This window comes from Rhea pennata, chromosome 26 (genome assembly GCF_028389875.1).
Source record: "Rhea pennata isolate bPtePen1 chromosome 26, bPtePen1.pri, whole genome shotgun sequence".
Classification (NCBI taxonomy): domain Eukaryota; kingdom Metazoa; phylum Chordata; class Aves; order Rheiformes; family Rheidae; genus Rhea; species Rhea pennata.
Genome location: NC_084688.1, coordinates 2,350,312 through 2,630,714, shown reverse-complemented (window position 1 = coordinate 2,630,714; position 280,403 = coordinate 2,350,312). Strand labels below are relative to the sequence as shown.

Genomic DNA, 280,403 nt, shown 5'->3' with positions numbered 1-280,403 from the left:
CGCAGCGCGGAGCAGCTGCACCCCTGCGCACACGCCCAGCTGCCCACACGCACACGCGTGCACAAGTACTCTCACACGCACACGTGCCCCTGCCCCCAGACTGAAAAATACACGGAAAACTGTTTCTTTGGAGAGAAGGTTACAGGGCAAGGAAAAGGGAACATAACCCCTTGCAGAAGCAAAACCAGCGAGGATAATACCGTGAATAATTTGCGTTTTATGCTCCAAAGCCTTAAGAAAACTTATATTCAAGCAGTGTGGGCCGATAAAAGTTGTATGATTCTGGAGAGGGGGCAAACTGCTGGTCAGGGTCGAAATGTTCCATTTCTGTGGTCCCCTCCGAGGGGAAGCAGGTACAGGGATTTTGACTACTGCTGGGAGAAAAGAGTGGAAAAAGGGCTGGGCAGTAGAAGTGGCAGTATTTGTGTGTGTGCGGTTTTTATACACACCAGTGTGCATAGCTAGATACATCCATAGGTGCCTAGATAAATCCACATGTATACACGGTTGACTTTACATGAGAAATGATTTTGTGGTTCTTTTTATCTCTGATCTTTTTTAATAAATGGAGTTCCAGGTTAATAATTATAACCTTTGTGCAGTAATAAATAACAGCATAAAAGAGAGACAGGGCTTGTTTTTCTCCCCAGGACTATGGCTTGGTTATGCTCGTCCATGCAGAGAGCAATCTACCATTTGGTGATGCTATAATTTAAAAGCATAAGAGCGTGCAAGCTTTGATTGGGATCGGATCAAATAACAATAGTCAAGGGCTTTGGCTTGGACTTGGCTTGTTGTTGGCTTTTTTCCCTCTCCCTGATTATAATTTTCTTAGTCTCACGTACCGGTCGCCATATTGCTGGATTTTCTGTCACGGATTCCCAGGAACTGGTTAAAAACGCGGAAAGCGAAGCCAATACAGAAGCTCAGAGCATGGCACATTTCATGCTTCCGTCAGATGTTTTCTCTGTGGACTCCCACGCTCTCTCCTATAAATCCTTACATCCTCCGTTTTAATTTGCGCGAGAGCATCAAAGAAGCAGGCCTGATTTCGTTTTAAAATATGATTACTGCCGTTCTCTCTGTCGTTTACTAAACACGTGAATTTATTTTTACAATGTGATGCCCTTCCCCTTGAGTAGGAAGAATTTTCCCCTCCTCATCGCTCCGCGTGATGTGCGGGGAAAAAAACCCTCTTTCTCCACAAGGGTGTTTTGTTCGCAACTTTTAGTGTTAGCAAAACCAGTGAAAGTGTTCCCCGGTTCCGCTCGCTTCCCAGATCACGTCGCTGTGTCCCGGCTCGCCGGCGGCCCGCACTGTCCCTCAAAGAGCCGCGACTAAATGGCAAATGCTAATGGCAAAGCCTGAAAAATACTTAATGGCAAATCCTGAAACAAACAAACAAAAAAGCCTCTTTAATACGGACAAACAAAAATGATCAGAAGCCCAATTGCTAATTTTGACATCAGTCCTGATCTATTGGTACTGAGTAAATTTATGCTGATTTCGATTAGTCAAAAATGTAAATGATCAGATATGACATATTTAGGGAAATTCTAATAAACTTTAAAGCCCCCGATCGACTGCATTTTGCAAATGGCTTTTATTTTCTTCACCCCTTTGCTAAACTGCATTTAGTCCTCCGGTTTAGCTTTAGATTTATTATGTGTTTCTCTGAAACCTTTACCACCCACACAGATGCTTTAACTGACAAAAGTTTCTAGGGTTTTCCCTGCGTGAATGCCGTCTGCCAGTCCTCCTCTGCTACAAAATGGGAGAAATGGAGCTTGAACAAATAAACTAAGAACCAACTAAATTTCCATTTTATAGCAAAGAGCTTTTTTCCCCCTGTAAATTTAGAATTTCTAGACTTCAGGAATCCAAGGCTCTGGTTTAAACTTTTTGAGCTCATCTTATTTTAACTAACTCTTTAGCAAAAGCCAAAAATATTTGCTGAGTGAGTTAAACCGACCTGTCAAAAGTCTTTCGAGAAAAAGATTGATTGTTTCTCTCTTCTTTTTGGTTTGTGTGGACCCAGACACTTTAAAAGAAAAAAAATCTTCCTGGGAAATGACTTTTCATTTTATTTATTTATTTTGTAAACGCTGGAAGTGGAGGTGTTTATTAGCGGGTGAAAGGGGGGGAGAAGATGGAAAGGAAGAAATGTGATTTCAAAGATATCTATGACCTTAAAACATGTTTGGCCTCGAAGAAAAGTGTAAAGGGTCCATTAAGACTCGCTTTCGAAGTAGGATTACGTTCTGTTTCTTTAAAAGTAATTCAACAAGGCGAATCAGGTCGATCTAACTAAATTTGACTTGAAAGCTCACTTGATTTCATAAGTGCTTCATATCCAGACTCAGAAACAAAACTCCGAACCAAACCCTCCTGCTGGCCTGAACTTTTCAAGCTCTGCAACATCTCTATGTAATATGTAAATATACATACTCGGCCCTAGCTTCTGTTGCCAGACTAGAGATCCCTGCTCGCCCGGGGTTTGGGTTGCCCTTTCGCCGGCTGCAGGCGGACCCCCGAGGGGAAAAGCCCCTTTTCCCACGCCCGATTCCCCCCGGGGATTCAGGCTCCCAGGAGCTCAGTGAGCGCCTCCGCCCGCGGAGCCCCGCGGCGGGCAAGCAGCGCAGGGGAGGCGGCCGGGCAGCCCGGGCAGCGAAGGCAGAGGGGGAAGCAGACAGGCAGCCCGGGCAGCGAAGGCAGAGGGGGAAGCAGACAGGCAGCACAGGCAGGGAAGGCAGAGGAGGAAGGCGAGCGGGCAGTCCGGGCAGGGCAGGCAGAGGGGGAAGCGGACAGGCAGCCCGGGCAGGGCAGGCAGAGGGGGAAGCGGACAGGCAGCACCAGGCAGCACCAGGCAGCGCAGGCAGCGGCCACCTGCCCGCAGCCCGCCGGCGCAGTCCGAGCGCAGCCCGCGGCCCGCCGAGGAGGGATTAGGGTGGGGAGAAAGGATGCTTTTCCCGGGGATCTTCTCTCGCTCCCTTTTTTTTAATAAATTAAAGAAAATAATGCTTTCTGTTAGCCACCAGGCCCCGCCTGCCATTGGCCAGGGGTGTCCACGTGACCAGGAATTGGCTGCAATTTCGCCCCAGTCTCGAGTTTAATAGAGCAAGGTCCCCATACGCCTGTATTATCAGCAATATAACAATTATAAAAAGCCCGAGAATCATCATCATCACTGCCATAAAAACTGAGGCCCTCAGATTTCTCTCCCTCTTTCCCTCCTCCTCCCCCCCTTCCCGCTTTTTAAACGCGGGCCCTGGAAAAGCCATGAATTTTGAATTTGAGAGGGAGATCGGGTTTATAAATAGCCAGCCTTCTCTCGCAGAGTGCCTGACGTCTCTTCCCGCTGTCCTGGAGACATTTCAAACTTCATCAATCAAGGACTCGACATTAATTCCTCCTCCTTTTGAGCAAACCGTCCTCAGCCTGAATCCTTGTTCCAGCAGCCAGGCAAGACCGAGGAGCCAAAAAAGAGCATCTCATGGCCTGCTTCAACCCCAGCCTCCGGTACAGCCCGGCCCCTTGGCAGCGGAATTCCCCTGGATGAAGGAGAAGAAAACGTCCAAGAAAACTACCCAAGCTCCATCCTGTTCTTCATCCTCTTCCCCCCCAGCATCATCCTCAGTGCCGGTGCCTGCCGCAGGATCTCCTGCAGGTTCGTATAATGAAGGGGTGCGGGGGGTGTTTGCCGAAATCAGAGAGGATCAGACTAATAAACAATCTCTCCCCCCCCCCAGCAGCTCTACCCCAGCCCCCTCCCCCCGGCTTTACCCTGCATCTCCTCCGAAACTGTGTCATGCCCTGAAAGACACCGCAGCAATATACACAGCCGTGTGTGTGTGTGTGTGGGGGGGGGGGTGATAGTTCTCCTGCCTCCTCTCCCCGCAAATAAAATAGCAAATTGCTGCAACTTCTGTGAAATCAAACAGGAGATTTCCGGGGGAGCTGGACTCTTTATTAGCTACAGCGAGAGGAACTGGCAGCTGAGGCAGAGCTCCATTTTCTCGACTTTCCCTACCAGCCCTGGATTTTTTGCAGCCTACGGGGAAAAAAAGAAAGAAAGAAGAGCAAAAGGGGAAAAGAAAGACCGGGGGTGGGGTGGTGGAATGCTGAGGCTGTTGTGAGTAAGATCAGGAGGGAAAAGGAGCGAGAGCAGGACTCTCAGCATTCAATACATTATGGAGAACCAGCCCCCCGTTACAAAATAAAATAAATACAGATCCAAATTTCCCTTTTCCCTCCCCGAAGCAATATGTCCTTTCCAAGATGCCTCTTGGCAAAGAAGTTCACCAGTCCTGGACAGGGACCGTCCTTCCCCGGGGACAAAATATTGAAGGCAGTATTCACTGGTGGCAGTTATCATTCAGGTAAACGCTAACGTGGGAGAAGGGCGGAAACCAGAGCTCATTGGCCAGATAATGCAGGAATAATGAAATCAAAGCTCAGCAGCGTCAGTTCCTAAACTATTGGCAAAATATAGTAAGGAGTGGGTCGAAATTCCCCTTGTCCGTGAAGGAGGCAGAGGAACAGTCTCTAAAGGCAAAGGCCAGGGAGCAAAATCCTTTCTCCTCCCCGAGGAAAGGGGGCTGGAGGGTGATTTCCAACCTCCCTTCCACAGTGGGAAGAGCTCAATTAAGATTTATTTTCTCTTGTAGAGGCTTAAATCTTCCTCCCCCACCCCCACGCCGAGCTCCAAGTTAGCGCGGCACGGCTGTGCCCAGTCCGCAGCAGGGAGGGGATGGATCTAGACCATCCATCACCGCGTTTGCCCCCGCTGCCTCTCTTGGCAATGTGCGGTTTTCTGTGTGTTTAAGACATTCAGGGGCTCGCCGACGCCAGCGGCTCGAGGAGGCTCCGGACAGCCTACACCAACACGCAGCTCCTGGAGCTGGAGAAGGAATTCCACTTCAACAAATACCTCTGCAGGCCCCGGCGGGTCGAGATCGCGGCTCTGCTCGACCTCACCGAGAGGCAAGTCAAGGTCTGGTTCCAGAACCGGCGGATGAAACACAAGAGGCAAACCCAGCACAAGGAGCCCGCCGACGGGGACCTCGCCTACCCGAACCCGGACGAGGGCAGCGACCCCGCGGACGAGGCTGAGGAGAGCCCCGCTTTGGGCCGGGCTCCGGCCCCGCGGGGGCCCCTCCGCCGCAGAGAGCGGCGCGGCGCGGAGCCCGGGAGCGCGCGGCGCGGCGCGGCCGCGGCCGGCCCCGCGGCCGCTGCCTTTCCCTCAGGCGAGCACTCGCCTTTGCTGCCAGACCTGAGCATCTTCTCGGCAGATTCCTGCCTGCAGCTCTCGGAGGGGCTTTCCGCCAGCCTCCAGGGCTCCTTGGAGAGCCCTGTCCACTTCTCCGAGGAAGACCTGGACTTTTTTACAAGCGCACTTTGTACTATAGATTTGCAACATTTAAATTTCCAGTAGCAATCTCCACTCGCCACTTGCCTCTCTGTTCCTGCCCCTTCCAGGGAAACACACGCACAAACCGCTCCCGAGCCACAGCCAGCTGCCCCCAGTCCCCTTTGGGGGGGGCACCCTAAAAACATAGCCCAAGTCGTTATTCATTCATTCAGCCCATCTCGTCCCACGGATATTTTATTTTAAAACTCTCCACAACGTGGGACACGAATCAGCCTCCCAGGATGTATTCTAACAGATTCACGTAAAAGAATACCATAATTTTGACTAAATTCAGGCATTTAATTACAGTTCTTTTTTTCTTATTTATTTTTAAAGAAAGCATCCAATAGTCCTCATGCACATCAGAGATACCGCCCCAAGAGAAAACGTTTGTAAATCCTTCAAGTGAATTTCTCAGGAATCAGAACGAGACTTTTAGATTTCTTAATAAAATTTTAAAAATAGGGGAAATTTCTTTCCTCGTTTTAAGTTTTAGAGGTAGACTATTTATTCAAATCCTTTAATAGTAAATGACAAATTATTTATTGTACATTATTTTCATAGCGTAAATAAATGTCTTTATAAAATCAAGAACGTGTGTTACTAATTACTATATATTTCTTTTAACATTTTTTTTTTTTTGCCTAAATTAACTACCTTCCTCTTTCCTGCTTTGGAGTAATCTGATGCCCTAATCATCTGCTTGAGTGTATTGAGAGAGGAGACAAAAGAAATTGCTCCCATTTGAAGAGGCTTCAGAAGTCAGAAATATTTGCTGTATTCAATTCTGTCTGCATTTTCTTTGAGCATGTTAAAAAATAAATCAAAGCAGGACATTTGTTTCCAATTTTAACAATCGTCGCTACATTTTTTTTTGTAACTAAAACCCCCCTCCTGCGCTTGGAAGGAAATCGCCGAAAGAAACAAGATGGAAAGCAAACGCAAAGCCAGCGAGGTGGGAAGGCGCCGGGTCTCGGGCGCGAGCTGCGTGGGCCCCACGCAAGTCCCGCTCCCCGCGCTGCCGCAGGGGGCTGCGGCGACCCCCTTCCCAGAGCCCCCCCAGCCCGGCTGCATCTCGCCTTCAGCTCATTCCTCCTGCTTCTCCTCTCGGCTCTCGCAGCAACAAATACACACAGGCAGCGTTGCAATTGGTACTGTTTAAAATGTCTCGGACTACAAAAAAGATGGAAAAGTGAAGGTGGATATGGGGTAGGTGCAAAAAATCCACCCTGGGAGGATGATGCTTGCTAGCATTTCAGTCCGTAAATGAATGCTCTAAAGGAAAGTGGAGCAAGAGATTAGCCCGAGAGAGGCCTTTTCTTTTTCCTCTCTTTCTCGTTCTCTCGCTCTTTAGTAGTGCAAACCAGAACACCCCCGGCCCAATGAATCGGTAGTCTCTTTCCATGGCAATTTGTGCTGCTCTGTCCCGGCTCACGGGTCCCTTTACGAAAGCTTTCTTCCAACATGTAATTTTAAATACAAAACTCATATATCAAAGAGGGAGGGTAGGGAGAGGGGGTGGGGAGGCTTATGAATGAAAAGAGGTCAGCGCAAGAATCAATCGCCGTGACACCAAAAATAAATCATATTACGTCTTTGCTAAGTCATTGGTGTTTCCTCAGACACGGCAGAAATTTGGGAGGCGTTCAAGTGGGATTTGTGCGAAAGTAGCGGGCAAAGGAGAGCCGGGAGGGGGTGGGGGGCGGCGAGGGGCAGGGGTGAGCGGCCGGGGGCGCCCAGGCGTCCTTGAAATGGCGCAAGGAGTCGCGGTGGGGCGCGGAAAGGGGCCGCGCAGCCCCGGACAGCAGCGGCGCGGCAGCCCCTTCCTTGGGGGCCGGCGGAGGGGCCGCCGCGGCCCCGTCGGCCGCCCGGTTCCCGCGCAGGGGCCGCCTCCGGGCGGGGAGTCTTTGCGGGGGCTTCCTCGGGGGCTGCGATCTCTCCTCGCCGAGAACAGGGGAGTCGTTTCGTTTATTTCCGTGCTTGGGAGTGTGCTTGGGTGGTGTCATCCTCCCACCAGAATCACCAGGAAAAGCGTGGAGTCTGGGAAACTTCCGCGTAGTCGCCCGTTATTTTTATTTCCGATTAAGAGCCTCAGACCCAGCCTTTTTTTCTACTTGAGGCTGTGAAAAGAAATAAAATAACGTAAAGAAAGCCCTCGACAGATGTTTTCGGAATTGCCGTTCGAAGATCTGGAATACCTCTTCCCGCTGTAACAAAGGGGGGTTGATTTTACAGCTACCTTTTTGTTCTTAATAATGTCACCAGCCTATTTCCCGCCCCTGCTAAACGAGCAGACGTATCAAGCCTGCTGCCATCTCGCTCCAGGACGGATTAGTTTTACATTGAAAATCGAAGTAGATTGCAATTAAAATATTCAAGTGAACATTACTTAACACCTTCACATAAATAAAAGGAAGCGTCTAGTGCATAATTTACACCGAGTCCGGATGAGCTGCATTCACATCCTAGCCTGGGAGTCATCACGTCCCTCCCCCATCGCCACGCCGGTGCTGCCTTCTTTTACTGACTCTCTGCGCTCTGGAAGTCCTACAGCCATGTGGAGGGAACGAAACCCATGCATATCCCAAGTACCACAGAAGGCTATTCATTATCTTTAAGTTTATTTAATATCTCCAGCTTCTGGAACATACTCAGCGACGGCGTTGGCACTGCCAGACGTTGTCTATCAAAGCGCCATTTGTTCCAGTGCTTTACATATTTCCCCTCTCGCCTCCTCCCTCTCGCAATCCTGAATACAGGCTTGTTGGGGAATGGCAGGAGCCGGGAATCAGATGGTCGGAGCTAGCCCACGCCAAGCGCCCGGGCTGCGGAGCCGCCGCTGCGCGCCCGCGCGGCCTCCGCGCTCTCACACGCACTGCCCCGTCCCGTCCCCAGGGCAGCAGCCATTCTGCATTTCTTTCTTTCTTTCTTTCTTTCTTTCTTTCTTTCTTTCTTTCTTTCTTTCTTTTCTTTTCTTTTCTTTTCTTTTCTTTTCTTTCTCTTTCTCTTTGGGGGGGAGGGAGTGGATCATGCATTTGCACTTCCCATCTGCCTCTCAAGAGAGGAGATCTTCTTATTCACCTTAAAAACCCACGTTTCTCTCTTAGCAAATCAATCTTGCAGCGGATTTCCACAAGCGCACCCGCCCTTTCCGCGAGGAAGGGAGGAGGGGAAGGAAGAGGCGAACGGGGGAGAACCGGGACGGCTCCCGCTGCGGGCTCCCCGGGCACGGGCCAGGAGGGCGGCGCCGCGCCGCCAGCCCCGGTGCGCCCGCCGCGGAGGGCAGCGCGGCGTGGGGCGGGGAAGGGCTTTCCACGAGTTCACCACCGTAAACCCTGACATCTTATCAATACAAATCTCTAACAAGGGCCCTTCTGCAGATCATAATGACTTCTCAAAGTTGCTGCAGGTCTACAAAGCATGCCAGTCACAGCCACAGATCAATTCCACACCCACGGAAAGTGACTTAATAAATGGAACCTCGCCAGTTATTATCCTTGCTAACAGCAGGCCCCTTCTTATTTGTCCTAATTAGCAAGACTGAAATGTCGGAGGAAAGAAGGGGAATATTCAATAAAATCTAAATTATTGAATGACTGTAAGATTTCGCCATTAGTTCAGCCATTCTTTACCTTCTTCAAAATGTCAAACAAATGGAGAATGCATATTTGCAACCCTGCCCTTCTGTTCTGTGCAACTGGAGGGCATATATTAAGCATATTAAGCATATTCAGCTCTTGATCGTTGTCAAAACACTGCAATCGCCTCACGATTATTAACCTAGAAATATGCAAACGAGATATGCTCGCACGTATTGTAAGGATGCTAAAGTAATATTTATCTTGTGCTGATCTAGTCTGGGGATATATTTGCTAAAGAGCTACTTGAGGTCCTAAAGATGTTGAACTAAACTACTACAGCCATAGGAAGGCTCAAAGCAGTAAACCTCCAAATAAAACGTGTATGAGAGAGTGTGGCAGGAGTTAATCCAGTAAAGTACGAGATGGGAAGAGTTAACTTCTCTTGGAAAATCATCCCGACTTTCCACCTGAGCTGCTGATGCCAAACTCTGGCTTGCCGGGAATTTTTCTGAATCTCTGCTGACCCTTTTCTCCTCAGTGTTGTAGCATCCTTTTCTGTCACTAGCACATCCCAGTCCCGAGTGATCGGAGCTTGATGAACACTCTTAATGCTCCATCATCATCAGAGAAAGTTGTTAGGCGAGGAGGCTTCCTCCTGTGCCCCGTCCTGGCACCTCCCTCCTCCATCGCAGCTTTGCCTTTTTCTTTTTTTCTTTTCTTTTCTTTTTTTCTTTTTTTTTTTCTTCTTCTTCTCTGTATACAGGGAAGAGGAAATTGTAGTGTGTGCCGTCCGGAGTAACTACTTTCAGAAATGCTGCGATTCGCTCTGTAGTCCTAGTTGAATCTAGTTCTCAAGGCCAGGGGGGATAGTACTTGAAACAATATTGCTCATGCTGGCGTACTAATATTAGCAATATTGGTGAGGATGTTAATAAAATCATGCAATTATCAAATTTAATGAATTAAAAGGCAGCTTTAGGCGGAACTAGCACATCCCGGACTTGCTGGTGCTGATAGCTGCACGGACCTGACTGCAATCCAAAGAGGTTTCCCTGAGGATGAAGCACGTCAGGGTCAGTCCCAGCTCTAAGCCCAGGTGTCAGCGGCCCGGGCACGGCCCTCGGCCCGGCGGCCCGGCGGCCCGGCGAGCTGCGCTGGGAGAGGCCTCGGCCTCCCCGGGGCCGCTGGGCGCTCGGGGCCGCCCGCTACGGCAGCGCGCAGGCAGCAGATACAGATCTGTCCTCTCCACTCTCCCCCGAGTAGAAAGGCCTAATGAACCTAATTAGCGTGACGACTCGACTTACACACATAGACGCATCCCTGCCTTGGGACCACAGCACCAACCTCCCCACAACTCTCACTGCGAGTAACAGCCGGTGCACGCAGGACAGGTTCCCCCAAGCAAACGGGGCAGGTTCCCCAGAGCCATCGGAGGAGTTTGATCTTTCGGCGCTGGGAGAGCTTGGAGTTGGGGGGTTTGTAGAGTTGAGATGGGTTTGTGCCACCCCCAAAAAAGGGAGAAATACAGAAAAGGAGAAACACAAAAAGGAGAAATACAGAAACAGGTATTTCTCGCTCAAAAGTTCCACTCACAGTGTGAGTGACCGACAACACAAAACTAATTTCTCCCTTCCTGGCTAAGAGGGCTTCTCATCCCCCCTGCGCTGTTGCTGACCACCTGCGGACCGTCTCCGTTTCCCGGCGGGGTCTCATTGCTAAAAAATCAAACCCTGTCCACGGAGTTACACGAATTGACCAGGGTGCCCCAAAACCGAGGGACTTCGCGCTCCCCGCGGAAGGCTGCGAGGAAGAGCCGTGCCAGAGCCGCTGCTCGCCCCAAGCCGGGCCTCCTCGGAGCCCCACTGCCCCCCAAGCCGCCGGCCCTGCGCTCGCCCTGCTCCTGAGCACCGCAGACAACAATTACATCTTATCTTAATTATCTCTTATCTGTTCTTCAGCTCAGAGATAGCCCGATGCCTGTAACTCATTAAAAGGATTCATTCAGCATTTCTTTGGACTCACAAACTCTGAAGCCGTTTTCTGTATTATTATTTATTTTTTCCCTTTAGTTTTTAGACCCGAATATACACATACGTAGGAGGCTATGATTTAACAGGACACATGCCGGGACTGTAAACTTCTCTGACAGTTTCTGAGGAGAAGTCCTTTTTGGCGATAACGAAGTCCACAGCCAAGCACACATCCCAAGCGTCAGCAGCGCTACTTATAAATCACCCCGCGAGGAGCCAGAAGTGACATTTCGTAGGCACGACACAAACTTTCTCTGCAGAGAGTTATATTTAACTTCAGAATGAAACATCTGAAGATTCTGTCTGCGCGCTCTGGAGCCTTGGAAATGCTTAATTTCTTCTGTATCTCCTGCAGAGAAAGCTCCCGGACTTGTCTCGCATGAAGATTTGCTGCAAGAAGTGTTCCCACAATCCATTTTCCGAGGGGCCCTATCCTACACGTCAAGCCAGTTGTTTCAAGGCAAACAAGCCATCGGTTAGGAAAGGGCGAAAGCTCTCCTTTCCCTCCCCTCAGCCTGCTGTAGCACCGAGTTTCATGGAGCTAGTTTATGTCTCTAAAAGGGAGAATTCACTCTCAGCAAAATGTTTACTTTAAAAAGATGTCCTCTACGGGACTGGAGAGAGATGGAATGAAGACGTGGTTTTCTCTAGAGGGCCAAAGGCAGCATCCCTGCTGAACTAATAGCGAGAGAGAGTGGGTGCTTTCACCCCGGGAAGTGCATCAGACGAATGACGGCTGCTGAGCTGCCCAGGTCTCGTCATGGCACATGTGCGGCCACCGCTGCCTCGGGGAGGTCGGAGCGGCCGGGGCGCAGGGGCACGTTTGGGGCGCAGGGAGCGCTCCCGCCAGCACAGCTCCGCGGTGCCAGCAGCCCGGCAGAAAACCCGCCTATTCTGCTGGAAACCTCCTCATTTCTACCCGCTCATCACATAATGCCTGGGTTTTAGGCTAATAATTCCCGAAGAGCATTAGGCCTGGAGCCCTGCATTAGCTCATGGGGAATCGGAAACCAAGCTCAGGAAAACAGCTCTTTTCTGGGGAGTGTTAGACACTTAGTGCCATGCAAGAAATCTGACCCAGCAAGCAACAAAGTAATTTCCTCTTCCTCTCATTGACCAGCCTACCAGTCTCTTGGCCAGCTCAGATTCTTTTCCCAGGAACCAAAGAGCTAAAATTCCCCGCTCGCCTTTATCTTCAGCAGTCTCCAGATATTTTATTTTAATCTCGTTGAGTAAAAGACACCACTATCCCCAAAACGGCGCCTTTTGTGCTATAGGGGGTAGGAACAATTACCGACGCTACTGTTTCCCACAAAAAAATAAGTGAAAATTAAGCAATAAATATAATGAAAGGGTAATGGCTAATTAAATGTTTTCAGGGAGGAGGAGAGAGGGAGGACAGAGGTCTGTGAATCTGAGAATCTCCACTTACACCTTTTCTCATGTTATTTTGACCAGCTTCCCTCTCAACTGGCCATAATGTGTGTTTTAAAGGAATAAATATGTAAATAATAGAGCTAGGTTCATCAGAAGAATCGTTACCAATAATGTGATATTTCCTTTTCCTCTGGATTCTGAAAGTCTGTACTGCAAGTGGGTCTCACATCGTTTTCAAGAGGGGAATTAAAAACAATAATAATAGCAGCAATTTTATATCGGATCCAAGCAAAGGAGCTAAGAATGAAATTTGGGAAAGCGATTCCAAAGGGCAGCCTGCACGCACGTCAGCGCTGAGGACTTTTGAAAATATGGCGCAGCAGCCGCAGGCCAGGCACTTTGTTGTGGGAGAGCAGCCGAGCGCCTAGCGCGGCGGGAGCCGAAGCGCGGGCGCCTCCGCCCGCTCCGCCGGGCCGCGCCGGCAGCGGCGGGCGCCGAGCTGCGGCCGCCGCGAGCCCCCGGGCTGGGGCGCCCCGCGGAGCCCCCGCGATGCCGCCTTGCCCCCCTGGCATCTCCCTGCCCCGCACAAGGCAGAGCCGGGGCGCGGGGGGAACCCAGCACCTTTCATCCTGCCGTTCCCCCTCCCGAAAAGTGCCCAGGTCTGCTGCTGCCTGGGCTGCCGCCAGCAGGTAGGGAGCGAGGGGCCTTGCCCGGCGGAGAGGAGCAGATGGCGAGCGGTTACCGGTGCCAGGGCAAGACCGGCAACGCAGAGTGCCCTTGCTGGGAGGGAATCAGCTCGCAGCCCATCTTTCGTGATCAGTTACCTCCACAGCGGGAAGCAAAAGCCTCTGCCAAGGAGACTTCACCTCCACGCATGTCCACCTCACCAGCGTCTTCATTTTCCCGTACCCATCTCACCAATACCGTCACTTTCGCCGAATAAGCTAAGATTTGGAATGGTTCCCGGGAGTCCAAGGACCGTATTTTATCCTCCCTCGGGTCCGAATACTTGATGTATTTAATGGCTAGAATGCTGGTCGCATCCTGTCCAATTTATCTGGCTATCAAAAAACCTCTATTTTTATCTCAAAACTACCTCAGGTCTAAAGTTTGGCTTAAGCTTCACTAAGGGAAGTTCAATAGCAAAAGTTTTACCTCCATAACTCTGCAGTAGTGAGTTCTCTCGGAGCTAATTTTGAAACTCCAGAAGACAGCTGTATTTTAATGACATAAAGCATTCCCTTAATGTAACACTAGAGTGAGATCATGGTAGAAAATTATCAGACAATACAAAACAATTGGTTCAAGGCTGAAATAAACATCTATCCTCTTCTTTTTTCATTTTAAATCCATAAATCATCTATTGTAAGCATCATTTAAATACAATACATTCAATTTAAACATGAACGTAACATAATATAAAAAGCACTCCTGGAATCAAATTAGAAACCGATTTCTCTTACAAGGAGAATGACATGATAGTTGCCTTGAATCTTTATAATCACTTTCGGTTGTTTTATGCAAAAAAGGTTGTAGTGAATTTCAGAGAGCATTTGTAACCTAGAATATTTGCTTCTTGAATATCTCAGCATCAGCAGAATCCACAGAATAAATGAATAAATAGCCAGGCAGCACTGGCAATATTTTTCTCCCTATTCTTTTTTAGTGAAGGACGAGAATTGTAGCTGGCTAACTCACTTTTTCTCTCTTGGGGATTTAAAGGTGGGAGGAGGGTTGGTGCCATGGCTGCCTGGATTGCAGTTTCTTAACAAATGTTACCCCAACGTGTTGCATCAGCCTGAACTAGAGAACGTGTTTATGCCTTTCAAAGTGAACTTTTGGCCTGAAAAAAGAAACCCTCCTGGTTCTTCTTAAAGGCTGAGTAACCAGTAAATATTCTGACAAGTAACAAATGACTGTGGGCGTCATATTGTTGGGTGCTCTTGTCTCCCCTCTGCTAACAAGTAAATAAATGTTGCCTACCTATGTTTCCATTCTGTGAGCAGCGGAGTGGTCGGCCTGAAGTTAATGTCTTTCCACCTACTCATCAGTTGGACTCTGCTAGAAGAAAATTAGAGTCTTACAATAGATTCAGGAAAAGATCAAGCCAAGTTTGTAACTGAAAAGCGCAGCTTAAGGTTCGAGAATTAGTTAAAACTCTTCAAAACATCTCGTTTTCAATAGAAAATACATGAATAGGAGCATGGATGAGCAGATGGATAAAAAGATACTAAGATGGTAGACACATAGATAATACTTAGTTCAATTCCTCTTGTTATTAAGCTGTGTATGGTATTTCTCAAACAAAAGACATTCTGTGTTCCTAACTTTATTTCATCGCCTCATTAGAATATTGATTTAATTATATTGCTTTTATCCACACTGGCTCTAGACACAAAGCCGGTGCAGCAAAATTAAAACACATGGGGCGTTTTTTCTTTTTCTTTTCTTTTCTTTTCTTTTTTTTTCTTTCTTTTTTTTAATTTTTTTTTTATTGTTAGGAGCTTTTCGTAGACTTATCAGCCCAGACAACTCTAAACATGTCCAAGCCACTTTACGGGGAAAGTTTCGAAATAAAAAAGGGCATATTTAGGTAGTTGGAAAAAAACATTTCCCTACGTCTTTCTCTACTCTTTTTTTTTTTTTTTTTTTTTTTTTTTTTTTTTTTTGTCAAGTGAAGCTAGGATTGGAGGAAAAAACCTTTTTAAGTTGGGAGAAGGGGAAGTTTTGATGAAACTGGTTGATGGTATAACTTGGGGGCTTTTTTAGCGCTTAAAACAGTCGTGAATAATTGTAATTCTTCCTCTAGTCCCCTCTTCCCCTCCACCTCCCCGCACCCCACCTCCCTTCTCTCTTTTAAAGTCTTTGAGGAAAGATTTTGACGTATTCGTGTTGTTATCAGATTGATGGGCAGGGTTTGATTGAAACCCCTTTGTCATGCAAATGTCAGGGCCTTGATGGATGAGCTCAGATATCTGACAAACTTCAGGAGCTCATTGGGCTCGGGCCGGACCACGTGGCCCCCGCCCCAGCCCCCAGCCCAAACCCTGCCGAAGGCTCCGGGCTTCGAGGGCTAGCGATGCATGGAAGGAAGTTTTACAGCTTTGACATACTATCTAAAGGTTGTAGGGCAGGCGGAATCCCCCCCAAAACAGGCTGACCCTCCTCCATCAGTGGCAGATGGACAATACTAGGATGAACTCCTTCTTAGAGTATGCAATTTGTAACCGTGGGACGGGCGCCTACCCTCATTTAGAGCAGAGCTCCCCTTCCTTCCCCTCTTGCTCAGGTAGCCCTGCCAGTGACACTTTCAGTGGAGACGGGCGCTTTGGCATAGGAGGGAGCGCGGCCGCCGCTGCCCATCTGCCCCAGCAGAGCCCCGGCTACCACCCGCCCTCCTCCGGGCGCGCCGTCCCCTTCGCGGGCGCTGCCCCAGCCGCCGGGTACCCGGCCCAGACCTGCAGCCCCGGCTACGGGCATCACCAGCTCTACCTCGGCCAGCAGGATGCGGATGGTGCCTACTTCCAAGCGCCGGGGTACTCCGCCAGCGCGGGATCCACACTCAGCTCCCTAGCAGAGGGCTACTGCGGGGCTGTGGCTGCCGCTGGACAGTACCAGCAACACCTTTACGGGCAGGAGCAGCCCAGCTATTTGCCCGCGGTTTACAGCAATCTTTCGCCTTCTCTAAACGAGGACAAAGACCCTGCGTGTCCCTCTGAGCCCTGCCCCAACTCCAGCGCCACGCAGACCTTCGACTGGATGAAAGTAAAGAGGAACCCGCCCAAGACAGGTGAGTCTGGCGAGTGCAGAGCTTTGCGGGGATGGGTCCCCTCTCGGGGAGGGAGCAGAGGGAGGGGGGGCAGCTGCGCAGCCCTGCTAGGAAGGGTTGCCTTCTCTGGGGCTGGTACTCAAGGCTCATCTTCCAGGGGAACATGAATCTGTTTTTATTTAAACGCCAGCGCAGTGCTGCAGAAAAGCCAGCTAGAGATATTCCAGACGCATCTGATGGCGGGCTCCTGAGCTCAGTTTCCCGCAGGCCTAATGCGATTTAAGCTTCGTTCGGAATAGGAAACGCTCCAGGCTTCCTGCCTCTCGCACAGTTGTGGCTTCCATCTCCCCTATTGTTCAACTTCCTTCTCCACAATCTTTCTTAAATCTCACTCTTCTCTCCTCCCCCCATCATGGCCCTCGCCCTCCCCTTCCACTCCTTCCCACGCACGTTCAAGTTTCATGGCAGTTTGCAGGGAACGCGGGAGAATGGTTGCAAGAGAAGAGGGAGGTTGGCAGAGCCAGGGGCTGTCTGCCCCTCGAGGTGATATCCGTAGGCTGGGAAGCCAGGAATAGCTCAGGCTCCGTGAGAGAGGACTGAGCTGCGGGTGGTGGAGGGACCAAATGCCCCGGAAACTAGGGGAGTGGGGGAGAGCCCGCTTGGTCGGGCACCCACAGTGTCCCCGGCCCCAGCGAGGGAATTGCTTTGGCTGCTCCTGCCCTGTTGGTGTTTGCTCGTTAACAGCTAAAGTGTCGGAGTACGGACTGCTGGGCCAACCCAACACCATCCGCACCAACTTCACTACTAAGCAGCTGACGGAGCTGGAGAAAGAATTTCACTTTAACAAGTATCTCACCCGCGCCCGAAGGGTGGAGATCGCTGCTACCCTGGAGCTCAACGAAACCCAAGTGAAGATCTGGTTCCAGAACAGGCGGATGAAGCAGAAAAAGAGGGAAAAAGAAAGTCTAGCCCCAGCTGCTGCTTCCAGATCTGCGAAGGAAGCAAATGAAGCATCGGATCAGTCCAACTGCACCTCACCTGAGGCCTCCCCCAGCTCGGTGTCTTCCTGAAACACGTCCCTCCAGGGGTGCAGTGATCAACCCCGTCTGTTCTGACGGGGCAGCTGCTCCTGGCAACCCCGAGCAGACACACACGCACGAACACGCGCCTCCCACGCACAGCCCCGTCCACACACACGCACGAGCAGAGCGGGCACATCCACCCGCGCGGAAGCAGGACACGCGTCCCCTCCGAGCAGTCCCTTCGGCTAGAGTCGTCACCGCGCGTGTGATATTAATTCTCCTGCTTGCATTTCTCTCTCTTAATTTATAGACCCTCTGGACACTGGACTCCAAAGGAGCAGCCGTGTCCTCATATATTTTTAGCAATAGCCATTTGTCTCAGGGATGTCTTTCCCTCTCCCTTTCCCTTCTCCCTCTCCGATAGGAACTGCACTTTCAACTACAGAAACTTTAAAACGAATATAGTTCTCTCTCGTTTTTAAAATGTGCACAATGACTTTTGTCTGCAAGAATCCTACATTTGATGTATTTTTTTCCTCCTCATGAGAGTGTAAAAAGTTCTGAGCATTTTTTGTTTCTCTTTTATTTACTCTTTGTATATCTTGGAATGAGATTTGACGTATAAAAAATGCTAGAAGCCTCTGAAAAGACACAAACAAACACAAGGCAAAAATGCAACTCGTCTTCTACCATTTTGCACTATTACTGCTTTACAGGGTTCTGCACGCTCTTCGACTATGATTGTTACTAGTCCTGGGGGAGAGAGGGTTGTGCTATCAGAGAAAACGAGATTAGGAGAAGGCTGACTTCGGGGTACTTTGGGCAACGGTCGTTGTCGTACGAGGTGTGAATGTGCACGAGAACAAGGCTGCGGAGTGGGGCAGCAGCTCTTGGCTCCCCCAGACACTGATGGACTGACTGATATTTATTGTTTGTCTTGTTCGTGCAGTCTTGAAACGAAGTAGCACGGTTTCTTGTAACCCCCCACTCCTCCGTAGGCTTATCGGAGTCCGATAAAAACATTATTTAACCACGGTTAATTGTCTCCCTTCCCCACGAGAAATTTTAGCGTAGAATGAAATGAAAATCAGGGAAACTTTCGTTAAAAGTGCTTTAAAGAGAAAAACGGCATCGAGAAAAACTAGCAAATTCTTAATCGGATTCTCCCGTTTCCCCTTTGGTCTATTCCTTGTCCTCTGTACTTTGAAACGAAACTACCTCAGTCTAATAAAGTTTACTTTTTCCACATGCAAGTCCTATCGGCTCTGAGCTAAATGGAAATATCTCAGGTCCAGGGAAATGTGTGAGATGGGGCGGGAGTGGGAGGGAAAGCCCGGGGACGGAGGGAGGAGGAGGAAGGAGGAAGGAGAAGCCTCTGGCCGTTGCCAAAGCTCCTAAGCAGAGTGCCCGTTCCTGCTTCTCGCGATGCCCCCCGAAATCCCCTGGCACTGGCAGCGGCAGGATTGGGCCCCGCTCTTGTCCCCTCTGCGGAGGTGGTGCAAAGCCCAGATGGTGCCCGGTAGGAATGTGCCACGCTTCACGTGGAATTATTTTATAAAGCAGAGTGTAATAAGGCCTGAGGTGACCAGAATATCATCATCATCCTCAGTGTAACCATTCCCGGCACGGAAGCAAATCTGCTGTAGTAAAATGTCATTAACTGAAACGAACTTGGGGTCTGCGAAAGGGAAAATGTGAATTTCTGAATGACAAGAAACAGTTCTGCAAATCTGATCCAATGCAGAACCAAAATGAAGCGTGAATTCGTTTTCTCCCTTAAGATTCCCAAGCTGACCCCCGAAGGAAGAATGGGTGTTTTCCAGAGTGCAAGTAACGAACAAGAACACTTCATGAAAGGACTCGGGCCTGGGGCTCACAGCAGATATCCCCAGCTCACAGGGGGCCAGAGCCTTTCTGCTGCCAGGCGGATACTTTGCAGAGTGGGGAGGGAGGAAAGAGGCAGTCCGGATATAGCTCTGACCTTTTTACCTCGAAACGCCTCTGGGATTTCTAAACAAGTAAACAGAGGGGCTGCCAGGAGAAACTATTGTTCTGGCTTCGTCAAATTTGCAAACCTTTTTGGTGGGGGCGTGCGTGGCGTGAGGAATGAGCAAAGTACCTGCTACAACGGCAACCGGGTCCGGCGGCTCTGCCCCGCAGCGCCGCCCGGCCTGGCGCAGCCCCAGCCCGGCTCCTCTGGAGGTCCCCGGGCGACAGAGCATCGCTCTTCCCCCAGTGATACAATCTTCCGCTATGTAATATACTTCCCTAACACGAGAAGAAAGGTTTTGAGTGTCCAATTAGTCCAGAGATAAGAGAAAAAGGAGGGGAGAAAGGTGAAAAGAAGATTTTGTTACACTAGCAGTTTGCAAAACATCAGGAGAGAGAAGGGGCGGGGGGAAGCAAAGGCAGCCGGATTGACTTTATAACCTGTTGGGGTGAGTCAGCTTCGTTTAACCTATTTGTTGAACCAATGTGATCGAAGGTTTTCTTGAACTTATGCGATCTGAATGGTCTAACTGAAACGGCGGGAGTGCTCTTCAGAAAGCTCATGTGTTTCCACCGCGAAGATTTTCTTCTCCGCCTGTGACTTCGGAGCTCAGCGTGCCCCGACGCAGGCTCCGAAGGGACGGGAGCCCCGCTCGTCGCCCAGGTGAGGAAGGATGCAAACCCCCTCGGGCCGGCCGGGCCCCGTCCAGCGCCCGGGAAGAGCCGAGCGGAAAGGAAGGGACAAAAAGGAGGTTACTGATGTGTCAGTGAGTCGGGCACAACAAAGGCCTCCAGGGCCCATTTGAAACTCAAAGGGAGTCTCCGGAAGAGTCCGCAGAGACTGCGCCGCTGCGCCCTTACATATGTAGCCCCCTCCAGACCTCCCCTCACCGTTCCCTTTGCCCCCGCCGCTGCCAAGCCGCGTTTCTTTAACAACGCTCACCGCACACAGCTAATCTCCTTTTCTCCCCCTCTCCCTCCGAGTTTCTCACGCTCCCTTTTGTGTCAAGAGCCCGAAACTCACTGCTGTGAAGCGGGAGCCGGCTAGAAAGGCCAAGCCAGGACAAGCCCGGCTGGGGGTCCCTCGGCCGGTAACAGATGCTCCTGGGAAGCACCGAGGGACACACGTGGCCGCTCTGCACTCCGAGAAGCAGCCCAAGCGCGGGGGCTGCCGTGCAGGTACCTATGCAGCCATACGTGATGTGACCGCATGCTCCTCACCAAAGCACATCCGAATAGACCACACTGAAAGAAGCACACACTTCTCTGCAGACCTATGCTTAAGCCTCCTTCTATCCATATTCAGCCGTATCTCCACAGCTGGACATCATCAGACACTTCCCCAAATACGAAGTCTACCTACACGCCTTTATTATATATGTATATATGATGCACAACAATGTGGCTATTCGTTATCCTTTATACACCCATATCTGTAAGTCTATCTGTCTGTTGGTCCCTAGTACTGTATTTTTCATGAGCAGGAAAATTAGCCAAGTCCCCCTGTACATTCACACATAAAGCAACATCTTAATGGAGATTTATTCCTTTAATATCCCAAAGGAAGGGGAAATTCCCAGTTAAAGAAAAGTAACGATGTAAATTATTAATGGCAGTCGCCTTGCCGGAGCTGTGGTCCCTGTGCGGGAGGAGGGGACGGTGTGGGGAGGCCACACAGCCCCGCTCCTCTGACTCTGCTCCCAGAGCAGAGACGTGGGGAGAGTGCCCAGCGCTCTGGCCTGGCGTGGCAGATACTCCCGGGCCATCTGTTCCTTACCCCTTGGTGAGAAATGTTTCTCCTCTCCCTAAAGCATTTGTTCTCACAATGTGAGGCCCTTTTGATCTCAGAAGAGGACATTCTATTAAAAAAGCATAATAGTACCCTGAAGACTTCCTTACTTTCAACTCTACTTTGCCAGCTGCTATTAACTCTGGCTCCTCTTTGCACTGAAGGTGTGAAGCATTCCCAGTGGTCTCTGTCCAAGGGCAAAAACTCCACTCAGTAACTCTAGTATAGGTGAGTTTTGCTCTTCCCAAACCCTAGGAGCCTTTGATGCCTTGAAGTGGAGAAGAAGGGTCGAAGACTTCCCAGTTTCTCCAAGCATTTTCACACAACAAAATTAGAAAGGAACCACCCCTTCCCCACCTCTGCACTCAGTAAAACTAGAGCAGGACACAGGAAAGAAGTTTTCATCACACCGGCAGCAAGTCAGAACTGAGCTACAGCTTGATCCAACTTCTGCAAGTGGCACTCGAGGCTTCACGGTGTCCACACAGCTGCTTAGTGCTAACATTTCCAAGGGAGTTGATACACCCTAAATCAGGTAAAAGAGGAGGGATTTTCATGTCTTTAAGTTTTCTAAGTATTTTTGACCTCAGCATGTCTTTTTAGTGTCCCTCGTACCTGGAGAACCAGGCTAAGGACCTGCAGCCATGGGAAGTGCTGGGATAAGTGTTGCTGCCCCAAATCCCAGGGCCTCCTGGAGCAGCAGGAGGGCAGTTCAGACAGCCTTTCCTGTCCAGCTTCCCTGTCCCTGGGCAGCTTTGGCCCCTGCTGCACTGCCTTGAGAGCACGTTACTGCTAGATCCCGGGAGCTGGGTGTATTAATACGTTTGTGTGTTTATATAGATTCTATATAAGTGATGCATTTCATTTGTATTTCTAGTGAATATATAGCATATTTATTTTGCAGAGCTGCTGCTGTTGAGGTCACCTGGATTTAAGTCGGGGGCCCCTCTGATCCACTGCTACATGTCTGATCTCAGTTGTAATCCTCTCCTCACTTCCACCAAAAGGGCTACCCCATAGCGCAGTCCCCTCACTCCCCCATCTGCCCCCAGCCATTTGCATTCACCAACACAGATATGTCAGTTCTGACCAGCTTCAGGGCTGCTCTTAGGCAGGTGAGATGAGGTCTGGGGGCAGAGGTCTGGAGTGGAAGAACAATTGCAGAAGTGAGTGTACAAAATGTTTCCTTGCTCTTCAGAGGCCTCACCTATCCTGTCAGTTTACACTGGTCTGACAGCTCCATTTCAACCCTAGCCTTCACATGGACTTGTTCAATATTTATTCAGGCTGATGGGTTTGCTCAGAACTTGCCTCTGTCAGTCTTGCTCTGCCGGGTTCCCTTCCCCTCAGGCCCAGGTTCACACAAAGTTCAGCCTGAAATGAATTCACCCAAAGATGGGCCCATCTTGGCCTGAGGACCAGAGATGGGGTCAAGCCTGGGTCTCTGCATCCCAGCCAGCCCTAGTGAAGGCCAGCACTCAGCACTCCCAGCCAGGAGGCTGCTTTGAAAAATTATTTGGGGTTAAAAAAGAAAAAGCATTGGGCCAGGGAGGAGGCACCAAGAAAAGCAGGAGCTGCTTTTCAGTGCAGAGAGCACAGGTCAGCCCTTCTGGGAGGGTGGATAATTCATGGATGTTAACTCTACTCGGGGGCCTGTGTGACAATGAAGATATGATCCTGTAATTCAGCATAATCATAAAAACTGCAGTGGGGAGCAAAAAGGTATATAGATGTATATAAGCATATATGAATAAATATAATACCTAATGTGCGTTTATATGATATATAATATATACACATATATGTTGTACTATATAAATCTATATATATGTATATCTGGTGGCAAGAGATTAAAATCTAAAATTAAGACAAAATCTAGGCTGGTTTGCCTGGAGCAATAATGCGGAGATGGCTTTAGGCAAGCTCTGGAGAGCTATAGGGTCCCAGAGAGGGCTGAGCTTGCCCCTGGAGCCTGGCAACTGCTAGGGTGCTTGCAGGTGTGCCCTAAAACAAAAGAGACAGAAGTCTACTCACCCACCTCTTTTCCTGTTTCCCACCTTCCAAACAGATCCTCAAGATACGATCCAAGTAGTTTGATGGCACAGACTTGGGATTTGTTCATTATAATATTAATATAACATTTTTCTTATGAATTCATCTGTTTGGATGCTCTACTCAGAGTACTCAGCTACTGAGTCCTTCCCACACCAGCTCCCCTGATCCTGTAGATTAGTTCCTTGGATGGAGGCCTCATAAACTGAAATCTAGGAAGGAGAACACCCATAATAAAACCCTATTAAGCAGGTAAGAACTGTCGTTTGAGGATCTATGGGCTCTGTGGAATATTTGCACCCTTTTAATACCTTGGCAGAGTGTCTGTGGGAAAAAGGGGAATTTCAGGTCTATACTGTGCATCTACAGTCCTTATGCACAGCATTGCAAACTGTAGGGCTTGAGAACGGGTTTTCTAGATGTCTCTTAGAATCACACACTTGGAAAGTGAACTCTCTTTTAGTGGCCATAAAGCTAATCCGATGAGATTTAACAGATTTGTTAATGGCTATAAAATACTCGAGGTTATCGCAGTCCCTGTTGATTAAACAACTAGGCGAGGTGCCAAAATACAAGCGTTTTGATGGCAGAAGAAAGCGAGGGAGTGAGTGGTATCTTACATGGTTCTGCTGGTCTCCCCTTCCCCCCCCCGCCCCCTGCTCCGCCCCGGGGGTTAGTTCAGTGGAAATCTTACCTCGGACTGTCTTTATTTTAATTTCTTCCTTCACTCATCAACGCGGCCCGGATCATTTCCTCTGCATTTCCCTCTCCCGTTTCATCAACGGGGTTTTGTGCACATCTTCACAATCTTTTCGCTCGAGGCAGCAACATACGGAGCTACACGTGGAAAGACAGCAAAAAAGCAGTGTTATGAAAAAAGAAAACAATATACTGTTTATTTTAAATAGAGAAGCTGGCACTGCATGAAGACGGTAAAATAAACTATTTCTCGTCTAAAAACAAAGTACACTAACTTTTGCTGAGTTCAAAGAGTTCCTATTCTTGCCAAGTTAAAGGATCAAAATCACCAATAGAAAGCTTTTCCCAAGAATTTCCTTAATTTAGGTGAGAACATTTTCCCCCACACGAAAAAGTGGTTTTTAATCTCTGTCTCTCTCTTTTTATTACTGTATCTCACAGAAAGGAAGGAAATAATACATATTTTTGGGGTTACTACTACATCATATTTCTCCGTGTGAGTTACTCCGAATATGACACACCTGAAAATATTGGTACTACTGGCATGGAAAGGAGCAATACTTGAAATCTAGTTCCCAGTTTGAACCCTTTTTGCTCCAGTTAGCATGTTAAATATCCACGGATTTACCTTGAACTTTATCACATCACACAGAGTGGAAACACTGAGTCTAGTTCTTTCATTATAGAAAGGAATACGAGAAAAAATGCTTTCTTAATGAAACTTTAATTGTGTTTCCTATGGAAGAATTCTAGAAAGTTCATATTTAAATGCCGATTGACAGAATGAAGAAAATATAGCTCCTAGCAGCTGGAGATTTTTTAAGGATCTTACATTTTAAAGGCAAGGCGGAGTTCTTGATAAACGACTCCACGGTGTGCAAACCAAATGATCTTTTGCTCGTTACTCCTAAATACAAAACTCATCAAAAGGATCAGGGCGTTACAGTTTGGCTCTACGCTCAGGTTTGTTGTAGTTCTTCGGAACCCCGGGACCAGCAAGCTGGGAGCCGCGGTGTCCCTGGGCGCCGGGACGCGCAGTGCCCCGCCCGGGCAGGCTCCGCCGTGGCGCCCCGGCGGCCGCCGCGGGCCGCAGCCCTGCGCTTCCCGGGCCGGCTCCAGCCCTGCCACCGCGGCGGGCCCGGGCCATTTCCCCGGCCAGCTGTAAGTAACTATTGCGGCTTTATCGCAACGGTAGCGAGGAAATGGAAGCCCTTCCCTCCGCGCCTTTTATATCATCGATGTCCATTCCTTCCACAGTTTCCAAAGGATAAATCCTGTCCTAGCTAGACCTCTCCCAGCTAAATAGACGGTTTTACTGCCTTCCATTTTTTTCCAGCTGCTCTTTTCTTTAATGTTATTCTTTGTGAGCTGAATGGTACAAATTTTTTTTTTCCCTGCATTAAAAATTGTCCTAAATTATTTCTCAGTAAAAGATCAAAAGTAGTGAGACCATTTGACTCCCATCATTATTACTGCTGGGGATCTCCTAAAGAAAAAGAAGTTTATTAGAATCATTCTCTGCTTTCCCTTTTGTCCATTTTCTCTACGAAGGCTCTCTCTTCTTTATTATTAATGGATTTGGTGAAGCTTTTCTGCAGTTTGTAGGAATATGCTAGTAAATGAAAGCATCTCATTGATGGATGAGGAGCTGGGCTTTAAATCAGTCCCTACTGATACAAATTATTTTAATATGCCCCTTTTATGATTTATTTCAATTTTATGAAGTAGTGAGCTATGTTGTAAGACTTGATTATGGAGTCTGGTTGCCTGCAAAGTTAAAAAGTCTTGTAAGGGAGCTTTTTGAATGGCTTATTACAAATTCAGAGCATTCACAACTGGGTTGCCAAGGCTGTGCATATGAAGGAAAAGTAAATCTTTTTTTTTCCTTGACCCATACCCTGCCTCTCCTACATGCTTGATAGGAAATTGATAGTGCCATGAAAATCATTTGACAGTCTTTGCATTTAATATTGTCTCTGCTGCTTCATCAGAAAATACAAATAATATAATCCAAACACAACATATGTATTTTCTCTCAGGATAATAAGGGGAAAAAGGCAGAGAAATCCTAAGATAGGACTTTGTACTGTGCACCCTATTTCCCAGGAAGGTGAGACTCTTACTGTGCTAGGTGCTGTGAATGAAACTCTTTGCTTCATACAGCTTATAGTTCAAGACATCAAAGGTATCATGATTAGCTGCGCTGTCTCAAGTGCTTTCTGCCCACTGCTATAACTCCAGCAGCCAAGCTGGCTAGGATTGAGTTGTTGATCCTCAGGGGCCTGTGTTGGACCAAGCCCTTTTACCTGTTCCTGAGGATGCTGCAGTCAGGTTCAGTGATCCACAGCTGCCTGTGAACAGGCTGGTGCTGGAAGTGAGCATGCAGCAAGTTTTGCCTGCAGAAAGGATTGTCTGAGCACTCCCTGAGGACAGTTTGAACAAAGTCCATTTGAACAGCTGATGAAGGCAGTCTGAGGTCAGTCAGCTGTCTGATGCTGTACAGAGTGACAGAGGCCAAGAGCAGAAATCCGCAGTTTGCCAGCAGTGCCAAGCTTGTAAGGATGATATCCTCTTCAGCCTTTGAGTTAGATGCAGAGTAGAGCATTTGTTAAGGTCTTGAATTTTTGCAATGTCTTTGACCTGCTGTGTTAAGCTTTGTCCGGTCATACATGAAATACACCAAGAACACTGTTTTAACTAGCCTGTGCTTTTCTGTCATCATCAGCACTGGACATAAATCAACTGCAGTCTTGGCTATGAAAGGTATCACTGGAACCTCATCTGGCTTGCTTAACTGTCTCTGTGCCAAGGCCTCAATACCCCTGCTGTGCTGGACCATATTCCAGATGAAGCACATTATATTAACTGCCTTTGGTGGTCATCATCTCTCAGTGAGGAGAAACATTCATAGAAGCAAAAGATGAGGATACATGTCACTGAACTATTGCATCTGATGCATGCAAAGTATCTGCTCAGCACCTACGTGCCCTTTGGGCTCTGTTTCTGCAAGATCAGAGTATTTCAGGTCAATACCAGCAGTGTTTCAACAACTTAATAGTCTAAATTTTGTTCATTCTGAAGATTTTGTCCAAGTTTAAATCTCAGTTCATAAAATGGAGCTTGTATCAGCTACTTGAGCATAAAAACTTAATGCAGTGATCAGAGGTCAACGGTGTCAAGCTTCAACTGATGGGGTATTTGCCAGCAAATTCAGAGCTATATATCACTGAGTAGTTCCCTCCTCCTTATTTACTAAATGGTGAGCTTGTGAAAGGTGCCAGTTAGAGCCTGGGAGAATGAGTTCTTGTGTTTATTCATAAGGTGGGGAATAGCAGGGGAAGTTTCACCCTGCCAAAGTTCCTTCCGCTCCTCATCTTTAGGAATGGGAGTGGGAAGCCAGTGTCAGTAATTCACTTGATCTTCAGCCTCTGCCAGAAAGTATCAGTTCCAATAGGGTTTGTTTGTTTGGTTGGTTTTTTTTTTTTTTTTTTTTTTTTTTTTTTTTCCCCCCGGCAAAAACACACTTCTGCTTGTCCTTTGATCTAGTGAACTCATTTCATACATCATCAGAGAAAGCTTATTCTCAATAACTATCAGTTCAGGCAAAAGCCAAGCAGTAGCACAAACTTCCTCTGCCTTTCTGTTCTAGATATATCCAAAATTGCTAAATTTCTACTTTTTTGACTAAATCTTCTTCCACTTGTATGGCCATATTACCAGATAACAAGAGACAGAGAAAAAAAAGAAAAGCATTCCAAGGACATTTGCTCATAAGCTGATTTAAAACACCAAAAATATGGATTTTTTTTGTCTGTTCAGTTCCTATAGGAAAAAAACAGACAGAGATGGTTGCAAAACTTCTCCTGATATTACTGCAAAAGGAATTTAATAAAAAATAACAGCACATATGCAAAGGCTCCCAGCAAGATAAAAATTCTCCTTGATCTGCTGATAGGAAGGAATCCACAAGAATGGCAGATCAAAGGGAGAACAAAGGCCAAACCTTTGAATAACAAAAGCAGTGCATGTCTCCTCTTCTCCATCAGTCCTCAAAGTTATGTCTCCTTCCTATGTTCTGTGGTGTAAAAGATTTCCTACAGTAAATAATTTCCAGAAATTTAATGTTTCAAGCAGCACAATAACCCAAGGAACTTGGGGAAGAAGAAGAGGATTGTTTTTCATAATGTTCCTTGGAGCCTCCACATCTTTCAATGTCTTATCAGTTTTGAAATACAAGGCATGAAGTCTCTAGCACCACTGGGACCAAAAGGTTATCAGCATGTAAATACCTGAGCTGGAAAGACATGTTTGAGAAAGAACAGATAACATTTTAAACATACTTATAGTCTGCATCCTTTCCAGCTTTTATCCCAATTTCACCTGAACTTTCACAAGTAAAGGTGTGCTTCTAATAACCCAACAGATAAAAAAGGGTTTATCTCAGATCAAGAGTCAAAAAACCAGGCACCTTGACCACCTTGGTTATTTACTTTTTTTTTTTTTTTTTTTTTTTTTTTTTTTTTTTTGGAAAGCAACAGGTAGATCTTTCTTTTTATAAAAGAGCTTTTAAAACTTACATCCAAGAATGTTAAAGTACTTGGCATGTGGCAATCTACCTGTGTAAAAGGGGCTTTAGCATATCTGTGACAAATGAGGAAATTGAGGCAAAACACAGGAAAGTGGCTTTTCCTATCTTACATGGGACAGTAACCACTAGAAAATGCCAATTCTTAGCTTAAAACCATAGTATTTCCCCCCCCCCCCCCCATGGAAAGAAAAACACTCAGAGGACAATATTTTCTGTCAAAATATGTAAATGAAAGCTACCAGGACAAACAGAGAGTTTAAAATGAAGAACAGGCATAAGATATATCTGTATGTTATACAGAGAGAAACCAGCTCACACAGTATTTTCTTCTTGTGTGTGGGAAAGGCCTTGATATTAAAAATTGGAAAGGATGGGGCTGGTTGTAAAGAAAAACAATTGAGAAAGCAGTTGTAGTTCTGATTCAAATGCTAGGTAGGTCTTGGACGACCTTGGGAGTATTTCAGGAGATTGGAGGCCTTGCCATTCAAACTGCTCTCAGTGCTGGCAGGAAGAAAGACCCTCCAGGAACTAGCGTATCAGGGGCTCTTGAATTAAGAACGAACATACCTACAAAATTAGTGATAAACATATCCTTTGCACTGTTGTCTCCAGCAGCTTCAGATAGCAAGGGCAGAACTCACTTTATTAAATGTGCTTTTTTGTAACAAAATAATCTCTGTCTGAGCTGGCTACTCCTTCTAATCACTGGACCTCTAGTGAATACAGAAAGCACAGTCCAGGGCATTGCCCATTTCTTTCTAGAGAAGGTCATGTCTGGTCAGACGAATCACCCCCTGGATTTCACTGACTGTGTTGACTAGATCTCTGCTGACTGTAAAGGAAATTTGGAGAACTAGCTCAGATGAGAACAGCTACAAGTTAGGCAGTGTTCTCACCTTGGGAACCAGGATACTTTGATTTTTAGTGTAAATTGGCATCACCTGATCAACTACAGACTTACATAAGAAGAGAACTCAGCACATTGCCTTCAGTAGATAAGCCAGAAACTATGACTGTATCAGAAGTGTTTTAACTTATAGTGGAGTGATGAGAGGATATTGAACAGTCTCAGACATAGGGCAACTGAGACTGATTGAAATTCACCTTTTCTCCATCTCCTTCCATTCATGCTGAAGGGGAGAAACTGAGATTCAGATCCTAGGGGAGACTGATCAAACCCTGGTACTACTTCATGGGTGCCAAGTGAATGTGTTATGGTTTGCACAAGTTTATTATGAAGGTAGAACAGGGAAGAACGAAGAGATCGCACGCTGCTGATCTCATTTAGATCAATGCAAAAGTGATCCTCACAGTAAATTCCCTGCTCTTTTGCGCAGTCAGCTTCATGGCATGTCTCATAAATCTCTGCTTAAAAAAGATTACACATTAGTGTTTTATCTCTGGTATGTGCTACTCCATGTTTTCCCCACTCACAGCATATTAGCCTCACACAGGTGGGGAGAAAGCAAAATAAACATTATCAAACAAGGGCATCAAATATTTAGTGTAGAGGTTTCTGAGTGCTTCAGGATGAGTGGGACTGTTTAGGTATCAGATGTTCTCCTGCCAGGTCAAATGAACAACTGCTGAGTAATGGCTAAGTTCCACCAGCCACCTTTGGCCATCAGTGCATTATCACCACTGCCCTTTAACTTTCTGTCCAAGGCAAGAATCACTTTCTTAATCCTGCATCTCAGCCTAAAGCTGTTTCAGCTGAGACAGGGGATTGTTTACAGAAGGTGCAGGCTCCCTCCCCTCCACCTGGTTTCTGTCTGGGCCACGCTGTTAGGGATGAGGGCAATGTGTCATTTATCTTGGCCTCATTTCACAGGCAGGTCCTGCTGTCATTGTGCTGTTGGTGTCTGGGGGAGCAGCATCCTGATAAGCATGCTCTGCTCACCAGAGGGTGAGTAGCTGCCCAGCAGTCAGGAGATGATCTGTGCTTTGCACGATACGCCCCTGGTGTATAAAATGCTGCAAGACATGGGATACAGCTGGTAAGGGCTAACAGGAGTTTATGCAAAAGGGTCAAGTGGTTCTTGTGTTTAAGGGACCAAGAGATACTAAACAGGGTGGAATTGGGCTTTTTCTGCCCGCCCCCCCCCCCACCTCCATCTTATGATAGTAAAAAGGCTAGTAAGAATGATGGGAAATTGTTCATGTCTTGAGGCCAGTCTAAGCCCTAGTATAACCTCAGTGGATTGATGTTCTTTACTTTTTCAGGCACTTAGGGTTCAAATGCAGATGCGTAAGCATATGGGTTAACTTCTTAATATGGATGTTTAAAGTGTTTGTTGTTAAAAGCAGTCAAAGTAAGGAAGGGTTATAAACCTGCACGCTGCAGGGTATAAACTAACCTCTAACTAATGGGTGTCAGGGAAGAAGTTTCCTTGTGGGTAGGTGATTATCAAATCAAATTTGTGGAAGTTTCTCACACCTTCTGCTAAAGCAGCTGGTGCTGTCTCCTGAAGACAGAGCCTTAGACTGGAAGGAACATTGGTCTGATCTGGTTCTGGTTTTATGACACTGTAAATTCTACACCTCATTTCAAACAAGATGTTTGCTCTTGTCTTTGCTCTGTTGTAAGAAACCCAGTGAATGGATGATGGTGGAAAAGCTCAAGGTAAAGTGAAGTTTTTTTCTGTTTGTGGGTTATTTGTCTAGGGCATTGACATAAATTTCCAGCTATACACTAGGATGCAGGCCTTGGGTACATCTATTTTAATTTACAGAGAGACTGCTGTTTGTTTTGGAATAGGAGCAGTAGCACTGCATACAACAGGCAACTATGCATCACAGGCGACAGATACATGGACTGAAATGGGCAGAAGAGAATGCGGTTTGTAACTTTTTAGCAAAAATAGCCAGCCACATATGTCTTAGGACCTGCCCTCTGCTGGCTTTTCCTCTCTGATAGCGTTTACACCTGTGCAAAGTCAGTGTCCAAAACCAGCAAGCCTCATTCACCACTGTGAAAGCATAGGATAGGACAACAGAGAACTGGGTTTGATGACTTTAAAATAGACTGTTTACTATTACACATGCCTACCTCTCTCATCATATTGTTTTCCCTTTTCTCAACAAGTGCTCTTGGCTTTTGAGAAGCTGGTTGAGACTTTGAAATCTATGAGCAATTAATTTATTGTGTCAGTTTGCAGCATTTCATAGAGAGAAAAATGACAAATCAGGAAAGCAAGCCCAGATTGTCTGCTTAGATTGAAAAAAAGAAACTGTGTCAGTAGGATGATAAACATGCTCATCTTTCTATTCTGAAAATGCAGGCTCATCTTGCTCATAAAGATGAATGTCATGGTTTCAACCAGCTGCTAGGTCACTTCACAAAGCATGGAACAGTTGGACACAGTCTATGTGCTTCAGTTATATGAAGGGGCAGAGCAGGATTTACTAGGGTTAAGAGAGCTGGAATGAACAAGGGCTGGATCAGAGAAGTGTTACTGGTGAGAGGAATGACTTCTGGTAGCTGTCAGACTTGGCTTTAGGCACAGCTGGAGATAGCAGAGAGTTCTGCAGAAAAAGGTCATTCTAGTCCTCAGATCTGGGTTTGCGGGATGACTAGTGTGGCCAGGACTGCTGCAGGTTTAGCTAAAGCCCCATGGCGGCTGCAGATAAAACAGGAGAGCCACTGGAGCAGCAGCCACAACTGAAGGGCTGCATGGCGTTCCAGCATTGCTACAGACAAAGGACAAACTATTTTGACAGCTAGAATGGTGGAGTTTCTCACAGATTAAATCATCCCACTCCTGTTTTTAATGTGAACTCATTTCTCCAAGTCAAGATTGTAATTTAAAAGGCTAAATGATTTTCTTTTGGTCATAGGGTTGTTTGGTCAGCCTGCTACTGTATCTCTAGTGCCTGCTTATTCCCTCTGTGGCATAGCTAAAGAAGGAAAAGCAACAGAGTAATAATGTATTGTTTTAAGATTTTAAACTCCTGCCTGTAGTAATAATAGCTGAATGCCTTCTACAAGGCAACAAACAACAACAGCAAATTGATCAGCAGATTTCACCACAGGGACTCATCTCTCCTAACTTCAGATTCTCACAATGTGGAAGCTTTCATCCAAATTAGTCATCCAGACTCCTTTCATAGCTGGTGGAGAGAAACAGGCACTTTGTGTACATAGTGCACAAAGACTCCAGCTCGGGAGGAGATGAGCTGTGCCTTGTAGGTGCCTGGTTCTCTCTAGTCATTATAAAGGAAGCATAAACCATTAGCTCAGATGCAGGCATCTACAACATCAATGATGCCTCTCACTTGTAGTATTACTCATAGGCTTCCCTTTATGGAGTCACCCAATCTGCTCAAGGCAGTATTCTAAAAGCTGCTGCAAGGCTTAAAATATTTTCATTTTTTCCCCTTAGAAGGAGTTTTGGGTGAAAAAGAAGATTTTCTTTTAGGATTGGATTGCTTCCTTGCAACCCCAGTGCTTTTATAAGGAGAAGCAGCATTTTCCAGAGATGACCAGTCTCAGAGGTTGGGTGAGCTCCTCTGAAAATCTACCCGCTTCCAAAGTGACACGACAGCATGCTGACAACATGGAGAGTTTGTTTGCTGAACACCTGATTTTGCAGACAAGATGCAGATAAACAGCAACAGCACCTCTTAATGAACACAGCAGCATCTCCAGATAAACTGTCACCACTTATGTCGTGCCCACTCCAATATCTTCAGAGAAGGAAATGCCTTAAAGCTTATAAAAACACATTCCCCTCTTGCCCTCCTCTTCCCAAAATCAGAAATCAGGGAAGTCATTCTCTATGTTGCCTTTTCTACAAAGAAAGAGAGTTGAAGAGGATTCTTCCATTTAATCTATCCATATGCTGTTAGGATGCACATTGATCTAAATTATTGGAGTTTCTGTGAAGTAGGGGTTGGCTCTAAAACTGACCAAACAGTCTACAGTTTCTGATTTATCACTCTCTGTGATTCTTAGGCTGCAAATTCTATACATAAGGCTGTTACACTTGCAAGTTTACTGTTATAAGCAATAAGTATGTTTTCAAAGAGAACTGTTAAGTTTCAGGCATGTTAGACATTTTTACATCAATCCACAGACATTTGAGAAAGGTGTATGTGAATACGTGCTTCGCTGTTCAAATCTCAGCTCTTCTAAGAAGCACAAGGGACTTTACACCAATTTTGCTGTGAGTGCTTAATGCCTTTAACAACCTTGGTGCACACACAACCCATGATCCTAAGGGAAGTTCTCCAGTCTTGCCTCCTGTATCCTCCTTGACTAATATAAAACACAATCTCTATATGGATGTCCACAGTCATATATGTAATTATTCCTCCCCCCTCAAAGTCTGGTCTTACATTTTGACCAGTCAACCAAACCATGACCTACGTGAACCATCCAATCGGATACTTCCCATCAGTTTATTACCTTTTCCTTGAAGGAAAGTGTAATTAGCTCTTCGGACAAGAAGTGACATCTTCCCTTGTCTGCACATAGACCATCACTTTGAGCTTGAATTACTGCCTCCACAAAAGAATAGACAGTGTAGAGTTGAAGATACCATACATCCTACGTCACCTTCTTCTTTGTGTGGCTGAGCCCAGAGCTTGAAGCTGCTCCTGTTGTAGCTGTCATTTCAACATAGATCAAAAGGGAAGAAGAAAGTGCCAAAACTGCTATTTGGGTGCCAAAGTATTACTGCCTCAGAAAATAGGAAACATTAGGGAGTAAAGATCTTTTTGTTATTCTGTGTTTGAATGTAATGTCCTGACTCTGGAAAACAGTTCCTAGCTGCTATCATAGCACTCATTAACAACTGAATAATCAGGAATCTGGAGACGGAGTCTGTGGCTATCACAAGAATTATTGGTGAAAGAATTCGGCATTTAAAACATACACTTATACAGATAAGTTAAGATCAAGGTTCTTGGACTACAATGAAGGAAGGTGAGTTCCTCACCTGCCTGTGGAGACTAGCAGTTCAAGTTCCATTCCTACTAAGGTCCCTTTACATAAATTGCTTTCACACACATTTTAGAGGCACTTTTTCCAAGGTAGAGAATTGTAAAGGGAGTTTCATGTAAATGAGAATCAGTCCATCAGTATGAACATTATGGATGTCTGCAAATGTTTGCTAAGCTTCAGTCCCCCTATAACATCTGCAGAAGAGAAAAAAATCCGTGAGCCTCAGCAGTTAAGGGTTTGGGGTTTTTTAAAAGCCACATCAAGGTCCTGTTAAGCTTTGTGGTGACTGTAAAGCTTACTGCCAATGAATGCATTTCTTTGGACAACATCACAAGGAAATGTTAAATGGAGCAGAGATTAAAGCATGGGTGGATTTTGAAAAATGTAGAGACTGGTTTAATGCAACCAGGTGGATACTGTCCAGGGCTTGGAACTTTTCTAGGCACCTTTGTTAAACATCTCAGCCTTTCTACTTCTTCTTTTAAAGGAGACTTTGTCCCATTATTCTCTATGGTTTAGAAGAGGTCAGTGGGGCTAGGCTAATTTACACGAGCTCAGAATCTAAGTAATTTAAGCACAGTCTTCTCAGCAATGTTGTGAAACACACCTGAGATTCACACAAGTTTTATAGCCTCTGAAGATCTGTCTAAAAGCTCTATGTACCTTTGTTAGTCCTTTGTCTCCCTTTTATATGATTTCCTATTCATTTTGTTTCTCTCATGTCTCTGCTGCATTTATGTTGGTCTGCAGCCAGAGTTCCTGGTTCCTCTATTCAGGGCTAAGTTTAGATGCACAGAAAAACATATCTGAAAGAGGATGAACAAGTCCCAAAGCCTTAAGAGGATTACCACTCATCTGGAAGGAAATCTAGGGCCTATTCTAGCAGAATCTCTTACAGACAGATTGCTCATTCTCCATCCTTGCCTCCATCGAAAAGGCCATTGGAGTAAACCAGGCCACAGTTCATTAACGTTACCCACCAGTGTTTGGGAATTGGTGGGGCAGGGTTACATCAGTGTAACCCTGCTGTTCCCTGAGCATGTAACACATTCATATGTGATCTCACACGCCATCCTAGAGATCCTGGTTTAACCAGACAGCTGGCATGTCTTGACTTGTCTTCAGGCACTTAGTACCACCTGACCACTGTCACAGCATGGACCCATGGTGACTGCTGGAAGTGACTCTTGGAAACAGATGTCTAAGGCAGGACTCCATTCAGGCTGTCTTTTCTGAATACTGTATGCAAAATTGCCCTCTTCCTTGTCCCAATACTTAGGGCTAGTACTCCTCCTGCGGTATACCTCTGATTTTCTGGGTATCTATATCACCCATTCTGGGGTGGAATCCGTACATCAGTTAATTGTGCTCAGATGTCCACTGTAAGAATAATGTTTGGTCTCTAATTCAGTTCTGAAATGGAAGAACAACCCTACCTCTTCAGATTGCACAGACCTATAATCTTTAACCACCACAGATTTTTTTGTCAGCACTTTTCTGAGAGTTTGAAGGCCTCAGTCACGTTTTGTACTTTATCCCACCCTAGTACACATAAAAAATGTGATTCCAGGCTTGGCAAGAGGTTAGAGAATTGTCCAGAGCCTTTCTAAGTGTACATAGTGTTTGAGTTCAAATCCTGTTCATTCCTGCCCACAGAGACTGCATGGCTGTCAACAATTTCTTGGCAGGAATCTTGCCTCACTCTGGAGAAAGGGGATGCTGGATCCTTGGCACAAACAATCCCATGAGCTGTGCAGGAATCAAAGCAACTTTGCTAAAGAAAAAAATCACTAGTAAATCTCTGTTTGTGTTGAGTGACACAGCGAAAAGAGGCATTAAATAAAATCAGAAAAAAGTCTGTCATGGCAGCTGAAGATATGTCGCCAGTCCGTGGATGTCTCTGTCCTTTGCAAAATCTCAGTGAGGATGCCTTTTAACAGCTTTGAACTCAGAATTGCAAAGAGGCAATGGGCTAGGATTTCAAACACCTTGAGTCTTTTAAAAGGATGAAGTAATTCTCCTGGCCCCCACCCCCCCCCAATGCACATATTACTCATCACAGTTGCTTTTCTGGAAGATTTTTTCTTTTTGGATATACCATCTTTCCAAAGTTGGGAGGAACAACAAAAAAGCAAAGAAAAAAAGCAGGAGACATTTCAGAGGTGAAACTGGCCAGCTGGCAGTTGATTTATGAAGTGCTGAAAAGCATCTTCGGAGCTGTCATTTATCTTAAAGTTCTCAGCCTAAATAAACAAAGAGCCCCCCTTCCTAATTATAGTTACTGTAGAAACAACCCCAAAGTCTAATAGTTGGCATCTGAAAACAGCACCCTTCAGACATCCAGCCCACAGATGCACCCTAGTGGACCAATGCTTCCAGCCCTTCCTGGATCCTGCTAACCTGGCCCTTCTCTCCCTTGCCTTCTGAAAGGGAAACCAAATCAAAAGTAACAGGGAAACCATATCAAAAGCAACAGAGCCATCTCAGTCGTGCTGAGGAATTGCAGATCTACAGCATACTGGCAAAGAAAACTAGTCCTGCCACTTGCATTAGATCCCACCCAAACAGAGAAAATGTTGGCCAGGACTTTATTTTTAATGTCGATTGATACTGCATTTTTCTTGTGTTTTGCTGCATTTGATTCTACATTTCCCCATCTTAGCAAACTTCTACTCAGGAAAAAAAAAAAGTCTTCTGTAATTGCTGGTGGTTCTTTATGATTTGTTTTTGCTTTACTTTTTCATCACACTAAAGTCTATAGAGATGGAGTCACAATACATACTAGAAGGAGCTGTACCTACTATCTAGGAATAAATAGGCTATGGAAATATCATGATAGCTGCCTGTTCACTGGCAAAAAAACTCTAGCTGTATGTGCCTCAGCATTAATATATGGAAACGCATATAGCTGAAACCAGTCTTCAAAATTTCTTCTGGGGCATAATTTTCTTCTTGCTCTTGTTGTAGCAAGAGTTCACTGTAGGAATCGGACTGTCTTCTCAGTTATTGCAAATAGTCATAGCTCCACTGAAAGAAATGGAATCGCCCCAGCTTATATCAGTTGAAGACATGGCAGAATGGAAATATGCTGCTATAAAAATAGAGCAAGAAAATACTTGTAGCAAGTCTATACCTTCCACTCCTTCTACCTTCTCTACTGTCATTTAGCTTATGTTCCCTGGCATATAGCTAACATACGGAAGCCCTTTCTCACATGAGGCACATCAGGATTTATTATGTTAAACTAACTACACCTCATTCTACATCAGTAAATACCCCATTGTACAAAGATAAAATGCAATCAGATGATAAGCTAGAGACCAGCCTTGGTTTCACTGGTAGATTTCAAAAGTGTTATCTGTGTTTTTTGTGATTTTATAATGGAGAACTTAGGCCCAGGTGAAGTGAGTTACTCATATCATCTGCCAAACTGATCTGGGAACAGAATCCAGACTTACGAAGTCCCAGCCCAGTGCTCCATCCGCTAGGCTGCACTGTCAACTCAGCTTGATGCTAAAGCATTAATAAAGCAAATAGTAGAAGCACTTGAAAATGCCCTGGATGTATAGGATAACGAAATCAGATCATTTTGTAAGAAATCGACTCTCTCTGAATGTTTCAAGCAACCCTTTTGATATGGGTGGCTAAGGTGACAGAGAACTTGAACATGAGTTGAATGCAATTGACTGCATTTGGAGAATCAGCATTAAAGGAATGAGGCCAGCAGCTACTGTGACCAAAAAATTTCTGCACCATCAGAACAAGTACCCAGAGGAGCAAATATGAGGTTACATGTAGAATTGCTCATGAACACTTCTAATCAAGGGCAGTCTAGGTCAAATCAAAGCCGGGCTGGTTCTTATTTCCAAATATCTGACTCACCTCTGTACCAATGGCCCTAATCCACTCCTGTCACAGGTCATTTCCAAAGCATGCTGGCAAAAGCCAGCACTGGAGATATTCACAGCAGAGACATTCTTCCTGGGTAAGGAGAAATTGCTTCAGAGTCTTAACTGCAACCATAAGGATGCCTACAGAGAGATCCAGCTCCCAGGAGTAAATGCTGAAAGAAAGATTTCCTCTCATTTCTTGTATTAGGGTCACTATTTAACAATAGTTCCTGCAGCACTGTCATGAATGAGTCTATATTGTCAGCTCTTCTTTCATGGGAACTAAATTCACTATTAGATCTTTTCTTTTTTTAAATAGAAAATTCATTCCCATTGGTGGAAGGGATCAGTTGCAGTACCACTTTGATAGCGTTAGATGATAGATAAAAAAATTCAAGATCACTGGATGGTCTTGGTTATAGTACTACTTATGTCTGTATAATGCAAACAGATCTGGGATTCCCTCTGACATGCTGTATAATTACAGTCACCTTCCATCTTTTTCAGAGGCAGAAAACAATACATAAGCAAACCTACATCTATCAGTAAAAATAACTGACAACATCATTTTAACCTCTCAAAGCAGCTGTACGTTTCTCTGTTCCTGCTCTGTTTGAACACTTTCTTATTCAAGCCTTTTAGATCTGCTTTCAGGGAGAGCAAGAGCTCCCTGATATCTTTCCCTACCCCCAGCATCTCACCCTGTAATCTCAGTTTCTCCAAACTGCATGAGATTAAACACTTTGGTCTATCAGCATTGCTAAGACACTCCATACCTTTGATCAATTTATAGCTCTTCTTTGTAGCTTCTTCAGAATTTGTAAATCAGATAACTCTTCATACCTAGCAGATATGTGAGTGAGTCCAGATGCACCAGACTCACCAAGAAAGCATAAAAGATAAAGTTAGGGATTCCACATGCATGAAATCTGGATTCTCATCTAGTGAAGATATCAATGTTTTGGGATTTGTTAATTGTTGTATTTTAAACATAGATTAAATATATAAACATGTAAGATTATAAACATATATCAGATTACTTCCAACCAGAAGACACAATGGCATATCTGATGGGATAACAAAGGGTAGGGAAGAAAAAAGACAGACATGAGAACGAGGGATGGGAAGTATTTCATGGAGACAGGATAAACTGAAGATTTCACTCTTTTGAGAGGGATTTACTGTACAACTTGCTTCAGAATAAATGGAGCTTTGCTAGTACTAACTTGCACCTGTTCACTGGGGATGCAAAGGTGTGAAGGAAAGAGAAAGAAAGTCAGAAAGAAAGACAGAATGAGAGAAAAAGAAAGAAAAATAAGAAAAGGGAAAAAAGAAGAAAGAAAAAGAAAAAATGAATACAGGAAAGGCAAAAAATACATATTCTGCAAAGTCATTCTGGACTTTTTTTTTGATTACTTCAGTCTGTTACTGTTTTTGCACTAATTCTGCATACCTATTATTGCATAAAGGAAGAGAAAGAACTGCATCTCTTCACCCAGAAGAAACAGGAGGAGGGAATTATCCTGGGCTCAATAGAAACTGCAGCCAGCAGAAATTTGTTTCTGTTTTCTCCTCCAGCTGTGAGCCATCTGTAGTTATCCCTATTTTTTTTTATATGTAATAAATTGATAGCTCTGAGGGGTGTGAACACTGCAAGGCAGAGAAACAGATTTCCAGGTTGCCATCAAGATGTGGTTCAAATGAGAAAGAAGGAAGCTGGCTACTCCTCACAGCTATTGTAACAAGTCATATGGCAACGAGGCAGTGACATGACATCTCCTGGTAGCAATACGAGCTATGGGGAAGGGGACAGAGAAAGAGACACATCTGAAAGCAGTTTCTGCAGGTCTGGAGCCAACCAGCTCAAGTGAATATGTATATATGCAAGGTGCAAAGATGGGGGTGTAAGAGAAACATCTGTCTATGGGAAGGTTTTATATACTCCTCGAGGCATCTAGTTCTGGTTCCTGAAATAAATGGGATCAAACTCAGTCTAGCCACCTTTGTATTCCAGTGTTCCCATTTGGCCCTGGTGTCCTGTCTCCTGGCTGTTAACACTGCCAGGCAGATCTGGTTTTAATGAATATAACTAGTAAGTGAGCAATGGATTTGAAAGTAACTGTGGGAAATGATGTCTCATCTTATAGCTACAGAGTAGATTCTGTGTTCTACTGGGTCCATAGTACTGTCAGTCCAGTACAGGCCTAGGCCCTTCTCAAGGTTGGCCTTGCCTGCTAACTGTACTGTAAATCCTCAAGGTCATGCTAGGATGCTGCCTAGACCTGGTCTCTGAAGCTCCTCGGAAGGGGAAAGCCCCAGCTTTCCAAGTTCTTGAAGAATGCAGAAGAAAGAATGCATCCAAGCTCTCGTTTAAGCAGTGTGAACAAGACAGGTATAGGTAAGGCCAACCATCTCACAGCCCAACCCATCAGCACACAAGCTAAGGTCAGCTATTTCTGAGTACATCGTGGATCTCTGAGGCTGAGTGAAAGCTGGCCTAACAGATGGCTGTGTGGACAGAGAGCATGAGAGTCACATCTGCTCTCCGGACCACTCTACATTTCCCAGAAGAGAGAAAGACACTTCTGCCTCACCTTATCATAGATACCTCATAAAGATAAAGAATGCTGAGAGTGCAAATCCTCCATTCCGTTATCCTTCCGTTATACCTCACACAGCCCCAATTCTTTGGGCAGAATGCTGATCAGGCAGCATTTTACATTTGCATCACACAGGTGTAAACTGGAACACTGAGCTAATCAAGTCCTGCAGCTTTGCTCTGGTACCTGGAGGCAATGTATGCATACAGGAATGCAACATAACTCCTAGGCATGACCATCCTTGAGTCTGGGTAATTTTTTCAAGGGAATGCCAAGCATTTCTGAACCTGAAACCCCAGAAGCCTCTCTCTAGATCAAATGATTGCTCAGCATTGCCAGGAGGCAAACTCAGTAACTTTGTGAAATCACTAATGCCAAGTGTTCCTGTGTTGACAGGCCGAGGAATAGCAGTTTTTGGTATTCCCTGTTCACCAAAAGAAACTTTATCTCTGATCCTATAGGCACCCTGAACAAATGCAAGGCCTTTCTGGGGGAGTTGTGTGTGTTGTGTTAATTGCATATTTTGCTGAGATGAAAGGTCTCAGCATCTCTCAGTAACTTCCTCTGCCTCCTTTTGTTCTCTAGAAGCCTCATTTTTTCCCTCCTAATATTTATTCATGAGGATTTTTGCTTTCAGAAGCTTTAGAGCAGCTGCTCCTGGTCTGATGGAATTCACTCAGCAGCAGAGATGTCTTTTCATCTGTTCAGCGCAGCCAGCTTCACCATCAACAAGCATCTGCTTCTCTGGACAGGACTCCAGCTTCAGCACCATTAATATGCATTTTATGGAGTGCAATAGAACACATGTGCGATCTGCGGGCTAAAGCATCTGCATAGTTTTGCACATATGCACACCTGCATGCAAAGAGCATCTTCTTGAGCCAAAATCTCAGTCTTCACAAGATGAACATGGATTCAGGAAGTGCAGTGAAACATGAATATGGTATACATGTGGATATATCCTAGTATCCACACTCAGATACTCTTGACTACTTTGGTGTATGTACAACAGGCCAAATTTATTCTAATAGCTCTAAGTTCAAATTTCAGAAGTTACTATGCTGGTCGTGAATTGCAATTTGATGTATCAGTTTCAGAATGTGTAAACAGGCTTCACTTTTATCTTGACAAAGCAGAAGATGCTTTACCTATAACTTCCTGGCAGAAGCTTTTCTCATAAGAAGGGATAGACTAGAAGTGTTATTGCCATTACATTATTAGCAATTCAGTAATACACAAAGTTTTCAGCTTCTATACTGTTGTGTTTATTTCAGCACACACTGTTGATTGCACCTATACATCATTGATGTGCAGCTGATTTTTCACAAACAGAACATCTGGTTTCACAGGCACATCTGGCAGCTGGAGAGCCAACCACCTGCTGTGCAAAGGTGGCAGCTGCATGCAGAGAAAGGGGATGTACAGCACAAAGTGGAGTGAGCACATGCATAAACCAGAAGATGGACAGAGGATCAGTATGTGCCATCTAATATCTTGCCATTTTTTGGATATTTTATGCATATCTCTCCTTAGCTCAGGTAGGCGTCTCTGTTGTCAGTTCCCTGTACATTAGACTTCCCAATGGAAAGTATGAAAAGTTAGGAAATTCAGAGTTAGGAAACAAAAACCTTTCTGAATCCCCTTAACTCTCAGATGATTATCTTTGCTTATGCATGGAAGGTAACAGTATTTCTCCTAGAAGAGTGACCTTTGCATTCTCCAGGCATAAAAAAAAAGTGGGAGATGAGGCTGGAGCAGTATCAGTACCAGTAGCTATGAAAGTTTGAGCCAGTATAATATATGACCTATGTGAGACACATCCTTCTTCAGTATGTCTTCAAATATCCTGAGACTTCTTTAAGAGTCTCAGCTCTGAAAAATATATCTCAGAGAGATGAGTGAAATGGGTGTAATTGCTCATTCTCCTCCCACTTTTCCAAATAACTTGCATGCTGGGCCAGATTATTTTGTATTTTATGATAATCTGGATCAAAGTAACTCAGCTGACATTAGGAGGGTTATACTTGTGTCCAAGTTATACTTGTGTCCAACCATCCTGAGAAGAGAACTGAGTGTCTGAAATTTTCCTTATGTGTCTCCATTTACTTGTATGGAAAAAATAATTTGCATTTACCAAAAAGGTGTCTTGATCCCAGTGGTGTCTGGAGGATAGATCACATTTGCAGGTCTAAAACTCTTGCTTAGGAAGCCTGAATGCTCAGGCTATTTTTTTTTTCCGATTCTGTCATTGATTTGCTGTGTGACTTCTAGCAGTAAAGCAAAAGATTTTCCAAGTTCCCTGCTAAGGTTAGTGAGAGCACGTGGAGGGCTGTATCAGTTGCACCTTCAGAAGTGTAACCACTGTTGCCTCAGTGATTCAGTTTCCCCATTGGTACTGAAAGAACAACAAAACTTGTTTCCCTCACATAGAAGTTTTGGAGATTCTCAGATGAGTCACACTGTGGAAGTCTGAATCACTGCTATTTAATTATTTCACTAGAAGATTTCAGTGGAGTTTGGAGAATCAGGATGGAGGGGTCCCCGGTCTCTGCCAGTATGGAGATATCCCCTAGGGATTCTAGAACTCTGCATCAGCTACTTCCAGAAGGAAATCTGTAGAGTTGCAGTGCTTGCACTGGGGCAATCGGCAGAGCTTCTGCCTCGCCTGCCAGGCCTTCCATCTGGATGTGTCAGAGAGCACTGGGGAGCCACAGAGCCAGAGACAGATGCAATGAAGAGGGAGCAATGTTTCACTAGTCTGTCAACATGTCATTAGGCTCTCATGAGGGAACATAGAGCAGAGAGGTGTGGGGAGGAGGGAGACAGTGAGGGGAGAGAGAGAAAAAGAAAGCGAAAGGGGGGCAGAGGAAATGACAGACTATTGCAGAGATGGAGAGGTTGGTGCCAATGCCATGTAAATCACTGCCAAGGGGAGAGCTCCATCAAACACAAGGCCAGTCCTATAAATCAGCCCATAATTAGGTGCAAAGAGAAAGCTTTAACATCCTCATCAAATTGATTAATACATCTTGTGGCTCAAGACAGATGTAGATGGTGTTTATGAACAACAGCAAAGCAGCCAAGGCTGTGTCTGGGGCAGGAGGAAAAGGGGCTGGAGGGAGGAGAGATGGATCTGAAAATGGAAGCTCCCCTTCTCTTCGTCACCATGCCATCCTGAGCAGGGGCTGAGGTTCTCCCCTGCCCCTCAGCTCCTCTGCCTGTTAGCTTTGTGGAAATGAAGAAGTTAATGATAGCACAGCATGAGGCCAATGAAAAACCTTTATTTTAGGGGCAAATTCAAAACTACCTGTGCTAATGAGCATCTTTCCATTGATTCTGCTGCGGTTTGGTTTAGGCTGTTAATAAGTATGACTACAGGTAGCCTTGGGTGAAGACAATAAGCTGCTAGCTACGAAAAAGCAGAGATGAAGAAACAGAAGATGAAAAGGCCAAATTATCCTTCAAGTCAACTCAGCAAACCTGCCACTGATCAGAATGGGTCAAGGGTTCACTCCAGATCATGTGTCCCATCTGGTAGGGCAACAATAGTAGGGAGACAAAAACACTTGGGACGGTGTTCCCAGCACTGCGTTCCTGCTGTCAGTGATGGGTGTGAGGCAAAGTAATGCTAGAAATGAAGAGCTCCAAGCCACCCATGTGGCTGTTCATGAAAGATTTCCTACACACTGCCTGCAGTTTTCCAGGCTCTAGGAGTAAGTCACTGAACTCAAAGGCTAGGATGTGCTTTGGGGTAATCTTGTTTTGGTACTTGCAATGTTGACAGCCTGAAAGTACTATTCAAAAGTCTGAGACAATGAGTGTAGTATGACTTCTATACTATTATTATAATTTTTGATATATTTCAATTCACAATCTGTGGATTATTATGAGTTGATAATGCTTATATTCATTCATTCATTATTGTTATTTGTCATGAGTGGCATTACTCTATCTGACATTTCACAAACACAGATGGTCCCTACCCCAAAGAGCTTACAAGCAAAGGATAAGGAAGACAGCAGGTGGATACAAATAGATGGGAGAATATAAGAAAATGATGAGACAATATTGGTCAGCAGGGTAAGGCCATGGTGTCAGTGCACTTGCTGCTTAGACATTGTCAAATGAATGTGCAGAGTGCACAGGTGAGGTGGTCAAAAGTGCATATTGCAAACAATTTATCATACAGCTCAACAATGTATCCATTATTCATTACTTTCAGGTGTGTGTGCAATGCACATACCCGGCCAGACCAACTGAACATGAGTCAGGAGGAACAGCTTCCCGGAGGGAATGCTGCAATAAAATCTCAAATCTGCAGCTTTTCTACCTATTTTGCTGCAATAAATGCAGCAATACCCACATCTTACACACTGATTTTGGTCACTTAGGGCACAAAATCTTCCATAAAGGAGGTCAGCATCACTTCCATCTTTTTAACAAATGGAGAAACTGAGGTATAGAAAGAAGTAACTTACTTGCCAAGTATCATCCAATAGGTCAGGATCAGAAGCTGAAGTAGACTCCAGCTCTCTGGATCACCTGTTCAGTGCTCTCCCACTCCCCTTTCCCCCTGGACAACACTGCCTGGCATTTAGAGACTATTCCGGGGTGCTGAGAGAGAGCCTTCAGCTTTCACTCTGGCCTGACAGCAGGGATCCCCTTCTCCAACTGGGGAAGGTTGGTTAAAGTCTGCAATTTGCAAGTGAGGTGTCTATACTGGAGTGACAAGATACTTAACCCTCAGCCCTTAGGAGTTACAGATGTGATGTGGTGTGTATGTGTCAGCAAATAATTCAGAGGTGAAGGGGTTATAAGAAACAGAGCTCCTCTCGATCCTTCTCTTTGAGAAGACACAGGTTGGCTGGATTCCTATTCCAAAACATTGCTTGCCTTAAGCCCCACATTGAGCTGGAGTGACTGCTTTGTACAATATATTCAAAAACTGGGGGAAAAAAAAAGTTCTCCCATAGAAACAGCACAAGCCTTATTTACTGGCAAGTAACACCCAAGAAAGGAACTCTTTATAGAGAGGTTTTAAACGCCACTGGTTCCATGGACCTTTAACCTCCCTGTATTAATCCTGGCAGACAAAGACCTTGCCCATGTGTCATTATGGCAGAAGCATAAGGCCCTAATAGACATGACTTACAGGCTCCTAAAGCCACTGCCTGTGTACACCAATGAACAGCCTGCAGACTCCAGAGACCCCAGTTACAGCCATCCAGCCCCAAAGGATGAGCCACCAAAGGGTTTTTGTCATCCTCTGTCTGCCATGGAGATGAGCTTGTGAGGGAAATAGAGCCTTAGTATTTTCCCAGCTCATATTACAACCTACAAAATGTTATGAGCAAGGCTACAAAGAGAGGAAGTGAAGGCATTTGGGTTTTAAACTTGAGGCATCCTCAGATCAAGGGGAGGATGCTCCATCTGAAGCTAGTTTGCCTGTGCTCTGTTCTTGTGCAGGATTATGTATTCTCAAAACACCAGAGAGACTAAAAAGCCAGTATCTTTTTCAGCTGCAATATCTCCCATCCTTTTAGGCCCCCTGCCCTGGCCAAAGGATAAACATCTAATCCTTAGCTAGAGCAGTCACCCTTGCTGCAGAAAATATGTGCTTCCAAGGAAAAATCAATCAATGGAAATTAGCAAAGCTCAGGGTAAGAAATCCATGTCCTGCCACTTGGATATTCAAGGCAATTTGTTTTGTATGATTTAATGTTGTATAATTACATATATCAGTTCTCATTTTTATTTGATTCTTTCCTTCCATTTATTGAAGTTTCTTAAGGCTGAACCTGCTCTTGTAGTCAGTGGCAAAAGGCTTCTACTTTAACAAGGGCACAATCTGGCCCTCATTGTCAGCTCTATGGGACAGAGCTTCTTCTCCTGTGTTGTACAGTGCTTGTCCCAACAGAGACCAGCTTCTAATGGGAGTTCTTAGGTATTACTGTAATACATTCAAATGGCTATACTTATTTTTCCTTTTAGCACATACATGTGCACCTAATATAAAACAAGCTATAGACATTATAGCCTGATTCCTCTCATGCTTGGGGAAATATTGAATAACTTCTCTACAGTCTGTAGAATTACATTAGTAAAATAAGAGTATCCAACCTCAGGGTGTTAGGATACACTGGTGGTTGATTACAGGATCCACTGCTGATAACCATGAGAGAGTTGCTTGGAGTAAGGTCTGAATGATAATTTTAGGATTTAACTCCATGTAAACTCATACAGGATGACATAAAATTAACTTTTCAGGAATTAACTTGGTTTACTCACCTTTATACTCATTTTACTTGAATCAGTTTTGATTTCCAAAGTTATAAAAGATCCAGGATTTAGGAACAGCAACCACCTCTTTGAAGCACTTTGGAGTTGTTACATAATAAACTCCCCTACAGAAACAAATGCTGAAGCTTCCTTTCTGTCCAGTCATTGTATCTAACTGGACACTGAAGTTCATGATATTTCTTAGGTTAACTGACTTTTCATGTAACAAATTTCAAACTTAATAATTAACAACAAAGTCTTGTGCCTGTTTGTTGCTGTTGTTGTTCCTGTCTCTGACTTCACTACAGCATTCTCAGTCAAATTACTCAATTGGACTGCATTAAGTCAGATAGGAGAAAAGATTTGCTTAAAAGGAGAAGGGGTGTGTTTGGATGTGAACTGCAAGAGGGACTTTGCTATCTCCCATCTACCCACCCTATAAAGCTCTAGATGCATTTGGTGGTTAGGATCTTTGGTGGTCAACTCTCCAGCTGGTGTAAATCTTCACTGACTTAAACAGAGCTTCACTCCACCACCTGAACTGAGGATCTCAAGCCTGTAGCTGCTATAAGTCTACAGCATGACGGAACCTGCCAATGCCCTCATGTTCCAGTTGCAAAAATCCAGCTGGTAAGACCCTAGAAGGTGAATAGCAAAGTCCCGTTCCCCTGAGATACAACCCCTGGGTAATATAGGAGTTTAAAAATTCAAAAGGCAAGTGAAAAGATTTCTCTGGTGCTTTGGACCGCAAAGTCCAGTGAGCAAGGGCCCCACTGTGGATTGTGCCTCAGCTGGAGTGACAGCACAACAGACAAGCCACTTTGTGTATCCTTCAGTCCTGTCAGGAAGCAGTTATTGATGAGTAAGGGCCATTCTTAAGGTCTCTGCTTCAGCCACTTCCTCTGACTCAGGCCCCATTGTGGGTCCAGCCCAGGGAACAGTTCACGAACCCTTATAAGTGAAGAAGAAAAAGAAATGCCTGTGTTTGTAGCGCAGGGAGAAGCCATTCCCAGTGGCTCTAGTGGAAGAACACAAATGTGCAGGGTGCACAGCAAACCAGAGATGTGACCTCCAAGAGCAACAGTCCCAGCACCTGTAAATATTTATGCAATCACAACAGACAGCCTGATCCTGCAAAGTGCTACTGACCCTCAGGTTTGGTCCCTGTCCCCCAGTTCAGTGCTATTCCATTATTCCATTATTCCATTCCATTCCATTCCATTATTTTTATTAATAACTCAAGCAATGGAACAGGGCATAGGTGTAGACGATTTCAAGATGAGGGAGGAGGCTGAACTGCAAGCCCTTCAGAAAGCAGGATTTGAATTCAGAAAGATCTGAGTTAGAGCAATAAGCTGAAAGGAGTAAAACAATAAAGATGAGTGCTAAATTCCACGCTTGAGATATTCAGCCACAGAAATGTGAGCTGGAGAACAAGTGCCAAGGGAGAAATTTTGCAGGAAAATATCTGCAATGGTCACTGATCCAAAACTGAACAGGAACGAACAGATTTATGCTGGCCTGTATAAAAGGGTGTCAGATTCAATATACACAAAGAAACCACCTCACTCTAATCAGCCCTAACCAGGGCCACAGCCGGCCCAGTTTTGGGCACCTCATTTCTAGACAGAAAGGGCCAATTGGCAAGAATCTAGAGGGAGAGTAACAAAATAATTTGAGATCTAGAAACATGACCTATGTGGAAAGACCAAAAGAACTGGAGTGGTTGAGTGTAGGAGAAGATTGAGGGAAGATTTGTTATCAGACTTCAAGCAGGTTAAAAGCTGTCATGGAAAGGAAGGCAACGAAACTTTCTCCATGTTCACTGGGGACTAGACAAGGGGCAATAAGTTTAAACTACAGCAAAGCAGATTTAGATTAGGCATGAGAGAAAACTTCATAACAGTAAGGATGGCGAAGCACTAAAATGTACTGCCTGAGGCGGCTGTGGGAACTCCTGTGCTAGACTGAAGTGCTGATCCTACTTTTGAAAGAGAGAGAGTGAGTGATACAGCCATCTTCTGTGTTTCTATAACTGTGACTCCCCAATGCTCTTGGAATATGTAAATAAAAATGTATATAAATACAAAGCTAGCTAAAATGCATCTGTTGCAAAAGCAGAAAATATCAAGGCACTAAATTTGTCAGTGAAACTTTCAACAATCATTTACTTAATGCTTCTCACACATCCAGGTATTAAAAATGGAGCAATTCCTTCAGCAGCTCAGAACCAAGCACTCTCACCCATGTGTTGCTGTCTTCAGTTTTTCTCTACTACCAAATCTTGTTGACTTAAACAATAATAAATCAAGAGGAACGGCTGCAGCTCATACAACACAGGCAAAATCACAAGCCTCTAACCTTCACCTTCAAGATTTCCCTACAAGGATTTCAACATCTGGAGCCCATTCAGCTTGAAGTGATGACAATTTCCAATAAGCGTTAATAGGGGATCCTGCCCAGTCTATACTCTACAACTATAATTCAGTCTGTCTGTCCATCTGTCAGGGTTTATAACAGCCAGAGCTCACACACACACAGGAACAAACTACAGCTACAGATTTCTTAATGAGCACATAATGAAGTCAACCTGCTTCATTTTTTTCAGCTCAGCTGACCATTTCCACTAAGCAGGCTTCTCTTCGCTCTACTAGCTCTGAGTGCCGGGACCATAGCTTGGGGCCGTAGCTGCGTGGTGGAGGCGAGCAGCCATAAACAGGAAATTGGGAACATGAGGCTGTTGCACATCTCCACACGCAGCTCTCCAGCCTGTGCCCATGTTTGCCATCAGGGAGATTTTGGCTGCTTTTGGATCAGGCCTGTAAGAAGGGGAATCATGAGGTGACCATGTCCACTACCCTTGGGCTGATGAAAGAGCTCAGGAAGCACAGACAGAGCTGGGTGCCATCACTTACCGAGCAGCTCTTGTCCCTCTCCAGTTCGTTCAGCCTCCTCCGCACACGCACCCAGAGCGCAGATGCAACATCGGGAAGCTCCCTGCGGAGGTGGCCATGGCTCCTGTCCCCTCTGCCCGCAGCCACGTCATCCCCGTGCCACAGCGAGCGTCTCAGGGCCTCAGAGGCCTAAGGCTGGAGCTGGGGACATAAGGTGGTGGCCCAGGGCTTGATCTCCACAGCCTTGTTGCCTCACGGCCTGCATTGGCTCACAGTCTGCACCGCCCAACAGCCCGTGTCGCCTCACGGCCTCGTCGCCTCAGGGCCTCATCACCTCGCGGCCTCGTTGTCTCGTGGCCTCGTCTCCTCAGAGCATGCATCGCCTCACAGCCTCGCTGCCTCACAGCGCGTGTTGCCTCACGGCCTCACTGCCTCGTTGCCTCACAGCCTGCATCGCCTCACAGCACGTGTCGCCTCACAGCGTCGTCGCCTCACAGCCTCGTCGCCTCACGGCCTCGCTGCCTCACAGCCTCGTCGCCTCAGAGCACACGTCGCCTCACAGCCTCATTGCCCACAGCCTGCATCGCCTCATGGCCTGCATCGCCTCAGAGCATGCGTCACCTCATGGCCTCATCGCCTCACGGCCTCGCTGCCTCACAGCCTCATCGCCTCAGAGCACACGTCGCCTCACAGCCTCATTGCCCACAGCCTGCATCGCCTCATGGCCTGCATCGCCTCAGAGCATGCGTCACCTCACGGCCTCGTCGCCTCACGGCCTCGCTGCCTCACAGCCTCATCGCCTCAGAGCATGCGTCACCTCACGGCCTCGTCACCTCACGGCCTCGCTGCCTCACAGCCTCATCGCCTCAGAGCATGCGTCACCTCACGGCCTCGTCACCTCACGGCCTCGCTGCCTCACAGCCTCGTCGCCTCAGAGCATGCGTCACCTCACGGCCTCGTCGCCTCACGGCCTCGCTGCCTCACAGCCTCGTCGCCTCAGAGCATGCGTCGCCTCACGGCCTCGTCGCCTCACGGCCTCGCTGCCTCACAGCCTCGTCGCCTCAGAGCATGCGTCACCTCACGGCCTCCTCGCCTCACGGCCTTGCCGCCTCACAGCCTCGCCGCTTCACGGCCTCGCTGCCTCACGGCCTGCGTTGCCTCATGGCCTCGTCACCTCACGGCCTCGCTGCCTCGCTGCCTCTCAGCCTCATTGCCCCGCAGCCTTGTCACCTCCCAGCCTCGTCACCCCCCGGCCAGTGCCTGCCAGCCCCACTGCACCTCCAGCCCCGGCGCAGGCGCCTCTGCTCAGCACCAGCCCTCCCCGCACTCCGACCCCGGCCACGGGCCTGAACACCCCTTCACCAGAGATCCAACAGCTCGTTTTCTGCCTGATGGTCATCATACTGCAAAATAGCCCCACGGAGCATTTTCATAAAAAACCTCCCGCAAGATGATGCTGTTTTCAGCCAGCGTGTGAGAATAATCTTGCTCCGTCCTCTAGTGGCCTCCGCCCGGGGGGATCTCTGGAGGCGTCGGCGGAGGAGGCTGCCTCGTCCCACGGGATGCGGGGCACGGCCAAGCTCAGCGCCAACGGTAAAGTTCCCTCCCCTTTCGGGGATCTAGGATCACAGTGGGAATTAAATCTTCCACAGGTGGACTTAAAACCACTCAAAAATATCTCAGGAGGTTGAGAAGTTTTGAAATTATTTCATTCAAGTAAAAAAAGGTTTACTACTCAAACTGAAACTTTATACTTAATTTCAGTGTAAGGTAATTTTTAGCCCTTTTATTAAGTAAAATTAAAAAAAAAAGAAATGAAAATAAATTTTGATAGAAAAAACAAAATATATTTTTTAACTGTTGAAGTGTTTAATTCTGAGTTTTCCAGTTTCTGGTTTGCAGGGGCTTTTTGCACAAGCTTCCCTCTTGAAGGGTCGCAAACGATCCTACAAGTGTCTATGCAGGGCTAAGAGCTCTCTAGGAATGTAGGCAAAACTGAATTTTGGCCCCAAGAATAAGGCCAGATAACTCAGGCAGGACAAGACCTTCCTTCTGCGGAGGCTGCCAGTGGCTAAAGCCGGTGGGAGGATGCACTCTGCAGTAGCCGCTGCCCCCAGCCCCAAACCCTCCTGCAGCAGCTGCAGCAGCAGAGAGGTTGTAACCAGACAGTGTCTGGCTGGTGGGCAAAATATACAGATCCCCTGTTCTTGCAGCACATGCTGCTCAAACAGAAAATACTTATTTTTTCCATCATAGGCAAAATAGACAGCAGGGGCTTAGGTATCCCTTAGTGGGCCCATTTTACTGCTGTTCTAAGTCCCTGCCTGTTTTGTCTAGGTCCTAATGCCATTCCTGGTTCCTATATCTTCTCCTGACACTGGCAACAAGCAGAACAGCAATCTGATGAAGTGTGAAAGTTCTGGTTTTATCAGAGACTGCTGCTTTCCAGCTTAGGTTCCTCTGCAGTGGCAAGGACTTGACGTGTTTGGTTCAGATATCTCTTGATATCACATCTATAGCAACGGGCAGGGCTGAGCTACCACGGTAGCTTTAAACTACCATGAGCTCACAAACCCACAGAACACCTTGTTTTGCTCTTTGGCCCCAGTGCCAGTGTATCTGGCTGCTTCAGGTATTTGCAAATCCATTCTACAAAGTTACAGATTTGGCCTCTTAAAGAGCCACGTATGGAAACTATTTCTGCCTTCTGGAATATGAGGTCCCAACTCTATCTACATTTATAATGATGAACATCCCTTGAAATCCACTTATGTGGATACTAAAGTAAGCAAGACCTTAGTTAGACCCTGACTCCCTATGTTTTTTCTCTATCTCCTTTTGAAAATGCTGTTGCCATTCCTAAGTTCTCACTTGCTCTGAGATCTTAGTGGATTCCAGCAAGGATCTATATGAAGCTTCCCTCATTCCTGATGAATAATCCCTTTTTATTTTAATTGCAGAGAGAAGAGGTCTAGAGCATCCCACTGGAATCCTTCTACCTACCTAAACAGATATCGAAGGCTGTTCATCAGCCCTAAGCCTGTCTGGCAGATGTAACAGAGCAAGGCTTTCTGCTTCTGAATTTAACTTACAGCACCTGAGGTAAGGAGTTCAACGGGAGTTTCTTTCCTGCCCAGTTAAAATGACAAATTGGTACATGAGTGTTTAATGAAAGATGCTGGAAACGTCCATGAAGATCAGAAAAATCACCTCTTGGAATTGACAGGCAGGCCATCTGCATTCCTGCGTTCCTATTAATTCCCTAACAATAAACGACAGGAGAGCCTAGAGGGTTAAAAGCTTAATTCAATCTCCTAGATTCCTTCCAGGGCCTGTCTGCATATAGAATGAGAAAGGCATTTATAAAACTGTTATTTGCACACTAGATTTTTCATATGGCTCCATGCACCAAATATCAATCATGCCCCTCTCAGCCATGGTGTCACCATGCATCACGCAGCCCTGCAGAGACTAATGATGCGCCCGCCTATGACATCTGCCACACAGATTGATGACATCACACCCCTTGCACATCACGTGACTGCTGCTACAGCTCACATGGCCAAATTTGACCCGATTCAAGGTTTAGTAACATTTCTCAAAACTGATGCTAAATTTGGGTGATTATAAATGGTCTCACACTCACATTTTGGGGAAATTCAGAGCCAGGTTAGGATTTTACTTTATTATTGAGCTCATAATGATCATTATATCAGGGCAATTTCCATCAGTAAAAAAGCAGTCATCTTAGTCACATACTCTGTAATCTGTACATGGATCAGGCCTTGATGAGAGCTTAATTAAAACAACGGTCAAGTTCACTTTTTTTCAGGAAGCTTCAGGCACAGATTTTTTTTTTGTGTGTGTGTGTGTGGTTCAGTGAAGGATGACAGTCTTTCTGTTCTCTTTGCTGTTTGTTTATCAGTTCTATTGAGATTGTAAATTCTTAGCAGGAAGCTGAAATGCCAGAAGACCTTCTGCCTTGTTCTTCTCTCCATTCAGCTCCCCTTTCCTCAGCTGTTTTCTGTGCATACACAGACATCAATACCTGCCTGTGAGAACACTTACACCAGGTTCTATTTACAGACTAAGTTCACAACTTAGATCTAGCTTTAATTTTAATATGAGAAATGACTTTTCTACTTTCTTCTATCCTTTCTCATCAATTTTCTTTTCCATAGCCTGGACCAATGACCATTAAAGTCAGTGTAATCCATCTGTTGTTTCCAATAGGCCTTAGAACATGGTCAGAAAGCCCAAGAGCTTTTGAAATTTAGGTAGTTGTTCCCCTAATGACATGATGCTCTTATGAAGGGATCTCTTGTCTATATTTGAAACTTATTTTGCAATAAAGTAAGGTGCAAATTTAAAGCAGAATACCTCACTGGAATAACTCATGTGTAGACAAGCCCTTACATAGTGGCATTAATTTCTGTGAAGGAGTGTAACAAGCATTGATCCTTCAGACTCTTCTTGGATGGAAGAGAGATGATTTGTATTAAAGCATCTTGCCTCCCAGGGCTGGCCTTTAAGAAAGCACTCTCTGCTAGCATTATAGATAAATGCTTAAACTATGGAAAAACCTTTTATCCATTGCTGAATTAGTCAAACTGTCCTTCATGAGCAGGGAGTTTCAGTAGAAACCTGAGGACTTGGCTACTTGAGGAAAGATGAATGGAAGGAGTCTGAATATTTTAAATATTCAGCCAGCTGCAACACAGTAGAGCTGCCTCTCACAAGTTGGTTTGTGCTCCGACTGAGTTTATTGGCTGCAGTGGTATTACTCCTGCAGTACAAGAAACAGGCTGTTTCTCTGAATGGAGGATCCCCATATGCCTTCTAAAGCTATTGATTGTACTTTGTGCTGTGTGTGTATTCAGACTGCTTTCCCTAAATAAATGAGAAAAAATACTGGAAACCCAGAGGAGCCAGCTCTGATCTCTGATGAAGGTTGCAGTAGGGCAAGGATGGCTAGTCTGTAGCTCTGAAGCTGCATTCAGGTTTTGAGCATTTGAAATGCTACTCCTGAGTAAGATACCAGGACATGGCCTGGCAGTGGGACCCAGGATAATGTTTCCGTAGTTCCCAGGAAACGGTTAAGTCTGATGTTGCTGAGTTGCTTGGTTTTTAATGGGCATGGGAACACTTCGTAATAGTTTTTTTTCCCGAAGTCTTAGATTTTGAGTACTAGTGGAAATATTTTCTCCCTATGCTGGTATAGAGAGGTCTGTCTCCTGTTGGAAGAAGGGATTTCTGATAGAAGTTTGCCATTTTTACTAACACAAGACTTGCATGACTAGAGGTTGTTATCAGGTAGTCAGGATTGTCAGTTCCCTCCAAGTTTACTCACATGGACTGAAATACACCAACTTCTGCAGTCTATGTTGCCCTGAGGGAGTATCATGACTACCTTCCTAACCAATAAACTTTAACTCCCCAACCACAATGACCAGCTACACATGATCAGCTGGGATAGCTTTTGCTTTTGTTGTAAACCTCCTGCAAAGCTCAAACTCACCACAGCAAGGATTCTTAGCCTGTCTGCCACTGCAGCTCATCCACAGAAGATTTAGGGAATATTGTGCTGCTTTTTCTCAAGCTAGTTGGGGAAATGCACAGTTGTGCATTTTAAGGAATGCCTGGGAGGTTAACCATTAGCCTGAGGGCTGCCTCCCCAGATTCACAGTCCCTTTTCCTAAAATGCAAACTCAGACAGTTTCTAAGCAGTGATTGGCATATGGGAATATAGAAATCAGCTTCATAAAGGCCTGTGCTAGCTAACACTTCCCACTGGTGAGGAAGATGGATGATATCCTGTTGTGTTAACATGTTGAAAGTGCTAATATTTCATCCAATTGTTCAGGCTATGAGAAGGTGAGACACAGGCCCAGAGCTTCCCACTCATGGACATCTTGAATAAAGCTTTTCTTAAATTATTTCCATTGGAACTAATTCTCCTGCCCCTTTTGTCAGTGGCCCATCCATCTCTTGTTGCAGCTCTGCACACTTACCAAAACATCTGGGACACAGAATACAAAGTATTCAAAGGAAAAATAGTGAGTCTTTCTAGAGCTGGAACCAGGCTGAGAACAGCTTAGAAAGTCTGTTATGAAATACTGTGTTAGAGGTGTTTTTGCAGATAGGAACATGGCAATGGATGATATTTGACAAAATGGATTTTTCTCCAGATTCCAATAGAATTACAACAGAGACTAAGTTAATAAAACTGTCTTGTACCTGAGCAGCAGCTAGGCTATTTAGTGTGGAAAGATCCTGATTTACACCAGCTGAAGATTTACCCCACTGAGCACTGTAGGTGTCTACCTGTCATAAGAACACAAAGCAGCAGAGTAATTCCTGTCTCCCAAAATCCTGCCCTGAAAGGGGTGATTCCCCAGGATTTTCTCAATCCTAATCCAAATTTCAGGTGTAAATTAACAATAATGGTCCTCAGGTCTTTACCCTAAGTTAATATAAGAGATGGGACAACTGTGTATCAGCAAAAATACAGGGACATGCAATTGATGAGGACCAACCTTTGAGGTCGGGCAGAAAAAAATAGACTTCAAGGGGGAGGCTGAAGACAGAGACAGTATCACCTCACAGGCTCTATAGGGCAAAAAGGTTAGCTTGGAAGTAGATGTATAACTACAGGGGGAAAAGGAGAAAGATCTGAAAGTAGAGATGTGATATAAGAAATATGGATGATGTGAAAGCAAAGGAAGCACAGAATTATGTAAACTCTTGATAACAAGAAACGCCAAGTCACTAAACTGATTCCTGAGGGAAAGAAACAGCAAATGCAATCCCAGAGACAGCTAACCGGTATCAGCAAGACTGGAATGAACATTTCATGCTGGTAAGTGGCTGAGAACACTGGACGAAACGGGTTGGCCATACACACCTGTATACCTCTGGGAAAGAAACCTTGGTCTAAAGTATCTTTGGTATTTTAGCACTGTTGGTCCCATGAAGCTCTGCTAGGAATCAGTGTTTCTGACCCTGAACATCCACCAACTTTCCATTACCAGCATTCTCACACAGCCATTCCATTCCATCTCAATCCTCATCTCCAACACAGCTGTCACTGCAGAACTCAGGTTCCCCCTGACTCCTCACAGGCTGCCAAGCCACACTGAATTGTGCTAAACTGTGCAGCACATTCTGGTTTGGGTTTTATGATGTGGACAAATATCCACTAGAGTTTGGAGACCGAACAGCTGTCTTTTAAAACAAGCACAGTTAAGGAGCAGCACCTCTGTCATGCTTTTTCTAGGACACATGGATCTTATTTGATGCTTTGTGAGATTTATTTACCGACCTTTCCAGGAACAAAACTAGGAAGGCAGCAGTAGGAGGGGAGGAAAAGGGGAAATCAGCTCTGAAGCGGTTAATTTTACTGGCTCTAAAATTGATAAGCAGTGGTACGTCAGCCTGAAATGAACTTGCCTTGTTCAGTGGGGTTCTAAGACAGCGGAACTCAATCAGCAACGGGCCACATGGTTCAAAGCCGCAATTCATCCCACCGCGCCTCTGAAAAATGGGAGGTGACAGTTCATTTTGCCAGTGACAGTCTGTCGGTCTCGCTCACTGCTTCTCCCGTCGATTGCACTGCTGAGGTGAAGTGTGAGCTCTGAGACACCCTTGCTTTGTATTCCACTCAGCTGAACAGGACAATCCGAGGATCAAAGGTGGAAAAAATCTCCCCTAGCCCAACCCTATCTACTTCTGTTTCTCCCTCCCTGCTTTCAAAAGGCTGTTGCAAGCCAGATATCAGTAGCCCAGGAAAGCCCTATCCCTCCTATTGGTTTCATCTCACTCTTTAGGGTTAACATTCATCCGAAGCATGTATACCTCTTACTATCAACACCGAGGTGTGCACAGAGCAACCCGCATGACAGTCTGGCAACTCAAGCCCACTGCTCTGAAATGCTAAATCTGTTGCATGCAAATAGACAGGATAATATTTCAGGTGACAGGTTTCTCTGGAATGTGCAGGATCCTGACAGAGTTTCCATTCCCTGCCCATGCACAGTGTGGAGGTAGAGGAAGCAAAAAAAGGTAATGGAGATGACAGGCAGAGATTTCTGCTCCTGAGCTTTGTCTTTAGCAATCATTTAGTTCCTTTCAAAGAGCACTTCCATGAATATATTCAGTAAATTCCCCTTGAGCACAGAGATGGCACTGAGAAAGTACTGGCACAGCATGGTATAGTAAAACTGAAGGAATGAAAAAATCAGCTGATGCCTCCTGCCAGCATAAGGGAAGGGTGGACCAGTAGTTAGGGCACTTGTTTACTTACTAAAAATCTGGATCCCAGGTCCTTGCTCTGCCACAGTCTTCCAGTGTGACTTTGAACACTTCTCTTAGCCCCTCAGTGCCTCAGTTCTCAATAACATAGGAGTGACACTACCACCTCACATGGCATGTATGAAGCTGGGAAGGCAAGGCAAGGCAAGGTGACTAGTCAGTGCACAGTAGAACAGAGGAGATATTTAGCCAAAGAAACTGAGACTAACACTATTTCTTTCAAAATGTACCATATGTTTGAATCTGCTGAGAAACTGCATTATATTTCATTAGCTCCTAAAGTCTCAGCTATTGTTTTGTGTATTTTGTATTTTTAGAGTGTAAAAAGTTTGAGATAAGAAATATGGTTTTGTTCCTATGTGTTTAGTACATCCTGTGCACAGTACCGAAATAAAACATACTGGTTAGGAGCAATGATGTCCCTAGCTTTCATTCCCTCAGCCAAAGATTCAAAGGCAAAGTTTTAAGAAATCTGTTCCACAGCTGCCCAGTCAAATATGGGTTTGACTACCTGTGAAAATTAATCTGAAATTATGTGGCATAAAGCTAAAGTGGAATGGCAATTCTGAATGAAAAAGTCCTTAACTCTTTTTTCTAGTAGCTGTCAAACTTGCTACCATCATGCTGCCATGTGGATCTGATAGCATTCAGGGACAGACCCTGAAGGCATGTGGCTCCTACCACTGAGAGAAGCTTTTAACTTCCCTTCACTGTAAATGCACAAACACACAAGAGAGAAAGCAGTAATTGCTATTTGACTTCTAAAGTCATTTGTGCAAACTGTTGACTCAGAAAATGGAGATCTCTGGTATTATTACAAGCTAGGCTTAAAATATTCTTGGCTTAACTTAATAAGAGAGGAAAAGCCAGTAATTAAAACTTAATAAACACTGTACATCACTAAAGCAGTTTGGCACACGTGGCTACTGTTATTCTTGAAGATGGGAATTACTCATGTCCTATAAAGGAAAGTTAGAAGCTGATGAACTGTGGATTGCAATGGAAGAAAGATATAGAGGCAGAAAAGGAAGGATAAGGAAAAGCATAAAGCTTAGTAAGCTTAAAACTTAGTAAAGTTAGAAGTACTCAATATATGGCACAGTTAGTAAATATCCAGTTTCTGTATATGTCATAAATACCCAGAATTTCTATGTCTCATAGAGTGTAACCTCAACCCAGATCGTATAAGCAATCAGCACACGGCCCTCTTGTAGATCTTAAGCATACTCAGTAAAAGCCACTGGGTACATTCCTATAAACCTCCTCTGCAGCAGATACTTCTGCCATACTGAAGAGTTGTCTGGCTGTTGGCAGCACTGAGGTACACTGTTCTGCTGGATTGTACTTGGCATGTAGACACTGTGGGGAGAGCTGCATTACAATGCAATACTTGTGCACCCAGATGGAGAAGGGATGAGGGATCTGATGGATGTGGAGTGGAGGGAACTAAGCTTTGCCCCTGACCTTCCTCCTGGACAGGCAGCCAGTATGGAATAGAGAGCAGCAACTAGAAAAGGCAGTGGTCAGCTAAAATGATCAGAACAGGCTTTTGCAAAGCCAAGAGAAGTGATGGTTGGACTGTGCTGGATCCCAGGTGGAATGGCTCTCTTCATGCTTAAAAATCAAGGTGAAATGGCAGCTGTGTGAGAGGACTGGCAATATGCAGAACCATCCTGAAGATAACAGGTTGTCTGTCAATGTGAGGAGCTTATGTACATGTTGGACCACAGAGCTCCCACTAACGGAGAAATTAAACCTGTCTCCACACACCAGTCCCAGTGCTCTGATTATATTTAGAGAGGTTGCGACCTGCATTCTGTCACCATGGAAACCTCACATACTGCCAGTGTACAGTCAGGTTGTTTCTGTGGGTGGCTGATACTTAAAGGTAGAGGCTATGGTGCTGTAATATCAGAAGCCAGGGCATCAACTTTACAAGCGGCCAAGTGGCAAAATTCATTTCATTGCTTTCGACATCTTGTAATCCTGACTAGCAATTTCAGGAGACAGAGAGAAGGTAGTAAGGAAGGGAAGGGAAGGGAAGGGAAGGGAAGGGAAGGGAAGGGAAGGGAAGGGAAGGGAGGGGAAGGGAGGGGAAGAGAAAGAAAAGGAAGGGAAGAAGAAAGCGGAAGGGGGGAAAGAAAAGAAGAAAAGAGAAGAAAAGAGAAAAGGAAAGAAAAGAGAAAGCATTCACCTTTGTCAAGTAACTCTCATGCAAAGGGAAAGGAATATGTGTATTGACCTCATGAAACAGAACTTTTCTGGAGCCAGTTCCATTCCCCGCTTCCAAAACAGGCTTTGCATCCATTCTATGTCTCTTTCATGCCACATATACTCTTGCTCCTTTGCCTTCATGTTAAATCATCTTTTAATTTTCTTCTCTATCTCTCTCCTCTAGATACTTGGAATTGAATGTACCCTTGGTATCATTCCCTGACACTCCCTGACTCAGGGGAGTTGCTGTGGGGATGGATGGGGTCCTTGGTCTCTGGCTCTCTGAGGAACTAGACCTCCTCAAGTCCTAGCCCTGTATCTCAGCAGTTTCATCTTCTCCTTGTCAGCTAACTTGCAGTGTGTGCAGTGCACATGGATGTAAATGGAAACTATACCATGCTGCTATACAAGAGGAGTCCCCAGTGGCACCGTTACAAATACCAACATGGAGAAAGAGCACAAGCGGGAAGACTCTGGGGCCAGGACTGATGCTCAGCACAGAGATGGCTGATAGTGGAGCTGACTACTATGTCAGCTTCTCACGCAGGTGACAGACACTACCTGACAGGCAACTACTTAGCTTTCTATTTTCTTTGGTATAAAACTATTCTGTTAAGCAATGGAAGGCAGTGCAGTGAAGGTAAATAAAACTGACACAGGACCCAGATGCTGTTCTCTCTGCTCCTCTCGCAGACATGATTCTCTGATCATTTGGTGGAAGACAGAGGAGAGCTGGGAGCTGGGGACTAGCTGATGGAGGCAGGACAAAGGGAGATAAACTATAGGAGAAAGGCACTTGTGGTGATAATGGCAGGTGGCTGGGACCTACAGCAGTGCCCCATAGAATAGGAAGTTTGTAGCTAAAGCATTTAGTTGGGAACTGAGATGATATTGGTTCAGTTCCAGACTCTTCCACAATTCTCTATGTGATATCAGGTAGGTGAGTTAAAGTGAGGTCCCTCTCCCTGAACATAAGCTTCTGCAAGTTTAGCTTGCTGCTAGTTATCTAGGCTCCTTACCCAGACAGTGGAGAGAGTGAGCTGTCTCTGGAGAAGTACATTTTAACAGAGATAATACAAAGAGCACCACCATAACTGTGATTGCACCAAGCTGAGGGAATGTCATAGATGTATCTAACCATATCTAACATAGATGTGTGTGACAAAACGTTAATTGTGGCAAGGAGAGCTTAAAAGAGGACAACAGACTCAAGAACCAGAAGCAGGGAACAAAGTGATAGGTAAAGGGTACTTTGTGGTATCAGAAGTCAGGGATGCTTCCAAGAGGGCCAGATGGGCTGGGGACCAGTGTATCTAGCTGTATTTTCCAATAGAGTCTCATCCCTGCACACCTTAAGGTCCTACATCTTTGTCTCCCTCTCTTGTCTCTTACCTTATGCATGGACTGTAAGCTCTCTAGGGCATCTCTTAGCCCTGCTTGCCTGTCCCAGCAGAAATCTGCACTATGAAAGGATTCAACAATGCTACAGATGGTACAAAGAGTAAGGGTTTGCATACCAGCTCAGGAGCCCCTGGAGCCAGCCCAGTGTAAGAGATCCATTGTTTTGGCACCACAAGAATGATTATTGTGAGTGCTGCCGACAGAGGATGCAGAGGCATGACTAAGAGATCAGTTGGTTCAGGAGGAGGTGAGAAAGAAAAGGCATCAGCTGGAATCCCAGATCAGCTTGCTCTGGGTTGAATATGTGACCTTTGTAATGCTTTGATTTGAAATTGTAAACCCTTGTAATCCTGGTGGATTACATCTCCATACCCTTTAATGTGTGCATCCCCCAAAGCCATGCAAATGCAGAGTGAGAGAATGGGGCAGCACAGCAGCACCACAAACATCCCTACTGGATGAAGGGTACTTCTCCACTGCCCTCTGTTTCACCTTGAATAATCTCCATTTGCCCTGAGGTAGTAGTGGAGAAACAGAGGGTGGAGGTTAAAAGGAGGAGGTTGCAGAAGTTTAGAGAAGTGCAATACAAAGTAGTCAATAATTAGATCGGAGGAGATAAGAAAAAAGTAGAGGAAAAGAGATTTTCAGACTTCTTAGTGGTATAATTAGATAGATGGGCACTTAGCTGGCTAAGTTGAGCAGTTCGTACAACCCCTCCAAAGGCACGCACTGATTGTTTATACTAATCAGTGACTCAAAGGAAAGGCCAAACTTTTCACCACTTTACCACCATGCCTTTTCAAGGCAAAATGGCCAGCAGATAGGCAGTGTTATCGCTGCTTGTAGGCCTGTTTGGAGCTGATATGGGCATGAAGGAGAGGAAGCTCTGTTTCAGGAGTGATTCCTCTTCCTCTGTTGCCTGCAACCAGAGCCCACTGTGATAAGGCTCCTAGCCTTGTTGAGTGCCTGTGTTAGGCAGGATGAAATACATGTCACCATATTCTGTGTCTGTTCTCACATTTATTTTGCCTTAGCACTTACTACACCCACACCCACACCTACCTAATGATTTCTGTTGGCACACACCTGAGTGCCACCTGCACCCCTGCTGCTTCCTGTGGCAGGAAATTGATTTTGGCGGAGCACACGATCCCTGTTAGCTTAGAGCATTATCCAGTACTTATCAGTCCTTTCCTCTGTTGGTGGTAACCCCACTCTCCCTTCTATTTAGCACACACAGAGAGAGACATGTTGCCCTCTGACTTTAATACAAACCACCTCCAATTGCACATCTGCCTTTTCCTGAGGTGGGGATCGCTAATTAGGAAAGCCGAGCTCTTTTCTTTCCAGAGCACTGTTTCCACTGTTTTCAGTTAGACAATTCATAAGCTTGGAGTTAACCACATACTGAAGTGCTTTTCTGGAAGAAGGCCAGAGTGCCCAGCACTTTGCAGAATTGAGCCCATAGAGGATAACACGTTGCAGTAGGAGTCTCTAGGAGAGGACTAATGTTTTAAACTTTTAAATGAATTGAGCTAGTGGGAAGGTGACCGGGTTGAAACTCAGAGAACAGAGACTCTGCTCTTCATTCTTTCACTGGCCTGAGGGTTTGTTAGGCAAGACTCTTCCTTTCCTTCAGCCTTAGTTTCCTCCTTCACAAAATGAGGATCATGATTTTGCACTCAATGTTCTGCAATCTGCACACACAGAGTGTAAGAGTTAGGCATTAGTGCAGTTAGTTCAAATGCATCTCTAGGGTTTGACCCTAGATAACAGCAATTCTACGATGTTTGAACTTGTCCCTTACATAAAAGTGTTTAAAGCATCTGGCAGAAGGGGGCAACATTTGCACAAACACGTAGGGTATTTTTTGAAGCTGAACTCTTTTGCATCTGTGAGTTTTATCCTCTAATTTCATAATGAATGAACTATAGTAGCACTTTGCATTTATAGATTGCAGCATCTTTCATTGGAAAATCTCTAAGCAGTTACAAACATTCATTGATTGCTTGACAAGCATGAAACGGAAGGGTGACTGTTTTACAAAATGACAGGAAAGAAACATTTAAGCTCTTGAATTTAGGGAGTAGTTCTGTCTTCCAGTTCTTTTAGCAGATAAGATCACCAACTAACGGTAGTAATTTCTGTGTTTAATTAATAATGTAATGCATCCAATATCCAAGCTCGCAGATAATGGGCTTGTAATACAGTCTAACATGCCTCCCATATCATTAAGTTTAACTGTCACACTAAATACCAGATTGTCATGCTGCCTTGTCAGTTTTTTCTTTATTCTTCATGAGTATGGAACAAGAGCAGCTGTGGGGAAGGAGAAGCTGAAGAGCTGAGATGATGCAGTGTGGCAGTAAAAAAAAACCCTTGAGGGACAAAATCATGGCTTATTCACCATTGTGGCTTTGAAAGAACAGTGAGGCAGCGAAGAGTTGCAGCCAGCCCCTGGTGTCATGTCCATCACATTGCAGGTCTGCTTCCAAGACTGTCTGGCTTTTTTAATACAAAAATGAACGAGTATTTTCCCAAGAAAAGTGGGGTTTTTTTGTAGATTTTTTTTCTTCTTAAGCAATGAAATACTCTCAATATCTTAAAATAGAACATATTTTAACTTGCAAATGTTATTATATAACATATTACATATGACAGAATCTCAATACTTAATATTCCTAGTAATTTATGTGGGTCCTGCACTCCCCTCTCCATTCCTTGGCTGTTTTTCCCCAAATGTTCTGTAGCTCATGAGGATGTACCCTCCTTGCCAAGACACTGACTGTCCAGCACCACAGGAGAAGCAACCTGACTAAGGATCTCATTTCACTGAGCCTGCAACACCCAAATCATGTCTTTCATGAAGCAGAACAAGCACAGTCCCCAAGAAAAATACCACAGATTAATATTTTGGTCTTAAGTAAAAGTTTGATTTTTAAATTTCTACCAAAACAATCAGTTTCTTCAGGAAATTACTTTTGACCAAATCTATTGCTGTGCTGGTTGCAATGCTAAGCTTCCATTCTATGATTCTCCATGCCTCTGGCTCTCATTTTTCTTCACAGAGATTTATAGTAATTTCTCCCATACCACTGATTTCTTCATCAGAGAAAAGATCACTTCAGGGACCTACCTCTGTCTCCAGCTACCCTGTTTAACACTTCCAAATATTCCTATTTATGAACTAACATCTGGGTCAGTCTACATAGCATAGTTTGAAAGCCATTAAGACAGATGCCTGCATTTCATTAAGCAAGATTTGATAAGGTGGGTAGGGTTATAGGGCAAGATTACTATGGGAATTCAGTGAGTTTAAACCTTCACTCCAGTTAATAAAATCAAACAATACATCATAAAAGTGTCTGGAAATTGGCTCAATAATTGAAATAGAACTGTGTGATGGATGGAGATTTATTGATGTTAATGCAAAAGGAGGCCTATATTAGAATATCCTATCTGTATCTCTTTTGAATCCAGACCCTTGAAGCCAAATCTGTCTTTTCTGTCAGTTTTAGAGAAGAGATTCTTTTCCAGAATGAAGAAAACCTCACAAGAATGGCTGGTCAAATTTTAAGCTGAAATTTCACTGGGCTGTTCATGAAGTGCCAGGACCATCAAGTGTAATTATGTGATTAATATTTACAGAGATATATCTGAACTGGCTTTAAACTGAGCATGGAGCATGGAGCTGTGGCAGCTTGGAGCTCAGTGCAGGCAAGCCAACTAAGTAAAGCTAGTTTGGCAGCCTGTAGCAAAACCAGTGCTACATTACTATCTGTATTCCTGTTCACTGGAGTCTAACGCGCTGCCATCAGCACTTTGCACAGCAAGGTAGGCATGCTTTTCTCAGTGCGATGTAATAAAGGTTAAATTTAGCCATTAGTCACTCAACCTTTTTTTACCTTTCATCTTTATCCTGACCTGAAATATTGAAGAAACTCTCATGCCATGTCCTCTGTATCCACCAGGATCCTTCTCTAGAGCTGGTCTCTGCTTCCCCAATCCACTGCTTCTCAGACCATGCGGATTTTTGTCCTAAATCTTTGTTCTTTCTCAGGAGCAGAGAGGGTAATATCCCCTTGCTAGAGAGCTCAGCTCAGCAGTGTTGTGTGCTGTTGCTATGCTTAGAGCAAGCCTGGATCCTCCCTGAACTCTGTCCTCCTCCCTCAGCCTTGATGGTAGCCCTTGGTCCTAGCTGTTTATAGGAAGTGTCCCCTCTGCAGCCTTAATGAAGTGTGTAGCACTCCTCCTCATTAAGACTCAGTGTTGTCAATAAAAGAGTCATTAAAGTAGTTTGATGAGGACTGGGAGAAAGAGAAAAGGTGCTACAACACATCTACAGGGCAGAGGGCAGCTCCATCACACATTGTAACCAAATAGCAAGGGATCAATATCACCTTTGCATTCAACTAAAACTCATCTGTCAGCCTGAGGAGCGAGAGCCTCCACAAGAGCTGAGCATACTGCTCCTTTCTGGATTACCACCTTTGAAAGCCTTCCCTGCAGGAGGCCTCGAAAATGCTGTCTCAAAGCTGTGTTCTGTGTAGGATGCTAGTGGTGTTATCCATTCTCCACATCTAGCTTTCAGCATCACAAATTTTCTGAGAACTTGCTGTTGGGAGATGCCTCCTCCATGTTGTCACCACATACTACCGACCAACTCTACCCCCGACCCCTGATTAGGCTGGGGGTAAAAAAACATTCTCCCAGAGAAGGACATCTTTGCCTCGGGCCATCACCACAAGAGTGACACAGGAGTAGCTGAATCAGTGGAGTCCAGCCACCATGAAGGTGAGATGATGTTCATGCCATGTGAAAAGCAATGAGTGCCCCATCCCCGCTGGCATATGCCCATACCAGTGAGAGGATTACAGTGAGTGTCCACATGGTGAGGACAGGAGATGAATCTGGGCCCTAGACTGAGTCTAGATTTGAACCTCTGCTCAACATACAATGTAAACCTTGCCTAGCATTACACAGGAAGAATGAAGCGTGGGAGGAAACCTGGGCCTCCCCACTCCCCACAGCGTTCACTGTGAGCTTCCTTCCTCCCTCTCAGCTAACAGCTGCTCTGACTCTGCCTTTCGTTTTCTGGGGTGGTGTGTGCAAAATGCTACTGTTGAAAATGGCACTGTGGATCTCAGTAAACTGAATGCTTGCCTGGGCATTAGCCCTCCTGTTTATTTTCCTGGGATCTTCCACTGAGAAGTTCTTCTTGTCTTTCTCTTCTGTGCTTCATCTTGTCCAGTCAGACTATAAACTCTTTCAGGGTTTTGTTATATGTGCTAGTGGAACATTTCAATGAGGTCTGTAATTAATGAGTTGGCATGATGAAAAACAGTTACAGCCTCTACTATTTAATAAATATATCTCAACACACCTGCTTGCTTCCGAGAAGCCTTAACAACAGAGAAAATCCAGTATATCTGAAAGGTAAATGAATCCAGAGTCTAGCAATCTAAACCAGGAGCAAGGTCCAGTCATTTAGTTTTGCTTAGGGACGAGATCTGTTTACCATAACTCAGAGCTGCTGACACTATTTTTGTTTCTTTTTGGCTTCAGAAATTGATGAACAGTAACCTGTATGCCCTTATGAAGCAGAGGTGCAGAATCAAATCATATGGACAAAAGAAGACCACTTAGCTTTAAAAAATGAAAGAGGTTTTGTAAGGGTTGAAACCAACCTTTAACTGAATGACTTAGTCATACCAAAAGATACATGAGCTGTTGGGCAATGAGAATGACATGAGCATGTAAACTCTGGGATTATAGCAGAGCATTAGCATGGCATAGCTGATCAGTAAACCAAGAAACATTATTCAAGCAGTCAGGTGCATTACTAGATTGGAGAGTTGCCTTTTTCTGAGCTGTTGGTCACTGTCAGAGGCAGCAAATCGCACCCAGTGGCCCAACAATTTGACCTGGAATGGTGGGAGCTGTGATGCAAAAATGGATGAACTGGCATCTGTTCTGGAAAAGCAAGAATTAGAGTCTGCTCTGAATTGGCAGGAGTCACAGTATCAGGAAGGTAGGACAAAAGGGCAAGTCAGTGCACTGTGCAAGGATATTGAACAACATGAATTAAAGGGGCTGGAAATGTACTTTCAATGCTGCAGCACCAAACTAGAAGAACAAATAATCTGATCCTGTTTAATGAATCCTATGATCCACCACCTCCTCTGTGGAATGGGTGTCCCAGGGTCAGCGTGTGCCCACATGAGCATGCATACATCCTTATCTTATCTAATTACTAGAAGTTTCAGATTAATTTCAATGCAGCTGCTTGAAAGGGCTGTTATCAGCCAAGGCTTTGTGGTTTAACCTTGTTAGCCTTTTGTTGTTAACCTTTCTGAACAGCAGAGAGGGGAAGGCTGCGATCCTGATGTGCTGGAGGAGCTGGCAGGGGGCAGATGGGAACTCGACTCGAGAGCCCATACCCCCTGGCCCTGTGCATTCAGTACCTCTTCAACCTGTGTGACAGGACAGCTGGCTGCTTACCTGCACTGACAGGTGCTTGTACCCAGCCACACAGAACAGCCCATAACAGGGACACGTCTCCTGCCAACCTCTCCAGATCCTTTGATATTTCCGACAGAGCAGTGAAGGACTCTAACTCTCACATTTTACCTTGTATTGCTCAGCTCCTCTAAGGCTGCCTTGCTTTGTTTCCATAGCTACACCCAATCGCATCTGGCTTCCTGTGAAATTGGATTTCAAAGCAAGACAAGCCTTCAAAGGAATTTGTACATTTAACAGAATATCATTAGGAGAGAGCTTGTGTGCTGAACTTGGGACCTAAAATGATTAAGGTAGGGTTTTTATCATGTAGGGAGGCAGCTTTACATCCATAGTCCATAAAGGTTGATGCTACATAACAATGATGCGGTGGAACTTGCCAGTCCCTCTAGCCTCCCCCATCTCCTTCCCGGATGACTACTAAACTAAATTTGCAACCTATTCACACATTCAAAAATGAAAGTGGCAGGAAAAAAAGCAGGAAAAAAGGTCATTTGCCTGGGAATCAGTCTGCCTTGCTCTGTCTGCAGCTGCGTAAGGTTGGGTGGAGCACTTGGTGGGGCTACCGCATTGTGCTGGGGTTTTGGGTAATAGCATCCACCACTCCGTGGCAGCTGAGGCTCTATGCCTCAAAGTTCCTCAGTAAAAAGTTTAATAAAAACAATACTTGCTACACAGTCAACCTAGTCTTAACAAAATCTTCATGTAGGGCCTGAGGGGAATATTCTGTGTGCTGAGTCCTGTTCCCAGCTGCCAGGGCCACGGGATAGATGTCTAAAGTACCTATATTGCAACAGCACCAGCCTCCACACATTACCATACTTTCATTACTTCATGATAACCTTTAAGCAAAAGACCAAAAAACACAACTACAATGTATCCCAGAAGCACAGCAGAAAATATCTAGAGTAGAAAAGATCTAGATCTAGAGATTAGAGTACTAAGGGTGTAAGCACCACAAGAGCAGGAAATTCAGTGGGTGAAAGTCTTGTATGCTCTTAAGCGGTGATCACACCCAAAACTGCAAAGGAAGGCAAACCAAAACATCCACAAAACAAGTCCCTGCCATGAGGAAGGGACATGAGGAAGAATTTCTTCCAGGCCCTAAATATAAGAAATTATTTAGTTCTGGGCAAGACTCAGTGACCAGCTATCTTCTAGCTCATTGCTTGCACTGTATTTTCAGATTGTTACATGAGCAGTTGCTACAGAAATGCAGAAAACATTTGAGAGAGAATCTTTTTCTTTGCAGTTGCATGAACATTTCTTCCTTTGAGATGTGCATTGATCAGGTTTTATTGATTTTTCTGGCATAACTGAAGGCAGTTTCTTCAGTCTAAGGGACTTAGTTCATTTCCGTATAAACTCATTTTTAAAGTTAGTCTCAGCAAGCAGCTGCTTTTTATTTGTGGGCTGTAATGAACTGACTAGGAATTTTGCACAGAAGCATTTAAGTATTTACCCCTAAACACTGCTGGGTGAGAACACATACACAGATCCATTTACCCATACACATCCACCTACTCATGCTATTATTTCTTGCATACAATCAGAACCACTCAAATGTGTCAGAAGCCTGATGGAGCTAACAGAGATTCACATTTTGTTCCCATAGGCGACTCTCAATTTTCTCAGTCCTAACTCATGAAACCTTACATAACGAGGAAATGGAAGGGGGAAGACTATAGGCTTTCTAGCAAGCCTGTTTTCCAGGTGAGGCCTTCTGAACAGCAATGACATTTTCTGTGCTCTAAGATCCAGTGCTGCTGAGAAGCCTCATCTTATACATGGGATCCTAAAATCAAGAATACACTGCAGCAGTGTTGTCGGGGTGTGTAAGCCTGCACAGCAGAATACAAGATAAAGAAAGACAGATACTGTGTGAACTTTACATTCAAAGCAGGAAACCTTTAAGTTCTAGAGTGGTAATGTCAGACCTGAAGTCTGTCTCCAGGTTATTGTGAAATTATATGCATGTACAGAGCGCAGCCAAGTGACAAATTGGAAGTGGTGGTGGTGGGTTTCTCTTTGCAGATCTAGAGAGCAATGAAGTCTCCCTGAGCATGAGGGAAAGCAAAGTGTCTTCCCGTCTTTGTGACTAAACCCCAAATGGAAACTGCCACTTTAGCTTACTACTCTGAGAGACTCAATGTGCAGAAAGCAGTGTGTAACATTACTTTTCCAGTTGCATACACTAAACATGCTTACGGTCGTGGAACCTTAACTTCTCCTTTAAAATCATCCCTTTTTGACAAGTGTTGTATGTGAGTTACTGTTATGCTGCTCCCATGCATAAAAGTGCATATTTCACTTTAAAAGTCACAGAAGTATTTTGCAGTTCTTCTGGGGTTTTTCCCCCTTTACTCTACTCTCTCCAGTAGAGCTAACACACTACAATTACAGGCATATGTGCCCAAATCCCCAAAAAACCCCAAAACACTCTGCCTCATCTTACACCTGTTCTTTATCTGATTTGTACTGATCAACTAAAAGCATAACACAGCCTTTTTCCTTATTGGTACCCATGTGTCTCAGAAAGTGGGTCACAAATCTTGTTAGCAGCTTATATCACCTGGTGGAGCATCTATCTTATATATTTCTGTAGCTCCCATACCTGTGCCTTTCCCAGTGAAGCTTTTACATCACATCTCTGGGCCTGAAGCAGCTATTGTCTTGACTGAACTAAGCAAGAAGCTTCAGGTAAAGCTGGAGCCTGTTCCACATTTCCTATATCCAAGGCAGCCCAACAACTAAGCCTTTATTCCTTCCAGGTGATGTAGCCGAAGAGCTGTAATAATCTGATTCTGCAGTTATTTAGAAATACGCTTAGCCTCAAAACATACACTGTCCCACTGAAACCAATGAGACTGTAGTGAAGTGTTTGTGTGTCCCAGTTTTTGGGGGCTGGGAGCCCAATGCACCCTCATTTCTCTCTTCCTCCTGAGATTTTGCTTTTCCAGCTTGTGGTAATTCCTGTGGCAGGCTGGCCTGCCTAGAGCAGCAGGATGGGAAAGCAGGAAGAGAAACAGTTTTAAGGGGTCTCTTCTGACAGTTCAGAGTGTCCCTGCCTCATGACATTATGATACACCTTGGTACACAGTGAGACCCAGTCTCAGCCCTGATTCTGCACTGTCAGGAGCTTGTGTTGTACCCCTGGTGAAAGCAGCAAGCACTGATTTTAGTGAAGCTGTGTGGTTTTTGGCCTGTGGTCAACAGTCTGATTGCTTCCTTTTTTTGCTGTCTCCAACATTTGCTATGTTGGGAAAATATAATTAAAAAATCATATGCCAGACATAAAATGACAGAAAAGTAAAAATACCAGAATAGCATTATCTATGTGCTATAATCATAAATATTTGGTTGATACTACTGAAGGACACCAGGACACTGTGCAAAGTAAGGACTGATCATGCACACTTAATCCTTGGGAAAACTCAAGTTAGTCCTTGGAATTACTGTTGAGCATCAGATAAGGAAAACTGTCTGAATTTGTCAGTATTGAGCCTAAAATTTGGGAACGCGAGGACAAAAACAATTGTGATATTCGCATAGCCAGGTCAGCCTGTATAATTCATTTATATAGGAGAGGAGCAGATGTAAGGCTGTGGGTTAATCTAATGCAATGCCAGTTTTGTTTTGTTTTGTGGAGTGCAGTTTGCATTTATTGCCTGTCATAAAGCAAGTTCTTCTGCTGGACAAGACAGAGAAATATGAACGGTCATTACAATCTAGCTCCCATCCTATACAGGAAGAGGGGAAGTTTTATTGCAGATGAGCCAAGTACCATTCTCTTTCCCTGCACATTAGGGGAAGGAGCTGGCCTTTGCCTGGACCAGATCCAACCTCCAGCTCATCTTGTGCTAGGAACAGACATCGGAGGTTAAATAAATGGCCACACATACTCACAGAGCTCATGGGTCTCCTCTGCCAGCAGGTGCACCAAATTATGTGATAATGGAGGAGATACATGCTTAAGTGACACCTGATTTAAATGCTAATGCGAAGAGTCTACTTTCAGCTGTGCTGCTTTGGGATGATTTCAGGTACTTCTGCAGGCTGTTGGTTCAAGTTTCCTTCTCTATTCCCCCTCTCCCCTTTGCTTTGGCACCCTGACCCACTAAAAAGAGGTGGTGAGGGGGTTGCTCCTGCTGCTAGAGGAGGCAGCTGAGCCCATGGTTCCTCCTACCTTCCCCAGGGCATCCCCGCCTCTCTGCTTCCTCCCTTGCTCAGCCCTGTCTGGGGACAGGGACACAAGCAGCAGGAGGTTTGACTCTCGTGGAGAGGAGGCAGCAGGTAGCATGATCCCAGAAGAGATTCAGAGACTCCTCGAAGGTAACCACAGCTTCCTTCTTACTCCCTGTCTGCTTAACTGGGAAAATCTGCTACAGTTGCAGGGGAAGAGGCTCTACAGGGGAGTGGGGAGGCCACAGAGCTGCCTCTTCTCTGAAGCTGATGGTGTCTAGGTGCTGAGGTTATGTACACCTTCTGCCTCCCTAACTGTAGGGAGTGGAGCTGCCGGTCCTGATGTTCTTAGGATTGTCCTTATGTTGCCCGTAGGGCAAGGAGGGCCTGTGATGGTCCTAAAGCCTCTGTGTGTCAGGGTAGAAGAGCGTGTGTAAGGTTGGCAGGGGAGGCATGGTCTGAATTATCCCTGCTGGGGGCTTTTCGATAAGGTACTGAGTGGCTCCGTGGGCCAACGTTACTGCAGTTGGACGAAGGAGCTGCCATGAAGGGGAGAAGAAGCTTGTGTGCTACAGTGAACCCTCTAAGCAGCTGTTGTGGCTATGGTAGTGGTATTTCCTGGCCTTAGACGTTGTGTTAAACTTTAACTGCCACAGTCTGGGACGTAGTGAGCAAGCTGGCCCTGTGGGGGTAAATCCTCTGGGAAGCTTCAACCCTGGTGAAATTAGGGTGCAGACTGAGAGAGCAGAGGCGGCTTTGAGCCCTGATTTTGCTTGATAATGTGATTTCCTGAGGTCTCAGCATCTGAGTGACTGGATTATGCTTAGAGCTGATAGGTGGCACGTGTGAGGCTTCTGAGGTTGATTTTTCTGGATTTTCTAGCAAACTTGAACTCCTACAGTTGTTTGGATGGTGGGTCAGCCAAGCAGAAACAGTGCTATACTCTTCTATTGAAATGTGCTTCACAACATGAACTAATTCTGTACAGCCCTTGTGTCTATTGCTGTCCCCAGCTGCACAGTATGGCAAGCAAAGGCTTGGTGAGAGAATCGCTACGCAGAGGTGACAGTGTTAGTCCTGGAGAGAGTGCAAGTTACTTCTGTGCCTTTGCCTAGCGCATGTTACTTCTGACTCTTGCCCTGGGCCCTCCAAGGGATGCTACAACTCAGCAACTTTGAGGCTGTTTTTGTTTCAAGTGTGGCTTGTGTTTTAATTTCTTAAAACTCTTAATTTCTTAAAGTTCTTAATTTCAAAGTCAAGTTAAGGGCTGTTAGAGCTCAGAGTTCCCTTTCTGCTGTGACTGAATGACTGCTTGGTGTGTCCTTGTGGGAAGAATTCACACAAAAGGGGAAGCTGCTTGCAGGGTTGATTTCTTTTCTTGACAGTGACCGCGTTGTCTTGCTCTCCACATTCAGGTTTGTTCATGTGCTGACTTCCTCCTGCCCTGCTAATGCTCTCTAACCTCCTCGTAAATAAAACTTGATAGCAGTGTCGTGTGCCAGCGCAATGGCGTTAGCCCTCTGAGCAGCCCCTGCTGCTGACACATCCTGCTCTCACAGATGTGAGTGGGTGGTGGTGGAGTCTTTAGCAGTTCACCGCTCGCCACTCGGAGCGGTTGTGTTTGAGCCTGGCCCAGTCTGCGTTGAGGTTTGGTGACCTTTTGTTTCCTGTCGAGATGGCTCCTGACAGCTTGGAGCACTAGCCCCTTCCACGCTGAGCCTTGGGATTGCTTCCAGTCTGGGGCTCTGTCAGTTTGAGAGAGAGAGTGCAGCCTCCAAGCCCATCAAAGCTTACTTCCAAATGCTTTGTGTCTTCCCCCAGATGTAGGTGTAAATTTTCTCCTCTGTTTTTTAATCATGGGGGCTTCAGTGAAGTTCACCCTTTCACATTTTTGATGTGCGGCACTTTATTGTTCAATGCTGACACTTCTGTAAACAACTCATTTCTGCACCTGCCACCTTCCTTTAACTTAGATTATTTTCTTGTTAGCTGACTGTTTTTAATTGAAGGCTTCAGATCTCCTTCTAAAGCACAGCCTTTGTTTGCTGACAAGTATAGCAGGCTATGAATGGAGATTAATTGCATGTCACATACCTCTGTATCAAACTTGCTGTGTCTTAACAATCTATACAGTCTTGAGGCCTTTCAGTGGCTAAGGAGTTGTCTAGCTATGCTGACTGGAAATGAAGGAGCTTAAGCTATTTCTGTGCTTGCCAACTACGTTACCATAGGAATTCTTTTATTTTAAACAAAAAATCGCAAACAAGGGAGTAAGCCTGTACTGATGTACAGGCAATAACATCCATTTCCACATACTAAAGTTTGGCCTGTACTGCAGGACCATACCGAGATGCATGGGAACCGTGAGTGAAGGGCTTCCCAGTAACTGTTAATGTTACCACCACTGGCATCTCAGAGGCTGCAGTGGTTGAAAGCCAATGCACTCTGCCTCTTCTTTCTATACAGCACTTCTGCGATGCTTACGAATAGTTATTATCTAGTTGTAAGTAGATGTGGCTAAGCTAACTGTATTGCTTTAAGCTTCATGTTGCAACTAAGTGATCCATGTTCTCATTAAAGCCATGTAGTCAGTTAATTGTACAGGGTTTCACTTTTGGTTCAGATGAGTCCCTGTTAATTATTTTGGCTAAGGGTATTTCATGTTTGCTTAGCACGGATTTGTTCTGAAGGCTGAAACAATGATTGCAAAAAATACCAGGATACATCTCTGATAAACATAGTCTTTCTATTTTCTTTTTGTAGAAGCAGATGTAGTCTGGCGGTATGATTGCTTCCCCTAGCCTGCCCTGATTGATCCCCTTCATGCCAGCTCGTGTCTGGAAAGCTGTTTTCTTGCTGGAGCTTGGGCAGCAGAAGTCAGAACAGGTGCTGCACTGGGATGCTGATTGCACCTGTAAAGCACAACAAAGCTGGCAGTTGCTAATTTCAAGACAAGCAGCCTTAATGCTGTTTTCTTTAAAAAGGTGTTTTGTGAAAGCAGGTAAGCCATAGTCAACCCTGAAATAGCTTAGTCTCTCCAGAGTGTAAAATACCAAGGAATTCAGGGTTAAGACTTGAGCTGATGATTGAGGAAGGTTGTCTTGGCTCCTGTGTTTTGTTGCATCGGGGAGAATGTCTAATTCAGCTCACTGTGGGAGGATGAACGAAGACAGCTTCAGGTCTCAGGACTTTCTCTGACTCCTTCCTATGAAAGCAGGAAGACTCATCTTAGATGTTGATTCACGTTTAAATCATCCTTTCTCTGAAATGAGCTTGCAGAAAAGCCAAGAAGCTGTGTGTGATAGTTCATAGCTTCTATTTTGCTAAGTGAGATGAGGGATGATATAACTGGCTTTCCAAATGCCTAGCTGTCTTGGGACCCATCCTGGAGACATCAAGGCAATTGCATGGAAGCCTAAGGTATCTAATACCCTTTCTGTGTCCCCTTTCCTCCTTCCCTTCCCAGCTTTGTGCACTGTGTTGATAACTGCCCTAAACTTCCTCCTAGTATTTCCCAGGCAGCTGGGTGACGAACAGCAGGAGGGAGTGTGTGAGGCACCAAATTAGTGTTGGAGGAGACTGGCTGGCTCAGCATTAACTTGCATATCTAAAAACCTTGCACTTCTGTGGGACTAGCTCCTCTTTGTAAGGAGGATATATATATTTTTTCTTGTTGGCCTTCTGATGGCAGAGCAGTAGAAAGCAGAAATGTGAATGTGCAGGGGGAGAATACACATAGCATTTTAATACCCTTCAGCCCTGCTCATTGAGTGCTGATTAACTCCTAGAATTTAGTGCTGCCATTAAAAGATTATTTACTACCTCGACTTCAGCAGTTGTGACATAATTTTTATGATGCCATGCATCTCCTGGAGGATTAAAGTGGATAATGGCAATTGCCTCTAGAAACGCTCCTGAAACACTTGATGAAATCTGAACTATTTTTTTTCCTACCTTTTTAGCTGCAGGAAATGAAAAGGAGAGTCCTGTAAACTTTCAGAGTGGATCACAGAGAGCAATCTATAAACATCAAGAATATAATGTTACAGACAAGCAGTAAAACTAACATTAGGGTGATTTACTCTAGAGCTGCTTACAGATTGTTCTTCCTGATCCACTTTGAGAGTTTATGGTTAGGCTTTCTTTTTCATTTCCTGGTGCTATAAACACAGTGGCTGGCTCTGAAAGGGGGCTCTGCCTGGCTTTCTGGAGTGGCTGTAGCGTTATTGTAACTTATCCAGCAGCTGATCTGTGCTGACATCCCAGTAAGTAAATACTGTTTTAGAGCAAATCATATACTCATAGAGCTAATCTGCCCCTTAAAAATGAGGGATGCAACTGATATTTACACAAGTTTGGGGGGCAGGTTTTCACCCTTTATATTTCCACGGTGAATAAAAACAGGCTGTGCATAGTTTCCCTAGCTGATCTTTCTAGTGTGCTGTTTTTAAGCTGGCTTGTATATAGTAAACTGTCCCCTTAGCCTCCATCTGTTCTGAAAGCTCTTCAGATAAAGATGCATCTTTTGTGTTTAGAAAATACTCAAGTATGTGGATATCTGTAATTTGTAGATGGCTTGAGCCCAGTGTTGTTAGGTTTGTTGGAAGCAAATACTGTCTTGGATTTACAATTAAAGAAATGCATAGCTGTGTGCTGAAAATGAAACTTAGTTTAAGGATTACAAGATTAGCCTGGGATTTAAAAAGCTTCATTCAGCTGCTTTGCTGGAGGTTTCTGCATGATCCTTGGCAAGCTACTTAGGGCTCAATTACCAGCAGTGAACTTGATATTAATAAGCATTTAGGCCTGACACCTTTGTGCTCCTGGAGCTCCCAAAATCACTGCTGGATATTGCTGTGGCTTTGAGAGCAGTGCTGTGAATTAGTGTGTTATTGCCCATCAGCTGAGTTGTGGTAACAGTGTATGTCCATGTTGGAGATGTGCTAGGAGGCTTTGATATCTCAATGCTATATTCAGGCTTAGTGTTTATTCTCAGCTATGAAGCAGCAGCTGTATCGTGGCCATCCAGAAATGACAAAAGGACTGTTACAAACTGGATTCACTCCTCATTCCCAGCATTGTGTGGCCAGAGCTGGGTCTCCCTGTTCCTTCCTGTCCATTGCTCTGAAGGCCTGGTGGGAAGAGGGCCCTGTTCCAGGAACGTGCCCAAGCACTCGGTCTTGTTCTCTCATTGCCTTGATATGCTACTTGCTCTGTCCTTGCTTGTGCTCTTGGCTTTAGAGTGCTTTTGCAACTGCAAGCTGTCCTGGAGTGTATTACCGGCAGGTGGCAAAAAGAAATGAGGGCTTGTGATTTTTGATAGGAAAAGGTATTAATTCCTCCTGTGGCATTCTTGATCTTGATGTGATTGCAGGTGGAGGAGTAAGAGTTTAAGGAGCTGTGCAGACTCCCAGGGTGCACTAAAAGAGTTGCTGGCTGCTTTACCAGCAGCAGAAGCATAAGGAATTGGAAGCCTTGCAAGCAGGATATTAAATTGACATTAGTGTCACAATATGGGGTGTGTGTTAAAGGTCAGAGAGGCCTGCAGATGTGCAGTACCGTAACTTTGAAGCCAGTCTGTCTTTGCTCTGCTAGGAAACTAGCAGTAATGCCACTGCAATATAGGTCTGGTACTCCCCCATATAGGGCAGATGAGACACACTGTTCTGTTTCCAAGCATATTTTTTTAAAAAACTGCAAAGAACATAAATATTTATGCAAATAGACCCTTAATTCCTTTATCTTGCTGTTCAGGTTAAATTTCTGCATACAGATGTGGCTTCCAAGTGAGTTATGTTCTTGTTTTAAGTAGATAAGGTGATTGCTCTTTTGTATAAGAATATATCTGCGTAAAAACTCTAGTCTGGTTATAGAAAGGGAATGAGAATCCCATGCTTTCCCTTATCTAGCTGTCTCTGAGCAAGCACAGGGTGTAGTATTTCAGCAATAACCTTGCAAGGGAACACATGCCATGATGCGAGTACGTGTTGGTGTGTGCTCAACCAACCTGTTGTTGGGTACTTGTCCTTTTCAAAGATGGTGCTTGTTGTTTAACAAGGACCTGTGTTTAACACCAAAAGCCTTTCAGAGTAGCAGACTTGCAGGATTTCTTCCACACACGGGGGGCTGAAGGATGGGTGGGACATTAACTAGTGTGTGAAGTGAATGTGTGTGGCAGAAGACTCTACAAGCAGGACACCTGACCTGGGCTAACACTTTCCTTTTGCTGGGTACCTAGCAGAGACAGGCCTGTTGAACACCACCCACCCCAATATCTTGTGGAGAGGGTGCTAACAGTCATCTTCTCATATACCCATGAAGAATTCTTGTTCTTGGACTAGTTCTATTTCCACTAAAAATGCTGATGATTCTGATACAGTCCTTGTGAAGAAGTATTAGATCTGTCACCAACCATGGGTTTAAAATCAGCACAATACTCAGTCTTCCAGTCTTTCTCATATGTTTTGCTTTCCACTGTGGTGTTTCCAGTGCTTTCTGTTCTGCTCCCATCCTGCAATTGCATTTTTTTTGTCTGATGTTTCTATCCATGTTTCATTTCACCTTCACCCTTCAAATAACTTCTGCTAGGTGATTTCTTTACAGTTATTTATTGACTTTATACCATTACAGCTACAGGGAGAAGCTCTGTATTTGCAAGCAATATTTGAATCCTCTGTCTGCAAATGCTTCAGTGCTTAGCTTCTCCAAATGAAGTCTTCAGGCTGACTTCTGTCTCTAGCTTAGATTGCTTGGTACTACACTCCTAGAACTTTTCCAGTGTGTCCCTAGGTTTATATTTTTGGGGTGAGAACTGATGCTGGCCTGGTAATCTTAGCTCTTTTCTTCCCAGATGCTGAAAGTTACCTGGTGGATGGACTGCAGAATGAAAACTTGAGTGCTAAAGCAAGGGAGCAGAGGGATGCAATTCTCTTTGGCTTTCAGCAAGTCAAAGCCAGGTTTGTGTTGTCTGCATTACTTTCTAATGGAATACTTCAGAAGTGTTACATTTTGGGGTACCATGTGTTCTCTACAACTATCTGGGCACTTTGGCCATGTTTCCAAAGTTAATGGGCTTTCAGGGCTTGGTATAATTTGAATGCATTGCACACTGATTTGCATGCTCTTCCATTAACTCCAATCAGTTAGATACAATTATCTACAATGCTATCACTATTTATGTTTAGAACTTTTATGTTGAGGTATGAATTATGCCTTGGTCTGTCTGTAGAGTGCCTTGCATATGGGTATGGTCCTGTCTTAGTCTTCTCTCTCCCTTTTGCGTGAGAGGATTTTGTGGGAAGATCTATCACTTGATATCTAGGCCTGTGGACAAACTGATAGTGAATACTCAGGCTGCTGGCTTGTTGCTGGAAGTGTGTTTATTTCACAAACAGCTTCTGAACCTAAACATGTGTTGCCTAGGCTTTTCTTTTTTTTTTTTTTTTTTTTTTTCCCTCCATAAAAAGGAAGGAAGATGATTTCATGAGTTGAGAAACAGATCTGAGTTAGGTTCCAAAATCTCCTATCCCCAGAACAGCTTGTCAGATAAGGCCTAGTGAGAATGTGAGTTGCATCATCTGGATTTGAGTGAAACAAAAGATGCTCTACTGTGCTAGGGGAAATTCAAGGAACAAACAGCAAACAAGTTTCTGAGGTTTAAATAAAACTTCCAGCTTCCTCTGCATATGATCTAAAACTTACTCTTATTGCTCTACTTATAGAATATGAGTTGTGTCACTTGAAGTTAAGACCTGACAGTAAAACTCAGGGCGGCTGACTGATCTAAGTATCCAGTTTAAATAAAAGTGCAGTTGAGTCCCTGAGAAGCAGAGAATTTTAGCCTTTGGAAGGGCACAGCCAGACTCTATTCCCTGCAGTCCCACTGAAGAACTTCGCAAGATGCCCTGCTGTATCTTAATCGATCTTTCCTGCTGGCTAATTAGGCATCAGTTTTACTCAGCAACTCGGGACTGTGTAATTATCAGCCTGGGTTGCCCTGAATAATTGAAACAAGCTGAATGCAGAAGATAGAAGCTTTGGGGAAAAATGGGGCTGCAGCATCTCTACTGGAGGAATGGGGTGTGTGTCCTGCAGCACTGCAAAAGTGTTTGATAACATATTTGTAAGGCTTTCTCTGAAATTTCCACCCATTAGCAGGTATTAAATAAGCTGAATTATGAACCTAAAGTATTCAGACATCAAGTAAAGCTTTTTTCAACAGTCCCGAGAGCATGCAGCTTTGACAATTCTTTATCTTAGAATGCAACTCCAAGTCTCTTTTATGAGTTAAATGCTCAGGTTAAGATACAGGCCTTAATTCTGTTGCTCATTGCAAATAAGTAACAGATACTTCTGGGGAAGAAAGTGAGACCCTTGAGCAAAAATTGCAATGCACTGTTGGTTTCCTACTTGTGTTTTATTGCTTGGTGGCATTTGGAAATAGTGAGATGAGCAACATATACAAATGTCCTTGTTCTGACCTGAGCCATTCACACAATGATTTGTGGTGGGAGATTACGATAATAATGACTGTCTTTTATTTGAAAGTATCTAAGCAGGCCTTGCTGCTGGGGATGAAGCACAGGTTTGTCTCTTCAGGGAGCTTCCTGTGGCTTTTGCGGCGGGTATGCAGGAAATCATCAGTAGTCGCATTCAGGAAGCGCCTGCCTCCCTGGAGCAGGCCTTGCTCTCTGCATTTCACCTCTGTACTGTGAAACACAACACTGCGTGTAGAGTTTCATTATTTGGGTTCATAATGGATGTAAGTAAACTGCTAAACTACTGGAGAGAGACACATGCGTCTCTGAAAGGGAAGAGCTTCCTCTAGTATGATTATCCTGAGCCAGTCTCAATAACTGTTCCTGTAACTTGGCCTTCAGGTCTTTATATCCCTGCTCTCCCAGTGGCCTAATAATGTTTCCCCACTAGGAGGTTTGCTGATGACTATAATGTGAACAAGTGGTTGGGCTTTATGTCTCCATGTGCTATCTGCGAGGATATATTGTTCCCATCTTACTGCAAGAAGTGTGGTAGGTAGGGAGTGGATTATGTTTGCAGGTTATAATTTCTTCTGAGGCAGCCCGTGGTTTATTTGCTTGAGGAGCCATGTCAGAGGTGTTCCAGGCAGCGGCTGTGGGGAGGCAGTCACCCTGCCGCTGAGTTATGAGTCCCTGTACTGTTTTACTTTTGGAATTCATTTGCTTAAAGTGCACTGTGTTGAAACATTTTTTTTTCCCCTTCTCTATTAACTTGGATCCTATTCTACCTTCTAATCTCTTGCATGTAAATCCTGTCCTGGGAAATTTTAGTGATTGACTTGGTGGTGGTGGTCTCTTCTGCTTAATTGCTTTCCCAAGTTACTTTGCACGGGATCCAGAAAAACAACTCTCAGAACATAACTTGAGGCTTGGTCCCAAGGAGGTGGCTATGTAAGGAGCTGATGGTCCTGCAGCACAGTAGTGTCTGCACACACGTTCCTTCAGAGCTGCATGAACATAACTTGCATGGCAGGGAGGAGGGAGCCCTTACTTCTCTTTGAAAATGTTGTGAGCTGTCCTGTACTTAGAATGTTTCTAGTGTGGAATAACATGGCCACGGTAAGATTTGGAACTAGCAACTTTCCAGTGTTAAACGTGAAGTAGCAATGCATGCTCTAGGGCTGCTGTCCTGGCTTTGCACACGTGGCGTTTGTGCAAATGTCTCTGCTCCCACTCAGCAGCTAGAGTAGCCTGTGCAGAGTTACCTGTGTCCTAAGTCCTCTTCCAGTCCTGCACAGAGGAGGGGGGAAAAAGGATTTGTAACAGATAAAACTTGCTTTTGAAAAGGTGTTTTGATTTAGGGAGGGTAGGGGAAGGATATTGTGCTCGTTTTCCAGAAATGCCAGTGATGGTCAGTTGCTTCTGTTTTGGGTCCACTGTGCCAAGCTTTTGTCTCCAGCTGTTCCTTAAGAACATCACTGCTGTTTCTTGTGTCTTAAAGCCAGTGGCAGAACTAGCAGCAGATGTCCGACACCTGGGATGAATCGGATACATGACTCTGCTCAGGAACACAAGCCCATTCTTGTCCTTTGGCGAGAGCAGTAACCAAAAAAAGTCTCCTTGCTGTTAAATGACCTTACCTCAGCATTTAGACATTTCTAGAGCAGTTACAATGGCAGGGGGTGAGATGGAGGGAATGAGATTTATTTAAAAATATGGAGATAAATAGTTTCTCCTTTTCCTTAGAGTCGGCTAGTCATTTAAACTCCCTGTTGGAAGGCAAGTTTGCAATGATGGAAACGAATTCTTACTATTTTTTTCCCTAAGGTGAAATGTAATAATGCTAGAAGGAGTGCAAGGCAGACCTGTTCTATATCAAAGCAGAAATGAAGAGAAAGAGGCTTAATTAATGTTGAGTTCCTTGCATATACCCACTAGGAAATCCAAAATAGACACTGAAACTCTACCTTTAATTTGCTCCGCTGTGACTAAAACAATGACGTGACCTTGAGGCCCAATCCTGCTACTCATAACTAATATACTGGACTACTTTCTGACATTCCTACCACCAGCTGGAGCTCCGATGTAGACAAGCTCTTCACCTCTGGATAATAAGCAAAAAAGCTCTTTTTTACTGCCTCATTGTCTAATCCTTCTTAAGGCTTATGGCAGTATTCCCAGCACTGCTACTGTGCTATCAGTGAGAAATGAAGTCTACATGTGGTCTTTTAACTATACAATGAAACTTCTTGTGTGTAGAAACCTCCAAGTAATGTACTAGTCTGCTAAAGAGTCTGTCTAAGCCAAGGTCTTTCCCCATACCTCTGTAGTCACTGTACTGCCACATGAGTACTTTTGTCCAGTCTTACAAGTGCAAGAATGGTGCAGCTGGTACTATGGTTAACTTCACAGCCTGCTAAGCAGATGTGTGCTCCCCAACTGCTTCAGTGATTTTAGGTATTAATGGAAGTATGAGATGAGGCTTAAATGTCTGATTCTGTGGTGGAACACCACAATTATCCTGTGTTCTCATCCAGAGACTGGTCTCTGGTGCTGTGACCGAGATTCAGAAGAATAAAAACCTCTCTGAGCTTAGAAGCTGGTCACACGCAGTGCGGAGACAACTCCCTTTGCAGGATGCAGCGGGGGCTCAGAGATGCTCCCAGTACCAGTGTATGTGTCTCGCTGCTCTATTCAGTTGGAAGTGCAGAATACTTGTCTTCAGTGAAGTGGATTTACAGAGGTGAGAACACCATCAGCTGTTCCTGCTACGTGCTTTGACGTGCCTGGCCCCTCTGATGCTTTCAGTTGCAGAAGTGTGCTGTTCCTGTCTAAGAATTCCTGTGCTTGGTACTGGAACTGAAATGGGATGGCTTGGCCGTGGTGTTGTAGCATGAATCTCAGCAAGCTGTCAGTGTGTGCTTCCTCGTGTCACAAACCAACAAACTAGTATTTATACTGGTTTACAGCCATAGCTTCAACCCCAGATAAACTTTGGTCAAATTACTGAGTTGAATTTGATTCCTTTTGTAGCAAGGTGTTATAGCAGGACTCTAAAAGATTAGTAATGGAAATACATACAGAAGTTTTAAACAGTCTTTTTGGTCTATTTTAATTGTATTAATTACATCTGTTTTTAATTTTCAACTTTGTTTTAAAATTTTGAAATTGGAATTAAAGAAAATGCAATTTCAGGGTAATTTTGCTTCATTAGTATAACTGCACTGTCTGTAATTCTTACCAATAATAAACTCGTTATGTTGAAAAATATGAAATATCAAGATTAAAAAGGAATTTAAGAATGTGACCTGATGGGCAGATAATTGAGCCTAGCACACTAACACCGGGGCTGGTCTGGCCCCACCACGTTGTCCTTAATTAGGCAAAGTGCTGTTCTCTGTGCTCTTCAGAGAGCTGAAATTTGCTCACCAGTGAAATGATCTTGCTGAGCAGGATTTCATTCAGACTTGCTTTGGCCATTAGATACATTTTTTTTTTTTTTTGTAAAAACTACAAAAGTCCCTGTCACTTCAGAAGTACTTGAAAATTTTGGATTTGTGTTTTCCTGTTCTACGAATGAGCTTCCAAGTTTGTTCCTTCATGCTGTGTGCAGGAGATACCTGACCCTCTCCTGGGCAGAGGGAGCGCACTCCTGCTTTGGGGGTGTGTAAGTGCTCTCCATCAGCTGCTGTTAATGGAGATCTAAAGCCTGCTACCACTTGGCACCAATAAATCTGTGCCTCGGTGTCTAAGAGCAAAGGCACTCCTTTAGTTTAACAGTCAAGTTTAATATTTATCATGGTGATTATTTCTTTTTAAAGTCTGGTAACATGTCTGGTAGAATATTCCTAATTTGTAATCTCTAATCTCAGTAGGTTTTTTTTTTTTTTTTGAAATGAGGGAATTTATGTTACAGTATCATGTGGAAGAAGGACGAATTCAATTGAGATGTTTTGTTCTACCTGTTTTTATACCTGGGGAGAATGTGGCTGTGCACTCTTCCAGTAATGCAGTTTGGTGCCTTCTAGGTTAGAATCATTTCAGTAATTTGCATCATTTTCCATTCCAGCTGATAAAATTACCCATGTGTCCCCATCCATTTCCTTGTGAATGTATTGTTAATCTGAAACCTGAGGACTGTAAATGATTGAAATTGTGTAACCAGAGTCCTTGCGTAGCTACTGCTTCTGTAATATTTGACTGAGAAATGCATTTGAAGTGGTTTGTAACTGGTTTTGCTAATGGTGAGCTCCCCAGTTCTGTTTTCATCTTTTTCCTGCTTGAAATGTTGTACAGCATTGATTTAAGGAAAAAATTTTTGCAAACATTAAAGAGCAACAAATACTGCACACCAAACAAATTACTGTCTTGAAATATCTAATTTAATACCATTTGTGGTGATATTAGTGTTCTTAATTGGACAATAAAATGCAGAAAACTTGATTGAAACTTGACTGTATTTTGTTTCCTACTGAAATTGAGTCAGAGAAAAGTGGGGGTTAGACTTCTATAGTTGCTCTGCAGCTTCAAGGCTATTAAAACCATCAAGTATGACCCCCCCCCCGGCATAACGGAGACTTCAGACAGCAATTTTGCTTCTAGCCCCAAATGGATCTGTCTCGAATCAATCAGGGGCTTTGCCACAAGCAGTGCATGATGGTCAGCAAACCCTGGGGCTGTGGACAGGAGCGGGGGTGCTGATCGTGACTTTTATTGCATTTCTGTCCCCAGGTGACTGATTTTGAATAAAATAATTGTGAAGAGCAAATCTTGCTCTCTTGAGGGTGACTCCCTAGTACAACAGGGCTAGTAAGTGTAGGATTTGGAGACTTATTTTCAAACTTCAAGGGCCCAATTGATGCTATTATGGTTGCTTCCAGTCTTGCTTTTCTGGCTACAAACCATTTGCAAGGAGTAGATCGAGGTCCTGATGTGTCCTAAAAGGGTCTTGCATTTCTGAAGACCAAGTTCTGGTTCTGGGAGGCAATACCAGGCCCTGGGACTTATGGAGCAGATGCTGAGAAATGGTGGCAGTTTTGGCTCAAGGCCGAAAGGACAGTTTGTTCCTGCTGGGAGCAAAGCTTTCTGGCAAACCTGTCTGCTCAGTAACTCGGTTGTCCTCTGCAAAATGACAACACTTTCTCATGAGAATTCACCCTTTGAGGTCTGTTTATATATTTGAGTTGCAATTTTGATTGGGCCCAGTTGGAGACCCCGCTACTGAGGTTGATAAATTAGAGCTGGGACGTGTGTGTTTTTCAGGAGCAAAGAATATAAACACTTTCAGAAAAGTGAAGCACGCTGATGTTTACTTGTTGAGTATGTAACCTCAAAGGCTGTATATGATCATGAGAAAGCATTTATGTTTTGAATAGACCAAATCTGACTTCTTCCTTTCTGGCCCAAAATATGCACCAATGAGGTGAGAGAGGTGGGTGGTTCATTGCGAACTATGTGCGGGAAATACTCATGGAATGCCTTTGTTAACGTATTGGCAGGGCAACACTCAGTCTTTGACTTTGTAATGGAAATATCCTATTTTTTGGTTAGGTCCTTGCTCATACACTACATCAAAATTCTCAAAAAAAATTCTTTGAGTCTGTTTTGCTGAAGCTGGTTAATCATTTGATAAGAGTTTTCCTCTGTCTGCCTCCACCTTAAGCTTTTAATATTGGTCCTTCATATTTGGCTGAAAACCCTTTGCTATGCTTTGTGTTAACTGCTGTTTTTCACAGGGGATTCTACCCACAGCTGGTAGATGAGAAACTTTTTAATAAGAGTGCTGCAAAGGAGCAGTTGAGATGACCAAAAATATGTATTACAAAGCCTTTTCACAAACTTCTTCAGTTAAGAAACTGAATTGGAAGCTTTCTCACTTACAGTTTGTGAAATCTAAAAATTATCAAGTAAGGATGAAAATTTCAAACCTAATCCCAAGGCAAGGAGCTTCCAGAACAGTGCAGTAGTGAGCAGGGATTAGACCTCTGGTTTCAAACTTCTACTGTCTGACTAGATAAGAAATGTGTATGAGGCAATTACAGTTTTCTCAATGATTTGCTGGGAGAAATTACTGGAATGTAATTTTGAGTAAACCGCCTACAAAAGCTAAAAGAAATATCATGTAACTTGTTTGTTGCCCACAACATGTTTAAAGGCTTGACCTGCTTGTCAGTTCATACTATCTTAATTGAGAACAAAAGTTAAAACTGGCCATAAGCTCTGTGCTGTTATCTGCTTTGGGGAATGGCCCAAGATGACTAGCCTGGTTATGCTAGCTGAATTCCTTCTCTGCTGCACAGATAAGCACGCTTGTGACTTATGGCTATAGATGCATTTGAACTGACCATATTTGCTACCTGGGTTGTCACAGCAAAATGAGATTTTTTTGCACAGGTAACTGCATTTTTTTTCAGTAATGCAGGAGCAGGAAAGAATATTCTGGCCACCTCTTAAAATTATACAACTGTAGCTTGCTGAGTAACTATGAAGTTACCTGCAGATAAGGAGTAAAAAAGCCCATAAATAGTAAGTTCCTCTTTCTTCCCTTGCCTCTCCTCTGACCTTGGACCTGTATAAAACATCACAGCACAGGGGAAGCAAATCTCATCATTTAAGTGAACAAACTGAAAGTACTATATATTGTATGTGGATGCCTTTTACTCCCTCAAAAGTAATTTATTCAAGACTTCCATGCAGTCAGTGGCAGATGAAGGAATTAGATCATTACTCTTTCATCTTCCATGAGAGCAAACCATCTTCTCCCCACTCCTGATTAAAATTTGAACTAACTTTCATTCTCTGCTTAAGCCTTTCCAGAGTGAAAATGATCAAAGCATGAGATTAAAGACATATCCTGATCTTATGAGATTAGAATTTCTGACTGTTTCCTTATGCTTAAAAAAAAAAGCATCTTTTGGTATTTCTTTTTCTCCCTCTTAAATTTGATCAGAGTAAGCTAACATGGGCTTGCTGGTCCAGTAGGAAATGGAACTCAATTTTACATTTTTTTTAAACCATTTTACTGTATTAAAAATGACAGAGGTTAGAAACAAAGCTCTTATACTTTTATTGAACTGGAATTAGAAGTGACAGAAAATCATTTTGGTCCTAGTGCAGTAAATGTTATCACTAAAACATGTTCAGGGGACATTAGGACAGTCTCTCAAGCACAAGAGACAAAAGTTCACAAAAGGAGAAGTGGTTTCACTGTCCTTGTTTCACAATCGCTGTCTGTTCAGCAGATGAAAGTATTTTGACTCTTGGTGGATATTAAGCTGGGGGGTTGGAGAGATGCAGGTTTCTTCTGGGCAGAAGGTGAGCCCAGAGCAGGGAGGTTTCTCCTTGCCACGGTGCAAGCAGAGCACGGAGGCTTCGGAGGTGTGGGGGACCTTATGTGTGAGGACTTCAGGGCTTTATGCATGTAGTACAATTTTAGTAAAAACTACAACAGAGCAAACGTTGAATAACACTAAGACTGGTTGGGAACAAACGGATGGAAGGGCCTTTCTGGCCATTCCACTGTTCTTGGATAGGCCATGTCACTTCTGGGCTGCAGAGATAGGATATAGCTGTGTTAGGATTCATAGTGAAGAGCTCCTGACAAAAACAGGGACCGCTGCCAAGAGCATCCAAAGGCCTAGAGGTATATGCAGCCCTTTCTGGCTACAAGCATAGTGGTGTGGCTCCCTGCGATGTAATACAGCCATTCTTTATCCCAGTGGGATCTCCTTCTCAGGGAAGTTTCTTCTGTCTGTGTACTTTCTTTTTGTGTCCAAACCAAACAAGTCAAATATTCCCTTAATCAGAATTCTGTTGTTGTTTTCTAATTAACGTGTCAGTTGCTTGAATGTTTGTGTTAAATCATTTTCTTCATGAAAGCTTTTAATGAGGAAACAAACTGATTGGATTTTTACATACTGGATTCTTGCCATTAATGCATATAGACCAACCCTCTGTTATGCATCTTGCTTGTGAATGGGTCACTTTGTGGCTTATTCCCAATCCTTGATCTGTTTCCAAAGCTTGCCTGTGCTGTTGCTTTATTAAAATGACTTGGATGCCAGCCCAAGATGTGCTTGAAGTGTGAGAAAAGATTACGGAGGGTTTCTTTTCAGCACAGCCATTCCTGTGATGAGTCTGCATACGAATGCTTGGCCCACTTAACAGAAATACTGTATGCATGATTGGATGTGCTTTTGAGCTACTTGTCGGGCAAAGAACGGGACTCAGTTGAGGGGCCTGGGAATGAAGCACGGACTGAATAAACTATCTGGGCAGGTAACTCCTGCTCTGATAGATATGACACAGGGTTGTTTCTCGAGCTGGGTTACATCTGGCAGTCCACCAGCCTCTACCTGTTTAATGCTTTACTCTTACATGTTCTGTGCCCGACTGCTTGTCCCCCTGTAACTGCCAAGTGTCCAGCACTCGAGGCTTTTAGATGCTATCATAGGATGAGTAGGTAGTATGGTATGTCAACATGCAACCTGCGAGCTTTCATCTATGTGGTTCTGCAGGGGAAGTTTACAGTCTTGGCTCTGTGACCTTCCTATGCTGCTAAATGAGTATGTCCACCAGATGAAAGAGAATTTCCAGCTGGATGGAGAAGTTTGCAAACCAGAGCAATACACATCTGGCACGTAAGGAGGAAGGCTAGGAAGGATGAGTAAAGGAATGAGAAAATACAGAGGGAAGATGCTAAAGCAGGTCAGGATATCTTTGTGCAAGTGTTTTGAATTTCTTGATGACCTACTTTCACAAAAGTTGCAGACGGTTGGTTTCTGCAAACAGAGTGCTGTGATATGGGCAGTGTGCATACTTCCCTCTGCAATGGTTTTGCTGTAAGGAAGGTGTGAGATGAAGTTAAGACTGCAAAGGCAAAGGCCATATAAGCCTCCTTTTTGAGGAAGAGACCTGTTCTTATGAAAGAAAATTGGGCATTTTTGTGACTCACAAAGAAGGGAAGATCTGATTAGTAAAAAGGTTTCTGTAGGTAGCAGGGTATGTCATAGGGGCAAGCTAGCATCTGTAGGACTTATATTGCCTCTTGAGGCTTCTTGCACAAAATATATGTTTTGACCATTTGCTGGATTTCCAGCAGCATGTCTAATATAATTCACCTAGCTGTCACTTATTCATCAGGCTGGAACAAATCATTAAGAAAATAACGCGTGCTTATACCTGTCCTTTTTTTTTTGTCTTTTAGGTATCACTTGGAATTTCTGCCCCGAAGTGAGTACAGCATGGTGGGGAAAGAGGGTACTTTCTCACTGTCATTATGAGCTTGGGGAGCAGGGAAGGACTGGTTTTATGTGGTGTTTCCTGTGTAAAATCAGCTGAAAGAGCTTGAATTGAATATATAGTTGTGCATGGTAGGTCTTAGGGCTGGAATGGGGCAAAGCCACAGTAGGCTATAGTGGGAGTTCAGGTTAGCACTCCTCCTGGGTAACAGGAGTTAATTTACTCCCAAGACTAAGGAGAAATTAAACAAAAATGTGTGGTGCTAACGTAGGCCTCTCCAAAAGAGTACTTATAGGAAAGCTTTCTACAAAACTTCTGGTCTCCAGAAAATCCTTAAAGTTCAGAAATGGCAGTATATTCCAGCAGTTAGGGCTACTGACTTGGGAGCAGAGACTATCTGTATCTCTGGATAAACTTCTGCAAGCTGTTTCCAGTCATCATTATTTCTGTATTAACCCCAGCTTGAAACTGAATCCTTGTCTCCAGGTGTAGACAAACAGTCAGGTAGTAAATTTTTCAGGACTGTGGCCATCCCTTGTTATGTCTGTTAGTGACATGAGAGATTCTGGTTGTGACTTTGATCTTTATTTCTGCAATAATGCAGGTGATGATTTAAACTTTCCAGAGGGCCTGCAGGTTGAGAGCCCTTTCAAGGGTTACTTTTGCATATCCAGGACAATCGATGGATGTGTCTTCCCTTAGAGCTGACCTTGGAGCTCCTTTTACTCTGCACTGAATCCATGCAGTCCAGCTCCGATTCTTGAGCTGGAGCACTGAGCACAACCAGGCCTTAGATAACGTGCGGTTCTGTGGGTTCTTTCTTTTTCTTCAAACTAAGATTGTGATATGTGAGTACAAACAGAAGGATCTGCCAGTGCTCAAACAAGATGGGAGCTGGAGCCATCATAAAAATCCTTGCGAGTGTTCCAACTCAGCTAATCCTTCATTTACTCCAGAAATAAATTCCAGTATGTTACCTCCTCGATCAGGGCCCACTTCCAGCACATCCTGTCTGTCTGGCAGCACAGAAATGTCAGAAATGCAGCAGCATTGCAATTCCCACTAGAGCAGTGTTATCACATTTTAATATGAGCCTCAGTGCAGCCTCGGTGCTTCTAATTGCTTTCAAACCATTGTTTTCATGCATTTGGTTGATGAACTCAGCATCTGGCATCATTTGAGAAAGTACAACAGACAGCTGTGTTCAAAATTAAGAAAAAGTGAGAGGCTTCGAATGCATAAAAGGGCTCAAAATTAGATTTTTTTTAAAAAAAATTTGAAAGTTCTTACAATTTAAAGGGTAGAGGAGGGATCCTTTTGTTCTTTTGAGATATTCTGTGTTTTACGGAGTCAGAAGCCTAAGTAATATTAGGAAGGTTGGTTTGTAGAACTGTGTATAGATTTGTAAATGAATTGAAGTGCCCAGCTCACTTAAACACTGGCTAGGAATCACTGTACAAGTACCTGGGTCTTTGGGTATGCAGATTTCTCCAAACTTGTTCCTAGATCATCAGAAAAGCTGCTCTTATCCTGAAAAAACATATTAAGGAAGCAGGACACCTTGGATGTTAAGAGGGGCTTGGGCATCACTTTGAGAGCCCCAGTTTGTTTATGATGCCCTGCTGGGGAAGGAGAGATGGAGACAAGAACCTGGTGCTAGTTGAATGGAAAGGAGTCAGAAAGCTACAATGTGGTATTTAGTTTAAAGAAAAAAACAGTAACTTGAGTGCCTGGATGCATGGGTAAGAGGATCACAAAAAGCAGGAGTAAATTAGCTGCTTAGCTGTACTGCCAGTGCACTTAAATAACAGACTGAGATGCAGAAAGGAAAGGGCTTCTTCTGAAAAGATTTGGGGTTTTCTTTGAAAGACATCTTGTAAACAGCCTTTCTAAAGAGGGTAAGTAAAACTTGTGACCACGACTGTTTTTGATATAAATTTCTCCTTCCTGGAAGATTTGGAATAGGAATGTGGGTCTTGTATTGATAGATCAGGTAGACCAGGCCAATTCTGGCAAGATGTAACTGAACGGTGTTAGATTTGTGGGATGAGTTGCCATGCCTAATTCATATGCGCCGAGTGATGTTGTTGACTGTAGTGTACAGCTATACCTTATTTTTTCCCTTGTTGTTTGAACAGAGCAAAGGGTGACCCATTTCCTTCTGCAGGAGGGCTGGCGGCCTGTGTGTAGCATTTTGTACGCTTAATACACTTGATACGTGCATACCCTTGCTATCTTGCAGAAGCCTCCTCTTTGTGGAAATGGAACTAAGGGAAGTTGACAGAGGAAAATATTCATGAGATCTGGGTCGATTTTACTTCTCCCCTGCTGTTTCTGTCTCTTCTTACAATTTGGTGCAGGGGAAATGTTCTGCAACAGCTTTAGTTCAGCAGAAATGAACGGTCTGAGGGAGCGGCAGCAGGCTGTTCTAGGGTACTGCAAGGGGATTTAGGATTAAATAGGAGGAGGAGGAAAGAAGAGATGGTTATTTGGGAAGAGAAGTGAGGGATGAGGAGCAATGCAAAAGGAAGGATTAAAAAAAAAGAAAGGTGGTTGTGTGGCTAAATAGGGAGGGGAGCTTTGAATCAGTGTTGAAAGTTCTGGTTTTGGCTCTGCTGTAATGTCACTTTGCACCAAGTAACGTTATTTTCACTAGTTTTTTTCATTTTCCCTAGACCCAAAAGGTGTATGGAGATGGGCAAGTACGAGAAGACAGTGTGGCCATTGGTAGAACTGAATTGGTTTAAATCCTTGTTTATAAAGTGCTTTGAGATCCTTGAGTGCAAAGGTCACTCTGAAATACTCTGTGCTCAAAGACATAGGGTTTCAGGGATGGTGAAAATCTAGCTCTGCCCATCCCACTGAAGGCTCCAACTTGGAGCTAATGAAAAAAATGTGCCTCCAAATCCTCTTCTAGTATCTGTGCCTCCGTGCTACATGGGTGTCCCTTTGCTATGGGTTTGCACGGAAAACTCAACTTTCAAGGACTCATTCCCACTAGAAAAATAAACATAAAGTTAATGCTGTTGCTGACAATAACTTTTAACTTTTCTTTAAGAAAACAGATGAACAACTGAACAGGTGAATAAAAAAAGATTTATTTTCATTGAGCTTGCAATAACTTTTTTGTCTTCCTATCAAAAATTAATTCCAGACAGTTTTGTTTGAAGTGCTATGTGGGTATCTTCTGATAGCAATGTCCCCTGAAGTATTCATAAATAGTCAAAACATGTTAGAGAACAAGGATTATTCTTCCTTTCTTAAGTTTAGGAAAACTGAGGATCAAGGAATATGCCTAAGGCAGCACAGAATCTACAATTGCATCCAGGAATTGAGTCCAGATCTCCTGGCTCTCCTTGCTCGGTGCCTTAACTACAAAAACGGCCTCCTTGAAGCTGGGAGAGAAAATTACAACTGTGTAGCAAGGAGGTGGGGGTAGGGGACGAGCTAGGCTAAAACATGGCTTAATAGGGAGCCTTCATGTCCCATAAAAGGATTAAGTAAGTAACACTGTGGAAAGTCTTAGTAGGCCACTTATCTTATAGTATATACTATTTAGATGAAGTGTGTATCGTTTTACCTCTGTTGGCCCTACTTACTTTGGCTCGGATGCATGGTATTTCGTGGGTCGCCGGTTGTTCACGGGGTTGGATGTCGCAGCAGTGCATGAGGTATGTATACCCGAGGCACGCGTGCAGTTTTCTTTCATTAACTGGCATCATACAAAGGCTTCAAGTGTTAGATTTATGAAGTAGCTTTTCTATATAAAGCCTCAAATCTATTGAATTGAACTGAAGCGGAGCTGGATGGGAGACGGAACTGTGCATTTCCCTAAGCCACTGCTCCCTAGTATTGCATATTTGGTTCATGTAGTTATGACAAGTACAAGTAGCAAATCATTAAAGCAGCAGAAACACCATCTTTACTGTAAGGATCCCCTTTGAAGCTGAGGCAGAGTGTTCCTGAATTAATGGAGTGCATAGTGATTTTACTAAGTTTTATTTATAAAAAAAAAAACCTTCTTTGCATTCATGCCAAAAGACTCTAGCTCAGTGGTAAGCAGGGTTCATACACAGAAACCTAGTCTAGATTTATGATGTGTTTGAAAATGCAAGGGAAAAAATATTGAATTGACAATATTTGTAACATATTGTTAAAATATCTATTCTATCGCCATGCGTGGAATTTTCCTGCTTTATAAACATGAGTGCCAGTTACAAACCTTGAAATGTCATAACACACAGAGACAAAAAGAAAACAAGAAAACTTTTGTTAGAATGCTTTCTAAAGTCCAAGATGTGTTTGGGTGGTATGTGGAACAGGGTTAATTAATGAAAAATAAAATATAAACAAAGGCATATGTTCTTTAACTTAAAAAAGAAAAGCTTTAATATCAACATCCCTGACAGCTCCCTTTATCAGCAATGAAGCTTTGCTTCCTGCAGCTCTGAGCGTGCAGTTCTTTGCCTCTGTGTATGTATTATGTTTTGGGCAAACTAATCTAAATAGAGACAGTATTTTTTTGCAGTAAAATCCCTCCTGTTTGGTAGTTTTGCAAACCCTGAGCAGCTGCACAGCTTTGCTTTTACATGTACTTATAAATTATTCTGCTACCTAAGGAATCATGCACAAATTTTGGAGGCAAGCAACTATTATAGGAAAAAATAGAATATTCTGCTTGGAAAATGTTGTACGTAGGAGGTGAGTGTCTGTGCTGTGAGAAGGGCTGTATGGAGGTGCATTTACATTTTTATTTACATATGTACGTATGTACAATTTTGAAACTGTTGCTATTGCGTTTCAGGTGTTCAAAAAAACCACGTTCCCCCCCCCAGACACAAATAGAGCAAGTTTAAAAAGAAAACCCTTACTTCTGTTGATCCGTTAGACTAGGTAAAGTCTGAGTTTTTAGAGGTTATTCCAGCTAGAAAGAGGAATTGGCACTGGGAGTTCAGTGTCTCTGGGAGCAGACAGACTTTCTTACGACAGTTACCTGTTTGAGGTTCAAGCAGGTTTTCACAAGGAGGCTGTTTCTTGCCTGTCTTCACTCTTCTGCCTCCCTGCCCTCCACCTGGCCTGGGAGCGCCCGCGCGGGGCTGCCCCCAGGACGCGCAGCGCTCCTCCGGCACGAAGAGCAGCGCAGCCGAGCGCCCGCGCGCTCGCGGCCAGCCTTGTCCCAGAGCAGACTTGGACAGAGTCGCTGCACCCAGACTGTTCCAGCGAGCAGCTTTGAATTTGTTTCTGTGTTGGACAGGAATCTGTTTAGCTGGTTGGGTCAAGAGCTCACAGTAATTAATGGGGAGATATTTACACTTGATTGAAATTAATATTGCTGTATCACAAGGAAAAATAAAAGGTTTCCCTTCACTTCTTGAAAGTGTTAGGCAATTTGCTTATTTTTTCTCTGTGTGGGTGTGTTCGTTGCATGAAATTGAATGGGGGGGAAAAGTTGCCAAAAGCAAATGTGTATTCAATTAAAAACTCAGGCTTATTATCAGTTTGCTGTGGAGCCAGGAAATGATGGTCAGAACTCATGGTAGGATTGGAAGACCAAGTAATAACTAGCAGTTAGGGTGGGTTTTTCTGTAGCTGACATCAAAACTCTCATGACCTTTATTGAGGAAAAACTAGGTTAATGAGAGCTTTTGAACTCTTTTTAAACAGCACATTGATTTAAAACTCTACAAACTTAGGGAAAGTTCCTGGTTTGGATTACTAGGTGCTTCTCAGATCTCTACTTCATTAATCAAAAAGTGTTCAAGTTACTGAGTTACTCATAGCTCTTTTGAAATCCATCTGAATTGTAAGACTTTGGGACTGAAATTGTCCTCTTTGTTCATATTTATGCGGGGTGCCTTACCTCCCTTCCTGCAGAAGTTTGCAGCATACCAGAGTTAAGAATAAAGCAATGTACCGTAAAGTGGAAGGTATAAAAATGTCAATAAAGATGCTAAATATACAGCAGTTTGGGGAGCCTCAGTAAGTTAAATATTAACAAGTTCTATTGCTCTCACTTTGGTCAGTTAATAAAATACTCTAATTATTAGATTGTCTAAATTGCCTGATGTGCAGCTTTGGAGATAGAGCCTTCTCAAATGAACCTTCTGTGCTTTCTGAACTTGTTTGGGTAATAGGAATGTGCTGCAGCTTTCTCTTTATAAAGAAATCTCAGGGGTTATTGCAATGTGCTTAGGTGAACACACAGCCCGAGCGTTGCTTTGTGCTCACGCAGAGTGGAAGAACGTTCAAGAAATTGCTCCCCTGGGAGTACGAGTGTTCGCATATACCATCACCTGCGCTTCTCGCAGCAGAGACACACTTGTGGAAGGGGAGGGTTTGCTGCTGGAGAAAAGGGATGCAAATCCCCTGTTCTGGCCCTTAATGGGCCTCTGAGACCTCAGGAAAAAGAGGGTCCTGTATAGGTCTGAGCCCAGCTAGAGATTGCTGGTAGGAAAATTAGTGCCTTCTATTAGCATGTCCTTTACTCAGCATGGGAATGGGGCTGGGAATGCAGCACTGAATCCTGGCTCGTAGCTTTTCAAAGTCTTCAGTTTGCTCAGATCTGGAGTTCTGAGTCACTTTCCCCCTCCTCTCTGCAGGGATTTCTGTGCTGCATTGGTTTGTAGAGCACCAACCCCATAGAAATCATCTGTAAAGCAGTAATTCAGCCCTTTAAGCTTTCATCCTGAAACAGAACTGTAAAATAATCCTTTGCATTATCATAAATGCCTAATGGGCATCTCCTCCAATCCCTAGAGTGCTTATCATTCTGGAATAGGCTGTAGGCGCTTGTCTTTGCATTCACTGTTCATGCTTTCATTTTTTTATTTTTTTTTAACAGTGAAAATTGCTGTAGATACGGGCAAGACAGCCTCCTTGTGTCTTGTCGTTGGAATATGCTTGCTAAACTCCTGCTCCCTGGTGGGTTAGTTCTGTTTATTCCTTGTTTGCTTGGAAGAGTTTTGGATAAAAAAAATAGCTGAGCCTACTAATGCTGCAATGGACATTACTCAAAATATAATTTGGCCTGTAGTTTCATCTTTGGTACTGATGTTGACATCTTTTTAGATCCCAAGTTGTATTTGCAGAACTGTGTTGTAAATTATTGCATTGCACAAGCCAGAGGCCCAGCTTCTCCGATGCTGTTTTGCTGTCTTTCTAGCTGAGTTGGGATTTCAGAAGATGAACCAAAGTGCAGATATGTGTTCTTGTACCTCAGTTTCCCCATTCTTAAAATGAAGACTTGGCCTCTTCCAAGAGGCTCATGAGGAGTAATATATTACTGGACAGAAATATAAACTGCTTGCTTTCAGCTGATTTTGCTCATTTTGGATGGGCTTTGTATTTCACTGATATGTTACTAGGTTATAAATGAAAGAATAAATCTTGTTTACTTGTTTACATCCCGTGGGAGTTTTCTGCTTTGCAGGGTTTCATGCTTGTTTCTAGCAAGACTGAAGTGTGCTGTGTCCCCCGTCAGGCAGCTGCTGCCGGTGGCTGCTGCCCACTTGAGAGGCAGAACAGGCAGTGGCTGGGCTGAAAAGGTGCCAAGGGCTGGGGGAGGGAGGGAGCAGAAGGGAAGAAAAACTGGAGAGGAGAGCTCAGCTGAGGAGGGTCAAGAGGGGCTGGCATGGGAATAGAAAATAAGGACTTAATAGAGCTGCAATGTGAGCTTAACTTCAGTTTTGTGATGGATTTGGGGAGCATAGCTAGGCCCCCAAATTTAGTGGAAATTTAGGCTCATAGGAGTGAGCTTTGTCTTAGAGAAGCTCAGTCTAAGAACTAACTCAGACAAGGCTTGCAAGTGACACATTTCTGTCTTTTTTGGGGGGTGGAGGGAGGTGGATTTGTGGATTTGGAGGGTGGATTTGTTTCACTTTTTCTTCTTGTTTAGAAATAAACCTCAGATCAGTTGTGGGAAGGTTTGGGGTTGAATGCCTGCATATCAGGTTTAAAGGTTTGAATTTAAAACTTGCAGGTTACTCTATTTCATGTAGTCACAAAGTTTCTTTACCACATGACAGAGAGGAAAAACAATTTAACCCCAGCCTGCCCTGAGCTTCCCAGCCTTCTTTGCCTTTATTCAGTCAAATCTGAGACTTGGAAAACTTGAATTGCTTGCAATTAAGAAATCAAAACCCTACAAAGCGTTTGAGTATTTATTTTCTCCCCTGCCGCTTATAACAAGGGTTTCATTTTGCGTCCCAGGTAGAAAGACGGGACACGTCTCCCTTCACGCTTTAGGAAGGCTGCTGTCACTGCTGTGTTGCCTGGCTCCTGCCTGATTGGCTTTATTAATCCTAGGAAGTTTGTTGCCTTTCTCCTCCCCTCAGCCTATGAGCGGGTTAAGACGTGGCTGGCAGCGTGCGCAGGGTTTCGTGGCTGTGCATCCCCAGTCCGATGCTGCGCGCTGCAGCCCGACCTGCTGGGCACACTGGATCATTGCATCCCCCAAATCTGCGGCGGAGGAGAGGCCGCGTGGGGCTCGCCGCCAGCAGCGCCAGCGCTGCAGCGGTGAGCCTTCTGCAAAAGTGCTTTCCACTTTCTTGTTGGTCTTGAACATAAGTGGCATTTTTAGTGGACCATTAATTTGTTTTTACTACATGTAATTAGCAAAAAGCTAGGTAGTGAGTGAACAAAATTAGTCTTGGACTGGATTCACTTGTCAGCTGGCCAAGACCTGTTTGGGTCGACACTTTTAAAACAATGATAAATGGGCTGCTCCTGTGCGAGAGGAGGTCCCTCACTTTGCTTTTGACCCTCATGCCATGAGGTAGCCTGCTCTGCTGATAAAACACAGTGTAAGCAGAGGTGGGTCCTGCGCTCGCTGCGGCCTTGTTTACATCGCGAGCCAGGGACAAAGTTATTCTGCCTCTGTGCATAGTCTTCCCCTCCAAACAAATATTTATTAAGTAGGACGAACATTGTGAGAGCTGTAGATACAAATTTTTATTCTTTGTAATTTGTTAATGTAGTTCTAATAATACTTCTGCTGGTATAGCTTAGGGAGAGGGGGAAGGATGTGTATGCATGTTAGTGATGCAAAACAAAAAAGAAGGCATGGGATTTTCAGGCAGATGTGATGTTACCCAGGCGCTATAAGGAGGAATTCAGAAGTCTGTGTGAAGAAGGTGCAAAAAACCTGCATCCACCAAAACCCCAGCTATTCATGTATTAATCATGGGGGCTAACCACACAAATCCAAATGGGCACTTAAGAGCTGATGAAGCCTTTAAGGCATTCAACAAAGAAACATCATACATTTTCTAGCACATAAATGTGTTTAAGAAGGTATATAATTTATAATGGCAATGTTGACAGAACTTTAACTGCAACATTACAAATGCTAAACTATAATATATTTACATATGAGCAGTACTTACTGTGTGGGCGCGTCTCTGTTGATGTGTTTCCATGTGATACTCCATAATTTGAGCGAGTGATTGGAGTAAGGGATATTAAGCCATAGTATTGGTAATACTTTTACTGCTCTGCTTTGGGAAATGCATTACTGCTAAATTAATCCCTGAAAACCTAGAGATATTAACACTGTCGAGCATGAAGGCAGATGGGATTTGGATCAGAGACCTTTATTTGTAGTATGATACTAAGGAGTCATTACTTTAAAGCAGGAACTTTGTTTCCTTGAATATTAAGTGGAGTTGGGGATTTTACTTCCGCTTTGGCATGAACTAGCTTATCATAAAAGCATAAATGGAACGTGCTTGGTATTGATTTTTTTCTTATGATCTAAAAAGATGCTTAATGAAACTCTAGGTGCCTAGACAGAGACCTTCACTGAATGCAAAGCAAGCTTAATTATAGTTTCCTTAACAAGCTACTGGAGATGATTTACCCACCCCCAACCCCTCCAAACTCTTTCACCTATTTAGACTGTTTCTCTTCCTGTGAGTGCCAGGATGGATGATTTTTTTTTCCTCCTTGACAGGCAAACTGCAATTTAAAGAAAGGAGGGGGGGGTTGCCAGTTTTTATGTGGGAAGAATTTGGTCTTGATTTTTGAGGTCTCAATAAGGGATTCTACACTTAAAATGGAGCAACTGCCACTCATCCCAGGGTGCAGAAAGCAAGATGGGGGCAGAACGTGAGATGGGCACAGAGGCATTTTTTGATGCTGTGCAATAGCGTTGTAGCAAAACTAGCACCAGAACTGAGGGTTTTTTAGCTCTTATCCTCAGACCTGTCTTCTGCCAGGCCCTGCCTCTGCTCTGGCATAGTTTCAGGACTCCAAGGCAAGTACAAATGGTAGGTTGGGATTATTCCTTTCTTGCGGAGAGCTGCGTTTGCTGCATTCGGTTGTGGAGAGGGGAGTAAGAGCGTGGTCCCTAGCCGTGGTGACTCGCTGTTCGTTTCCAGTAGGCCCTGCTTGTGCTGTTCTGGTCTCTTGCTATTGCTTAATTGGGTTCTTTGCATTCTCAGTAACTTCTTTGCATTATACGTAGCTGTATAACATACTCTTCCCATGTGCTGTGCAAGAATGAGCTTCAAGTGAGTCTCTGTCAGATCTGAGCAATTAAAAGACCATCGACCATCTCTCCCCCAAAGGCAGAGGCTCTACCAGAAGCTGCGTGTCTGCCCAGCTCATATGATTTCGATGGGCTGTCCTGCAGGGACCCCGTAGCTGATGGCAACCTGAACGAACAGGCTTCTGTCCAAAGTCACTGTGGTCTGAACTGCTACTGCCTCTCCTGCTGGAGATGCTCCTGTCACCAGAGATGCAATCCACCTCCCCAGTTTGCTTGGAGTTGATATGCATGAAGCATGATATCAGTGCTAATCACACACCACTCCTTCAAGCCCCTCTTTCTGCTGCATGCAATAAACACTTTCTGCAGAAAATGCCAGCCAATATTTGGTATGATTTCATTTCTCTTTCTGTGCCACAAGTGTCATGGAGCAAGAAAGCGGAGTATTCAGCACACTCGTAGTAGCTAGATAGTGCCAGAGGAGGCCCTGGATGAGGTGTAAGCCCAAGAAAACCTCTTGCTCTTTTCCTTAGAATCAATCTTGCTTTTGTTCATGCTCCAAGGAGTGACAAGGTGGGGAATTTTGCTGAGAATTTGAGTAGGAAGAAAGAGCAGCTTTGCGTCAGGTGCAGGGTAATTATTTGCTGGGGTTCTGTGCTATTTGGTTTTTATTCCCTGTGTTTTCATTAAAAGCTAATGAGTTTTTTCTTCATTGAGAACAATAGCTTGGCCCCTGACAAGTTGTTGGTTATTTTTTCTGCTTGGACTCAACTAGCTGTTGCTGCTCCATAAACTTTATGGAGAAGTGGATTAAAGCACAAGAAGTTTTTTTCTTGTAATATAAATTGAGATAGAAAGGAAATAGGTTTTGTTTTAAGTAGCTATGTTGTAGAGGTTTTTTTTTTTTTTTTTTTTTTTGTTAATCTTTTTTGGGGGTTGAATCTCAAGGCAGTGTTTGGTCCTAAAGCAAACAAAATGCTTTTGTATTGATTTGTATTGTCATGCTGCATACAACGCAGATTCCCACAGTGCTTGGCATGATACATGTATGTACATATTGTTGTCTGTGCATATTTGAGTGGGTTATACTGTATGACTGCACACACATGTGAAAATCCAGTTTCCATTCCCATGTGGGGAATGTGAACCAGTAGCAAGAAAGAATATATCTGTGTTGACAACCCGTCTGTAAGTTGTCTCATGATATAATGCTGCCTGGGAAATACATTACCAGAACAGACCATGACTTGATTCTTCCATGTGCTTTATGGGAGGAACAGCTACTCCTGCTGTTAAAGCCAGTGACTTATTCTTGCAAGCAACTTTCATGATCGGGCCCTTGCTCTTGTTCCAAATGGTTTACTGCATGCATGCATGGATGCGCGATCCATTCCTCTCCAGCGAGACGCCTGTGCTGTGCCATGCTGCCTCCTGCTATTCGGAAACCATAAACAGTTTGCTCATTATCGCAATAATGCTGCACCTGTATCTCGTTATAAGGCAACACCTGTTACCTTGATGTTTGTTTGAAAAGCCTGTTTTTCTTAATACCATGCAGTTTGGTTGAAAGAAAATGTTCTTTAAACACATCAGGGCTGAATGGGCTCACAGAAACTGTCTTAAAATGCTGGCATCTTCACATCTCTGCAGATAGTCAGGCCCGCAACGCTGCAGCACGGCACTTGGGAAGACTCCTCATTAGGATGAAAGCTGCGTTTTGCCTATGACAATGAGCTGTTGCTGTTTGGTAGCAGCTTTTTATATAGACTTCTAGAACCTTTTTATTCGAGGATCTCAAAAGTGCTACAGTAAAATAAGGAAGAAACAGCCCCTTGTCACACGCAACTGAGCAAAGCACAGCAACGACATAGCCAAGGTCAGTCGGTCAGAGGTTTGCTTGTGGATGCGCTCGACTTGCCAGACTCTGTCCAGTGGAGGAGAGGATTTCAGTCTCTGCTTTTTAACCCCTAACTGTTTTTTGAGGGAGGTGCACATATTCCAGTTTGTTGTGAAAGCATAGATAAGCTTGCTTTCTTGCTCGTTCTTGATGGCTTAGAAGTAGTCTGTGGAAAGGGGCCTGCTGCAGTGCCCACTCTGCTTGCTGTCTGATCTTAAAGGAGGAATCAAAGTCTGCCTGTTTGTGCCCTGGGAACTATAGTTTCCTCTGTGAAGGAGAGATCTGTAATGCAGATACTGAATGATGCAGTTCCTAAATGAAATGCAGAAAATATTTCCTTCCTTCTTTCTCTTGAATCAGGTGTTACCATTTGCATGCTTACTGGAAGCAAGTGAGCATGGAATTAGCAAAAGTCCTGATTATAACATGCTACTTCTTGGCCTTTTCTTCTGTTAGGGAAGTTGTACAGGCTGAAAGGACAGACTGCCAAGAGCCACTCTGTTCTACCACTGACCCCCACTGGCCTTTGGTAAATCTTTTGAAGCCAAATTTTCAGTTCAGTTTTTCAAGGCTTTTCAGTTTATAATAATCAGCCGATTATCATAGTGTCTGGCACCCAGTGTGACCTTTTGGGGGATCTGATCTGTGGGAGGAGAGTTTGTGTGTGCTACACTCTTCGTGGCCAGGTCATCGCTTTTGGAGAAGAACTGGAGTTTTCTTGAAAATCTGTGCTTGAATGTGTGCGTTGGGGTCTCTGAGAACTTCGTGCTCAGACAAATCAGGACAAGGCTGCGACCTGGGATGTTGAAAATAAAACCTCCAGAATGTTATATCACATCTTTCTTCAACTGCAGACTTTTTGGGGCCTCCACTGTGTTTCTTGGTGGTGGTGGGGAAATGAGTGCTGCAACCCTCTGCTCAGGGCCTTAGTACCCTTTCAACAGCACCTAGTTTCAGCTGTGGGACGCAGTCCGTTTGTTTGCTGAGATAAAACTTGTTTGGAACTTAGTGTTTGAGCACAATTAAAATCAGCTGAAAACCCACCTTTCTTGCTGTTTGTTGTGTGCTGAATGAATAAGCAGCTGTCTTTGCCTCCCTTATCAGCAGTCTGGGGTTGTGTGTATTCAGGAAACGTAGGGCAAAAGCTTGAAAGACCAGTCTTCTGCAGTGTTCAGGCTGAGCAGTATCTTCTGCAGGTAGACTAGTTGCACTTCATTTATACTAAAGTTCAGTATCAGTGTCTGACACTGTAGTGTCTAACTGCCTTTTGCATAAACCCTAGTATTAGTAGAAAAATCCCTAGCAAAATGTCTGTTCACAGAAAAATGCAATGAAACATCCAGCGTGGGGAGGTGATAGCACCTGCCTCCACACACAGCTATTGCCTCCCTTAACTTGTACGTGACTGTCTGCCATGACAGAGAATCATTCCCTCCCCAACTGAAACTCTCAAACCTTTTTTCTTACACTATAGGAAGACTCTTCATCTTAGTGAAACAGTATAATCCTCCATTTTGTAGACGGCTGCTTTACCCAGTGGTCATGCACTAAGAGCAAGGAATTGAACATAGCTCTAGTATGTTGGCCCCAAGACTGATATTTGCAACCTTCTGCTTGTATGTTCTCCGAGTGCAAAGTCTGTACATACGCAGCATGAGCGTTCTTGGAGCATGAATATGCCTCTGTAGTCCTAAATGGTGAATCTGGCCTTATGCCCACAAAAGGGGTTTTGGAGAATACTTTAGTGAGAGGTTGGAACCAGCAGGAAATATGTTTCACTGTAGGCAGTAAGATTTGGGTTTGAGAATGTGTACTCTCCATTAAAATTAGGCTCTCCATTCCTTTCTAGGAGAGGATCTGCATGATGCTTGCTTTGGACGGGACAGTTCTGAGGAAAATCAGAGCTGGAGTTTGGCCCCTTCCATGACATCTGACATTTCACTTTCATCAGACTTCCAGGACGAAGGTAAGTCATTGTTTTTTGAAGTCCTTGAGTGAAGTAGAGGGAAAAGTAAGTGGAATTCAGTACTATTTTTTGTTATCTTTCATTCATCTCATAAAGGTATTCTTTGCTTTTTTCATGCCTGGTATCTGCTTTATCAACCACTATAAAAATCTTATGGTGATCCTTCTAATGCTTGGGAATTTTGTACTTCCTCTTCTGGAGAGCATAGAAGTGCTCCAAAGTGTTGGATGTGAGCTGTCAGGCAGAGGCCAAGTGCATGTTCCAGAGCATTAAATGTCAGCCTGGGTTTTTCTGGGCAAAAAGTTGCTTTGGTGCTCGCTTCTGCTTGTGGGTGGTGGTTGGCACTGATGAATATGTGATATGCTATTCAAATTGAAGCCTACAGAGCTGAAACTGTTCTGATCTTCTCAGGGGTTATCTTCAGTCCCTTGTGAAGGCTTGACTGCTTTGGTCTCAGACCCTCATTCTCTCCCTTCCCACAGATCTTGTTTCTTCCTCTTCTTTCACTTCCCTTGCACTTCCTACCATGCTTTCTTTTTTTCACTCCTTGTCCTTCCTGTTTCAGTGCCTCCTCTTCTCTCTGCTCAACGTACTCTTTTATGTATACTCCCACTCTTGTTAGTGGATCAGTCAAGACCATGGAGAAGTGAGGATTTGTTTGAGATGAGGCCATAAGAGCTGATGGGCACCGAGGTTAGCTTCCTCACAGTGTGGAGCACTAGGCGTATCTGCCATATGTATTGATTCATGCTATAAAATGAATAGCTTCATTTAGGCTGATTAGAGACAAGGTTGGTCTGATAGTTAGCAAGTGACTGCAGCAAGCAAAGAGGTGTGGAGTTTGAGACCGGTTGTTTTAAGGAATCTGTGTGTTCAGATATGATGCACTTATGCAGAGTGTGGATGGAGAATGTGTGACAAGGATAATGGATGTTGCACTAAATGGGACATGAAAGGGTGCTGAAGACCTCAAGCTTGGCCTCGTCAGGCAAGCAATGTCTTTATAAAATCTAGGGTTTCTCCTAGTATGTTTATTAAGCTTGTCTAAGGAGGTATTTGCTTTGCTAACTTTGAGTGGTGGTTTTTGGCAGCCCTAAGGGGCAGAGTTTGACATAACACTTGCAAGGTATGCAAACACTTGGCACCACTGGAAGTTTTCAGACACAGATGAAATGCCAGGCTTGATGGAAGGATGCCCAAATGGAAGAATGGCAAGGAGACTGATAACATAGAAAAACTATATATTACAAAAAGGAGGGGGAAAAGCTGACATTGAGACCAGTCACGTAAAAATGAGTTGTCGTTGGAAATTCGAACTGGTAAGAGTACTGAATATTTGTGTATCATAGTGTTGACTCTGTATGCGTTCATTTTGGATGAAAATTGAGCAATTTTGGCTGATGAAATTTCAACTGTTGGTAGTCTGAATTGGTAATATTGACAGTGGGGGAAGAGGCTGAACACAGGCTTTTGGTCAAACCTTTTCTTTGCTCTGCCTTGATCTGTAGAGGCACCATCAGAATGATTTTTTCTGTGTCTGCCGCTGGAATGGATATGGATCGTGTTGTGATTTCCTGTGGGGTTCGAATTTTTGTGATGACTTGCCATCAGTTTTCTTGTTTATTTGAGGAGATTGTTTTTTCTGTTTGCTTGGTTTTGTTTGCTTGGTTTTTTTCATAAAGCCCTTTATTTTAGATGACAGCAAACCTCATATGAAGGCTGGTCATATCCTCTACCTTTTCCTGGACCTGAGTGGTACCAGCCATATCATGTTCTCAAATCATGCTTTTGGATACATGGAATGCATTGCTAAGAGTCATGCATGTTAGGACTTAATGAGACATTGCCAGGCCTCATTCCTGCAGCTACCTCATATCTTCTCTTCATTCACACTAATTCTAAGGGAAATGGGGTCATGAATAGCATAGTCTCTAAGAAGTTGCTGCTCTCCTTAACTGTTACCTCTTGGTGAAACATGGCAATGTATCATTGCCGAAAGTGGCAAACTTGCTAGACCTCTGTGACTGATCCCAGCTCCCCAGCAGAGACCGTGATGTTCTCCTGAGAGCCGGGCTCTAGCTGAACCTAGTGACGTTATGTGAAACTAGGAGCCAGGACACTTAAGAATCCCTTCGTGTTTTGATGTAGAGCCCTGGTGTGACCTGGGCAACCTATTCCAGGCAACGTTTTCCTCAATGGGCTCTTGGTAAGACTCACAGCTTGTCTAGTAGGGAACTTGAAAGAAGGCACCATGATCTTATCTAAGAGTATGAAGTCAGTCAAATGAGAGTTTCAAATGTTACCACTTGGAAGTGGATGCAGCTGAAGTGTGCATCAAACAGTCTTGGTTTCTGAATTAGAACATTCTTTGGGGAAGATTAGCAAGCTTTAAGCTTGCACACACTGATTTTTCTCTCTTCAGTTTGCCTTGGCTTCCTGCAGTGGGAGCACCTTCACCTTTCTTGTGCCTCTTTTGCTTCCGCATGTTGTCTCTTGTCCTTTAGCCGGTTCCCGGTAGCAGGAACTCTGTTACCGTGTGTTAGCGTAGTGCCCAAACCATGATGGAGCCTCAGGGTGCTGCTGTAATGCAGACAAGTGTCTGAGAGCTGCTACTTTTCAGGCAGCACAGGTGGCTTGTGCATGGGATAATCCATCGAACTGTGACCAGAAGAATAAATTGGCCAGTTTTAGGAACATACTCATCATTCCTGTGGCTTTTTTTCGATCTTAGCCCTGTTTTGCAACAACGAGGTTGTGTCCTTAGGCGTAGGCCCAAAGCAAACTGTTAAAGGCTGTTATCTGATGCCTCCTGATTTTTCCAAGTTTATTAATTCAAGACTTTAATGGAAGCAGATTTCTCTGGTTGAGATGATGCTTGCTTCTGCCTCTCCTTACCACAGGAAAAGGAGAAGCAGGGGAGCACCGTGACTGTTCATTTTCATTTTGAACTGTCTTTTCCTTGCTTGATCTGAACTTCCCATGGGAATTTGACAGAACCTTGAAATTTGTCCCTGGTGGAGGGAGCAAGAGGGACTGTGCAAGTTGGGGATGACTTTACTCAATGAGCCATAGCCCTGTTCTATAGGATCGTCCCTAATGAGTGATTAAGAAGCTAATGTTTGTACTGTGCTGAGAGGCTGTGAAGCACTGTAAAAGAGCTAAGTACTATTATAATGATAAGTACTTCTGATGAGACACTTCCCATGTAATGTATTCTGCTCAGACCACTTGAAGACTTTTAAAAATGTTTTGTCTTTTAAACTGGTAGATCACTTAATTTTTCAACGTCCATTGATTGAATGTTACCGTGTGAAGTGTAAGGTAGATACCATAGCTTCCCGAGGGGTAGGATCTGCACCTCTTAATATTGAGCTCTTCTGCTGGGAGGCAGTTTTGATTTTCCTGTAGCGCCTTAGCGGAGCTTCTGTCATTGCAAAGCATCTAATCTCTGGTGGGAAGCCAAGGCCTGAGCCAGGATCAGTGATTCACTCGTGTCGTGGTGAGATCACGCAGCGCTAGGGAGGTGACAGCCGCTGGGGGCCCGTCCCCGTGCCTGGCTGTCACCTGCACTGCCAGTGTTGCAGCAAAATAAGCACCAGTATGTTTTCTTTTATGTAATACAGGTGTACATTAGCTCTTGAAGGGCAGTATAACTCATAGTGACAGAAAGGTACTTTACGGATTCTGTTAGGCATGTTCTTTGGGGGAAGAAATCTTGCCTCTGGCTTCCAAGATTTTTCCATCATGTCAGCAGAGCAGTTTGGGCAAACATACTTATAGCTTGTTTAGTTTTGTGGGCTTGCATATGTGTATTTTTTAAAAATATGTAAGTACTGAGTGTCTTAAGAGGAAAAACAAATCCGTTAGCAAAAAATTCTCCTTGCTTTCTAAAAATCTGCTAAAAATGGCTTTTATCTTAAAAGGTGGAGGGTGGTAGATGAGACAGTACTTCACTGCGCCCCAGTGGCTCTGGGGGGTGGAGGGGCAGATAAAATGAAACACGGTACTGAAGGTGAGGGGGAAGTAGGTTTAGAACCTGTAAGGGGTGGTGGGTTTTTAACCCATCTGTGTCCTGGAGAGGCTGCATCTCCTTGCATTTGGCCTTCTATTACATATAACTGAGTAGGGAAGAGGTAAAATATGGAAGTTCTGTATGAATTATCCTCACAGAAGAGATCCTAGAGAGTCGGCCTGGAAATCCGGGGGGGATTCTCTGCAGTTCTTTCTGCAGCTCCTTGCCCTGTTCATCGCGGGCCTCCTCTCAGCCTCTGTGCGAGGCTGAACGTTTTCTTCCTCTGTTAGGGTGTAGTTTTCTCTTTGGTGGTGTGTTAGAGCGTGGATTCCCCGCTCTTTGGGGTGTGGGTGTTCTGGAGGATCTGTGCTTCCCGGCTGTTAGGTAGTCTTTGCATGTACCACTGCACCTGCTTTTTTTGTGTGCGCCCCCCACCCCCACCTTCTTACCTCTTCTAAACTTTTAGTAATAAATTCCTAAATATGGACTTAATTGAAAGCTTGTTTATAGGCTGGACTCTCAAGCTGGCTGCCTGACTCTTAAGCGGCTCTTAGGCGGCGTTGCTTCGGCTCCGGGGGGCACGCGGGGGGCATCGCTGCTTTGGTGCAGGTGGGCACCCAGCGTGCAGTCCTGCGTAGCCCGGGTGGGCCTGCGGGGTGCAGGTGTGCGTGCACTGGCCTTGCGAGGAGGTGTGCGGCGCGGGTGCGTTGGGGCTGCCGGCAGATGTGCGAGGTGCAGTCAGCGTGGAGCAGGGCACGTGGGGGGGGGGGGGTGCGCACTGGGGCTGCTGGGGGGCACAGGCAGGGAGAATGGCGCAGGGGGTGGCAGAGTAGGTGTGCTGGTGGGCACGCGTGGTGCGGCAGGCGGGGCGTGCAGCGGGGGTGCAGGGGGGCATGCACAGGGGGTGCAGCAGGGGTGCGGGTGGGCGTGCAGGGGTCGTGCACGGGGGGGTGCATGGGGGTGCAGGGGAGCATGCACGGGGGTGCAGCGGGGGTGCGGGTGGGCATGCAGGGGGACGTGCATGGGGGGTGCACGGGGGTGCGGGTGGGCGTGCAGGGGGGTGTGCGGGGGGTGCACGGGGGTGCGGGTGGGCCTGCAGGGGGGCGTGCACGAGGGGTGCGGGCAGGCGTGCAGGGGTCGTGCGCGGGGGGTGCACGGGGGTGCGGGCGTGCGTGCGCGGGGGGTGCATGGGGGTGCGGGTGGGCATGCAGGGGGGCGTGCATGGGGGGGTGCAGCGGGGGTGCGGGCGGGCGTGCAGGGGTCGTGCACGGGGGGCGCGCGGGGGTGCAGGGGGGTGTGCGGGGGGGGCGCGGGCGCGCGCAGCGGGGCGGCGGCGGCGGCGAGCGGAGTTCTGCAGCGCCCCCGTGTGGCCGCCGGCGGCGCCGGCCGCGCTGCCGCCGCCGCGGGGGGAGCGCGCTGCTCGGTGGATTTTTACTTTATGCATTAAAAAAAAAAAAAAAAAAAAAAAAAAAAAAAGATTTAACCCCTTCCCTTATTCCCTAAATACCGAACCCAGCGTGCAGCCGGGGCTGGCTTCAGCCCTCTCCTCCTCCTCCAGCGCCGTGCGGCGTGCCAACAGCAAGTTTTAAGCTCTGCTGTGGGCTGAAGGAAGCCCTGGTGTTGACCGAGTAACAGGAGGCCTCTGCTCTTCCAAACCGAAAGTGGGAATAGTGGTTTTCTCCCCAAGTGCCAGTGTAAATAGCAGTGGCAGGGCGCTGGAGGGGCCCGTGCGGATGGCGTGGCCGGCTGCTTGCAGGGCTGCTTTAGCGTGGCCCAGCCACTGCGGTGGCTCTCGAAGGCAGCAGCTTGCCCAAATGTTGCTGGATTTCAGATGTAATTAAAAAAAAAAAAAACTCATGAAATTCAATGCAGACTAAGAACCTGACTTGCAGAAATGCTGAGTATCTGCAAGTTTGATAGTCTGTATAGATCAAACCATGAATGTCCACAGATGAGTGTAAATGCCTCTTACATTAGAGCTGAAAGTTTTATATTTTTCTTTTCAAATACCATTAGAAGCAATTATCTCTGCCTCCCTGATGTCCAGAAATGTCCTTTGCTGCTTTTGACCAGATTGTTGTAAACTTGCTGTTGATATACTTTCAAGCCTTATGAAATGTCGTAGGAAACGTTCTGGGAATGGATTTGTGACTAGTGCAATTGCTGCTGAATGTTCCTCCTGGCTTTTTTCCTTTCTGATTTCAGGCGTTGTCCAAATGAGCGCAGGGAGCAAGAGGTTAAAATACAGATAGGTTATTTCTGTGACAGGAGGCCTAATTCCATGCCATGACTGGGAGCAGGTTCAACCAGTTCAGTGTAATTTTTTTTTCCAGGGGGAGGAGAATAGGCACAAATCTATGTATAAGAAAACAATGCATTTTCTTAAAAGATATGTACTAATGCTCTGACATTTTGTAAAGAAATTGGGTTCCCTTAAAGCTACAGAGCTTGTGTTTCTTGATTTATCATTTTCCGAATGGAAATGCACCATAACATTAGCATTTTCGAGCCCAGTGTGATAATGTCTCTGGCATTGTGCAAATAAGTTCCTGGAATGGTACTCTGTCTGGTCAAAAGGTTGGGCTATATTTTATTTGGAGCAACTTGGTTCACCTTTATATTAAGGATTATTTGTTCGGGCTGGAGAGGAGGAGGGTGGGTTGCTTGCAAGCTGCCAGAAATAGATGCATAAATTACATAGGAGAGCTCCGACCTTTGTAGAGAACAAGCAGCGTTGAGAGTGAAGCCACCAAGATTTTCAGCTTTCATTTCAACCAACCAACCAACCAAACCCCAACCCAAACTGGCTTCTTGTTCTCATTTGGGATTTTACAGCTGCAGCAAACTGTAGTGCAAGTAATTGCTGTAGAAATGCTATCTGACTTGTGCCACCGATTCTATCAGCCAGACGTGTATGGCTGCGGACGCGGTTCCAGAGGGCGATCGGCTGAACCCACAGTTTTGTGGGTGCCGATTTTGGATGCAAAGTCATTTTTCTTGGAAATGAGACACTTGGAAGTTTGAGAGGATGTTATTGTGCTACGAGTGGCCACAGAGGTTTGGGCGATAAAGTGCTTTCTGTCTTTAATCCCCGCTGTAAGTTCCCTTATACCCCATAGAAACAGTTTTTCTTTCCTTATAAAATGGTTGAAACATAGCACATCAACATTTTGGTAGCTTGAGGGAGGTAGTAATCCTGGTGCAAACCAGGCTCCCAAACGAGCTGCAATTTCATGGTGGTGATTTGCAGTTGAGACCTGTCACCCTAAGGATTCAAACGCTGGCTTTAAAAGCACCAGTTTGCTTCTATGTAAAATAACGGGTTTGGGATTTGTCCTCTGCCGTGGAGTATTGCCTTGGTTTGCGGTTTGGAAGGGGATTTCTGCCCAGCCGCAAGGATGTTTGTTTTTTAAGTTTCTCAAGTAATTCCTTGATCGCAAGAGCTGGCGCTCTTAAGAAAAACAAAATGCTGTGAAACGTGGTAAAATCTCTGTGGTTTGGTGGGTCTGCGGGACCTTGGACAAGTGTTGTAATTGTGTAGAAGTCAGTGAAATGCTGATAACTTATTAATGCAGCTCTTCTACAGCAAACATCCCCGTTTCTCCGCTCTCTTTTAGCTCATGGGGAAAAGGGGGTTTTGTATTGTTTGGTAAGCGCAGGATCAGGTGAACATATTTATTTTTGGTACCTCAAGGGCATAGTCTTCAACAACAAGGTGTTATTTGGGTCTTTTAGAGAGCCGCTTAGCAACAGTGAGCTGCTGTGAAAATGGGGAGCATTTGCTTACAATTGCAGCTTAAAACTAATTGCAGTGGAAAATGCCCTGAGCCCGTAGAACGATTTTAGCAGGAGCGCGGCACTTGGTGCGCAGGCGCCTTTAGGAGGGTGCTGCGTCGGGAGCGCGTTCGGGGCGGCGTGGCAGCTGTCGGGACCTGGGATGGAGCTTTTTCTCATGGCAAATTGCATGTTCCCCGTGTCAAACACATGTGAATTATCAATGCGCAAGTTGCTGCTGCATGGGGGCTGGGATAACATATGCCCCCGCCTCCTAAATGCCTTTTTATTCATGAGTATGTAAATCCAAGGCATAAACGCTTTGTGTCTCTATATTCTCCCCAGCAGAGGGATCAATATGCAGGAAATACAAGTTAGCAAAGTGTCGGGGTGGAACTTCACTGCTGCTTCAGGTCTGCCCTTTGTGAAAGAAAAGGATCCTAGTTTCCCAAATTAGTAGGCAGTGGAGTATCTCGTTAGTGACCTGGGGTGGGGAGGCTTCAGGGGCAGTGGGAGAGGTGTGGGGGGCGGCAGCGTCGCGAGAGGTGCCGTTTTCGGACTGGCTTGTTCGTCCCTTGTGGCGGGGCAGGACTGAGCCTCTGGTTCAGGCAGAGCCCTGCGCTGGCAGCGAGGCTTTATTCAGACTTGGGAAATGCTGTTTCACTCCAGTAGAAGTGCCAAGGGTCGAACGTGCATGGCACTTGCAAGGACGGGGCTCTTGGTGTAACCTCTGGAGAGGTTACTGCAAATAGAAAGTTCATCTCCTGACAGCAAATATATTATTAGCTGGACAAAAGCTGTGGAGATCTTTGTAAGTGTACTTCCCCAGGAACAAGGGTAAGAGATGCTCTAGACTATGTGCTTGAAATTTATTAAGGTTGGCCAAGGTTTGGGGCTGTGGGTTTTTTTATCACAATCTTGAGCTGGATGATTTTGTTAGCTGGGGAAGAGGAAGAGGCTCTTCCTAGCCTAGAACGGCAATGAGCATACATTGCCTGGTGACTTGTGTGCAAACAGAGCAAGCGGCTCTTTGTTCATCTCTGGGACACATCTGCATGACAAGTTGGGAACAAAAAGTTAAAACAAAATGCATGCTTCTCCCCATGTTCCTTATACATGTGTGCGTGCAGGCCCTCGGGGTCTTTCTCTCTGAGAGAAAGCAAGATACGCGCAGAAGAAAAGTAGCTTTATCCTGGAAAGGCATTTAGGCTATTGCCAGCCCACCTGCATGTAAACGCTCATGGGAGTAGTGATGTCTGCACCTGTATTTTGCTGGATCCATCTCGAAACAAGGTCTCAAATACTAAATCCCCACCTGAAAGAGACAATATGGGCAGCAATAGCAGCCCCTGCTAAATATGCGTGTTAACACATGCTAAGCTACTACTGACTTCATTGAAACTCAAGCATGCGCTTAAATGTTTGGTTCCATGTGGCCCACAGGGAATATGTTAAGTTATTGCTCACGTTATGTAGTGCTGAAAATCACCATGTGCGAAAATAAAGCCACTGTCCTGAAGAACTTAATTTAAAGACTGGTGCAATAAATTCCAATGTGAAATTCTTTAAAGGACAACTAGAGGAAGGAAAAGGCTTTTCCTTCTTTTCACTTCTTTCATTTCCCCTTTAAACGTAAGAAATAAAGTAGCACTTTACTCAGCAAGCTTCTCCCTGGAGCTGTTGTACCTGCCAGTGGGTTCACTCAAGCAAAGAGGTTCCTCCGGACGTTCTGTCATTGTCACTTTGCACGAAGGTATTGTGTGTGCGTGTGTGTGATGTGCACACGTGTGTATTTTAGAGTAGCTTTGTTTAAGGTTGAGAGTGATGAACTACTTCTTAAAACAAGTTAAACTTTATTGTTAAACCCGTGAGAGATGTGACTGTTGAAAGAGATTGGGTGTCCAAATTGATTTTTTGGTCGGTGTTGAAGGGTGGCTGCGAGGGTGCAGACGCATACCTGCGTGCGATGGAGGCAGAGCCAGTGGGGCATTAAACAAACACTGGGGCTTCGTGTCCTAATCCAGTGTCACAGGAAGAGCAGCCGAAACAATCGGCATCATCCTTCACCCTGATGATGCTTTCTCGCCAACTAATAGCTCCTTGTTCATCAAGGAAACGAATGTGCGCCGAGGTGACACGCTCTTCACCCACCGCTCTTTGTTCTAGGGTCCTCCAGACTGATTGTATCAGCTCCGGCACTGACAAATATTCCCCCAAACTTTAACACTATGTAAAATTGAGTTACGGGGTTTTAAGGTTAGACTCCTCTGGCTGAAGGGTGATTGTCTGCGAGAGATAAAGGAATCAGTATTCAACAATAACAAAATCTTTGCCGTAGGATAATGCCTGTGACTGAGCTCGCAGTTCTCTTTATTTGGTTACAAAGCTTCACCCCTATTTTTTTTCCCTTGTGCTCATAGGTTAAAATGGGAGCTGCTGTTGGTGAATTGCTGCTGTTCCTCTCTCCACCCTCACCCCGTGGTGGTACAAACACTCTGCCAGATAGATCAGTTCCCTGAAGCATCCCATCACCTAGAGCTGTGTCTCTGCAGCAGTGATTTCTAATGGAGTTACCCTCACCATGGCACTTTCGTAGCAGTGAAGCAGTGCAAAGATGTCACTGGCACTTAAGTAGACTTTGGAGAAAAAAAGTCTTAACTTGGGACTTGTGGGAGTAGCTGTTCTGAAATGTTTGAGGTATTTGTTGCACTGAAGAAACTTATCTGATACTTTGGTGAAAGAGTGGGTCAGGAATTGTGTGCTGCCCTATGAAAATTCAAAATATCTTCTGTCATCCCATGTAACATGTTTTTAGTTCCTTCTATTGCAGAAGAGATGACATTAAGAGTGCTTTGCCTGGACCCAGTGCAAACCCTAAGCACTTACATTCATGCAAGATAAGTCACGGTATAGGAGAAAGAGAGCATTAGCCCAGTTGTATCATGAGATTCCTTGCTGGAGTGGAGGGAATCATTCACATTGACCTGGGGCAGAATTGGAGTGTAAATGACTTGACCCAGGTCCCATAAAGAGCCTGTGGTGTAGATGAGAATTAAGTCTTAATTCTGTGGAGTCCCAAACACCTTGTTCTGATTCTCTGTCCAAAAGACTATTTTGCATTTGGTAATGAGGCTTGGCCATCTGCTGTAAATGCAACTCTGCAAAAGATCAAAGCATTAGCAAAAACTATGGAATTTAGGGGAAGAAATCGGAAGTTTATTTTAAACTTCCTTAACTTTAAACTGATGATGTCCGAGGCAAAGCGTACAATGTTGAGAAAGTCTGATGTTGAGAACAAGAAAGAACCTCTGAAAAGAGATGCTTAGGAGGGGCTGTGCTTGCAGTGAGTGAAGAAGGTGGTCACAAAAATCAAGGGAGGATAAAATTTAGTGGAGTGAAGATCCCTACACTCTCTGAACTCCTTCCAAATCCTGGAAGCACTCTGCCTTTCCTGATAAACACCTGATGCATGAGGTGTGTGCAGAGGACATACATGATAGGGATGAACTTTCCTTGAAGATTTGAGGCAGTTGTGCAGTTGGTGTCAATCTTTGAATATATAGGGTGGTGCTGTCCACCCCCCATAACTTGTGTCCCTGCTTTATTCACTTTTGCTCTTAGTTACCTAAGAAGACAGAACTCTACTGTCCTCCAAAGGCTGTGGTCTGTGGGCATCTGCAGGACGTCTTTGGCTCTGTTAAGCTCTCAAGTCTACCATGATTTCTGTTTCCATAAACTTCACTCAAGAATTTCTCTCTTGGTATTTATATCTTTAAATATTGGTGCTGCGTGTGTTATTTAGTGGTTGTTATAAAGGTGTGCATTTAGATGTCTTGTGAGTTATGAGAGAGAAAAACCCAAGCCCAAGGTGTATCAACTGGCTGACTTTGACACAGAAATTTTCTGGCCTTCCGTGCTGGTGGAAGCACAGAGAGAGGAACGGAGGCAGGTATCTTGAGAGTTAAAACACTATTGGAGATGTGACTTGTTAACCTTAAAGCAAACTTGCTTATTCCAGGGAACCAGGGACTAAAGGACGAGCTCGGAGATGCCCTGCCTCTGACCTTGGAGTTTCCATGCTGTTCCTGTGCCCATGCTTCATGTGGTCAGTCAGGTGCAAGTTCAGGTGCAAGTTACCAAGATTTGGGACCAGATTCAGTGTTCAGATTTAGCCTGTGTTGATGTTGTTATCTTTGCTGGAAAAACCGTACTGTTACCCTGATTTCCCCTTCCTTTCACTTCATAGCAGAGGTGTCTCAGTGCTGTGCACCATGCCACGTTTAGCAGGTAACACTCACCTGGAACAAACTAGGGATCTGATATGGCAGCCTCTTCTATAGCTAGAAACTTTGGTCTTAGTGATCCACGATATGTTGCCTCTTTGTAAGTGCCCCTGCCCAGTTTAGTTTTGAGCTCCTGAATTACATTGCAAGTTCCTCTTTCCTCCACTTTTTACTCCTTAACATTTTCTGGTGCTGAATTTGCTCTGGATTATTTTTTTGCTGTTATATTAGTTTATTTTTAGTGGGTAGAATCTCCTCTTACTATTCTATCCATATCCCTAACCTCTCTGTGTCCCCTACTATTATTTCCTCTGCTTTCACTTGATATTTGCATTACCACCTAATTTAGTATCTTCCTGCTCATTGAATTAATGGACTGTTTACTTGCCTTAGATAAAACGGGGACTAATACCCTGCAGTACCCCAACACAGACGCGTCTCCCCCACATGACAGAAAGCCATTTATCACTAGCTTTTGTCTGTGGCCCTTGGGCCAATTTTCAGTCTGTGACAATTGCTTCTATCCAAGCTGAGGTAAATTAATTTTTTTTAGTGAGATTTGCTGTGGCACCACATCAAACGCTCAGTAAAGTCCCTAGATATATTGCATCTTCCACATTACTCTTCATCTGCTAATTCTGCAGCTTGATCAGAAAGCTGACCATATGTGCCTAAGGTCATTCACTCTTTACAACGCGAAGCTTGCTTGTTGCTAAGAATGCAATTATTGCCTAGGTGCTCATAAAGTAATTTTCTCCCATTTAGTTTTTTAATCTGTTCCATTATTTTATGAGCACAACATTAGATTTGCCAGAACAATTTGCAGCTTCACCTTGGTATAGTATTTTTTAAAAAAACTTTGGTACTGTCTTTGATCATTGCCTTCTCTGTATTTCTGTCTCAGTTCTCTGTTATGATTAGAAGGCAAGGCCAGTGGTTTAGTAAGTTTGGGAACTTTGTTACCATGATTCCTTAAAGCTTCATGCAAACGGAGATCAGTGGGAAGGAAGGGACAGGCTCAGAGGTATAAAATGATCAGGTAGGTACACTTGTCCGTGCCCTTCCGTGCTTGCACCCGTGCCCTCGATGTAGTCTAGGGAAGCCCGTGGGTACCTGAGCAATTGCTGTCCTTAGTAAGGAGCAGTGTATGAGTCGTGCTTGCTTGAGGAGTGATGGTACCTCCCAGGTGGGCGAAAATTCTTCTTTGTTGCCAGAATTCTGCCAAGTGTGTCATGTAACGGTCATCAGGGTGCTGAAACTGTCTGTTGATACGGGTTTCCAGTTTGGTTTCTGCCAAGGTTGATCTAAAGTTGCTTTACTTTCATCTGTAAGAGGAAATTCCTTGTCTGTTTTCAAGGCTTCCCTTGATCTACTAAATCTGTTTAACCAGACTCAATGGCTTCAATTATTTTGCTGGGGAGAGGGGGAATCATCTTATTTTGAATCAAGGAAAAACTTTGTACTTCTCCCTCCAAACTGGAAGAAAACTCCTTAAAAAAAAACACTTTTCAAATGTAATTTGAATAAGTTGATGAACACTTGAATTTTATATTTAAGGTCTGGCAAAGCCAGTCTTAATTTAAGAGAGAATCTCAACAACAAAAAAAGCAAAGCAAGACAATTCAAAAAAGGCACAAATTTTTACCTGGAAAACTAACCAGCCCAGCCAAGGGGGAAAGTAAGGCCCGCCAATGTCTGTATTTGAATATATTCTCTTTTGCTACTTTTCTTTGATATGCAAACTTGCTGCTGATCAAAAAACTCTGGTGGAGGTGGACAATAGTGCAGATCATGGTGGCCTTGGTTGTGGTTCCTCGTTTTGATCTCATGATGGTGGGGGAAGGCTTGGGGATGGGGACGAGCAGCGCTTTCCTCCCCTCCCCCTGGGTCTTCCAGCCCTGAATTTGCAGATCAGCGGGGGAGCTGCGCTGCCTGAGAGCGGGGCACGTGCACACGCCCCGAGGTTGCAGCAACTGCCATAAAATGGCTATAGCTCTGCCATCTACAAAGCCTCCATCCCTCCTGGGTACCCCAGTATGCTAAATCTGTGGGTTCAGGCTTGGGGCAGGTGGTAGGATTTGCTCCTTTAATCTTCAGTGTCTATTTATTACAGTGGAGCTCCAGGGCATCTGAGCATGGCCTTTCTCGCCAAGAGACCATAACAAATGGCTGCGCTCCCTCTCTGACACAGAGCCGAGCTTTGCGCACCACCTATCTGCGCGGTTTGGTGCTGGCTCTTTCCGTCCGTGCTGCTGCTTTTGTTGTGATGCTCAGAAAACTAGCGCGAGCAGGAAGGGATTTGAATGCAAAGAGCGGCTCCGGTTGACCTTCCCCACCTGCCCTCCCCTTCGCTTCCTGTCCAGTCCTCGGCTAATTTTTCATGGGGGGGATGCTCACCTTGCGGATGAGAAAATGCTCTGCCCTAGGCCAGGGGACCATGACTTAGAGTAACGCTTTTCCCTTTGTTTACTCTTAGGTATTGAACCCTTTCGCAATTGCTAATTATTTTTCAATTGCCCAAGACAAATGAGAAGGTTAGGGAGGTGCCATTTCTCTGTGACCCTGCCTGTCAAAGGCTGTGTCTCTTTATTATTGTTGGAGCTGCTTTTGTTAGATTTTTCTTCTTCTTTTTAAAGAGTAAGAGGAAAATATCTTCAATTACAGGGGGAATGTAAGCCCTTTTGAAAACTCCAGTCCATCTGAACATTAAAGTAGCTCTGTCTCTGAGTGCCTTCAGAAATTAGCAGGCTAAATGACACTGATGGGAAGTTCCCTCCTCTTATTGCAGCTTAATTTTATTTTTAATGAGGAAAGTGTCTTCAAAGAAAGTGGGGATCCATAGTAAACCAGACTGTATGCAAAGAGCTTAAGCAACCTTGTCCTAGTCTTCTGGAAGATGATTTAATTCTTATTATAGTGATGTTGGTGGTACTAGCCAAATATCAAAGCTCACATTTACACCAAGTTACAGCTCTGAAGAGCTTGTAATTTAAGTAGGCAAGCTGGGGAGGAAGAGGATAAAAAGGGAGATGAGGACAGAAATGATTTGGGTCCAGCTCGCCAGATGCGATGCCTGGCATAGCATCAACCCAGCGCCCTTGGCCTTTCCCTGGTAGCTTGGGGATGAAATAGGTGAAGAACAGAGTGCACCGCGATGGGCACTTGAGTCCTGGGTTTCCCATGCTGGTTCTGTGGAAGCTGAGTGTCATTTTGCTGGAAATGTTTATTCTTGATGCTTGAAGGACCTCGGCTGAGAGGCAAGGTGCCCTTTGCGTCTTGGATTTGGAGGAGCAGGGACCTGAGGGCCCATCCAGAACCTCATTTTTAGTGCTTCTATTTTCATGCAATTGCCTTGCTCTTTACGCATGGGGTTTCAGGAGAAAAATGACTTTAATCTCCATGTCAGAATTCCTGCTTCTTGTATTGCAAAGCTTTTAATCCACGTGTGCAAATGGCATAGACCCCTTTGGATGGGGACGGGGGCGTGGAGGGCCACTTGCGCGTGGGCCGGAGGCGACTGCCTGTGCCCCCGCGCCCGTCGGGGCGAGCAGGGCGCGTCTCCGCGTGAGACGCTTCACGGTGTACCTTGCAGAGTACAATCTCCTCGCTCCCTATTGAATTTGAAGAAGCCGATGCTTTTCAGTGTCAGATGTGTTTTGCAGCCTGTCTCCAGGCAGCTCTCAACCCAAAGGGCATCACTGAGCACACAAGGAACAAAATAGCAACTGGGGGGAGGGAATAGAAGGACAGAGGAAGATGGAAAACCTCCTATACAATAATTAGAATAAAATTGGGGTATCAAGAATACAGGGGTCAGCTTCTGTTCACACCAATATGACTTTCACCTTGTAGAGAAAGGCCTGCACCAGGTAATTAGGTCAAGTCAATGATTATATATCTTTAAGCGAAGTGGAAGGGACTGTAATTGTGATGAAATTTGTTTGAAGAGGGAAAGCATGGGGAATTTTGTTTAAAGGTAACGAGTTCAAAGGGTAAATGAAGTTCAAGGTTCAGTTCGTGTTCACTCCTAACAAAAAAAAAAAAAAAAAAAACACCCCCCCACACACACCAAGCAGCCAATATTTCTATCAGGCGAGTTGCTTTATCTTTTGGGGAAGGGAATGGGATCATATCCCTGTAGGAAAACTGGAATTAAAACAGTGACAGCTCTTTAATGGGCCTTTCTTTCTTTAGGAGCCAGCACAAGGGTAAACCTTGGGTAATGATTTTTTTTTTTTCCCTGGTTGGTTTATTCTTCCCTTTGGAGCGTGCTGCCACACGCAGCCACCTTGCATGCAAATGGGTGACATCCCGAGAAGGGCCTTGCCTGCGATATGCAAATACCCACTTTGTTTACAGGAACTTTTCAAGAGAGGGAAAAGCAGCTGCCGAGCGGAGCCGGGACCTGAACCTGGGGAACTGCCTGTGGCGGGGAGGGGGGAGGTACTGGGATTTCAACTTCCCGTAAATGCTTTTTTGGTGCAACAAAAGATGTGTTCTTATTCATGCTTCTGAAATGGTCTTTGCTCCCCAAAGTATGCAGCTGTTACTGGTGCTAGGGGGTGTTTTGGACTGATGGAGTGCAGGACTGGGCTCTGCTCTAACTCGCCTGGGAAGTGCTTGGATGCTTCTGGGTCTGGGGAGGACAGGGCGTGAGGAAACACGCTGTGGCTGCCTGCCTTTGCAAGGGGACGTAAAATTGCTCATGCAGGTGTAGAAGGGTGGGCTAATCGTTACGATGGAGTCAGCAGCTCTGACACGTTCCTAGCAGCATCGTTATGTGACCTAGGAAGCAATTTTGACTGTGCCGCCGAACGGGAGCTGTGAGACAGAAGTGCCCCTGCCCCGGGGCTGGAGCCCGTCCTCGTCCTCGCAGCGCCGGTGTTTGGGCGTGTGGAGTCTGCCCGCGATGCCCCGAAGCTAGCGGTGTCCTCGGGGGGGTTTGGGGCTGCGCGTTGTTCCCTTTCTCTTCTCTCGGGAAACGGGAGGTCGTGAGCCTGGTGCTGGTGATCATGCTGCTTCGCTCGCGCGGGTGGCGAGACTCTCACTTCTGCGCCCACCCCCGTGGCCTACGCAAGGCGCAGGAGGTCGCATTTGAGCACAAAGCAATTGTCATTCGATATAATCCTGCAAGTAAAGCGCGGCAGTTTAGGGCCCCCCACACCTGGAGGGGAAACGCGCCCAAGCGCTTGCACGGAGAGGGAGGGATCCCCGGAGCACCTTGCGGGAGCTGGTGAAGCTCCCTGTGAGCTCGGAGCTCGCGGTGGCCTCAGCGTCCGTGCGGAGTGCACCCGTGCGAGCAGGCGTGCGCAGCGCCCAGGGTGCCCATCGCCCCCTTCTCGCGCCGGACGGACGGACAGAGGCAGGCAGGGTGGCCGCAGGCCCTCGCTCCGGTGCCGGGGGTGAGGGAGGGCAGGCGCTCCCCTCTGCTCAACTCGAGCTGCAAAAATTTCCAGCCTGGCAAAACTTACTTGAAGTTCAAGGAACAGCAGCGCAACAACGTTAATGACCCCAAAGGGCGTGCGGAGTTCGGGGTTGCCCTTCTGGGTGCCCCATGGGTTCTGTCTGTCTCCCTTTTCCTATTGCACCCATCCGACTTCCCTACAAATTTTATATAATCAGATGCTGTTAAGATCTATTCTGTGACATTGCAGCCTGGTTTAGTCCCCCCCCCTCCCCCCCGAAAAATACACAGCAGCTTTGTGTTGCTAGTGGAGGGTGGGAGCAGGAGGGTGCTGGGGTGGAGGGTGCGCGGGGGAGCAGGGTGCTCCTGTGATCGGTTCAAGGTTCATTCTTTGTTCGCATGTAATAAAAAGTCCTCAGTTATCAGGTATTTAAACCCAAATCAGCAGTTCCATATCCGTAACCTGAGCTAAGTGTTCCTCCATCTAATGGCCGCGCGGCTGTCGTTTGCAGCGAGTTGGGTGACACTCGATTTGTACTCGGTGACGGGAACAGATGGGCCTTCATTGTGCGAGCCCGCCTGTATGCAAATGTGAACGGAGTTTCACCCGGGCCCGGGCCTGACCTGACCACGCACAGGCATTTACACAGCCCGCTCCGCCGGGGGGGCGGCCAAGGGCGATAAAAAATGGCACTCGGATAGTACCAGCGGCAGGTCAAGTTTACCATCCGTCTTGCCGCGGGACTGAGATGGCAACACAGTTATTTAGTTTCAGTGTTGATGTTCGTTGCAATAAACTCCATCATTTCACCTGTTTATGAACCCAACCTCGTACCGGTTCTCTGCAAAAATCAAACGAGCTGGGGCGACTGGCGCCTTGTTTCTGCCGGGGTGAGGAAGGGTCCTGTGCTCTTTTGGGCTTTCTTTCTCTTTTGTTTTATCCTGCAAGTCCACATCGCTCCGTTTTCCCGAATTGCCCCCCCTCCCCGCTTTGTATTTTGAGGTTTTGTTTGCTTCTTCAGAAGAAACAGAAACCCGTCTGTGCTGAAATGGGCTTTTTTATTATTTAAAAATTGAGAAAAATGATAATTGATGTCAGAATAAACAAGCAGCATTTTAGGCATTGGTTAACAGTTTTGCATGTACATAGGCGGTATACAATATATAATAAATCTTACCATTTAAATGTGCAACCCTTCATTAGAGTGAAAATATGAACAGCTGTAATCGCACATTTACGCTGGCGACAGAGAAAAATCTGGTTACAGTTGTAATTTTTCATGCTGATGAAGAACCGGGAGCAGGTTCTGAACACTGATTCTCCAACTATGTGGAATTTTATTCCTCCATCCCCTGTCCTCTTCCTCCCGCCGCCCTCTCCCCCCCACCGCTCTCCCCAGCCACATACAGTAGTGTAGCAAATTAGCGTCTTTTGCTCACAGCAATGCTCCGTTTTTATATTATTCTCCAGCTCATCAGAAAAGTAGATTTCTTATGCCAATTGTAGAGCCCACTTGGCTGCTGACTCCTAAGGGACTGACCCCCCAAACTGCTGTTAGGATGAATGGTTACCCGTCCCCAGGACATCTGTTCTTCAAGGGATGCTGCTAGCTGAAGTCTGGAACTGATATAAAAGAAACGGTCGCTACAAATATAGTAAAAGCTTCTCGCTGCAGTAAATCTTATTTCTTGGAACTTGGCTTCGAGCAACCGGCCGGCACATCTTGGGAGAGGGGCTCAGAGGGCGAAAGCTTGTTTTCCTAATGGTGGAAATGTCCATTTTGCAGAACCGGCGCCTGCAATGTAGGAGCTGTAACCATTGCAAGTGTCTCGAAATCTGCCTGTCTTGTTTTTATAGTTTATTGTTCCTTCTGTGTGTGTGTGGGGGGGAACGAAACTCGTATATATTTTTAGGCAGTTGAGTCTCTGCTCAAATCATCACGAGTAGAAATGAATGGCCAGAATTCGAGCTGGTATTTGTCCAGTCGGCAGTTGTCATAACTGACAGGGATGATGAAAATAAGGCACTTTGTACATATCGAGAAATTGAAGGCTTCTAAAATGGTTTTATTCCCTCGTTTTTAGTCATTGAAAAGTGGGTAGATCATTAATTTCCTGTCCTAGAATAAGGAACTGCTTTGAACATGTGGAAGGTTTCATACGTACATTTGTAACACAAACATACACTTGTGCTCTTGGATGGATGATTGCCATCTGACCCAATATTCTTACCTTAATACGCCAAGGTCTTTATTAAACCATTACTTAGGCATTACTTGTATGGACTGTGGGTCACGGGCAAAACTCTCCGCGAAGTCAGAATAATTACTAAATAAACCTGAATAAGGACTTCAGGATTTGGCCCGTTCTTTGTGACCTTGAAATTGCTCTCGGAGGAAATTCTGGCAGGTAAAGAGAATTGGATTTATATTCTGATGTATGAAATTCTAGTCTTCTTACTTCAGTGGAAAACTGACTGGAGGTTTGTTCAAATTTATGGGACCAACTAAAGAATTTGTAAATGATTTTTTTCATTATTTTTTGGAGGAAGAAAAACCAAGGGAGGTAAAAGGTGACTATTAGAAAATTATTGCTCAAGTGAAAGCATAATTTTTACCTCTGCAAGAAGGCTGTAAAGAGACAGATTAAAAACGAAAAAAGGCAGAAAATGCTATTTCAAGCAAGTTGATTTTTATTAATTATTGCCTTACCAAAATGAGCTTAACAGTTTTCTGGTTATCTGCCAGACTAGAGGAGCTTTTTATAAGTCAGGCTTGTTTAATTAAAAAATATAAAATCTTGGGAAGCTGGAAGGTGCTGGCAGACGCAGGAGCGCGTGTGTACTTATTATAGCCACGCGCCCTTTAGAAAATAACTGCAGAATTCGTCCAAAGTGCAGCAGCTTCTCATTACTGTCGACTGCTCAGGCACCCCTTAAAGTGTGACTGTTTCTCATTAAACGAGTTATAGAAACAATCTGGCTAATTTTCCCTAAAAGGCTGCAGTGTGTTTCCAGAGCACTCGAGTTTTATCATTGCAGCCCAACGCCAGCGGCGCGCGCTCGGCGAAGCTCCAGCCGCCGACCTCGGCTTCCAGCACCGCCCGGCCGGGGGCCTAATCCAGCGCCCCGGGGAGAAGGGGCTGCCTGCGGCGGCCCAGCCTCTGCTCCCCGCTTTCTGGCCTCCCCCTTCGCGGGCGCCTGGCGGGTCGGGGACAAAAGAGCAGCCAGGTGAGCTGCTAGCGCAGGGAAAATCAAGTATTGGACTCTGCCGCGGAGCTGCGGGAAACGTTTTCTCTCCCTGCCAGCTGGGGTGGTAATTGCAGACAGTTTTTCGTTTTAATTTTTAAGCCTCTTCCTCCAATTTGATGCTGTGGCATTATTTCCTTAAACAGCAGCGGCAAATGGGGCTGTTGCGGGGCAGGAGGGGGCTGTGGATTTGGGGAGCCGAGGTCTCTGCCCCGCACGGTGCCCGTCGCGGCTTCGGGCACCCATGGGTGCGCGGGGGCCCGCCCGGCCCCGCCGTCCGAGGGGTGCAGGAGCCATCTCGTGGCCGTGGCGCCGTGCCGCAGCCGCCCCGCTTGGCCCCGAAGGTGGGAACCGAGGAGAGGCGAGGAAGGGGCGATCGCCCTCCGATATAAATCAAAACCATCAGTCACCGGGAATCCGGCGAAAGTGGCACGGGATATAAATAGAGGCTATAACTGCGGTGACAACGGGGCTGCAGTTGTAAATACTCATTATCTTTCTTAATGTGACACCGTGTGGATTGGGAGAGCACGGGAGATTACAAAGAGGGGGAAGATTAAAACCGGGAGAAGGGAACGCAGTGTTTTTAAACCTAAAAGCGTGTCCCACTTTTCTGGAAAACAGTGAAAGAAAACCCCCTCCCGAAGCATTTATATATATTAATAGCATATATTAACGTAGTGCCCTGTCTCCTCCCTAAAGCTGAGTGAAAGCCCCAAAGACATCTGTTTGCATACATTGTCTGTCAGGCAACATCAGATCTGAATAGAATTTATCTAAATTTTATATGCATGGCTTGATGTAAATTGAAATAAATTGTACAGCATACTCTGCGTGGACATATTGGTTTTTCCGCCGCTGCTTGAACTTTTAACCTCGGGGTTTGAGGCGGTCACACGCTGACCCGTCTGAACTCTGCTGGTAGAGCCCGGTCCGGCGGGGTGACCTTGCAGCCATGGCAACCCGCGCGCCTCCATCCTCCCCTTCCCGGCCCTTAAAAACCTAAAACAAATTGGGTATATTCGCTAGCAGCCCAGTCGGTTAATCTCAGCACCTTTCTTGCAAAGATGCAAAAAAGTAGGTTTATTCCTTTCCGCACCCCCCGCCCCCGACACCTTTCCTGCACCAGCGGCATGTGCGAGGACCGCGGGCACGCGGCCAGGCTGCCGCTGCCACCAAGTCACCTCCCTCCTGTCCCCTGTACCTCAGTTTCCCTATTAGTCCCTTACAGATAATGACTTGAGCTGTTTATTATTTTTTTTTTAAGCTCTGCGTGCACCAGGCAATAAACGGTACCTACATGTTTTGCGTCTGGGTATAAAAGTGGTGCTGGTTATTGCTACTGTACCTGACCCATGCAAAAGCACGAGTTTCTTAAAGGTTGGATGAGGCAGCAGCACTGGCGGGTAGTTTCTGGGCTCCAGGCTGAGGCTGGCTGGCTGGATCTTCACTAGCCCTTCACCACCTCCAGTTCCAGCCCTGCGAACAGCAGCAGGGTTTGCTACAAGCTCCCCAGGGCTCTAGCAGAAGTGTGCCTACAAATACTAATTTGCAAACAAGTTTCTTCCTCCAGCATGGTGTATTAGACTCGAGCTGTACGGTGAAACTGTGCCACTGCCTCCTCCCTGGTGCTGTCCAACTTGCACAGTATTTCTTGGGTTTTATGACTAGCAAATTGAATTTATTTTCCCACTTCCCAGAGTTTTCAACATACTGCACTGCGTTATATTGGCAGCACAGCTGCTTCATAGATGCCGTTCAGGGAAGCGGGCAGGTTTGCTGGCTGCTAACTCGGGAGGTCGTGGGGGATTTTGGAAACCAGAAGTCAATTGTGTTTTTTCATGCTGAGAAAGGGATGCTTTTCCCAACTTTTGTCCAAAGAATGAACGAATGCAGCTTCAGGTTTGGGAAGCAGGTTGGTATTTGCCGTTCTGACGGCGGCCGCCTCTGCCGCCGCGTGGTCCCCTCGGACGGGGCAGCGGCGGCAGCTCCTGCGGCTGCCTGGTGGCGTGCTGGTGTGAGCGCCCGCGGTTTGCCTGCAGCAGTGATTTCTGCTCCTGCTTGCGTACTCGGAGTTGTGCGCTTACATCCGTGCCGTTTGTTACCGCATATGTATTTATCATATTACGTGCTCACAAAATGCCACGTGTTATGTGCAGGAAAGCACGTGCCGGGGAGCACAGGCAGCAGCCAGCTGCTCTGGGCTAATTGCTGACAGCGCTGGCATGGGGTTTGGTTACTGTCTCATGTCGTGGCTCATCCTCCCCGATGACCGTTTCTGCAGTCACTTCTGCTCTGTGCCTCTCTCACACACCCTTGAAGAAAAGGAAGATGTTTTCTGTAATTATGCATGGTACCCAGCACTACGAGAGCAAATTTTGGCAAAGAAGGTTTGCTACAGTAGCTTTAGAAAGTCTCCGAACGGTAAGCACATCTCAGGGCAGATCCAGACCTCACCGGGGAGGAACCAAGAGCAAGGTCCCCTCTGCACCACAGCTGTCCTAGCCAGTGCTCAGACTTGCTGTGACATGAGACCATACAAGGAATATTGCTGACTTGGTGTTGCTGGCAGAATGGACGTTGTCTGAAAAGAGAGCTTCTCCACGTTAAAATGCTTCCCTTTATCTTTCTGGTGACTCCCCAGTCTTTGTGTATCCCAGAAGAGGTCTCGATCCATCATTTTTGAACTTGAGAAGTGCAGGCTTTTGTGGTTGGAGTTATTTTTAAAATAATTATGTAGTCTCTCGCTCTCTAAGATCCAGAACAGAAAATGATTTGCCATCAGTACAACATATAAGCATATGCTTAATTGCTTTCCCGAGTTTAGGTGTCTAAAGGGCCTGATGGCAAGTTCTAAAGACCTCTGAACAGCTGTGAAAATACTCAGTTGCTCTAAACAATGAAAATACAAATACTAATGGCATCATCTACCAGGCCGAGGTGTTGGGGCTGACGTAGCTCCTCACCTCAGCAGTGCGGTTGCCTGGTGTTAACCGAACTCGCAGGAGCAGTGCTTTCGTGGCTGCTGTGATGCCCTTCAAGACATGGGCCAATCCTCCACCCTGCCACTGCCCCCGGAGGGACGCGCTCGGGAGCAGGACCGTGTGCCCGCGCCGCTCTTGGACGGAGGGAACAGGACTGAGAGGTTCTGGAGGCACCAAAATGGGAATCAAGGAACCGAGTGTCTATTTTTTAGCTTTTTAGGGATTCTGTTTGACCTATGAGGGGAACCACTTTGCACCTTCCCTGCATCAGATTTGTTCATCTGTGAACACAGTGTAATAAAGTTTTAAAGCTTTATTGTGTCTGAAATACTCTGAGAGCCTTGGGTGGGAATGCCAGATGGGTGCGAGGTGTTGCGTACTTCCCTTCCCACCTGGGCCACATCAGGAAGTTCCAGTGATGTGTGGTGTCTTCCAGACAAGAGAACTTACTGATAATTTATTTAATAGATGCAGCATAAAAAAAATTCCTAGTTCCAGCTAACCGAAAGTAAGCCGTATTTCATCATTACAAAGCAATAAGCAGACTATAGATCCCTGTTTATGGCCTATTTTATCAGTATGACTTCATTGTCTTATTTTTAAAAATTGTCATTATAACCCTATTATTATAAGTTAATAGATATAAGGCTGTAACCGTAATGTAAAACAACTTTTGCAAATCAACTGTAATCTGTGTGACTAAGACCTTTTTTATGCAGGGAGCTTAGCACAAGAGAGTGCTGGTTCTTCACCGATGTCTGTCGCTGTATCAGGGTTGCAGGAGTCGGTGTTTGTGTCTCTTGGTATCTCTGTCTATGCTAAAGTAGAATACATAAGAAACTGTGAATAAAATGTGCAGAAAACCTGGCAGCTCTTCTCTTGAGGAGGTGTACCTTGTACCTGTTCTAAAGAAAATCTAATAAATCAGCGTGTAGGAAAGCACATGAGCATTTTGTAAGGCTCATGTTATTGACGGTTTAATAGCACTTGCTCTCTGTATTTGAAGACCTTCAAGGTTTCTGTAAGAAAAGGGTGATGCAGGAAAACCAGTAGCAAGATTGTATGAGCACATGCTGCTCCTAGAGCTGCGTGAGCTGTTACCAGGATGAAGCCGGACCCCCTGGATGCTTTACCTTTACTGTTGGAGATGTTCTAGCCATAGCAGACAGGAAAGCTGCAGACACATAAAACCCAGCAGTTAATGTTATAGCTCCACATTGGTAAAATTTGGTTTTTAAAGTTATTTGCTTTGCCCAATGTATTTTTAATGCACTGAAATATCATAATAAGAGCATAACTACTCGAGAAAGCTATTGTAAAACAAGCTAGGATGTGGATTGTAAAGTGCCAGGACTGTTCTGTGAAAACTCCCTTTAGAGATGCTTTAAAGCAAGGAAAGCTTTTTCTGCTTTCATTTTAGCTGAATTCGTGGCTGAAATCTGCTCTTAGCAATGGAGTGGAGCTGTCAAGAATGGCAAGATCCTACTTGATGCTCTTCTGAAGAGTATCAGACTCCTTTAAAAACTTTTTTTCCTCCTGTTTAGAAGGATCATGACTTTGTCTCTATTTTACCAAAGGAGAAACTGAGGTGCTGAGGGGAGAAATGCCTTGCCCAGGACAAAAGAGAATCAACTGCAAGATTAAGATGAGCATCTCCAGTTCCGACTCCATCTCCCTACTCAGCTTCTGGAGTTTGTTCTTGGTCATTTACTTTATTGCTCTAGCTATCACCGATTTTAACTAGCTTCCTCTGAAAATGTAAAATGATTTTCCCCACCTCCTTGCCCTTCTTTCTTTTTTGTTCTGTTTCTTAGTTTCTGTTCTTCTATGTCTTTCTGATCTTAGCCTTGATTTGAGTTGATGGTTTGTCCTTCCAGCTCTTTGGACGATGCATGAGCAGCGGAGTCAGATGCTTTACTGCCACGCGAGTACCTTGCCGCTCTGGATACAGCACATACGTGGCAGAAAACCTCTGGCCATCAAACCCGTGTCGCAGTTCATTGCAACATAACGGCGCTGGGGCTCTCCTCATCCGGACAGAGGGAGCTTTGCCTGCGAGCCAGGTCTGCAGTGATGGTGCCGTCCTGACCGCTCAGTGCTCTTGCGTCCTTGGTTTGTTGATGTCCGGCATTTGCTGAAAACGTGCGCGGCTGGACTGAGAATGGTTGTTTCCAGCTCTTCTCTCTGTAACTGCCCTTAAAACTAGTCAGAGAGCAAAGCTACCTGATACCGATTAAAAATAGGGTAAATGGCTTAGTCAGAAGTGGGGCTTGTGGCTAATAGTTACTACTTTCGTAAGCCAGAGCATAAGGTTGCAGATGGTGGCTAGGAACATTGTAACTGGGGCAAAAGGGAGGTCTTGTCCTGCGTCTTGATTTCCCTGTGCTATTTTGCTGTAGTGGTGAAGGAGCCCTTCTTCATTCGGTTGCTTCCAATGTCCAATTTTTACCTGATTAGTTTCCAAAATGTTCCTTTAACTGAAATCCAGCCAAAATGCTACTATAAGCCTTTAGCTGGTATTTACAGAGCACTGACAGGTTTTTGCCCATTAGTACCAGCGTGGAGCAACGTGTGTATTGGTGGGTACAGCTGAGTGTCTTCCCAGGTCCTGTTTTCCTGGGGAATTTGTCTCTGGGTAGGGAAGAATATTTGGCTAGAAAATTCACCTTGGCATCTTGCTTTTTCTATTAAATTGCTGACATTGCTACTTCTCTTGTGGCCAACTTCCTCCCCTCCCCCTTTCCTTTCAGATACCGTTAAAACTCGGAATTGTTTACAGAACTTGCCAATTCCCAGTCCACGGGATTCAGAGTTGTGGATTGTTGTAGATTCTTAGGTGGGATAGTTGGGGTAGAAAGAAGAGAGAAGGAATTAAACCATGATCGGCCGCGTCCAAGTCTGTTCTGAGATTTTGAATAAAATATGGTGGGTTTAAAATCTTCGGCCTCGGAGGGGGAGCTCTGCCTGCCAGAGACGTGGCTCCGTGAAGCGGCGTCGGGAGGATCTGGTTTTGAAGGAACCTCGAGGTGACTTGAGGGAACCAAAATGACTCCGTTGGGGAAGCGGGCTGCTGCGGCCGGGCGTTGCATTGGCCTTGGGCAGCCCGTACGGCCGATGGACGGGATGTGGCAGGGCGCGAGGTGCAGCTTTCAGTGCCGGGCGGATTTTCAGTAGGATGTCCCATTGCCGAAGGAAGGAGGTTTGGGGCTGGTTTTGCAAGCTGAAATACAGCGGATTTACTCCAGCGTATCCCCCCCAGAGGCCAGTCGGTTCTTTTGTCCTGGCAGGGGCTGAATAAAACCCCTCACTCTTTAATGGGGTAGTTCAGAGGCTGCAGAGTCCAAAACTGGGGTAGCGGCGCTTTCCGAGTTTGCAAAATAAGCGTTCGTGTTGCCGCGGGGTCTGCAGTGAGTCGCGGTCTAACCTCGGTGGAAGGTCTGAAATCCTGGTGTGTAAAATAGTTCTGATCCCGTGCGGGTATCGTGTGAAATAGGTTTCTGTCCTTGTTGTCACTGTGTGAACGGGGGGAGCTGAGGGGGGCCGGGGAATCGGAGCTCTGCATCATTTTCTGTGCTGTTTGCAAACCCTTCTGAATAGTGAAAAACAATGCGATTAATTTTCTCCAGCGCAATCATGCATAGATTTAATAAGCATCCAAAGGTAGGATCCATCTGTAAAGTACGCACTGCATGCTAAATTACTTCTCTTCTGCAATTTTTTTTCTTTCCAAACCTTAATTAATTGAAGAAAAAAAAATTGTTTATTAAAGTGGGAACAGGCTAGGCTCTGTCTCTGCATCTCTGGTTCAAAAGTTCATACAATTCCCCAAAGGCTCATCTGTGTGTGTGTGTGTGTGTGCGCGCGTGTGTGTTTGCGATCCGGTGTGTGTGCACATCCCTCTCTCACTCACAGTCTTGCTTTCTCTCTGGTTAGAGGTGGGTGCCAAAAGGTGCTTTACTATAAACAAAGGTCGCTTTTTTTGTTTGTTTGTTTTCTTTTTCCTTAGAGGAACCTCAGCTTGGTAGTGTCCTTCCTTCTCTCCCGGCACTGCTTGTCCTTTATCCCTTTTGGCTCAGAAGGGTAAAGATCCCTCCAGCTGGTATCTTAAACCAGCACAAGCGAGGAAACGGTGTTAAAAGACAGAGGACGGGAAGTCGGTTCCACAGGTGGATCCATAGTAGGCAGCGACTGTGCGTGCACGAGAGCAAGACGCGCGTAAACTGGCCCTTGTGAAAGCAGAAGGGTTTGGGCGTGCGAGGCACGCGTGGGAGAAACGTCACGCAGCGAATTGCGCTGGGCCAGGCGAGCGCAGTGGGGAGAGCGCCGTGCCGTTGCCTGAACCGCCGTCCTCTCTTCTCTGCTCTCAATGTCGCCCTCTCCTTGAATCCCTGGCTGCCTCCATAACTCCGTCAGGCTCCGTGTGTTCAGCGCTCGGCCCTGGCACAGCTCTGCCCTCGCTACGCGCCGTCTCCGGCCGCAGGCGCGGGTTGTGCTCGCTCCGCTCCGCCTGGCGTCCCCGACGTGCCCGAGGTCCGCGCGCCGGGCAGCCTCCCGTCCCGTCCCCTCGGCTCCGTGCCCGCGGAGCTGGCCCACCCGGGGCTGCTCACACATCCCCTCCCGGAGCCGGCTTTTCCCCACCCTCTTTTTCTTGTTGTCCCCTTGCAACGATGGAGCATCACAGGCTGGGAAACTTGGTCTGAATCTTGGCTAAGAGCAGGAGGGGCTGGGGCTGCTCCGGGCTGAGCGCAAATCCTCATCGGGAGCCGCGGCTCCGCCACGTGCAGCCCTGCGGGGTGGCCGGGGGGGCTCTCTGGGCCGCTACCGCCATGTCAGGGGACCCCTCCGCGCCTCCTTCTTGGGACGCGGAGCATCTCCACGTCAGGGGACCCCTCCGCGCCTCCTTCTTGGGACGCGGAGCATCTCCACGTCAGGGGACCCCTCCGCGCCTCCTTCTTGGGACGCGGAGCATCTCCACGTCAGGGGACCCCTCCGCGCCTCCTTCTTGGGACGCGGAGCATCTCCACGTCAGGGGACCCCTCCGCGCCTCCTTCTTGGGACGCGGAGCATCTCCACGTCAGGGGACCCCTCCGCGCCTCCTTCTTGGGACGCGGAGCATCTCCACGTCAGGGGACCCCTCCGCGCCTCCTTCTTGGGACGCGGAGCATCTCCACGTCAGGGGACCCCTCCGCGCCTCCTTCTTGGGACGCGGAGCATCTCCACGTCAGGGGACCCCTCCGCGCCTCCTTCTTGGGACGCGGAGCATCTCCACGTCAGGGGACCCCTCCGCACCTCCTTCTTGGGACGCGGAGCATCTCCACGTCAGGGGACCCCTCCGCGCCTCCTTCTTGGGACGCGGAGCATCTCCACGTCAGGGGACCCCTCCACACCTCCTTCTTGGGACGCGGAGCATCTCCACGTCAGGGGACCCCTCCGCACCTCCTTCTTGGGACGCGGAGCATCTCCACGTCAGGGGACCCCTCCGCGCCTCCTTCTTGGGACGCGGAGCATCTCCACATCAGGGGACTCCTCCGCGCCTCCTTCTTGGGACGCAGAGCATCTCCACGTCAGGGGACCCCTCCACGCCTCTTTCTTGGGACGCGGAGCATCTCCACGTCAGGGGACCCCTCCGCGCCTCCTTCTTGGGACGCGGAGCATCTCCACGTCAGGGGACCCCTCCGCACCTCCTTCTTGGGACGCGGAGCATCTCCACGTCAGGGGACCCCTCCGCGCCTCCTTCTTGGGACGCGGAGCATCTCCATGTCAGGGGACCCCTCCGCGCCTCCTTCTTGGGACGCGGAGCATCTCCACGTCAGGGGACCCCTCCGCGCCTCCTTCTTGGGACGCGGAGCATCTCCACGTCAGGGGACCCCTCCACGCCTCCTTCTTGGGACGCGGAGCATCTCCACGTCAGGGGACCCCTCCACGCCTCCTTCTTGGGACGCGGAGCATCTCCACATCAGGGGACCCCTCCGCACCTCCTTCTTGGGACGCGGAGCATCTCCACGTCAACAATACACTTTTTTTTTTTAATAGCTATATCTAGTGATGTGGGTGAAGGGGCACAAACTTTATCCAAAGCAGTTAAATTTATGCTCAGTCACATGAGATTTTTTGGGTTTAGATTTCCATGTCCAATCCGTTTCCGGCTGTATTTATTGCCAGTGTCCTTTAATTTGGAATAATGGAATGATGTTTATTTTATTATTTTCGTGTTGACAATAGGCCAAGGATTCAGAGCCACATGCCGCAGATGGCAAGTGCAGTGTTGTCCTGGGTTATACAAGTCCTCCAAAATAAAAATTGCAGCTGGATTTTTTTAAGCCAGCTAGATGAGTGATCGGAAAGTGGAGGAGTGGACTATTTCACTTTTTCAAGGAATGTGAATTATTTTGTAAAAATAATTGCCGCTTGGGTAGCGGAATTTAGCTTTCCGTGTGTCTGCATTCAGTAGCACCTTTAACGCTTTCCACTTGAAATCCCGTTCAGACCAGCGCTGCGTTCTGCGAACCCCGCTCTGACGGCAATCCTAAGCATTCAGAAAACCGTGAGATTATTTTTTTTAATGGTCTTTCCTCTCTTGGATTCAAGTTTCTAGTGCTTTCCCACAAGCAAGGGGATGAGGAATTTGGGAGGAGTGTGAACTGAAAGCTGAGATACTCCTGCGATTGTATTACTGCAGTTGTTGGGATTCCTCGAATACCCCAAATACAACATCTTCAAAAAATTAGCAAGAGTTTCTGGTCCTGTCTGTAAAGGTCAGACTTCCAGCAACGGAAGAAATGTGGCTGAGCGCACTTGGAAAACTCCAGCAAAGCGTTTAAGAGCTTGAAGAATGAGAAACTGAAGAGTGGGCTTGCACCAGGAGGATAAATCAGAATAGTTTTCAAATTAGAGCAGGAATGGTGCCGCCGCGCGCGGGCTTGAGCATCGCGGGCCACGGCCGAGGGGGCTCCCGGGGCGACGCCGGGGCCGCCCCGCTCCCGCGGCCGGGGCCGGGCGCCGGGCCGGGTGCTCCGCGCGCGGGACGTGCCCCCGGCGCGGGCTGCTCCGGCGCGGCCCCGCCGCCGGGCTCCTTTCGCGCCGCGCCGCTCGCGCTCGAAATTGCTGGTTAGGAAAGGGGGCGGCGGGAGAAGGGGGGAGCGCGACGTTGCGGCCGGTGGCTGTAATCATCCTAGTTGCTGTCTATTTCCTCAGACTAATAGCAGCGCGATCCGAGTCGGGGAGTTCAACCAGAGGTTATCTTTCCCAGGTACCATCTCGCCCAACGAGAATTTGATTTTTTTCTATAGGACTTTACTCCATTAGATTAATGAAATTTCAATGAGAGCCTGGCGCCCCCTGAAGCTTTGTTAACAAAACAAATGGTGATTCTGTAGGTGTGACAGCTTGCGAGGAGAGTTACGAGAAGGTGAATACATCCTCGCAATCCACTCAGCCTGCAACACATTGATCTCTATTTAAAGCACCAATCGGATTTTTGTTAATTATAAATGATTGATCTGCAGCTTTCCCCACTCCCATTGCCACCGCCGCCCGTCCTTCTCGTCTTACATGTGGCTGCCCCCTCCCCGAGCCCCCAGCACACGCACACTTGTAACTTCTTTGCATGCTGCATGTGGAGCTTTTTTGTTTAAAAGACAGCCGTAGAAGGCAAATTGCAGCAGCACGCAATGGCAGTGCTCTGTCTTTACTGTTGCTGTCAGCAGTTTCATTGCAAACCCCATGTTTTTCATGGTTTATCAGCTGAACGTTAAAATTAACTCTGCACTGTGTGTATTTTACAGGTTTAACAACAACAAAAAAAAAAGCCCTTTGAAACAAACTAAGGTGCAGTAATTAAACCAGTGAAAATACATTCGGCTGCTACTAGGTTCTGATTTTAAATCTGTAGGAGCCTGGAAATTGAACTGCCATTCTTAAATCACCATTTTAAACCTCAGGTTTTATAGGGGTCACAGCAGCGCGTGATCCTACATGCGGCGCGAGAGGGGCGACTCCAGCGCCTCCGGCTCTGCCCGGGGCGGACAGGCCGAGTCTCCTCGAGCCCAGGTTTTAGCCCAGTAAAGCGGCTCCGGATTTGAGCGGAGCACAGGAGAGCAAACCAGACTGGCCATTTAGAAAAATTATTTATTTGTCTGATAATGCTTTTTAAATGCTGGAGGTTCTTGGTTTGCTTTCAGGACCGATCAGCCTGCTCACAAATAGTGAAAGCGGTCACGAGCCGCCGGAGACGAGCAGGAGCTGCGCGGTCCTGCGGGTCGCTTTGGTCCAACTCCACTGGCTAAAGAAACTTCTGCAGCTTCACGAATCTGTCTTGAATCCTACTGACCTCCCAGGGAAGCCATTCCCATTTCAGGGTGCTGCAAGTGTAGGATATCTTCCATATTGCAGTGGTCTCTATTTATTATTTTCATTTTTGCTGCGGTTTTCTGCATCTGGCTTCGTATGATCGCTGGAAACAAGGAGGAGGATGGTCATGGATTGCTGTTCTCCCTCCTCCACCGGCGCCTTCTAAGGGTGGTGCTGCATGTGCGCAGGAGCCTTGGAGGTGCCGTGCCGGGGCTCGGGACCTGCCCTCTGCCCAAGCCCTTGTGCCCCCTCCTCCCCGGTGGGACCAGTTTGGTGAGATGCGCGGTTCCTTCACTCCCTTCTCAACCCCTTAAAAAAAGGGGGGGAGGTTCCTGCGGCCTTGATCCTTGCAAATCTGTGAGAAATCCTGTGCTTCCCTCATGCCCTCCAAAAGCAGCACCGCTCTGGGTGCGCAGAGCTTGAGCCCGCTGCCTGACCAGCAACTTTCCGAACTCTGCTTCGCAAAAGACAGGCAAAATATGAGTAACTTGAATTAATGCGGCAACATTTACCATAATAGTGATATGGATGGTGGAAGGTGTTATTAAAGATGTCCCCCATGAGATACTTAGTGGGGGAGAGTCTAAATTAAATGTGCTGGTTTTATTACTTAATGCTCAGATAACAACTTGAAGCAAGTGTACTTAATTTTACTTTCCCCCCTCCTTTTCTCTCTGCCCTGTGCAGACTCGAATCCTGCTTCCGGTACAGGAACCTTCTCCAGAGGGAGAAGGTAGGGCCCTGCCGTGGGAGTTGAGCTCCGATATCTTGGATTTCCACGGCTGGATCACGTGTTCCATCTTTAAGAAAAGACACACAAGTGTTTGACATTTATTTCTGTAATTAGGAACTAAATTCTGGCTCTACTGATGATGATAAAAAGGTATTTAATAGTCTGCTCTCCTTCAGAAGGCAGCAGAGGAGCTTTTAAAAGGACTCCAGAAACTGGAGGAAAAAAATGTATATTCTGCAAAAATGTTATATAGCTGCCTCGGATGTTTCTCTATTGAGCCCTAATCGGCGCTGATATGAGCAAACAGATGATTGCACCAAATTATCAAATATCTTGGATTTCAAGTATAAAAAGAGTTGATTTGAAAATATATTTAATTCTTTTCTGTTGTCTTTTTGAATAGCCTAACTAATGATTTTCATTAGCGGGGCTGTAATTTATGTGGTCCCAGTGGGCTCTACCAAGGTTAAATAATTTAAAGAAATAAAACCCTTATCTGATGTGATACAGCTAATGAAGTATATTAGATACTTTGCACCAGTGCTGTGTGAAATAGATCTCGGAAGCAAAACAGCAGCCTTGTGCGAGGACACAAATCTCAACATAAATATCCAAATGTAGCAAGATACTGCAAATTTTTAAAGATATGCCATAAAAGGAGATTAAAGCAGGGATGCAGCCCCTGTTTTCTGGAATTACAAAGGGATATCATGGGATTGCAAGCGACATTCACATAAATAAAAAATCAATTCTTAATGATGAGGCAGGCTTGTTTTAGCGCATTACCCAGGTTAAATGGGAGCACACAGAAACAGCGAGTCCTATAAGACTAGTGGAATCATTGTATATTAATATGATTTAGAGAGCTGCATACCTCGATGGAATAATTGTTATTATATCTATACAGCCAGATGGCACTTGGTGTAAACAGCCATCGAGTACCTCCGACACAAGTGCTGTCAGAGGCTCTTTCAGGTGTTCTCTCCGTATCCCCTTCACTCGGCTTATCACCAAAATCTGCATTTCTGTTTGGAAAAAGGCTTGAAGTCTGCTAAGTAGACACATTTTTCAGACTTATTCTCCACTTAGTTTATCTCGCTCTCTTTTTTTTTAATTGAAACAATTTTTTAATTAAAAAAGAAAATGTCTGCTACACAGTGTTTCCCAGGAAAACTTACAGACCGTGAATTTTGCCTCTGCCGGGTAACACGGTGAATAAGGACAGAGAATTCACTGCTGCCGGTTTTTGTTTTACACATTCGTGATGACAGATGTTTTAAAAGTCCTTTCAGCTGAAGAGCTTTGGACTTTTTTTTCCCTTCCTTCCTTTCTTTACAAAAAATATGAGAAAAGGATATTCAAAAACTTAGTTCAGCTTAAAAAATCGAACACCAAGAAATCAAGACCTAAAATCAGCAGGTGCTTGTTAATATTAGCAATACTGAGTTTAAACTAGGATTTTGTATTGCATAGCTTTTATTTTAATATGTTTTATTGTTTCCTGTTTTTTCTGAGCTTTTAAAATGTGCGGTGCTTTGCAGACAGAGGCCACAGAGGAGGGTTTTATTTTCTTTTATCCTTTGCAGCCCACACCCCCTTTTTGTGGCTTCCTTCTGCACCCCAAAAGATTTTATTCTAGTGTCTGAAACCACCAGATCAAATCTCTTTCTCCAGTCTTGAGCAGCTGAAATATTGCACATCCGATACTTCCGAGGTATTTCATACGTTGTGTACAGCCTAATACAGGAATAATTCATTTAAATTCAAGTGCCGGGTTCTTCTCCTCTGCCTGAGTTCATCTGAACATGTAACTCTGTATTATTCTTTGTATAGCTGAAATACTCGTATTTATTACCGCCGTCCTTGGGACACCTGTGGCAGGAAATGGGGGCTCCCATGTGGAAAGGACATATGTGTGCCATATACGGAGGCAGCGTATTTTATTTTTATATCGGTTCCACGGAGGGTGGATTGTAAGCAGTCGCTTCCCTGATAGTTTATCTATAGATCAATACAGGATCTTGACAACGTGCGACGCGGCGAGCTCGCGCTGCGCAGACCGTATCCAGACGAGACGGTTTTGCATCCGCGCTCTTTGTTCCGCGCGGCACGCAAGTGCTTTTCCTTTTCTCTCTCTCTCTCTCTCTGGATTTTTTAGATTTTCCGTGAAATACCCCCGGCTTGCAGCGGGCTCTGTCGAGAGAATCACAGGAAGAAAATCGGAGATAGAGACTAATGTGTTGTGTTGATACTGCGGTGTTGGGAAAGTGCCCGTGCGGTGGTGACCCTGGTCAGCGGCGCAGGGCTATTGTGCCGGTGATGGAAGGGGCTGTCAGCGGTGAAATATGGGCCAGCGTGGCTGGCTTTCCTGTTCGAGGGAAACAGGAAAAAAACAACCCGCGGACGAGAAGAAAAGTGAAGCCTCTTCTTAATACTATTTACATCTTCGTTTACTTGCAGATCATTTTTTTTCCCATGTGTCTGAGAAGCTTTTATTGAATTCCCTCCTTCAGCTGAAGGGGCGAAGAAAAATCCCGTTGCTCGGGAAGGGACGTCGCTGCGCTTTCCCGTCTCCCTCTTTAAATAAGGGAAGGATTCTCAGGGATCTCTTAAAGGTGTTTGTGCGTGCTCTGCAGTGAGCTCTTAGTTAAAACTAATTCATCCCCTCCTCCCAGTATTTCTCTGCATTAGATGAACAGCTCCTCAGCTGTTGTAAATTGTCATAACTTCATTAAGGGGTTTGCGCAATTTACACCAGCTGAAAATCTGCCTCAGAGAGTTTTGCCTGGAGGGAGAGGCACAGTTCTGTGCGTGGCACTCTGACCCTGGCATTACAAATGTCCTGGGTGCCTGTGATATGTTACCCTGTTTGCTTCATATATTAGTGAACTTCAGCAGGAGGACATGACAAAAGGCTTTCGCTCTTCCTTTTGAATTTCTAAGTATTTTGCCTTTTGTTTCGTTATTGCTAGAGGACGTTCCTAGGTTGTTTAATATTTTTTTCCCCCTCTTATCTTTGTGTTTAAAGAAGAAGAATTTGTATTAAAGCAAGTTTTAGAAAAAGCATTGGAGGAAGACAGCAGGGTTTGAGTCTCCTCTGCTCCCTTCCGTGAGGTCAGGGTAAACTGAGGCACAGAGCCGGGCACCCCAGGGCAGGCCAAGGACGTAGGGGGAGGTGGAAGGGAGAACCAGTGCGAACTGACTTTTACCCTTATCCAAAGACCTTCCCTTCGGGTATAACAGTCCCCTAGCTTCTACTGATGTGGAGGAACGAAAAGATGAGACAGGAATTAAAACGAGGAGGCTGCTGTTTTGCTGATGAATCTCATTTTCCTGGCGGGTTTGACTTTCACGCGCTGGAGCACCCTCTCGGCCCCGCTTCTGTCCGACGAGGAGTTCCGAGAGGGGCTAGGAAGTGCGAAACCTCCTTGAGAAGGGAAAGCTTTTAGGTGAAAAGGATGAGACTTTATACCACCGTATCTTTACCCTGAGAGATTTCCACGCGGGGATTCATTTGCGCTAAAAGTTCTCTGAAGGAAATGCTCCATACTGGCTGGTCCAAGTTGCAGTATTTTATCCTCAGTAACTTTCCTCTACCTTTTTTTTTTTTTTTTTTTAATTGCTGGTTGTAAGCGTTTAATATGATGCTGCTCCTCCAGCACGGACGCGGCCCTAACTAACATGACGAGTCCTCTGAGCATGGCAGAACAACTCCAAGTCGCAAATTCTGTGGCCTCAGTTTCAGCAAAACATTTAAGCATATGCTTAAAACAGGCCTTACTTAACAAATTAAGTCAGCAGGGCTTAACCATGTGTGTAAGTACTTTGTGAATGGGGATTGTCTTTGTAAAGAGTCAGAGCCTCGGTCTACGAGAGGCGTGGATACGCGCTCTCCTACCATCTTCATTATGTGTGTGCTTTAAAGGCGTACGACCCATCGGGGTGAAGGTACTGGCACCAGAATACTTCCAGAGAAAATAAAGAAGTTGAACCGGCGTAAACCAGGTCCGTTCTGGTCTAACTACAATCGCTTTGGAAGTATGCACTAATATAATTATTGTAATTCGGTTCAATTCAAATAAATGAGAGCCACGTCTGCAGTATTTATGTCACGCAAAAATCCCTTTCTGGAGCAAAGTATTTTTTGGGACTAGGCTCACTGATGAGTAGACTTAGATTTAGATGCATGTGAAATCTTGCGTTTGTTACAAGTACTGCGAATGTGCTGCTGTCTCCTTACTGAAAGTAAAATTGAGCAGCTCCACCAGCACATGCATTGCAAACGGTCCTGCTGTCGTCCTCGGGCTCGGCGGAGGAAAATTTGTTGAATAGTTGAAGAAGCAGCTGGGTTTCTTTTTTAAAGCTTCCAAAAGCAACACAGAGCAATTTAAACAGTTTTCTTTTTAGAGCCCATCAGTCCAAAATCCTGGAATAGTTGTTTGTTTTTAAGTCGCTCCAAAGCGTTTGTGAGATTTAGCCGCTCAAGCTTCTTGAGTCTCTGCACGTTCCTCCCCGCTTTTTGCTCTGATTATACCTCTCCGTGTGCTCGGGGGGAGGAAACTACTGTTAATTTCAATGAAATTAACTTACATTGTTTTTTTGCTGCTCAGTAATAATTTTTACGTGGTGCCCCAGGGGCACCTCTGTTCCCTGTTATAAGATGTCACAGTCTCGGGATACAGTATTGCTGTTCAGCTTGACTTCTCATTTCTGTTGCCTGGAGCTGTACTGCTCTCAAGAAACCGTATCGTATAAATCGAGGCATCTCTGGGCATTGTATACACATATATAATTTATCTATTTTTTTTAATATTTTATGTATACTTTTAAAAGCCGTGTGCTGCTATTGTGTTTTCCTCACCTCCAATTATTTTTGGAGGTGCCCGAGGGCCAAATTTAGCTCAGCTTTCTGCTGCAGCAAGACCGGAGTGAGCAGGGCTGCACCAGTACACGTGAGCACAGAATTTGTCCAGAATAGCGGTATAGCTGCGTAACAGCCTGGCTTGTTTTTCTGGTGGAAGTTGGCCCTGCGACACAACCGTACGGAGCTGACAGAGGAAAAGGATGCTTTGGTGGCTGTGGCAGTGGACAGGACCTATAAGAGGATCCGAGCTCAGCGTCTGGCTTAGCAACAAATTCTGCATGTGCAAATTATCTTTATGCCTCTGTCCCCACCTGCAAAATGAGGTTCATTATCTTCTTTTTAAAATATAATCTCCTCTGAGTATAGACAGCCCTTTTCAACATGTACATAAAACACCCTGCGTGATAGGACCCTGATCTCTGCGGGGACCTCTACTTCCATACTGATATTATTTATATATTGGAGTTTTTATAAGACATTTGAAGGACTCTAGAGATTAACTGTCCTTTTGTGTAGTGATACCCGATACTGCGTTTTCTGTCATGCAGCACGCTGACAGTCCTTCGGTCCTCAGTAAGCCGGGGCCGTGTGAGCAGGCGCGGCGCAGGCAAGCCCGGCGGGGCAGACTCTTTGCCCCCAACGAGCACAGTCCTGTAAGAAGGGACGGGATGAATCCTCCAAGTCAGTTCTACCCAAAAGGGTGCGAGCGAAAGACTGCGTTGCACGACTGATGCCCCGCGCTGCACAGCACTCGCGAAGGGAGCAAGCGCCCAGCCAGTGCCAGGCTGCCTGAACCCGACTGCAGTTCGTCTCGGCGGCGCCGAGATGCCCCGGCTCGGTTTGAAGAACTGGGGTGCGTTCGTATGCAAAAGGTGCGGAAATGCAAAAGTCCGTGTGTTGTTTTTAAACCAGTTTGGTATCAAATAGTGGAGCCTCCACTTGAGGTTAACTGTCCCTGTTGAGTGCATCTGATATTGTGCCCATTCCTGAGTCTGTGGCGCCTCATATAACGCTAGCAGTTAATAATTTGTGTTTGATAGCTTTTTGGTATTTGTCTTACCCTTTATTGCGTCTCAGAAATCCTCCAGTCAGGAAAAAAAAAAGACAATTTAGATGAATCTTTGGCAATGTTTTTCAAAGAGAAGCCGTTGCCTTTCTCTCCTCAATAAAGCCGGGTTGGGGCGGGGGGATACAGTTATTGCATCTGCTACACGGGCCTTGGGCCTCTGCGGTGCTAACGCTTCTGAGCTCTCTCTATAAAAGGTCAGGCAGCTCACTCTGTATAAACACATTGCAAATATTTAGTTAAAGTGGTAATGCTTGTAAAGAAGAAACTGGGTGTTTTTAGTTTCTCTTGTCCCCCAGTGTGTGTGGATGTATCTGTTCGCTACGTATGAGGCCATAAAAAAATTGGCAGTCATGTCTTACTGTAGGCAAAGAGTTGATGCAATGGCTAAGAGTCAGTCACCTAACTCTGGCAGGCACAGAAATTGTTAATTCAGGAGCCAGGCAGATGTGTCTGGTCCAGGGAGATGTGTTTATCGAGCATGTTTAGCCTCATGCCCTTATTCTAGGAAGGATGCCGAGATACTTTCTTTCTCTTCCAGTCAGAAAAAGTTTCCGGCTGCAGCTTTGCGCTGCCTGATGAGTTCGGTCTCGCTGCAGCTTGGACGTCCTGGGCCCTGTTTGCTCGTTCGAGGACAAGCAGTCGAGACACCGCGATGCATTGTGAAACCCAAATACTCCCCAAAGCACCGAAGAGCCCTCGAGCGCAAGCTGTTGAAGCTGTAGCGGGGAGAGCGCGTGCCGGGCTGGTCCCAGGACTGCCGTGCTGGAGCAACGGCAGCAGGGGCTGGCGCAGGTGCCGTGCTAACCGCGAGGTCTTCCCTTAACCCAGGCCAGGTTCCTTCCCCATTTTTGGCCAAAGAGGCTTTGTGGGGTGGCACCAGCTCCAGTTCTGCCTTGGGAAGATGGAGCTCTCTTCCTCCCGCAGGCTCGCGGCAGCGGAGGATAGGATACACCGGCCCCGGCAAGTGCTGTCTTGTCCGGTTTATATTGCAGTGGCAAAAGGGATTTAACTCGTAGGCGGTCGGAGCAGTGTCTGGTGAGTCAGCCTGAGCTCCCCGCTCCCCGCGACGCCTGGGTGAGACGGTCCCTCCAGCTCTGCTTCGCCCAGCGCCCTGGGCCACCTCTCCTATGTTTCTCCACCTTTGTGTTCATGCTAGCTGTGGCCCCGCGCTGAGGCTCGGCGACGTGCGCGAGGGTGCTGGGGACGCGGTGGCCCCGGTTCCAGTCTGGTGGCCGCCCCGCAGACCGCGCTTCCTCGCGGTGAGGGCGAGCCGCGGCCACGCACGGCCACGCCGCGCTCCGGCCGCTGGCGAGCCGCTCTCTTTGCAGCCGTACAAACCACGCGCTTAGCCAGACCACGGGTGACTGGTTTTGTGGAAACTTTCTAGCGCTGGAGGAACTCTAAAGCAAACTGTGCATATATTTTGTGTAATGTTTAAAGGTGCCCTGGTGGCCCGGTTAAATATTAAACCGGCTGTATTTCTTTGTTGCTGCAATTTATACCAAGGGCAATGGCTGCGAGCCGCAGGTGTGCTCTACCGAGGCAGGTGAAAAACGAGGCACGGGGCGGTGGGGCCGTTCCTGCCCCTGTTGTGACTTCAGCCCAGGGGCCCTCCAGGGCCGCGGCTCTGGGTTTGCTTGTGCTCGTTGCCTTGCAGGTATTTCTGCCTGGAGAGATCAAACCAGAAGAAATGCGGTTACTGCGCCCTTTGCTTCCTGCCTGAAACCTGGCCAGTTTAATTTTTCTTTTTATCCTGGTTTCCTGAGGAAGTGAAGTTTATGCAGTTGCCCCACCAGCCTGTGTGTTACTTTTTTTACTCTTAATTTTTTAACCTGTTGGCAAAATTCAGCTAAATTTAACAGAGGGTTTAAAGAAGTTGATTTCCTACCAGTTCTGTGAACTCTGTGACGAGCAGGGAGAGGGAATCGGGAAGGGTAACTAAACACCTTTTCCAGAGAAAATGTGCAGTCAAAATTTTCTGTTTTTTTTTTCAAATAAAAAACTAAAAGTTTTGTTTGAGAAATAGGTAGAACAGAGAGAGTACCCCAGGCCGTTGTCATAGAGCCAGACTTGCTTGTCATGTTGCTTGTCTTTTTTTTCTTTTTTTTAACTCTAGAACTTTTTTTTTATTAAAATGAAACTTTACAGGCATGAAAGGTTGTCTTTTCCCTCTGCAATAAAAATTCACTGCTACATTTTTAAAAATAAAATGGATCTTTCGGGCAAATAGTTCATAGCATGGATTAATCTCTGTATTAAAAGCAGGCGAGGTAAATGGCCAGATGTTTCATTTCCAAACAGGTCACAGTGCAAGAGCAGTAAACTTCTTCATGTGCGATTTCCTGAGGTTTCCTAGCGCGCGGCCTCGCTGCTCGAGTGCGACAGCTGCATCGATCCAATCCGGAGCTGTTACTGTCTGCTGGATCAATGATCAGCAAAGTAAAAAGTCACTTAGTGCCCATGACACAGGCTGTATCGTTAGGACCTATCGTGTCAAGGATCCTGGTTTTATTAACTCTGTAATTACCTGTTAAGCCAAATCGGCCAGTTTTATTGCACATTTTCTCCTACCTGGGCGGGGACCTTTGCCTCCCTATTAGACCCTGGGCGTCCCCTCATTTTTCTTGGCTTCCTCTGGGGTCCCGTGCATCATTCGCCGGTGCTCTGGCCGCGAGCACGGAGAGGCGAGGGTTCCCGCAGCTCTCCCGGGAGCTCGCCCCGCCGAGCCGAGCCCCCGGGACGCAGCCCTGCGCGGGGCTCCCTTCTCCTGCGCCGGGCCGGGCTTTGGGCACGGCTGCGGGGCAGGAGAAAAGGGACTTTTGCCGCGAGCTGCTCTGCGGGGTTTTCTCAGGTCTCTTCGCCTCGAGAGCCCAGAGAGCAGGACAGGAACATGTTTGCAGAACAGTATTGGCACCTTTTGGTGTCTCCTGGGCCTCCAAGTCCAGTCAGTCCTGGAAATTATTTGCAGATTCCTATTAATGTTGTCTTTTCTTCCACTCTCGCGGAAGGGGTGTGTTGGGAGGGAATCTGCCAGCCCAGACCGAGGGAGATCGCTGCTCTGATGACCATGTCTCTCCCTTGAATTTCTTTGCAGGTTCTTGGGAAGTTGAGCCACAGCGCGGCTGTGTGTAGGACAGGGCTAACAGCACCTCGCTGCTCGCGGGGGCGCGAGGCAAGCGCCGTAATGACTGCAAAGTGCTCAGCCGGCACCGGCAGCGCTTTGGGCAGTAATGGAGACCACGGAAATACATGGGAGAGAATCATGATATTGGTTAGCTCACTAATCCTTGCTATTAACCGTCCCAGTGGAGCCGTACCTTAGGGCTTAGGGGGGACAGATCGGGAGCTTGTCCACTGGCGTAGCCTTGGAAACTAAAATCCTTGGGAAGGGCAGGTTGTTGAGTAAAAGGGACTGTTTAAGAAATCCATCCAGGGGAATTCAGTAGCTTATTATCAAGTACAGTATATAGAAAACCAGATATTTTTATCACTAATCTGTGCTTTGGGCATTCAAGAGGACAGAGGAGCTGCAGGCCTGCTGTCATTTATGGATGAGCTAATTCTTGCTGTGCTGAAATTAGATGTTAAAGTAGTCCCGGCTTATACCCAGCATGCATGCAGAATTCCTGTTACGGAGCCAGCTGTGCAGATAGAAAATCTGGGAGCCCAGAATTAAATTTCTTATTCAGACTCAAGAGACTGGAGCAAGATCCTATAAACAGCCCTCCCCATGAAGGGCAGCCTGCATACAAATATTAAGCTTTTGATCTTTCCCTGGGTGCTCTGGCCTGGCAAAAAAGACAGATCTGGCAACGCCGGCAAAATCTTGTTAGGGAGCTGATTGCTCAGTCCAGGTCCCACGCCAGGGAGCATCAAGGTCTGGGATCGTGCTCATGCGGACAGACGAGGAGGAGGGATGGCGGGACGGTGCTGCAGAAGGACGTGGAGATCTGAGGATCGCAGATCTGTGTGAGCTGCCGCACGTGTGAACGGGCACGCAGCCCCGTTCGGAATGGCGCTGGGAGGGCTGGATGTGCCCTGATCTGCTCTGTCAGTAGCCTTGACGGACATTTGTGGAGTAGCAACATGGCACGTGTTTCTTGCTGGCCCATTTTTGCATCTGTGTTACGTGTAAGCGGCCTGAAGGTCGAGAAGTCACTTGTGCTTTGGTGCCTCCCCCCGAAGCTGGCTTTGAGCTTTGCTTGCTGCTTTCTGCCCCGCAAGGGCAGAGGTGGCTAAAATCCCTGGGCAAGGAGTAAACCACCGCTGAGTGCGCAGAAGGATGCTTGGTGCCAGTGCTGGCCCGCATCCTCTCTCGGCAGCTCTGGCTGTGACAGGGTTGAACGATGTTTGCGAAGCTGCTCAAGGCGACTCGATTCAGGTGCACCCAGGATGTCCGTCCGCGGGGCTCCTTGCCCCAGCTTTACAGCCGGCATCATCAGCTGGTTGGATTTTGCAGTACAGGGAACCAGGAGTTTTAGCAGAAGGTTTTGGTTTTTTTTTTGTTTTTGTTTTTTTAATATACTATTCATTATCTATTTACTTTGGTGCTTAGCTGAGATATAAAAATGAACAGATGAAAAATTGTATGACAAAGCTGCTGCTTAGAGAGCTGGGGGGAAAAGGCAAGCGTAAGCCGTGGCGGGGAGATGGCTTCTCATCAGCAGCTCTTACCAGGTCCGTCCATTACAGCTCGTTGCTTTCAAAGCTGCGAAAAGTTATTTGGAGGCTCTCTTTCCCGGTTTTGGCCAGCTTGGAGAGGCAGAAGGGTCGGCAGTGCCCGTGCGGCTCCGTCCTGGCGCTGCTGGGCTGGCAGGAGTGCGGGGAGCCCCCGCGGCCTGCCGGGCTCGCCGAGCGAGGGGGAGGCCACGGCAGCGCGGAGCGAACCCGCCCAGGGATAAACCCTCGCTGCCCACCCTTGAGTGTTTACTCTGTGCATGTTTTAGTGCTGCTGGGGTCATTGCCACTGACCCAGGGACTAGTCTATCTAGCACTAATGTCAAGAGACTGACATCCATAAAAAATTAACAAACTCCCGTTTACCTACAGACTATTCCTTGTCTCGGAGTCAAGACAGGAAGAGCAACAGAGGCAAAATGCCAAAACAGCGTCCTGTGCCAAAAAAGCGCGCCCCATCCCTAGGAAAGACATTTTTTTTAGATTCTTTAAAGAGCTCCTGCCTTAGGTATAGGATGGGATTTTTTTTTTTTTTTTAATCAAGCGTGTCTGTGGGTTGCTGAGGAGCAATCTGGAAATGAAGTACGGCAGTGGAGCCCACAGCAAGGGCACCTTTGGGCGGTGTCGCCCCGAGCGGGCTCTGTGCAGCCCGGGCCTCTGGGATCTGCCCTGGGGCTGCTCTCCCTGGGACTCAGCTCCTGACTCCGGAGGCTGAGCCCTGACATGTACCGGAGCACGAGCCTCTGCAGGAGGACGAGGAGCCGCTTGGCCGGGTGACGGGAGCAGGGAGGGAATCGAGGTTCCCGCGGGAGGGATGGAGGGAGCGATGCGGCAATACTGCGACTCCCGGTTCCCTTGGGCAGAGTGCCCTGGAAAGCAGCCGCCGATTCCAGCTGGAAGCCCCAGCGCGGGGACAGCCCAGGTAGCCCGTGTGCCTGGCCCGGCTCTGTACTTTGCGCTTTCCCATCGCCTCTCCACCTCCGCCGGCGCTGCTGAAGGTCATCCCCGTTGCGCACGCAGGCTCGTCTTCAGGCTTTGTATCCCCAGGATCTGCTCCAAGTGGACGTGTCCCCTGTTTCTAGCCTCCAGAGGTTCACCGGACACCTCTTATTTCTCTCCCCTTTCATGTGGCTCCCTGCTAGCCGCTGGCCGTCACCCGCGGCCCCTCGGGCTGAGACCCCGGCCCTTGCCAGCACAGCTGCATCGTCCGTGGGAGCGAGAACAAGCCCTTAATTTTTAGCCTCCTGCTACAGTCTGTAGTGACCATTAACACGCGCTCCCCTGCGCCGAGCTCCCACGCTGTGCGTTCCCAGCCCTCCCTCCCCTTCCCTTTTTCCTCTGGTTTTAATGGGCCTCCTACAGTACGCGAAAGGATGGGGGGAAGGTTTCAGCAGGGCCGAATTTGTAGAGTGCTCTCAATGGTCTGTAACGTGCAAGCAAATCTCAGCTATAATGTAAAGCGTAATAAGCAGTTTGCAGGCTATGAATCTGCAATTAAAACAGTTATAGTTAATTTAAATAGTAGAAAATGAGGTTGATTTAATGCTTATTGATTTGGTAATGGGCACCGGCTGCATGTGACCAACTGACTCTGGGTCACAGCAGCTCTCATAAAATTGCGTTGTTCTTCTTTACAGTTTATTTCCCCCACAACTGTGTCCTCTGCCCCTTGTCACCCGTGTGTCCCCCCTCCCAAAAATTAAATAAATCCAGTTGTTAGGCTCCGTGACCCTAACGTCGTTTAGAGAAGGCTGATCACCATAAGAGGGTTCCCAGACCCCCGGGGGCTACATCCAGCCCTGCCATTACTAACAGTGGTTGTGCGTGGTGCAGAGTCCCTCCTTGCATATAAATAGCGGGCTAGACTGCGCAGACCGTCTAGCCAACAGCAATGCTAAAAATGACCATGTTCAACATTGAAGTGGTGTGTTTTTAATTAAAATTGATTTTGGACTAAGTCCCTAACTAGTGTTTCTAATGGCTGCCATTTTTTTTCCTGATTGCAAAAAATTCAAGTTTAAGAATACAGAAGGAGGAGGGAGCAATCGGCTGTTACAAGAGGGGAATGAGCAAGGTTGGGCGAAGCCGAGCAGCTGCCTTGGATTTCAAGTGTCAGAACCTAATCGGGGTAGAAACATTCTGCTTTTGTAACTCAGCCACACTTACTTCCCTTCCTAAAGTTTTTACCTCATTAAGTGCCAAGTTTTCTGTTGCAGGAAGAGACGTGTTTAACCGTGAGAGCTGGAGTAGCACAACCACAGAGCTAATGTTACAAAATTATTTCTCTTTTCAGGAACTAATTTTTGGCAGAGTCTTTATCAGAATTATTTTAATTATCAACCCTTGATACAATGTGAATTCTCTGAATACACTGAAGTTAATTCTTGAGTTTTTATGAGTGTCAGCCTGTGGGAACTGAAGCTCAGTTTTAATTTGTTAATGAAAGTTGGGATTTCTCTTAAGGTGCCTATGGGTGTTGGATCCTTGCTGCCAGTAATTGGGAGTGGGATTAATCGGAGAGTGCGGTTCTAGTTCTGTTCAAGTAAATGAGAGGTTTTGTGCATCGCCAAGGTCCGACCCGCTCAGGTGTGCTCAGCCTGCTGGGAAGCCAGCGCCGTCGCTGCGCATGGCGAGGACAGCTCTGTGGGTGACAGCGAGAGGTGCTAGTGTTTATTTTTAAACGTTACTCATCTAAATGAAGCAGAAAACCAGGAATTTCATGAGTGCGGCCAAACATATGTGAATGTCAATCCTTGTTCCTTGGGCTGTGCAGGGTTTTGTGGGGAGGCAGAAGGGAAATCCCCAAACTGCCACAGCACCGGCCAAACGGTGGCAAAGAGCTGTGGAAGCAAACGCAGGCAGCGCCATTCTGCCTTTTTTCCTCCTTTATTTTACATCAGTTTTAAGTTGCAGGCCAGTCCTTATACTGCAGTTTTGTGCCTACCAAAGCTCAGCGTGGGGCTGGGGGCTTCTCTGCGGTTCACTGCTGCTGCAGGGATTTGGCTAATTGCTCGAACACGTATCAGCCGGACAGAGGCTGGAGCTGGCGGTCCGCACGCTCCCGGCTTCGAGCATCCCTCCGCTTGTGCTCCGCAGAGCCTCCGCCACTAATTCACTGCTAGGAAGATTCCCGGAAGAGTCGGGGCACGCTGTTGTTTTCGTGAAAGTGGACACGCGCTCCTCCGCGGTACGGCCCCCGCCTAGCTGATCCTTTGCCTGAAGTCCCTCGTGGCTGTAGTTTACCACGGCAGTAATCGCTGCATTCGGGCAACCCTCAGTTCTTCGCTTGTCCCTTAGGTAACAGCAGTCCCATCTGACTGCCCCCCGGCAGGGTCAGCTGTGCCAGCTGCAGAGCAGGGGCTGGGCGCGAGGTGAGATAGATGAACTCTCCTGGGGAAGGCAGGGAATACATGGCCAGATTATCTTCTTGTTTGATCAAGTCTAATCTCGCTCCTAATGCCCAGGTCCTTCTGCTTGAAATAATTCCTGTTCCTTGGCAGAAAGAGTTAATTTTTGAGCTTGTACAGGGGGAGAAGGGGGAAATATGCCATACTACAAACTTGGATAAAGCAGAAAAGATGCAGATGGGTCGCTCTTGCAGGAGGCATGCTGGAGACAGGCCAGCTGCATTTTCCACATGCCGTAGGAGTTAGTCTCCGGACAGATGGGACTCCGGGGTCACCCAAGAAAACTCCAGTGAAAAGGTTACCTTGTAGGAGCATTAGACACACTTCTAGTAAGAGTGCAGGGGTCAGGCACACTCTACTGTACAGCCACCGTGCTAGAGAAAACAAACAGCGCAGCCTGCAAAATGTCAGGGACTGTGGGAAGCAACTTTAAAAAAATAATTAAAGGCCCCTGTAGGGTTTTCCTGGACATACAGCAAGCTGGAGACGGTGCCGAGGTTTCCCACTGCCTCCTGTTAATCGGAGTTATAACGCTGCCCATCTTCCTGATCTTCCTGCGCAAACCGAGCAGCACTGGGGGAGCTGGGGTGGGGAGCTGGGACGCCGCTTGCCTTTTGCAATTCCCAGAAAGTGGGCTGAGCGCTTGCGTTTTCAGAGGCAGCCTCCTTTCCGAGCTTGTTCCTCGACTCAGGAGGAAGATCAGAGGCTTCGGCCCGCGAGCCCTGGAGCTGCTGCCTCCGCCCCGGCTTGGCCCTTTCCAGCGGGAGAGGCCGCGGTTTGTGGAAGTGGCTTTCACGACAGAGGCTCTGGCACCCAGTGCCAGCTTTCGGAAAGTCAGACAGATGTTTCCTCATTTAGCTCGGCGTAGCTTGTCAGCCGTCCCAGGAGGGGCATTAGAGCGGGCTCAGGACAGGCGAGGCTCTGTCTGCCGCAGCCACTGAAAAGGGAGATGAAAAGCTTTATTTTTTTTGCCCCCGTGTTGTGAGCTTGGCATCTGTATTTATTTACTCATTTTATTTTTAGATGAAATGAATCATCTCTTTGGGGCAGGGGGCAGGAATTCCCTCTCCCACTCTGCACGCCCCTTCCTCCTCAAAGCACACTTTGTTGTTTTATATTAATTTTGCCATCAAAATTCAAGGTCTTTTAAAGCCATTGGTTCAGGGAGAGGAGAATTATACAGTATCAGTATGTTTGTAGCTAGTTGTGGGCTTTATTCTGTTCCATCTGCCAGTCTCAGGGCCCTTAGTAAATGTGCTCTGTGCTAAAACCAAAGGAGGGGGATTAATTATGGTCCTCGATTTTCAGTTGGGGAAACTGAGGCAGCCGTGGGCATTAGCGGTTTGCCCTCAGCCTCACAGCACGTCTGTGCGCAGGCGGGAGACGAGTGGAGATGGGGCTGCAAGTCGGGTCTGCAGAGGCGGGTAGCCAGGGAGCCCGGACTGCACCTCCATCTCCTGGCCCGAGTCTCGTTAAAGCCAGCGGAAGAACTCTTGTCCTCTCTAGGCTTTTGGATCAGGCCTTGGTTGTGAGGTTCAAAAACAGCGAGCGTCTCGTTCCCCTAACCTTTGTGCTGCTTAATTTTGCTCTGGATTAATAGGTTGTTCTGGTCTATTAGCAGCAGGGCTCGCTCGCTCTTGCCTCATTTTGCTTGGAATAATAAGACCAAAAATTATGCTGCGGCAGAAGAGAGGGGGGCAAATAAAGGGAATCAGGATTTCACGTGCTCTGACAAAGGAGCACGAGGCAGCGCAGCCGCTCCCAAACGGTACCGGCAGGGACGTTTATCGTTTATTTTGGCTCGAAAATAAATAGCATCAGAAAAGACAAAGAGCAAAGACGTTCGCCTCTCCGCTTTCGTCGCTGCAGGCGCGCGGGGACGAGACGGGGCGGCCGGCGGCTCCCCCCGGCCCCGGCGCGTGCTTGGGGTTCGGGGCTCTCGGTGAAAGGCGGGTTGTCGCCGCGCTCCCCCCGCCGCGCTCCCCTAGCCGCAGGCGCGTAGCCCAGCGGGCAGGGTCACGGCTGGTTTAGGCGGTGCGCTCGCTCGCTGCAAACCGGCAGAGCGACGTCTGCGTTTCGGGGAAAGAATGTGTGTTAAAAGGGCTAATGGTCCGACTGTCCATCAGGCCGGGCAGCCCTCGAGGTCATCTGGCGGTCAAAACCGACTAATTCCAGGCTGTTCCCGAAGCCGCGGCGCTGCGGCGGGCGGCGCGGGGTTCCCTGCCTGCCGGTGCTTCGGTGCCCTCCCAAACGGAGCCGCTTTTGCCATTATTATTTTGGGGAGGTGGAGGAAGAGGGGGAGCGAGGGGAGCGATGTTTTCTCCTTAGCAACTGCATTTGCATAGCGGCTGCCGCTGAGCGCTGGAAGCGGCTGAAGCACACGTGGTGTTCATCTTGCCTTTAAAAAGAAAGAAAGAGAATCGGATCTCCCCGGACGGCGCCCCGATGAATAGCCAGCGGGTTAGCGCCTAACCGCAGGCCCGTGCAAAGCCGAGGCTGGGATTGCCTGCGCTTGCGTGCCCGGAGGGAGCATTTGTTGCAAAGAAAGTATTTATATCGGAAGAGAGACTTTTCTCCACGCCGCCCTTTGAAAACATAAGCAAAAACACTGCGTTAGAAGACATGTAATCCTAGATTTGGGGAAGGAGACGAACCGGGGGGGTCGCTCTGCTTGTAGTTGCAATGGGAGCAATTCTGTGGAGCGCTGAGCGAGGGCCTGGTCTTCCCGTGGGGTTTCCTGCGTGGCCTTCGTTGCCCTCTGCCGACATGCCGGAGGTATCATCCAGGCTGTGACGCCTCCGCGCTCTCCCGCTGCCGGAGACCAGGAGCTGAATGCAGAGCCAGGCTGCAGGGCTCATCCTGGTGGGTGGAGATGCTTGAAATCGATGTCTGCAGCAGCGTCCGCAGCCAAATTTTGCAAATGGCTGCTGCTTCTGCAGCGGGCCAGACCCCTGCAGCCAAGTAGTTTAGTGCATTTCAAATCCCGGCGGTGGTTGAAAATGTTTATATTTCAAAATCATACCTAATAAAGTCCAGCTTAAATTAAGAGAACTGCACAGACTGACATCTCATCTTCTCCCAACTCCGGTTCTCGGGCTGAATTACTTTTCCCTGGACAGAGAACAGAACCGGAGCTGAGGGGCTTTCGCTGCTGCATCAAAGTCGGGCAAAGCACATCACTGTCGACACCGGGCAGACACCTCCCGCCACGTGCCCGCTTGGAGGGTCCTGAGGCTTTGAATCGGCCGAGGGAAAGGACTGTTCCCCCAGGTACAGGCAGGGCTGGGTCCGTTCCGCCCCAAAGTCTGACCCAAAGGCTGTGAAAAAGGCGTTAGCTTGCAGAAGCGGAAAATACCCCAAATTACAGCTAAAGATAATCCGCACGTTCTAACGATGTCTCTGCCAATCACCTCACCAGATTTTCCTCTTACGGGGTTGAAACCTCCCTTTCCTGCTCAGTTCTAAATCAGATAATTATTTTTCTGTATTCTTAAATAAATATTTCCTTAAAAAACCTTCCTCTATCTCCAACTTATCTTTATCTTACTGCTGTTTTGTTCCTTACACTGTACCCAGAGAAGAGCGCACGCCAGGGGTTTGGAGTGTGGTCTGTGCTCCGGCCAGTCCTGTTCGGCCTGTTAATTGCACAGGGACACCTTTGGCAGGAAAGGCGCTGGGTAAACTGTGAGTTCATCACTGTATTCAATTGAGTCTTTACAATTTATGCTTAATTACAAAATGGATTAGAATATAGCACAACCTCTTCTTGTAAAAGGCATTGCATTAGTTATGATTAAAATTGAATGACTGACTACGCTGGAATTACACAAAGAAAGTCCCAGAGTGGTAATGGTAATCCTTGGTCTCCTCTGGTGCCCTATATGTTTTCCTGTGGTACTTTGTGCGCTCTTAAAATGTTTTTCCAAAGCACTGCATAAATATAAATTGTCCATAAAATCCTGTGAATTTGATAATTCCTGTATCTCCATCTTCCATGTCACATACTATTAGCCCAAAGCCAGAGGGTTGTTCCCAGACCTGCCCCGGGCTGTGCAGGGTCCCAGCTCGAGACACGTGTCCCTCGCACTGGCAGAACCTACCTGCACTTCTGCTGGTTGAGGGATTTTAACCATGAGACTTTCACAGCTTCCTATTCCACTTCATAAATGAGCTGTAATGTTGCACCTCTCATTTTTAACGTTAGCCCTCTCTCGTTGCCATCAGGCAGGCCCTTGAAACCAACACAGACTAAAAATGGTAGCTTGTCTCAGGAGTCAGGCTTTTGTCCTCTGCGTAGCCGAGCAGTGCCGTCTCCCCGCTTTCTTTTCAACTGTGGCTGCTAGAACATTGCTCAAACGATGGCCAAGGTTGTCATGTAACCTTAGGAGCGGCTGTGAAGGTGAGGAGAGCCAAACGCGATGCGCTGACAATGCTGCTAAACCCGTCCAGATTCCTGGGAAACTTTTCTGGGATCGGATGAGTCACTGATCAGACGAGCTGCTCCAGAGCGGTCGCCGTTCGGCAGAAGGAGAAGAATAAAGATCATCTTCTCCATCCTGAAGGATGCGCGGGATGGGCAGGTACAGGCCAGTCCAGGCCTTCTACTCAGAACTGTGCCTGTTTTATGGACACAACTCTGCACCAGGACTAGAGGTCGAGGTCTGGTGGTGGCGATGGAGTGTTTCTTGGCCAAAGCAGGCTTGAGGCCTTGCTCCTCACCAGGGCATCCCCTGGCACGTCACAGAGAATGACGCAGCTGCAGGAAGAAGCTCTGTAGCCAGGGAAACCCTTGCTGTGATACTTGGATTTAAGAACACTTTGCTACTTGGTTTAAGACTGCTTTGCAGCTGGCAGCATTCTGCCTTCTCCTCACCTGCAGGTGCCAGAACATGCTGTTATCCCATCAGCAGTTCTCTGGTCTTCTGGTCTTTTGGTATTTAAAATTATGTTAGCTGTCAAACAGGCTAAACGTCGCTATCTATTCAAGGTTGCACTTTGTCTTCATGAGTCTCCAACGTTTCATCAGGGCGACGCTGTTTTGGGAAAGGTATCCCACGTGCCCAGGAACGCTGGGCAACTACAGGATGCTTAATCAGCTGTTCCCCAAAACATAGGTGAAAACATTAGTTTGGACCCCACCGTTAATGGCACAGTGAGAGCTATGAGGCTTAAGGCTCCATCATGGTGAGCTGTGTAGTAATGCAAGCAGATACCTTTTCCTGTGGCTGAAATGAGACTAATAGTTAAGATTCCTGGTTTCTGTTTGAACTCTGCTGGTGAGTTTGAGACAAGAGTGGAGCCTGCTTTGCCTTGGTTTTCCCGTTGATTAAACTGGATGACAACGTTCAGCATTCCTCTCCCCGCTCCCCCTTTTCCCCAGGAGCAACTTGTCAACCTTTCTACTGTGTTTTGATGTGCTTTGGTGGCAGATGCTAAACGGAAGGAAAAATTTCTGCCTAGAGAGCCTCTGTGGTGGAGAAACGGCCTGGCTCCGGACAGGCCGCCTGTCCAGCCTGCGACTGTGCACGTCCGACTGTTAGATTGGCCCTTGGATTTCTGCGCTGCTGCACTAATATTAAAGGATGCGTAGTTCTGTAGCTCACAGTTTTCCTTCTTCTCCTCGATCTCTGTGCTACCGCTGCACTATTATTTTCTCCAAGGCCTAGTGCAGCATGGAGATACCAGTTTTGGCATCTGAGGATCAGACCTGGTGAGGATACCCCGCTTGCAGTTGTCCCCCGAATACTCGTCTCCCCTCCTCGCTCATCAGTCTGCTTCTCATCAGACTTGTCTGCTTCTGGCTCCTCACTGCTCATCCCTTTGGTTCTGGCTCAGGAGCAATTGTCAGAGCAATTGGTTCCTGGTCTCAACTGAGTAATTTTAAGCAAATGACTTTGCCTCGCTTTCTCTATCTGTGAAACGGGATTAATGCCATTGAGCCTTCTCATATACAGAACCTTGAAACCTATGCATAAAAGCACCATACAAGAGCAAACACTGTGTAATCCCTGGGTTGCTGCTTTGGCTGCTCTAACAGATTTGCAGTGGGAATCCATTTTTCTCTAAAACATCAACCTGTCATTCTTTGCCCATTTGGCAAATCCTGGAAGTTGTCCTGCTCCAGAGAAACACAACTGGGTTTGCTTAAAAACATTGCCTCTTGCCGCCCATTTCGCAATGAGAATATGTAATGAGCTCCCAGCTAGTCTTCAATCTTGCCCTCCCTTGTCAGCTGCAGGTTCCACTAATTAAAAAAATGAGTGAAGTTGCTTTCCAGATAATGGAGGTGGCTCTGTTATTCTTCCTTTAACACTTGTTCTTCTCATCACATGGCGGTTATTATATGTGTGGTATATCTTTCCCCTCTGTCAGTCCATTTACCTGTCTCTTCTTGTCTTCCGTGACAGATATATGTTGTCAAGTATGTCCTCACGCTCCCGCCAGTTTCCAGGCTGACGTCCACTCGTCTATTCAATTAGGCTGAATTGGGAGTATAATTTACTGACCCCTCTCTCTCCTTAGCAGGTAAACTAGAAAATCATATACATGCATCTCCCGCACTCGCTGACCTTGGAAGGCAAATTTAAGAGGATTTATTGTTGTCAGCTGCAGGCAAATATTGAAAACGTTACATTTTGTCTGAAGGCGGATGCCACGATGTTTGCGCCTGTGCATTGTTTAATAACGTTCCACTTAACTCACGATGATTAATTCAATTGATATTAATTACTTTGCAATGTAAGAGCAGAGACTGTAATACTTTTTCATAGGGGTTTCCACCAATGAATCATTTTACATGTGGCATTTGCTAATGGGCCCTTTTTAAAAACATTAAGCAATAGTTACAATAGGAGGAAATCTGATCTGAAGAGCTCGGTCCTGGCTGCTCAGGGCGCAGCACACGCAAACTCCACTTCTAATTTTTTAAGAAGTGATTGTCCAAATCTTCTGATCCATCAGTTTATCCAAACGGTATAAAAACCCAGCAGATCTAATTTCCTTTCTTTGACTCTCTTTATTAGGGTATTGGTTATATCCTGTGTCCCTGCAGACTGATATTTTATTAGCTGTTAACAATGATCTGATAGAGGGAAAGAAGTTAACGTTTCGCGATGTTATTTATTTTTGTATGTTTGTTGCTGCGCCAGGGTGGCTCTCCCCCCTCCTCTCACCTCTTTGGACATTTCCAGCGGAGAAGCCTCATCCGGGAATGTCGCCACTGCCACCTGCTTGCCGTGCGGGGACTGGCACGGGGCCGGCGCGCGGGCACCCCGCGGGGCACCCCGCGGTGCACCCCGCGGTGCGCGGGCACCCGCGCGCCGGCCCGCCCTGCGGAGGGCCTCTGGGAGCTTCACCTCTTCCTGTTTTTCTCAGTTCTCGGTCTTCTTTTCCTAAACAGAGTCCAGAAATCTATTCCAGCATGCTTGTATGTAAATACCTGCCAAATCATAACGTTAATTTATTTTTTTTGCCTCCCAAGCCCACCTACCCAAGCACCGTCATTCCCTGCTATCGTTGCCGCCTATAATTTTTTATAATTAGGCAAGTACTCAAAACCAGGAGGTGGTTTGATACATAGGGGCTCGTTCCTATATTGTCTCGCTCCCGGATAGCTCATTTCTGTCCATATTGACGTCAATGGGAATTTTGCCATTGACTTAAATGGGAGCAGGATCAAGCCCTAAATGATTCAGTGACGGGATGACAAAACAGCGAGGTGTGGGGAAGGGGAGACCGTAAACACAGCCGCGAGATGACACGGTTACTTGGCAATGGCCCATGCACGGCGCAGTTGAACTTTTTTAAAATTTATGATGCCATTGTATAAAATAAATGACTCATCATATAAAAGAAAATAGTCTCGCGGGATTCGCTTCTTGTAGGGCATCGCAGCAAAAGTAGGTTTTAAGAATAATGATGAATGAACGGATTTTACTCTTTCAAAAAAGGAAAAACGAGGAGGAAAGAAATGTGCAAAGACCCAATTTTGCAGGGCTGGAGATGGAAGCCCTCCCCACAAGCCCCTCTCACTTCCGTTATTTATAATGCGACAGTTTTCCCAGTTAACAGTTTAAATGAAGGGGCCGTTTCTTAAATGCTTTATTCATATTATACAGCGATTACCAGCTATAGCCATATTCCTTAATAACCTGTTATAAAGCATGTTATAAAATCCATTAGCGATGATGCTAGGAAAAGCTGTTAGAAAGCATAATGCACGGTAATCAGGGCTGTGCAAAAGTGACAAAAATGTTTGTCGTTTCATGCCGGGGTTTATATAAGAGCTAAATAATTTATTTTGTGATCAAGGCATTTTGAGTTGATTTTTTTTTGTTTCACAGAGTGTTTGCAAAATGTCCCTTTTTAACATGAAAAATAAACCCATTTCAGCTGTTTAAATATTCTGAGTTTGATTAAAATAAACACTTTTTTTCTCTCACTCTCATACGATCATGTGAGAATAAATACATAAATAAAAGGAACTTTTTTCCCCCACTTTAAAATTTTTGCATAAGGGAATTTCTGAGTAAGATCTTTCTGTGCAAAATTGAGTCATTTTTCAAAGATGTGAGCTGCACCTGTATTTCAGATTTGCGGTGTGCTTGCAGATATTAGCAGTCGATCGGCTGAGAAGATCTGCTTACACATTTAGCACGCGGCTTGGCGGCAGGGGCCCCGGGGCGCCGGTACACGTCCCGCCGGTACACGTCCCGCCGGCAGCGCGCCCGGCGCCGCGGGGCGCCCAGCAAAGCTGCCCGGTCCCCGCGGGCGCAGCGGCGATGGGCAGGGCGAAGAGGCGCCTGCGCTGATGAAATCCTCCCGGTCCTATTTGACTGTTTGCTAGGAGTCGAGCGGTAAAAAAATAACACGGCGGGGCGCGGAGGGGTCAGCCGGCGCGAGCCGAGGCAGGATCGGCCGCCGGGCTGAGTTTGTGGGAGTCTGAGGAAAGGAAAAATCCCTTGTTGGTGGCGTTTCTTTGTGAGCGTGCGAGAGCTACGCTCTGCCCAAGTAGGGTGCGGAAAACACTCTGCAGTGAAGCAAACGTCGAGAGAGAGGGAGCGAATTAGCTCAACGGGTTTTTGGTGTGCAGGAAACGCAGGAGCAAGATGCCCGATTAAAAACAGCACTTGCGGAAGAGGTGCCCGCCTGGAGCGGCGCACCTCGGCGCTGGTTCGAAGTCCCTTTGCTGAGATTCTTCCCTCGCCTGCTCAGCCTGATCGCCACTATCGGAGCAGGCTCTTCCAGCCCCGGGACGCGGGGGAGGCCGGGGACGGGTGTCAGCCGCCACCAGCGGGCTGCAGGTTCGGGCGCTGGAGCCGGCGCCCGTGGCGGGAGCGGGGAGCCCTCGCCGGCGTCCCCGCGCCGTCCCACGGCGTCCCCGGCAGATCAGGTTGTACTGGGTGTGCGAATTAGAGGGTCGCTTGGAATCACCGCTTAAAATAATATCCGTGGCAAACGGGTATGTAAGGAGGGCGGGCGCTCCGGGTGCCGCGTGCGCGCACGTGCGTGCGTGGTGCGTGTGCGCGTGCGTGCACACGTGCGTGTTCCCGCGCATTCCCGTTCCTGTTCTGCCCGTTTGGTTTTAAATCTCTTTTGTACGGTTTGGGCTCAGCTCTGCTGTCGCCGTTACACAAGTGTTAATCCTATGCAACACCAGTGAATTAAACAGCAATACTCTGGATCCAGTCCTGTTTTTAAATGAAAGGAAAATTTTGGCTTCAGCCTGGTAAACGTCAGGTTTAAAAACTGCTGATTTTTTTGAGTACCGAATAGTGACGGGAAGAAAACAACCTGTTGGAAAGGGCTGCGAGGCTCCGTGGGAGGTGCGGGAGCGCTCGGGGGCTATCGACATGCTTAAGACTGAGGGCAGGCTGCAAGGTCCTTTTACGCGAAAGTGTAAAGCAGCCTCGTTGTGTTTGGAAACCAAGTTCAGCATTTTTAAGGAGTTTTTCTTGGAGATGCAGACAGCTACAGGGTTCATGTAACGTCACGAAAAGAAAGTAGCAGTGGCTTAAATTTTTTTTCCCTTAGCCAAACAAACCTAAATCTTACTCAGATCTTTCTCATGTTATCAAACGCCTGTAATGAGAAGATGTTCAGTATCTTTCCATGTCGCTCTGTTCAGCAGGATGTAACATCCCACCCTAAAATAAACTCTGTTTTCACCCCCTTGCTTTTGGGAGTGAAGGTGAGTGGAGTTTTGTGTTCTGACTTCTCGCCTGGTGTAAGGCAAGTGAGAACTTTGCTTCCTGTAGCGACAATAAAACGCAGTAAATGTCTGTTAACTCTGGGGAAAGAGCTCGCTTTTGGTGCACAGTTACGGTGAAATGCTCTATCTTCAGGTTTTCCTGATGCAGCATATGGCTGGGGGGTGTTGGAAATTAAAGCGTGCCGCATGCTTCGTCGGGCTGCAGCTGCGGTTGGGTGCGCGGCGTCCGCAGCGCCGAAAGCACCGGCCTTGGAGGACCGCCGTGCTGCGCCAGCACCTGCTCGCTGCGCAGCAGCGTGGGCAGCGGTAAAAGCTGAGCCTGAATTTTTCCGGGGCGAGGATGGTGTTGCCTCGCAGCGGTGGCCCGCGTCCTCCCCCCGCGGCTCCCGGCCCCCCGTTCCCAGCACAGCCGGGAGACGCGGAGACGGTCCCAGCGCCTCTGCCTGTCTGCTGCCGGAGAAACAAAGAAACTGCAGCTAGCACAGTTATTTAAAAGAAGCTGTAATATGTTACTGTTATGGGTCATTGCGGGGGTTTTTTTTATACTGATATTACCATTATTATCCTCTCCAGCCGTAAAAATTGATTGGTGAGATGAGCAGCCTGCGATATTCTCCGATTCTGGCGGTGGGACTAAATCTCTCCATCCAGGTGGAGCAGGGGAGTAACGGAGAGAGCGCAGCCGGCCCCGCCGCCGCCGGGCTCCCTCCGCGTACGGACGCGGCGTTCCCCTCCGCGCGGGACCCAGCGCCGAGTTTTCGCACGAGCGAAGGCCCCCGGGGACCGGCCCGGGGTCACGTATGGATGCTGTAACGCCCGTCGGGGCCGGCCGGGCCCTGGGGCCGTGGGGTGCGGAGGGGGGCCGTGCGCCGGCAGCCCACGCTGAAGGTGGATCTCGGGAGACGGGAGGGAGGGTTGGCTGCGTGGAGGCGTCTCCGAGGGACGGAATAAACGGCGGCGCTAACGGTGCTCGCCGGGCTGGGCTTGGTTTTCTTTAAAGTGCAGAATTCAAACTGCTTTCTCCAGCTGACAGCAGTGTTAGTTTGTAAAAAGGGGAGACTGGAGGTAAAGAGAAATGAACTGCAATAAGCAAGTTCAAAAGACACACACGGAGCTGGAAAAGAGTGCAGGCGTCCTGGCACGTAATCCGTTGGACTGGAGCTGATCCCAAAGCAGCGATAAAACTCAGGGCTCCTGCCTCCAGGCCTTGTGTGCTGCCTGTTAAACCACAGTGGCATCATACCACGCTTGAAAACTGTATTCTGGCCTGTTCTCCAATTACTTCGGTGGAGTTAAGCCAGTTTACGCCAGCTGATGAGCTGCCCTCCTGTGTGTATAATTATTCATAGAATGAGATCCAGGAAAGTTTAGATTAAGGCCGTGGGTACACGAATGGGTCAACATGAGGCATTTCAGCCTGTCCTGCTTTTTAAAAGCTGTATCCACATAATGCAACCCCTTGAAAGCAATTTAACCCCAATAGTGACAAATTTAAACCCTTGAGGAATTAGGACAGAATTTGTCACGTTTTCCAGTGCTTGCTTTTCAATGCGCAGCCTGCTCATTTCTCACGCTTCCGCGTGCACAGCCTGCTGCTTCGCGCCCAGCTGCCGCAGCGCAATTTTGCTCCAGGTTTCTGCCTTGAGCTTCACCCCTCCGGTCACGTGGCTGCAGCCCAAGCAGCGGGGTGATGGGCACCGGCCCGGCTCTGCGCGCGGAGGACGGCTCCACAGCCAGCAGTAACGGGAGTCCGGGCGTCCCTGTGCTGGAAAGAGAGGAGGGGGAAGAGCATCGGCCCCGCTGCGCTCGCGGGGCGGTGGGCTTGCCGCTGGCGGTGCCGCCGCAGGGGACACCGGCGCGGGGTTTTGTGCCGCCGCCAGGCCGGGGCGCCGGCCCGCGGCCGGGCGCTGCTCTCGCCCCGGCCCGCTGCGAGCTGAGCCGCCGAGCCGGCTTTGGTGCGCTTCTCTGCAGGAGAAGGAGTAATAACGCGTTCCTCCTCCCGCCGCGTCCGCGAGCCGGCTGCTTGCTCCTGCGGCAGCCCTGGGCTGCGGGCGGGTCCCGGTGCAGGACACGCGCACCGAGGTCGTCTTCGCTTCATTTTGGCAATGAGCGTGTGCTAAATTAAGGTCTCAGTTCCTGCCATGATAGATTAAATCTATTTTTTCAGTGGTTCTCCAACCTAAGCGCTCTGCTGATATTTGTTCCTTGGCTGGTTTTAAACCCTGTTCGCGACGTTGGTCCATGCAGATTTTTCGGCCTTCGCCATGCTTGGTGTCGTTTCTTTCTCAGGCTGATTTCTGGCCATGCTTAAGCCGAGAGAGGGTCACCTATGCGAAATCTTCACCTGTCCAAACATCTATCTTCATGGCAGGGACCAGAGCACAATGTCGGCGTTAAAAATAAAAGGCATTTTTAACCTTCCAGACCTGGTCGTGAGTCGTACTAAGGAATTTCTAATTCCACGGGCTTCTGGAGGTGTTGAGGGCAACTGACTGATTATTTTTAGCATTGGATTTTAATTTTTTTAGCCTGTCATGCTGCTTGAAATGGTATGAGAATATACAGCAATCACGTTTCTCGAACAGTAGGGAATGTGTCATGGTGAAACATGTAAAACCTGGTTATTATGTAATGAGGTTTTGCATTGATTTGAAAAATATACCATGCTAAAGCCTTCACATGTTCCTCTGCTTTACAAAAATAAATAAAATAAACGGGGAAAACCTCAGGGAAAAATTTCTGACAATCCCAGAGTGCTGCAGGGAGACGCCAGCTAGTTAGGAAATATTGCAGTGTCAGTCTGATTTCATTTATACAATTTATTTTATTGAGAAATATTGGCTAAAATAAATTTCCAAAACAAATGTTATGACTTTCCATCCTCGGCGAGCGAGTTGCCTGGATTTCTCATCCGCTGAGCGCGTAGATCCCGCACAAGGTGGAAACGTATTTGTAGGCAGTGCGATAGCGGCAGGTCCAGTGAGGCAGGAGCGGGCAGAAAGAAGGGATTTGAGAGGCAGAGAATAGCACCGGGGCAGCTCTCCAAGGATCGCGCGGTGTCTGATCGCGCTGTTGTTATTAATATTACCACCAAGGGCCATAACGTTGAGTGCAGAAGATGGAAAGCGCGGCTGCGCTGGCACAGGGGAATGCCGGAGATAAATTTCCATTTCAAGGAATCGCTTTGATTTTATAGAGTCCTCTCCGCGCCGGGTGCTGCTCCCGCGGCAGGGCTCTTCCCGCTGGTCCGGGGGCCACCCCAGCACGCAGCCGCCGACTTAAACACCTCGCACCTCCCCCTGGGCATTTCCAGGAGCCTCCTGGCCGTGGAGAGGAGTCGGGGCAGTGAAGCCGCGGGGCGTTTTGCCCCGCGGGAATCTCCCCGCGCAGAGGGAGCCCGGCCACGGCGGCGCCCAAAGGGAGCGTTTGTGTCTGTGGGCCAGAAGATCAGAAAACTTTGAGGGCCTTTGCGGCTGCAGGCTGCGAAAACTCGGCCATCACCAGGCTGCGCTGGGTCTCCCGGAGCTCGGCCCGCCTGGGCGGTGCTGGGTCCTTCGGCGCTTCGTGCTCAGGGCCGCGAAGATGCTGAAGACCCGCTCGAAGGGCTCAGCCCTCTGCTGCCTTCGGGTCTGGGCAGTCCTGGGGATGGTTTAGGGGGCTGGGGATCGGCTCACGTTTCTGAAGATTTCCTGTGTATCCGTTAGGTTTTGCTTAGTTGGTTACTACAGTAGAAATCAGAAATAATTAAAATCCAGAAACCCAAAGACTTTTTAGCCCACTGTAGATATTGAGGTCTTTGGGCAAGGACGGTGATCATCTCCTCCCGCGTCTTTCTTAGTATGGCTGCAGCCCAAACTGTGTCTGTGGTTCGGACACCTTTAAACCAGGGCTGGGGGAGGTCAGTCTGATAATCTGTACTAAGATTTGTCTTTTAAAGCTTGTTTTACATTTCAATTAAAAAAAAAAGAGATTGTTTAAATATCTTGGCTTTGCATTTTCCAGGTAGAACCGCACAGGCTCTGAAGGAAGTAAACTCCATGCTCAGCGGTGTGCATGGGCTGCAGCGGGGATTCACGGATACTTTAAATTTCTTGGTGCCTCAGGGCTCAGTGTGGATGCCGGCATCGCTGCCTGTTGTGCCAGGGAAAGCGAGCGGAAGGTGACGCTGGAGCGGTGGCTGCGCGCGCGAGGGGCAGTCAGGGGCCGGGGTGAGGTCCCCCGCGCAGCCGCCGCCGCGTTTGCGGCTGCACGGGCTCCGCAGGTACCACCCCGCTTTGTCCGAGCGCGGCCCGGGCGCCGCAAGCCGGCCCGCGTGTTTGGGGCAGGTAGGTGTGTGACGGTCGCGCAGGGCGTGATTCGTCGTGGCGAATTTACCCCGGTGCAGAATGAGGAACGGCAGGATGTAACGCGTCTCCCCCGAGTTATATCACTGTGTTGTGGCGCGAGAGTGGAGAAGGGAGCCCCGGCTGCATAAGTCAAACCTACAGAAATGGGAAGACATTAAAAAAAAAAAAAAGGAGAGAGATTTAAAGTATGCAAGCCATACTGAAAACTTGATTAATTAATTACAACCAGTGGACTAAGTTCTGCTCTCAATTAACACGTGCAGCCCCATTGAAATTAATGGGGTTGCACATGTGCGCGGGCAGAAATTGGTGCGATAGGTTTATTACCAGTAAATGGCAATTAATAATGGTTCTGCTTTTATATTTTCTATTATAGCCTATTAATATTTCCAGTCCTTGGAATCGCACCGTTACCACGACAGCAGTTATGAATTAGGAGCTGGGGGAACCCCCTTATTTTTTTTTTCCCTGAAAGAAGTTTCTGTTACCAAAAGTTTGCCTAGTGTTATTTTTACAGCCGAGTGAGAGAGAATTTACAGGGAGCTGAAATCATTGAAGCTAATTAGCTGAATGGCCCTATTATTTATCCAGGGACACGTAGTACAATAATTGCTATTGCAGGTTTGAAGCATCTCAGGGATATTAATTCCAGAGCTTTCATGTCATCTCAGTACAGTAAAACTTCCTAATGGCACCCTGAAGGTGCATAATCTCATTTTAAAACTACTTTTTCTTCTTTTTTTCTGAGGGAACTGGCAGAATCTCCTTCCATAAAAGCTGAAAAAGGGGAAGAACTCATAATATTTTCCTCATAAGAAAGCAGTTATATTTTCTTATTATTTTTTCCACTCTCTGACCTTTCTTGCTTCTCGATGATGGGCCTGCCAGAGCACTTCATCAAAAGTTTCCCTGAACTTTGATCTTCTGCTTCAGTCTGCAGGGAGGTGATGGCAGTTTTACCAGCACCCTGGGGACGCCAGGGCAGAGGGACAGCAGAGGGCTCGATGTCCCTCCTTGGGCTCCTTCCTGAAGCGGAGGAGGGATGAACTAGGGCCTGATGACCTCACTGGGAGGATGTGTCAGGGGCTGAGTTTGTCCCACAGTTTGGAGGAGGTTTGGACAACCTTGCCGGGCACAGAGGGGATGGTCAGCACCGTTCGAAGCCAAGGAGCTCTTGGAAACGGGTTGGTTTCATCTAGTTCAAGGCAGGTTTGAGGAGCTCGTCACGCAGATCTCCTCCCTCGTTCTGCTGTCCCTGCAGCTCTCCCACTGGCTGCAGTTTCTCACTGGTGACGCTGAGGGTCGAACTTTTGGGAGCTGGGAGCAGGATGAGCTCTGCCCGTGGCGTGCAGGCTGAAATTGTGTTTTAGTCCCTGCACAGGAGAGGGCAGCTCATGTCACATCTGCTGTTGGTGCCGGTCTTGCCTGCTTGGGTTATAGCCAATGCCTCAGTGCAGACACGTAGCGGAAAGCAGCTGCGACCCTCAAGAGCGCTCAACCCGCACGCGAGGCCGCCGGGGCGGGCGAGAAGCAGCAGCGTCCCCGCAGCTTCAGTGCCAGCGTGAGTGCGAGCAAAGCCACTCTCCCGAGTCCCAAACCAGGTCGTCCCAGCTCAACGGCTTCCCGCCTGAGCTTGCACTGTCCTACCCTCAGTCTGGAGAGACTGAGTGAAATTAAGCTTCCCTCCGAGGGGAAATCGAGATGAAGCACAGACTTTCCTGCTCCCCTGTTTGATACGGGGCCCGATTCCTTCCACCTAACTTCAGGCACCGAGCTCGGGGCCTGGCTCCTCTGGGCAGAGCGAGGCACCTCCAGGCAGCGGCTTGCAGCTCCCGGCAGGAGGCGGCTGTTTTGCCAGCAGAATCGTCTGGAATAGGAGCAATAGCGAAGTGAGCTGAGTCCGGCCTGCAGAGCGGTGCCTGGCCCTGCACGGTCCGCGCGTGATGAGCGGCGAGGGCGTCCTGCAGCGAGGTCCCTCCTGGAGTCCTCTCAGGGCTCTTCCAAAGATGCTTCTCTGCGAAGGGGGTCGGCTGCGGTGCCCCTCTCGGCGTGGCGACCCGAGAGCAGCCCTTGCAAGGACGGGCTGCGAATTTCAACTCGGCAGGTGCTCAGGGTGCCATGCCGAGGGCTTGCGTTTGGGCACTGCGGTGGAGCCAGGCGTTTTTAACCTGCCAGCATTTGTGATAGAAATGTTGATGGGCCTTTAATTAGAACCATGTGAATGGCACTGCTTTCACTTTAATTTAGCTTGATTTAAATGACACTCGTGGGCCAGATGAACCAAAGTCACTGGAGCTACACCAATTTACACCAGCTGAGGATTTGGCAGTAAAAGGGGGGCTGAAGGTGATTCCCTATACTTTGTTTTAACCCAACAGTCTTTACAGCCATCCATTAAGGCGCTCCACCAGGCATTTCTCCTTCTGCAGAAGAGGTTTCAGCAGAAGAAATAAAGCTGTGAAGATTCAGTTTTCACTTTGTTTCTCGTAAAGACAGTCAGACTCCAACATAAACAACAATTTACACCCAGCATTTATTCTGGAAATTACAGTATCGTGCAGCTAACGCACACAGATAAATAATGTTTTATGGGATTCTGTGGAGTCCTTTCAGGGTAGCGGATGTTTAGTAGAATTAGAAGACTTAGAAAACGGAGAGCTCCAATTCTGGCTGTTAATCCTGGAAAACACAAATGCAGGACAGGCTCCCACAATTAAAGAGATAAAAATAAATTCCTCAATATTTACATTCTTCTTTTTTAAAGAAAAGCATCCGTATTAAGCATTTGAGGGGATGAGACCTGAAATCCTCCAGCACCGTGAGAGGCAGAAGGACTTGCAAGCATCAGTACCATCCTCTTGCAGTCTTGCTGGGCCACCCATGGGTGCAGTGCTGGGCACTGTCCCTGCCCCACGCGCGTGCATGTGGTACGCTGCCTTTGGAGCAGAGGTTCAGCTCGATGTCTGTCTTGTGTCCAGCTCATGGTGGAAGACGACTGGTCAGAGCCTGTCCATCCTCTGCAAGAAGTATTTTTTCACAATCTTTGTCTTGTCTGAGATGTCCTGATGCAGGTCAAGACTGGCCCCATACCCCAGGGTGAAGTAAACTTTGACAGGTCTCCCTGCAGCAGAAGTGTAGCCGGTCCTTATTGCTTACTGCAGAATACCAGAAAAAATGGGTGTAAAAATCTGCCATTTTTGCAGTGGGCTCGATGCCAAAGGGAGTCCAGCACCACTGTCTGTGGGGAAACTTCAGCATAAAACGCCTTGATGTTTCAGTGGAGTGAGGGCGAAGCCTGGCGGCAGCACGGAAGATGTTGAAGGCCGGTGCCGTGGCCCCTTCATCGCTGGAGCTGCAGCAGGAGTCGCGCGGAGGAGACGCTGGAGCAGCGTCTCACCTGAGCGAGAATTCCCCGAGCCGACAGGGGAACTGATGCACAGCGGAGCACAGATGCCCGTGTACGAGGGGCCGTAAAATGTCTAATGCAGCCTGTAGCCTCTTGTGAGACGCAGCCAGTAGGTCCGTACTACTTATTCTATGCTTGCAAAAGCATCTTGCCAGAGATGGCAGCTCTGCTCTCGCCAGGACTCCCGGCTCCCAGCGGTTTGGCTCCCCCGTGGACCCGCTGCGACGCTCGTGGCCGTTCAGGAAACCCTTGTCCTTGCCGCTGAGCCAAGACGCTGCGCTGAACTGGAGCATCCTGTGTTAGGGCTTCAGTGGATGTATGTTGTCAGCTTGTTTCCCTTACAAAGCTTTTTTTCGCCCTTTTAGCCAGGATGCTGCTGAAGGATGATGTATGTAAAATCAAAGGTCAGGGCCCGGGGTAGTGTAGCAGTACGTGGGGCATCCATTCCCCGGGCAGGACGAAGCAGCTTTTAGTAAACTGTTTGAACAAGAATCCTCTTGGTCTAATTAATGTCAGCCTGTCACTATTATTATTAGTTAGGAGGTTTTAACTGCTTCCCCCAGAATTTGTTCTTTGAAGCATGGTGTCTTGTATCTGCTTGCAGCTCTGTCGTGCGGGATCGCCTCCTTGCCACAAACATCGCAAGGGTCCAAAGCTCTGTCTTCTTGTCAGGGTCCTCCTGTTCGGGGGTGGTGGAGACTGAATGTATCCGTATGCTGCTCCGGCTTCGCTTCCTGTTTAGTTTGTTGGTGGCTGCAGAAACGGCGCGTGGTGTTCAGGGTAGGGGTTCCCGGCCCCTCTTCCCGACTCCGCTGCGGTTCGGTGTATGACCCCATCCGAGTCTCCATGTGCTCCGACCTGGTTACTCTGTGTGAGAGCGGAGGAACGGCAGAATGATTTTATGCCGTGTCTTCCATGGAAAGGCAGATATGTCAGCAGGTGAGGAAGCAAAATGAATGCTCGGCATTTAATAAATGGGGAATTAGCCTGTGGATTTCAAGAAATCAAGGTATCATGGCCCAAGTGCTTAATAAGAGCAAGAGAGAGGCAGCCCCAGGAGGACGGTGCGCATGGGAATGGGTGTGCTCCGGCAGTGGCTGGGTGGACGGTTCCTCCTGCAGAAATAGCTCCATCCTTTCTGCTCCAGAGTTGAACACGGCAAGCCAGGAGGTGCCTGGTGTGATGCAAGTTACCTTGTTTCTTCAAACAAGTAGAAAGACCAGGTCAAAGCAGTGACAGTTCTCCCCATTCTGCCCAAAGCAGCATTAATTACAGAGCCTAAAGAAGTCTTTTCCAGGGTAAAATTGTAGCGTACCATGTCTTCAAAACAGAAGAACAGAAGGTGCCTTCATACCTGTGCCCTGTAATACAGCAAACCCGTCCTTAGTGATGTCCTTACATGCTATCACAGTATAGAATAGACACTGGGAACGTGGGCTCTACCAGCCCGCGACACACGTGTGGCCCTCATCGACCACTAACCTGTGCCTGCGCGTGGGCAGTAGCAGCTGCTCTGGAGAGTTGCAAGAAAACCCTGTAACGGACAGCGATGGAATAACTTGTCTGTATTTAGAGATTCCCTCCTGACCCTTACTGCTTTACGGCTTGAAGCATAAAGGTTTATAGTCCTTAACTTTTATCTTGCCTAATGAAGCTGCAGATGTTCACGGTATCCGTGTAAATATCCGAGCAGGTAAACAAGAGGGGACATTAATCTTCGCCGCAGCTCCTGTGATTTAGATGGGGTGGCGGGGGGCTCCCAGCTCCGCGGTGATTTTGGTCCGGGCCCGCCGGCAGGAGGCGTGGGGCTGGCTCCGGTCATCCCGGGGGACTCCTCGGGGTGACCACGGGGCAGCTCGTAAACCCGTGCAGGAGGCAGCCCTGGGTTTCTTTCCTCCTTTTCTTTTTTGTTTTAAATTCTCCCTGTAATTTCACCCTTCCTCTCTCCTTTTCACCTCCGTTGTTGGTTAAAATGAACCTCAACAGGAAGCAAACTGGCCTGGCATGTCCCAGCTGCGAGAGAGCGAGCGAGAGGCATTTACAACCTGACAGAAAGATAAAGATAAAGATGAATCTGAAGCCTCGGTGGCTGTTAGCGAGGGGAGGAGGAAGCGTTTATGGCCCCATCTGCCGGCGTTTCAATGCGATGGGACCGGCTTTATGGCAGCAGCCTCTATTGCGACTTCCTTCCCCGGGGGGCCGAGGGGCCGATTTCGGCCCGTTCCCAGCGGCCCCGCGTTCGCCCCGGGGTGAGGGCAGGAAGGAAGGAAGGGGAGGGAGCCCTGGGGCCGGGGGGAGCCCCACGGGCACAATTCGCATCCACGGCCTCGAATTCGGGCCGCGCCGCGGAGGAGGTGATGGCACGAGCCCGGAAAAGCCGGGCTGGGTTCCTGCGGGGCTCGTCGCGCCCAGCGCCGGGGCGAGCGGCGCGGACGTCTCCCCAGCGGGAGCAGGGAGCGGGGCGAAGCCGGTCCCGTTGCGGGGTCGATTAGCACAGATCATGCTAAAATCACAGATAAAAGAGGAGTGCAGCACATTTGGGGTGTATCCAGTTAGGCTGGGGAATGCTTGTCCTGTGGCTTCTCGCTCATTTTACAGCTAAGGTGGCGGTGCGGGAAGGAAGTTCATGCAAGTCACTCGGTCGTTTCTGAGTGCCACGGTAGGAATGAGGGCTGTGGGGTTATTTCCACATGTAACCTGGCCATGGCAAGCCTCTTGAATGATGGACGGCGGCTGATCCTCTGCGTAAACAGCATTGCACCTCGGTTGGACCTGCGGCTTTTTTGGACGTGGAGGAGTCCAAGCTGTTCCCTCTCCCGGGGCGGCTCATGGAGGAGGCTCGGCCGATGGCCCCGGGTGAGGATCAGCCTGTGTGTCAGATTCGCTAATAACATTAAACTATTACAATCATTTTTGTGTTAGGATGGGGTGCCTTGCAGCAAAGAATATTCGAGCACTTTACACTAGAGGTTAAACTGTGTTAACCTTGTTTTGCAGTCGGGGAAAATTGACAGCCAGAGAGGTAAAATGGTGTTTTTAGGGTCAGTGGAGAGCAGGGAGCAGGGCGCTGGCATCCCGGGCTTGCTGGGCTTTGCACGGTTCAATGCTGGCATCAGGAGTTGACCTCCTTCGTACCGGGACATTGAGCACCAGGGTGAGGAATCGATGCCTGTTTTAAACGGCACCCCAAACGTTCAGATTTTTCTTGTATTCCCTGCAAAAGCTCCCTTGAGAAGAAGTTGTACGAGTTTCTCGGAGCAGGTTGTTTCTCCTCCGTGCTCCGGCTCTGTGCTTAGCTCTGGGACTCCACAATAGCTTCCACAAATATTTGCTCCACAATATGACAAGGTGCCAAAAGAGACTCAGAGCAGCATGAAAATCTCCAGGAAAAACAATTACAACACACCTGCGATTTTTTTCTCCAGTAACCATAGTAATAATCTTCTGGTATCTTAGAATAGGCGGCTTTGGAAAGAGTTTGGATTGCAAGCGGCCGCATCCTGCTGGGTGCGGAGTGCCAGCAGCTCCCTGGGAGTCGAGGGCAGCTCAGCAGCTTGCAGGAGCGGAGCCCCGAATGGTTTTAAACCACGTAACCTCCCACCTTGCGGCCTCGGCAAACTCTTTATGTGTGCGAGCATGTGTGCGCGCAGCCCTCCCTTGAAGTGGTTAACTGAGCTGTGAAGCCTTCTATCAGCCGTAATAGCTTCAAGGTGGGGAATAAAAAATGGAGAGTGTTTAAATTGTTAATGGGTTTCATGTTCTTGTCACTGTTGAGGGTTTGTTCCCTTTTATAAACTCATAGTTTTTGGTTGACATTGCTTTTATGTGAGCCATCAGCCAGTTGGTGATGGTGTTCCTGTGTTAGACCATTACTGCCGGATTGTATTTGCAGTAAAGAAGGAGAATGGAGGCCGTAAATCTGCAGGCAGAGATTTAGGGCCCCGTTTCGCTGCAGTTTAGGCCCATGTGCTCAGGAAGTCCATTCTCCTCCGGCAGAATTACACCCCTCCGAACGTTCCCGCGCCGGCACTGATCGACGACACTCATCGCCTCGGCCTCTTCGAGGCGCTTAGCGCAGCTAATTCAGTTACCGCGGCCTGGAGGACCGAGGGAGATGGGCCGCCGCTCCCCTTGCGGGAAGGCGCGTGCCGGGCAGGTTAGCTCCCGTGCGCGGTTTTTATTCTGCTCTAGCTCAACCTCGAACTTTGAGAAGAGACAGAGAATGAAATTGGAGAGGAGAATAACTGCTCGGAGAAGGGCAGATCCTGCTCGTCGCTGCCGGCGTGACCCCGGTGTGGCTGCGCTGTCGCTGAGGTTGGACGGGGTCTGTCCAGCGCGCGTTAACCCTTCGGCTCTGCGGGGTGAGAAGTCCTCATCCAAAAACCCTGCCACACGTTGTTTCTGCTATGTTACGCCATTTAGCCAACTTCCTGCCAGTTTGCATTCTGTCCCGACTACTGGTATCAGCAGCTACGCTGCGCGGAGGCGCGGGCGGGCTCGGAGCGGGGCAGAGGGGCTCGCCGCGCGGCGGCAGGGCGAGCGCGTCCCGGCGCAGGCACGCTCCGCGGGCACGCGCCTGCTTTGCCACCGAGGCGGAGGGGCAGGCAGCCCTGTGTCCGCGGGACCCTCGGAGCTTTTCTCTCATCAGGTCTCTGGCAGCGGACGTTTTACCTGTCAATTGTGCATTTCCTGAGGCTTCCCGGAAAAGCTGGGATGGGGACCCGAGCGCTTCGGCGTTCTGGTCTTGGCTTCGCCCACTGATTTATTGTAAACTCATAAAACACAAAGTGAAGGTGATGAATAGGTGGTGGGTTGTTATGAGAACTAATTGCAAGCACAGGGCCAAATTCTGCTGTCCGCTGGCACGTTAGCCCAGGGCTTTCCCGGGCAGGAACGAAGCCAGAGCCAGGCCTCCGCCGAAGCGCAGGGCTCGCGGGGAGAGCTGGACGCGACGGGCGTGCAGGAGGCGCCACGTGCGCTGCATTTTCCTCGTTTCTCGGCGGAGCAGAGCTGGCTCTTTGATGCAGAGGGGTCCCTAAAACCCCTCCAGCACGTCCGGGCCTGCCTCCCTCCTCCTCGCGTCAGCGCAACCCCAGCGTGCGTGATTTAATTGCGCACAGCCGCTGAACCCGTGTTCGCCCATTAAGGGCGTCAGATGATCTCTTCATGAGCTGTCAGTCCAAACTGAGCCTAAAGTCTGGCGCTTAAAAGATCTAATTTTCATAATTACCCAGGACCACTCCTGGCTGCCTCCGTCCCTCTGCCCCTGCTGCCACCCGGCCGCCCGCGGGAGCGCGCGCCGAAGGGCCCGCTCTCCGGGGACCCGGCGCTGCCTCCGCTCGCGCCACGGCGCGGTTCATCCCGGGGTCAGGCCCGCGTCCCGCCGGCTGCGCGGGGAGCCCGGGGTGCTCTTCAGGCCGGCGCGGTGCATTTCGGGGGGGCAGGGGCAGCACCGTCGCCTGGTCTCCTTCAGCACCTGCTAAAGAAAGGAGGCGCGGGAACGTGCCAAGGCAGCCAGGACCGCGACTCTCCCTGCCCTGGGCTGGAGCTGAATGCAAACTGGTCACCTTTGAGCATTGCAAAAGCCCAAACCAGCCTTCCTCACTCTTCCCCTTCCTCCTCATCTTCCCTCCAGAAAAACAACAAGCCATGACTTTTTGACTTGCAGGCCATGGATTCAGCCAGACGTGCGATGTGTGCACCCTCGCGCTCGGCGCAGGCACGTCGCTGCCCGTCGCGTTGAGACCGCGGCGCCTCCGATTCAGAGGTGTCGTAAATGCAGGGCCTGGCTTTGTTCTCGGTCTTGCACCTTGGGCTTTAACGCTCTTGTTTCTCTAGAAGGAAAACGGAGCTGGGTGGGCTGTGCATTTGTGTGACTCCAGGAGCGCAGGGCCTTCGCAGAAAGGTTTGCCACCTGGGTGATGAAACCACGTGAACTGGCAGCGCCCGCTTGGTGCCTGCGGCTTGCAGCGATGGTTCAGCAGGGATTTGTGTCCCGTCCACCCATCCACCAGCCAGCTGCCGCCAGCGAAGGAAGAGCTCTCGGAGGTCGGCTCTCTCCCGGGAAGCGGCCGCGGCTCTGGGGCCGGTGCTCTGGGGGTGCCACCCCCCTTGCAGGGCTCACACAGGCTGAAACATTTGACCCTCGTGGAAACACTGACCATCTCCATGGGTCCAGCTCTGCCCCAAAGGGCTCCCAGCTCAGCTGCACACACACTGTACCTGCTTTGGGCCCCGCACTGTCTAGGGCTTTTTCCTCCATGCCCAAGTTACTGATCTAAATAGCTCGTACAAGCCCAGGACAAGCATATTTCTGACTCCGGCTGTTGGTTGTGTTTTGCTCTTGGAGGGCATCAGCTGCAGCTGAGGCTCCTGCAGGCAGAACAGGGTATTTATTTCCTGCACTTGCTGCCCTGTGTGCTTAAACGTAATGCGTACACACACATACACATGTATATCTGCATACATATATATATACACATTATCGTAAGTGAAGGTTGAGCACATTACTCAAATCTCAGCTTTTCCCTGAAGTCCGCTGTTTACAGAGACAATGCCTGTCCCTAGGGCTCACTCCCATAAAACCTTATTATCATATATTCCAGGGCATAAACTTCACATGTCAGCCCAGGAACAGCGTTTCCAGGCAATGGCAGCCTTGTTTTGTCTTCCATTTTGCTTGGGTTTCATTCTTGCTGCTCCAGGTTTTATTTTTGTTGTGATATTTGAGCTGCACGTTGATGCACTTCTTACTCTTCTAATAAGACGGGAAATCCTGGGAGACTGTTAATGGACCCTGAATACCTTTATCTGGAGCCCATTAAAGATTTTAATACCGCACAGGCAACACAATCGCCAAACCTGCCTTCTCGATCCGCGCAGAGCGGCTGCGCTCTGCTCCGACCGGGACAGGGACGATGCCGGACCGCCGCGGAGCCGCTCGGGGTTTAGCCCGCGATCGAGACTGTCTCTGACGCCCATATAATATTACTGATTGCCAGAAATCACTAGCGCTGCCCCGTTCCCCAACCTCCATGTTAATGTTATTGATGTCTGTTATTTAGTGACGCCGGCTGCAGCCGCCCTTCGCATTCCTGTCACCGGTGGTTGCGCGGTGCTGCCTCTCTGCTGCTTTATTGTTGCTGATGACCAGAGTTCACTGAGGCCCGTGTGTTTTCCAGCGACTTTTTTTTTCTGCCTTGCTCGACGCGCTCTCTCCCTCGGTAGTGATACCTCGAGCCATGCTGAAATCTCTCGACAGGGCCCACCAGCCTCTTGCTCCTCCGTAGACAGCTAATCTAGCATTATAATACAGTAACAGCCAAAAGACACCTCCCTTTACTCCCCCCACCCTGTTTCATTCTTTTTTTTTCTTTTTCTTTTCTTAATTCACTGTCTAGTGAGTTTCTGATTGACTCAAAGACCAATTAAAGTAAAATTTAATGGGAGAATAGATTAACTCCCTGAGGTTCCCCTGCCATCCATCACATTTTTATAGCAGGAGCTGTGAAGAAGCTCATAACTTCATGCTGTGAATGTGATAATAAAGAGGGCACGGAGAGGATTCCGATTTACTGCCGGGCTGATGTGCACCAGGATGGGATTTACTGCCCCAAACCCTTCCGCTTTTTATTCCGAGGGAGGTCACCGGATCTGCGCGCACACCGGCTCGCGGGGGCCGGGGATGGATCCTGCCCCTCCGCGGCTGAGCAGCGGGGGAGCCCGGGGGGCCGGGGCGCTGCAGCCGCAGCCCCGGGAGCGCGCGGACGGCTTTGCTCTCCGTCCTCCCAGGTCGCTTCTGTAAAATCCCTCCTCTAAGCACCGGAGCTGGAGGGTTGATCCCAGCACCGGGTCTTCTGAAGACGTGGTGGTTCCCCTGTGCTTCCCCCCGTCAGAGCGCACACAGTCCCCAGAGTATTAGCTAGAATTAAAGCCTCAGGAGAAGGCAAAAATCTCAGCCATGGGATCGTCTCTGCCGTTACGAACTCGAGCTCGATCCAGGCTGCAAATAATCAGAGAATTGCAGCGTGGTTAGGAACGATGGAGGTTTTCATAGAGCATCGCAGCCCCGTCCTGGGGCCGGTCGCGCGGCGGCGGGCGGGAGCAGCTCGCCGGGGTCGGGCGGCGCGGCGGCGGCGCGGCTCCGCTGCCGGCCCGCGGCTCCCGGCGCACGCTGCGGCTCACCTGGGGCTCTGCGTGTTGCGGAGGGGCTGTGTTTTTCTTAGCCGAGGGTCAGAAGAAATGTGAGGGTTACAAAGAACTGTGTTTCCTCTGGGATGGATTATAAAGGGGTTGTGGGGGAGCGGGGGGAGAGACAGGAAAAGATGCATCTCCCCTAGCGGGTTTCAGTGAAAAGGTTTATGTGTGCAGCAGCAATGAACTGAAGAAGAGAGAGAATTTATCTGGAAATAATAGAAACTATTTGTTGGATTTTCTAGGCTGAAGATCTGGAGTTAATCATTATTCTGCGAAACCCTGAATGATGTTTCTTGCAGCTTTCCTACATAGATAGTGCTCCGGTGGGAGTGCTCCTAACGGTATTTTGTCAGGCACTATCAGCAGTATTGAGCCAACCTGAGCACCCGATTATTAATCCTCTTCTCCCAGTGACATGACGGCAATCGATGGCTGAACAAGCTATTGAAACTGCAGCAATCAACTGGGCTCCAGTTAATCCAATGGGATCCTGACTTGGGGCCTAGCAGGAAGAGGGCATTTTAAGAAATCCTGAGCTCACTCTGTCTCAGCGCCTGCTTGTGTTTGAGGCTGAGCCTTACTGTAGACACCAAAGTATGTAGGAGCAGGAACCACATCCTGAAGGTTACGAGGATGCTACATGTTGCCTGCATTAACATATACGAGCATTGGGAGCGCTTAGTGCTCCAGCTGGAGAAAACTAGTTTGTTTTTTTTTTTTTTTTGCCTAATTTTGACACGCAAAGGCTGTGTGCACAGGGGACTCTGTCTGGCGCGAGGTTTGTACGTGCCGGGATGCTTTTCCCTCTCTCGCATGCGGAAACGCTGCAGAGAGGCCTGTGCCTGCTGGGCACCTTGCCGTGGGGCTGCGTGGGCGCTGGGGGGGGCACTGCCATCTGCTGGTAAATCTCTTCAATTTTAGCAAGAGGATTCCCGACTCGTGCAAGCGGAAGAGGCGCTTTTGCACGGGTTGGCATGCGGCACAGGGGCTCTGCTCCCGCCGGCCGGGCAGCGCCTGCATCCGCCGCCGGCGCCTCGGCCGGAGCCCCGCAGGGTTGCCCACCCTTCAGGCAGCGTTCCCGGCACAGAAGCTCCCCAGCAGAACTGGAATGGAGGGAAAAAGCAGCAAAAGCCTTTGCCATCCCTTCCGCTGTTGCGGGCTGCCAGGGAGTGGATCGCTGGCGATCCTGAATGGTGCCCAGCAGTCGCTGGGGCTGTTTGCTCCCCAAAGCCGGTTCGGTTCAGATATTCGTGGTGCGGAGAGATGGGGGGTGACAGGGACATTCACTGCCCTTGCGCCGACCCACCCAGCGGCGCTCGCCTCCGCGGAGGCCGCCCGCGGGCACCGCGCTCGCCGTGCCCGTCCTTGGCTGCCCGGCGGGGCAGCCCGTTTCGGGGGCCGCGAGGGCGGCTCCCGCGCTGCCGCGGGCTGTCAGCCCCAGCGAATGGTTACTAATAAGGTTGGCCATTAAGGTGGGTCAGTGATGGATGGGCTGCGTTCTCGTGCTCCAGCCCGGCGTGTGCTGAGACACTCCCTGACCAGCAGCTGTTGTACTGGCTGCCTTGTTAAGGGTCTCTCTCGGTGACATCAGCTATACATCAACCTGGCTGATGCCTTTGATTATTTGGACAGCTCTTGGCATGATGAATCGTTGGGATTGATCTGTCTTTTCTTCGCGTTCGCTCCTTGCCCTGTCGCTCCCAACTCTCTCCGCTCCTCAACCGCAAATCCTTTAAAGGTTAGCACCTTCTAGGGTGTCCCGCTGAAAGAAGTCCTGCCTGCGAAGTGCGGCGCTGGGAGATCTATATGTCGCTAAACAGAGTTTCCCTGGACAGACACCAAGCTGGGGTGGAGGGAAGGGGACATGGCTCTGCAGAGTGGGGACAGCCCGGCCCAAGCGCGGAGCCGGAGAGACGGCCGGTTGCTGTGCTGCTCCCTTGGCAATCCCTGTTGAGGACTGAAGAGACAAGAAACGAGTGTGGATCAGCAAGCCCCGGTCGTTATTGCAGCCTGGGGAGGCTAAAGCACAAGACACTTTCTGGGAACCTTCGCCCTCCTCCCCCTTTAGCCGTAATTCTTCCTCACAGCTTTCAGTAAGCGCTAGGTGTTGGTTCACGGGTGTCAGTACCCAGCCATGGTGGGTCTGATGCTGGTGTAGGGGGGAAGCTCATGCAAATGGTTGTTGTCCTGGGCATCGTTCTGCATCTCCCTTTGACTTCTCATGGCCTGTGATCTGGGTCCCCATGAAGAACGGGTGCACCAGGGACCCCGTGACAGCATGTGAACCTTCCCTCCCAGGACTTGTCAGGATTTGTCTCCTGATAGAGTCAGCGGAGCTGACGTGCAGACATTACCCCCTGACTCCGTCACCAATATAAATAGAGCTGTGCAGTCTCTTGAAGGTCCCTGTGATGGATGAGTCCCACAGCACGTTTTGGACCATCCTCTAAAAGAGGAAACTGCTTGTACCGGATGCGTCAAAGATGCTGATTGGCATTTTCTCACCAATTCTACAAAATTTTGGCACTGTTTTCACTGAACTCCATTACATAGCCACGAGTTTTGTTCCAGCTATGTTCTCTAGGGCCATTCTGTAGCAGACAGCTTCCAATGCCTATTTTGCTCACTCACTGACATTTTTGCTGGTGCAACTGCCCTGGCAAGCTCTCTTACTCAGCATCAGATGCTAAAGCTTGGAACAGATCCCTGCAGGTGGTGCTCAGATGCATCACACTGTGCCCAGAAACCAGAGGAATCTGTGGGGCTCCATCCCAGACCCCCATTAGATAGCCTTGCACATGCAGCAGACCTGCGGGGCCACGTCCTTGCTGAACCTTGCGGTGTTAGACAACGACAAATACATGTGCAGCGTTCCTTAGCCAGAAGCTCCTTGGGCTGCAGGCTCTGTCCTGGGCAATGCTGGGCACCAGCATCACCCCTAGGACGCTTGGTGGGACTCGGAGGTGGTCCCCTGCCGGAGGAGCAGAGCCCTGGGCCTCCTCGCCAGCGCGGCCTCCCCTGCCCTTCGTCCGGGGCTGCACTTTGCAACGCCAAGGCTCGAGCCTCGGCGAGCACCGGGCAGACGTTTACCTGCTGCTGCTTGCTGCTGGGAAGCGGCTCCGCCGCGCGCGCTGGACGGGCGGCCAGCCCGCGCTCCTCGCTGGGCCTCGTTTGCATAGCTTTGAACTCTTATCTGTGGCGTCTCCTGACTTTTGCTGGAGCAGACGGTGGAGCCCCATGCGGGTCCTGATAACCTTTCTCTTGGTCATTAAGGGCCCACTTAGTGCTCTGCGGGACTGAAGCGAGACAGTCTGGAAGAGAGAGCAGCCCAGGGCTTTTAGCCTGGGTAATGCAAACTTCATCAATAATCCTCCAAACACAAACCCAGAACTTAAATAACAACCCTGTCACTCTCCAAACTCCCCCCGAAGAAAGAAAAACCTGCAAGTTTAAGACAAAGTGTCTCCTCTGAGCTGCTGTGCTTGAGGGGGATGAGTTTGCCCAGCTGCGTTCTTAACGGCATCCTGGGCGTCCGGGCATTAACTCTTTGGGGCGAGGGCCGTGTGCTGGGTGTAGCGGGTGGGAGAGGGGTGGCGGTGCTGGGGGGGCCGGGGGGTCTGTCCCCCGGCTTCAGCAATCCCTTGTGCTGCTTGCGCCCTCCTTCCTGCTGGCCGCTCCGCTCGCAGCTGCCGCCCGACCGGGAGCGAGGGCTGCGTTAACGCACGGCGTATCCCGCGCAGCCGGGGACTGCAGCTGGGTGAATCGCAGGGCCCAAGGGCCTGCAGCTGGACTTCGATGAAGCAAGAGCCAAATTACTTGGTTTTCATCTCAGCAATAGGATGCAGATCCAACCTGCCCAGCTCACGAGTGTGCCAGGAGCTGGTATCTCTGGAGCTGGCTGGGATCCCAGTGGGGCTGGGGGCTCCCACCGGCCCCTCCGCAGCGTGGGGTGGGAGCCAGGACCCGCGAACCCCGCTCCTGGCCAAGCTGCTCTGAGTTTTAGCCCAAAGGGAGTTGAGCCAGAGGCAGGGGGGAGGGAAGCACCCCTTAAAAATTGTCTAGGTAATGGAAACAACCTTAAACTATCATATTTCAAGCATAACGCCATAATAAAAGTAACAGGATAATGATTTTTTTCAGTCCAGATATTAGAGGCCCAGATATTGATTGGTTGTTTCCCTTGTCGTTCTAACCTCTGATGGAACTGCATTTTTTGACAGAGAGTGCAATAAAATGTACAGTTTCCAATTTGAGAGCCCTATAAATGTCATCTCTACATGCACGGTTACAAATTCTTCATGATGTTCCTTTCCCTCCCCTCGATACCAGGAAGGTCTTCTGAGATCGCAGTAACACACGGTACCGCTCTTCCTGGGGAAGAAAGTTTGTGGGAATGGTGAACCTGTCCCAGCTTACTTACGCACTGTAAAGATAAAAAGATGCTTCATTCCCGTGGGAGAGCTCTGTCTGGATTAGAGCACCAAGGTTACAGAGTTAATATATCTTGTAGTTTTTAGATTTATAGATTTGGGGGCAAATTATCAAGCTTTCTGCAGCCGCTAGTTGTTCAGAGTGGTGTTGTCAGGGCTTCTAGTTCAACTCCGTTGGTTGGATTTTTATTTTTCATGTTTTTTCTAAGGGAGCTTGGTACCTTTCGTGTAAAGGCCTAAAGGAAATCCGAAAATTTGCTAGGCAAAGACAGGGGTGTCACGGGAGATGTGCGTGGTGGTGGCACGTGAATCCTTTTTGCTCCCTGCTTCGATTTTTGGAGGTTCAATTTGTTTCAGTACCTTGGTTGTCTGTCCCGTCAGAAGTTTCCTCCTTGGTTTAGAAAGCCGGGATTTTCAAAGGAGACTAAAATTAAAGCGAGAGCTCACGTCGTAAGAGATAAGTTGTCTCCTGTGGACGTAAGCCCTTCGCGTGCTGCCTCGGATACTGCTCAGGACGTAGCCGAAATCCTCCTGCGTTTTAGGGTCAGCTGAAGTCGCTGCGGCGAAGGCCCGATGCTGTTCAGCGGGGCAGGGGCGAGCGGCGCTCAGCGCCGTCCCTGCCGTCCCTCCCTGCATGGCTGCTGTTCGTCATCTTTGTGCTTGTTTTTTTTTTCCTAATCCCTGAACAAATTCCCTTCAGTCCCGGCCTTTCGCTCGCCACTATCTGTCTCTGAGAGCAGCGGGCTCCCTTGGATTTTGTGGCTTTGAGAGGTGGCAGGCGACGAGCTCTTCTGCGGAGGCTGTTTGGGTGGCAGAGCGAGCGCGCAGGGGCCTGGGCTGGGCGGAGGCTCCTCAGAGGCATGAAGTGCAGTAAATGCCGATAATACCAATTTGCAAACGAGCTGGAGACTGCTAAACTCGTTGCACTTGTGGCTGGAAACGGGGTTTGGTTGCGGGTCCCTGAAGTGACGTGTCCGAAGGTGGGGGAGGGCAGCCCGGCCTGACGAATGTGCTCTTCTTCCACTGCAAAAATAACAATAATCAGTTTTATATAAATCTCTCTCCCACAAAGAGACTTGAAACTACCAGCAGCATCCCCAAGGTGCATGGGGGTGCCCCGGTACGGGTAATGAGGGCATCACCTTCCAGGAGACACGCTCGTGCTGTGACCTTCCGTTAGGTTTAATGCAACCTTTTTATTTATTTCCAATAACTCTCCAATCAGTCAGCACTCGGCCAGGTTTCCTCTAACCTCAGATCACAGGCTCATAACCGGTTTTGGGGCTTTTATTGGTCTCCGAGGTAGCTAGAGCCATTAAGCTCAGTGTTTTGATTTGATGAGAGACGTTTCAAGGGTCTCGGTGTCTCTCTCACCTTTGCCTAAACATTTCAGCCTTGTCTCTGTGCTAGGAATCGTGCTCGTGGAGCCTGGCACTCGTCTTGCTCAGCTAGGCTGAAATTTTAGGGCTTAGTATTAATACGGCTCAGACCTGGCATGGACGTTTGCCCATTTCTCCCCGTTTCCACAGTGCAGGTTAGGGATTTGGCGTTAGGCAAATGCAATCAGCGCCCTTGCACAGCTGCCCCGTTCCCAGAGGGGTGCTGGCGGCTGCCTCCGCGTCTGGATGTCACCCGCGAGCCCTGAGACCCCAAAACAGCCTCGATTTGTAGCCAAGGACATGCAGTTCTGATCTGATTAACCACATTTGGTGCTTTTTCTAATAAACTCCTGATCTGTAGCATCCTGGATTTATCACTGGCAGTGGGTATCTGAGAGGTAATAAGCAGCAGCTTCTTTTTTGGACCTGGCATTCTTTATACCGGCCTGTCACTTTCTTATAGTTCTAAGGTGGGATACGGCCAGCACGATCAATATTTTATTTTATCTCCTTTTACCAATAATTTTTTTAATCATAGCATGTTCCCCTCATCCCCCACCTCTGGATAAATAATTATAGCGAAGCAGTGCCGCGTTCAGCACTTTTGAGCGAGCTCCGCGGAGGAAAGCGATGGAGTCAGGAGGGAGGAAGGGCAGGCGAGCGCGGGCTGCCCTGCTGCTGCTCGGGCCAGGCGAGGCCCGAAGGTACCGCTGCCCGGGCCCGGCGGCGAGGGGCAGCGCCGGTGCCGGCGCCCCGCGGCTCTGCCCAAACGCGGTTCCTCTGCGGTCCCCTCCTCGCCGGGCTTTTTAGGGTAACAACCCCCAGGGTGCTGGGGACGGTCTCGGAAAGTGATTTTCCCGGGGGCTTGGAGCAGCCCCCCACCTTCAAGCCGGCTTTGCGCTCCCAGCGCCCGGCGCGACGGGGCGCCCGGCGCCGTGCGCGGTGCCCACGCAGGCGGCCGGCGCAGCCGGGCCGGGGCTCCCGCTGCCCGCGGGCGCCACGCTGAGCTCCCGAAAGCCGGCCGGGCTCCCCGGCGTGGGGCTTCGCCGCCGCCCGCTGCCATTTCAGCCCCGAGAAGGCAGCGGAGAGGGCCGGGCCCGGCGCGGCGCGGCGCGGCGCGGCGGGGCGCGCAGCCGGACCGAGGCGCGCCGCCGGCTCTCAATCCTGGACTTCTGCTGCTTCCTTGTGGCGAAGCTCCGGAACGACACAGTCCTCCCGCCTCCACCTTCCCGGCCGCCGGTGCCGCCCGGCTCGCGGCCCTCGGCGGCCGCCCCGGGCCCCCGGCGCGGGTGGGCAGCGGGCTGCGCCCCGCGGCCCGCGCTCCCCCCGCCGCCGTCGCAGGGGAGAAGCACTTCACCCTTGTCCGTCCGTGCGTTGACCTTTGCCAGGCCCTGTGTAAGTCAAAGTCGGATTTCTGTCTGGGAGCCCTTCTCCGAGGCCGTAAATATGCCAGAGAGGCTGATGGAAGCGCTTGATTTTAGTCGTATGTGTTTTTAAAGACCCAAAGTGTAACCCTGATGTCAAGATGGGAATCCACGGGATATTTATGGTGGAAAGCTTTCCTCTGTCTTCCTCTTCTCCTAATTTGAGAGCTGTGGCTGTTCGGGAGTGAACATGGGCGTCCACCTTGGAAGGGGGCGATTTCCCGGCGGGCAGGGGGCGAAGGCGGCCGCGACGCGGGAGCCCGGCCGCGGCGCAGCACCGGTGCCGAGCCGAGGGGCAGGATTCCTCCCCGTGCATCGGCAGTGCAAATGCCGTCCCTGCGTCGCGGGGCGATGCTGCGTGCCCCGGTGTGACACCCTGGGCTCACGCTCGGCTCCTGCACTGCCCCGCTCGTGTCTGGAGGGCACGGGAGCGTGGCGCTGGCGTCTGCAGGATGCGTCCGCCAGGTGCCCCGGGGCAGCCGAGGGCTCTCGCCGCGGGGAGCGCGGTGCAGCGCCGGAGCCCTTCCCGGGGCAGCGGGTGACCCCCCACCGCCGCCTCCGCTCGCTCGCTCCGGGGCTGCAGGGTGAAAGCTGAAAGTTGAAGAGTACAAAACCATCAACCCCTGGCTCTTAGCTTGTGATGGGAAATGAAAATATTTGGATAAGCGGCGATACGGAGCTGCTGCTATTTACAAACCTTGATCCCGCGGCCCGCACATCAAAAGGCCTCCTTTCGTACAGCGCGCTCCGCGCTCCGGCTCCGCTTTCAGCCTGCCACGGGCATTATTTGATGTTCCTCTTTTGTTTGTTTACATTAATTAAGATGGGCAAATCCATCACTGTGACTTTCTCCCTCCACGGCGGCGGGGCCGGAGCGGCCGGGGCACACGCCTGCTGCAGGTGTTCGGCGGGTTTTGTTCGGCGGGTGATAAAACACACATTTGTTCTCCAGGTCGTGTGGACAGACTGACACTTCCCGATAAAAGCCCACCCCCGGCACCCACCCTGCCCCACGGTGACAAATGATTTTCTTATCTGCAACAAGGAAAAGCAGTGGCCGAGTTTCATCTCCGCTTCCCTCCCGGGTGCCCGGGGTAGCAGGCCGCGGTCAGCGAACGCCGCCCTGCTGCGGCGCCGGCTCTCGCGGGCGCCCAGGGCTCCTGCTCCTCCCGCGCCCGCGGGGACCCGCTCGGCACCTGCTCTGCCCCAGCCGCCCGGTCCTGCCGGGCTCCTTGTATCACATCCCGGGCTCCTGCGCCTCATCCCGGCTCTTTCTCCCCCATCCTAGGTGTCTTCCTTTGCCACCCGTTCTAAATTTTGTATTAAGTACGTCAGTTTGGGGGGAAATTGATTCCCAGGGATGGAGCGTGGGGACACTTGAATTCCGGCCGTTCTTCAAACGGGGGAATGGGGAGTCCAAGGCGATTCCAAGAGGAAGCAGCTTGCTCTCTTCCCCCTTCTTTCTCTTTTTTTTTCCTGAAGGAGGTAACTGGCACTTCATTTATCTGCGGGTTTGTTATGACTCTGGGCTAACGGATACCACACTTAGCAAACTCTCACTCTTCGCTAATGGAAGATGCTTTAATCTAATTGCCCTGTATCAGCCAACACCGGAGCTCGGCGCGGCCTCCTCCCACGTCGCACGCGGGGCGCTCGCTCTTCCGCCGCTGCGAGCTGCGGCGCGCAGGGACGCTTCCCGATTTCCCAATCCCCGCGTGGCTCTTTGCCCAGCCCGGCTGCAGGACGCGGGAGCCTGGGAGAAGTCAAAGACACCAAATTTCCTTGCGTCAGCCTCACCTCGGGGTGCCAGAGCCCGGAAAGCACCGGGGAGCAGCAGCGGAGGGGCGGTTGCACTGGGCGAGGCGGGATGTCGCCCGGACGCAGAAGGATGAGGAGCGAAACCCCGGGTTACGCGGGGTCCCGCGCCGGCAGTTTGGGGAGGAAGAGGGGAGCCGATGCCTCCTGCCGGGTTTCGGGGCCTCGCGCCCCTGCCGGGAGCCCCGTGCCGGGCGTCCCAGCCCCTTCCCACCGTGCCGACCGCTCTGCAGGCTCTCGGGCTGCCCCTGGCCAGGTGGCAGCTCCGGGTTCATTTCTAAATCAACAAATTCTGTTTAGAAGATGAACCCTTAAAAGAAATCTGTTAGGGCTCCAGAATATTATGAGGAGGTGCTGTACTAAAAAAGAAATGCAAAACCCCAGACTTGTTGGTTGCCAAAGTTTTAGGCAAGCCCCAGGCCGAGGAGAGTCCAGGCAGTCCCAGGCTTTCCTGAAGTCCTAAGCAGAGAAGCACAGGGAAACTCTGTACTATGTTCTTTAATTCCATATATTCCAGCAATATAGTTCACTGTCTTATACAAATAGTGGAAAACTGGAAAAAAGCAGCTGCTGTTTTTGTCTGGAATTCAGAAGTGGAAGATGGGCTTGGAGAGGATAACTGCTGCTCTGAAAACCTGAAGGATGCAATAACCAGGAACCCTAGACTTGAGCCCACCACTGCAGATAATACTCCGTTTAATAAATCAGCTTTAAATTTAAAAGGATTTAGATAAACTTTTTTCCCCATATATCCATCAAGTTAAAAGTAAATTTATTGTAGTAATAAAATTGAAAACATTGGTTTTGTAGGTTTTTATTTGAATTTCAGTTTCAGTACATATAGTGTTTGACATTAGCTGTGAATAAAAGTTAATAATCACTTACTAAAAAACGCATCTTTCACCATTTTGTAACATAATACAAAATTTAAGTACCCAAATAAATGTTTGTTAAGCTACATAATGACCGAAATATTTTTGCATAGATATAGCGTGTTCTGCTGGTTAGCTAAAAGAAGTGTTAAATTTACCATAAAAGCTAACTTTATCTACATGTTTTAATGGCTACCAGCTTTCCTCGAGAAAGTGAATAAAAAGTACACATGCAAAACAACATTAAAATGGATGCTTTCAATCAAGATGTCTTGCCTGATGATTTAAATCATCATTGAAATTGGTGATTTAAATCACTTGGCGTCCCCCCACGCCACGGAGGGCTGCAGCTCGCGCCCGCTGCCCCTCTGCGGGGCCGGACGCAGCCGCGGCTGGAAAGGGAGCAGCTTCCAGGCAGCCCGGCGCGGAGCGGGATCCCTACGGAGCTCCGGGCGGGCGCCCGGCCCCGCTCCGGAGCTGCGCGGGGAGCAACAAAGTTGAGGCTTGGAAGCGGCCGGAGGATTTGGGAGCAGGAATTGCTCACCTCGGCCACCTCCAGCCGCCCGCGCCGGCCCCGGCGCGCCCCACGCTGGGCTGCGCCAGCCCGCTCCCGAAGCCCCGCTCTGCCGCCCAGGCGAGGGCTCCCAGAACCTCCGCAATTTTGCAAAGTTTCCGTCTGAACGAAACGGGAAACGCCAAGGCGCAGGAGGCAGCGCCTGGCTCCCAGCTCTCTCGCGGGGAGGTCAGCCAGTCGCTGGCGGGCGTCCCGGCACGCTGCAGAGGCAGCGGCCCGTCGTCGCCCCGCTCTGCCTCCGCTTCGCATCTCCGTCCTGTGCCAGGCCCTTCCTCCGGCTCCGTATCTACACGTGTGTTTAATTGTGGCGGTGGATAGACAAGATGCTAAAAACCAGCGTAAGACGCTTAGGACCAAAAGAAAGCATGTGGTACAAAGCCTTCTGTCAGTATAAATTGCCTCCGCTAGGTCGAATTTGTGCAGAAATAATCCCAGGTTAAGCACGGTCTGAAACTCATCTGGCTGCTCTGGAGATTGGCTCTGCCTCGGCTGGCGGCTCGGCCGGCCGGGGCTCCCGCCGGCGCCCGCCTGCTCCCGGCTCGGCCGCAGCGCGAGGCACCGAGCGGCAGTTTGGGGGGGAAAAGGAGGATGCGGCTACCCTGCAGTAGCGGCGCGGGAGGCTCAGCGGGACGTAGCCGGAGCAGATCCAGGGCAGCACGCGCCCGCGGGAGCCGCTGGGCCTGGAGAAAGAGCCGGCCGTGCCCCGGCGAACCGGCCAGCGTCTCGGTCAGGGCTTGCCGGCGGTTTTGGTTTTTTCTAAACAGTGTAACTATATCCAGATTGGCATTTGCTCTAGCACATTTATTTTGTAGAAAGGCATCCCTAAATAGGAAGCGGATAATTTATACTGACATAAAGCACCTTTATTTGGATATAACTATCTACATTAAGGAGGTTGGATCGCTCTTGCCATATCAGTATAGTGTAGTTGAAGCTCTATTACTTGTATATAAGCTATTCCCGGCTCGGCTCCTGATTTATTTGATGAGCAGAGCTAGGCTGGGTGTGTCTAGATTCATGTTGTGTTGATATCAGAAAATCAACATTTCTTTCGTAATCCAAGGTATGTGATGTAAATCAACAGGGCTCCAGGGAAGGCAGGGGCATTTTATCAGTGTAAAACGAGAGGAGAAGTGAGCCCAAGGGGAGGATTTACCAGAGAACGGGCTTTTATCATTTTACGACCTGTTGATTTTACTTTTTTAACAATTACTGAGAAGTAGGAAGCAAGGAAAAAATAGAACAGCACCTAGATCAAAGGGAAATGGGAGAATCAAGCTAGTCATCTGAACTGGAGAGTTTAATAAATACGGGAAGGGCGGCTTCCTCCCCCAGCCGCCCTGAGCCCTGCGAGGACCTTTCTCATCGCTGCAGGAGTCTCACCGATGAGACGGCAAGTTCGAGCATAAAACTTCGGCCTTTAAACCGTGCCGCCGCCAGCCAGAAAGCGCAGGATTGACTTGGGAATTTGTTTTGCCCTTGGTTTAGTTGGCTTGACTCCTAATCCAGTTCCAGGCAACCGAGTGGAAACCGGTGTCTGCACGGGGCCCCGGGCCCGTTCGGCCGCCGCCGGGCGACGCTGCGCTGGGGGAGCCGCGGGCGAGGAGGCTCGCCGGCCCCCGGCCCCGTCCGGCGGCGAAGCGCGGGAGCCGCCGGCGCTGGGGAGCTCTTGCCGAGGAACCGACCACGAAGGTGCCTCGACCTGCTTTTGAAATGAGGCGATTCGGGAGCTGCATCGCAAAAGGCAGTTAGGACTAATTACCTTCAAACTCTCGTTTTAAAGAGTGATGCTGGGTTTGAATGCTAGAACCGCGACCGCGCTTAGCGCTTCTGTGGGGTTTGGGGCTTGGAAAACACTGTGCAAACACCAGCTGACGCGATCTCAGCATCGCCTTCCCGGTAAAGTCAGGCTGCCTGTTTTTCCAGGAAGAATGCTGTAAAAAGGTTGGTTAAGTGTGTCTAAAATAAGCTGGTTTGATTCCACAAAACTCTCTGTTATCTTCTTGGAGAGCGATTGCCCCCGCGCCTCAGCTTACCAAAGAGCCGCTGAGCCGGGGCAGCTGCCCGCCGGCTACCAGGCCTGTCCCAGTGGGCCCTAAAACCTGTCCCAAGCAGGCTCCGGAGGTGGTTTGAGCTATTTTGCATCCCAGTTTGCATGTGAGCAACCAAACGTGTTTTCCAGTAACTCGGAGCTTGATTGCTTTCAGTGATGCGCCCGTACCCCCGCCAGCCTGCTCGTGCTTGCGGAGCCCGTTGCCTGCCCCTGTCTCACCCTGGGTCTCTCTTGAAACCTCCCTCTGCCGTTTCCACGGCTTCTGACTGTGGACACTTGGCCAGAGAAGGGGCTGTTTACTGGGGTGTTTGCAGACCGACTAGCACCTCTGAGAAATAAATCCATTTGTAAGTGGGGCTAGCTCCCACCAGTCTTTCCTGGGATGACCATATCACATGTTCAAAGCTCAAAATTCAGGAAGAAGCAGCAAAACGGAAGAGCTCTGCCTGGCCTGGTGTTTAATGACTATGGAGAGTGCGGCAGCAAGTTCGTGTCAGGGTTAGAGAGGCAGGAAAATATCCGTAAGGGAAGGTGCAGGCAGAGCGGCTCCCTCGTACACGCGCGATGCCCCCACGTACCCGTTGCTTCTCGGTAACGTGCAGCTCCGTCCCCGACGTCCGGAGCGGCCGCAGCGGCGTTGCCCTCCGCGAGCTCTGCGATCCCTCCCTGGCCCGTGGGCCGGGCCTGTTCCCGAGACCGTATCAGGCCGCGGTACGGTCCCCTTGGCTGGTTTTATTTTCTCCCCTGGATTTTCTCGCTCACCTCGTACGCAGCAACAGAAGGACTCTCGTGTCCTTATGTCAGGAGCCTCACCGGTCCCTTCCTTACATCGCTTCGTTGACTTTACTGGACTTGTACTGGCTCAGGTTTGCATCGAGCCGGGAAGGAGCGGCACAGCGAGTCTGGGCTGCAGGTTCGGTCGCGGCCCGGCTGCTCCTCGGCGAGGCGGCTGCCGGCCGGGCGCGTCTGCCCTCCGCGTCCTGCCCGCTCGTTTCACGCACAAACGGCCGTCTCGGGGGAAAGTTGCTCTTCGTGTGAAACACAGCTCTACAGTTACAGGAGAGAAACCAAGTAACAATAAAAACCCTCAGGGAAATCATTTAATATTTCCAGCCTTCTCACATGGGTTCTTGACACTCGGGTCTGCAGAGGGGAAGAGCTGATTTATGCCGTCGGTCGTTAGACAGTGTGGAGGTGAGGTCAGGCGCGGGCATTCCTCATCTCTTCCCCGGCGCTCGGAGATCCCTTGGGCAAGGTGGAATCAAAGCATTTCAAATGGTAGAGGTCACGAGAGTGACACTGCGAGAGGTAAAAGAGCACAGCCTCCTGCCTCCTACAGAATGGCTCACACCGATATATCTTCATATTGCCATTGTTTCCGCTTGAAAAATTGCATGTCGTTTGTTTTACTTTTTCCTAACCCTCCTCTCTCCTTAAATCCTCTTGATTTTCCACAATGATCTATAGGAATCGTTTGTGTCAAGGTTGACGATTATGTGGTACAGAATTTTTATAGGAATAAAGGGCCAAGCCTTAAGATGGGCTTTAGCCAACAGGTGTCTGGTCTTTTCGTAGCCTTGCCGAGATCCTGTAAATTAAAATCGTGTCTGCCTTTGGGGAATTTTCCTGCACTGATTTGTGGCCGCTGTGAGCAGCTCAGGTCGAGCGATTCCTGTGCACAGCGTCGTGCTGCGGGAAGGCAGAACACGACGGGGAAATGCAGCAGGATGCAGAAACGTGATGCAGTTTGGCCCTTCCAAGCCAGTATCACCCTCCAACCGCAGGGAAACGTCTCAGCGGCCTGTAGCACCGCAGTGAGCACCGAGAGTCGGTGTTTGCCGCCGTGCTTCACCTCGCCGTTCTTTCTGGCAGTCCCGTCTCTGGCTGCGTCTCCGGTTCCCTCCATCCTTCTCGTTGTTTGTTGAAAGCTCAGGGAGGGAAGATGTGGAGAGGACCCAGTGCCTGGGTGAGACGGGGGGCTCGGGATTGCTGTGCTCGGTGATGCCCCAGCTCCGTGACGCCTCCGCAGAGCGGCTCAGCCCTTCCAGGTGCCCATTCGGCACTTGCTCATAGGGTGAACGGCTAAGAGTGATTTGTGGGGTTGGACCCACAGCGTTCACGTCTGGACTGATGTCCTACCAGAGCACAGAGCTCTTTGGACCTGATGGAGGTACAAGAGTCCAGAGAAAATTCAAGATAGTGGGATATTCCCAGGGGCTTTGCTGCCTGCTGCATCAACAACCGTTGGTGCCTTCACTTGGGGAGCAACTGGAGGAGACAGGGTTTGGGCTCTGAGCGCTCAGCGGCAGGACGGCGTGCTCCTAGGAGCTCTGAAGCCTTCCCCGACAGCGTGGGCCTTCCCCCCCTTTTGCTGTTTCACTTGCCGCTCTCCCCAGAAGAGCGGAGAGGAGAAGCGTTTCGAAGAAGCGCCTGGAGGGGACAAGCGCACGCCGCAGCGCGTCGACCGGGACCGTCTCCCTCAGTGCAGGTGACGGAGCATCTGCGCAGAGCAGCTCTTGGTTGTGCACCGGGGGGGAGACCGCGCGCTGGTGGCTCCCGGTGCCGGGTGAAGCCCTCGTTGCGGGAAGCCCTGCAATAACAAACCCGGGAGCACGGTTAGCGGATCAGGTCTTCAGCTCCTGTTGAACCCAGTGGTGTTTTTACGTCTGTGAAGGATTCGGTCGGTAGTTAATAACCGAACGGTGGAGCTTGTTATTGCATCCCTGCGGCTCGCGCCCCAGCAGTGCCCGGGAGCCCTCTCGAAACCCGCTGCGGGGCGCCGGGGCAATGGGGCCCCGGGAGAGCCGGGCGCTCGTGGGGCCGCCAGCCTGCTCCGCTCCTCCGCGGCGGCCGGGCGGCGGGGGGCCGGTAAGGCCTCAGATGTCAGGCTTCGGTTTCCAAGGTGGTGGTGTAACATCAGTGAGAAGCAAATATTTGGCCAAGTGCACCCTGAGGTAAGCTGGTATCCGGTGTAAGCGCACAGCGTGCCCATATGTTATTACTTATACATCGGCCTCTCTGAGTAACGACGTACAGGGCCAGGGCGAGAGTTGGCTTTTGTCAAGCATATATTTCAGCGGCGTTTAAATAAACTCATCGAGCTGCACGTCTCGTGAACTTTCCTGTTCCATCTGTCTGCGCCGAGCCACCCGTGGAACGAAATGGATGAGGCCTTCAAACCTTCTTCAGTCCCCGGAAAATGAGCCAGTCCACTTAACAATAAATGGTGGCCGGTTGGAGCACACATGACCGGTCTGGTGAAGAAGGAAAGAAAGTTGAGCTTAATGAAGTCCCTGCGTCTGTGTCCCTGTGCGTGGACAGGAAAGGACGGGTGGTTTATAACTGTTTATTGGAGTTAATGGTAATAAATTCCTCACTTGTGATGCATTAACTTTAATGTTTTCATTACATGATGATTTAGGTTTTCCCTTTTCACATTGTAAATCATGTTGTCCTGGTAGCACAGCAGGTCGAATGTCTGACATAATGTTATGTTTGGGGGAGAGAAATAACAGGGGAATCAGTTACACAGATTATATATTTAATGCATTATGCTTTTTTTAAAAAGGACTTTAAAAAATCGTGTTCTTTTGAAGCTTGTGAACGGATGGACAGACAGACACATCTGAGCACAAATTTGCAAGTTGCCGCTGCAAAGCCCTCGCGAAGGGCTGGTTTCCATAGCAACTTCCCAAATGCTCTTGGTGCTGAAGGGTTTTTTTCTCTCCCTCTTTGCTGAGTGTGAGCCCTTAGCTAATGAGCTGTGCAAATAGATATTGAGATTTAGTGTTTTTTATTTTGCAATTATAGACTTAGTGATTTGGAAGGAAACTTTTGGGCCAAAGGCTCTGCCTCCTCTTTGAATTTTGATTTTTTTTTTCCTTTGGCAAAGTTGGTATAACTTCAAACTTGCTGTTAAATTTTCCAGACAGAATTAAAAAAAACACCAATAAAGTTGGAGGGTTTTTTCCACCCTCTCAGGCTAAATACCAGCCCAATCTGCAGTCAAATGTTTGCCACAGACTGTCTGTTCTCTTGTTTGCTTATCAATCATAAAAACCACATTCATGGTCTCCTCTGAAAAAACAACAATGAATCCAACACTAACTTGGCATCTACCAAGGGTCCGTCTGCGTGTCCCATGTTTATTTGTGTTTGGCCATCAGATGTGGTCCAACAAGAACCACGGGGGCAGCAGAGGTAATCGGTCCCCGTTCAGCCTCAGGTGAGAATTGAGCGACTTGCACGGACGTCGTGCTCAGGCCTGAACGTCGGCGGCTGTCCAAAGCCTCAGCAATTCCCTTGGGCCGATTAGTCTTGGTTCCTGCCTTCAACACCGGCCCGAACTGGCTGCTGCGGGAGAACATTTAGAAACGGCCTGCGGGAGCAGCTGCGCCGCGGCCCGTCCTGAAGGAAGCTCTGGGCTTAGCTACAGATTTTACGTGGGTTATTTTTGGGGGGGGCAAACTCGCTTTGCAGATGGGGATGCTACATACCATAGTAGGGCTCCTGCCGCGGAAGAGGATGAATCCCAAAGCTGAACGAAAGGATAAGTCAGTTGATAATTTGCTCTCGATGATTTGTGGCCATTGATTTTTAACAGCGTCCTGCTTGCTGACTTGTTTTCAATCTAAGTAGTTATCCTGGGGTGGATGCCTACACTCTGAATTTTGCTTACTAGCCTCTTCTGAAAAGTCAAGTTGAAGCCCAAATAAATCTTCTCCATTATCCCTTGCCTTTTCTTCATCTACTTTCTTATTTTCCTGCTCAAAAAATGCAATAAAGTTAGTCTGGCACAAGATCTATTTCATGTGATCCCCGTTGACAATTGTTTAGTTCCCTATTTTCCTTGAAATAGTTGCTCATTTCATTCCCTTCCTTATAAACGATCCCCAGCCGTCCGCAGGGCGCAGAAAGGTTTGGCGACGTGCCAGCGACCCGGAGGGAAGCGTGTCCGACGGGGAGTGAGGGCCGGGGAGCCGCTAAGGGGAATGGCGACGGCGAGCCGCGGGGCGAGGAGACGGGAGGCGGTGCAGAGCCCGTGGCGTGTTGGTGGGGTGAAGAGGAGCGAGGAGAAATCCCGCGGCCGGGAGCTGGGCGAGCCGGGGTCTGTGCCGACGTGGCCGCGGAGCTGGGACGCGCTCGCGGAGGTTGCCCCCGCGCAGCGGTTCCCGGCACGGCTCCCGGTTGCCCGTTGCTGATCCGAGGGCCGGAGCCGCGCGCCCGGATGACGGCGCGGTCACGCCGCGGCTTGCTTTGCGCGCCGGCCTCTCTCCCCGTCCTTGGTTGCTCCGCGTGGTGGGACGGTGCGAGCGTGGGCGGGGAAGCAGAGCCTCTTCCAAGAGCCTCGTGGTCTCGAGGAAGAAGGTAACTGGGGTATTTACGTAGGGGCAGAACTCTCCCCGCGGCGGAGGCTGCCGGCATCGAGGCTCGTGAACAGCCCCCGGCTCTTGCACGTGAAACTTTTGTTTGTGCAGAAGCTGTAACGTCGCGCGGCGACGGCCGTTAGCGACGGTAGCCTAAGCAGCCGTGTCGCGGGCCCGTTCGCCCCGGCAGGCCGCGGGGGGTTTCCAAAAGCTTTCAGCGTCTCTCGAGGCCGGCTCGCTTTGGAGACGGCGGGAGGGTTCGTTTGCCTCTTTCCGCCTGGTTTTTTCTCATTAGCTTCGGCGGCAGAGGAGCGCAGCGGCCGCGGCGCCTGGGGAAACCTCGGGCGCTTCTGTTCTCTTCGGAGACGCGCTGTGGAGTTCCCGGGAAAGTCGCCGGGAGCCGGATCCGCAGCGACCAAGGTGGAGGAGGATCGGGAATGAGCTGTAGCCGTCGTGCCCGCGTGCTCCGTCCCTCCGAGCAGCCCGTCGACGGCAGCGGGGCACCGGCGCGGCCTCGGCGCAGCTTTGGCCACGGCTCCCCGACCTCTCGGGCGGCTTTTGCGTGTGACTCGGAGAGCGACCACGAGGGCGAGAGCCGAAATCCCGAGGATGTGGCCGGGCCGGGGCGGAACGTGGCTTTCCAGAGCCACGGGATCACGTAGCGCCGGAGGGCCGGGACGTGGGGCTGCGCGCGGCCGGCGGCGTCTCCCCTTGGCTCCGTGCGTGCCGGCGCTTTCCGCCGCCTGCTTTCCTGGGGGACCGGGGGCAGAGGGAAGCCCCATGCTGATAATGTACTGAAAGTAAATGAAATTAAATAAGCGAAGCGGCACTCGCAGCTCCTGCCTTCCCCCCTGGGTAATTCAATTCGAGCGCTCGCACTGATGGGATCTCGCTGGGGCTGCCTCTGCCACCCCGCTGGGGCCAGGAATCTTAACGTCTAAATAAAAGTTTCACTCAAGCATTTTTTATGCTTCTGCCAGCGGGATCAGTGAGCTGGCATTGGGCACGTTAATGTAATATTCATACTCGCAGGGTCTCCTTGTGCATCAGGCAGCACCGTCCCATTTTCATAATTATAAGTGTCCCATAAAATGACATTTAGATCTGCATTAGCAAAAGGGGCCAGTTTGGATTTGAGAAAATATTTAATGTGCCTTTTTACGAGTCAGATATTCGGCATCGCTCGAGAGAAGCCTGAGCGTGCGTGTGCCGCGGAGGAGCTTTCACCTGCGTGCAGAGGAGGGACGCCAGATTGGAGCCCCCGGGAGACGGCGGGCTCGAGGGACGCGCGGGACCCTGCTCACAGCTGCTCCGCAGCCCATCTGGTGCTAATGGGCTTCCTGCCGCGCAGCCCCGTAGCCAAATTTAAGGACGTGGTGATTGCAGGAGTCCGAGGCGGTGCGCCGCGTGGACCGGGGTCCTGGCTCCAACGGCGCCCCGGCCTGGCGGCCTCCACGGGAGGTGCCGAAACCCCTCAGGATTTTATTCTGCGCAACCCCCCACCTTCTCGGAAGAAATCTTTTCCCGATCACTGATACACGTTGGCCAGTCTGAGCGCCAAAACATAAGAATTTATGTCCTTTTCAGCATCCTTGTTTGCTTTCTTGCAACTGTACTGCTAAGACCAGTGTTTTCCACTCTTTGCACGGAGGTCTAGTCTTCCTCCCCATTTCCCCCCTGCTCCTAGGCTCCGTGACCGCCTGTGCAGCGACCTCCACATGCTGAAACGGAGGAAGTGCTCCCTTTTCACCCCGGCTGCCGCTGCCGCTTTGCTCTTCTCTGGAGCAGAGTTAGCAGTGAGCCCAGCCCAGCTCACACTGGAATGAAGTGAGATTTATCCTTGCGGGAGGGGGCTGTGCGTGTCCTCCAGAGGCGTGCACGAAGGCAAGCTCCTAGTGCCCCAGCCGTCCTCTAAGGCGAGTTGCCTTGGCCGGTTATCCGGAGCGAGGATCTGCCCTTGCACGGCTCTGGTTTAGAGCTAACAAAGAGCGGCCGAAGGAGACCCCGACCCACGAAGGGGAGCTGTCCCACCCAAGCAAACTTTGTGCATCTTTGTGACTGCTGTTCGCCCCGACATCTCCTTGGGGAGGATTTATAGAGAGCCCAGAGTTTGCAAACTATAAAATAAAAAAATGAAAATAGCCTGTGAATGAGGGAACTGACAGGGGGGATGGATGGGGCCGAGAGCTGGATGTTAGAGAGACACGCTAAGAAAACAAGAGAAACGCTTGTGATCTGGGATTCTGGGAAGTTATTCATACTTACAAGGCTGCCAAGGCTAGACACTGGGGAGGTGATTAGTGGCGTTTAGTTAGTCATTTTTCATTGTGTTTCAGTACAAATTATGATGACATGAGATGAGCGGGACAGGAGGGGGAGACCTTCTCAGCAGGAGCCTGGAGCCTGGGGAACTCCTGGCCGCACTGGTTTTGGGGGTGAGCTGCGGTCCTCCTGCCTGGTGTGCGGTGCAGAGCCAGAGCCCCTCTGTGGCTCGGGGCTCTACAGGTGAGAGGCCATGGTCCACATTAGAGCAGACAGCAGAGCTGAGGATCGTGTTCTCCAGGCCTGCAAACCTGACCAGATCCTGTTTGTTGCCTCCAGCCATGATGGAAGGGCTGAGCACCAGCCCCAGGAGTCTGTACCAGGCTTTGCCATTTGAGGAGGGCCTGTGTAGCCATGTGAATTGTGGTTGGGTTTCCCTGAGGGCTGCTTCTGGGAGCCTGCAACCAGGATCGTGACTAGCTCATGAGGTCATGATAGATCACGATTTGCAACTCCAGACAGTACTAGTCTGCTTTCTTAGACCTCCTCTGCAGGGAAAGAGGCTGAAAGATTTATGCTGCATTTTCTTTTGGGACATCAAGAAAAGTAGAACTGCGGGTCATCATCTCTGTCTGTGGACCAGAGCCTCTGTGCCAGCCACAGAGTAATAAATCAGGTCTCCTCTGGGTGTGAGCACTGGCACAAAGCCTGCTGGAACCAGTGGAAAGATCCCTGCTGAGCCTGAAGCCCAGGGACCTGCTCCTTGGTGCTGTGCAAAAGAAGTGATGCAGGAGCAGGAGAGACCCACGTGGGTGGTTGGAGGAGAGGAGCTGTGCTCCAGCGGAGCAGAGGAACTGGGAAAGGTGCCGACTGAACTGGGTGGCCTGGGGTGACCGTGTCCCTTCTGGGTTTAGCACAAGTCCAAGTGTGCTCTCGAGGCTCTGGTGTCTCCATGGGCGTCTCATTCTCAGGACTCACATAAGTGGTCTCATACCTATCCTGAGATGCTTCACGATTTGGAAGAAGGTCTTTCCACCCTCCTAACATGATGCTGTGTTGAGAATAATGGTGGAATTGCAATTTGTGTGTGGCACGTGCAGCACCGCCACGGGAGATGCTGGGATTATGTGGGGCAGCAGCTGTGTTCGTCTCAACGTGTGCTTTACGTACGTGTGGGCTGTGTGGTGGAGGCTTTGTGTGAGCAGAAAACCCCACAGTTTTGCTTTGCTCTCTCTAGGGCTGGAGGAAATCCTGCCGAGACCTGTTCAGGACGCAGGGAACATTCTGAAGCAAGGATATTTGGAGAAGAGGTCCAGAGGTAAGGCCTAACGAATGCATCATAAAATAATGGAAAAGTTTCGGGTGATCAGTTTTGTCTGCTTTTTTATCCTTTCTGGTAAGGTTGGGTAGATGGAGTGAGATGCTAGGGGAAGGCTTTGGGTGGAGGAGCTGCTAAGGCTGATGGTTCTCCTGAGGAGCACGGTTCATTCAGGGCATCACTAATGTGAGAAGGGATAAACTGGAATGGGAAGAAATGTTTATTCAGGTGTTTGGTGCTGCTTACAGTGGAATTCAGAAATCTGCCGTTGTGGTTTGGGCACTCTCGTTCCTCTGACAGTCTGTGATTTCAGTGCCTAAGCTAACTCTCAAAAATGCAACTCTCATCCAGTCTTAACTTCTACTGGGTTCGAGGTCTGGGACAGAAGCTGTTTCTGTGGCTGTCTGCCCCACATCTGCAGGCAGAGATGGGAGCCCCCTCCCTCCTGCCTGATCTCCCCAGGAGGTGCACCAGCAAATCAAGGCAGCTCTGACTATCCAAGAATTCAAATCTTTGGATGAAGAACAAACAGCAAAATGCATCTTTTCTGCAGATTTGACAGTGAACACATGCAGAATCTTTCAGGCTTTTCCTAGACGTCATAGATATAGGGGAGGGTACAGCCTCTATTTACTCTCTGTTGCAGATCATCAATCTGAACAAAGATCAAAACTCGGAAATTGAATTAAGCAGCAATCCAGTCTTTTAGGGCAAGATATGTCCTTCCAAACGAGCAATACCTAATGAGAATAAAATCCTGGTGAAGACAAGGTAGTTCATAGCATTGCACACATTAGCAAGTTGAGATAAGGACTGTGAGTCAGCCTCGGGTTTATCTTGATTTTACTGACTCTTGTGAAAGCTACAAATTATTTCCTCATCATTCAGATCTTATCTTGATTTATTTACTGTATGATAGGTAGGATGAGGTAGGAACAACCCTTTATTCCCTGTGGCTGTCAGCCGAGCTGCATAACCAGCCCTGTGCGTGTTTTAGCTTGTTCCAATTGCAGAGTAAAAGAAGTTTGCTTAAACCTCATTTAGGGTAGTTAACATAAAGTTGTGTTCCCTCTCTGTTAGCAGAGCTGAGGTCCTCCTGGGGCCAAGCCACCACAGCTCGCTGTGCTGCAGAGCTTGGAAAATCCTGGCCTGAAGGATGGGCAGCTTTTCTCATACTTGATCAGGAGGTTTTGTGTCTAGATTTTCTTGCCTGAATTTTGTGCCAGAAACCTGGGGGATTGTGGTGGGAAATGAGTCTTCTTTCCCCAAACTGTTTTGTACGGGGGAGCACGCAACAAAAGAACAGAAATGAATGTTTTTTACGCCTTTGTTTTCCTTTTCTCTCCAGACCATGGCTTTTTTGGGTCAGAGTGGCAGAAGCGATGGTGTGTCCTCAGCAGAAGGACCTTTTACTACTACGCAAATGAGAAAAGTAAGTGGGGAGACACCCGCCTTCAGTCCCCAAGCTGTGAGTGGCGGCCAAGGGCATGGACAGGGCTGGGAAGGGAAGGGAAGGGAAGACCCATGCTCATGCATAGTTAATGTCTCACCAGAAAAACACATCTATTGTGGATCATTTCATTGTTTGGAGCTGCTGAGGTTTTAAGGATGAATTTTATTGAAGTAACCTGAATTCAGTCATTCCTTACTGTGGCCAAAGCATGATGCTGCCTGGAAATGCCTCCCTTTGGGAGAGGAAAGCCATGTGGGCGCCAGTCCCTAGGAGCCCATGGGGCAGTGCATTCTCATAAGAGGAAGATTGTAATTTCCTATCAAGGCATAAGATGTAGGCTCTTCTGGAAAGGTAGATCCCAGCTTTTTCCTTTTCCAAACATCCTTATAGGTAGGGAACAAGAGAAGAGAGACACAGGAACAGAGCTGTGTGTAAATAAAATGATGTACCAAGTTTTCCATTAGCCATCAGCTGGGTTTCAACCCCCTAAGTGACTGTAGATAATCCATGTGTCAGTGTATATAAATATTTTGCAGTCATGCTCCATCAGGTACATATAAACAGACAGCTAATATCTCCAACAGAGTTTGGCATGGCTAGATATATGGCCTTCCACACTCTCTTCCACCCATCCAGAAACACTGCACTTTAACAGCTTACAAAAAATACATGTACAGACTTGGATAACAGTGCAGCTAGGACAAAATTAAATTCTGGTGACGAATGTTGATGAAGCTGGGTCTTTGTCCTTCTTCCATACCCTTTGTCTGAGGATCTCAAGCACTTTTTGCAAAGGTTTCCAGAAAAATTTCCCAACTCTTCTCCCCCTGGCAGCGTGAGGCTGTTCCCAAAAGTCAAAGAGGCTGAGGCCCACAAAAGGGTATGAGTTGTTCAAGCTTTCCTGGTGAGCCACTAGCAGAGGCAAGTGTTGAAGCCAAGAGCTGATATTTGGTTGTTTCTGTGGGACAAGCAGTTGTCAGCTTCTAAATGGGTCTCCAGAAGATAACAAAGTAAAGCAAACCTGTTATCGATGGGCTGAAGCCCTTACATAGTGCTTGACCTCGCCCTGGAAGTTTTTAAGGATCTGCAAATCAAAAAAGGAGCAACTGTCTGAATCATACTCCCACACTTACTCAGGAAGATTCATAAGGAAGTAATGAGCTGAATGCCCAGCTGGGGTAAATAAACACGCCTCAGATGAGTGCAGTGAAGATCCCTCTCTCCACTCTGGCTGACCCTGGCCATGTACATGCATCTGCAAGAATCATATGCCAATTCTCAAAGGCCCCACTAAGTATTTTTTCCTGTATGCCAGCCCATTAATTCTTTACCAGAAGAATAATCATTGGTATCGTATTTCCCCAAGTACACAGTGGTCTCTGCTTCATTACAACTAGCTTATTTCATGCAGTCTTGTGACCCTGGCAAATTTTCGGTGGCTGTTTGCAATCTTCTTGATGCTTAAAAGGACATCCTCTTGACTGTGTCTCTATGAAGAAGTTATAATATTCCCTTTAGAGTTCCCGGAAGGTAGAGATACTTAGCATGGGGGTCTTTTTTAGCTATCTCCCATTGACATGTGGTGTAGCATAACTTGCAACTCTGTGTATTTTGCTTTCCTTTTGTAAGCAGCAAATATCAGCACCACTGATATAAAGGTAGTACATTTTCTCTTTTCACAGGCAAACAACCTAAAGGCACCTTTTCCATTGAGCACTATAGTGCCCGGCTGGCTTCCCATCTCCGCAAAGACTCTCGAAGAAAATGTTGTTTTGAGTTAGTCTGTCCTGGCAAACGCACCTATGAGGTAGGAACAGAGGGAAGAAATGGACCCTCTGTGCAGGTTGGCCACTAGGCACGAGAGCATATGGTCACAGGTCTGGGGCGCAGGCTGGACCTGCAGGGTCAGGGACACTATGATTCTCCAAACCTCAGTCCCTTGTAGAATAAAAAAGAAGATGTTGGTGCTTCTCCTTTTTGGCCACTGATCTGAGCATGGACCTTCCCTGGATGCAAGATTTGTCCTGGGCTCTATTTGCCCTTCGTGCATAACGGTTAAGTGAGAATGTGAGTTGAAAGCAGTAAAGGATTGAGTTTGGAAAGTCCATTTTTAAAAAAAAAGGAATTCACAGATAAGTTTAAATATAAACCTCCAGTTTGCTGAGCATCAATGGCAGAGCCTGGAAAATGGTGTAATGGTAAAAATGACCCAATCCACAAAGTGTGCACAAGAGGCTTCCTGAACTTCCAGGACATTTTGGATGGGAGTCTTGGTTCAGACTCAGTATAGTATATTCAGTAGGGATTGTGGTTTTCGTCTGAATTAGTTTAATGAATTAAGTTTGACAGCCTTCCTCTGGGATAGTCTAGCTTTGTTCCGCTTCTGTTTCCCTGTTTGGAAAATGGAGATAAAGAAGTGAAATGGTTTTCCCAAAGTCACAGCGTAGATGAATGGTGCATCCAGGATCTCAGGCCCGTAGTCTAGCTGCAACCCTTTTTCCTCTTCCTGCATCTAAGAAACAGCATGGTAACTAGTGAACCTCTCTGCAGTTCACAGCCCGAAGTCAAGCAGAGGCTGAAGACTGGGTAGACCAGATCCAGTTCCTCCTGAAGGGTAAGTCTGGCAACTTGGCCTGAGCCGGCATGCCGTGTTCATTCAGACAGATCCCAACACCCACAGGCCGCCTGGCCAAGGAAGGGGCTTTTCTGCCCTCAGGGCAGTGCCAGGCCAAGGGTAGACGAGCCCAGCTCCATGAAGATGTTTGGACAGTGGCTATGGCCAGCTTTGCATTTTTAGGCCTTGCATTTTTTGAGTCTCTCAAAAGCTGCAGGTGTTAGTGAGCAGGACAAGAACGAGACAGCGGAGGAGGAGGGGGGGAATTGCTCCTCACTGCCGGGGTCGCGGATCTGCTGTTGTGTGCTTGGCTTACGAGGGATGGGCTGTTGCTCTGGCTCCACTGGAGTCACTCCAGTTGGAGGCCAGCAAAACTAAGACCATACTCCAGCCCTGCATATGGAAACCCTCTAGAAATCATAGGCAGCTGCACTGTTTCAGACCCTTTGATGCTTCCCAGTTTGTTAGTTCATGTCCTGGCAAATCAGTTTTGTTTAGTTCATTCCAACAAACCCTGTGATTTTGTTTCCTTTCCTTGTTGTCTTGCTGAAATCAGTCTTCTCTGAAATGTCCAGTAATGGGGTCAGGCCAAGTTCCTTGAGGTGCTTGTTGAATTTGGCTTTGTTCTCTTTCCTTGGGTTTGGGTTTTTGTTTTTTTAGTCTATTCTCAATTCCTATCCTATTTTCTTTACACTAGATGCTCATGAGCTGGGCAGGGGCACTCCCTGCAAGGTCCGTAGTGAGGACAAAATGCCTTTGTTACTTGATTTCAATTCATTGAAAGTACTAGCATGCAGCTTGGTGAGTTTTGCTCTTTTCATTGTTTTTTCGCTCTCTCCTGCCAGATCTGACCTCCTTCACTATCCCGTATGATGAAGAGGATGAGGAATATCCCTACAATGATGTGGACAGTTCTGACTCTCTGAATACAGGATCCCACAACACTACCATGAATCAGGATGAGCCAGACAATGGGATGGGAGAGGATGACATCTATGAGGTTTTACCAGGTAAGCAACCAAATAAGCAGATTGAAAACTGAGCCATCCCTTTGCTTTAATCCTCTTTAACCCTGCGTACGTGGCAGGAGAGTTTAGTCGCATAACATATTGAAGGGAATAAACATCTTAGGCTCTGCTGCATCTAATGGAGCCATAACTCAAAGATTTGACTCTATTTCTTTGTTCAGACTGGTTATGGGCCACAAGACCAAACGCTTTCTGTTCTGGTGAGCTGGATGGTTTGTAAACCCAGGTGACGTGGCCTTTAGAGGTTGTGCTCCATTCAGCTTGGGTAATATTAAGTTTGGCGAGAGTGGAATCTCTGGGCTGTGTTACCTGCAAAATCAGTCTCACATGATGAAAATGCTCCCTTCTGGGCATGCAGTCATGGCTGTAATGCAATTACTGGCCTTCCAAGAGATGATAAAATAACTGCATTAAGGACTAACCCCCTGTTAGTTCACTAACAGTGCACTAGGCCTGGAGGTAGCAGAGCAGTGGCTGCCAGTTAAAGGAGCCAGAAGCAATCTTTTTGGCACAAAAGCAAACAGCTTAAGAGGGCAGCACTGTCTGCAATATTTCTTACCATTTCAGCAGGAGTCATGGTGTGACATGTTGCAGGGCTTGGTCAGTGGATCACCTGAGCCTTATTCAAACAAATGTGCTGTCCTGCCTCTGAGCCAAGATTGGAACTGTCCAACTCTGCACCCTGTCATCTACAGCAGGGCCCTTGGTGTCTGTGCTCTGAGATCCGAAATAGGCTCTTGTTTCTTTTTATTTATTTCAGAAGTTTATATTTGTAGTCATTAAAAAAAAATTAAATGCACCAGAAATTTTATGGTGCTCAAGATCTTAGTCTTGTTATCGCTGCTGAAGGAAACGATACTCAGCAATTTGCAACAGACATGAAGACGGCTGCCAAGAGCGGAGCTGGGGCTCAGGGAGCCCACGCTGCCTGTATGACCTTGAGCAAAGCCTCAGCTTCTGTTCATCTCTGATCTTTCCTCCTTGACGTTCACTTTCGCTGTTTACATTGCAAGCTCTTTGGGCAGCAGCTTTCTCTTCCTCCAGGCATACCTACAGCAGGGCCCTGAGCTCAGTGAACGCTCCAGGGTTTCCAGGCTGCTGGGTGTGAATCACTGACAGTCTGTCAGGACAAGGGTTTTCAGCATCCCTGGTGGCTTTGGCAGCTGTGTCCTACTCTTCACTGCCTTGTGGCTGACAACACCAGTTACAGAGCAGATATTAAAAGAGATTTGTTCCACGCGCTGCTAATGGTGATCCTGATAGGAGCTTGCACAGTGTTTGATGTAGCGATGGACCCCTCCATTGCCCCCATTCCTGGATGCAAAGTGTAGGAGTGATTTTGTGCCCTTTGAACAGGTTCAAATACTCTTCCCCCATGTTCAGGGCACTGGAGCCTCAGGCTAGTGGGATGTGCAGGAAGGGAGGCTCAGGCCTGCAGTTCCTCATGACTGCTGCTAACGGTGCCTGTGATCTGCAGCATCTTTCCATTCCTCTAGCAGCCCTTCTGGTGCTTTGCACTCCTTGCTGCTTGGCCAGCCGACCCTGTGAGCCAGCTTCACTCTTGGTTTCCACAGATGTTGCTCTCCTGCTCCCACACGGTAGACTGCTGTCCTGATATCAGGGTTGCAGAGTATCGTGGCGGAGAAGGGGACACTGCAGCAAAACCTTTCATTTAAACCATTCCTTTGTGGGCTTTTTCTGTGTTCTTGGTCCTGCCCATCCCAGATCCATAAGAGCTCGCTGAGGAGGTTCCAAGGAGGGTCTGAATGGTTGTGACTCAGTCTGCTCACTCGCCAGCCTGAACACTGCAAACAGCAAGGTTTAAGCACCTTGCTTCAGCAGTGCTTTTGCCCCCCATGTGTGGGCATCCTCTGTGTTTTGCAGTCCTCAGGGTCAAATCCTGCTGAGGAGAGATTATCCGCTGCCCAAAGACTTTCTCTTCCTACTCCTTCTGTGGCTACACAAGGAGCCACAAGATCTCGGTCTCCTGCAATGGAGCAGCTAATGGCCCTGGCTCTCTACAGTCCTGAGGGATTCCTGGACATGCTGGGCTGTCGCACCCGGGGTCCTTCGCAGGTGGATGATGCTGTTGTACATGGGCTGCTGCGAGGCCCAGTGATTTGTCCAGGTCTTCTGCCTCCCTGGCACGCAGGCAAGCTCTGCGCCCGGCGTCACGGCTGCACCGAGCCAAGGCGCAGGCAGCCACGACGCAGGAGCTGCCTCTCCCCGCGCTGCCTCTGCGCTCTGGCCGTCCCCATCAAGCACCCTGTCTGCAGCCCGCGGCTGGGTGCCCCGGCTGGAAACTCGCATTCGTGCGTGTGTGGCAGGGACTGAGCAGCTGCTGCCACATGAGAGAAAGCGACTCGGGTGCTGTGCAGGGTGCTCCAACCGAGTGCAAAGCTCTGCCAGGTTAGAGGACTCACAGCCAGGGCAGCTCGGGGAGGACGGCATGGAGAGAAGGTGCCCAGCGGCTCTGGGAGTCCCTGCACCAAAGGGGAGTCTCAGCCTAGCCTGTGGGCACGGGGAGGTGGCAGAGTCCCTCTTCGCCTCTCAGAGGACACTGGCCTCCGTGTCGGCTTTGCCCGGCTGTGGCTCAGCTTTCCTGGAGGAGATCTGTTGCTGCGGTTTCTTGGCATCTCCCAGCACTCAGCCCATGGGCGGCAGGGCTGCCTGCGGGGTGCGAGGGTGCAGGAGACGGGCGAGAGGCAGCTCCCCAGCTTGTGTGGGGTCCTCAGCACGGGGAGAACATGGCTAAAATCCCTGCTCCACCACAGCTTTCCTCTGTGGCCTGCACAAGCTCCTTACCCCCACCCCCACCCCATGCCCCAGGTCTCTGCTTCGTTAAACACCAGGGGTGGTGGCATGTTGCTGGAGAAGCAGAAACCCAAATGTCAGAGTGGTGGGAAGCAGTCGCAGGCACCCGGAGGAGCACTCGTGGCGGGTACGAGAGGGCGGCTCTGCCCGGAGCGCCTCTGCCCCGGCCCGTCACAGCCCTTGGCCTCGCGACAAGCGTGGGAGTCCTGGCCGAGCCAGGGTCTCCTGCAGACCAAGCTGCTTCTCTGGTGTCCCAAGCAAAAATAGAGAGAGAAAGAGAGAGGGAGAAAAGAAAGGGGGAGGGAGACGAAGAGATAATTTCCTCAGCAAGTCATCGTCGTTAATGAAGTTTTACAAAAACAGATACAACCAAGGAAAAATAAAATTTCACAGGTGATAAATTTTTCCAATTTCCCTGGCAGAATTCGATAGGATTGTTAAATTAAGAGTGAAGGTGTCTGTTAGGAAGCAACGAGCAGTGATGGGTAATTTTATAGAGTGGAAAATTGAATCAAATTGCTACATTAAAACACAGCTCCTCTGAGAATCCACCCGACGCCCGGGCTGCTCCGGCGCGGTGGCGGGGTGGGTGCGCGGCCCGGCCGCGGCTGGGGGCTGCCGTGGGGGCCGGGTCCCAGGGAGCCGCGCCGGGGCCGGTCCCCAGGGCGGCCCGAGGCGATGAGCTGCCCCGGGGGCTTGTTAAAGGCCTTTCCCCGAGGACGGCGTGTCCGGCCGTGGGGCTGGGGCTGGGATGCTCTGCAGCTTTGGCACGGGGAGGTGCCATGGGGGGAAGCCCGGGAGACGTGTTTTTGTGGCATTTCCCTCTGATTCATCGCTCTAAAGTCCAGATATCACCTGAGATCAACCACTGAGGCTCTGGGGAGCCAGAGTTTCCTTTCTAGACTTTATTCCAGAGGGCTGCAACAGGCTGAAGGGCTGCGGAGTGGAGGGGAGCCTGTCGCGTCCTCGAGGGCCACGTCCACGACTTGCACGGCTCAGTATCTGCAGAGCGAGATCCGGGGCCAGCGCGCCCTGACGCCGCGGGCCGTGCCGGGCTCGGCCGCGCTCCGGCTCAGCACCTTCGCGTGGCCGCCGCGCCGCGGGCAGGGGACGCTGCGGCCGGACCCTGCTCAGCGCCGCAGGAGCGGGGGGACGCGGGAGGGCGAGCGGAGGCGGCCGTTGTCAGCGAAGGGAAGTCACGCGTTTTCCTCGGGAAAATCCAACCTGAGGCGTGCGAGTTTCCTTCCTTCCTTGCTTCCTCCAAGCGTGCATCCAGCACAGTCCTCGCGGGGCCCCGGGCAGCTGCGCCCGGCATTTCCTTAGGGCAGCGGCGTTTCGGCATGCGTCCGCCCCGGCCGCTGCTCAGTGCTGGCACGGGGCCGCGGAGCAGGCGGAGGTGCCCCCGCCGCAGGCCGCGAAGAGCCGTGCGCGGCGGCCAGGCTCGAGCGTGCCGGGCGGAGAGGGCTCAGGGCATCACCTGCCGGTTTCCTCCAAGCGGCTCTGGCAATAGGTGCAGAGCAAATCCTCACCCTGGCAGGGGAAACTGAGGCACGGAGGGCTGAGAGGGCTGCAGGTGGGAGAGCGAGGCCAGACTCAGCCTCGCTTTACCTACTGCCACCAGCCCCCGGCTCAGAAAGAGAAACTGGGATTTCTGCATTTCAGCTGCTCGCGCTGACTCGGGCTCTGTGCAGGCACCGAATCCCGCTGCGTCCCTGCCTGCTCCGGCAGCACTGCCCGCCCGTCTCCGAGCTGTGGGGCCATCCCAGGCTCGCTGCAGGCGGAGGAGGGAGCCGGGGTTTTCGTCTGCAAGTGGGCCGAAGCGGGCCGGGGAGGGGGAGCTGCTCGGGAAAGCCGCGGCCAGCGCCTCGCGCCGCGGCACCCGGCCGGCGAGGAGGCGGCGGGGACATTCGCAGGGGCTGGGCCGCGCGAAGCTGCCCCGCTCCGCTGGGGGCCGTATCGGCGGCTCTGCAGTAAAGTCGCCGGCCGGGAGCCGGGCAGGGGCCGCGGCGGCGCGTGGCCCGGCCTCGCCGGCACGGTTCCCGCGGCTCTGCTCGCTCCGGGAACCCGAAGGCAGCGTTTCCTCCGCGGCGTGTGCTTTCCTGCGGCAGTGCCGGCTGCCGGCTTCCCGAGGGCGTGCAGGGGCGGCGCGGGGAGGGCCCTGCGCAGAGGTTTTCTGAGGACAGCTCGGCTCCGCGGGTGGGAACGGTGCCCGCAGGAAGCGGACGTGGGCTGGAGGCGAGCGCGGGGCGCGGACCGGGGGACGCGGAGCGGTGGCGGGAGCACGGCACCGCCGGTGCGGGGAGTCTCCCAGACAGAGACGCACGTGCGCGCGGGGAGTCTCCGACCGCAGTCCTTCCTCGGGCGGCCCCGGAGGCTCAGGGAGGCCGCGCGGGTGGACACGCGTGCGCACGGGGACGTGCTGTGCCGGGGGAGCGGGCTTGATTGACTTCGCTCGGAGGCCGAAACTGGATTAGGGGATCAGGTGCCATTGGTGAAAGCACGAAGGAAGAGGGTTTGGGAAGCGTGTGTGGGAACAGTGGAGGGAGAGCGTCGTTACGGATACATTTACATTCTCTTTTACAAATGCAAAGAGCAGGCAAAAGCCACTTTCAATAATTTATTTTAAAATCAATGCTAATGAGGTTCTGTCTCATCAGTGGCCGAGTTTTACAATAAAGTCTGATTTATTTAGAAAAGATCTTTGGTGCTGCTTCCCGTCTAATGGGGGAGCAGTTGCAGTGACCCTCCAACTTTGGATCCAATTTGCAATTCACAGCGGAGGGCTGATCTGGTTTGCATTGATCGGCAGCAGCTGGAGGAGACGGCTGGGGCTGGGGCAGGGGCCGGGGGGCCGGGGACCACGTCCTCCAGAAGTGCCAAGAAGCAGCACTTTAGCTGTCGCCTCGTGATCGGTTGCGCGGGATCAGCAGAAGACCCGTCGCTGACTCATTAGGCTCCGTCTGTCAAGCCTGGAGCCGGGCTGCTGCTGGCTCTGCCTAAGGACAGCAGCAGAAGCTGAGGCCCCCGCGGCGCCCGGCTGCGGGGCAGTGACGGCGCCTCTTGCTTCTGCACGGGACTGAGGAACGCTGAACGGCCCATCGCAACGGCTCTGCGAGCGAGGGAAGCAGATGAACGCTGCTGGCTCCGCAGCTCCGTGGCAAGAGGGTTTACCTGAGCTTTGGCTTTCTGAAACACTTCTAAATTGGGATTTATTTACATTATTTTATTAGGTTGTTTGTGGCTGCAGAAGGAGGTGTGGGTTGCAACCATGGCTCATGCAGATGCTATGTGCCCATCTCATCCTACCACATGGAGCAGTCAGGCTGGGTGACTTGTTCCCACCGCCCTGGATGATGTTAATCCAGCTTCCCCTCCAGATGCGACCAAACAGCTTTCAGAGAGCTCCTTAACAGCAAAACCTTTTCATCGGCAAGTCTTGGAGCAATGCTACTGCAGTCAGAAGCATTAGTACCTTGCAGATAAGGTCTTGCGTCGACCAGTAGCCAGCCTGGCAAACTCTGGTGCTGGTGTCGATTTGCTGGTTTATGGTTTATCAATCCAAATCATTCTGAGTTGCATTTCAGCACAGGTTATGGTGGGCTGGCAAAAAATGCCTTGATTTAAGTCCATGTAATTCTTGTGTATAGATACAGATCATGTTTCTGCCAGTCAGTAGCCATTTTCCCAGGGTTTCCCCATAATCTCCAGCCCATCTGTACTGGCTCTCACTTAATCTTTTCCATGATATTGTTCCTTATTATTTCCTTGTGTCCTCTTTCCCCACCCTCCATGGCCGTGCCAGTATCTGCCCTTTGCTGTCAGGGTCCCCCTCTCCTTAAATTCTGCTTCTTTCCACAGTCCTTCCATGTTTTCCTGTCCTGACATTTCTCCTCGGTGCCTAATTTTCTCTAGACTGTGACTTCCCCTGCACAGGAAGCATCTCTTCCTATAGGACGCTCAGTAAAGTGCTGTGTAAATTTATGAGGCTACAATAAGTGATTTGTTTTGACCAGTGTTAACAACAATTCATATTTTTATGCAGCGTGTTTCAAAATATTATCTGTGACTTCCTCCCTTCCACTCTTCACAATTAAGCCGGTAATTTGTTATTCTGACAGTCGGATGCTCCCTCTGCCTGCCCGCGAGCTGGGCGCAGCAGTAGCGACGGCCGGTCACCGCTGCATCCACAGCTGTTCCGCAGGGGCTGCGTGTCCTCGGGGGGCCCCGGCTCCCCTTCCCGATGCAGCCACGGAGTGGGCGGCAGGTCCTGGACATGGCTTTCCTCTCCCTGCCCCAGGAAAGGGAGGAAACGGTGATCCCCGAGGCTGCTGTGGGATCGCCTGTCTGCCACGGCGATGGTGGGCAGCCCTTAATTCCTTCGCTTGTCTTGCAGTGATAAATGCTGTCTCTCCCCGGCACTAACCTGGCTTCTTTGCTCTGTTTTTCCCTTCTCAGAGGAGGAGCTGGATCCCCCCTTTGCAGAGGACACCGAGGATGCTGGAAGTGGACAGAGAAATGGTATGAGCTCCACCTGATTTGTTGAATGCACAGGGCCTGCCCGGTCCCGGCGGCCAGCAGCTCCATCTCCAGCCGTGCTCTAGCATTTCGGGGTGCGGTAATGACAGAGGAGATCATGAGGATGGGAGAGGCCCCAGGATCAGACTGCGAAGGGGAAAGTTTGGATAACTTGCCCTCTGGTGACTGTCCCCTCCAAGGCTCTCCTGTCCACTGTGCTATGGGCACAGGGGTCACCTCTCCTGAGGATGGGCACCACGTCCAAAGCCTCTCTGGTGGGAAATGAGCTCTCCACCAAGGAGCCCCATTGCGAGGGAGACCCCATGGACATCCGCTCCTGCCTGATGGGATCCGTTTACCAGAGGATCTCCCAGAGACGCTCACGCGTCCTTGTCCCTTGCGCCATCCTCTGCAGGAGGCAACGCCTTGGAGAGGCAATGGGGAGCATCCGGCGCTGGGCCGGGAGAGCAGCGCTCCGGCCGAAACAATCGGAGGAGAGGGCAGGAAATGAGTCAGGGCCCAGAGGAAGCCAGTGCAGGGAGGGATCTTGGCGCTGGAAGCTAGAAGGCAATGCACCACCACCCTAGGAACCAGCGCTGCCCACCCGCGCGCAGCGTCCGGCTCGAAAGCATCCCTGTGGCAGCCAGCCCCCACCCCTGCTTTTTCCTTCAGGCCCCAACACGTGGGATCCGAGCGGAAGATCTGTTTCCTCCCCAGCTCCCCCCGGCCCCACATGCTTCTCTTTCCACCACGGCTTCTGCCCCGGTGCAGGAAAGAAACTCTTGTGTCCGAGCAGCCAGGGCAGAGCTGCCTGGGAGCTTCCTGCTGTCCCCCCGCTCTCCGCACAGCGCAGGAAGCCACGGCCTCCCGGCCGGGCCGGCTCCGGACAGCTTCCCATGCTGTTGGTCCCAGAGCTCAGAGGCAGCAGGCTGCTGGGGTGCCTGCCTGGTGCGGGGACGCAGGGCGACCCGGGGCAGCTGTCCCGTTGGCTTGGTGGTGGAGACCGGAGGGGTTTGGCGTTGGCCTCTGGGGACTGGCGTGTGGCTGGACCAGCTTTACGCAGCCCATGCTCTCTCAAATAGGCACGAGAGGCATTTCTGGCAAGCCTGGATCCAGCTGCTGGGGGGCGTCGGGGGGAGCAGCGCTCGTCTCCGCAGCAGGCTGATGCCAGAGGTGTCATGACCAACCTGCCCCCCCCCCACCGAGGCCACCCCGAGGATTTTGGGTTTTGCCTGTCATAATCCTGCCAGCCGTTTAAATGCCCTGCTCGTACTCATTAGCATCTTCCTGGCGGTTGTAATTGTTGTTAATAATGGTGCAGTTGTCATATTTGGCTGGTTTTCCTAACAACCCCAAGGTCCATAAACATGGGAGCAGGCTCTCGCCCCACTTACATCAGTGTGAATCAACTGCATTGAAATCACATCTCTTCCCTGAAAGCAAATTCAGGGAAGGCACCTAGACTGAGGGTTTGGACTTTTTAAACCCAGTGTCCATTTTCTGCAAATGATCTTAATTTTAACAAAATACTCTTGGCAGCTTGCACAAACATCTTGCTTTTGAGGCTGTGCCTAGGAGTTAAGTGCAGAGCCCAGCGGAGCTCTCATCATGAGGCACCTTCCTCATCTAATGCAATTAATTTTGACCTTTTGAAGACAGGGTTGGAGGTGGGGGTGAGACCTTTCATCAAGCCAGCTGACATGGTTGGAAAAACTCTACAAACTTTTGGGAGCATGAACCCTACTGCAGGCTGGAGAGTTTTCTTTGTGCTCATGGAGTGTCTTGCCCAGGATCATGTGTGAGGCTTCTGCGAAGTCTCTGTTTTATCAGCTGAATTTCCTTTCGCCAATCCTTGCTGACAGGCTCAAGGTGGCAAGATGCAGGATTTGTGGTTAGACCTAGCCAAGCATGAGCTTCCAAAATATTTTGTTGCACCTCATTTTAAGGATTATTCCAGCCTATAGAGATAAAATATTGCATTGGCCTCTGGTACCCACCAACCCAGAACTACGCAACCAGAGTGCAACATGACCCTGTCTGAAGAGGAACATAGGCTGACTTTGGGCACTAGTGATCACTTTAGTGATCACCATCCTCAAATCTCTTTGCCAATAAATCGGTTACAATGCTCCACAGGGTTACTAAGATATTACTTATCACCGGGAGCAGCTTTTTCCCAGCAAATCCTGCCCTCCTGTTTCATTGCTCTGTATCTTGTCTTCCCTTCTCAGTCCACAGCGAATGACCTTGTGTCACTGGGGAAAACCAAGCAGCAAGTGCCGTCCCTCAGGGCCGGCTTGTTCTCTGCCTCGCCGCGTTGTCCTCGCGCCCTCCTGGAACGGCCTTTTGTGTTCGTTACGCAGTTTGCTGCCTGCTGCCAAAGCTGCTGCTGGCTTTGTGCTCCTGCCTCTGCGCCTGCGAGCTTGGATATTCCTCTGCCTCCCGTTCATAACCTCTGGTTCCTGCACTTTGCACGAGCTTAAATAACTCAGTAGCTCCTTCTCCTTCTATTCCCTTCACAATCTTTTCCTCACCACTGCGTGCTCCCCCTTTAATACTTTCCAAAGGATGCAGACCTACTTTTTTTTTCCCAGCCTTTCTATTTAAGTTCCCCAAGTCCCTGAGTCATTCCAGTTGCTCCCTGCTGTACCATTATCCAGCTCTGTAATGTCCTTTTTCATATTTAGGTGATCAAATCTGGGCACAGTACTGCAGATGCACCCTTATCACTCAGTCCCTTATACCATATTAGAAACATTTTCTCCAACGCGTGCTCGATATTTTCTATTTATGCTTTCTGGGCAGGCTGCAGCTGCGTGGCGGAGCAGCCCAGCGCGCTGGCGTAGCCTGGTGCTCAAGCCCCCGTCGAATGTTGTTTAACTGAGTTTAATTATCCACCGGGGCCCCACCACGATGTCCATGTCACGACATCTGGACCTGCCGCCGTCAGTCTCCTGCCTGAAACCTTTGGTTCAGGAGCACGTTTTTAAGGGTTGTCTGGGAATCTCACCGCCCGGGCTTGGGTTTCGTTCTGCGAGAGCGGTGCGGACTCACCTTTCGTGGTGGCTCTGGTCCCTCTGCCAGGTCCTGAGATGAGAAATGCCGCTTCAAAATGGGAAAGGTGACAAGACTGCTCTGAAAACACTGGTGCGATGTTTTCCAGAAAGCCCGCGCACGCATTCAGCCAGAGGCATTCCCCAGCCTCGGCACCACGTTTGCCAACTGTTTCATCAGCCCAAACCCAGAATTTCCAACAAACAAATCATCCATCTCCAAAAAAGGGAGAAAAAACAGTCTCCTGGAGCAGCAGCACAGACTGCCCGGCCGCATCACGCCGCAGCCACCTGGGGCCTTCTCCGACCTCCCAGAAACGGGATCAAAGCGGCTGTTTGCTCCCTGCTCCCCTCCTGCCAGGTGCCCCCGGTCGAGGTTTCAGGGCCGTCTGACTGCTAACCGAGCCCCGCTCAATCGGCTGACACCCCCTGCTTGGCTTCTTTAATTAATAAATAAACCTGGCTGTCACCTTCCCCAGCAGCATCCTCCCAGAGGCCCCGTGCAAATACCCGACGTTAATTAACGGTATTCCTCTTCCAGGACCGCTGGCGAGGCCTCGCGTCGGGGATGGCTCGGCTGGGCAGCCGGGAGTTGGGAGATAGCGAAGGCATCTTTGGTTCAAACACTTTGATTTTCAGTGGGGTTTACAGTAAACAGCTGCCGTTTACAGCAGCCTCTCCTGAAACGGAAACATCTACCAGTGCATTTGCATGTGTTTGCTGATCCTGCTGTGTTTGTTTATCAGCTAGCCCCTTTTTCTTGTAGTGGTTTCTTGGCGTCTGTTTTTTAGTTGAAACGGAAAATGAACAAATCTGAGACATTTCACAGAGATTCTTCTAACACCACCGTTTTCTCGCTTTCCCCCCAGCACCGGGTGCTTCCAGTCCCTCTCCCTGGACACCTCGCTGCGGCCTGGGCGGACGGGGACGTCTCCTCGCGTAGCTCCCCCTCGCCCTGACCTCTCCTCCTTCCTCCCCAGGAAAACCCCCGAGAGATTTCGCCAACTACTACCAGGGCCTGTGGGACTGCAGCAGCGACCACCCCGACGAGCTCTCCTTCCGCCGCGGCGACCTCGTCTACGTGCTGAGCAAGGTAGGGCGGGAGGCGCCGGCCCCGCGGCTGCCCGGTTTCTGCTTGCCGGGCTCGGTGCCGCTCCTGCCCGTGCCCCCTGCGTGCCCCGTGGCGCTGCGATGCCCCCAACCCGGGGGGCATCTCGCGCTAGCGGAGTGTGTGCGTGCTGTTGCTTGGGCATCGCAGGGGTGATCGAGCTGCTCGGCAGGGTGAGACCGGCTCTTTTCGGCAAGCGCACGCAGGTGAATGAATTAAGTGTTTGCACTCGCAGGGCTGCAGGGGCAGGAGCAGAGCTCCGGGCGGCTCCGGCCACACGTGACCATCCCTGAGCATAGCTCGTCCCCGCAAGGCTCTGCCCTGGGGCCTGGCTGCTCCGTGCCGGATCCTGCTGGCACCAGTGATGAACCGGGGGGGTTGCATTTCATTGGCAGTGTTTTGCAACGTGCTTTGCACCTGAACCGTGCGCGGCACAGAGCTGCGCTGCCCGCGGCGAGGAGGGTGCCGGCGCCGCCCGCCCTGGGCAGAGCTTCCCCTCAGCCACGACGCCGGCGCGGCGGCCGGCTTTGGCATGGCACTGCCTTCCCACGCTGCCTCTGCGGCTCGAGCCCGCTCTCCGGTGAGGCCTGGCGTCGCTGCCGGGCTGGCCCTGTCCCCCCGCGCGTCCGGCGGTCGCGCCCCGTCTGCCCGCCGCGGGCTAAGACCTAGGCCACATTTATGGCTGAGAAAGAGAATCTGGATGAGTTTTGCATCCTGGCTTAGCAACAGGATGTCCCTGCGGTGGAAACGAGTGGTGGGATCCCGCAGCGGCGGGCGGGGGAGCGGAGGCGGGGGCGACGCGGCGGCGGGGAGGCCGGCGGCAGCCTCAGGCCTCCTCTTGGAGGCTTTTTCCTCCCGGTTGGCCCGCCTGGCGCCTTCGCCTGTCCCGCCGCTGGCGCCTTTCGAGCCAGCTGCCGCCCAGCGAAGGCAGCCGGGAGCCACTTTTCGTCCCGGTTTCACCGTCGCTTTCCGGGAGGCCGCGAATTTCCCCTCTGCGGATCTCAAGGCTCTGCTCCGCCGGCGCCGGGAAGGGGCTGCCCTGCTCCGGGGCGCCCCGGGATCCCGGCGCGGGGCCCTGTGGTTTCACCTTGCCTCCACCGGCGAGAGCCAGGAGCGGCTCCCGGCCGCGCCGGCACCCGCTGCCGCGAACCGTGGCTCCCCGCGCCGCCGGCGGCCGCGGGCGACGCAGCTCGGCGTCGCAGCAGGGCTTTCGCTCTCTTCAGTGGCTCCAGATTGCGACTCTTGCACCGGCTCCCTCGCACGTAACCGATCGGTCCTGAGAGGTTTTTCCCCGTAAATTACTTTGCGCGACGGATGCTGGTGGCCGTGGCGGAGCGGCGGCTGAGCCGCGCGGTGGGGGGGGGGAGCGGGAAGGCGGGGAGGGGGGAAAGGTGTTTGAAAAGCCTGTTCACTCAGCTGCATTTTAATTTCCTTTTCAATCTTGTCCCAATTAATTTCGCAGAATTAATCTCACAGAAGCAAACTCGGCAGCGTCGAGGCTGCAGTTTTAGCGGTGCGGTCGCTCTGTCTGAACATGAAATAGGAGCTAATATAAAAATCCATCTGGTGTGTTTGAAACACTCGCCGGCTGCTGCGCGGGTCCTGTCTGACATTTCGAGCAGCAGCAGCAGCGGGGAAGAGCGCTTGGGGGTTAGTGGACATCAGGAGCTGGCAGGGGCTCAGCAGCCCGGTGCAGCAGCGGAGCAGGGCCAGGGGCCGCTGCGCTCCGAGGTGGACAGGGAGGGGACGAAGGTGCCCTGCGACGCGGGACAGTCGCGGAAGCGCTGCCCTGGCCGGTCCCCGGACGGGAGCAGCCCGCGGGTGTCGGGTCCCGCTGCCCAAGCCTGGGCGATGCCGGCCCGGCACTGCGGCTTTCATGCTTCGTCAGGTCCCAGGTGTTGCAAAAATAACGGGGCCAGGGTGGTGGTGGCCGGGGCGGGCGGTCGCAGAGGGCCCGTACCCCGCCCCGTCGCCCGCTTTGCAGCGACCCTGACACGCTGCTGCGCGCCCGGCCCGGCCCGGCCCGCGTTTGGGGTGTCAGTTTGGGCAGGAGGGAGCGGTGATGCCGGCAGAGGTGGTGCATCCCTCTCCCCGGCACGAGCCCCTTGTCCCCTGGCTGAGTGATTTGTACGTTATGATAATTATTTGAATGCAGCGAGACTTCCTATTTTAAGTGGGCTTAGTTGGATGTGACAAGCAGGCCATAAAACCAGATAAGTTAATTCTCTCAATTGCTTCCAATGAAAGCAGGGGGGAAGGGGGGGGGCACGTTCCTACACCCCGGACCCCGAGCGGAAGGAGCGTGGTGACATCTAGTGGCATTTTGTCCGGCTTTGGGGCCCGGGCGCCGGTGGGGAGAGGCCGGGGGGGCATCCACGGGCCGCGGCGGGGGCCCGGCCGCGGCGGAGCCCCTCGCCGCGGAGCCGCGCTGCTGGGGGTTGTCGCCCTGGACAGACGGACGAACACCCCGCGGGACACCCAAAAACCGGGGTGGAGGGGGGTGGCGGGCGGGAGATGCCCCCCCACCCACCCTGGAGCTCGGTGGGTGCCGCTGGCAGCGGCGTTTCGCTCCCATTAATAACGCGGCTCCGGCGTCGGGAGGGATGGGAATGGGCTGCCGGGGTCAGCGGGAAGGCAACGGTCACGCACCGGTCAAATTCAAGCGAGAGCCATCGTTCCCGGCGGCTCCCGCGCCCCCCCGGCGCGAGCCAATCGCCCAGAACGAGCCCCTGGCAGCCTCATTCCTCCCAGGTAATTTTTATAAATGAGGGGACACCCGCGCCCGGAGAGGACAAAAGGGTGCCGGGGGCCGCCCGGGCGCCCCGTGCCCCGGGGGCTGCCCGGATCCCTGGAAGCTCCCCCCCGCGCCAGCCCCGATCCCGCCCCGGCGCGTTTGGGGTCCCGCCGGTCCCCCGCGTGCCCTCGGCCCAGCCCGGCGCGTGCCGACGTCGTGGGGTTTCTAACGCATATTCCGACCATTTATTTTGAGCTGAAATTTATAATAAATGCTGTTAAAGACTTCGGCTTTGACAGAGGTAATAATAAATTCACTGTTAAAGACAGTAGTTTAATTCCTTATACCCTCCAATACTGCGCAGAATAAACTGTATTCATCACTGAGTAATTTTTTACCACATAAATCTTTAAAACTAACCGTTGTAGGCTGTTGAGGCTGAAATATTGTGAATTTATTAGATATGCCCATGTAGTATTGGATTCAGAGGTTTCCATTCGAATATATTACGGGGGAAATTTGTGTCTTTAAGTGTGACAATCCTTCCATTTTCCAAAGCCGGGGTTATAACGAGCAGCTCCTCCAGAGTCAACTCTGCCGTTATTAGACAGAGATTTAGTAACGAGCCCCTCGCTAAGCTGCAGCGCGGGGGGGTGGCATCCGCCGAAATGCCCCGCTCGGAGAGGGCGGCGGCGAAGGCTTTTGTTTGCAGCGTAACAAATGTCTGATGCTTTCCCGGATTATTTCATAAATGGAAGTGGAAATTTCACTTGGGGTTGCAAAGACGGCGAACGTTCGAGCAAGGGAGTCGTTGCTAAACCCATCCTTCACCGGCCGCAACTTTCTCAGGCTGCTGCTGTTCTATATATATGTTTATACATAAATATGTACGTACATCTATATGTGTGTATGGATGCGTGCGAGACATTTTTATTTTGGGAACAGTTAAGCTGCGAGAGATTGAACAACAGGAAAACCGAGCACGAAACCCAAAGGCACCTAGGCAAAATCCATCACGAGCCCTTCAAAACTTGCCCTGATTTGCCAAATAGGTGAGTGACGAGAAAACACCATTTCCGTCGCCACTGCTTGTTTGCCATTTCTTCTTTTTTTTTTTTTTTTTTGTCCTTTTAGCCTGTTGAGCTGGTTTAAACACACGTCCTTGTTTCCTTGATAATGTAAAATACAAGTAGGCAGTGGAAATCTTTGTTCGTTAGAGAGAGACGGAGATAATTATAAAACCATCTCTCAGTTCATGAGGCGTGGGTAACATTTAAACCAATTGATGTGGTAACATTTAAAGCAGTTATATTGCAAAATGTCACATACGGTCTAGTTTCATTAGGGACGGGTTAATAGATGGACGGAATTGAGATTCCCATTCCCGGGCATAAAATAAAAGTTTGCCTGGGCCATAACTCTTTTCGGCCCGCGGCGCCTGCCCAAAACGAGCTGCCGCCGCCGCTGCACGCTTCCCGAGAGCGAAGCCCCAGCTTCCCCCTCCGCGGAGCGGCCACAGCTCAATTATTAAAAAATCGGGTTATTGACTGCTACCGAAAGAGGCACCTGCGAGAGCCCCGGGCGGGCGGAGGGCGCCGGCGGCCGGGCTTCGCTCCGCTGCCCGAGGCCGCTGGCGGCGAGCAGCGTTTCCCACCCGCTCCTGCCGTCTCGCTCCTTTTCTCCTCTTTCTTCCTTTTTGCTTTTTCCCCCGCTTTGCTCCGTCTGTAAATGAGCAGAGCGCCTGGCTTCGCAGCCCTCTGCTTTGCAGAGCGGAGGCGGGCGGGAGGGGGGGGCAGCGCGATGCCTGGGTGCGACTTTAATTCCAAATTTATTTACGCCGTGGCGATGAGGCTGTCACAGACCGTAATGCAGTATTTAATTAAAATAACAGAAGTGTATCTAGACACGTCCTGGGGTAGCTACCGCCGAGTCAGAGCCCGCGCTCGGCGCGGCGGCGGCGAAGGTGGGGGCGAGCGGGCGCGAGGGCGGCGGGACGGGGCGGCCGGAGGGAGGTTTCGGCGTCGGGCGAGCGGCCGCCGGCCCTGGCGTGCACACGTGCGCGCACACGTGCGCGGTCGCTCCCAGCCCTCTTCCCCGGGCACGGGCAGGGTTTAACTCAGATGGCTGCTGACTTTCATCAGGCACGAGCGCTCAGGACTTTAAAGGCGAAAATAATTGGCTGCGGAACAGATTTAGGAAATTGAGTGTGCGATAAAGCAAATAAAAATCGCTCCCTCTTCTTTTTCCTCCCTCCCCTTCCTCGCCGGGGGCAGGAGGGGGGAGACGGGCAGGAATCGGCAGGATAGGAACAGGCCTCATCTTATTTTACCTCCCTTGCAACTTTGCCATTAAAGTTGCACCTACAGCTAGGAAGTTTGTCCGTGAAAAATGGTCATTTTGTTTCCCCTGCTCAAAGAACGTTATTAAAATGCTAATTTAAAAGAAAAAGGAGTTAAATATCTAGCAATGGTGCAGTCTAATTGCAGCCATAATGAGCTCTCTAAATGTGAGTGCCCCTGACACACAGAGAGCATAAACAGCCAGCAAACACATCATTAGTGCTCACGTTCATTTATTCTGGCGACCTGACTATGACCCCGCGGAGGGAAGGGTAAAGAGCAGGTGGATCCGGCTGCGCCAACCCCCGGGGATGCAGGAAATGAAGCCATAAGCGGTTGCCATGGCAATGCCGGCGCGGGTGATGCAACACGCCGTCGGCCTGGCGAGCGGCGCCCGCGCGCCCCGCGCCCCGCAATTAGTCATTGCTTTTAATTTGCAGAGGAGCCTGGAGCGATTTGGAGCCGGGGGCTGCTGCTGGGGCTGGGGCTGGGGGGGCAGCGGGTGCCAGCAGCAGCTTGGCCTGGTGTTGGGTGGTACCGCATGGCATGGCACGGCACGGCACGGCATGGCACGGCACGGCATGGCATTGCCTTGCACAGCATGGCATTGCATGGCATGATATTGCATGGCACAGCATGGCATGGCACAGCATGGCACTGCATGATTGCAAGGCACAGCACAGCACGGCATGGCACGGCACGACACGGCACAGCATGGCATTGCATGGCATGATATTGCATGGCACAGCGTGGCATTGCATGATTGCAAGGCACGGCACAGCACGGCACGGCACGGCACAGCGTGGCACAGCAGGGCACGGCCCGTGCACCGAGCCCCCAGATCTGCAGCCGGGTGCCTGGCGTGGTGGCGGGGAGCTGGCCCTTCTTCTGAAGCAGAGGGTCGAGGGCCAGCACGGGCATCGCTGTGGGAGTCCAGGGCTGGATGGGGCCGGGGAGCCTCCGGGCAGAGGGGAAACTGAGGCACGGAGCGGCGTGCTCCTGAGCTGCAGCACTGCGGCTGCGGGCTGGCGTCAGCACCCGCCCGGCGCTGCGGCGCGGAGGGCCCAGGAGTCCCGGACAAGTGCCCACGCGAGCAGCGAGGAAGACGGTTAATAAAAGCGGCGCTTTGGAGATGATTCTTGCTCTATTCCAGCCTGTTTGCTTCTAAACAGCCTCACTAATCGCCTCCCAGCAATAGCACAATGACTTCGCTCCTATTTTTCCCTCTTCTTTTTTTTTTCTTTTTTTCCTGTTTCTTTCCTGTCCGAGGGGCACAGGAACACCATCCCTGGGAAATATTTTAAAATAAAAAATCTCGGCACCCCCGTTCCTCACCCTCCCTGCCTGCAGCCCCCTTCCCCCGTGCACTTTCGATGAACCTGTGATATTGTAGCAATGGCCCTTGAAGTGCGGTGGGGAGGTGATTTAGGAGAATATTAAAGGCAATGTGGAGATTCGAAGGCGCCTCTCTCAGGGAGATCTGCAGAAATACGCAGCACAGATGGGCTGAGCAGATTAAACATTTCCGTCACATTGTTTCCAAATTGTGTTTGCGGTGCCTGAGGGTTGGTGCCGCGGTCAGAGCACGGCGGAGCCGCGCGACGCTGGGAGCCGCCTGCTTTATGGAATAAATATTAATACGGCAGTTTCGCACGCTCGCCGAGTCGCGGCAGCGTGTGCGAGCCCGGCGCGTCCCCCCCGCGCCCGCACCGCCCCGGCCGTGGCTGTCTGTCCGGCCGGACCGGGACACCTGGAGCGCGGTGGGCCGGGGAAGGAGCGGGGTCCGAGGCCCCCCCGGCTCCCCGGCCCCGGCTGAGCATCACCAGCTCCTCGCCGCAGCTGGGAACCGGCTGGCTGGCAGCCGAGCTGCCTTGTTTATTTTTGTAGGGATTTGCCCTAAGAATCGGCGCCGGGAGGGAGGGGGGGGAAGGCCACGGCCGAAGCAAAGGGCAGCGTCGCCCTTCGCGGAGAAATCCCTTCCGTGCCCCGGCCCGGGAGGCTTGCTAAAAACCGGCGTTTCCAGCTGCAGCCGGACGGCGTCCGCGGGCTCCGGCGCCGGACGCCCCGAGCACAGGCAGGGCCTCGGGCTCAGCGCTCGCCTCGGCTCCGAGCCGGGCTTCGAGGTGCGGGGACGCGGAGGCGACCCGGCGGCCAGCTCCCCCGCGCCGGGCGAGCCCGCGCGCCCGCCGGGCCTCGGCTGCGGCCGGGCTGCCTCCGTTCTCCTGACAGCAACGGGGCCGAGCAATCGTAAACCGATAAGCCCCTGACTGATCGGCTTTTCCTTCGGCGTCCGTCAGGGCGTCATTGATCTCCCGTGCGCGGGGGGGTGATGGATGGCGCTCCCGGCGCGGGACCGGGCGGCTTCCAAGGGCTGCCGGAGCGGCGCGCCGGCGAGCGGCCCGCGGGAGCCGGGGCCGGGGCTGCCCCGCGGCGGCGGGAGGCAGGTTCGGGCGGGAGGGAGGTTCCTGCCCCGCCGGCGAGGTTCAACACGATGATTTGAGCTTGCCGGCGAGGCCGGGAACGGCGCTGGGGAGACACGGCTGTGGGTTTAGGGTCCCCGAGGGGTGGCCGAACATTTGGGACCATGCGGGGGGTGCAGGAAGGTCGCTGGGGACCCCGGGCATCGCCCGTGCCCACGGGCAGCAGCCCAGGGGAGCGGCTCCGTGCCCGGCTCCGGGGCGGCATGGGGACAACCGCAGCCCCCGGGGCACGGGCACGCAGGGCACCGGCGCGTCGCTGGGTCGCTTGGGGCCTCGGCTTTCTCCCCCCCCCCCCCCCCCCCGCAGAAGAGCCGCGGCGCCGCCGGGTGATGCCGGAGGAGCCCGGGCGCGAGGAGAAGCCCAGCGGCAGAGCCCGCACTTGAGCGGTGCTGGTCCGCGGGCCGGCGCGCCGCTCTGCCCGCGCCGGGGCAGCACGCGGGGCTGAGCACCCGCTCGCCGCGCCGGCCCCGGGGCCGCGTCGCCCCGCACGAGACGGCACAAATAGGAAACAGCAGGAAGAGCTAGACGTTAAAATGCAGCTATCATTTAGCAGGGACCTTGGGGCGCTTCGCAGGCGGACAAGAGGAGCCTGCTGCGTCCCCCCCGCGCCGGTGGCCCCCGACACCCGCTGCTGGGGCACCCGCAGCGCCGCGGTGGGCTCGGGGCCGGCGCGGAGGCGGCTGCGATGCTCCCGCAGCCGCCGACAGCGGCGCGGAAACCACTCGGGGATGATTCAAGCCGTGAAATATTCCCCGTGCTGGTGGCCACAGCACGTTTGGTTTATGGGCTTTGCCGTTTTACAGCAGATTCGGTGGCGGTGGGTTTCGACTGGGTATTTTTGTTGTTGTTGTCATCTTGTTGTTTCTTTTTCCCCCTTTCTCCTTTTCCCTTGTCGGTGGAGATTAGCAGCATAAATCCTTTTACGGCCCCGTGCACCAACCTGCCATAAAAGCCCCGATTGCTGGCGATTATCTGAACGAGCGTCTGTTCCGGGTTCGCTTGGCGCCGCCGAGCTCGGGAATGAAATGCAGAAAGCGCTTGGAGGGATTTTCTCCTTTCTGGGAGTAAATCGCAGAGTTTCGACAGCAGCAGCGACAAAAAGTGGAGCTGCGGGTCGAGAGCGGAGCAGGGCCGGGGCGCTTTCCCCGGGGCCGGAGAGGTTCGGCGCTGCCGGCGCAGCGAGAGCGCTCAGCGGCCGAGTCCTGCTCGCCGGGCTGAAACGTGGCACGGCACGGCCGGGCACGGCTCGCCTCTCCGTAGGAAATCGGGCAGCCCGGGGGCCCCGGGGACCGGGTGTCACCTCCGCAGTGGCCTCGCTGGGGGGGGGCACCCGGACGTAGCGGTGGTGATTTAAGACGTTTGCAGCCCTGCAGCGGGAGGTGGGCGGCGGGGAGAGCCTGCCCTCGGCCAGCCACCCCTCAGCACCGAGCCGGCGGCGCTCGGGGCTCATCACCCCTCGCCAGAGCAATTAGCTTCCCAATTAGCAGGTTTGCAATCCCTTCTGTAAAGTCTCCACTAAATTACTTCCCTCCCCCCCCCCCAACCACCTCGCATCCCAGTCCACACAGGTACCGAGCACACAGGCCCCATTAGAGCATAATTAGGCAGATTCCAGTAAAATCAGCCTCAAACTCCCTCCTTCTCTTCACCCCCCCCCCAAAACCCACCCGCTCGGCAGCCCCGGTCTCAGGCACCGGCGCGTTAGCGAGATGCAAATTAGCACCTCCAGACGAGAGCAGAGTTCACCCTGCACTGGGCTCTGCCTTGCTGTGCCAGTGCACTCCTCGTTTTAATAGTTTAATAAAAATTAGCATAATTAACGAACATCTGTATGATCCAGAGTGGTGCAATTTGGCACTTGGAAACGAGGACTTAAACATTATTGCTGGGAGTTTAATGTTGTTTTAATTCTTTTTGGCACTGTGCAGTGAAATAAACGTTTGGTGCCGAGAGTTCTCGGCTGGCTCTCATTTGCATTTTCCTCCCTTGGATTATGAGCAGTCGTGGACTACCCAGCAATTCATCAAAGCAGAAATTATTTTAAAATACCTCACAGCGTTCAGGCTAAGGCAGGGCTGTGGCAGGCCGAGGGGTGGGAGCCCGGAGCTCCCTGCGGCGCCTGGGTGGCGTCTCCGGCCGGAGCCCCCCCGCACGCGGGGCTGTAGCCCACGCGGGGTAAGTTTCCAGGCTAAAGCAGACAGACCCAAGCGTTTTCCTCTGGTTTGCAGCAGGTTTTTTCCTTCCCATCTGGAGAAGATAAGGTGGCAGGTGCGGGGAAGGGGCTGTGCCGGGGCCGGGGCCCCGTCGCACCCCACGGCGGCAGCCTGGCCCTTCGGTGCAGCGCGGCGCCTGGGGAGCAGCGCCCGACCCAGCTCTGCCTCTGCCGAGCTGGGACCAGCGAGAGCCATTTCTGTCTCTAACCCACATTGCTCCTCTCCAGATCAAACCCCTTTTCCTGCTGGATTTGAGTGGTGAAACCCCCTGGCAGGGCCCAGGCAGCTCGTGCGGCTCCGGCAGACAGGGAGCCCGCGGCGCTGCGGCACCGCTCCGCTGCATGGCAGAGCCCACTTCTTTGCAGATGTCGTTTTTGAAGTCTTCTTCAAAACCAAAAAAAAAAAAATCCAGTTTTGCTTGCAAACTTCTTTAGCGTGGGTGCTAACTTGCCCTTTTGCACCAGGGGATGGAGTTTTCCTGTTCCTACTTGTCTCCACCGTCTGCTGCCAGTATAACCACCCGTGAAGCTGCACAGGGGACGTCCTCCCCGGGGCTTTTACTGACCCCCGTGGCCAGATCCCTTCTGCTCCTGGTCTGGGGCCTGGGACCGCCCGGGGGCTGGCATCAGTAACTGAAGGGCCAGCCCACGTTGCCCCAAATCAGGACCCCTGAATTAAATGCTGAGTTGCAGAGCAAGCCCCAGCCCGCGTCCTGCAGGTGTGAGCAGGGAAGGGGCTGGGTTGGAAAGGACATACAGGTGCCTCCCGGCAGGATTTACATAGGAGAGAAATGGGATCAGGGTATTTTCTCGTGGGAGTTTGGGGGCTACTGCCCGTGTAAATGCAGCTGCCATTGCTGGAGGGTGCTGGAAGGGGACTGAGCCGTGTCTGCCCGGCACTGACGTCCAGCCTTCCCGGGAGACTCTGTCACCGGCCTTCCCGTGTGTCTGCCAGGAGTACAGCATGTACGGCTGGTGGGTCGGAGAGCTCAACAACGTGGTGGGCATCGTCCCGAAGGACTACCTGGTGGCTGCCTATGACCTGGAGGAGCGATGAGCGCCCCAGCCACGACGTCCCGGGTGAGAGCAGGGCCCCTGGCCCGGGGTGCACCGCTGGGGCTGGGGTGCTCGCAGCGGGAGGTGGGTGCTGGGGAGGTGGCTGTTCCCGGGATGTCCCAGCGTCTCTGGGGTGCCCGAGCCTCGAGGACTGTCTTTGGCTCCATCTTCTGGTCCCCACTTTACACAGGAGCTAGTGAGGCTGGGAGCCACGGGGTGACATGGAAAAGGCCACCGTGCCCCGGGCAGCGGTGAACCAGGGCACCTCGGCAGGGCCGGGGGTGTCAGCGGCAGGGGCACGCGGTTGGCCTCAGACACTCTAGTGGATACGGCTGTTTCACTCCCTCCTGGGGCTCAGTGCAAAGTGTCCCTGCCTGGGTTTCAAGTCCTTCAAGATCCATGGGAGAAACTTGTGCTAAAAGCATTGCAGACCCGTGAAGGTCTTATGTCGCCAGCTGTAACACTAACATTGATGCCACGTGGTGCATGTGCAAGGTTTTTCTCCCAAAGCCCATCAGGGAGGCGAATCTTTTGGCAGATGTGGAAACTGAGGCACAGAGCAGGGCTGGGGAAGCAGCAGGGGCTGCGGCAGAGCCCGAAGCAGGGTCCTGAGGCCTGCAAGGGGCAGGGAGGTCTCCACGTTCGCCGGCCCTCCGTACGGTCCTGACGTGTGCAAGGTCCCAGCCCGCCCCTCAGCGTCCCCCTTCCCGCCGTCACCCGTGTCTCTCCCCTCCCCGAATCCAGGTGCTTCCCTGTCTCCCTGCACTGACCTTCCCTGCTGTCAGCCCCTCCTGCGGGAACCCGTCGTGCCTCAAGACCCGTGTCCCGTCACCCTGCCGCTAGCTGCCACGGAGCGAGCGCCGGCTGCCCCGAGGGACCGGCTGCGATAGCTCCTGTCCGCCCCGCCAAGGGCTGCGCGTCGGCCCCGTCCTGCCCCGGCTCTGCACGGCCGCGGGGCCAGGCCGGCTGACGACGGCCCGAGGAGCGGCTGGCCGTCCTCCGGGCCGGGGCAGTGGGACAGAGGGGGCTGGCGGCCCCGAATAAAGCTGTTTTCCTTCCCACCCCCCGTGTCTCGAGTTGCTTGCGGGTTTGGAGCCGGAGCTGGGCATCGGCTGCCGGTGCCGAGTGCTGACACCGCGCCAGGGGCTTGCGGCCCCCCCTCGCCGCCAGCCCGACCTCGGAGCGTCAGGAGACCCGTCCAGGCCTGCTGGAGCCCAGGATCCAGGCTTGAATCAGCACGTCCCACTCGTGCCGCACTTGGCCGACGGGCCGCTAGATGGTGGTAAGTAACTGCTCGCTGCAGCCTTCCCGGGGAGGGTGCCCAAACCCCCTGGGCGCCGCGGGAGCAGGCGGCCGGGCGCCCGGGGCACCTTCGCGCCGTCGCACCGGTGCTGCGCGCCCGGCCCGGGGCCCTCGCGCCGGAGAGGGGCTCCGCGGCGCTGGCCAGGCCGACGTGCAGCACCGCGGCCGGTGGCAAACCGGAGCCCGGGGGCAGGCGCAGGGCTGCGGGGGGGGCCTTCGAAGCCGTCCCGGCGCCTGGTGCGTCGCCGGGCTCCGGCACGGCACCTCGCTCCCTCCTGCAAAGGCGCCGGGTGGATCCGAGTTGGCCACCGGTGCCACCCCCCTGCCAGAAACTCCCCTGGCGTGGAGGGCGGGTTTGGGACACCCCGAGCTCGGCCGCGCAGGGCTTCTCCAGCCCCCCTGGCGTTTGAGAGCTCTGCTTCTCGGGTGGCTCCAGAGACCTTTCGGCAGCCGCGGCCGCTGCAGCCTCGTTCCTGGGGGCCAGGGAAGGAGGCACCTGGCCGGGTTATTAGTGGGATCAGAGCTGGTCCCTCGGCTGGGATCACTGCGTAATTACAGTCATTTTCTAGCCGTGTGCAGCACAACGAATGTTTAATCGGGGTCTGGCTGGCTCCGTCTCACAGCCCGCATCGCCCACGCGCAGGGCTCGTGTGAGGCCAGACCCCGGCCCTCGCCGGGGGCCGAGCAGATGCCCGGGCCGGGCAGGACACGCTCGCGCCTGGGGGGCGGCTGGCAAGGACGGGCGCTGCCGCCGTGTTGCACCCGTGCTGGCGGATGTGCGGGTTACAGACGCCAGCAGCACCTTCCCCGGCAGCCGGCTGCGTCAGGGGCCGTGCAGCCCTTTCCCAGGCTGCCGCTGCACCAGATGGCACCAGATGCCACAAGGATGGGCTCACTGCCTCGGTTTGCTGCCTTCGCCACGGTGGCCTTGGCAGCAGCGAGGGGTCTGTCCCGCTCTGCAGCAGCAGCCGGGAGCCCTGCACGCTGCTGCAGGCCGGGCCAGGGCAACGGTGGAGGGAGGCTGACAGGAGCAGGGTGCGCGGGCCGAGCCGCGGCTGGTGCCGGGCGATTTGCACGAGCCCCGGCGCGGAGCAGGAGCGGTTCGAGCGTGGCGGTGGCCGCCCGGGATCCCTCGCGGAGGCAGCACGGAGGCCCGGCTCGGCCGGCGCGGCGCAGCGGGACGCGCACGCTGCGATTTGTTTGCCCAGACTCGGGAGCCAGCCGCGCTGGGGGGGCGAGGAGGATGGGCTGTCTGAAGCGGCTGGCCAGCTGCCAAGCCGCCGGGCTGTTTCTGGCAGCAGCGGGGAGGAGAGAGATGTGCCAGGCTGCGAGGGAGCGGGGGAGGGGGGCCGAGCCGTCCTCGCCTGCTCCGAGGCGAAGGTTACCTTGAACGGCTCCGCGGCCCCGACCCCGCGCCGGCGGCAGCCGGAGTTACGGCTCCGTGCCCGGAGCTGGCTCGCAGGCTGCCGTTCCCTGCTGTGGCCGCAGCTTGGCTCGCGCAAAGCCACCGCGGGGCCCCCCCATCTCTGCAGCAAAGCGGCCCCACACGGTGCCTCCCGGTCGCGGGCACCTCTCAGGCCGCGTCCCCGCGGAGCCGGGGGCTCCCTCAGGCCACGTTTGCTCAGCGCCGCGTGGGCACGGCGAGGGCTGCTGCCCCCCACCACCATGAGCCGGGTCTGCCTCTGACTCACTGTTTTCCCAACAGCTTTGCAAAGCTGATCACCACCACTAAAAATAATTTCCACCTGGCTCTGAAATGCAGCTGGTGCCGGGGAGCAGCGGGCACCGCGCGGCTCTGCCGGGGCTCAGGCCTTCCCTCCCCGCAGCATTAGCTGCCCCAGGCCGCGAGAGGGGCCGAGCCCCTGCTCCAAGCCTGGCTCTAGCAGCTACAAGGTCACTGCAGAGGCTCAGCAGTTGCCATTTCCAAGTCTGCCGTATGCAGGAAGCCCCAGCGAAGGATGCCCCCGAGCTGGGTGCTGGGCCAGGCAGGAGCCTTGCTCCGGGGCTGGATGGAGCCCCGGCCGCGCGTGGGCGAGGGCCGCGGGCTCAGCTGGCCTCGCAGCTGCGCCGTTCAGAGCCGTGCACTTACGAATACGCACGGGGAAGATGGTGGTAGCGCTCCCGCGCGCCAGCATCTGCCAGCCTTCGCCCTGAACTTCTCCTGCCATTTCAGACGCACCTCGGTGGGTTTCCAACCCTCCCTCCCCTTCTCCGATCAGTGCCTGCCCCCCCCTCTGCCCCGCGCAGAGGGCTGAACCCCAACCCCAGTCCAGCCCTGTGTAAATTCTTCTCTCGCCTGGGGCCCCAGTGTTGTTGACGGTGGTGGCAGGTAGCACGTCAGAAACCAGCTCTGTAACGGAGCCGACTCAAACCTCAGAGCCGCAGACAGCAGCTCCAGCAGCAGCAGGGCCTCCAGCACAGCCTCAGCCCTGCGGCGACAAGGTGGGAGCCCGCAGCACCCGTCTGTCCCGTCCCACCTCTCCTCCAAGCCACCTATGGCAGGGTCACCCCTGCTGACTCTAACAGCATAGCCTTGGTGGGAGAGGGGCAATAACCTGCTCTTCTCCCTAAAGCAGTTAGCTTGGCCTCGGCTCTCTCCACCCGCGCAGCGAGGACACATGTGGCCAGCACCAGTGAGGCTCTTCTACTTCATTTTTATTTCAAGTCGGAGCATGTCAGCTCTGCCTTCATCATGCTCAGGGTAGCAGGAAAGAGCGCAGGAAAGCACAGGGAGCAGTGTCAAGAGCAACCGGAGCCCAGGCACTGCCGGGCACCGACTCCAGGGAAGCTACCAGCTCCTTCTCTCCTAGCAAACAAACTGCATACTGGCTGTGTGCCCTCCAAGTTCCCTTGCTGTCCCCCCCACCAGGTTCCCAACTGTGCACAAAAGTGTGTGAAAAAGGACATTTGCTCTCCTGCAGGAGCTCACCTGGAAGTGGCTTCCCCTCAATGGGGCCAGAGCAGAGAAACTGCCTCCCTTCTACCTCCCCGCTGCTTCATTCCCAAGCCCTGCGCTCCCAGGGCACAGGAGATCCCAGGCAACAGCCCCCAAGGGGAGCATGTCCCTGTTCATCCCAGCTGCGCACAACCTGTGGGGCACATGGTGCCAGGAGGCCCCAGGTGTGGATACGGTATCTGCACCCAGCATGTGGGCTGCAGCTCAGCGCAGCTGAGACACCACCGCTGCGGAAGCGCAGCATGGCTATTACCGGGGAAATAGAGCCGCTGCTGCCTGCGCTTCAGCTAGGGAACCGAGCTCAAGAAACCCACGAGGACAGAGCTGGGCAGCAGCCAGCCCCTGCTTGCAGCCGGCGGCCCCGCACCAGGGCCAGAGCACTCCCTGCTTGTGCTGGATGTGAGCCATCGAGCCATACCTGACCCTGCACCGGGCAAGGGACATGCCAAGAACATGGGGCCCTGCTGGCAGGGCAGAGCAGCCATCTAAGCCCTCCTACTGCTCCAGTCAGAGGGCAAAGGCCATGGGAACAACAAACACAGGTTTCACTAACCACTAGATTTCTTCTCTGAAAAGAAGAGCTATATGAACACGCTGCCTGGGACGTCTAGAGTCCAGAGGCAGCAGGGAGAAAGCACGTGAGCCCTGGACACTGCAAAGCCAAGGACAAGGCTGCATTCCCAGTACAGCCCTGGTTCTGTAGCCCTGGACATCCCTCCAGGCTCAGTGGTGGCCATCTTCACCCAGCGAGCGCTGCAGGTCCCAGAAAGGGCAGGCGAGGTCGCTAGAGCCATTTACTGTGTCTTGTGCTCAGCCGGTGCGTCCAGACTGTCTGTGTGGGTGTCCTCCATGCCAAAGTCACTCCAGTGAGGGAAGGTCTCTAGGCAGCTTGGACCCTGTGGGCTTCCCAGGCCAGCACAGCTAGAATGAGAAAACAGGTCAGAATGGAGAAAGGATCCAAGGAAGATGCAGGGCCCTGGCCACACAGAGCAAGCTGGGGTTCCCATGTGTCTCCAAGTTATCTGCAGCTGATTTGGTGCAATCCCTTGTGCCCAACAAAGGCCACTTTCCTTCTGCACAGCCCCACGGCAGCCCCCTGCTCTCAACCAGCTAGCCCAGCCACGGCAGCAGCCACTCACCCTCGCATGAGGGCCTACAGTAGGAAGGAGAAGACTGCCACTGGAGACAGGGAGGTGGTGCCAGCAGGAGCCTGGGATGTAGGAAGCCACAGTGCCTGGACACCTACCCATTAGCTTGGGCTGCTGTGTTCCCTCAACCCCCCCCTTTGTAAACCAGAAAGGCTCTATTTAAAAACAGATCTCTTGCTGGAGTCCAGACACCTTTTTCTTCCTACTATTTGAAAACCAAGATGAAAAAAAACTACAGGGACTAGGTGGTGCAGAAGGCCAGACAGAGTCTCCTGGTAAGCAGGTAAACATGTCATTGGAGGAGCAGGGGACCCAGAGCACGTCTGCCAGGTGCACCAGGCTGCCAGCAAGCACAGCCAGGGACCCAGCGCCTGCTGCAGGACCCGTGCGTTAGCCAGGACACATGCGGGTGATGTCTGTGCTTGTTTAACTACTTGCAGGGAGCTGCAGTGGTGGCACCTTCAGGATGCTCTCCCTCATCGTGTCCGTCACCTCCCCAAGTGCAAAACACCCTTGACTGCCTGCATGAGAGTAGCAGCCTCACAGCTCCCGCTGGGAAACACCTGGTTAATTCCTCAGCACACGGTAAGCGCTCTGAAGAGCGTGAGGAATTGCACAACCCACTCATGCTACAAGGACCAAGACAAAATGCACAGAAAGCCTGAGCTCTGAAAGCCTCCAAAGGTGCCTTGCTCCCCAGAGATTAATGGAGGAAAGCATCTAAAGACTCCTCTAAATCTCAGCTTAAGTTCTTCCAAGAGACTCGAGCTCTTCTCTGCTAAGCCTCGGCAAAGGCCAGAACAGGTCAGACACCCCCAGGGAGCCTGGAGAGCAGTACAGGAGAATGCTGGGGAGCCTGAGATGTCTGGCTCCCTTCGTCTAACCACCACGAATCCTGCCCATTCAGCATGCAGGGCTGGGGGGACACATGCCACACTTAATTCCCTTAAATGCCTGTAACAATGATGGGACAAGCAACTCAAAAAGGGTCATGGATCCCTAGAAAGCCCAGCAGCTCCGTCTTTCATGGCAGGGGCTGTTTCCTCTTGGTGAAACTTCCTTGCACAGACACCAGACATTTCAAATCAGGCTGTAGCCAGCCTCACAGCTGCAAGCACTGACGAGGGAAGGTACAGAGAGCAAGTCACCGAGTGGCTCAGAGCACTGCCATCAGCACGCCCTGCTTGAGCCAGCACAGAGCAGCTCGAAGCACAAAGGAGCTTGGGTCTGCCCAGCTCGTGCTACCTCTGGGCCAGAGTCCTTCCCCACCTGCATTACCTGCCGTGCAGGTCTCCTCCTGGCAGCAGCATGGGGCGAGTCTCTTCCTCCTGCACCCAGCCACAGTTGGACATGGCATAGTGCAGGATGGCTTCTGTCACTGTCAGCGAGCCCTGGCCTTGCACACACGCCTCTATCTCGGGCACTGAGAGCTGGCTCTGCAGGAAGAGGTGCAGCCGGCTGTCGGAGAGGAGGACCACGTTCTGCACAACCCTGCACACAGACAGAACAAGGCAAGAGTGGTGCAGGTCCCCAGAAGCACAGAGCACACGCAGGGTATGGGAGGTCCTGCCCATCTGACAGCTCGTGGGCCCCATGCGGCCAGGGCGAAACACTGACTGCTCTACATCCAGCTCGCAGCCAGCATCAGCAAAGCAAGACTGGAGCAGGAAGTCCTCTCCCTCCATCGAGCCCCAGCAAGGGCATGTTCAAATGCTTTACTCACTTCTCCAGGAACTGCTGTAGCCCCTGTCTCCGCTTCTCAATGAACTCATCCGTGCTGCCCACAAAGAAGGTGGATTTTCCAGGCAGCTCTGGGACTGGCCTGCAGGAACAGAGAAGAAGCAGTTCAAAATTGGGTCACCCCAATGTCACAGCAAGGAGACAGGGGGGGCACTGCAGCAGCATCCAGGACCCCGCTTCGTGCAGGGCTGGATCCCAGGAGCTCAGATAGCCCATTCTCTGCCTCTTTCCATCCACACCATTTGAGAGAGCACATGGGGTCTCTGGGCGACCAGAAACACAGGGTATGGCTGCAGCTGGAGGAAAGGAGGTGGGCACAAGACATGCTTACACCAAGCCTGCATTCTTCTGGAGCTGCCTCCTCAGCCACACAAATTCACGGTACCGGCGCCGCACACATGAGGTCTTGGCAGTAAAGGCCTTGCTGTTGGTCTGCAAAAAAACCATGGCATCAGGGCTGTGGCTCCTTCCATCCCTTTCAAGACAGGCAGACGTGGCCAGACAACACCACTCACGAGACTCACGCATGGCACAAGTGAGCTCTGCAGTTCACCCTCCACCCCCTTGCCAGCTTCAACTCACATGGAGGAAGATTTTATAATCCACATAGGAGTTCCAAGAGCCTTCGTTCTGCACCCGGGGGTCCTGCACACGCACTGTGGTCAGCTCCTGGTGGCACAAACACGGCCTGAGCGCAGGGAGGCAGTGCTCACGGCCCGCACCGGCATCGCCGCCGCTCGCTCACGCAGAGCGGCAGAAGCGGACGAGGGGCAGGGCCTTCATGCAGGACTCAGAGGTGCTCCTGGGTCAGGTACCCACAGCCACCCCTGCCTCATCCTGCTGAACAGGTAACCCACCCACTCCAGCCTGCCCAAGCTGTCTGAGCAGACAGCTCAGATGCCTCCAGCATTTCCCATCCTCATTGCCAGCTACCCCGCAGCTCTGTCTGCCTGGGACCCTGCCCAGCCTTCAGCACCGCTCACCCCTCCAGAGTGCTCAGCCCAAGACCATTTGCTCCAGCAATGCCAAACCCTAGCCAAGGGGAGACAAATCCAACGTTAAAAAGGGTCTTACTTCTTCTCGGTTCTCCAGCATCCTAGAGCCAGAGCCCAGAGGGGAACATCTGTACAGAAGATAAAAGAAAAAGAAGAAAGGATTAGCGAGACAAACAAGATCCAAGCCTCAGTCAGAATCTGCACCAGTCCCCGATGTACCCTGCATCCCCAGGCCAGACATCCTCCAGCTCAGTCCCATCCAACAGCATCCCTCCAGCCCCCACATAGTCATCATCTTGGGTCCTTTCTGCTCAGTCACCACCAAATACCTTTCTACTCCTCTCTCCCCTAAGGGCTGCTGTGCACCAGCACTAAACTCCCATGGGCTCCCGAGGCAATGCTCTTGCTGGAGTGTGCTGGAGACTGCTCAGTGACCACAGCCAGAGCCTGAGGCAGCCCTTTCCTCCACAACTCATCTGCGGGTCATCTCTACCCACAGAGAGGCACCAGGCTCCTGCGGCCCTGTGAGACGGCACTGAAATCCCCGCGCTATAGGCAGAGGCGAGCAGGACTCCAAGCTCAGAGCCTCCCCTTGCTCCTGGGAGACATCCAGCCCATCCTCTCCTCCAGGAGCAGCAAGGTTGCAGCCCACAAGGGAGTCCCAGCAACAGTGCTGGGCACCTGGGAAGGGTTTTAACCACCCAAGGAGGGGAAGGGGACAGCCAGCTCTGAGGCAGCATGCTCTACTGAGAGTAACAAGGTCTCCTGGAAGGCTGGACAACGCTCCCGAAGAGCCCTCATGGCGCACAAAGTCTGTTTGGTCGCGTTGGAGCCATGAGGAGCTGAGCTGGCAGCCCCAGACTGCTGCTGCTGTTTCTCCTTCCCCGGTATAAGTCTGGACAACCTGTTAGCTGGGAACAGCCTCCTCGCCAAACGGCACCAAGCCCCCAGGTTCCCTGTGACACCTCTACCCAGAGCCAGAACCAGCAGTACAGGAAGGAGACAGGCTGGGAGAGCCTGTCCCAGCCCATTCCCCATGCTGCATGGGCAGGTGTGCACTGAAGCGCCGGGGAGCTGGTTCAGCTGGAGAGGAGAAAACCCTGCTTTAATCACACAGATCCTTTTCTTCCTGGCCTCCCTCTCCCTCTGCTGTAGGCAGTCAGCTGCCCAGCATGAGCCCAGCTGGAACATTTGAGCAGGGAAAAACAGCCAGCCCACCCTGGGGTCTGCTGCCAGCCTTGTCCAAGAGACCCAGTGGACCAGTGCTCCTAGGCTGTGAGAGAAAACCTGCTTTTCATCTGCAGACACCAGCTCTGCAGCTGCTGCCACAGTAAGTTTCCCACTAGCACCAGATACACATAGGCCATTTTTCTCCAACTCTTTCACAATTCAGCTGTTGAAGCAACAAATTCAGAGCCTCGGTTTCCCTGTGCAGTTAGATTTCATGTCTGCATTGCAACCATTCTCACTTGCACTCTCCTTCGCCCCCCGACTCCTCCCAGCAGGAAAGGGGGGAGCTGGGCAGCGTTTGCGAAGCCCACGGGGACCTGCGGAGCTGCACAGCGAACCCCTGCCTGTCGGCTCTAGCGCTTTCCCGGCTCAGCCGGGCCGTGAGCTGTTCACGCGCTCCCGTCGCGCAAACCACTTCCTCTGCCACCTCTCTCTGGCATTGCCGGGTCCTGCGGGATGGTGTCAGCCAATTTGCTGCTCCATTACATGCTCCTGTGGTAATTCCTGTTCTGCAACCACACCACGAACAGAGAGCCAGTACTCTGGGGATGGGGGACAGCCAGATAACCCCCCCCCCACCAGTAATAACTGCGTCGCAGTGCAGCCAGTGAAACCCCTCCCAGACACCACACAGACCAAGGCTGCTCATCAGGGGGAGCTGGAAGACCGAGCGTGTTCAGTGTCCTGGTTTCACCTCCTCTAGCTGGATTGTTTGCAACGTGTTTTGGAGCCCCTGGGATGAACCGGCAGCTCAGGACTTTGCCTGTCACAGCTCCGGCTCCCGAGGGACACGGCTGCCTCGTCACCAAGGCAAAGCAACCCTTCACCTGTTCCCAGTTCCTGGAGCCTTGCCTTTTAGGCCATGAGAGCTGCCAAGCGCCAGGCAGCGCTGGAAACACAACCTTTATTTATATGCTCAGATGTGAAGCAAAGCTCTTCTGAGGACAGAGCTAATTTTAGCTGGGACAAGGGGAGGGGTGAGCCACAAACTATGTTTTAAAAAATCTGGCTCCACTGGTTTGTAGGTCCTTTCCGCAAGACCTCAGCCATTCGATTCACACTAGAAAGCACAGAAAGTGTTAATAAACAGTGGAGATGAGTTTCAGGAGAGACAGCAAGGGACCCTGTTTCAGGAGAGACAGCAAGCAGCTTCTGGATATCTCCAAGTAACTGAACTCTTGCTGGAGCTGGGTCAGGCTGCTGCTGTTTCCAATTTGAGCTGCAAGGGGGAGGGCAAGGGGAACCTACCAAAAACACAACACTTCACTGCACATGATTCTTCCCCCAGAGAAGGAGCCAAATGTGACATTAGTCACTTTGCTGAGTGCAATAACAGGGGAGCTCAGCTCCTCCCCCATGCTGGGGGCTGCCATCCAGAACCAGCTCAGCAGCACAACTTGACCATTACGTTCCTCGGCCTCCTCAGAGACATTGCCCTGGTCCTGTTGCTTTTAGAGCTCCTTGCTCTGCGTAACAGCCCTGCTTAGATTAAAAATGCAGGAGGGAGGAGGAAGAAAAAAAGAAAAAACAAAAGACTCAAATCACTTAATGGAATAGCAGAGAACTGCCAGGAAGAGAAATTTAATTTCCCAGCTACTGAGAGGGTGCTCCAAAGAGCAGAGACCCAGGAGGGGCAGACAACTCTCTGCTAATCAGCGAGGAAGTGGACAGGCTGAGGGAGAACAGAGGTGGGTTAGTCAGAGAGCAGCAGCACTCACAGACCCCGGCAGCCTGGGGCAGAGGGACCAGCTGGTAATCAGGAGCCTCGGGCAGAGCTAGAAAGACTAGTTTGCACCAGGACACTGGAATTTGGCTTGGAGGCCTAGCATATCACAAAGGTTTAATTATTTGTTTAAAGATGACCTGGGAAGCAGCACTCACGTCTTTTACCCATAGTTTCATTTAGCATTGTACCAGGAAATGCATAATCTCATTTAAGCTTTATTTAGAGCTAATTGATCTTAATTTGATAAATCAACTTAAACCAAATGGAGAAGGCAGCTTGGAATTAGCTTTAAACAGTGATGCCAAATCCTCCTTTGGAGTTTTTGCTTAAGGCCTCAGTTTAAGGGGCCCTGGGACACAGGGTTTGTGTTTGGTTTAGTCTTCCTCCAATTTGCATTTTAGTGTTTTCAGGGCTGACACTTTCAGTGCCTTCTACCTGGAAGGACAAGAGAGTTGGGAGCCAAATTTAAACCCCATTATCTGAGCAGCCTCATGACTTCTAACCTCATTTCGAGGCTAGCTTCTGACTCCAGAGTGACTGGCAGCAGCACCGAGGAGGAGTTTCTGCACTGTCTTCCCACAGGCAGACCAAGACTGGGCTTAATCCGTTTAAAAATCAGTCAGCACAGCTCAGGATATGACAAAGCCTTCGTTTTTAACGGAACAGAGAAGTGGTCCAACTCCACACTGCCAAGTCAGCCCCATACACACACTTCTTAGAGATAAAGTGTTTGTTGTTATCTTTTGCTCACTGACTTTTATCTGCCTGGCTGACTCAGACACATCCTTAGCGGTCTGTAACCCTCCTTGCCAGCGGGGTTTGCATCGAACACTCTTGTCTACCAGCACACTTCAATGCCCACGTCATGCATCTCCCGACCTGCAGCTCTGCACCCCCTCCGGGACCAGAGGAGACCCTCCCTCCCCCAGAGCTGCTCCCCGCACAGCTCCAGGCCAGCCCGCTGGTGGCCCGAGGTGTCACTTCCATCCTTGCCAGAAACAGAAGGACTCCAGGCCCAAACTGAATTCCAGTTTAGCTTTGAGTTTTGAGGAAAGCTTCACAGAAGAGTTCCACAGCAGGAGAACAAACAAACAAAAACAAGTCCATCTTGTTTCTGCTTTTACTTGTCACACTTGGACAGAGTAACGAACTGGATTTCCATTCGAAAGCAGACCTCGGGGAGATTTTCTGAAATTGTCTTCCCTTCTAGTAGGGAAAGGGCTCCACATCCAAACACCCCCAGAAAGGATTTCCCTGCTTCATCCTTTCCAAATGGAACGAGATTTTGCCAAACAGACAGATGCCATACATACACCTAGACGAGGCACCTATACACCCTGTGCAAGCAGGGGCTGGCTGTCGCCCGCTCTGTGCCCCTCCAGGACAGCACTCGGAGCACCATCAAAGTTGCTATTTCCCATGTTTTACGCAGGCAGGGGACGATTCTGCTGCGAGGCGGTTACCCCCGCACAGCTCCCCAGCAGCAGGGGCCGCGGCAGGTAAGGGGGTCCCTGCCCTCCGCGGTCACAGCCAGGGCAAAGCCCTCGTCCCGGTGCCACCCCCGGGGACTGGCAGGGCAAGACCCCATCCTAGCGCCACCCCGCAGGACGCTGCCAGCCTCAGCGCCACCCCCAGGGGCGGCACCAGGGCAAGGGTCTGCCCCACCGTAGCTCTGTCCCAGGCCACCCCCCACCCCGAGCCAGGCCCCATCCCAATACCCCACCCCAGCCCCCCAGGGCCAGGCCCCTTCCCAGTACCACCCTACTAGGGCCAGGCCCCATCCCAATACCCCCCCACCAGTCCCCCAGGGCCAGGCCCCATCCCAGTACCACCCTACCGGGGCCAGGCCCCATCCCAGTACCACCCCACCGGGGCCAGGCCCCATCCCAGTACCACCCCACCAGTCCCCCGGGGCCAGGCCCCATCCCAGTACCACCCTACCGGGGCCAGGCCCCATCCCAGTACCACCCCACCAGTCCCCCAGGGCCAGACCTCATCCCAGTACCACCCTACCAGGGCCAGGCCCCATCCCAGTACCACCCTACCGGGGCCAGGCCCCATCCCAGTACCACCCTACCGGGGCCAGGCCCCATCCCAATAAGCCCCCCTCAACCCCCCAGGGTCAGGCTCCGTCCCAGTGCTCCCCCTGCCCAGGGCCAGGCCCCATCCTGGGGGCGCCCCCATCCCAGTGCCCGGTCCTCAGCGCAGCCCACGGGGCAGCCCACGCTCCTCCCTGCCCCGGCTCCGGGAGGATGGGGAGAGTTCGCACAGCCCCCGCAGACCCCCCTCACCTCCTCCTGCCGGACGCGGCCCCTTTAAGCCGACGCGGCGGCGCGGCGGCCTTATAGCGAGGGCAGCGAGTTTCCCCTTCCGGCGCGGCGCGGGGCGCTCTGGGAGCTGCAGTCCGCGCCGCGGGGGGCGGGGGAGCGAGCCGGGCTCCTTCCGCGCCGCGCGGGGGTCGCGGTGAGCGGGCTCCGCCCGCGCGTTTCTCCGGTGCCAGGGCCGAGGCGGGCCGGGCCGGGCCGGGCCCGACTACAACTCCCGGGGTGCTTAGCGGCGGGCGGGACTACAACTCCCATGGTGCCCCGCGGCCGGGGGCGGTGCTTGCGGGACTACAGCTCCCATGGTGCCGGGCGGCCGGGGCGCGGGACTACAGCTCCCATGGTGCCGGGCGGCGGCGCGGGTCGCGGCGCAGGCGCGGTGCGCGCGGCGGGCGCTGGGGCTGGCCGGGCTCTTTTGTTCGACGGAGGCGGACGGAGAAGCCGCCAGGCCCGCGGCGCCCGCCCGACGTGCCGCGCCCGCCGCCGCCGCGCCCAGCAGGCCCCTTCCCCTCCGGTGCCGTTGGCGGGGCTGTGCAAGGTGAGCGGGGCGGGCGGGGGGCGCGGCGCGGGCCCGGGCCCGGGCCCGGGCGGGGGGCGGCGGTGTCGGGGGGGTGCAGGGATGGTGTCGGGGGGGGAATGGAGGGGAGACTTTGGTATTCGGGGCGCCGGGAAGGGGTGTGAGTGCAGCGATGGTGGTTGGGGTGCGAGTTTGGGGGGGATTCGGTATTTATGGTGCTGGGAGTGGGGGGCAGTGGAGGGATGGTATTTGGGGTGTGAGTATGGGGGGATTTGGGTATTTAGGGTGCTAGGAGTGGGGGCAGTGGAGGGATGGTATTTGGGGTGTGAGTATGGGGGGATTTGGGTATTTAGGGTGCTAGGAGTGGGGGCAGTGGAGGGATGGTATTTGGGGTGTGAGTATGGGGGGATTTGGGTATTTAGGGTGCTAGGAGTGGGGGGCAGTGGAGGGATGGTATTTGGGGTGTGAGTATGGGGGGATTTGGGTATTTAGGGTGCTAGGAGTGGGGGGCAGTGGAGGGATGGTATTTGGGGTGTGAGTATGGGGGGATTTGGGTATTTAGGGTGCTAGGAGTGGGGGGCAGTGGAGGGATGGTATTTGGGGTGCGAGTATGGGGGGATTTGGGTATTTAGGGTGCTAGAAGTGGGGGGCAGTGGAGGGATGGTATTTGGGGTGTGAGTATGGGGGGATTTGGGTATTTAGGGTGCTAGGAGTGGGGGGCAGTGGAGGGATGGTATTTGGGGTGCGAGTGTGTGGGGGTTCGGTATTTAGGGTGCTAGGAGTGGGGGGCAGTGGAGGGATGGTATTTGGGGTGCGAGTATGGGGGGATTTGGGTATTTAGGGTGCTAGGAGTGGGGGGCAGTGGAGGGATGGTATTTGGGGTGCGAGTATGGGGGGATTTGGGTATTTAGGGTGCTAGGAGTGGGGGGCAGTGGAGGGATGGTATTTGGGGTGCGAGTGTGTGGGGGTTCGGTATTTAGGGTGCATGGAGTGGTGGTGGGGTTGTTGGCAGGGGCTGTGCTGCTCCAAGGGGCTGCAGGGGAGGAAGGAGCAGCGCTTCGGAGCGAGGAGGGGCTGCTGCGCTGGGGACAAAGCTGGGCTGGGAGGGAGGTTTGGGGAGAGGGCTGGAGGAAGCTGAGGGAGGTGCCGAGGCACTGGGCTGGGGGAGCCCTGCCTGGGGGCACGAGGTGCCTTTGGGCAGAGGAGGACGGCGTGTGTCGGCGTGCTGGGGAAAGCTGTGCCTTGGGAAGGGTCTGATCCACGAGGAAGGAAACGTGGGAGTACGGAGCCACTGCAGAGGGTGTGGGAAAAGGAGGCCTGGCTGGGGGCGAGGGCTGCGGGAGGGGGGCCGCTGCCCTGGCTGAGGGGAAGCCCATTTGGATGGGAAGGTGCTTTAAGAACTGGAGTAGAGGAGGGGAGGGACGCATTTCCTGAGGGGAGAGTTTCAAGAAAAGAACGAGGCTCTTGGGGGCTGGGAAAGGAGGAGGAATTAAGGCTGAGACCCCTCTGGAAATGAGGAGGGGATGACTGTCGGCTTTTTTTTGGGGGGGGGGGGGGAGAGTGAGCGGGAAGCTGCTGAGAAGGCTGCAGGAGGGAGGATGGCAGAGATCTGCCTGGGCGATCCGGGAGGTCGGGGGGGGCTGCGAGGGTGGAGGAGAGCTGATCGGGAGCGGATGTGAGGCTTTGGAGCGAGGGAGTGCTGCTGGGGTGGGGGCTGGGGGGTGTACGTGAAAAAGGGAGATTGTGGTTGGAAGCTGGAAGCAGAAACGGCCCTGGGGAAGGGGAGGGGGAAGTGCAGCAGGGCCGGAGCTCCACCGCAGCCCGGGGTGGGTGTCAGCGAGCTGCCCGGTAGGAAGGGCTTTCTTTGGCCTCTCTGGACGGGGAGGAGATTTGGGAGCAGGGGCAGCTGAGGTGCACTTGGGTTAGGAGTCATAAACATGTGCGGTAAGTGTAGGACTTCTGGTAAGGGAAAATGATGGAGCTGAAATGGGATTTGCCTCTGCAGGCAGGAAGTGTCGTTCTGCTGAGAAAGTGGAAGCAATGGCATTACCCCAGGAGCACAGGGTCTGGTTGGGTGGGAAGCAGCAGGGTGACTGAGGAGTTTTGCTGGGGGAAATAGTCTGAAGCTGACCTACTCCCATGCAATCCAAAGGAGGAGATGGCAGAGACTGGAAGTGACCTGAGGAGTAGTATGGGCAGGGAGGCAGAGCGTGAGCATGAGAGGTGTCTCGGAGATGGGGAAGATCTCTGGGTGTTGGGGATGAAGGATTTGCAGGTGACAAGCACATATGCTGTCCCTAAATTGAGAGAGATCAAAATAAATGAACTTCCTAGCTGAAAAATTACAGGCTCTATCTTTGAAAAGCTTTATTAACTTAAAAAAAAAAAAAAACTCTTGTGTGAGAGAGAAGGAAGGTATTTGTGATAGGTAAGTTTGCAGTTGATGGTCCCTGCTGGGTTTGCAGCCTCAGCATAGCTTCCTATTAGTACTTGAGATTTCAGTGGTAAAAATGATGAGAAACAGATGTGGCTGCTCTGACTTCAGTGTCCAACACAAGTGAAATGCAAAAATAACCAGGGGAGTGGCCTGTGAACCCCCGCAGTCAGCCTTGTCGACTTGAGGTGCTAGAAGCCTGGAGGAAGAAGCACGTGTAGCTGCTGAGAGGAGATGCATCCGGACGTGGTCCCTGTGTCTCTAGGCGTAAGTGTTGACTGAGGAAGGCGCTGCGAGGCTGAGGGCTGCTCTTGAAGCAGGAGGATCCTGGAAAGCTGGGACACTTAGGACAACATTTTCTCGTCCTCATACACAGAGAAGAACACAAATTCATGCTCTGTTAGCATTTATCTGATCTGAGGGAGTTCAGAAATTCTGTCTGCCTTCATATACGTGGTGAACGTAAAATTCCTATCTTTGTGACTGGAGTTTTTATTTCATGTTCCCTTTTTCTGTATAGGGGAACTATTTCTACTGTTGTTTGTGTAGTTCTCTACGTCCAGAGGTATATTCTCTTGTTGTGGACTGTGATTTTAACTGGAAATTATGTGGATGTGCTTTCAGGTTGTGGTGGTGTGGTGTTTTTTCGGTTTGGTCTCTGCTCAAAGACTTGAGCTTTCACTCAAACTTTCTAGAAGTGTTTTCTGCTGTTTTCAGATTCTGGAGAGTGGAGGGCTTAATATGCTTGTTCCCACTTCAAAAGAAAGATGCCTGCTGCCTTTTCCTGGCGTGTGTGGAATAAACTTGGCATGCTTATAAGTCTTTAAAGAGATGTGTGATGCTAGCCAAGTTTGAGAAAGGCAGGAGGAGGAAATGTTTTAAGTTTAAAACTCATTAATGTTGAACTGGACTGTTAATCCTTTAAGATTCAGTTAATGGAACTAGTCTGTGTTCAAATTAAATCTCTAGGTCTTTGCGTTTTTCTTATGCTGGCCTTTGTTTCCGTAGTTAAACTACAAAACTTTCTGCTGAAAAATTTGTGCAAGGCATCTTAGAAGGATATTAGGTAGAACTTTATGATCTTCCCTTCCAGCTAAAGGGAGTGACTTGTCTGGTAATGGTTTCACTACCTGGATGCAGTTCTCCCGAAGATCTCATGAGACAAGCGTGTGCTTTGCTCTGATTTATGGCAGTGATGTGCCCACGCTGTCGACTCTAGCTCTTGCTCCTCTCTCTGCTACTCCTGTCCCAATAAAGCAGGCTCTTGTATGCACCTTTGCACTGGGCCTCTTTATTCATGACCTTTTATTGCTGTTTAAATTCAAGTGTTTTAGATGTGTCCTGTATCATTTTCCTCATAGCTGAAGTTATTCGTTCAATCTTCCACTATTCTGCTTTCCTCTTCACAAAGGATTCCAGCTTTGCCCTGAGCTTTAGATGGTAAGAAGCATCAAAAGGTAATGGAAAGTTTTAGCATAGACCCATCCTGAATTTGTCTCAAAATCATATTTTTCAGTATAAACCCAACTGTTTTCACATGATAAGTATAGAAAATTAAAGCTGATTTGAAGGAAAAATGTACTACAAGTGAGATCTCTTTGGGCTGGAATAATCAGCCCTAAATTCTGTAGACAAAAGCAGTTTTCCCAGAAACATGGTAGGTGTTGTCCACCCTTGCCAAAAGGTATAGACAAAATGAAGTGACTTTGTTCTGTACTTCTGTGTGTAAGCACTCAGTACGAGTGAAATACATTTATTCCACAGCTCCAGCAGTGAAAGAGCAGAGTACAAAGCAAATTTGTGCTGTGCTGCCTTTCAGACCAGATGAGGGTTGTTCAACCGCTGCTTCTTTCTCCTGAGACTAGAAGGCAGCCAGTAGTTTGGGTGGTTGCAGCTAGTTTTCAGTAATTAAAATTGCAGGGTTTGGATGTTCCCAGTCACAAAAGGCTGAAATCTTTGGTTCCCCAGAAGCATTCCTGGCTTGGAGGAAAAGGGTGTGGGTGGGTGGGGGCAGCAGCTTAGATGCTTTGCAGATAAAGCCATGTGCTAAGTTCAAACTACCCCTGGGGGCTGAAGTCCCTTTCTCGCCCTTTTGCTGCGTTCTTGACTGCAGTGCAGCGCCAGACCTGTGCAGCAGCTTGTCTCTGCTGCTGGCTCAAAAGCTAAAATCTCCACCAGGTCTGGCAGCGAATTCGGTGCCGTCTGCGCGCGCAGGCGAGATCCTCGCGACACGCGGGAGGTGGCGCAGGCCCGTGGAGGGGGGCGACACTGGTACTCTGTGGTATCCGTGCCCGTAACAGGAACAGAAAAATGTCTGCTGGAAGAAGCCGGAGGGACGGGCCCAGGGCGACTGGGGAGCCAGTGTGCCGAAGGCTTAAGGATAGTTGCTGCCACTCTGTGCTCCTGGCCTTGGACTTGCATCTTCTCTGCCCAGGACTTACCACAACAAAATGATGGATCCGCAGTGCAGTTCTTTCCTTGCCTTGTTCTCCTATGTTTCTCCTTTTCCAGGTAACTCTTTCCACGCCTGCCTGTCCTGCACCACCTCTGGCTTTAGCGACTCCCGTCTGAGCTCGTCTTGGCCAGGCTCTGCTGGTAGGCTTAGACTCCTTGATCCAGTTTCTTTCTTAGGAAGCCTACTAAGTGGCCTGGTAATCTTGCTGAGCATCCTTAGGTACTTTATAAAAACAAGGCCCCCTCCAAGTGATAAGCACAACATTTTTTGGCTAAAATCCTTTTGTCTGCTGTTGAAAAGAATTCCCTGCCAAGAGAGGGAAACCCCAAGCTCTTGCCCCTCCAGGCTCTCTGCTTTGGAGGAGTTCGTTTGCCAGTTGCAGTTGAGGCAAGCTGGTGGAAATCCTCCCTGCCGTGGCGTGCTCGTCCCTGCCCCCTTCCCTCCCCGAGCGCGGGAGAAAGGAATTGCCTGAAGAATTCCGGAGTGAAACACGATCTCCCGGCTTCCTGCTGCAGCGCTGGCTCCTTCTCGGGGATTAGAGGCCGGCGGCCCAGGCTTTGCAGTGTGCTGCACACCAGCTGAGGCAGTGCCGAGCAGCCTGGCCTCCTCGGGAGGCCACAGGCAACCTGGAGCCTTGCTGCTTTGGGGTCGCCTCCGTCTGGCGTCTGATTAAAGACCCTGTCAGTGTAGTTCAGAAGGGAGAAGCCTGTCTGATGCATGGTCTCATATGGCTTCATTCTGGTGGGCTGTTTCCAGCTTTTTTTCTTTTTCTTTTTCTCCCCTGTAGAATAGGACATAAAAACCTTGTCCCTGGAGGGCTGAGTATTCTCTGGTATTTAATATGAGATCCGTGAAGGAAGAAATGCCTGTCTGGGAATATGCCTAGTGCCACTCCCGGCTGGTCTTCACATGGCAGGGAACTTCTTAGCTCTTCATTAAATACTTAAAGCAGGCTTGGTGTCCACCTTTGGGTGACACTGCGGCTCTGCAACCACAGGTGAGCACGAGCAGTACCAGAACAAGCTCTTCCCTGGTCCTGTCTGCTCCTCAGAACCTGCAGCCTGTTTAGCTGCTGACCCCTGTTCTCAGACCACTGCTCAAAAAAAAAAAAAAAAAAAAGAAAAAAAAAAGGCAAGGGAGAAACCTACTGCTGGACGTGAACAGAAGAAGGAGACTTGGAACACAAAGCACTTGCTCTCAGGCATTGAGACCTTCAGTTTGCTCAGTGATTATTGAACACCCTGCAATGGTTGAATCTACTTTGGTCTGGCTTTTATTGCTGTTTTTTTGCCCGGGTCTGTAAGCAGCCCAAGCACAAGGGGCCAGGGGAGGGGAAAGTGTTCAAGTATTTTGCCTTCTGCCCCTCCACCCCCATTGCCATCAAGCGCAAGGCTCGGTGGGTTACGTCGAGGCTGCACGTGCAGAGGTGGAGGGTGAAGGGAGGATGTCTGCCTACCGGCGAGCACCGCACAAGGCACCGTGTGCTGAGGAGAGGAAACCCCAGCACGGACACGGCTTGTACGCCAAGGTCAGGTCGGAAGAAGCAGTGCCATAGCAGAGTCCAAAATATAAACAAGTTGGTCCGGCGTGTGCCAGATAGAGAAGTGCTTCCTTCTCGCCCTGCCCTTTTCCACGCTCCTTGGCTACCCTCGAGCCCGGGGTACCAGACAGCAGGAGACAGAGGGTGGTCTGTAGCGGGCAGGCGCAGCCGTGCTCATTCGCATCCCCTCTGCTCTAGCTTCTGGTAGTCTGAACTAGTGGGTGTATGTTTTGAGCCTTGTGGGGCTTGTTTTTAAGCCTTCTTCAAACGTGTCACTCTAATGACAGCTGCTCAACTCAGCGCTGTCTTGGACAAAAGGGAGCTCGTCTAGCTGTACCCTAAGAGCTGAGACTGGTGCTTAACTCTGACATCTCCTTCAGTCAGGGTAAAGCTGCAGGATTTTTGTTTTGTTGTAAACCAACACCATTTTCTGTAGACTTTGCCAGATGAAATGTATTCTGCAAGATTCAGGATAACCTGAGCTGCAAAAATTGTCACTCCTAGGAAGGTAATGTTTGACCCACTCGCCAGTCGTTTTGCTTGGCAGAAAATACTGTAACAAAAAAAAGTCATGTTCCTTCGCACTTAAGCAGTGAAAGCTCTCTGGGCAGCTCTTCAGCAGGGTGGGGAGATTAAGAAGAGCTCCTCTGGGGAGGCTACAGAACGGGTATGGGGCAGTTTTGTTTGTGTTGCCCCCTTTGCCCCTGCGACAGCAGCTATAGCAGGTGGGAGCCTCGCAATCTGCGGACCCTTCGGTCTGTTAAAGCAGCGCAGCTTCCCTGGTTCTGTTCAGCATCCTCCACTAAGGCAAACTTCTTTGGAGCAGAAGCTGATGATGAGATCAGAGTATTAGAGGGCTCTGTATTTTTCTTCCTCCTGAAGGAAAAGCCTTTCCCCGGGTCCCCTTCCTGTATGAACTGATGCGCCTTCGGTACGGCCCTTCTGGCAGCCTCCCCGTGGGGCTCTGTGCTGCTGCTCGTGACCCCCTCTGCGGTGCTGGGACCTGTCGGTGTAACTCACATCTCGGGAATGTCTCAAAGAGGCTGCCGAAGAGCGTTTTTGTGGAGTGGTGGCACGCGTACCAAAGTCGCCTGCCGTGCACAGACGTACAGGGCGGTGAGCGGACGTGCTCTTGCACCTTGGGGGTGGACTGCAGTCCCGGGCAGCTGGGGAGGGAGACTCTGGCTCTGGAGGTGCCATGCAGCGGTGCTGCTGCGGGCTGGGTGTGAGCAGGGAAGTGGGGCCTCTCGGTGGGTTTTGGCTCTCCGAGGTGTATCGTTTCAGGCCGGGGGAAGTGCCTGGCTGGTTGGCAGCATGGTTCTTCCTCTGCAGTCTCCCCTCGCACAAGTAGGACGCACAGAACAGCTCTAAGTGCTGCACCTTACCGTGCATTACCTTCACCGGTATGTGGTTTACCTTGGGCTGTGTAAGGTCAGAGAATACTCCTAACCCCCCATCCTTTCTGCTGCTTCCCAGTAAGCACTGGAGATACATGCAGGAATTTTTGACCCTCTGATCAGTTCTGGAAGAGGAGGGAAAAACCCATCTTTTGGGTGGGTGAGTTAGGTAAATATCCCGGAGTGCAAGTGCACAAACCAGCAAAGAAGTGAAAATTGGGAGCTTGCTATCAGGGATTGTGATTTGACTTTAACTTGGATTAGCTATTTATTAACTTTTAATTAATATCAGTGGTGTGTTGTCTCTGCTGCCGTATAGCTTTATAAAAGCTTTCTATGGCTCCAGACAAGGTTGAGCTAAGCTGAGGGGAAGAAAGTTGATGTGTGAGGGTCAGTAAATGAAGAAAGAGGAGAGAGCAGATTGAGAGGAGATGCATGTCCTCTGCAGAGGAAGGACAAGACTTAGAGCAGCTGGCTTAGGGTGCTGCTTCATTTCTGAAGGCTGGTGGACAACACGGGAGCAGTGAGGGTGAGACAGTGGTGTGCAGAAGAGGAAGGCAATATATGAGCAGGGTCAGGCAGAGTCTTGGTGGGGTTGGTGGATGGGGTACTGGGGAGACAAAAAGGCCGAAGCCGCATGTTAAAAAGGTGTTGTGTAAATGTAGCAGCTTCTGCTGGAGATTCCTGTTTACCTGTTGACTGGCAGGACCACTCTGGCCCATCTCTCTGTGTTTCGCCTATTTTGTATGTGCCGGTTTTCTTCAAAAGCAACACTCCAGTGCTGTGCTCTGCGTCTGTATATCCATTGTGCCTGCTTCCTGGCAAAGGCAAACCTGACCTTGACACACGCCTGTGGTTCCTTCGCCTCTTTTAGCAGCGTCGCCCGTAAGCTGAAAAGCTGGCCAGCACAATGGGAAAAAAGCAGAACAAGAAGAAAGTGGAAGAGGTCTTAGAGGAAGAAGAGGAGGAGTATGTGGTGGAGAAGGTCCTGGATCGGCGAGTGGTAAAGGGCAAAGTGGAGTATCTGCTGAAGTGGAAAGGCTTCTCAGAGTAAGTGTCTCCGTGTGTGCCATGTCCAGAGGGCTGGTGCTGCAGGGATGGGTGCTGGGCTGCTCTGACACAAATTTGGGGGTCACGTATCTCTTCTGATAGTGGTTTCCCGAGCTTCTTGGAGCAGGTGGCTTAGTCTCCTTGTCTGCAAAATGTTGCTAACAGGCTAAAGGCAGCCATAGTAACAAAAAGAGCAGTAACCACACATGTCAGGCTCTAAAGCAGGAGAACTGTGTGAACACAGCTAGGTGAGAAAGCCCTGTGCCCTGCCTTGCAAACAGGCTGTCCAGGACACTGGCCCAGTGGGCTTTCTCTCCTCTAACCTAGTGTGAAGCAAGTAGCCAGATAAAATAATACAAATTTATGTCCTGAGAAGGGAAATTAATCTGCCCTGTCTCTGGTCTTCCTGCCCAGATAAGGGCAGAGAACTGTTTCATGAGGCAAGGACACCAGCATCCAGACTTCTGCTTCTCTCGGCATCTCCACATGGCCTAGTGTCTGGGACTTTTCTTGGCAGCGAAAGCTGCAGCGAGCTCTCCTTATGTAAAGCTAATCTGTTGTGTTTGATTGCAGTGAGGATAACACATGGGAGCCAGAAGAGAACCTTGACTGCCCAGACCTCATTGCAGAGTTCCTTCAATCCCAGAAAACTGCACACGAGACTGAGAAGTCTGAGGGAAGCAAACGCAAAGCAGAATCTGACACGGAAGATAAAGGGGAGGAGAGCAAACCAAAGAAGAAGAAGGAGGAGGTGAGGCAGCTTGATAGGAGGGGATTTTCTGTTCACCTCCTTCCCCTATTTTTGGCACGGTGTCAAGTGGTAGAGCAGCCACACTCTAAAACCTTAGTCAAACACTTCTGCTTAGAGAGAAGAATATTCCAATTCTGTGAGGCACAGCTTTTGAAAAGCAATAGCTCTCTGGGGCAGGGATTAGCTCTTCTCTGAGCCAGACCTCCTAGTAAATCTACAGCCAGTTCTAGGACTAAACTGGAAAGAACAATCCTTCATCCAAAAGGGCGCGCAGCCCCTAGAACAGTGAAAGCTGTACTACAACGTCTCTTGAGGAACTGCACAAGGGGTGGAAAAGAGGGCAATGATTGCTTGTCGCTCCTTGAAGAGGGGGAGCGAGGGGGAACGGAGAGCCTCTGGCTTGGGGTGCTCTTAGCTACTTTGGAAAAAGGCCCAGAAAAAGGCTCTGTATCTGGCTTTCACCTGGGGAGCTGCTGAGTCGTAGCCAGCACAAACAGTTTGATCTGCAGGGCCTTGGGATGGTGCAAAACCACAGCCTTGGAAATCAGCTCCACTGCCTGCAGCATGAGTGAGGTGCTCTGCGCTCTCCCCGGGGCCTGTCAGGAGGTCACCGCAGTGCAGCGGTCATACACACCTGCATGGTCTGCTGAGAGGTCCCCGGCCTTAGGCATCATGGTCCAGACATCTGATACGTGGGCCCTTTCTGAATAGCCATCCTGGAGACTAGTGTGCCCTAGTGATCATAAATGGGGCCATGAAAGCCACCCTTTGATGCTACAAGTGGAAATTTTCTCTTTCAGTCGGAGAAACCACGAGGCTTTGCCCGGGGGTTTGAGCCAGAGAGGATCATTGGTGCCACAGATTCCAGCGGGGAGCTCATGTTCCTGATGAAGTGGTGAGTGTGTCTTTGTGTCTGTCACTTCTTCACTTATTCTGTGCCAGAGAGGGAAGGACCTGCGCCTGGGGAGTCCCTGCTACCTGGCATGAAATCTCTCGCGATGGCGCTGCTGCCTGAGGCGACCCTCTGCGCTGAGGCTAACGTGGATGTGAAACGAGCAGGTAGGGCCCTTGGGATTGCGTGGCTCTTAAGATGTCCCCCCGCAGCAGGCGCGAGCTTGGGGAGAGAGAGGGGCATGATGTCATGGCGCGGGCCTCAGGTTCGGAAGGCTGCACCCAGCGGAGAGCCGCGACGATGACCGTGTCCCCCTTCGGCTGTAGTGGAGCAGGGCTTGTCGCTGGCGCAGGTGGGAGCCAAACCAGAGTCAGGCACAGGTGTGGGACTCGTTTGCTTTTGGACTGTCTCAGGAGTACAGAGTGGCTGGGGACAGGCTGCAGCTTTGATTTGGCTTCTCTTCCCTGTCCCTTACAACTCAGAGCTGAACTCACGCCTGAATTTTTGCTGGGTTCACGTGCTGCTTCTCCCTGCTCCAGAACCTCTCGGGGCAATCGCTTGGAACCCCCGAACGGCTCAGGGATTCCTCCGTCTACCTGCTGCTTCTCAATTTTCTCTGGTGTCTGGTGTCCGTTTCTTCCACCTCCCCTCTGCAGCCCCCTAACTTGCACCTCTGCTCTGGCCTGTAGGAAGAACTCTGACGAGGCCGACCTGGTGCCTGCAAAGGAAGCCAACATCAAGTGCCCCCAGGTGGTCATCTCATTCTATGAGGAGAGGTTGACATGGCATTCCTACCCCTCAGAGGATGATGACAAGAAAGAGGACAAGAACTAACCCCTGGCACCCACTCTGGCCAGCCTTTGTATAAAGATCTGAACTGTGGGTTTGAGCAAGAGGGAGAGAACGCAGCTCTACTCGGTTGGGAGCGTAGAGATGGCTGGAGAAGATGCCCTTTGAAGAGACCAGTATGGTTTCTGTGCCCTGCAGCTGCTCAATTGCTCTGTGCAGCTTCATGCTGCGTACAGATTCAAACCAGCCCGGCTTGATTGGGGGGAGGGAAGGGCAGGGGATACCGGGATTTGGGGGGTTGGGATGTTTGTTTCAAGGCTGTCTATTTTGCAGCTTATGGGAGAGGAAACAAAACCCCTTCCATGAAGGACTATCACTGGTGATGGGTGGGCTGGGGAAAGGGAGTGCAGATGGATACTGCTTCTTCTTCAAAGACCATCTCGGCAACCCACAGCCTTCTTCCCAATAGTGTTAACTCTGCATTTTTACGGCGTAGCATGTGTGTAGGTTTTTTCTTTTGCTATTTACTGGTGTATCAGTTTGGGGGGCTGGGGGGAGGGATGTGGGGGAAATGGGTCTCTTGTTTAATTGGGCAGGGAGGGAGGGAGGGAGATAAGGTCTGGTGACAATGTTCTAGATCATTTCCAGATCTTTTTTAGAACCTGAATTAAAAAAGAAAAAAAAAAAAGGCCCAGTATTGGTGACAGAACTAGAGAGACAGGGACACTGATACGAGACTGAAACTGTGAATGTCCAGATCTCTGGAGCTAAGGTCCTCAAAACCCGGAGAGCAATTTTTACAGGGGGTGGGGGGTGATGGGAGACTTGTGAAAATGCAAATTTGTGATTCGTATTGTCCTGAAACAGAACTGCCAGTTACTGACACATGCATTGTATGTGGGAGGGTGGGCTTCAGGGAGGGAATGGATTTTAACCCCTTAAAAGCCTTTCTACCCTTCTTTCCGTTATAAGGTGCTATTTCTCAAAATTAGGGGGAGACTTCTGACTACTTGTTCCTTTTCTCACCTTGATCTGACTGTCCAGCCGGCAGCATTGGGAGCCCTTTAATTGTGTCACGTGGGAGGGAGAGGAAATCAACAACAGCACAAGCAAAATCAATTCCATATTCTCATATAACAAGTGATTGTTTGTAGAAGACCAGATTTTGGCTCTGGAGCCGGATATGTTACCCTGAATCTTCTGAGCTTTTTAAATCAGATTTATTAAAAATACTGAACTATTTAATGTCTGGAGTCATGAGCCCCACCAGACTCCTGGCACCTCCTTGTAGGGTGGTATGTATCTAGACTTGCATTGTACAAACCTTTTTTTAAAAGCATGTGTTTAGGTTTCTGTGAAAACGTTGTTTAAATGTAAAGTACGTGTTTGGATTTTAACTTCATACCAAGCTCTGTCAGTTTTTTGTCTCAATAAAATTTTAGATTTATAATCTTGATTTTTTTCTTCTCTACCTTGCCTCTTCCTCCAGCTCTTTGTGCATGAGATCAGTGACGAGGTGTAGAGCGGGTCGTGGAGGGAAGTTAGCCGGCGCTTGTGGTTTGTCCTGAACCAGGTTAGATCCGATGCAGCCCAGGTTAGCTGGTGTCACTGATCTAGGTGTCGACAGCAACAGGAACTTTGGAGCAGCGGACGGAAGGTTCTTGCTTGTTTTGACTTCCATCTGAAGAGGAGGAGTGTCGTAGAGGTTAGTGTCTAGAGGCCTCAGTCAAGCCTTCCCCTGGAGACGAGAAGACTAGCTGTGAGTTGGGACTTTGGTTGAAGTAGCAAGATGCCGCTGGAGCCGGGTGTGCGCGCTGCACGTGTTCCTGGTCCGGGATCCAACACCAGACTTGCCAGTGACATTGGGTAAGTGACTCTTAGTTCAATTTCTGTTTGAATGTTTAGCAGACTTTGTCATTTTACGTTTATGGACCTTTGGCTACTCACAATGTCAAGTTTTTAAAGTTCTGGCAATGATTCTGGTAACTGTTTAAGTGAGGTCGTTTCCATCTTTAGCCACAAAGTTCTTGGTATGGCCTTGCTAAGAGGCCACGAACTCTTGTGTATGAAGAGGTGAAATCTTGCCTCCTCTGCTCAGTCCATCGACACTCCCTACAGTCGTACGGATGGACCGTAGCAACCTCTACAGCAGAGCCCACGTAGCAGCAGTCGAGAGCTTTCCTGAGAGGTGGGTTGTGGTTGCTGGCTCACCGCTTTGAGTGTTCCCAGGCAGAAGCAGTGAGGTTACTGTGTGGTGCTTGGCACTGAACGGTGGCTCTGCCAACCCATCACTAACAGTTATTGAGTGCTGCAAAACTCTGCAGCCAGTTGAAATCCAGGTTATTCATAACAGCGCAGCCTATACCCAGTGGTATGATGAAGTGTCTTCCCTGCCCCGGCAGCCAGCAGAAGCAGCAATTAAACCTGTATTAATCACTGGAGATGGAGGGAGTAACGTCCACTTAATTGAACGTAAGAAGGCTGCAATTCCGTGGGGAGGCTCCGGGGAGATCGATCACGGCAGGTAGCTGGACGATGCGCGTTGCCAGACCCTGGAGGTGGGCGTGCAGCCTCGCGGAGCTCGTGGGGCTCCCGCGCGAGCGCGCCGCGCTCACGGCGCAGCAGGTCCAGCCCTGCGGTCGGGGCGGGCAGGCGTCGGAGCCCTCGGTACTGGCCGTCTCCGGCTTTGGCACTTTGTGAGCTTGGTGGTTCACCTGCCGGTACCTGAAACTGAGGCATGAGAAAATAGCCTGACTCTTGTGAAGTGCTCGGAGGTGCCCGAGTGCGTCGTGCCTGGCAGGCGCAGCGTGGCGGTCCTCCCCGGGCTGGCGCCTGGGCTGCCTGACGCGGGGCAGGACAGTGGTGGGGGCAGAAACGAGGGCCGCCTCAGCGAGACGGCTCCTGCCGAGCTGTCTGACCTCCGTGCCGAGGAGCAGCGCGGCAGCCGGACGCTTGTTAAAACGGCCGTTTCGCCGCGGCTCTCGCCGAGATCACAGACGCGGGGCCCTGCTGGTGGCTAAGTGCTTCCTGCTTTGGAAGATGAAAGGTCTGCGCTTCACCTGATTACGGGCTGGCGGGCAGCCTGCGCCTCTGACAGCGCGTGGCACGACGTGGAAGTGACAGTAGTGTGGGTAAGGAGCTGTTTCAGCTCCCGTTTTGCCTGCCCCTCTTGCTACCCGCAAGGGCCGGTGCCGGCTGCCCAAAGCGGGACGTGACAGGCACGGGCAGGGAGCCGGAACTAGGGGGGTTTTGTCAGGCTGATTTTCATCCTGGTTTTGTTGCTCTGAGATGTGGCAGGGTTGGAGCTGGGGAGCAGCTCTGTGGTCACCTGCAGGCTGCGGTGCCCGGGGGACTTGCTGTTCCGTACGCGTGAGCAGGACGGGGGTGAGCGGAGGAGCGCAGATCGGAAGCGAACGATCCCATTCTGTGACGGCGGCAGCAAAGGGGCTTGGAGCTGGGCTCCGAAAGGAGCCGTGGAGAGCAAGCCCCGGCTCCTGTGTGCTTGGAAACTAAAGACTTGGTAGAAAGATTTACCCTCCTCTGTGAAGTCTGAGTGCCCTCTGGGCCCTGTTTTCCTTCTCTAGGTAGGGAGAGGGGGACTGAACCCCTCCGGGAGGGCTGTAATGTTCTCATAGCATCACCAGGGCAGGTGAAAGTCATTCTAAAACATCCCCTGAAGCAATAGCTGAAATAAATACCCTAGAGCGCGGGAAGAGACTGGAACCACCTCCGAATACTCACTTTAGTGCCTCAGGTTCCCTTTGGCTGAGATGTTCTTGTGTGTGGAGCTGGCCCGGGCTCAACTGCCAGCTAACGGCAGGAGTAGATATACTCTTCCAGTCCCGTAAGTAGAGATTTCAACCTTGAGGAAACTGCACTGGGCCCTCGTGGCCCTTTGGCCACCTGGTGGAAAGCCAGACTTTGCTTCTCTCAGTGAAGGCAAAGCACGGCTGACCGTGTGCTTTCTGCTTGCTCTTCTGGTACAGCAAGTAAGTGCCAGGGTCTGGCCAAGGAGGGTGTCCGAGTCTGGTGGGGCCAAGGTTTGCTTCAGCCTCACCTTCATTTCTTTGCCCTCCTCCTTTTTCCCCCATAACTTGTCACCCCAAGTTCCAGACTGCTTTTCGTAGGCTCTATTAATTAAGTAATCGATTCAGGGATGCAGGAAGTGCTACATAATACTCATACCCCCACTAACGACGACACGAGAAATCTCAGGGCCTCCAAGCAGCTAGTATCAGTAAGGTGGTGGGTATTAAAGCCTTGGAGAAAGGACTCTATAGCTATAAAAATATAAGGGATGCTGAGCCATAAGGAAGGACTCCTAAAATGCTTCTTTCTGCTTTATTGCAACTATTCTCCCCATCGAGGCTGCTGCTGACGCGTCAGTGGCTCCCAGGACCAGTTTTCCTTACTGGGTTTCTTTCATAAAGAGCAGACGGCTGGACAAGATGCGAGTAGTCTTCAGCAGGGCCCACAGTCCTTCCTGGCTGGCTGGGAAGTCCTTCGGCAGCAGCAGCCTGGTTTAAATGCAGCCAGCTTGCGTGCTGTAGCTGCTTGCTGGCATCTCTGCCCAGCCTGCTGGCCCCCAGCAGCTCGGTCTGCTCGCTGCCTTCTCCCCTGGCAGAGCCCAAACCTTTACGTGCAGCAGCAGTAAAGTCGGAGCCTGCCCTTGAGCCTGGCTGGACATTAACTGAGCAGCGGGGCCCAGAAATGACGAGCCCTGCCCGGGGAAAGGGCCGCAAACAAGAGGCCTGAGCCAAGGCGAAAGCCAAACTGGCAACCGCCCGCCGGCTGGCAGCCAGGCGGCCCCGCGGCTCGCCCCAGCGGGCAGCGAGCTGGGGCCGGCCGCAGCGCAGCTGCTGAGCCCGGGGTTTGGCAGTGCCCTTCGGCGGGCTGCGGGGCAGGACTGGGGTGCTTGGAAGCGCTAATCCCCGCGAGCGTGACGGGCTGGTTCTCCTCGTGCCTGCCAGGCTTGCCTGGGCCTAGTCCTTCGCGGGGGGAGGCAGCAGCCAGCCTGCAGAGCATGATATAAATATACCCGTGATTGAGTAAACTTTGGCTCTGTAACCAACGCTACAGCCTAAACCTGTCAGGAAGGTGGGGCTTGGGTAACATAGCAGCAGCACCGACTCGAGCTGCGAGAGGGAACGGATTCTTTTTCTCTAGCTGTGCTGATGCCATTTGCTTGCCCAACAGGAAAGCAGGACTTCGAGGCCTGGCTCCCAAAACTTAAGCACTGACGAGGGTGGCCCGGCCGTGCTGAAGCCCATGTGGCCACCGCTGCAGGTGGGACGGAAGCTGGCCCCGGCTGCGTCCCTGCCCTTTAATTACGGCAGCTCTGGAGGTGGCTTTGGCTGGTGGACCGGGGACTTTCTCCACGTGGGGTCGGTCACTGACGCTGTACAACCAACCCCCGTGAGCCAGTCCTTCCCTCTGCCGCGTATCCCGCAAAAAGTGCAGGACAATCCCTGCCTCTGGGGGAAACCCTCCACTTTGAGGCTGGTGAGTGGGCAGCAGAGCCTGAAGGGCTGCATTAACTTCACTTAAGAAAAGGCTTTTTATTAGTATAGATGTGGCAGAGGTAGGTGAGGCTCCTCCGAGAACACTGGCGCTGCCGTCCGCAGGAACAGCAGCGGAGGGCAGCTGTGGATTTTAACTAGAAAAGCACTTTGCTTTCTTAAAGCAAGCAGGTATTACGGTGAAGTTGGGGGGGGGAGAAAAAAACAACTAGCTGAGTCCCAGCTGACTCCCTTGCCCACAAATACCACAAAACAAGAGTCTTTCCTTTCCCTTCCCTCTGGGGTTCCTACCTGCAGGCTGCGAAGAGAGCGGCTCCCTCCCTGGCCCCGGACAGCCACTGCCACCGAGGACAGGGCTTGTGCCTGGAGGCAAAGCAGCCAGGTGCTGCTGTGCTTGAGAAGGACCCAAAGGGGCAGCTGCTTAGTTTCTCTTAAGATAAAATGTGTTAAAAAAAAAAAAAATCCATGAAACAAATACTCATACAGTGAATAAGCCGTTTTATTTTTGTCCTGTGCTCACACAATCTCTCTTCTTTCCCTGACAGGTCACAGTCCATTAAAATAAAGTTTCTAAGAGGAAAATAATTTAAAACATACACGCAGGGCTCCATTCCAACCTCCCCGCACCCACCACATCTCCACTACTTGTGCTTCGTCTCCCACGTAAGTAAAGCCGTTGAATCTCAGAAGCTTGGGAAGAGACCGTTTGGTCCCAGCTTGTTCATCTTGTGCCATTCAGGGGCACGGTGAATCCACTGAGCGCCCCGCAGGTCTCACCCTGATGCTCTCTGAGATGCAACCGCTTTCCCCATAGCCTGGAAAACACCCACGACAGCAGACACCTTCCCTGGCGGCAGCCCTGCACCGCCGCGGCCTTCCCAGGCCTCCAGAGCAGAGGTTGGTTTCCCTCTTGCATTACAAGGTTTCCTTCCCTTAAGTCACCACCCCAAGTCTTTCCGCAGATGCGCTGGTTTCCCCACAGTGCTCTGCCCTCACCCCTTATCACATGCACAGGACGGGCTAGGAAAGCCATTTTAAGCTTTTTCAGTTGCTGGTAAAGTCAGTACACTCCCAGCTGTGCTATATTGTAAATACAGCTTCTAGGATTGTCTCCGTCTCGGAGACCAACAGTGATCAAGGCACTACCCCCACCCCCCTCCTTAAAGGAAGTCAGACCAACACCTAGGGACAGAAGAGAATCCTATAATGTGATCACACGGTTACACTGAATCTTTATGGCAAAGAGAACATTTAGCAGCTTTGAACATTTGGGCTTCTCCCTTTTACTCAACACAAGCACTCTAGACCCTATAGGGAAAACAGGGCTGAAGCCCTAAAAATCAAAGCGCGGTTAAGAAACAGGAATCCTAACAGATGTCTAGTTCTATAAGTGACAAGCCCATGTCCCGGGGTAGGAACCCTCCGCTCCCGTTGTGCTCTACGCCGACTGGAATTGCCACTCCCCAACCCCACGCCCTGGGGCGCTCCGGCCCCCCGCCTCCCCCCAGCAGCCGGCTCCCCACCAGTGAGCCGGCTGCGGGGGTGCTGGCGCCCGCCCCTCCCCGTGTCCCCCCAAGCGGTTCCTCAGCCAGTCCGTGGGAGAAGGCAGCGTTTGCATGCAGGCGGCTGCGTGCCTTCTCATCTAACGCATCTCAGCGTCCCAGCGCCCAGCACGGCGCTGGCGCGGCGGCAGTGACATGCTCTGTGAGGTTGGTGGGGGATGCGTAGCGCGTTGGTTCTGTTAACCCTTTCCAGCGCCGCCCCCCCCCTCCCCCCTCCCCCAGAAATCCTACAGCTCTAGCCAAGCCCCCCCCCGCCCCCCCAAGAAGGCTGCACCGCTCCTCCAGGCATACAGTAATGGTTCTCCCGCTAGCCCCATCTAGGAGTGCGCAGACTGGAAAGGATTAATGAAAGTCACACCACTTGTGTTTCCATGTGTGCACTGGTCTGATCTAGGAAGGGATGTTGGTTAATCTGGAATTAAATCAGATTGAATCACACACACCGATGTCAAAATTGGTTCGAGAAAAAAAAAAAAAAAAAAAAAAAACACAACTACCTGAAATCACAGAACTTTGGAAGTTCAGAAAAACGTCTCTCCTATAACTTGTTTTAAGTTCGTTTGCTTAAATCTCTTTTCTTATTTAAAGCCAGTTCCTAACAGTAGTTTTTCCACCTCTGCCAATTCTCACCACCAGTGATGCCAGCTTATTTTCCTGCGCTCAAAGGATTCCAGGTTGTAGAAGGCGCTGGGCTCGCCAGTGCACTGTCCATTCCTCCCCAGTCTTTCCCTGCAGGGAGCCATCAGAAACGCAATGTGCAGGTCCCGCACCCTCCAAGTGCACCAGTCTCTTCCTGTACACTGACCGGCAGCAGTCATGTTTGAGAAGATATATTGGATAAGAAGGCATGAAAGTTCCTCTAAGTACTTCCAGGCTCAGCCCTTCTCCAGTTCTAACTTTAGTGAGTTTCCCGCTCCTCCCGCTTGCCTCACTTCCTCCTGTCTTTCTGTTTCCTCTCCTGCCGCCTGGCCTGCTGGTCAGCCAAGGTGCGAGGTATCAAAATAACACTGCCGTCGCTGGCATACTGTAGGGCATACTGATTTGGAGAGTAAGGTTGGCCGTTCTCATCCCGCAGACGACCGAACACTTCCTGGTAGAGGTTCTGCACCTTTTGCTTCATCTGGCGGATAGACTTGAGAAATTCCACTTTCTCCCTGAGCAGTTTGGACTTGTCCCTCTGCAAGTCCTCTACATCCCGTTCCAAGTTCAGGATGGTGTCCAGTTTCCTCTTGCGGCAGTTCTGGGCAGCCATCTTGTTCTTGCCTCGTCTCCTGATGTCCCGGATCAGGCTCAGCTGCGCCTCGCTGAGCTGGTACTTGGAGAGAAGTTCGTTGAACTCCTCCACAGGCAGGTTAATGATCTTGTCGTTGGTGAAAGGGATTTTCATGGCTCTGGCTCGATGCTCATCCCTGCTCATCTGCTTGTCCAGAAACTCGGACGGCTTCTCCTTGCTGCTTTTCTTCCCGATGTTGGGCAGTTTGGGCTCCTCGGGATCCAGAGTCCCCGGTGCCATGTTATAGGTGTGGTTGTGGCCAACATGCTCCAGGTAAGGCAAGTAATGTAACTGTGATGGGTCCTGATAGCTCATGCGGCAGAATTTGCTGTACTCTGGCTGGTATCCAACTGCCCCTTCCGTTTCTTCAAAGTCCACGTTTTCAGAGTCTGAGCTGTAGCCAACAGCTCCTTCCTCAGAAAACGAGGAGGAGGAAGAGGAAGAAGAGGAGGAGGAGGAAGAGGAGGAGGCTTCTGAGCTACTGAGAGAAGCAGGACTGTGACTAGAATCCAGAGAGAGACCTGAGTCAGAATCAAACTCTTCTTCCAGCTGAGAGGCCTGCACTGGGTTGAAACCTTCTTCAATAGCCAAGTCCATCAAGCTGATCTCATCAAGCATGGCTTCGTCTAGAAGACCGCCCAGTGGGTCTGGCAGCTCGGGGCCAGCTGTCTCGTTGACTGTGCTATTCAACTGCGGAGGAAAGAAGATGCCACTCAAGTTGGTAGAGCCGAAGGTTGTGTTGAGGCCAGTGGAGTTGTCTGGAGCCAACTGAAGCAGGGCTGAGCTGCCAGCCATGGAGGGGCTTTCGATTTCCGAGCTGAAGAGGGAGAAGTCCTGTGTGCAGCTACCCAGAGAGGCCTGATGCAGGCTGACATTCTGATTGATGGGAGTGTTTGGCGCAAGGCTGTAGTTAGAAGTCAGCAGGTCTCCGCCGGTACTGTTGTACAGGGTTTCAGTGGTTGTGTTGTTCACTTCCATAGCCTGGAAGAGATTCGAAACAGTTCAGTAAATTAGCTGCACTCAAGTCCTGCTTTTTTTCCAGTCCCCTTTGCACATTTCAGCCACCACCAGTACGTGCCAAAAAGAGGAAGGACAATGCCCGTAGATCCCATGGAAGGAGCCAGCTCCAGTGGCCCCTGCAGCATTTGTCAGCTGCGGAAGATTTAAGACTCTGCCAGCAACAGCAGTCGCGACACAGGCAACACAGTGTTATCGCACAGGATGGGACGAAGAACGGAGCAGCTGTTACAACCCCCAAACCGTGCTTCTCCAAAAATCAGGTGCTTGGAATAGCCATTAGATCTACTGTACATTCAACTGAAAAGCAGTTTGTGCTTGGAAGGGCAAACGTTTTCCCACGAACACCCTTCGAGTTCCCTGCCTCGACTGGTGCCAGCCATCTCATCAGAGATGCAGTCCCACCTCCCAGCAGCCTCCACATCCGCGGTCCCGATCCAGGCACCGCCTGGGAAGAGAACAGGGAGCAAGGGGGCCCGCAAGCGCTAACCTGCATTTCCATTATAGACATGAGGTCCTGCCACTGCTGCTCCAGATCGAACGGGGATTCAGTCTCTGCGAGGAGAGGCGAGAGCAGGCCGTTCTGGATGCCCGCAGACCTGCTCTCGCTAGGCACAGCTTCGCTTAGGGTGGAGACATCTGCAGCTGGAAACTAACCACGTGAGGCAGAGTCAGTCCCCGGCTGATCAGCCACAGCCAGGAAGGCAGCAATCCCCGGAATGCCCTTCCACCTCCACGCAGGCAATTACTTCTCCTTTGTTCAAAGCAAACTGGTTGCAGTTATTCCTCCACAGTTCACTCTGAACTAATTAGAAGCAAAGCCAGAAGTCTTTAATTAATTGTGACCACTCCCCCTCCCCCCACACTAGTTTCGCAGGCATGATGCCTGGAGCCTCCTTAAACAGACTAACCCAATTTACTGCCAGTTCTGTGGTCTCAGTTAGGGGTACAAAAGGCACCAAAATCCCAGTGCACTAACGAGAGCTGTCCCTGGCTCGAGATCCATCTCACCCACCACCCACAGGCAAGCTGCAGTTGCCCCCCTTCTGCAGCCACTTCTACTCACCTCCGAATTCTCGCCGAAAGGGAAGGTGGCCTCCAGGAGCCTAAGGCACTCCTCCAGGGACAGGGCTGTCTGATCCTCCACACCAGGCACCTGATGCAAAACACAAGCAATCATAGCCCCAGGATTACGGAGGTGGTAATGAAAAACAAGCTCCTACAGCAGGGCTTTATTACAGCGCATCCAAAAAAGAGCCAGAGGCCCCACCCAGTGCTTCACAGACTCCATCCTTCTGCTCTGGAGAACGTCAGAGCTGCCCCTAAGCACGACAGGGACAGAAATGTACGCCCTCTGCTCCGAGCGAGTCTCACCTACCGCCAGCGCGAGGACTCTGCTACAGGCTGCAAGGGATTCTGCTCCTACCTACGCTGCTCCACACTCCCAACTGCTTTGCCAGACAACCTAAAGGCAGAGTAAGAACCAGCAACTCTCATTCCCAAACCGCACTGTGGAACAGAGCTGACATCCTAGCACGGTGCCGACAGTGACATGGCTGTTACCCTGTCTACCTCGCTGCAGCCCTCTGGCCTGGCAGGCAGACTGCGCTTTCCGGCATCAAATCCTCTTGTCCACCCAGGCAACCCTTATCCTACGGCTCAGCAGATCCCCAGTGAAAGTCACGCTCAATGCCACTCGTGCCGACAGCTGGCTGGAGGGCCCCTCGCCTTCCCTGCTCTCGCGGCAGGCGCGCAGACCTCAGAACACTGCATTGCCACGAAGGACAGGCACAGACACCAGCCAGACCTCCTCAGGGGTGTTACCTGCGCAGGGAAACTCTCCCCGGTCTCTCCATCAACTAGTAGGTTTCTATCCAAGATCTCATTCCCTCCGCTCCTCCAGCTGTCCCCACGCTCCCTCCCATCACTCAGTTCTTTGTCCACTTCGCTCTCTTTCTGACGGTGGCTGTAGTCAAAAATCTCTCGCCCAGCGCCGAGATCAATATCCTGTCTCCACAGGATGTCAATCAAATCGATGTCCTGCAAGACAGACAAGATTTTCTTCAGCACTCGGCAGGGTCCCCACCCACCCCGCCAAGGAGAGAGGCTGCTCCCCCCTGCCCCTCCCCAAGGGACATCCTCTCCTCCTGCAGCACTGCGGCCTCCTCCCCGAGGGCCGGCACCTCCAGCCAGCCCAGCATGGGCCTCGCTCTACCCCGCTCTCCCGCGGCAGCTCCCGGGCCGCGGCGTGCTTCGAGGCCCCTCGGCTCTTCCCCCCGGCGCCACTTTCCCGGCACCCCGCACTAGGCACACCATTCCTTCAGCCCCGGTGCGCACGCGGTGCAGTGTCTGTGCCGCCTTTCCATAACAGCCTCTGGTCGCTCTGCCTTGCTAGGTCTCCGACAGCAGCTCTGCGGAAGAGCCGGGTGGGAGGGAGGACGGGAACTCCATGGGAAGCAACTCGGGCCGTCCCCTCCCTGCTCTCCATGGCCTCGCGGCGCAGGGAGAGGAGGCCGGAGGCTGCCGGCTGGGCCAATGTCGTGGCGGTGGCTGCGCCGTGGCGGTGGCTGCGCCGTGGCCAGCTTGCATCAGCCTGTGGTGCCATTCCTGCCATTTGCATAAAGGGGTGGAGTGCGCCAGGAGGAAAAACCCCGCATTTCCAGCCACCTGATGCAACTTGAGCTGCCGCCGGGCTGCCCGCGGCGCCCCGCCGCGCCCGCGCCCAGGGCTCCCCGCGGGGAGCCACCCCCCACCCGCGCCGCTGCCCCCTCGGCGGCCCGCCGCAGCCCGCACACCGCGGGCGCTGCTCGCGGCAGCCGCCCCAGCGGGGAGCCGGCGCGGCTGCTCCCGCAGCGCGGCGGGCGGCATCCCCGCAGCACCGGAGACCCCCCCTCCCCGCCGCGCTGCCGCCACCGCCGCCGGTACCTTTCTCATGTCCCCAGCTGCCGCCCGGGCCGCGGCGAGCGCCGATCATGGTCCCCAGGGGGGGCGGCTGGCCGGGGCGCGGCGCCGCGCACGCATCGCCGCCCGGGCTCCGCCGCCTCTCCGCCCCCCCGGCCACAGGTGCCCGCGGCCCCGCTGCGGCGGCGGCGGCGGCGGGAGCCGCCCGCGCCCCCTCCCTCCCCGCGCGGCTGCGGCGGCGGCGCCCCCGCCCCGCCCCTCCCCGCGCGGCCGCCCCGCCCCGCCCCGTCCCCACGCCGGGCCCGGGCCGGGCTGCGGCGCGGCCCCGCCCTCCCCTCCCCCGCCCGTTACCTAGGCTGCGGCGCCGGCCAATCCCCGCCCACGGGGCACCGCCGGGGATGCGGCGGCCGCCCGGCCACGCCCCCCGCCGCCGCCGCCGCCAATGGGCCGCCGCTCCCCGCCGCCCCGCGCCCAATCGCCGCCGCCGGGGGCCGCCGCTCTGGCCAATAGGAGGCCGCGGTGGCTGCTCTCCCTCTCCTTCCCCCCCGCGCCGGCCCGGCCCGCGCCGCCCCGCAGGGCCGCGCCCCCGCCGCCGCCGCCGTGGCGCAGCGCAGCGCAGCGCAGCGCGGCGCGGCCGCCCCGCAGCGCCCCGCCGAAACCAGGCCAGGCCCAGCCGCGGGCTCGGCCCCTGCGGTCCCCGCCCGCGGGGCTGCCGCGGCTCGCGGAGCGCCCCCCAGCAGGGAAGGGGCCGCGGCGCCTCCCGCAGCGCTACGCGCCGGGCGGCAGCGAGGCCCCCGGCGGGCCCGGCCTCCCGCCCCCGAGCCCGTCAGCCGTTCGGTCGCCCTTGTCCGGGTCCCTGGCGTCCCGCAACGCCTAGAGGCTCGTGTCTGGTGCGTGCAAAGCTCCCCGGAAAAGGTCCGGCACCTGCAGCCTCCTCCCCCGAGGCAGCCCGCAAGCTCGGCGCGGGACCCGGCTCGGGACGGCGGGCGAAGACAGGGCTCCTCTTCCTTCCTGCTCCCCACCCGGGAGCCCCCCGGGAAGCACCCGAGGTGCCACGTGCAGCCTCGTGTGCAGGGCTAGCGCTCGGCACCCGTGTCCGACTTTCTCCCTGGGGCTGGGCAAGACACCAGCCCCCGCCCCACGCCATCCGCATGAAAGACTTGGCCGTGCAATGTGCTTCCTTCTCCCCAGCAGATATCAAAGCACAGGAGGGTGGGGGACATCTTACACCCATTTTACTGCCAAGCAACTCTTCAAAGAAGGAAGTCTTGTTAAAAGAGCTTCAGAAGAGCTGTAGATATAAACCCTAAGGAGGAAACATTATCTCGGCAGTTAAAAGGAAGGCCAGAATGACCTTGGTTCATTCCCTTGTTTCAATGCCACGTCTCAAATGGGAAAACTAAGCTATAAGGAAAAAAAAATGCCCAGTTAAACCTACAAATTACTCCAGTCAACTGACAAAGATACTCTCTCACTTATCTGAGCTGAGGAAGTTTAGGCAGAAATCTTACTACCCCCCCTTGCTTTAAACCTTAATAGAAACAGCACGTCCTGGGTCGGTCACTCTATCTGCTCACTGCCCCTAGGAACTGACTGTAAACAAGACTGTTACAGGAGGGCACAGCCAAGTGAAAGGAGATCTTATCCCTGTGCTAATGCTCTGTTACCAGAGCACTGGCTGGAGGGAAGCTTTGTCATACTGGGATAATCCTGAGCACCAACAGTTCATCATATGTTTCCCTGCCATGTATTTTTATCCTCCTGTTGTGGAAACGCTACACGACCAGTCTTTCCAAAGAGGACAACAATTCCTCCCCCCTTCCCCAGTGCTGCAGAGAAAATACCCAAATAATTTGGGATTAAAAAAAATATATCCTTTTTGCTTTATCCAAAGCACCATGACAAGCAGAAGTAGATATCCCAAGGAAAAAAAATAAATTGCTTTTCGGGATGACCCTCAAGCTCTCAGGCAGAACCCTTTTCCAATCCCTGTCTGAGCTGCAAAGCTTGCAAGAACCCTGCATTGTACCCAAGGGTAAGTTCTAGCTTCTAAAATACAGACTTATTCCAAGAGCAAGGTCGTGTTTGGCCCACATGACCTGAATAGTGTTGCAACATTTTAAGTGCCAGGAGAAGTGATGGAAAAATTTATACCCCTATCCTAAAGCCATCTGTATATCATCATCTCCCCGTCTGCTACCTATTGAACACCGGGAAAAATCCAGCCCTGCAGGTGCGCTCCAGAGGCTGCATCTGCTGGGAGCTGCATAGCACAAAATATTCCTGGTGGAAAGGCCCTGTAGCTGCTTAGCGTTTACTAGCCAAATGAGCGAGCAGGGAGTCAAGGTTCCAGACAAAGATGAAAAAATATCACTTAGGCGATGCTTTGAAATAGGACTGCATGCTTTGAAGCGTCACATCAGCAGCAAGTACAGTCTTGCTGGCCCCGGGGGAGCACCGGGCGATGTGACGTGCATGTGCACTCGGAGGCGGGGTTGGCAGACAGGATTTCCTGGCACTCAGTGCCTCACGGAGGAATGAAAAAGGTGCTGTGCTCCAAGTGATCACAGCACACCGAGCAGGTGCAATTAAAAATACCCTCTCCCCTCTTGTCCAAGCCAGGAGTTTGCAGGAAAGACAGAAAAGAAAAAGAAACTCAAGAGGGCAGAGTGGGATTGAAGAACATGGACACTTGAACAAGCAGATCGAAAAAGGTACAAATGAAGATTTCCCCACCCTTCCCTAAAGGAGCAACTGGACCGAAACTGCAGTATGGACAAGCGTGCTTTCCACATGGCATAACCTAGATTATCCAGGAGTTTCACTCCCAGCAAATCCAGTCTGAGCTGGCCAGGTTTGTTGCAGGGTCACTGCATCCTGCATATGGGCCTCTTGCAGTAAGAATGATATTTAATGCATGACTGTATTTTAAAGATACAGATAAACAGGCCTCTGCAAAACAGCAGTTATTGACCTATTACCATTCAAATCTGCAACAGAGTTTCCTATAAAATCTATAAAATCTTGATTCCTCTAAAACACCTGCCCAGTGGAAGCGGTGTATGTCATATTTTCCAAGGTTCTCCACACTCAACATCCTCAGCCTAGAATACAAGGCAGAGGGGAAAAATAACTAAGTCTTCCACAGGCTGCGTATAACCTTGGACAAAGCATTTCATCAAATTCTTCCCCACTCCCAAAACAGTGAATTACCTCTCTCACTGGGCAGGGAAGAAGCTAAATTTGTGAACATTAGTGTGGTGTTTTGAGATCCTCCTACAGAAGCTCCTCTTACAGAGGCACCCAAGGTCACACACAGTGCTGGCTGCAGGCAGAAAGGGGGCTTTAACACTCAGTTCCGTAGACTCAACACTGCCAGCGTGCTCCTCCTCTCTGGAGCTAGGAGATCCTAGCAGACAGGGCAAGGCTTCCCACAAGTACAACCTAGGCACCATCCACGCTTCCTACAGCATCAGCCCTAACTCGGTAAATACTAAATCTGAAACAACCGTCACCGCTGTCCCTCCTACATGAACACGTTCCTCTCACCTTCTTTACACGATTTCCTGCCTGCTGTTGTGCAGAAGCCACATGACAAAAGCTCAAGCCATCCGTAACAGCTGCCTGCAAAGTTCTCCACCTCCTGGCTCCGAAGAGCCACCCCTAAACTTCATTACAGGAGAGGGGATCACAGGAGTCAAATTCAGCTCCTTCCATGCCCAGCCTCCTTAGCAGCTTGTCTGAGCTCAGACCTGAACAATTTATGAGAAACAACAGCAGCACTAAAAGCACCTAACACTGCAATTCAGCACTAACATCAACACAACGTGGCCAGGGAGATGTTGAGGCTGAACATGCCCTGACAAAGAAACCAATGCCAAAAAGGAAAGAGAGCAGCAGCTACTGGGGGCCAGAATTTGATTGCATCACAGCATCTGAAAGGTTATGCTCATACAGAAAAATAAACCACTTTCCAGTTCACCTCTTCCCACCCCTCTCTGATGAAAACCCAAGCAATAAACATCAACTGGATGAACTCCAGTAGCAAGTAACCCAACCAATCCTTCAACACCTGGGATGTTACCCAATGCTCCTGTTTATTTCCCAGTGTTATCGGTTTCACAACACAAAGCTACAGGCATAGGTTAAAATACTAATCTCAACCCTTTCACTCCCTCTCACTATTACTTTCAGAACAAAAATAAAACAAGTAAAAATTTTAAAAAAGCTAAAGCTCAACTCAGTGCCATGCCACTCACAAACAGGGTCCCACTTTTCCTAAGTGCTAAGCACACACAACGTACAAAGTCTTGCTCACTTTAACAAGCTTTGATGGATACCAAACACACAAGAGCCAGACTACTCCCTGAGCCCTCATAGGGCTCTGTTTCTTTCCTGACACACACATCTTACAGAGAAGAAGGCACTGCCTACCTCTTTGGTCAGGTCTCCGTTCACTGGAGGTGCCACCGCTCCCAAGTCTTCCAGCTCTTCACCAAATCCCTGCTCGGCTCCACTCTCCCTCACACCATTGTCAGCACTGGCCCCATCCTGCAGGCCGCTGCCGTTCTCGAGGGCGATGCCGGCACTGGGCTGGGTACCGGACACAGAGCCCTCAGGGTCTCTGTGTACCAACCAGGCGTTGACTTCAGTGGAGGGCACTTGAAACCTGTCCAGCGCCCTCACCTGATTGAGGAGCCTGCGAGCTGTGAAATAATAGTCCAGGTCTACGCTTTTTGGATGGATGCCATACCCATCCAAGGTGTTGCGCAGATTGTGAAACTGGGTCTGAGTGTAAGCAGAGCTCTGGCCGAGAATGATTTCTCTTAGAGGGGGGAGCTGTGAGTTCAGGTAGGTGTCCACGTCCACACGAACGCCTATCAAGCTGAGCAAAATGGTGAACTGGATGAGGCCTTCAGTGAAGTATTTCTTCAGAGAAAGCATTTCTGAAGAAGGAAAGAAGAAAACAGGTGGAAGGGGTTTTTTTGTTTTTTTGTTTTTTAAAAAAAGTTCAGTTAATTCTCCACACAACAGGTTGGTTGGGTTTGTCTTTCCTCTGTCCCACTTTTAAGCAAGCAAAATAAAGCAAAGATTTAGGAGTTAAGGTTGTCACAAAACAACAAGATAAAAGTCTAAAGAACGTTCAAAACTCTGCATTCAGGACGATTTTGTTTTTCTTTTAAAACTCCTCATACACCAGAAGCTGGCCAGCAGAGTCCAATTAAAGATTTAAATCTCAAGAAACAACAAACCATACCCCCAAGGAAAACCTCCACCCTCCAGTGCCCTTTCCTCCTCTTCTGAACCATAACTGTTTTATAACACTGCTCATACAGCTACATAAAAATCCATGTGACTTACTGTCCAAAAAGTCCACATACAGCAACTTCCTCTAGCCTTCCCAAATCCTCACCCCACTCCAGGACAGGGTGTGCTCTCCGACAGCCGACTGCTTTCTCCTTCTTTCCTCCTCCTGGTCTGAGACGCTTCTTGACAGAGCCCTTACGAGCCAAAGGTACTGATCAAGGAAAGGTTCAAAGACTCCTCCACTTCTGACTGCAATTTCATCAGAAGCTGAAATACAACCAGAGCACGAAGGTGGTAACACGCTGACCAGGCACCACCCTAAGCACTGCACACACACCTACTACACCGTTTCGCCACACACAGCCTGCCGAGGAGCCGAGCTAATCTCGCTGGGAGGCTGATTTCCTGGCAAAACACCGATAGAGAAACACGCCAAACAAAGGTTACCTTTCGCGACAGCATTGTCCACGCTTCCCCTCCCTGAGCTATTCTTAGCCTGGCGCGTCAACTTCCCCTCTCCGGAGGCATCCAGCCCCGGCTCCCTCTCCCTCCTCGGCCCAGTTCGGCACCGTAACACCCACCTGGAGCCCCCCACGGGCGGCGAGACTGAGGGCACGGCCGCTCCCCACCCCGCGGTCCCTTTAAGAGCCTTCTACATCGCCGCGGCCCCTTTAAGACCCCCCCCAGCTCCTCGTGACCCGCCCCCCCCCCCCCCCCCCCCCGCGCGAGGCCTTATCGTCCCCTCAGCGCCTCCCCTCCCCCCCACCCCGCCCCTCAGCGCCGCCCCCGCCCCTCAGCCCGGCCCCGCCACCCCGCAGCGCCGCCGCCGCCCGCCGCTACCCGCTCTCCGCCGCCGCCCGCTGCCGGCTCCGGGCCCCGCTGCCGCCGGCGGCCGGCCCCGCTCCCCGCCCGGCCACAACCGCCGCCACCCCGCCCGCCTCGCGCGGCGCCTCCCGCCAATCGGCGCCTGGAAGGAGGAGGCGGGACAACGCGCCGGACCAATGGCCGGCCGCGGGGAGGTGTTGCTCCCACCCCCTCGTCGCGGCCCCCGATGGACGGCCCGGCGAGCCAATGGGGGCGCAGCCAGAGCCGCTGCTCCCTCCCCCTGGTCTCCCGCGAGGCCCCCGCGCGACGCCCGGAGAGGAGAAGCGAGGCCGCTCGCCCGCCCCCTCCCGCACCGCACCGCTTGAGTGACAAGGCGCGCGCCCAATGGAACGCGACGCCTCCGCCGAGCGGCAGCGGTAGCGGCCAATGGAGCAGAGCGCAGGAGCCGGCGCTCGAGTGGCAGCCGCGCGCACCAATCCCCGCAGCGCAGGGCCCCGCCCCGGGGCCGTTGCCATGGCGCCCGGCGCCCCTAGGCGCGAGGCCTCGCGGCGGGCCCGGGGCGGCCATGGCGGCGCCGCCATCTCCACCCCTCGCCCGGGCTCATCAACGCCGTTACTCGACGCGCGCTTTCGGCTCAGCCGCGCGGCGAGGGAGGGGAGGCCGCGGCCGCCGGCCCCCTCCCGCCGTGGCGTCCCGGCCCCGCCGCGGCGCCCCGCCGGGTGGTTAGCGGCCGGGCCGTCCCGCGAGCCCGCGGCAGCGCCGTGAGACGCTGAATAACTGAGCGCCAAGTGGCGCGAGCGCCGGCAAGCGGAGCGGGCGGCGGGCCGCGGGAGACGGGGGCCGCGGGCCCGGGGCGCGGCGGGCGGCGGCGGCCCTGCGGCACCGCCCCGCTGCCGGCTATTTCTGCAACGCCGCAGCTGCCCCGAGCAGCCGCCGCTGCCAAAACCAGACGCTCTTCGCTGCCCTCGAAACTCGCAGCCCGGCGGGGACGAGCAGCGTGCCAGGGACGATAGTTCATCCGAAGAAACGTGGAAAATGAGCGTAGGCTCTGCGGCCTTGCAGCAATGCCTCGCGTTGCCAGCTGGCGAGAGCTGCAAAGAGCAAGTGTTTAGTCCCTGCTGGGAGCTCTGTGGCTGCGCTCCGGACTCTGAAGAGGGACTAACGGAGCCCTTTCCCTACCGCAAATGATGGGAACCAGGAGCAGGCCTGGATTACCCGGGTCAGGGCGGCTTCCCAGAGCAAAAGCGGGAGCAGCCGTGTGCAGCCGTGTGCCGGGAGCGCGTGGCTCTGGATGGGAACGGCAGCGCTCCAGGGCAGCCCGCGCCACAGGGCTGAGCATGAAACACCATAGGGAGATAAACATATCCCAGGGAAAAAGGACCAGCACAGCCAGTGAGGGGATGCCGAGCAGCATGGAAGCGCCTCGAACTGAGCAGTTTGGGGTCACGGGAAATAACGGGAGAATAACAGAAAGCTGAAGGAGTTAGAAAGCTCCTGGCCCTTCCCCTGCAGAATCCCGGGCTCGCTGTGCTCCAGCAGCTCTGTCTCCCTAATTTTCCTTTGGAAAACAAGCCACGGAACACCCACGAGAGCTGGGGTGCGGCCCTGGCCCGCGCCGCGCCGCAGACGGCAGTGAGGCAACAGCAGCAGTGGCAGCGGCAGTGCCGGAGCCAGTTGCATCGGGGCAGGAGCGGCAGCGGGCAGGACGCGGGTGACGATCCCAGTGCAGGAGCGCTTTGCCCTTAATCCTACCCAAACGCCCGAGGCAACGGCAGGTGGGGGAGCCCCGGACATCCCGGCGGTTTACACCGGGGCCGGCGTTTCCCCCAGCTCGTGAGACGGCCGCCCGCAGCCCTCCGCGCCCCAGGGACGCAGCGGGTGCCAAGAGCAACTGGAGCCACGCTGCCCCGCATGGGGGTTATTTTTAGCTTCCCTCCCCTCCCCGCGCTATTTGGAGGGATGGCAGCCGCCCCGGTCACCTGAGCACTGGGAAACCGCTGCGGGCGCTCCCTGCCCCCCCGCTTTGCGGGAGCGAAGGAGCGCGGGGGCACGGACCTGCCCCCCCGGCGCTCTCAGACCGGCGAGAGGGGCTGCGCGGAGCCTCCCCCGGCTCCCCTGTGAATCCCACCACGGGTCACTTGCTTTGCCTTTAGGCCTGGATCCGAGTCCAGCCCAGGCAAGCAGGCAAAAGCCACCACGAGCCAGGATGTTGATCGAACCGATGCAATTTCCAGCCTCGGTTCCTTGGGGCAAGAACCGGCCGCCTCCGGGCTGGCAGGCAGCGCGCTGGCCTCCAGCTGCTCTCCTGCACCCTTCCCACCCTCACCGTCATACCGGAGGCTGCTGTTGCCCCCCTTCCTGCCCTAAATCCTTGCATTTCGGCGCAGAAGTGTGCTCCTCACCCCAGGAGCACCACGGTGCTTCGCTGCCAGGAGCAGGAGCAGGATCGGAGCCTTCTCCCTCCCCCCCCCCCAAGCACCGCTCCTGCAGGTTAAAGCAAACAGCGGTGAATCACAGAAAAACGCTGCTGGTCGCAGCGGGGGCCAGCAGAGTCCGGGATCGCCATGGAGGCGCGTCCTCAGCCCGGGATCACGCAGCCCACATCAGAGACCAGGGCTGCGGAGTCAGACCTGGGAGGGGAGCCCAGTCCTGGGGTCACTGACCCCAGAATCACCGACCGGGAGCTCATGGACCCGGGAATCACTGCCCAAGGGATCCTGGCTCCCCACAGCCCCGACGGGGCAGAGGGCCCCGCGCGACGGTGCCTGGAGAGGTGCCGACCCCCCCCCCCCCCGGCAATGCCCATGTGCTGCCCCGGGGACGAGCCCCCCCCTCAGCAGCCGCCAGCCAAGCCCCACGGCAGGTCCCCCACACCGCCAGGACCCCCCCCTCCTGTCACTCTGCCTTTGCCTCCCCCTGGTGTCCCCAGCACCCACGAGCTAAAGGACCCAGAGCTGGGGGGGGGCGGGGGGAGCCCTCCTGGCCCCGCAGGCTTACCTGGAAGCCCCAATTTGGGGCGCGTGGGGAGTCCTGGGCTCCAGGGCACCCCACAGCACATGGCCAAGGGGGTGCTGCGGGGGGATGAGGCAGGGTGCAGTGGGGCAAGGCAGGGGAGCAAGGGGAGTTTGGGGTGCACTGGGGACAATGCAGGTTGCAGGGGGGGGGAAGAGCAGGGTGCAGTGGGGCAGAGCAGGGTGTGGGGGGGAGGAGCAGGGTGCAGTGGGACAGAGCAGGGTGCAGGGGAGGCGATAATGCAGTGGGGCTGAGGCACGGTGCAGGGGGGGCAATGCAGGGTGCAATGCAATGGGGCTGAGGCAGGGTGCAGTGGGGCTGAGGCAGGGTGCAGGGGGCAATGCAGTGGGGTTAAGCTGGGGAGCGGGGGGGTGAGGAAGGGTGCAGGGGGCAACGCAGTGGGGCTGAGGCAGGGTGCAGGGTGGCTGAGGAAGGGTGCAGGGGGCAATGCAGGGGGGCTGAGGTAGGGTGCGGGGGGCTGAGGCAGGGTGCGGGGGGCAATGCAGGGTGCAGGGGTCGATGCAGTGGGGCTGAGGCAGGGTGCAGGGTGGCTGAGAAAGGGTGCAGGGGGCAATGCAGGGGGCTGAGGTAGGGTGCAGGGGGCTGAGGCAGGGTGCGGGGGGCAATGCAGGGGGCTGAGGTAGGGTGCAGGGGGCTGAGGCAGGGTGCGGGGGGCAATGCAGGGTGCAGGGGTCGATGCAGTGGGGCTGAGGCAGGGTGCAGGGGGCAATGCAGGGGGCTGAGGTAGGGTGCAGGGGGCTGAGGCAGGGCGCGGGGGGCAATGCAGGGTGCAGGGGGGCAATGCAGTGGGGTTAAGGTGGGGTGCAGGGGGCAATGCAATGGGGCTGAGGCAGGGTGGCTGAGGAAGGGTGCAGGGGGCAATGCAGGGGGCTGAGGTAGGGTGCGGGGGGCTGAGGCAGGGCGCGGGAGGCAATGCAGGGTGCAGGGGGGCAATGCAGTGGGGCTGAGGCAGGGCGCAGGGGGGCCGCGGGACAGAGTGGGCCGGGCCGGGCCGAGCGCGGCCACGTCAGCGGCGGGGGCTGCCCGGAGCGGCGGAGCCATGGAGCCCACGGGGCCGCGGGTACGGCCGGGCGCGGGGGCCGGGAGCGGGGACACGGCAACTTCCCAGGAACTTTGCGTGGGTGTGGCGGGACTGGACGGGAAACCGGGGGGGGGGGGGGGATGGGAAACGGTGGGAAAGGGGAGAAGCAGGTGGAAAAGGGGGAGGAATATGGAGAAACGGGGAAATGGGGCAGGGAGCAGAGGAAACTGGAGAAAAATGGGGGGGGGGGAAGGGGAGGAACAGGGAGAAGGGGGAAAGACGGGTGGAGGGGTAAAAAACAGGGGAAACAGGGAGAACGGGAAGAAATGGGGGGGGCAGAGGCAAGGAGCAGGGGGGACCCTGGGCGGGGGGTGAAGGTTGGGGGGGGGAAATGGGATGTGGGTCCGGCTGGAGCCGCCACAGGGCTGAGCCCCCTCCCCAGTGCATGCGTGTGGGGGGGGGGGGCTGAGGGACGGTGCCCCCCCGTTCTCCTGCCCCCCCCCCCCCCCGCCCCTGCCTCCCCGGCTGTTCCCAGGCGCGGGAGCCCTCGCTCTACACCGTCAAGGCGCTTTTCATCCTGGACGGCGACGGGCAGCGGCTGCTCGCCAAGGTAGAGCCGGCTCCTGTGTGCCCCCCCCCCCACCCCGCCCTGTGCCTCAGTTTCCCCTATGTGTGTGTGTGTTGGGGGGGTGCATTTGGGGTCCCGGCGCTGACGGCGGCTCCCCGGTCCGCAGTATTACGACGGCACCTTCCCGTCGGCGAAGGAGCAGGCGGCTTTCGAGAGGAAGGTGTTCAGCACCACGCGGCGCGCGGGCGGTGAGCGGGCCGGCGGCCACGGGGAGGGGGCTCGGGGGGGGGGGGACGCGTGCCGGGGGGGGTCTCCGCTGACGGCTGCCCGCCCCAGGCGACGTCGCCTGCCTGCAGGGCCTCACCGTGCTCTGCGCCAGCAGCGCCGACCTCTTCTTCTACGTGGTGGGCAGCTGCCAGGAGAACGAGGTGAGACCCCGGCCCCGGGGCGGGAGCCCCCTGCATCCCCCTCCCCAAACCCACCCACCCACCCCGGGGCCCCCCGCCGCCACCGACGCTGCTCCCCGCAGCTCGTGCTGGCGGCGGTTCTCAGCTGCCTGCTGGAGGCCCTGGGCCGTGTGCTGCCGTGAGTACCGCCAGTTTGGGGGGGGGTCGGGGGGGGGTGAGGAGGAGGATGGGGGGGCCCAGGCGTCCGGGCTGCCCCACGCGGCGGGCGCGTGACGCTGCCCCCCGCGCTCGCCCGCAGCGGGGAGGTGGAGAAGCGGCGGCTGCTGGACAACATGGACGGGGCGTTCCTGGTGGTGGATGAGATCGTGGATGGCGGGTGAGTCACGGGGAAAATAAAAAAAAAAGGGGGGGGGAAGGAAAAAAAATAAAACAGCAAAAGGAGGTGGGAGCGCCGCGGGGATCCGGGGCTCCCCGGGCGCGGGACCGGCTCCGGCTCTGCCCCGCGGTGGATCCGCACGTCCCGGCAGTAGCTCGCAGCCGGGTGCGTTGCACGCAGAGGGGAAACTGAGGCAGGGTCGCTGGCGTGACCGCGGTTCCCCGTCCTCGCCCGCAGGGTGATCCTGGAGAGCGACCCGCAGCAAGTGGTGCAGAGGCTGAGCCTGCGGGTGAGCGCGCCCGCCGGGCCCCCCGCCGCCGCCGCCGCCGGCCTTCCTCCGACCTCCTCTGCCTCTCTCCGCCCAGGCGGCCCCGGAGCCGGCGGCCTACGGCTTCGTCCTGCTGGATTACCTGGCGGGCAGCTCGGCGCGCAGGGAGTAGGCCCGCTCCCGTCCTCACCCCCTCGGACCGCCCGGCGCCGCCGCTGCAAGCCCCTTGCCGGATTTCCACCCCCCGCAGCATTAATAAGGAGGAAGAAATCGAGGAAGAAACGAAGCGCTAATAAAGGAGGATCGAGGAGCCGTTGCCGCTCGTTCCCGGGGGGGCACCAGCACCTTGGTCCTGCGGGTTGGGTTGGGGAGGGACACCCGTTCTGCAGAGATTTGAAGTCAAAGCGCTGCCGGGCTGAGCCCCAGGGCCTGCTCTCCTCCCCGGCAGCCCATCGCCCGCCCCAGGCCCTGCCGGGGGCTTTCGGCACGAGCCTCGCTGCAGATGCTGTATCCAGCCCCCGGGTCGCTCTGGTCTCTCTCTCTGCCAGCCGCAGCGAGCTCCTGGGCACATCCCGGGGCTTGGCGGCGGCTGTGCATCCGCTCTGCTCCCGGCTGCCGCCGCCTTTCCCAATCCAAGGCGTTTCCTTCGGTGGCAAAGGCAACATTTATTATTTTTAGCATCAAATCCCTCTCTCTGGCAATTGCCCCCTGCAAATCCCATGGGGTGCCAGCATCCAGGCACGCAAATGCCACCTGCCAGCGGGTGCCCATGCTTGGGGGCAGCTGCTGGCACCTGCACCCATGGGTGCTGCAGGCTCCTTGGGGCAGGCACCATCTGCCCCACTTTGCTCATGCTGCACCAGCCCAGTGACTCCCCATCCCGGGACCCCCTCAACCCTGGATCCCCCCTAAGCTAGGGATTCCCCCTCCCTGGCAGTACATGGGGCAGGGGGGAGCAGGGGGGATTACAGACCACCACCCGAGGGGGCTGCTTGCCGCGCCCGCCGGCTGCCGCAGCCGCCTCTTGTGCGACGCTCCCTAACGCCGCTCCTGGAGCGCGGCTCTTGCTCGCCGCTCCCTGGGAGGACAAGGGGAAATATTAGCATAGCTCCACCCCGAGGGGCGGAGACGCGCCCCTTATAAGGCTGCTGACACTCTTTGGCCACGCCCCTAGGGCGTCCTGGCCCCGCCCCGCCCAAGGCCACCCATTCGCGATCCTGCAGCGCCACCTGCTGGCGGGCGCCGGTGACCGCGGGGCGCCCGGACCCTCCGCACGGCGGGGCCCCCCCCCGCCGGAGACCCCAGGATGGGGAAACCCCCCCCAACTCCCCTCAGACCACCCCCCCACCACAACTCCCAGCATGGGACACCCCCCCCCCCGCCATACCATCTTGGACCAGCCCTTTGCCCTAGAAACCCCCCCCCCCCGCTCTGGGGCCCTGCCCACCTTAGGGACTCCCCAAAACCTTGGGATTCCCCATCCTGGCGACCCCCCCCCCCCCCCAAGACCATCCACATGGTGAGGAACACCCCTATTCTGGGACACACAGCCCCCCCCCGGTCCCACCCTGGGATTTCCCTCATCCTAGTAACACTCAGCTCTGGACCCTCCCCACCATGGCCCCCCCCCCCCCACCCCGGACCCCTCCACCTATAGCTCTCCCCCAGGGATCCCTGGGACAATCCCCCCCCCACACACACACCTCGGGACAGCCCCCCCCCTTCCCCACACTGCTCCTGGCTGCCCCACTCTGCTCCCTTCCCCTCAAACAACACCCCCACCCCAACCCCTAGCCTTGCCACAGTTGCCTCAGCCTCCCTGGAGCCAGTGGTGGCTTGGGGGGGGGGCAGCAAAGCCCCCCGGCACCACCCACTGCAAAGGCTGCGGAGGTGGGGGGCTGCCGCTGCGGTGGTGGGGAGCCCCCGAGCTGCAGGGCCCCTGTCTGCGCCCGAAATGCTCTGGGGTGCGGGGGGGGGGGGTTGAAGGGGGAGGGGGGGGGGCTGCAGCCCCGGGTGGTCCCGGCTGCACAGTGATGGACATCCTCACCTGCCACAGCCCGGACGCCTGGGTCCCCTCGGAGAGGCCCGCGGCTGGGGGGGGGGGGGGGGGGTTCGTGGGGGGATCGGGGCTGGCCAAGCTGGGTGCCGGCTTGGGGTCTGGCACCCCCGGAAAGCAGGAGAGGAGAACAAAGAGGAGGAGGAGGAGGAGGAAGGCAGCACCAAGGGGCCTGGCCGGCCCCGCTGGCAGCCAGTGCCCCCCCCCCAGGTGGCACGGGGACAAAGGTGGCACCACGCTCCTGGGGACGGGGATGGGGGGGGGGGGGCAGAGGGGCATCGCCCCCGGGGGACGGCAGGGCGTATCACACTGCACCCTCGCCAGCCTGCCCCACGGCACCCTGCCCCACGGCACCCTGCCCCGCGGCACGCTGCGCCCGCGCCGTCCCGCGCCCGGGGCAGCCCGGCAGCGGCGGGGGCCGGGGGGCCCGCAGAGGGCTCCATTAGCGCGGGGGGAGAGGTGGTTCCAGCGGGCGCCTTGATCGATGGCCTGGCCTCCATCTTGTCAGCCGGGTTTTGTCTCCCGGCCGGGGGGGGGGAGAGGGGGGAGGAAGAAAAGAGAAAGGGAAAGAAAAAAAAAAAAAAAGAAAAAACGGGAGGGGGGGGAGGGAGGGAAGCAGCAAAGCGCCGGGGCCGCTAATGGCAGCGCGGCCCGTTTGCGCCTTTCCCCGGGCTGTCGCCGGTGATGGATGGCCCGGGCTGGGGCTGGCCGCCGAGGCCGGCTGCTCCTCTGCCGCATCCTCGGCGCGGGGCCAGGGCCTCCCGGAGGGGAGGGTTTGGGGGAGCAGGTCGCCCCTGGGGCCATGCGGCTCCCCAGAGAGCTGCCGGAGTGCAGGGAGGGGGATGAGGGCGTGCAATAGCCCCCCTGGGCGCACCCAGGCTTTGCAGGTCCCCGGCACAGGATCAGCTGGCGGGTGGACCAAGGAGCTGCCTGAGACCTGTCCAACTCGTGACACCGTGGGGTGCCAGAGGCGGCTCCAGCTGCGGCACTGCGGGGCTCCCGCCAGCTCTGCGGGGCCCGCGGCGGCTCGGGGCCCCCGGTGCCGTGCCACAGGCATCCCTCGGTGCCGCGGGGCAGCTGGCGCGCCGTTACGGAGCGCTTGGAGGGGAAGATTTAGAGCTCTTCCACCAGCTGCTCCTGGGAAAGCGGAGCCGGAGGGACCGCTTCCAAGGGGGCTCCGCGAGCGGGGCTGGGGAGAGGGGGAGTGGGACAGGCGCCAGCTGCAGCAGCGGCGCCAGCTCAGCCCTGCTGCCATCCCAGGGGCCCGGAAAGTTTGGCTCAGCCTCCTCCCCGCAGTGCTGGGAGCCGGGAGAGGGCAGGGAGGGACGGGCAGAGGGAGCGGGGACAGAGGGATGCAGGGACGGAGGGATGATAGAGGGGGCGCAAAGACAGAGTGGTGGAGGGATGCAGGGACAGAGGGATGCAGCGACGGAGAGATGGAAGAAAGCCAAGACGGAAGGATGGAGGGACAGAAGGGGCATAGGGATGGAAGGATGGAGGCATGGAGGGACTTACAGGTGGAGGGACTGAGGGACGCAGGGATGGAAGGACAGAATGATGCAGGGATGGAGGGACATAGGGACAGGGGGATGTAAGGATGGACAAGTGTAGGGATGGATGGAAGGGTGCAGGGACAGAGGGATGCAGGGACGGAGGGATGCAGGGACGGAGGGATGCAGGGTCGGAGGGGTGCAGGGACGGAGGGGTGTAGGGACGGAGCGATGCAGGGACGGAGCGATGGAGGGATGCAGGGACGGAGGGGTGCAGGGACGGAGGGGTGCAGGGATGGAGGGATGCAGGGATGGAGGGATGCAGGGACAGAGGGTGCAGGGATGGAGGGGTGCAGGGACGGAGCGATGCAGGGACGGAGGGATGCAGGGACGGAGGGTGCAGGGATGGAGGGGTGCAGGGATGGAGGGGTGCAGGGACGGAGGGTGCAGGGACGGAGGATGCAGGGATGGAGGGATGCAGGGACGGAGGGTGCAGGGATGGAGGGATGCAGGGACGGAGGGATGCAGGGATGGAGCGATGCAGGGATGGAGGGATGCAGGGACGGAGGGGTGCAGGGACGGAGGGATGCAGGGACGGAGGGATGCAGGGTCGGAGGGTGCAGGGATGGAGGGATGCAGGGATGGAGGGGTGCAGGGACGGAGGGATGCAGGGACGGAGGGATGCAGGGTCGGAGGGTGCAGGGATGGAGGGATGCAGGGATGGAGGGGTGCAGGGACGGAGGGATGCAGGGACGGAGGGATGCAGGGTCGGAGGGTGCAGGGATGGAGGGATGCAGGGATGGAGGGGTGCAGGGTCGGAGGGTGCAGAGATGTAGGGATGCAGGGATGGAGGGGTGCAGGGACGGAGGGGTGCAGGGTCGGAGCGATGCAGGGTCGGAGCGATGCAGGGACAGATCAGTGCAGGGGCACCTGGGGCAGCCGAGGCTGGGGGCGGGTGGCTGTGGGCCGGGCACCCAGATGGTCCGGCAGCATCGGTGCCCCCGCGCTGCCTCCTGCTGTGCTCAGCAGCTAATTGAGCAAAATGGTTGTCAGCGATGTAATTAAAAGGGAG

The 280,403-nt window shown here is 50.8% G+C and overlaps 7 protein-coding genes across 13 annotated transcripts; 5 read left to right on the top strand and 2 right to left on the bottom strand.

Annotated features, from left to right (window-relative positions):
* The first annotated feature begins 3,104 nt into the window (after positions 1-3,104).
* Positions 3,105-5,967, top strand: HOXB2 (homeobox B2). The gene is made up of 2 exons (XM_062595798.1): positions 3,105-3,667; positions 4,827-5,967. Exons 1-2 carry the CDS (start codon positions 3,280-3,282, stop codon positions 5,432-5,434), a joined length of 996 nt encoding a protein of 331 aa, XP_062451782.1. The 5' UTR covers positions 3,105-3,279; the 3' UTR covers positions 5,435-5,967.
* A 9,611-nt stretch (positions 5,968-15,578) lies between these two features.
* On the top strand, positions 15,579-17,237 carry HOXB1 (homeobox B1). Its single transcript, XM_062595715.1, has 2 exons — positions 15,579-16,188; positions 16,912-17,237. The coding sequence occupies exons 1-2, from the start codon at positions 15,579-15,581 to the stop codon at positions 17,235-17,237; spliced, it is 936 nt and encodes a 311-aa protein (XP_062451699.1).
* A 55,406-nt stretch (positions 17,238-72,643) lies between these two features.
* Positions 72,644-227,463, top strand: SKAP1 (src kinase associated phosphoprotein 1). The gene is made up of 13 exons (XM_062595731.1): positions 72,644-72,689; positions 79,390-79,495; positions 90,222-90,247; positions 104,489-104,605; positions 198,979-199,059; positions 200,408-200,491; positions 202,195-202,319; positions 203,063-203,126; positions 203,972-204,136; positions 211,424-211,486; positions 215,517-215,629; positions 226,365-226,489; positions 227,210-227,463. The coding sequence occupies exons 1-12, from the start codon at positions 72,656-72,658 to the stop codon at positions 226,464-226,466; spliced, it is 1,080 nt and encodes a 359-aa protein (XP_062451715.1). The 5' UTR covers positions 72,644-72,655; the 3' UTR covers positions 226,467-226,489; positions 227,210-227,463.
* A 2,942-nt stretch (positions 227,464-230,405) lies between these two features.
* Positions 230,406-245,255, bottom strand: SNX11 (sorting nexin 11). The gene is made up of 8 exons (XM_062595355.1): positions 244,961-245,255; positions 239,854-240,094; positions 234,686-234,734; positions 234,194-234,280; positions 233,943-234,043; positions 233,595-233,693; positions 233,150-233,362; positions 230,406-231,644 (listed from the first exon to the last, which is right to left on the bottom strand). The coding sequence occupies exons 1-8, from the start codon at positions 245,253-245,255 to the stop codon at positions 231,518-231,520; spliced, it is 1,212 nt and encodes a 403-aa protein (XP_062451339.1). The 3' UTR covers positions 230,406-231,517.
* Positions 240,274-252,255, top strand: CBX1 (chromobox 1). Its single transcript, XM_062595637.1, has 5 exons — positions 240,274-240,421; positions 249,101-249,276; positions 249,850-250,027; positions 250,828-250,922; positions 251,609-252,255. Exons 2-5 carry the CDS (start codon positions 249,137-249,139, stop codon positions 251,751-251,753), a joined length of 558 nt encoding a protein of 185 aa, XP_062451621.1. The 5' UTR covers positions 240,274-240,421; positions 249,101-249,136; the 3' UTR covers positions 251,754-252,255.
* A 6,789-nt stretch (positions 252,256-259,044) lies between these two features.
* On the bottom strand, positions 259,045-273,633 carry NFE2L1 (NFE2 like bZIP transcription factor 1). Of its 7 annotated transcripts, none has more exons than XM_062595578.1 (7): positions 273,110-273,134; positions 269,342-269,554; positions 268,415-268,926; positions 262,904-263,119; positions 262,146-262,235; positions 261,570-261,731; positions 259,045-261,043 (listed from the first exon to the last, which is right to left on the bottom strand). In XM_062595578.1, the coding sequence occupies exons 3-7, from the start codon at positions 268,922-268,924 to the stop codon at positions 259,718-259,720; spliced, it is 2,304 nt and encodes a 767-aa protein (XP_062451562.1). In that variant the 5' UTR covers positions 268,925-268,926; positions 269,342-269,554; positions 273,110-273,134; the 3' UTR covers positions 259,045-259,717. The 7 variants fall into 7 exon arrangements, with proteins under 7 accessions (XP_062451562.1, XP_062451560.1, XP_062451564.1 ...); XM_062595576.1 differs by lacking the exon at positions 273,110-273,134 and adding an exon at positions 270,128-270,202; XM_062595580.1 differs by lacking the exon at positions 273,110-273,134 and adding an exon at positions 270,128-270,142 and having other exon boundaries at positions 269,342-269,481.
* A 530-nt stretch (positions 273,634-274,163) lies between these two features.
* COPZ2 (COPI coat complex subunit zeta 2) lies at positions 274,164-276,095 on the top strand. The gene is made up of 8 exons (XM_062595582.1): positions 274,164-274,205; positions 274,702-274,776; positions 274,901-274,982; positions 275,071-275,162; positions 275,264-275,319; positions 275,440-275,517; positions 275,755-275,806; positions 275,883-276,095. The coding sequence occupies exons 1-8, from the start codon at positions 274,185-274,187 to the stop codon at positions 275,955-275,957; spliced, it is 531 nt and encodes a 176-aa protein (XP_062451566.1). The 5' UTR covers positions 274,164-274,184; the 3' UTR covers positions 275,958-276,095.
* Positions 276,096-280,403: the final 4,308 nt, after the last annotated feature.

Excerpts from the sequence above, each read along its gene's own strand:
- SKAP1 (XM_062595731.1), top strand. The coding sequence starts at position 72,656 with ATGATCCCAGAAGAGATTCAGAGACTCCTCGAAG. Across the intron at positions 90,248-104,488 it reads CTTGGAATTTCTGCCCCGAA|GAGAGGATCTGCATGATGCT; the intron begins GTGAGTACAGCA and ends ATTCCTTTCTAG. Across the intron at positions 215,630-226,364 it reads TCGTCTACGTGCTGAGCAAG|GAGTACAGCATGTACGGCTG; the intron begins GTAGGGCGGGAG and ends TGTGTCTGCCAG.
- NFE2L1 (XM_062595575.1), bottom strand. The coding sequence starts at position 273,170 with ATGTGCTGTGGGGTGCCCTGGAGCCCAGGACTCCCCACGCGCCCCAAA. Across the intron at positions 263,120-268,414 it reads ACGGAGACCTGACCAAAGAG|GACATCGATTTGATTGACAT; the intron begins GTAGGCAGTGCC and ends TCTGTCTTGCAG. Across the intron at positions 261,732-262,145 it reads CTTTCGGCGAGAATTCGGAG|TTTCCAGCTGCAGATGTCTC; the intron begins GTGAGTAGAAGT and ends TCACGTGGTTAG.
- HOXB1 (XM_062595715.1), top strand. The coding sequence starts at position 15,579 with ATGGACAATACTAGGATGAACTCCTTCTTAGAGTATGCAATTTGTAAC. Across the intron at positions 16,189-16,911 it reads GAGGAACCCGCCCAAGACAG|CTAAAGTGTCGGAGTACGGA; the intron begins GTGAGTCTGGCG and ends GCTCGTTAACAG.
- CBX1 (XM_062595637.1), top strand. The coding sequence starts at position 249,137 with ATGGGAAAAAAGCAGAACAAGAAGAAAGTGGAAGAGGTCTTAGAGGAA. Across the intron at positions 249,277-249,849 it reads AAGTGGAAAGGCTTCTCAGA|TGAGGATAACACATGGGAGC; the intron begins GTAAGTGTCTCC and ends GTTTGATTGCAG. Across the intron at positions 250,028-250,827 it reads CAAAGAAGAAGAAGGAGGAG|TCGGAGAAACCACGAGGCTT; the intron begins GTGAGGCAGCTT and ends TTTCTCTTTCAG.
- HOXB2 (XM_062595798.1), top strand. The coding sequence starts at position 3,280 with ATGAATTTTGAATTTGAGAGGGAGATCGGGTTTATAAATAGCCAGCCT. Across the intron at positions 3,668-4,826 it reads TGCCGCAGGATCTCCTGCAG|ACATTCAGGGGCTCGCCGAC; the intron begins GTTCGTATAATG and ends TGTGTGTTTAAG.
- SNX11 (XM_062595355.1), bottom strand. The coding sequence starts at position 245,255 with ATGCAAGTCCAAGGCCAGGAGCACAGAGTGGCAGCAACTATCCTTAAG. Across the intron at positions 234,281-234,685 it reads TGCTGGAGAACCGAGAAGAA|GAGCTGACCACAGTGCGTGT; the intron begins GTAAGACCCTTT and ends TTGTGCCACCAG. Across the intron at positions 233,694-233,942 it reads CAGAAGAATGCAGGCTTGGT|GCCAGTCCCAGAGCTGCCTG; the intron begins GTAAGCATGTCT and ends CTGTTCCTGCAG.
- COPZ2 (XM_062595582.1), top strand. The coding sequence starts at position 274,185 with ATGGAGCCCACGGGGCCGCGG. Across the intron at positions 274,777-274,900 it reads GGCAGCGGCTGCTCGCCAAG|TATTACGACGGCACCTTCCC; the intron begins GTAGAGCCGGCT and ends CCCGGTCCGCAG. Across the intron at positions 274,983-275,070 it reads CACCACGCGGCGCGCGGGCG|GCGACGTCGCCTGCCTGCAG; the intron begins GTGAGCGGGCCG and ends TGCCCGCCCCAG.